The 288,358-nt window shown below is 39.7% G+C and overlaps 1 protein-coding gene across 7 annotated transcripts; it reads left to right on the top strand.

The window, feature by feature from the left end:
• Positions 1-54,925: 54,925 nt before the first annotated feature.
• QKI (QKI, KH domain containing RNA binding) lies at positions 54,926-233,814 on the top strand. Of its 7 annotated transcripts, none has more exons than XM_068413769.1 (9): positions 54,926-55,256; positions 96,434-96,576; positions 122,673-122,789; positions 150,991-151,041; positions 174,097-174,240; positions 217,249-217,336; positions 219,637-219,933; positions 222,640-222,714; positions 227,327-233,814. In XM_068413769.1, exons 1-9 carry the CDS (start codon positions 55,115-55,117, stop codon positions 227,341-227,343), a joined length of 1,074 nt encoding a protein of 357 aa, XP_068269870.1. In that variant the 5' UTR covers positions 54,926-55,114; the 3' UTR covers positions 227,344-233,814. The 7 variants fall into 7 exon arrangements, with proteins under 7 accessions (XP_068269870.1, XP_068269878.1, XP_068269888.1 ...); XM_068413741.1 differs by having other exon boundaries at positions 55,032-55,256; positions 219,661-219,933; XM_068413777.1 differs by lacking the exon at positions 150,991-151,041.
• Positions 233,815-288,358: the final 54,544 nt, after the last annotated feature.

Here is a 288,358-nt window from a genome sequence, read left to right as displayed (position 1 = left end):
CTTGCCTGTGTGAGAGAGACAGCCTCCACACTGCCCTGCTCTCTTGGGTGCGTACTGGAAGTGTGGGGAGCACCTTCCCACCTGCTGAAACTTTGAGCTCGTTCTGTCATTAGACTGACATTAGACTTGCCTTTTTTGTTCTGTGGGATCTTCAGCCTGGGGATTTTTTTTCTTTTACTTTCTTCTCTTTCCTGTAATTGAAAAAAAAGTTAAGAGGAAGATTTTTATTCTTCCTGCCTCTTTGAGGAACTGCAGCATCAAGTGATGCCACCAGCCACGAGCGCTCACCAGTCCCCAGTTTAGGCATGGCTGCTGCAGGTGTGCCTTTTTCCCAGGCTCTGGAGACCTTTCTTTTCTATCTGTTTTTTGGTTCTTTCTGAGTTTTCTTTTACACATTGCCAGGGCTTCCCTCAAGTCCCTAGAGTTTAGGCAATGTCTATCCTGTGACTAACACACACCTGTGATGGGTGAGCACATCCAATACGCTGCCTCACGTCTAGGGTATCACCTCCCAGGCAGAGAGGAAGGCGAAGCCTGGCTGTAGGCCTATGTCTTGGGAAACTCAAGAGCTTCGTCTTCAAACCTTGCAGCACTGAGTCTAGAAGGATACTGCAGGGAGACTAAGACCACATCTTCTCTTCCACAAATGCCTTTCTACATAGCCACCCTGGCACTATCAGCACAGCCTTCATTTATAGTTTCTCCCTCTGTTTCCCCTCAGCAGACCCCTGTCCCGCATTGTCCCTGGCACCAATGAGCCATACTTTTTCATTTGCTGGCACCTATGGGTTTGGTTATTGTGGCATTGCAGGTTTCCTGTGAGTACAAATTGTGCCAGAGGACTGCTGCTGGGAGGGAGCTGAGTTATTCAGCTTGGGAACAAATCAGGCCCTTCATAAAAGGAAAAATCCCAGGCCACCTTTCACTCCTTAGCTATTCGTATTCTGTCCTTAAGAGAAAGCCCAGTACCGCTCTTTGCCTGAGATCAAAAAAACCTCCTCAATAGCTAGCTTCAGTTCCCCCACCGTCGGGATCCAGCCACAGAGCTGGAGGGACAGTGCGGGAAAGGGCTCTTGTCCCTGGGATTTGCCCATCCCATCACCCCTCTGCACCCTTGCAGCACTGGTGAAGATGAAATGAAGTTGCAGGCTCCTCACCAGCTTTGTAACTCTATTCCCTGACTCAGTCTTTTTGCATCCCCTCCCCTTTAGCTCAACTAAGACAAGACTACCAACTGCCAAAGAGACACCATGGAAAATGGGTACTTCGTGCAGCTGCAGACTTGCCCAGACCTGATCCCCTCAGCCCTGTGCTCTTTCTTGAAGATTTCTTTCACAAGATGTTGCTTCAACAAGGGGTGACCTTATTGCAGACCATAAGGGCAGCAGAGGTCATGCTCATTCACATCAGGAAAAATAGATTTTACAGCAAAGTGCTTCTACTTGCGTGTTCACGATGGGAACATTAGCCTCTATCATACTATTTCTATGACTGGGCGATTGCTTTAAAAGTGAACATTCTTCCATAACCTTATTAATTGTAGGAGCTGGACTGGTAAAAAGCAGCATGATAAAAACCACAGGTTGTTAATTTAGGAACACTGAGAAGAAAACTATTTTAAGATGTCATTTTCCTAAGTCGAACTGTAGGCCTGCCAACCTTGACAGTGTCCCTTTAAGCATGATCAGCAGCACATTTATAGTCAATTACAGCACAGCTCAGAGCACTTTAGAAAGCACAAGATCAAGGACCCAGGTGCTTAAGCATATGAGTAATACTATGTCATTCAATACACTGCTTAGCTATTTTACTATGCTCAAAAAAATGGAATTGTGGTTAAAAAATAGTAACTGCCTCTCTTTTCACCAGTTCATATAATTGCGGTCACTGACACTAGGGGCAAGCCAATCAACAGTTTCTAATTGTAATCAATTAAAAGGCACTCTGGGCCAGGTGTATCAAGGGGTATAAATTAAGCATAACACCATTGAAGGTAAGTTGGCCCTACAGAATTGATGTGGTTTGTGCCTTGCTCTGAGGGCTGCTACTGATTTTTAGCTGTCCAGCCATTGTGAGGTAAGTAGCATATGTAAAGGATCCTGTGGATAGTTAAATAAGTCATAAGTATTGGTTTTTCTGAGACTATATGTTGGAGATGTTTCCAGTTTATCTTGATAAACATGTTAGATAGGGTGGTTGTTTAGCTTAAAGAATAAAAAGCATATGCTAATGTTAGGAAAAAAAAAAAATCTATCTCTGGCCTTCTTTGTCTTGCATAATCATCAAAACAGGAATAAAATGACATCTTTTTAATGATTCCTCCCCAAAGCTGTGTAAGGGGACTCTGTAACAGGTGTCATAGTTTTGGGAACTCTAGCACTTTGTGAATGCTGGTGGGTGCTATAAAGCAGCTGCTGTGCAAGCCGTTAAGCCACGGAAGGGTACAACTTGTCTGTGTGAAGCTGAGTAGGGGCAGAGGAGGCTGCGGCTCCTGCCCAGCTCTGGCTGGGGCTGCCTGTGGGCTCCTGCGGAGGGGCAGAGCCTGGCAGAGGACTGGGCAAGCTGCTGCCAGTACTGGTGGTGGGGAGCTGGAGCCAGGCTTCTTGCTGGTAGCTTTCCAGTGTTTCAAAGAGATGGAGCTGACAAAAGGAGTTTGAAAAAGGCCTCCCAGGAGTCAAATACAAAAGGGCTATGGGAAGCTGCAAGTGTGAGAGAAGGTATGGGACCCTGGCTGTGGGGGTGTTTGTGTGTGGGGTGCAGGGAGATGTAGCTGCAGCCAAGCAGGGCAAAAACAAAAAGCTAAAGCAGACACTATGTCCTTTCCTAATCCTGTCTGGAGACCCTCTGACTTCCAGAAAAGCATTCTCCAGTCTGAGGGGCTCTGCAGGCAGTGGGGCAGTTCACATTTTTCCACTCATCTGTAACATCCTGTGTTTTCTGCTTTAAATAAAAGCAGCGATGTTTGCAGGAACTCTGTACAAAGCCTGTCTGCTTGCAACTGCTTGGAGCTGCTTTGTGCCTCCTGGAGACCGGGAGAGGAAGGTTCATGCCCTGGCAGGACAAGAAGTTCCTTGCACCGGCCCCATAATCCTTCCGGCGTGTGAGGGGAGGGAAGGGGAGCGTGTGTGGTGGGGCGTATCTTAGCTGTGCTTGTCCTTGCCTACCGAAGACAGCCTGGGTATGTCTGTGGGGATCCTCGCTGAGAGCTCTTCCCTCCTTTGGACAGTGTGTCCAGAGGGAGGAGTGGGTGTCCCAGCACCTCTGGAGTGGTGGGTGCCCTCCGGCATGGCTTCTGGTGAGGTGGGTGGGAGCCTGCCTGGGCTGAGGGGGAAAACCTGCAGCCTTGGGGAGGAATGTGTGTGTTTCCTGCAAAGCTGAGAGTCAGCTGTGGGCTGTCTCTTTTGTGATGCCAGTTCGGGTGTTTATCCCACAAATCAACAAATACTTATTTTTTTTTACTATCACTCAGGAGTGAGTTGGACAGCTAATGAACTGCACAGCTCTTGCAAACTGATGGTTCGTAAACCCCCACGCTCTCTGTATGCTGGGAGCCGTGTGTGCAGCAGGACTGTGCAGTGTCACTTGAGGTCAGGGCACCCAGCGCAGGAGATGGTGATTCTCCCCTCTCTGCACTTACCCATTAGCAGCAGAAGCGCCTGTTCTCAGCCGCCCTGCTGGGGTACTTGCTGGCTGGGTGTGTGCCCTGGGTCCCCTTCTTCCAGCAGAAAGGGAGGGCTCCGCAGACTTTTGCCAACAGACTCCCTCATACAGAGCAAAAGCCTCAAGCTACAGAAGAATGGGTACCTTCATGAGGGAGGATGTGCAGGGCACAGCTGTGTTGGTGTGGCCAGGGGCATTTTTGGGACTGTACCCTCTCTGCTGCCGCTGGCCCTGTGGGTGCCCATGTGTGCAGGAGCCCTCTGCAACCCTGCATCTGCTGTGGACTACTGACCCTGGCTGCTGAGGGCGTGGGGGGAGAGGGGATAAAACAGGAACTAATCCTGGTGCTTTACAAATGCTGAAAGAGAAGTTAAATCCCAGCTGCATTACTCTGCCTTGGTGGGGGTGGGTTAAAGGTGTAGAGGTAACGGGAAGAAAGGGGACATCTAAACAGGGTATTGTAGCATTGTACGCCTGTCTCAAGGCATGAGTAATATGAGCCCTTAGTTGATTAAATGGTCTCGGCAATCCAAACTTCCTGTGTTCATCTGCATAATGTTTTTAAAAATAAAAATTGGAGGTTGAGGCTGTTGGAGGGCAGAAGGGGAGCAGCTGCACAAGAACCTGCTGCTGTTGCCTGCTTCACTCTGGTACAGTGGGAACATGCTGGTCTTGGATCTCATCTCTGCACATCTTCCATCTCTGTGGCCGTATGTTACACAACTTGGAAGAGGTGAATTGACACCACCATAATTAATGTCATTGCAGAAAAATGCATGGGTGCTTTTGGTGGCATACAGCATACTCATGTGCAGGTGTAAGTGTTGCAGCTACTGGCTTTGTAACAGCAGTAGCCCTGCGCCTTCCATGGAGTCATGCTGACTTTGCATGAAATCACATTGCTCTCTGATATGGGTAAAGTGAACAAAGAGAACATAAGGACAAACTCCTCGAAAAACATCAGGAAGCTCGAGGAGGTCTCCACATCATAAGCACATACTGTCTGCCATGTGTACAGCAGCATTGGGTGCTGAGGCCCACTGGGTACAGGCCAGACAAAATTCATGTCTGACATAAAGCAGCTACATCATCTTGCATGCTATTGCATTCATCAGGAGCAGCCTGGCTTTAAATGTGTGGTCCATCCAACTCTGTATCAGATCTCAATTTCTGTTTTCTGGGTGTAATTCCTAAGCCCTTCCCTAAGGAGCAATTACTGAAAAGCAGCTTGGTTTACCTAACTCCAGCCCTAGCAGCAAGGAATGATATCCCTGCCTTTTGCTATCTCTATCTCGTGCATTAGTCCCATTACTTCATTTTCACATGCTCTTGCTTCCTGCTTCTCCTGGGTCCCTGCGGTCCTGTGCTGAGCTGGAAGAGATACTGAGAGAGCTGTGTGGGTAGAGGGGCAGCTGATTAGAAGAGACCAGGAAGGACCAGCTATTCCGGCAAAGGCTTTTCCTTTGCAGTTTATGTTTCGGAAAATGTGAGTTTTGGGGAACTTGCGTCTCTTTCACCCCAGAGCTGCTCCCTGGGCAGTAGCTGAGGCAAAACATTTCTGGAATAAGTCCTCCTCCCTTCTTCTCCTGCATAATGCTATGGTGTATTGGGAGAAAAATATCAAGTCTGCTCCAGGTGGAGGATGGAAGTGAAAGCAAATGGCAGGAAGCTCTTGGCTCAGGGGCTCTGAGAGGTTACATTTGTTGAGCTTTTTGGGCTCCTGCAGATGTGCATCCAAAAACCAGCCTCTCTGGGCCCCCAGTTGTCCCCCCAGCTACCACCTGGGCATTTTCTGTGGCTGGGAGTTTCCTAGGTTTTCTGTGGCAGAGCCTTTCTAGGCTCTGCTCATGTGAAGTGCTGGACAGATGTTCCAGCGCTGCAATATGGGGCAGTCTGGGACTTTCCCTGCTCACTTCCTAGGTGACTTTTGAGGTGTGGTTGGAGCTGCTGATGCTGCTGTTGTGGGGAGGGAGCGTGTCTTCTGCAGTCACCTTCTCCTTCAGGTGCTCCCATCTCTGCCCCAACCTGCCCACAGCAGCATCCCGTCTTGGAGGACAGGATGATGTGACTGTTGTAGCTAGGATATTGTGAAGTGTCACTGAGCTGAGCCTGGCTTCTCCTGGCCAGCAGCACAACCTGCCAAACCTCTTTCCTTTTTTCCCTGTGGGGGCTCATGCGGCCGCAGTTGGTGGTGTTGCCCCAGGGCTGGAGCAAGCCTGTTCCCGGGTGCGTGCAGGGCAAAAGACCCTGAGGCGGGTGGTCTGCAATACCCACCTCTTTGGAAAGCAACTGAATTCCTTCTCAGTGGGGAAAAAAAAAAAAAGAACAAAAAAACAAACCCATAAAACCAGCACCTAGCAGAAGTAGTGCTTTAAATCCACTACTGTTAAGTCCATGGATGAACCCCAGATCTCTTTCAAAACACTCTCAGTGTGGGGAGGGGGAATACTTGGAAGCCCTTGTTCAGGCACACATTTCACAGTGTGCATTTCATTCCTCAGCTATTCACTGAAAGAACTCTATGCCTGAAACTCTTATTAACACTGAATCATTTATGTCTGTTACAAAGGAAGAAATTGCAACTCCACTGCCTCAAGAATCAAAGTAAAGGGAACATCTGCTCTAAACTTCTTGAATCTGATTATTGCTTGCTACGGGTTATTACTTACCGGAGTAATGTGACTAAATTAAAGCTTTTTTTCTTGCGCCTGCTTTTATGCATTGCTTTGGTACAAAATGTGTGGCTTGCTTAAAATCAACCTACAGCTAAAACTATGTCCCCATACAGCTGAGCCCACGTGTACTTTGATGCAATTGAGGGCACAATTGGAGCATTCTGAAAGATTGCCTTTAAAAGGCCCTTTGTTCACTCCCCCATGGGGGCTGGGTGTACAGGCATGTAAAAATGCAACATTAAGGAAGAAAACCTCCACGAAGAATTCTGTAGATGCAGAGTGATGTTTTCTGCAGCTCAGCAGCTGTATGTATTCAAAAGCAGGGGAATGACTCGCGTTGTGAGGGTGATGATAGTTTTCATAGGAATCCCCCGCATCACAAGAATGTTTCTAACAAATGAAGAAAAACCCACCAGAAACATTCCAGGGCTGCAAATGCTGAAACCAGCATCTGAGCTGCTCTACAAAGAAAACAGCAGCAAATCTAGCTGCTTCTGCAGGAGGCAGAGAGAGTTAGCGGTTGTTTTTCTTTTCCTTCCCTTCTGAAGTGCATGCAGTCTTACCAACGAGCTAAACTGATTGCAAAAAAAAAAAAAAATCTGGAAAATAAAGCTCTTGAACTTGCATGCCTAGAAACCTACCAGCATCACATGCATAGCAAAGGCCACATATCTCACAAAATACCACAACATTTCACAAAGGAGGTTTAAGAGCTCCGATTGAATAAAGCTTTCTCTGTGAAATATCTTTATGGATCTACAAAGCAGTTAAACCCTTCTTGGGGAAAAAAATGTGTACATCTCTTACAGTGCAGCAGCAGTGTAACTACCGCTGAGGCCTCATTAATAAGGTTTCTCCCTTATCAGTAGAAAGAAAAAATAAATCCTCATCTCAGAGAAGAAATTTAAACTACTAAATTCTGACCATTTGCTTTTAAATCCTACGTATATTAAAAAAAACCCTTGTGTAACAGTGCTCTGGCCTTCTTTAAGGGATGGATCTTGTTACTTAAAGCCTGCAATGACAATACCAGGGCCTAAATAAATTTGATAAGACCCTTTTCTATCAATAATTTTGTTACTGACATAGTGCAGGATTGGTTTTTGTGGTCTGTGTTATAGCAGCTTTTAATTTTTAGACAATTTAGGTACCACATGCAGTAGAAAAATTGGGCAGTTGCAAACCCTGCAGTGTTCCTTCACATGTACTGTGATGGTTGTTTTTTTTTTCTCCTTAAAGAAAGAGAAATGGTATTCCTCTGTTTTCAGTAGATTTTCTTAAAGCTTTTATTCCTTGAGCATTTTTCAGCTCCCAAGAAGATGGCTGCATTGTCTTTGCTCAACAACTTCCCTTCATGCCCACAAATATTTCCAGATTTTTATTACTAGCGTGTAGTGTTGCACTGTCTTTTCATGTCTCCCATATTGTTATAATTATGTTTAGGGAAGGAAGATGGATGGTGTGTTGAGTGTGTGTTTGGTTTCCCCACAGGCCTCACTCATGGCTGTTTTCTATAATCTGATCAATAGAAGGCAGTTGTACAAACAGTTTTTAATTTCCAGTTTTTGGTTTCAAGTTTCTCATGAAAATTTAAATGTTTTTCTTAAATTATACAGCACAGTTTCATTTGCTTTGCCTGTGACATCTCATGACACTTGTCTCCTTCTTCCTATGAAACTGTGGGGCCAACACCGCCAGACTGCCTGGTCCTGCCATGTGGACACTTGCACCTGCCATCCCAAAGTGGGAAGTGACTGCTCCTTTGCAAACTTTCCCAAATAAACCTCCAACGGCAGATGTTGCTGCTGAGGTGCAGAAAGGTCTGGAAACCTGGCCGAGGGGTCAGGTGAAACAAGCTGTGCCCCGGCTGGGCTTGAGAACCAAGGGTGAGAAATGCCCTCAAAGCCATGGTCTCCAAGGAGGTCAGTGACAGGACCCTTTCCCAGCACCAACTGGGGTGCTCAGTGGCCACCTAACCCAGCTGCACATGGCCCTGGTGGTGGTCAGGCGCCCACTGAGCCCAGCTCTGCAGCACCCAACGACTGGCTCCTGGCAAAAGCAGACACTGGACATGCCCAGTGTGCACCGAGCTGTCAAAGTCTCTGTGCATCTGCTTCCTTCCTGCCACGACAGATGGTGGCTACAGCGGGAAATGCAGCTGTAATTGGCATCATCTGGGCTTGGTGGCTGGGAGGAGGAGGAGGCACCAGGGCCAGATTTGAATACGGTGATATTTTATCAAGGGAGATGCCTCTGCTGCTTCTCTCGACTAGGAACGACGTGTATATGCTGCAAATATAAAGGGACTGGGGAAGAGCTGTGACCTCTCACATCTAATGCTCGGCAAAAGCTCGCTTTCTCTTTCACTCCTTGGTGGATGTGGTGCAGCACTACAGCTGGCACGGTGGCCTGCCGCAGAGCCCTCTTCCCAGGGGTCAGCTGCTCCCCGGGGACAGCCAGCTGAAACCTGAAGTGCTGCCGCGTGGTTGGAAAGTGTTGCTATTTCTGCTTTTAGCTGAGCAAACTGAAGTCACACAGAAAACATGTTACAGTAGAGGATGAAACCCAGCCACTTGCCCTAACAACTGCTGATGCTGTTCTGGTGCCAGACCTCCTCCTTGCTTCTTGGTCTCAATGAGAGTGAAATGGGGAAGAGATGCCGTGTGACTGCTCTGGTTTCAGTTCAGCATGTACAGAACTGTCTGTAGCTGCACACAGAAGCCTTTGCAGCTAAATACTGCCTGTCTTGGCCTTCAGATGGGCCTTAATGGAGACAAAGGGACTACTCATATGGAAAAGGAGAGCAGGAACTGGCCCCTGACCTTACCTTAAACTTACATTGTTGCTGTGTAGTAGGTTGCATGGGTTTTTTCCTGGATAATTTTTCTTCTATCCCAAGCAGTGCTTTAGAAGGACCATATTTGTATTTAAACGTATCTTCATTTTACAGATTATCTCAGTTGGCTCCTCTGTGTTGCTTTGGTTTGTGCACTTTTAATCTGTTTTACTCATTAGCTCTTAACCTGCATTTTTATATCTAAATGACTCGCTACAGAAAATGTCAGAAGGCTGGAGAGCTCTGTCTCTTACGTCATGTTGTGATTTGAAACAGAAGTAGTATGCACCTTGCTTTAAAGACTGGCCGAGGTTAAAATCAGTGATATGATCTGTTTGTTTAGGAATTTATACAAAACCGCCACTATCAGACAATAATAAGAATCATGACATTTGCTGTGAAAAGATTTCTTTTTTTATGGTGAACTTTATACCTCTTCACTTATATCAGTAAATGCCTAATATAAGTGCAATAAATCCAATGCCATAAAAACACGTATAGAGGGTTTGGACTACAGCGTTTGCAGCTGCCTAATCTTCATGCCTCACATGGTACCCAGCCTTCCCATGGTGCCAAAGGCTGCCTTTTTGGACCTCCCCGCCACATGCCTGGAAAAACCCATCTCGCCTGCAGCACGTGATGCCCAAGCACACCCTGCCATGGGCTGCCCACCCCGATGACGTGCTGGAGGGAGGAAAATAACGTAACCACGAAAAACAGGGATGGCTGATGCCCAAAGGTGTCTGGGAAGGGAGTGGGAAGAGACTGCACCCCCTGGGGAGAGGAAGGGGGTGAGGGCTGTGCTGCCCTGGCCGCAGGGAAGGGCTGCAAGGAGGAGGGGTGGGCAGCACGCTGGGGTCAGCCCACTTCACATCACAGATAAACGTGGAATTTGTGAATGAAACTAAATTGGGGGGGAGGGGGGGGGTGCAGGGCAAGCTTTGTATTAGCAGCTGCTTGTACTGAAATAGGTAATAGCCTTTAAACCTGAATTTCATAGGGAAACATTAAGTTGTATGTTTATGCCTTACTCGTTTTCTCCTTTCAAGTAGCAGAAATGGGAAGAAAAAGCAGATAAATTAAGGCCGAGCTAAGCTGAAAATAACTGGCTGGTTAGATCGACTGTAACATTGCATCTGTGATACCAGGAACATTGCAGGACTCCTCAGGGGGGACGTGACTGTCCATGGACAGGCAGGGAGATGGTAGAGACCACCTCAGCAGCCCCCATTTCTTCTAGAACCACTTGACGTCTGGTCCTTCCTGACTGGTACAACTGCTTCTGGCAAAATTTCCCAGGAACAAAGACACAGTGTCCCCTCCAGCCCCAGCTGGAGGAGTAGTCTCCATTCAACAAGATTAATAGGTCATAGAATCACAGAATGGTTTGGGTTGGAAGGGACCTTAAAGATCATCTAGTTCCAACCCCCATGCCATGGGCAGGGACACCTTTCCACTAGACCAGGCTGCTCAAAGCCCCATCCAGCCTGGACTTAAACACTGCCAGGGAGGGGGCATCCAAAGCTTCTCTGGACAACCTGTTTCAGTGTCTCATCAGCCTCACAGTAAAGAATTTCTTCCTAATATCAAATCTAAATCTACCCTCTTTCAGTTTAAAACCATTCCCCCTTGTCCTGTCACTACATGCCCTTGTAAAAAGTCCCTCTCCCACTTTCCTGTAGGCCCCCTTCAGGTACTGGAAGGCTGCTATAAGGTCTCCCCAGAGCCTTCTCTTCTCCAGGCTGAACAGCCCCAACTCTCTCAGCCTGTCTTCATAGGAGAGGTGCTCCATCTCTCTAATTGTCTTTGTGGTCAAACCCCAAATCTTAGTTCTCATACAGGAATCCAAATGTGACTGATCGCAGGCTTTGCCTGCTGAGCTGAGAGCTAGCATGTTGTGCAGGGTGGGATGCTCTGGGCAGGTGTGCTGTATGGATGGGGACATCCTGCTGCACAGCAAATGAGAGTTCAGCCTATGGCACAAGCTCTGCCATAACATTCGCCCTTATGGCTAGAGGCTGGGTCCTGGGCTGCCTTCTCTGTTTCTTGTCCCTGGCTTCTCTTTCTCTTCCAGGACAAGGAAACCTACCCCTTGAGAGCAAAATGCAGAGCCCCCTACTCTTGCCCACACCAGGTTGTGGTCCTGTCTTGCTTTCTCCAGTGCCTCACTAACCCTGATGTGTACAGAAGAGCAGAACCAGCCTTCCTAGTTGGTCACAGTAATTTTCTAGCTCAGTCCTATGTTTATAGTATTTTTGACAGTTTGAGCTGAATGAAGATCTGGTGCTGCTGCCTGAGTCAACAGTGAAAGCAGCCTTTCGGACCAGACTAGAGAAACAGCAGTAAGCGCTGCTGAGGAGGCGGCTGGTACACGGATCCTGTACGTTAGGCTTTGTCTCCCTGTCTGATGTCCTGTTTGGGATCCAGGTGGAAACTCCTCCCATGGACAACTCCATAGTGCTGAAAGAGAAACACACAGTTGCTCTTTCAAGGGGATGGATCCAAGCTGACCTGCAGCTGGGCAAAATTGTCCTGGCAAATTATGTCTCAGTGAATGGTCTTCCTGCCAGGCCATGGAGAGGCAGCAGAAATAAATTGCTGTCCTGGCAAGTGCTGCTCAGATCTGGCAACCTGGTTCCAGCCTGTCTCTTCCTCTTCTCTCTCTGGTGTTTAGCTCAGCACACCAGCGTCTGCTCAGAAATGCCTCTGAGCATGGACAGAGCCTACTGCAAGTAGAAAAAATGGAGCTGAGCTCCCCTAAAATGAAGGTTTGCAGGGAAGAGCTGAAGAGGCAATGTAAGCATAGGAGGAGGCGCTCAGCATCAGAGGGCTGAAGGATTGGGAGGTTTTGCTCTGTTAAGAGGAAGGTGAGAAAAAGCTAATGAGAAAAGGGGCAAATGTTCTGGGAGGAGACCAGTAGTGTATGGGAGGAGAAAGGCAGCAGGGGGGAGAAGGTCAAGGCAAGGAAGACTGATGATGGGGAAGGAGGAAAATGCAAATTAAGTAAAGAGCAAAGAAAAATACATATCCCTGTGGTAGGTGGACACAGGTGACTGAGGAGGAGGCAAGACTCTGATTGCACTTTCTCTGCTCTAACAGGAGCAGGTGGCTGCTAGATCTCCATCTCAGACAATATCCTTGGAGCTGCCCACCCATTCCTCTAGGAGGTACCGATCCTGAGCTTGTACTGTGGGACACCATGGTGCTGAAAAGACATTAAGTGCATAAAATTGTGATACAAGAAAAATAGATACTTTTCCCTGTGTAGGAAAGAGAATACTGCTTAAATATTTAATCATGTTTTGGTTTACAATAGTTTAATGGTGTTAAAGCATCTAATATACGCTCACAAAAAAAATCAGCATTTTAAAGTTATAAATTATTCCGGTTGACTTTTTTTTCCACTCCCTCTAGCCAAAAGAAACTATTTGACAACAACCCTCACACAATTCAGCCTGTGATAGTCTCATTACAAGCTAACGTATTCTCTCACACGTCTGAACCAAGCTACTGAGAAAATAAGTGATCATTCATAGATGCAGACTGGTAGCTAATAGCATCCTCCCTTACCTTCTAAACACTGAGCACAGCTAAAATAAACTCATGTGGAAGACTTGATTGCAGTGGCATCGGAGACGAACCAAAAGTGGAAGCATTCAGAATTGCTAGCGTAAAAATCCAAATAATGACCTATAATAGATGTCAGCCTGAGAGGACAATACATCCCTTGTACTCATCTTAAAGGGACTTTGTCAATGTGTTCAGGGCCCATACCCCAGTAAATATGTGTAATTCTGTCCAAGTAGGTGTAGTGTACAACTGAGTGCTGAAGCTAGGCAGGAAAGCCTCTCCCAGAGAGGCTTGAGGAGCTGTGTGTTGTTTCCTTTCCTAAACACATCTGGGCTTTGGTCCCTGTTGTGTTACTGGAGAAATATGCCAATGCATCTACTGGATAGGGAGAGTATGGTAGAAAGCCAGATGAAGGTGGTTGTGCCACTCTGTGTTCCTCTACTGACGCTGTCAAGGCTTCCAGGGCCCATTTAAACAGGGAAATATTTTAGAGGTCCAGTTTTAAAAATTATTTTAAAAAATTATTTTAAAGAAACAAACAGGTGAAGAACGGCCTATTTACACCTTGAAGATTCCTTAGGCTGTGGTAAATGCTTCAAGTTGCTGGCATTTTGGAAACTAGCACTTCAAACTTGTCATGCTTGACCTGCGATGGCTTCTTTGCACGGGACAGCAGTGCGGACACGCTGCGCGTGCATTACGTGGGTACACCCCAGGTGGCCCGGCAAAATAAGAGAGCTGTCGCAAGTGCTGCAGTGCATGGAAATGGCGATTTTATGGATAATGCTATATGGTGATTTATTAAAAGCTGTGATCCTCCAGCAGCTTTTACTATATCATCATAAACCAACACTCCTGCATAGTACATTAACCTGGGTAATTCTGTTGGTTCTTCACAAGGGCTGGCAAAAGTATATTTAAGGCTGCTTCATGTCGGCTGGTGAGCTGAAAATGTCATTGCTCTAAACTGATGATCAAGAAGGGCGGAGAAAGCCACCTGGTCAGCACAGTGTGGACATTTTGCAGGGCAAGGGAACCTGGTACGGAAGGAAAAATCCAGCTGTCTGCTGCATCAGTCAGTGCTGGTGGTTTACACGCCTGGAGTGACGCTACTTTCAGCACCAGTGAAATTAATGGTAGAATCTGTCTTTCTGGGTTTAATGATTAGGACAGGTAATTAGAGCTCTTTGGTTCATTCCCCTGCTCTGCTATTGACTTGCTGTGGGACGTTTGGGTTGTAACTTGACCTCTTTATGCCCTAATTTTCCCTTCAATAGCATGGGAATACTAGCTGTTTTGTTGAGGTGTTGCGTTGCTCAGTTAATTGAGGGAACATGCCAAAGGCGTTAAACCCAGTGAAAACAGCATTCAGAGCGCAGCATTATTAGGATGTATACAAGTCTGCATTTGGGGAAACATTTAAATTCCACCTCTTAAATATTCTTTGCAAATGGAACTTGCAAAAAAGCAGGGCAAGCACTGCTAACACAGCTTTGCCACACACTGTCAAGTGCTTATATACTCTATTTATAGCTACAGTTAAAGATTCAGATATGCAAGTACTCCATTAAAAGACCACATTAATGAGCCCTTAGAGAAAATATCTCACAAAGCCTTCTGAGCTCGTAACTGCTCAGTTGTGCAGGGCTTCTTGCTTGTTAACATTCATAAAATATAAATGCTGTGTACTAAACACCAGCACTTTGTGGATTGCAATGAGTTATCTCGCCATCAGCAACGTAACTTGTGTGAGCGGGGAGGCAGCAGCAGCAGGAGCATCGGTGGGGTGGCAGAGCTCCGCTGCAGGCTGTCGGGCTGCATCCGTTGCTCGCACACCACCTTATCTGTGGGCCTTTCTTTCCAGTGCGAAGTCGAGTGTCAGATTGACTTGCAGGTCAGTATCTGTGAGTATAATTTCGGAGAGAACAATCAAATCTATTAGCTGAGAGTGGCAGAGCTGGGCCTTCTTGTGGCCGCAGCTCCAGAGCGTGGCAGGTATTCAGAGCAAAAGCTAATAGATAAAAGTCACAGGAGATTTTTTTTCCTTTGACATAAGCTAGCTGATGAGAAGTGTCATTTGAGAGAGAAAAAAGTTGCTATATTTGATTTGTCATTATTTCCCCGTTGTCCTTTCCTGTCTGAGATTATGCAGTTCCCATTTTCTTGGTCTCTAACAGAATTCCATATTTTAGGTTGTGATGGATGCTCTTGCTTAAACACTTTTTGATACACGTTTTATCTGCAATTGCTTTATTAAGTCTGCATTGTGTAAACAAACATCACTTAAGCCCCCTTGAGAATAATTCTCTGTAACCTTTAATAGTGCATTTCCATCCATCCATGCGTCACAAAGCGCTTGTGTGCTGGAGAAGACCATTTCTGGTTTTATATCTGGCTTTCTGCAAGCTGAAGAAACTGAGGTAGGGAAAGATGAAGTGACTTGTTGGACGCTATTTGCTGGCACGTGTTACCAACCAATCTATGCCCTTTTCTTTGTGCTTTGTGTCCTGTTGCCTTTCAAACAGAAGGTGCCCTCCTGGAAGGAACACTTCTGCTCCCGAAAGGAAAAATAAGGACAGCAGGCTTTAAAAAGCTTCAGGGCGGTTCTTACTGTTCAAATGTGTCATTGATTTCAATAGTGCATTAGCAGGCTTGTTAAGCGGGATCTAGAGTGCTTAGCTTTATTTTATGGTGGTGAGTACCTGATTGTTCAAAATATTAGCATCTTATTGTATCAGCAAACTGGCTGGTGCCATAAACTGCCCAGCACTGTGACTGCTTCGTGATTACCGAGTGCCTGACAAAACAGGGTCATTCGCAATCAATTGGTGATGTAGGTGAAGGCAGGGCTGTGGCCCCACAACCGACTGCCTTCCTGCTGCTCTCCCCATTAATTTCCCTTTATCTACCTTGGTTGGTCTGTCTGTCGGCAAAGCATTGCTGTCTGTCCCGTGTCCTGTGTGTGAGCTCCTGCTGAATCCCTCACCCTGAGCACTGACACATTTCTGTCCATCTGTAGGTGAGACTCGGATGTCACCTGTGCCAGTAACCTGGGAGACAGCAAGAAAAATTCCCCAGCCCGAGGGGTGGCTTGCTACACTGGGACACCTGGGTAGGCTTCCACTGAACCGGCTTGGGGAGCTGGCCCCGTGTGCAGCAAGCTGGTGGTCCTGGTCTCAAGGTTGGTCAATGAGGATGGAGTCAGTGCATCAGCCAGCCAGATGGATATCTCTTTATTAGGATGAGGTGAATCTCTCTTGACTCCACTAGCTGTGCAGACTGATCTCCACTAACTAAAAGGGGAGCATGATTCCTGGTTCCCAGGTTCCTGTTCAAATGTGTGACAAAATCTTATGGTGTGGAACAGCTTTAACAGCAAAGATCAAGAGAAATTCAGTCCAGAGTGCCTGTATCGCATGTTCCCCAATGTGTTGTCAGATAAACCTCTCACAGAATCGTCTTGGTTGGAAAGGACCTTTAAGATGATCAGGTCCAACCATTAACCTGACACTACCTAGTCAACCATTAAACAATATCCCTAAGCAGTACATCTACACATCTTTTAAATACCTCCAGGTATGGTGACTCCACCACTTCCCTGGGCAATCTGTTCCACTGCTTGATAACCCTCCTGTGAAGAAATTTTTCCTAATATCCAATCTAAACCTCCCCTGGTGCAACTTGAGGCCGTTTCCTCTTGTTCTATCGCTTGTTACCTGGGAGAAGAGACTAACACCCTCCTCGCTACAACCTCCTTTCAGGTACTTGTAGACAGCATTAAGGTCTCCCCTGAGCCTCCTTTTCTCCAGGCTAAACAACCCCAGTTCCCTCAGCTGCTCCTCATAAGACTTGTTCTCTAGACCTTTCACCAGCTTCGTTGCCCTTCTTTGGACTCTCTCCAGAACCTCAATGTCTTTCTTGTAGTGAGGTGCCCAAAGCTGAACACAGTATTCAAGGTGCAGCCTCACCAGTGCTGAGTACAGAGGGACAATCACTTCCTTTGTCCTGCTGGCCACACTATTTCTGATACAGCTCCTCATGGAGTTGTGGATGAGAAAGCTACCAGGAACAGGCTGTACCCTGACTTCGGGGTTTTGGTCAGCCACGGGTGGCCTGGCACCTTGAACCTGAGCACCCGCAGGCACGGCCGGGCTGGGCTTCCCCTTCGGGCTGTTTTGGCAGAGAGTGTGCATCCTCAGGGAGCGGGCAGGAGAGCAAAGGCTGGGGAAATGGTGGAGAGGTGATGGGGGGGACCTTGGTTTTGTAATCCACCGTCTCAGCGCCAGCATGGAGTTCGTGTCTGTCTGGGCAGAAATGGCTCAGTGGGGTTTCAGCAGGGCAAGTATTAGGGTCTGAAAGTCTTATGGTCTTCCAGGAGCAGCTGGCAAAGGAGCAGGGGGCTTGGGGGCTCACAACAGCAGCTGCCTCTTACATCTGCTGGGGACTGAGTGTCCAGGAGGTTCATCTCCTCATTTTTTGCATCTATATAGGAAGCAAATTCCCACCATTGAGGAATTAAATACTTTAAACCACTACAAAGCAAATGGATCATATCCATGTCCTCCATGCTTTAGGTGGTGTGGGAAAATGAAGGAAGCTGGAAAAAGCCCTGCTGTCAGAGTCCGGAGGCTGTCTTGCTGGAAGTGATGCCAGCTGCAGGCTGGCCCAGCCTTCAGCGGTGTTAATAAAGTACACATACATTAAGCTTTTGTGCAAGAGCAAAGGGGAAGAGGAAAGGGAATTATGTGGGCATGAGGAATGAATAAAATGGTGCTGGTGGAGGCAGGACTTGCATATGGGACAAGGGGGCTGGAATGTGTTAGAAACTGGGAAGCTGTCTCAGAGGACAGCAGCCAGGCTTCCAAAAAAAGGAGTAACTTAAAGAATCAGAAAACTGTTCTTATTTTCAGCTGAATCAGAGTTAGGTACTTAAGTGCGTTCACAAATGTGGATCTTAACTTCTGTACCTTGGCTTCCCACTCCATAAAATGTAAATAATAACACTTTCTTTACAAGCTCGTTCATATCTGGGAAGCACTTATATGCTATATGGGAGCTATAGGGAAGGCTATGAATATACAGTTAAAGCTGTGGGCTTGCATTGTGGCACTTGGCATCATGCAGAAGGGCTAACAAACAGAGGAGGATGTGAAAACACAGGCCAAATTTAATAAGTTCTGAAATCAGGAACATGTGACTCCCCAAAATTAGAAGTGCAAAAGCTTTGAACTCACAGAAACTCTGAGAGGGACATATGTATTCTTAAACAAACAGCAAAAGACAGTGAAGAAGTAGGATACAGTGGGGAAATACTCAAAGGTGTAGTCCATGGGGTTCAAGAAATCTGTATACCATTAAGAAATAAATCTACTTGGAGTAGAAATGACCACTGTGGATGACTGGGGAAACACAAAGAGCAATAAAGAGAGAAGAATATGAGACCTATAAATCAGCAGGGTCAGCACTGCAGGAACAGGTACAAGAGCCTATTGTGAAAGAAAAATGCTAGAAAATGATCCAAAAAGCTGAGACAGGAAAAGAAGATGGGAAAAGATGTGAACACAATAAAAGTTTTTATAAATTTTGTATATAGGAAGCCAAAGGTCATTTGGGGAGACAGCCATCACCTTCCTGAGCAACAGGGAGGCTACCTTGACAAAAAGGGGGATGTTGCCAGGAAAGTGAATTACTGCTTGTACTTCGGTATTCAGCAGGGAGAGGTGGAAAGTCTGTCACAGTTTCTATATATTTTCCAAGGACAGAAAATAAACAATCATTAACTGCAAAGGCTACCAGGGAATCAAGCAGTTGACTAAAACCACCAAAATAAAGAACTGTGAAAAAAGTGGGTTGTTTACACCCCCGATTTATTTTTAAAAAGAGATGCCAAAGGAATAAATTCATCCAGGAAACTTAAGCTGGCTATGGGAGAGGTACCTGGGAAATTAAGAGGAGGCATCGCTGCATCCCAGACTTTTAAAGGAGAATAATGGGGGAAGAAGTGTCTGTGAACTCCAGGGAGCACTTGAGACAGCTGATTATCATTACAAGAAAGGCGGATATAACTGGAAACTAATTCTTTTACTTTGTTAAATAAAAGAAGAAAAAAAGGTGTTAAGAGGAATAAAAAATTAATTTTAGCATCCTCAGACTTCAAGAGTATGGGGATTCAATGCTCCATGAGGCATCACTGTGTAAGATGGGAGGTATGGGACTGTGTCTCTAGATGCTGGGCTTGATTATGGAATCCAGGTGGTGATAAAAAAATATGTAGAGATTGTTTAGGGTAGAGGTGGATAATGGAGTGAGATGCTTACCTATTGAACTCTGTTAGCACTGTACAGCTGTCACTTAGAAGAGCGAGCACAAGGAAGCGAGGACATCAAAGAAAGAGGCATAACTGAAAGCAAAGAGGAGGAAGGCGTTTGGAAGCAGAGGATATTTGCACTGATATATGGAATTTAACCTGAAAGAATGTGAAGCTGAGAAAAAGAAAGTCAAGGTAAAGGTGCCTTAAGGAGATAGCTGGGGCAAGTCCACATAGGAAAAATATCTGAGGATGGCAGCCAAGTTTCTGTTTGCGTTCCTTTTTAAGGTTCAGGGAATGAAAGAACTAGGTGTGAACATTGCAACATCTAATTTTTATATGCTTTGATGGAGTTCATAACCTTAACCTGTGCATTTACATTGTGCAAGGAGACTTAGCTACCTAGCAATGAGACCCAAAGCTTGTTTCACACTAAGTGGGCAATTACCCTATAAGAAGTGCTGCAGATACCTAGTGACATAAGATGGCTCAGCACCTGTTTCCACAGGGTCTTTGCTGCTGTGGAACTGGAGCCCTGCTGAAGCTGGGTCGCAGGCGCTCCTTTCAGCTGACTTCTCACAACCTTACGTTATGACGGTAATCAGAGCATGCGGCTGGGATGTGAGGAAATGGAGTTCAAAAGCTCGCGCTCTCTTCCTAGAGGTGTTTCAACCCGTAGCTCTCCTGTGTAATGCCTTTTTGGGTTAGGTTTTTCGGATTCCTCCTGAGGAAAGCTATTCTAACTTTTATGTATTGCAAGTGGTCCACAGAGACAACAAGAGCCGAGGGAACCAACAGCCCAGCAAGACTGGCCCAGGTGCCCTCCTGCTGCTGTCATTATTTTAGCACGACATGAGACATGGAAAAGATTGAACATGTTAATATTGATGTTTTGAGTTCCAGCATTCATCTGCAGAAGGTGGGAGGCTGAAGGGAGATAAGTAAAGGAAAATGGGCAACCTTAACTGTATTTAGAGCTCTAGCATAATTTTTGAAAGGAAGAATATTCAGATACATGGAGGTAAAGAGAAATCGTAAGAAAATGCTACATTTGAGCTTACTGCAGTAGATTATGCCAGATTGACTGATATCATTCTTTGATTAAATTGAATTATGTCCCAGATAAAGGAAATACTTAGTTCTCCTGCTTAGAAAATGTAGATGATTGGTGGAGCTGGAGGACCTGAGGATTAAAAAGGGAACTGTGAGACAGAAAAAAATTGGCTAATGAGGAAATGACAGTGGGTAAGTTTAAGAAGGGGAGGTTATGGAGAGCACTTAACAGAGGAATTTCTCAAGAATCATCTTCAGGACCCCATGACCTTGGTACAAAAAAAGGAGGTAATGATGACATTTTCTGCAGCCACAGCATGAGTGGAGAGGGAAGGCTGATGTCCTGGGGCTCTGAGCTGATCGCTGAATTCTTTGGTGTCTATGGAAGCAGCCTGGTGATCCCAGTTAGGCACTGAACTTAGATGCTTACAGTGAGCTGCTGTGAATAGCTTGCTTTCCACTGGAAGAAAATCTTCCCTTAATGAATGCATTTTACTGTATCAATGTCCCTATGTATTTCAAATTGGTATTGTTAAGCTGTTACTGTAAATGACTTGTAGACCAAGGTGTAAGGGAAACCATGAGATGCCAGCTGCATCCTCATGCATGTTTTCATGAATCTAGCCCCAAAAAGATGGCAAAATCTTAATATTAAACTCCCAACTTTGACAAAGCCAGTAAGGGATCCTAACTTCTAACCTAACCGCTGTTGGCATTTACCTATTTTCAAAGCAATTATTTTGGCATTTTTGTGTGTAGATAGTGAGGAATGAAGGGATGCTAGAGCTGCATTGTTATGGCTGCAAAGCCTCCTTGAGTGTTGAACTCTTCCATGCAGTCTAGAGATTTACAGTCAAGACCTTATATTTCCAGCAGCAGATGTGGACTTCTCTTCTAGAAGACCTTTACACTTAGTGAACTCAGGCAGTAACATGTCAGGTGTAAACACAAGGCCTGTCCTACACTTAAATATTACCCAAACCTTGTTTTGAAATAGGGTTCAGTCTTGACGGACTTACATGGACAAAAAGAGTCTGCATTCCTCAGTACTGAGGCAATTTTTATCTCTGAGGGGCTGGGCTTTGCTAATATCGTCATGCGTCCTCAACTTATTGATCAAAATGCATTACAAAACACCACTCTCTACCATCTTCCTTTCCCCCCCCTTTTTCCTCTCTTCTCATTAATTTCAATCATGTAATAAGAAAAACCCAGTTATGTTAATTGGTATGACCCCCCCTCAAGGGCATTGTGAATCACGAAATAATTCCATTCATTACTGACTATGCAGGGACATGAGTTTTCCCTTGAGAATCTGTCTCGTCTTGTGATTTGGTGACCACACAGAATGGCGATAGGATTAGGGACATATTGTTTTAAAATTAACAGTTTGTGGGGGAGGGGCTGGAAGATGGCGGGGAAAGAGGAAGCTTAAAATTCCAGAGATTATGTTCAACTTTGAGACTCTTGGAGGCTGATCTAACCAGTATTTATCAGGCAAACCCTGCTTGCTGAGACATTGTTAGCCCCGGCTCCTATTTTCTTTTTAAAGGGCAGCTGAGCCGGTGTTTGAAACATGCCACGGACCAGCAGAAAACTAAATCGATGTAAAGCTGGTCAGATTCACTTCTCCTTTTTTTTATTTTTGGGAGTCAGAATTTCATTTCCCTAAAATGCAGTAAGTGTTCAGACATGAGCTCCCAGGCTGTCCTGAGCCACCACCACTGCCTTGCTGAGGTTTGTTCTCTGCTCTAACAGGTAGCCTGTAGTCTGCCAAGCAAACACCACAGTCCTAGCACACAAACGTAGGTGATTCTAGCTGAGGAGGGAGGAAAAAACAATCCTTTTTTCTTTTGCTGAGCTAGCAAAAAAGCATCTATTGCTACTTTTGCTGCATTTGCAACATTTTCATTAGCAAAGGGGTTTTTTTTGGAAACCAGGCTGCCTTTGTGCGGAGGAAGTGAACCTCCTGACGGCCATGTCATTTCCCTTGTTTCCAAACAGCTGCTTGTCTCAGCATACAACCTCCACTTGTCTCGCTTAACATCTGGCTATAAAAGAGCAGGGAAGTTTCTGCCAGCTGTTCCTCTGCTCTTTTGCTTGCTGTTCACAGATGATGTTACCAAATCTTTACCACAGCTTTAATTTGGTGGATTATCACGCATACTTTTGCATATTGTTCCTTCTGTACCCTGGATAGATTTACTGGTTTGATGACATCCTTCCTTACCACTGAAGAATAGGTCCAAGCCAGCAGTGACCCTTGTTGCATGGGTGTCTTCATTAGCTAAGTGCAAAATACTGAACAGTGTCAGACACGTAGATTGTTCCATCTCTTGAGCAGCCTCTGTGCTGAGGATTACTCATGAAAAGTAATCAGTAAAATACTTTGCAGAGGAAGGCTGTGACACCAGAGATAACCTTGCCATTAAAGGTCCTGTAATGCAAGCACATCTCCCTCACAGAAATGGAAATGAGGATAACGTCTTTTAACTGAATCGATAGAGATCAATGCAAAGACAATAACTCAAGAAATGGATGCATTAACCAGAGAGTAAAAACCAATACACTCCCAAGTTGAACCATGGCTCTGGAATTAGATGTACTGAGGGGATACAGACCATGTTACTAGAAGTGATTGAAATCATAAGCAAAATACTGAAACATAAAAATAATTACAGATTTTCATTTTAATCATGTCATATGGTAGAAACTGAGATTTGGAGGAGGGAGGTGCAGGAATAAATTAGCTTTATGATCAGGAGTGAAGGACTTATTTGCTCCTCAGGGTTATCTACAAGTCAGCCATCTGTAACAGAGGATGCGACTAACTGACTTGGTGGAAAAGGAGCAACATCAGCCAGGGACCACATAGTCACCTTCTCCAGGCTACCCTGTGTTGAAGAGAGAGCAAGTTTTCCTGTTGCATCTGAGTTAAAGGCTGGGAATACATATTTCATACTTCTACTCATGTGTTTTCAGGAAAAAAAAAAAAGATGACAAAAACCCACAACAGTTCTACATTTCACAAGCATTTTGGAAAGGTTGTGCAGTTGGAAGAATGACATCATACTAAGCTAAAATGCACGTGAGAGAGCCAAAATCCCCACTGGAAGAACTGTGGGGAAAAAAAAAAAAAGAGGGGCAGGAGAAATACACAGTAAATGTGGCATCTGACAAGTACAGCTGCTGCTACTGTAGGTATCCTGTGCATGACAGAACTGCTGAAAATAGTGTTTGATAGGAGTCAACCCCAGGACTTGGAGAGAGCTGCTGACCGTATGCAGTTTCCACAGTAATCTCTGGGAAATGTAACTGCTTAGTGTTGCTGGAAAAAAAAACAACAGCAGGCTATAGACTTGTGTCTAAGTATACTGGCTGCGTGATCTTTTCTGGGTCTTGCCTTGTCAAAGAATAGACTGAAATCCAAAGTTATCGGGAGTGTATGTTTGCATTCCTCAGCCCTGATATCACACCCACGACTGCTCTTTCAGCTTCAACGCCTTGCTCTTTGCATTGCCCTTTCCCATTGTTCCTGGAAAGCCGGTGGTGAATGAGCCAGCCATGCTGCTGCGTTGCCACCTTCCTGCCCTCCCTGCCACCCCAGCAGCCGAGAGCAGGAGGGCTGTTTCTCAGACGTGTCTGACCACGGACTGTGAGGTGCAGCGGGCTGGGAGGTTCCCAGACATTTACTTGACTTCGAAGTTGGCTCCTGCTGAGAGTGAAAGCAAAGGCTGCAAAGCGCAGTTGATCTGCTGGTCTTCTAGCAGTGATTGCTGTTTCTCAGGGGCTGACAGGGATCCCAGCTAGGCCCCTGATACAGATAATCCCTAAGGCAGTGCAACTACTTACAGGGATGGTTTCCAGCATATGGTCTTAGCAGCCCACTGTTGGGGTTACCTGCAAGCTTATGTTTGATCATTGGGAGACCCCACAAGAAAACAGAAGAGGTAAAAGCCAAAAAACAGACATAAGTTTCTGGAGATGCAACTACATCTTTGAAGTACTCGCTCTACTGCTGTACAGCAAGCAGGAAAATCTTAGTAAGAGCCACTTGAACCTTTTAAGCATCATCTCTTGGCAATAATGACCTCTCATGCATATTTATGCACAGCACTTATCTTTATAATGGTCCCTTGAAAGACATTTAATTCTTTTTTGCCTAGGAATGAAGCTACTTGGAGTGTGACAAAAACTGTTCCAAGGTCCAAATATTAAAATACAGAAATGGTCCTGGCATTTCCTGCATGCCAGCCAAAACTACCTCCTGGGAGTATACAGCTTAAGAATTCATGTACTTCTTGATTAAACAAATATGTGTTTGCAAGCACATCTACATACCCATAAGAGCTAGTAAAATCAGGTAGTTGCTACAGGGCTTCAATCAGGCTTTCCTGCAAGAATTTCAGCCAGGTCCTATGGCTTGGTTTGGTTTGTAAAACCTTTTTGTTGCATAGAATGTAGTGTTATTCATTATGCACTGAAAGCAAAATCATATGACTACCATTACCTAAGTAACTTAATTATCTTATTGATTCTTATGGGACAAAACACTACTTTTATTGTTAATTAATACTGCCAAATCTGGTTATGCAATTCTGGATATAGGAAGTTCAGTTTAATGTGTGTTTAGGGGGAAAAAGTCTAAAAATAAATGCCTTAAATAACTTTTTTTCTCTTTCAGAATGTGAGTATAGATATTCCTTTGTGTGATCCCTGCTCTTAACTGCTACAGGAAATACAACCTATTATCACTTTTCATTGGGGAGAGAGAAATATAGATAATCAAACATAAAAATGCCCTGTGAAAAACATATTTTAAAAAGCCTTAAGTAGCTGAACAGAAATGCAAAAGGCAAAGATACACAAACCTGCTGTTTTGGAACTGAAATAAGTTTATGGAAAATTAAAAGAATACTTGCAATAATTTCAAGGGCTTACACTTTCAATCTTATTTTAAGTGGAAATGTATCAGGAAATTCTTACGCAGAGGGCACATAAATAGTATCTTGTCTGTCCTACGGAAAAGACAATATGAAAGATTCATTAGACACTAGGACATATAATGACTTCTCCATTCTTTCAGTTCTTAGCCAGTGCGCTAATGAAATTCAAACCTGCTACATCTGCCATACTACACTGTTAATTAGTTTTCTATTTATTTAGCAGATCTAGAAGTGGAAAGCAATCTATTGCCAGTGAATTGTTTGACTTCTATGCTAAGTAGGCTGCATTCCAATCCTCTGATGTTGAAACTAGCATGAATCCAACTTTCATCTCATTGCCATGTCAAATTAGCACCCAGCAGATTCTAGATACAAAGACTGCCCCCATCCCCACCCTGGGCCCTTTGGTATATAAAAGACCAACAGTTCTTAGAAGTCAAGAAGCAGAAGCTAGGCAATTTTTCTGCAATATCTCTTCCTTCCCCCCGTTACTTGCTTCAATGGATTAAATATAGGAGGTATAGAGGCTGTGGGTTTGTTTATATTGAAGGAGGAACATGATTTTAAGCAGACCATGTTCATTATGTAAAACAAAAAATTTTGATGCGTATTCTGCAAGAGTTTGAATAAAATACTACTCAGCCTAAGAAAAACCCAGAATGCCTTGGCAAAGTTATGAGATGATTTTTGCACATACTTTGCCATTTTTTATTTCTGTCTGTATTCTGCAATATATTGCAGCATCTAAACGCGACATTCTGTGCGTGACTTACTCCTATCTTGCAGTGTCAACAGACACTGGATTGTGAAAGTATAAAACAAGGCCAGATGAAATTAGAAAAGAAACTGGCTAGGAACCAAGCCATTAATCCCAGCACACTGCACTGCAGGAGCCACAGTGTGTTAAAGGGGGTGTGAGAGTACAAACCTACACGCAGACTTTGGAGTTTGCCTTGAACTTTCGGGCTTTTCTAAAAATCTAGACACAAACTTTGAATGTGGTTTTTAGATCAGGCTCATCCTAAACAAGCCACTATTGTATAATGAGTAAGCAAAATGCTGTACATAACTTCAGCAAAGCAATGACAAAGCTGATCTCCTACAGTGCTGTTATTTGTAGAGCATCCTTGATAAAATTCTTATTATGGGCAAGGTGTTGGTTTTGAGTAATCTACGATGTAAGTCGGAGAACTACAATATACAGCACAGGACAGCAACACACACAAGCTGGGTCCAAGAGAACACTGGTGGCAGTGTTCACAAAAGAATAGCTCCTTTCAAGAGAGAGGAAATAAATCTCTTACGCTAGACCGAATGATATTTTTGGAAAAATGTATTTGGATTTCAGGTCTGAAAGAGAAATAGTGAACTTTGGGTTAAATACTGGTCAAAAACCAAGCTATGTGAGTTTACCTTCATTGTGTTAATTGATTAGATGGCTTGAGATTCATAGAAGAAAAGCTTTTTAAAAATAAATATGTGATACTTGGAAAGAATGTTCAAAGCCAGGACTAGACTCAGACAATGAGAGTAGAAAGGAGAAGAGATCTGAAGGAGGCAATGTGTGAGAGAAAGTGGAATAGGAAGGGAAAATGTGCCGAGTTTTGAACTGAAGGAACTCGATCTTAACTCAGGATAGAAAATCCAGGAAGAGTCAAGACAAGTATGGATGTGGGAACCCAGACAGAGCTCCCACGGAAGGAGGCGATGGTGCAGGTTGCAGGCTGCAGGGAATGCTACACCGTCTCTGTGGTGTCAGGGGGCTGTGTGCGCTGTGAGCAAGTAGATGATCTGCTCGGCCGAGCGGCACAGCTGCAAAGCCAGGTTGAAAGGCTTCAAGCCGAAGTAGAAAGGCTTAGGAGCATTCGGGAGGCTGAAATGGAGATAGACTGGTGGAGCCAGGCTCTGCCCTCCCTGCAACAAAAATGGGAGCACCTGCCGGCGAGCTCCCAGGATCGAGGGACCCCTGTACTCTTCCCCTCTCAGGTGGAAAACGATAACCTAGAGGAGAGGAGTGAGTGGAGGCAAGTCTATGGCCGTGGCAAAAGGCGAGTGCCCTCCTTGCCTACCTTGCCTCCACAGGTGCCTCTGAGCAATAGATATGAAGCCCTAATGGAATACAGCCAGTCCAATGGGGATGTGGTGGAGAGGCAACCTATATCAGAGGTCCCACCACAGTCAGAAAAACCTGACAGGCGTATAGCTACCTCCTCCACAAGGAAGAAGAGAAGAGTTTTAGTGGTTGGAGACTCCTTCCTAAAGGGAACTGAGGGCCCAATATGCAGAGCTGACCCCCATCACAGGGAGGTCTGCAGCCTGCCTGGAGCCCGAATCAGGGATATCACCAGGCAACTCCCCAACCTGGTGAAGGCCACAGACTACTACCCCCTGCTGATCTTCCAGACAGGTGGGGAAGAAGCTGCATCCCGTAGTCTGAGGGGGGATGAAGAAAGACTACAAGGCCCTAGGACGGTTGGTGAAAGAGTCTGGGGCACAAGTTGTTTTCTCCTCCCTCCTTCCATTTTCAGGTGATGACGTAGGATGGAATAGTAGGATTCTCTCTATTAACGCCTGGCTACGAGACTGGTGCTACAGGCAGGGCTTTGGGTTCTTTGATAATGGCTGGTTTTATAAGACAACAGGCGTGACAGTGATACATGGGAAAGGTTTATGTCGTAGGGGCAAAAGGGTTCTGGGACAGGAATTAGCAGGGCTCATTCGGAGAGCTTTAAACTAGATTCGAAGGGGGATGGGGTAGTAGCTGGGCTTGCACCACTGGGGCAACGCTCTAGTGTTGAGGTAGACCAGGAGGCCTCCCATCCCCCTGGGGTGAAATCGGTGTGCCCAGTTCGCTCCCTGAAATGCCTGTACACCAATGCACGCAGCATGGGGAATAAACAGGAGGAGTTAGAAATCCGTGTTTGGTCGGGGGGCTATGATCTAGTGGCAATTACAGAGACTTGGTGGGATGCCTCGCATGACTGGAATGTGGTCATGGATGGCTATGTCCTGTTCAGGAAAGACAGGCCGCTAAGGAGAGGTGGTGGAGTTGCTCTTTATGTGAGTGAGCAGCTAGAATGTATTGAGTTCTGTCCAGGGGCGGATCAGGAGCGAGTTGAGAGTTTGTGGGTGCGAATTAATGGGCAGGCTGGCAGGGGTGATACTGTTGTGGGTGTCTATTACAGGCCACCGGATCAGGATGAGGAGGGTGATGAGGCCTTCTACAGGCAGCTGAGAGCAGTCTCGCAATTACAGGGCCTGGTTGTCATGGGGGATTTCAACTACCCTGATATTTGCTGGGAGGCCTACTCAGCCAGCCATCCCCAGTCCAGGAGGTTCCTCCAGTGTGTTGATGATAACTTTCTGATGCAAATGGTGGATGAGCCAACTAGGAGAGGAGCGCTGCTGGATCTGATCCTCACTAACAAGGAGGGTCTGGTTGAAGAGGTGAAGGTTGAGGGCAGCCTTGGTTGTAGTGACCATGAGATGGTAGAGTTCAGGATCTCATGTGGCAGGAACAGAATAGATAGCAGAATCACAACCCTGGACTTCAGGAGGGCCAATTTTGGCCTTTTCAAGCAATTGCTAGAGGAAATCCCATGGGACAGGGTACTAGAAGGTAAGGGGGCCCAAGATAGTTGGTTAGCATTCAAGGACTGCTTCTTCCGAGCTCAAGATCAGAGCATCCCAACAGGTAGGAAGTCAAGGAAGGGTACCAGGAGACCTGCATGGTTGAACAGGGAACTGCTGGGCAAACTCAAGTGGAAGAAGAGGGTGTACAGATCGTGGAAGGAGGGGCTGGCCACTTGCGAGGAATATAAGTCTGTTGTCAGAGGATGTAGGGAGGCAACTAGGAAAGCTAAGGCCTCCTTGGAATTAAACCTTGCAAGAGAGGTCAAGGACAACAGAAAGGGCTTCTTCAAATACATTGCAGGTAAAGCCAACACTAGAGGCAATGTAGGCCCACTGATGAATGAGGTGGGGGTCCTGGAGACAGAGGATAAAAAGAAGGTGGAGTTACTGAATGCCTTCTTTGCCTCTGTCTATACTGTTGGAGGCTGTCCTGAGGAGCCCCGGACCCCTGAGGCCTCAGAAGAAGTCAGGATAGAGGAGGAATCTGTCTTGGTAGATGAGGGCTGGGTCAGGGACCAATTAAGCAATCTGGACGTCCATAAATCCATGGGCCCTGATGGGATGCACCCACGGGTGCTGAGGGAGCTGGCGGAAGTCATTGCTAGGCCACTCTCCATCATCTTTACTAAGTCGTGGGGAACGGGAGAGGTGCCTGAGGACTGGAGGAAAGCGAATGTCACTCCAGTCTTCAAAAAGGGCAAGAAGGAGGACCCGGGTAACTATAGACCGGTCAGCCTCACCTCCATCCCCGGAAAGGTGATGGAACAACTTGTCCTTGGTGCTGTCTCTAGGCACATCAAGGATAGGGGGATCATTAGGGGCACTCAGCATGGCTTCACCAACGGGAAGTCATGCTTAACCAACTTGATAGCCTTTATGAGGACGTAACCCGGTGGATAGATGATGGTAAAGCTGTGGATGTGGTCTATCTCGATTTCAGTAAAGCGTTTGACATGGTCTCCCACAGCATCCTCGCAGCTAAACTGAGGAAGTGTGGTCTGGATGATCGGGTAGTGAGGTGGATTGTGAACTGGCTGAAGGAAAGAAGCCAGAGAGTGGTGGTCAATGGGACTGAGTCCAGTTGGAGGTCTGTGTCTAGCGGAGTCCCGCAAGGGTCGGTTCTGGGACCAGTTCTATTCAATATATTCACTAATGACTTGGATGAGGGAATAGAGTGCACTGTCAGCAAGTTCGCTGATGACACAAAACTGGGAGGAGTGGCTGATGCGCCGGAAGGCTGCGCAGCCATTCAGAGGGACCTGGACAGGCTGGAGAGTTGGGCGGGGAGAAATTTAATGAAATATAACAAGGGCAAGTGTAGAGTCCTGCATCTGGGCAAGAACAACCCCATGTACCAGTACAAGTTGGGGGCAGAGCTGTTGGAGACCAGCGTAGGGGAAAGGGACCTGGGGGTCCTAGTGGACAGCAGGATGACCATGAGCCAGCAATGTGCCCTTGTGGCCAAGAAGGCCAATGGCATCCTGGGGTGTATTAGAAGGGGTGTGGTCAGCAGGTCAAGAGAGGTTCTCCTCCCACTCTACTCTGCCCTGGTGAGGCCGCATCTGGAGTATTGTGTCCAGTTCTGGGCCCCTCAGTTCAAGAAGGACAGGGAACTGCTAGAGAGAGTCCAGTGCAGAGCCACAAAGATGATTAAGGGAGTGGAACATCTCCCTTATGAGGAGAGGCTGAGGGAGCTGGGTCTCTTTAGCTTGGAGAAGAGGAGACTGAGGGGTGACCTCATTAATGTTTATAAATATGTAAAGGGCAAGTGTCAAGAGGATGGAGCCAGGCTCTTCTCAGTGACATCCCTTGACAGGACAAGGGGCAATGGGTGCAAGCTGGAACACAGGAGGTTCCACTTAAATTTGAGGAAAAACTTCTTTATGGTGAGGGTGACCGAACACTGGAACAGGCTGCCCAGAGAGGTTGTGGAGTCTCCTTCTCTCGAGACATTCAAAACCCGCCTGGACGCGTTCCTGTGTGACATGGTCTAGGCAATCCTGCCGCGGCAGGGGGATGATTGGACTAGATGATCTTTCAAGGTCCCTTCCAATCCCTAACATTCTGTGATTCTGTGATTCTGTGATTCTGTGAAGTAAGCCTAACTTCTTTTCTGATTTAAATTCATTGCTGTCTTTCTTTGCTGTTTGGCATTATGGGATTTTTTTTTTCTTTTTTTCAGTGATAGATATTTTCTTGACTTTGCTATTATTTCTTTAGTATGTTGCTCTCTTCCACCTCTAGGAAGAGCAAACTACCTAAAAACCTGGTTATTCTGAGTCTGGGAAAATAAAAAATAGCACAGCATAGTGACATGTTTAACAGAGTCAGCATTGACATGAATTCTCTAGTGCTCCCTGGAAGCCTTCATTCTCGCAGCTCAGTGTTTCATCATGGTGGAAAAAAGGAAACAAACTGAATGAGTCAAAGTAATTTTCCTGATTTTTTTTGTAAGTTGTTTTTGTGGGTTCCTGACATATTCAGAAGGCCTGAAGAGTGCTACTTAACAAAGCATGCCATTGAGTAAATGTTGCATTTATAATGGTTAGGTTTGAATTTTTGATAGTCAGGAACAGGAAAGAGTTATAAAAAAGGATTTATTAATCTTTTCCAGTCTTCTGGAATGGACTGAAACAAACAGCTGAGGTTGGAGGCAGAAATCTGAAGGCTAGAGTTCTGATAACGAATCTCTGCGATGTGTAAGTATGTCTTCTGATGATTAGGAATAAATCCTTGAGTTTCAGGAGCCTTAAATGTACCTGATCTGCACTTTTTCCAAATGGATAGATTATCCGCTTACACATATGAAACAGTTGCCAGAAAGACTCCTGCTTATTATGAACTGTTCATAATCTTCCTGTAAATTGCCAGAGCTGAATGTTGGCCACAGCTCCCCTTGTTTCTGCCCAGCTGGGAAAATTTGGCTTTATCACGTCTGTCCCTGAGCTCTCGGGGTGCACGGTATAGTACATCCTCTCTTACTGATTGCATCTGCCCCAGTTCAGAGGGGGCAGGGAGCTCATCCTGCAAACAGAGCTGCTGTGGTGCTCCTCTTTTTGAGCAAGTTATGCATTTGAGCCTTATTTTCTGCAGTAGCATAAAAAAAGGAGTTTGTCTAAACTCCCATATGCAAACAACAGATGCTTGTGACCATGGATGTTGCATAATCAATGAATGATAACTTATAAAATCTTTAAACCTGCAGAAAGAATTCAGAATTTCAGCAAATTTCTGTCTTGTTTGGCTGCTCATTTTGATTGGCTGTAGAAAAAAAGCCAGTTGTGCATAAACTCCACCTGTTCTTATGGAGTAACATATATGTGGTTGGGAGGAATATTCAAAGGGATATTTGAGCAGTGCTACTGGAAAAAGAGAGAAACTGAATATGAGATCAGGATTCCATTTGATGCACAGAGGAGGCTGCAATAATCAGGAATTTGACTTTTTGCAAAAATATTGGCAGAAATTGATCCTTTAAGTGTAATGTATGCCTTGAAAAAAATTTTAAGCTATTTAAATTATGCCTCCATTTTACAGTGCTATATAATCTGATTATACAAACTGCTCCTCTAATTCTTGCTTATGCAGATGTTGCACTGAAACATTTCTCTTAGTATTCAGTAGAGTAAGGTACAGACTTTACTGAAAAGTGGAATGAAAGGCAAAGAGTTAAGGTGCCATTTCATAATGTGACTGACACAACTCAGATTAATTGTTCTTCTGGTCTGTGATGCATAGACACAGTACTTCTGTAACAAGATTTATTTGAGAAACACCCAAACTATGAGTCAAGACAGTAAAGTGTGATTTTAATTGTAGGAAGGATAGAGGGTTTGTGGAAGAATAACACAAGACATATGTCTCTCTTAATTTGTACTCCTTACTTCCCCCTTACTTTAAGTCCTTTTTAGCAGAGGTAGCTGGAATGAGAAGTGAATTTAAATTCTTTGTGTGCTAGGACACAGCAGCCAGCAGGCTATATTATCATAACAGGCAGTAACAGTCACACCAGAAACCTCTACATTTCTTTGGGTCTGATGCAGTTTTACAGAACTGCAGAATGACTCTGGTGAAATCATATTTGCGCCATGAGATCCGAAGGGATCGAAGGAACAGCAAAGAGAAGACGAGGAGGAGAGGAAGCACTGAGCTCTGCTTTCCACAAAACGAGGCCTCTGGAAATAAGATGATGTCAAAATCTCTGCATTTGTTGCTATGTGCTTAAAAGGTCCTTTATAGTTCAGGCAAGAAAGATCCTTGCCCTGGCAAGCTTACACACTAATTGAAACCTTTGTGTGTCTGCACAACACAGCAAAATGGAGAGCTGTGGTGACAATGGAAATACAATGACATCGGTTGGGTCAAAATATACATTTCAAGAGTATCCACCACGAGAAAAGAGTGGATATTCCTGCAGGACGAGGGGACATGTGGAATAGGGAAAATGGCACAGCTCAGGGAGAGTGGCACCATGGGAGAAGCCTGGATAATCAGGCAGGAAAGAAATTATGCAGGAAGCTTGGAAAGTCAGGAGTTGTGAGATAAAAGAGGCATAGCAGAACAACAAACTGAGTAGATTTGATTGTTTGAATTATGTGTATGAAGTTGGAGTAGCAGGTGAAAGGAAGATGTAGCCATCTGAAAGGCTTTATAGGGATCATCTGGAGCCCAGAGGCAGAAAGAAGGTGAGAAGCTGAACTGTGAAGAAGTAAGATAAATTTAAGGAAAGCTAAGGATGAGGTACATCTGTTCTGGAGGTAAGCATGGCACTGAAAGATGGTGGGTGAGTGGAAGGTTAGGGTAAGGAGAAAAAAGGAACTTGAAGATGTGTGATGTGTATTGTGGGGACAGAAGCAGGAACAGAAGCATTAGAAAAGGGATGAATAATGTCTCTTGTAGGTGGGAGAGCAGGGAATAATAGATCTAGTAGATTATAATAAGCAAAGTAGTAGTAGCAGAGGATAGAGGGCTACCATTGCTTTTCATGATATATCCTCGTGTGCAATCTCGTAGAGTTTATTTACAGACTTGCTAGTAATGGAAGCACAGGTAAAAACATTTATCTGGAAAGGTATAGGCACTTTATACTCAGCACAACAGAGGCAAAGCAGGGAGAAAGTTTCAGTGGCGCATACCAGCGTGTGGTCCAACACGAAAAAAAGTAACTTTTTCTTTAAAAGTGTGTTAACTTTTCAGGGAGGAATGGTTCCTTGGCCCTCTGGACATGGTGAGCTTTGTGCTGTTTTCAGTGAATGAACACATTCTTAAAAGTCTGCCGTTACAAACTTTCTTGCCTGCAGCACATGCCGTCATGCCTCTGGCACTCTGCTTATGTGCGCTTACTGCGGCCGCTCTCTCCCATTCACGCTGAGTGTCCTTTGCCACAAGCCTCTGAATTCCTCTTGGGTTCGTTCTGTTACTTGCTCCAGTTCTTTATATTTCTCTACTTCTGTGCTATGTTTCTGCTGCTGCTGAGGCTGGGGTGCGCTTAAAGCTCTATGCTACATCCTTTCCTTCTCTCTGTAGCTCCTGAGCCTTGTACACACTGATGAACATTTGCCTCCTTGTTTCGGAGAACGCTTTCTTCTGCGGGTGATCTGGCACCCATGGTGTTAGTTTGCTGCTTGCTTTCTGCCTGCAATTCGCTCTCCTTTTCCTTAGATGCATCACAGCTGCTGATGAATAGCTGTGTTTTTCTGGCAGTAAGAAAAAAAGGCCTGCTTCCCATCTGCTGGGACTGAGGCTTTCTCTGAGGAGCGGTAAAGTCATCTCAGAGGTTTTTAAATTTTGGAAGACCTGACCAGGTCTGGGGTGGTTGCGATGGGGGAAGGAGAAGAAACCTCTCTGTGTTGTGATCCTGGGGAATGTCCTCTCTTCATGTTACTTTTTCATTTACCTTTGAGAAATCAAACTGTCAAGCCACAGCGCCTTTTTCCCCCCAATATTTTTGAAGGAGAGAGACCAGGAATGAGAAGCACCAAAGCTACAGCCCTTTTCTTCCCCCACCCCCCTGTATCAAAGGCCTTCTTTTAACCATTGGCCACTTCTGTGTTCTAGTGGATTGAAGGGAAATACACACATGGCCCAGCACCACATCCAAATTATTTAAAAGTTTGCCTAGTAGGACATCCTCTTCCACTGAGTGTACAGTGACAGCCTGGGCAGTTCCACTGATTTTAATGTAACAAAACCATTGCCAAAATGCATTTTTTTTCTTTAATGTGGTATAATCAGTAATATAGTGATACAAAAGAATTTCAATTAGCTTCTTTCATAATAATTTCGAGTGTCCTAGTTTGTATCTGGATGTATGTACACTTTTAAAAAGGTGGTTTGTGCTTCTGATTTTATATCTCTTTAAAAAGCTAGTTGTGTCATAAAGAAATACAAAATGCTGAGTTTGAGACTGAATTTATTTGCAATTAATGATATTGTGAAGTTTTCTGGTGTTTTAAGTTCTATGTTTTCTATGGCTGTTTGTTCTGGAGTCTTATTTGTTCTGGAGTCTTATTTCAGCATGTTTAAATATCTGATGTAACAGAAACAATAATACAGCTGAAATGTCTTATCATTTTTATTGTACAGGTCAGCTACCATTTATATGAGACAGTTTTAAAACCTTTCAAATATTACCTTTGGAATTAAAAGAATTTTCTTCTTTTTTTTAAGAAAAGCCCCTTCAGACATTGTAATTTTAATCATTGGTCTGGAAAACTACAGATGAAATCCTGACAACAGGGAATCAAAATATCCATTGATGTCAGGTGGGCTTGAATCTTCCTTCTAGTTTAAAAAACAGTGTTACCTGGTTTTATGAACTGACTGCAGTGTAAATCCACTATTGACTTTATGCTCAAATATTCTTACTTCTGAATTACTAGAACCTGAACAAAAGTAAATCATTTGCTTCATGTCCCATGACAGCAGAATAAAAGAGATCTCCTTGTTCTGCAGCCCTGGGCGTGCTCACAGAAACAGTTATGGCATGATGTGAGATTTAAGGATCAGGTCACTACTTTATTTCATACCCATTACTGGCTCCAGACACAAACCCTCCCCTCGACCCTCTCCTGTGCTTGGAGACACATTGGGTCTTCATTTCTTCTCGCAGGTCTTTCTTTGTGACAGTTTTTCCTTCTGTCATCATCTCTGAAATACAACTAGCAAGCCACTATTCAACACAAATCAAACACTGTGCCTGAATTACAACAGAAACCTTTGTGAGAAGAAATATTGGAGCTTCATTCCTGGCAGTTTTAAGCAAACTGCAAAAGATTTTCTATGTTGTAAATGGCCAAAAAGGGAGTGCAAGTACTTCTGTGAATGAACACAGAAGGCTTTGCTTGAAATTGCTAAGAGTGCATGCCATATATTGCTTGCTTCGAGGTACCGTAAGGTGATAACCCAGCTGAGAACTCGCACGGCTAAGCTGAACACTGTGCTGTTACCAGATAGCTGCACATCACAAGAGATCCCATTTCTGACCTCTCAATTTTTGCTTCATGCAAAGGCAGAATAAACAGACAAAAAACCTTCAGATGGGGAGGTCAGTCTTCAAATTTATTTTCTAATTCACTGCTAAGACAGACCTAAAGCATCCAACATATTTTGCTGCTTATGTAGCCTTCTGTGAACAAAGATACCAACGCCCAGAAGCTGTTCCTCAAGTTTCAAACCCAATTATTCTAAAAACAAAGCCTTTAGCATGTTTGGCTGAAGCTACAAAAACTTGAAATTCAGTCTTTTTTTTAAAGAATGGTCTTCTAATTGGTGTTGACTTTTAAATATTTGAGCTTGTTTATTTCTCCCACTTCCCTAAATGATGTTTCAGAAACATTCCCCTGTTATTACAGTCCATTAAATCAGACTTATAAAAAAGGAAACATTTATTGATATCTTGAGAGACATGTGTGTCTAATTAAGGTTGTGTTGCTGTTCATATTTTATATTAAAGTAAACGTTTCCTGCAATTTGACTTTAATCAGGTCTGAAGGGCCTTAATAAGTGTTTGGCTCTGTCATTTTTTCTTTTCCATGGACTAAGGGAGGATGTTCTGTATCAGTTTGCAAAGTCACATCGTTTACCATCATGTGAGGAAGTTCTGCCACACACTGTGGTATTTGTTCAATACATTTGTTCCTGGAAATGTTGGCAGCTGGTACTAAATGGACTCGCTAGATGGAGCTTCCAAGTGCTGGTAAACCCAGAGGAAGTCTGGAGTATTTGTAGATTGCAGTTTTGAAGTGTGATTAGACAGCTACTTTGCTTATTTCTTGGCTGTTTCACCCAATTTTACTTGGAACTATGATTACTAGAAGAAAAGAAAAAAGATTCATAGGTTTCTGAATTCCTAATTTAAAGTTACTAATTTGCCAGCTTGCTTTTTTGTTATTGTTATTATTATTGTTGTGCAAGGTCCCTCTTTGTGCTGTTACTGTTGTCCTTTACTGTTTTCTTTACTACTGTTCTCGTTTCATGTACAGCTATCACTGTTAGTAGGAAATTCAGTCTCAAGTATGCAGCCATTAAAACACCTGTCCTGTGCTTGGGTTTCAGTTTTCTTCTGCTGTCCCTCAGCTCAGTGATTAACTTCATTCTTCATAAATATTTTTTTCCGTGCTATAATTTAAATGATATTGTATGTAACCTGATCTTAAAAGATAATTGATTAACAGAAAGAGACTATCATCTACTACTATTTTCTCTGTGAAACAGTCAGTTTTGAGTGAAATGTCATATATGCCTATGTGGAAATGTGTCCAGGTTTTTAGAAGAGTCGTTCATGATACAAGAATAAGTTTATCTTATTGACTATAACATTTCTATCAAATAGCCGTGTAATAGATTGTTATTTTAATTCTGCTAGCAGAGGGTATAGTAATGCAGAACTCTTTTGCATGGTATGTTTAAATATATCTACACACACACTATTTACTATGTGCGTATATATATACACGTACTACTATAAATTACTATATTTACAAATTCATACTTACAGAAATATATATATATATATGTGTGTGTGTAGGGAGCCAAAGATTTCCTTTTCTTTTATCAGGCTTTTCTAAATTTTGGCAATCTTTTTGTTGCTACTCTAATTAGTATACTAAGTAATAATTTTAAATTAAAGCGATGATCTCACTGTAATAGATGGTTTACACATAATAGAAAGAGATGATTTTTACCAGTGATATCATAATCCAAATAGATGTAGCAGATAAGAAGAGGAAGAAAGGAAAAATAGTTATTCCCCACTGATGGGGCACTTAATGATAGAACAATCCCCTGCTCTGCTCTAACTCCCGTGGGGATTACATCTGCACTGAGAAACTAAGCAGTGCCAGGGAGTGCATCCCCCGTGTCGGTGCTGTTCAAGTGTCAGAAGAGCCCCGGGACAGTTTTCCCCCAAGGCCAACTAACACTTTTCCAAAGACTTCCTGGGCACCGTTCAACAGGTGACCATGCTGTGTTGGATGAAATCTTAACAGTATGAACACGGCCAGCCCAGGGTGCCTGGCCTTGACCAGTCACAGTTCGGTCCTGGTCCTGTTTAACTTTTTAGAAGAGATGCAGCCAGAAAATCTGTATCAAAAGTTGACATTAAATCTAGATTCCTTTTGTCTCATTACAGTGCCTTTCTAGATCATTACCATCATTTATACGACATTATTCTTAAAAATCACCCTGATAAAATGGCTAAGGCAGTGTTTAAAGAACAGAACAACCCCCTTCATTTTCCTCAGACAAACATCACAAAATGTTAATTGATCTGTTTCCAGCTTTGATGATTTTTTTCTTTTTGTGAAAACCAAGATAACAAATTAAAGAAAGCAAAAGATAACTGATTCAGAAATAAACTTTTAGAATGCTCCAAAATTAGATCATGTAATTAGTACTCAACTTATGAGCACTGACATTTGGTGGAATTACACTTGTGCGGATAAATTCAGTTCACGCAGTTTAGGAAGGAACGATGCTCAAGGTTTCTGTAAGGTTCCTTCATTGATTTAATTCCTGATATTCAACAGTTCTTAAAACAAAAATTTTCACACTTTGCTGAAGAAAATCCTTGACAAACAAATTAGCAGTGGTTATTGCTTAAAGAATGGCAGGAATGGAATGGTGCCAAATTATTATGTTCTGATATAGGGAAGATGTATTCATGAAATAACAGTACAGGCTCCATATTAGTTTATTTTGTATTCTTCTTCAAATAAGTCTGCAAGTTTTGCCTGTATCTTCTTTTGCCTTTCAAATAATCACTTTTTATTTATAAAGTGTGCAGAGTCTGCTGGTAAAAATAACAGGTAAGAAAACAGTTCACAGAATCACAGAATCACAGAACGTTAGGGATTGGAAGGGACCTCGAAAGGTCATCTAGTCCAATCCCCCTGCCAGAGCAGGATTACCTAGACCATATCACACAGGAACGCGTCCAGGCGGGTTTTGAATGTCTCCAGAGAAGGAGAATGTCTCCAAAGAAGGACAATGTCTCCAGTTATCAAACTCTTCTGCCCTTCCCCCTTTATGTGGAGAAATTCAAACAGGAGAGAGCAGAGTAAGAAAAGTACTGTGCTTAGAGATGAAAATTCTCCCAAACCCACTTTCCTTCTACTGAAGTTGACACTGTTGATACTGGAAGCTGCTTGCCTGGAAGAACAACTGCTTGATGATTTGTGAAGAAATCTGGAGTTGATTTGTGTCACAGAGAGGAATGATGTTCTGTTTTACTCCACCAGCATCTCGCAGCCCTGCTGTTACAACACTCAACCCTTAGAAGAGTTCTGTACCTAAGGTAATACATCTTTGTGTCTAGAGGTGGGCTCAGGTTCCTTCATCAATTAATTCATGAAGATTAAGTGTCTGAAAGATATGTCTGGAAAACAGATTTGCAGGGAGTCCTAATAGAACTATGCTTATGAATCTGAACTATGAATCTGAACATTGCTTACATATGAGAAGAAAAAAGCATGCATCACCCATAACAACTTGAGAAAATTTGTAGACCTTCTATGTCAACATTCTCAGAGATGATGAACTCACCCTTTTTTTTTTTTTTTAACATTAGGGAAGAATGTCTTTTGAGAAATTTGTCTTAGGATATCTTATGCTAGACCTCTAAGCACTTTGGTAATTGTGGCTTCAGCACTTCGTAGGTTTTCTGTCTGCTAGGAGCTCTAGGTCTACCTATCAGCAGAAATTGAGGCATCTGTGAGTACAGACGGAGACAGACAATTTTCATGTTGTACACCTAAACCAATTGTTTAGGTACCAAAGAGAAATACTGTAAGCGTGTACATCAAACTCACAAAAAAAAAAAATGAATTGCCTTTCAGGTTCCCTTTCAGTTCAGTGCCATTCATGAAGATACACCTTCCATCTGTGAGATGACTTACACTAGTATGGAAACAGCTAGACTTCTCATAGCTTAGGCAGAGTGGCAGATTCCCTTTCGAGTGCTGTGATTCAGCTGTAGGAAATTTCTTTTGGGAAGAAAAAAAAAAAGGTCAATTTATGCAGGAATCCATTTGGAAAAATCCCAGCCTAAAGATTAAGCAGACTCAAGACAGTACTTTCTTGAAAACACATGGCTGCACCCCTCTGCCTTCATATGACAATGCTTCAGAATCAGCCTTAGGAAAAAGAAAGATTCCTCATTTTTAGTGTTTTCCAGTGGTGTGTGGTTTTGGCTTTTTTTTTTTTTTTTTTTTTTTTTAAAATCCTTACATATCTTGTGACTTCTGAATTTGAGCAAAATTCTTCAGACAATGGAAAATAGTAACAAATGTGAGTTGACCTAGCAAACAACTGAAGGAGAGTTTCTACTGTTGTAAAGCTTAACCCATTTGGTAATCCTGACAGCACTGTGATTTGGGTCCTTAAAATCAGTACCATGACCTTTTTTTTCTTCCTGAATCCACTGTAGGACTCTGATTCAGGAGAGTGAAGAATGTGCTCATACCCGTCGTTATATTTGAAGCAAAACTTCACAAGGAAGAAGATCACTAGGTAGGTTTGTGGTCTTGCCTTTAAGAGTCCACTGAAAGCATTATTGTTTTATTTGTGCAATTGCATTTGTGTATTTTTGTCTTCTGGAAGCAGAGTTTATTCTAATGGGTTAGAAATCTGTGGATGCAAATGGGTTTCAGAGGAAGAAAGTAAGTGCTCAGCTTGGGTAACTAGTTTATGTCCCATATTCTATTTAAAGAATATGAGCTAGCTAATGCACAGGTCAGACGTCCCGTTGGTCTAGACAGGACCTCCTGGCTTCTCACATGGGTCCCTAGTTTCTAGATAAACTTCCGAGACTGGAGAAGGAGGCTTGTCCTTAGTGTCGGTGTGCTGGACTGAGATGGAGCTGATGAGTGCATGTGTATGATGTCTAGCTCGGGCTTGTTATCTTTGTAAATTCTTGTATTTTCCTGTGCCATTTTCTTTTGGGCAAAGTACAGGTAATTGCTTTCCTCATCATTAATATGGCACTCCTGTGGGCTGCAACTTCTTTAGCTTTTGGGTTGTTTTTTTGGGGGGGGTACTTTTCTGGTGTTAGAAATTAAGGCTTTTTTCAGGACTCTGATATATCTGCTCCCTGTCTTAGGCCTATAGTTCACTCACATTCTTACCCCAAAAATCTACTTTCAATGACCTTGGCTTGTGTGCCACTTTTTTCCTTCTCTCTTTGAGAGTGTTAATAGCTTAAAGGGAGAAAAAAAAAAAAAAGCCCCTGCTAAAGCCACGGACTCTCTCAACTTTGGTTTTTCTTTACTGTTCTCCATGTAAAAGCTTTCCGCTATGTCTGCCTCTGCCACCGCATCACTCTTCAGTGTTTTTCCCCAGGTTTTCTGTCCCTTGCTTCCTATTCTTCCTTCTTCAAAGCTTATTCAAGTATCTCATCTCCCTGCTGGTCATTTCTTCCAACATTTACCAGCTTGATGCATTTTCCTCATTACACAATTTTAGGTATTGTTGCTGTGGTCACAACTGGCAATGTAGATTTATAGGAAAAAAAAAAAAGCAGCAAGGGGGAGAAGATGCAGGTTAAAGGATGAAAGACTAAACAGAAGTGATACGATTTCAGTTGTCAAATACTAATTTTTTATTAGGTTGTATATAACTTCTTGGGATCTGCTAAGCAAAATTTGTTTCATTTAACCCTTGGGTATCACAGGCAAAGTCACTGAAAACAGCAAAGTCAATATTTGAAGATCATAAACAATAACTTTAGAATAAAAGAAATGTAGACGGCTTTATTGGATTTAATTACATATGCAATTGAATACCTTGAAAACAAAGTACAATAAAAACAGGAACATATTTATTAGGCCAATGTTTTATGAAATTCAGATAGGCATATTATAAATATGAAAACCAGAGCCTAGACAGTGAAATACTATTGCACTTGAAGAGCTAAGAGTTAACATTCTGCAACTGCTTCAGTAAGTTTTTAAACCATAGCACAAAAGCACATTTTAAGATCTCATGTTCTCAGATGAATGTGAAAGAATTTACTGTCCCACTTGCAGGAGTTAGGGCCCTCTCTGCCACAGCTATGTGTGCATCAGAGAATAAAAAGGGGTAGAAGGAAGGTAGAGATGATTAAAGGTTGAAGAGATGACTCTTCTTGACAATGTAGTATTAAAATAATTAATATATTCATATCTCAGTTCTAGTATTATAATGCAATAGTCTTCCATCTACAAAAAGCATGTTCCTTAAGTTACAGTTTTGAACTACCCATACTGAAAATAAATTCATATTCTAGTATAGCTAGCTATAATCTCAGTATATTCTATGTATTGTAGAAAAATGTCTGTTTAGTTTCCAGAAAACCCATCAGTCTCACAAAATCTAACCCTCCTAAATAAATGTACTGAAGTTAGCAAAATCATAGCAAAAAGTTTCATTTAATTATTTGACTTGTAACTCAAATTAAATGATACTTAGCTGCACCTTGTATCATACAAAAAAATACGTATCATGTTTATTAGTAATGATGTTAAAGCAAACTTGTAGAGGACTGAAGCTTTGCCTTTTCTCAATTCCTGAAAAAAAAATCCAGTTAAGACTTTTTAGACAAGCTTTCATTTTTCAATTAACATGTTTTATTTCAAATTTATTCAGAGCTGAAACAAGAGTTACACTTGAAGCTGAGGAAAGCAAAGATGAAACTTTGTTCTTTCTTTTGTGTCCAGCCATACAATTTATTTTTCTCCTGGCAACAGATTTTAAATCTCTTTGCCTGTTTTTTTTTTTTTGTTTTTTTTTTTTTTATGGGAACCGTTTAGTAAGTGCCGACATTAGAGCTGACAACGCTTTGTGTGGTTTTTTTCCTTTTGCCTGGTTTCTGTGTCTGTGTGTGCAGGCATGCATTCATTAACGTAATTCCCCAACATTCAACAAGAGTGCATCATAAACCAGAGGAAAAAAGCCTCATAAATATTTAGATCCTCCGTCTACCTTCCAAAACCAAACTGAAAAAGAGTATTTAGTGAGGACTTGGTTTGAGTTAATCTGCATATGAACTGAAAGGGGCTACAAAAGGATGAAAAGGTGGTGGAAGCGACCATACAAACCCCATAGTCTCCAGGGGGCCATTCATCTTGTTCTTGTCAATACAGTTTCAGTCTCACTGCTTGGCTGTTTTCTGCGCATGACCCAACAGACAGAACTTTGCAAAGACAATGTTGCAAAGGACGTGTGTGCTTTCTTCCTAGTTTTGTTCTATCGTGTAATTTTTCGAGAGGAGAAGCAAAGTACTTCATGTTTCGGAAGCTGGAGAAATTTTTCTAAATGCTTCTCTACTTGTTTGCGGTCCACACACTGACATACACTGACATACAAACTTAAAACATTTACATAAATGGACAAGTAGGTTACATGAAAAGCAATTTTAGGTAATTTGACAATTAATGAGAGGTAATAAGATCACAATGTAGCTTAACGCGTATTATTATCTGCTGTACAGCTAGAAAACCACACAATTTGGACCTAGTGCTGTATATATTTATATATAAAACTTCACTATTTCTAACAGACAACACTGTCAAAAAGTCCAAAATTGCACATACAAAAAAAGAGAACACCAATAAAATTTAGTATTTAATGTATTTTTCATAATTGAACAGAGTCACAGAATCATTTCGGTTGGAAGGGACCTTTTGAGATCATCTAGTCCAACCCCACACAGGGAATTCTGTAAACTTTTTTGTATTTTTATTTTTAAAAATGATGGAATATGTAATACATTCAATAATTATTTAATTTTTATTTCATGATCTGAGATCAAATTAATTTTGAAGGATTACTTCACACTCCTTAACATACAATGACTTGTGATCTCTGACTGCTGTGCTTGGATATCCTTTTCAGCCAAAAGGGCACAAAGGCCACTAAACGGGCATGCAACAGAATTCATGATCATAAGCAGCCAAAAGACAGCAGTTTTTTTTCTTGTTTTGAGGATGAAGTTAGAATGAAATAATGTACCTCACTCAATTCATCAAGCTCCACATCAATCATAAGAAGATACAACAGAATTACATCAATACTATCTGAAAAATGGTCATTTTAGTCACATAATGTATTTGTAATATTCACTTATCTTACCACACTGCTAATCTACTATTTTGTACTTGTGATGACAGAAAACTCCAAGTATATTTTTTTGAATTATCTTATTCCAGTCTCCTCCTTAAATGAACTCAGATGGGTTTTTTTTGTTTGGTTGTTTTTTGTTCTTTTTTACCAGACCTCCCCAAAACCCTACTACTGGAGCTAAATAGTGAACAGATCAAGGTAACATATTGGGTACAAGGCTGAGCCTGCAAGCTGTGCTTATACTGCTATGACTCCCCCGCTCATCACCTGTTGTCAATCTACCACAAAGGACTCTACCTACTCTGACAAACTTCTAATGAAGTACCAAGATGTATTTGGAACCAGAGGGATAATTGATTTCACCAGTACCTGTAAGACAGAGGCATAAAAGCTTCAAAATGGGACAAAAGATCAATTATGCCTCTAGTAATGAAAATCAGATGGATAGCTATAAATAGACTACCTGGAAGGAAAACCAAGGTAGGGATGTATACTTTAATTGACTTGCTAAGGGGAAGACCTTCTTCTGGCATGAAAATTGGCCATCTGATGATTGGCTATGTCATGACTTTTAAAAACAAGTAGAAAAATTCTAGAGATGGGGAAATGCTTTAAGTCCAGAAGTGCCTCCTCTCCACCTCTAACAGGGAAGTGGTTTGGCAGCTTCCCAAATAACAGGGACTTTCCAGACCTTTCTAGGGTGGGAAGAAGGAAGGCTGCCTAATTTGGATTACTTAATACCTATTTTCATGCTGACCGTCTTTAATCAAAGCAGAATTACAAAAATTCAGGATAACTTTTTTCATGCCTTGCTTCAAGTAGTGTTTTCTTTAAAGTTCCTGCCACAACCTGTTGTTTTTTGAGCATATTGTCAGACCAGACTATTCATTTGTTAATACATAACAAAACAGTATTGTTATGCAAACTGGGTAGCGGACTATACTCTCTGGGAAAATTATTTTTGCATTTCTCTGCTCCTTAAGCTGATAGTTCTTCAGTCCTATCAGGATTTGGGGTCTGTGTAGAAGGGTGGTGTGTGTGCTAAAACCAGCGACAACTGTCTCACCTGTTCTGTATTACAAAAAACTGTAATCAACATCAGTGTTATAACCTTTCTTAGTTTGACAAGTTATGTAAACACCTGAAAGGTGAAGAAAACTGCCCATGAAACTTTCAAATATATATTTTTAAACAAATACAATACCATAATAGATGTTAACTTTTCAGTGATCATCTTTATTTATGAATGATACAATAAGTTCCATCATATAAAGCCGCCTATTATAGAAGTTTTTAAGGCCACTTTCTCTAAGTTATAAGAAAAGTTGTAACATGTACATGGAAACTTCTCATGTTCTAAATGAACAGGAATATCTAGATTCATGTGAACCGGATCTGTACAAAAGTCATTTGAATATGCAAGAAATGTGTTTTTTCCCTTCCGTATATTTCAGTCACAATCAGAGACCAAACATAAAACATTCCAAACTAAGAAGAATAATAAAAATTTAAGAGAATTTGAGATACGGCCAATGGGGTAGAGTGTATTCTAGACAGTTCAAATTTAGCTGCAGTGATTTTTTTTATCAGACCACTATATCTAAATCTGGGTGATCACTCCATTTTGCATAATTTTGACCTCTACACCATAGTGAACTTTTCAGCCTACTCCCTTGCCCCTCTACTCTGTGGTCTATCCAACACAATGACTTTGTGAATGTAAAATACTAACTAAGTTCTGAAAGCCAAAGCTAGGGAATGACTGCATTACCTTCAACAGAGTCATTTAGTTGTTGTCAAAATCCTGAACCCAAGCTGTTGTTCAGCCTATCTGGAGAGCAAAAGTGGTTAACAAGAAAAATGTTTCTGCATGCTTACAGTGAGATTCAGCTGACCGTTCAACAGCTCGCAGCGGCCATTCCACATGTCCAAAAGGTGTAAGAGACATCTGCACAGAGCTGGCAGATGAGATACAGGAACTATGAGAGAAAAGTGACCTTCTGGAGATTCAAGTGGAATACCATAAGGCAAGTGAATCCCACCCTTTATTATGCTTATAAACTTGTAAAAATAAATTACTGTAATCAAGCAATGAACTAATTTCAAATAATAATCAGATACAGTATTAGCTAAGTAAGATCATATGATCTTGTATGAAGTAACTGTACTCAAAATGAGTCAGATCTCCTAGATTAGCTAACAGCCCAGAAACATTCACCTTTTGGCTTTAAGCCCAAGAGACGTGTTTTACTGATTGTTATGACTTGTACTTTGAGCTCCAGTGACAGTCAAATAGGGAATTATGATGCACCAGCCTATAAATACCAGCCAAGAGGGCATGAGATTTGGGATGCTTCCTGTTTCTATGAGGAAATCCTGAATCTATCCAAGTGCTTAAGCAATAATTCTCTGTACTTTTATAATGGCTTTCATCCAAACAACTTGAAGTACTTTACTACAAAGTGTTTCATAGCTTCTGAAGAGTAGAAAACTGTGAAATGGCCTCTGGGGCATATCATAACTACAATGTCTATGGCTACTATATTCCAGGAAAGACCTCCTACACTCAACAGAGAAAGACTGTGGGTAAGAGGAACAAATGGGAGACAGCAAGTCATCCACAAACAAAACAAACTTTAGGCTTCCTAAAACAAAAAGGCACCATAAAAATATTAAGAGATTGAACACTGCTGTTTTGTTTTAGATAAAAGGCACAAATACCTATGAACAGATAAAGCAGAGAGCAAGTTTTTGAGCGTACTATAGGACAGATGCACAATGGTGTTTGTGTGGCAAATTAACAAAAACTGTAGCACTGCGCTCTGTCCTTTACTTTGGATATGTACACTGTTGAGCAATTCTGTCTCACCTCCAGAAGCTTTTAAGATTCATACTGCTTGGTCCCTTTCTTTCCTCACAGCTTTGTAACTCCAGAGACTTGTCTTCACCATTAAACAAATAAAAAATGATTTGTATTCAATAAAGACTCGGAATATACACAGTATTCTGAGTGGGCAAAAAGAGTTCTGGTTAAAAATAAGATTCTGTATTTTTCAGACTGATCAATTACATTTTATTAGAAAGCCCAGCCAATACAAAAGTTTCTTTCTCATTACCAGAAGGTTTTAAAAAATGCAAAGTTTTCTTATAATTCGTTTAGATGTTTTCTGTCCAGTTCAATATAAGGTCCTTGTGTAAGAACTGCTGCTCTTTGTGTACTGAACATTAAGAAGCACAAGCAACACACCACTAGCAGTTCCTCAGTATAAGTCAATATACGTATACATTCCTATTTCAGATGTTAAAAGTTAAATTAACGCATCAATTACATTTTAAGCTCTACTTGGTTTTAGTAGTAACTGAGAAGAATGGTTAATTTAAATCGATTTACAAAGTTAAGGCTGAAAGCATTTCATTTATATTCAACAGTAACCAATATACTATGGTATTTTACCAAAAGATGGTGTACCTGAAAAATAGAACTTCTGTTTCTTTAGCTGTCAGCTCTTTGCCAATGTAGTTGTCAATATAAGCCTGCAAATTTCCCTGACATGAACTTTGTCTTCTCTTTTTTTTTTTCCCCAAAAAAAATCCTATAGTGAAGGTGAAAACACTTCTCACTATGGTGAAAAGTAAAAATACTTTTGATTATGTATCTTTACCCAGAAATATGCCTTTCAACATTGTATTTCTAGTTACATGTAGCAAATAAAAAAAGCTGCTGAGGGCACTACTGTAATTGAGATGACTGCATCAATTAAAATGCAGAATGTTATCCTGGATAGTTTTAAGGTTAGATATCTATTGCAAGTTGGATAGAAGGTGAAAAACAAAACAGCTATGCCTGAAATAATGGCTAAGATCTCTCAATATTCTTAATTTCCAAATATCCTAATATTGTAGTCTTTTAAACTAGAATGTGTGTTAGCTGGACTGCAATGACAGATATATTTAGCAATGGTCAATTCAGTGCCTCCACAGTTAGGCAGCACTTAGCAGTAACACACACTCACTGCTACTCCCAGTTCTGTAACACATGGCACGGGCTGGCTCACACAGCATTTCCGTACCTGAGTTCTCCACAAGGGACAGGCCAGAAGCCATTTGAAATTCTGCTCGATGGAAGCCCGGAGCTGTATAGGTAAGGTAGTAATTTTGTGACTGTACAGATGGGAAGTGTAGTTAGCACACTAACTGAAGCTATAGGACTGTGCATGGGATTAGAAACACTGGAAACGTGCATTGTGTATTTCAAGAGATTACTTGGCTTCTTTTAGTGAGCTAGGAAGAATATCGATGATCCAACAGCAAAATGCACAAAAACAATGCAAGTGTTTATAAATTACAAGATGTAGGGAAGTTTATGAGCTTAGAGGTAAAACATACCTTCAAAATGCACAATTCAAATAAGTTCTGTGAATAATTAGCTTCCCCCCTGCCCAGCTTTTAAATTTAAGTGCTGTTATGAATGAGATAATAAAGTAGGTAAATTTTATGTTTACAATGTAGTACCTTGATTTAGTTTTCTCTCCTTAATTGCTGGTAATTTTTTTTCTCTCCTACACTTTCTCAGACTGCTTTTCTTTCTCCTCCTCACAGTTTTCTGCCTTTCTCAGCAACATTATAATAAAACTGGCATACAAGAGATTCATTTTGATCTCCTACTGAAGTGTGTGAAATGAAACCAATCTAAACTTTGTTTTTAATGAACAGAGATTTCTCAGGAGCCTAGCAGAACTACCACCCTCTCTAGACAGACACATGTTTTCTCATTGCTAGAATGCTATCTTTTCTGGAGAAAAAAGTCTACATAGTAGTACATAAAGAAACAGTATGTACATTCCATACTCATGGAAATTATCTACTTGAAGAAAAATACAATCTAATAGGTGATTAATCTATGGCAATCTTGAACATTGATGTAATACATTCTACTATACGTTGATTTACATCTTTTCCATGCATAACCATGGCTATTTGGTACTTAGATAAGGTGATGCCCAACACAGACACCCATGCCTTCACTAACATGGGGGTGGTGAAATACTGGAGCAGGTTGCCCAGAGTAGTTGTCAATGCCCCATCACTGGAAGTGTTCAAGAGTAGGTTGGATGGGGCTCTGACCAACCTGATCTAGTTGAAGATGTCCCTGCTCACTGCAGGGGAGGTTGGACTAGATGACCTTTAAAGGTCCCTTCCAACCCAAACTATTCTATGATTCTAACTACTGAGAGTTAAACTAAGTGCTTAATATATTATGAAGCAGAATTTAGGCCCCTCCATCCTATCTGTGTAACAGTATCCTATCACAGTAACTTAAGGTATATGGAATATGTACCTTACCAAGAAAACTGCCAGGTACAAGATTTAGAGCAAAGGTAGAAAATAATACTTAATGACTACATAACTAATATACGACGACAGGAACAGTGAGAATGCAGCTCTTCCTACTCTTGCATAAGTGGATGAATCACAAAGATCCCTCTTCTTCTGTCTCCTTTATTCCAACCTGAGGAAAGGCCAGTTCTAACAGGAGTGACACTGTGGGTTACTACATCCTTCTTTACAGTTGTTGTAAGCTTGAAGTACCTTAAGTATAGAAGATACACATCTGAATCCTTACAGACTAAGGAGTGCTTAAAACCTGTATCTTCCACTTTTTCAGCAATCACTTAGCATCAGTAGTGGACAAATTTAGGCATTATCTCTTCCAAGATGACACACAGCACTCAGAAATGTGTTACGATCTATATGTGTTATTATCTGTATTTTATGGATGAAGCCCATCCTGGGATTTAAACAGAAGTCAAGACGTTTTCAACTCTCTGCTGTGTCAGGAAAACATTCAAGCTGGAATAAAGCATCCAATTCTACAGATAGGTTAAACCTGGCATACAGAATGGGCAGGTAAGCGTTACCATAAATAGTCAAAGAACCTGAGGTGGTCATTGGAACATGGGCTTTCGCTCTTTTTTTCTAAAACTCTTCCTTTTTTTGTCTATGAACACTATGCCTGCTGTTTATTACTTTGAATGATGCACTGCTATGGCTTCTGTTTGAAAAGTTACCTGTCAGTTTGGCTTAACATCAAAGTAAATATGTTTTTGTCAGACACATCACAGAATTTCAATTTAATTGGTTCTTGAGGTTTTTAGTCTGGCTCTAGACCTTATTCTGTTCATGTGTTAATCACCAGCCAGAGAATTTCAGATGTCCATCTGGTAGTGGCCACACCTGACTGCTGCATTACAGTTACAGCAGTTACAATCTTGTACACCTTGAACGATTCAATACTGAATCACAAACATAGTACTTTTTTCTCGAGTGACTGTAATGCGTAAGTGAAGAATTGCTTCTTCCCCTAAAGAAGAGTAGTGTAGCACATTGGTACCTTCCTGTTATAGACAGCGTTGCAGAAGGCTGATGATGTCAAACTGTATGTGCCCATGATTCAGTCAACAGAGACGCTGGAAGTAACGGGCAACACTTCAACTAAAAGAGTATGTTTTTCCAGCAGTCGTCAGCCTTCAGCTCTGCTATTTCCCAAGGTGCTATCAGCTATGAACATTATAGCAGTAATTGAATTTGCTTTTTATGATCATTGCAGGCCTTTACTGTAATACATAGCGGCTGCTGCTGGCATTATCATAATTTTTCTTACCTCAAGATTAGATTAACGCAATAAAACTTCACCGTAAAAGAGAAGCTGTTGGGAGAACATTGCAGGTTACATGATACAAGAAGGGCTACCTACATGAAAACACAAGAGTTAAAGATACTTGTGTCCAGACAGAAGTAAAGGCATTGGGTAGCTACCTGAAGAACCTTACATGACCACAGGACCTGGTTACCTTGCAACACACCAACCAAAACAACACCCATCACCCCCTGACATCAATACCACACCTCTCCCCCTTACCTGCAGGACCTGTTTACTCAACCCTGTGCCCTGCTCCCCCCTCCCCCCTTATTTCTTCCCCCATGGGAAAGCTGCGAAGTTCAATACAGTGCAAGAGTATTTCTAGTGCCTCTGTAGATCAGGCTGTAGGCACGCCAGTCTTGATGGGAGCTATACCTTCTCACAGCTCTTTAACAAGAACAAACTCAACGTTCATCTTCCAGGCACTCTGAAAACATCCTTTCCTGGGACGTGGAAGTGTAGGAAGGTAAAGCCAGAGAGAGGAACATAAGGTATGCCAAGAGGGGCTTTTAGGTAGCTTTTTTTGGTTTTACTGTATACTTGATGAAGAAAGATATCATGCTGATTTGCTTATTTAAAACTGGTGGTGAGTTATCCACATTTCGTTAAAGCATTCGGCTTTTCCGAGGGCGTTTTTCCAATGATTTGAATTCAGAGTCTTGAAGTATTTATGGAAAAAATCAAGGATGAGAATTTTTCTTAAGTTGTTTATGCCTAATTACATGGGCATCTTCAGCACACAATTTTGCCTCAATTTCTGTACTGTTCAGACAGAGAAAATAATTCAGATTAACACAGCAAACTAGAGCTTGAATTTTGCATTGCACCACGAGTGATTCCTCAGTAACCGCTAGTGTACACCATCTTATTCTCCAGCCACTGAGTGCAAATAGCTTAGGATAAGCTATATTTTTCCTATTAGTAGGGAAGATAACTGATAGTTACTGCACAACATCTTATCCTGGTATTTCTTACCTTACATTGTGTGCTTGTTTTGTCTGCTCATATTCAAGCACTGGAAGCACTTTATGTGCAGGAAGCAATAATGAAGTGGTATGGGAACAGCTGCACCAAATCTGCTGAAAAAGTCTCCATATGCTATTTTTACTGTGAGAATCAGCAGTCCAGAACAATTATTCTAACATTATCGAAGTTCATCTAATTTTAAGATGAAAGCCTACTGTCTGACAGATGCCCTTAATCAAATTGAAGGATTAGATACCAAGTTTTCTCAAGGTTAAAAAGAGCCTTCACTCACTGGCTAAAAATTAGCAAATAAAGGGCTACAAAAATGCATCATCTTTCAGACTGATCTATGATAAATAAAAGGATAGCAATTTTGTTAGGCATATAAGGTTGAGTTTTAGCTCATCACAATTTTAAAACAAGGCCGAAAAAGAGCAATCGTGGATGATTGTTCCTTCATCCATAGCCATACTGCAGTGTGCTTTGGGCATGCTATTGACAGATTAAGAATCTATATTAAAAAAAAATGATTTGTAACATTGCTACTCTTTCTTTGATAATAAAGATAATATTTTTGCTGAACATGCATTTTTTAAATGATGCAAGCAATAAATCTGACATCTTACATAAGCCATTAATTTTTACTTAAAACCCTGAAATGAGTGAAAATACTCATGTCCAAATGAGTACTACATGCTTAAAGGGGAAAAATACAATAAACACTAGAAGGAATGCAATAATCCAAGGCGTTTTTACTACTATGAAAACTATGCTTTCTCTACATTTTTGTCAGTGCACATCTTTCAGGAAAAATAGAATAACGCGGCTTGACAATACCCAATAAAATCGTACACCTGCCAAGACAACAACGCGTCTGTGCTTCTTTTTAGTTTTTAGTTCATTGCGATTAGCCTATTATTTACAGTTTCTTTAAACACTGAGCAGTATGTATGAAAATACACTTGAATTTTTCCAGAATTTTAAGCGATACCTAGACTTTATTCCTACTCCTATTAAAAATGACTGTTTTCAGCGAACTAAAAGAAGCATGAAGCGATTTTTATTGAGCTTTATAACATGAGCTCTACCAACCTACCGAAAATCGCATCAAAGCTTTCCGACGACCTCCTAAATAATACAAACCAAACCACAACACCAAGTAGCTGCGTGGGGAAGACACCGACCAGGAGGAATACGTACACGCAACCGCGTCGCACTGCTTTGCCTCTGCGGCTGCAGTGGATGGAGCACGTTAATTTTAGTTCTGGCTGCCGGATACTGCTGCTCCCATCACGTCTCCCATCCAAACCCGTCAAACAAGCCACGGCTGATGCCACAACACAGCGCTGCCCTGTAAGCAAAAAAAAAAAGGGCGTCTGCCTGCCTGCCGCCGAGGCTCGGGCAGGGAGGCAGCGCCGCGACCCGCAGGACGGCCGGGGCTGCGCAGGGGCGCCGAGGCGGGCGGCAGGGCACGCCTGGCGAGGCGAGGGCACGGCGCTGCGCAGCGCCAGCCGCAGGCGTGGGCCTCCGTCGTTGCTCCGGGGCCGGGCGTGCAGGGGAAGGGGCGTACATAAGGCTAGGCCGCCACCTCCCGCGTTTCTCCTCCGGCAGCGAGCCCCCGGCCGAATGCGGCCGTTAAGCCGCTCCCGCGGGCTCGCGCCGCCTGGCCGACAGACGGAGGAGAGAGCAGCTCCCACCACCCCGGTTCTCCTCGCCCCCCAGCGGGGCCGGTCCCGGCTGCCTGCCGGGGCTCTCCCCCGGCCCCGGTACCTCGGCCGCGCGCTCCTCCTGCCGCCGCTTCACCGATTAGAAATTGCTCCTCGCGCCGCTCCGCCGCCCGCACCGCCCACCGCCCGCGGGCGCATGCGCAGCGCAACTAACAGCCACCGCCCCTCTCCCCCCCCCCAATCTCCCCTCTTCTGCCGCGCGGGACCATGCCCGCGTGAAGCGGCCTTGTGAACGGCGGGCGGGCGGGCGGGCGGGCTCACGCGCGCCTCGGTGGGGCTCTCCCCGCCCCCGAAGGCGCCCGCGACCCGGCCCCGCCCCCCCCCACCCCGCCCGACATAGGTGAAGTAACACGACTTTGTTTAGAAGAGTTCTGTGCGCGCCCGTGTTTCCGCGGGGCGGGAGGGGGGACGCGCGCGGCAGCCGCAGACGACGCTCCGCGTCCGCGCGCCTGCGCCGCCTGTCCACGCGCACACGCTCGGAGGGGGCGTGGTCAGGGGGAGAAAACCCTCTGCGGCCCGGCGGAGCCCCTCCGCCGCTCCCCCCCGCCCCCGCGGCGCCGCTGCCGCCCCGGGCCCCCGGAGCGGAAAGGGAGCGACAGCTGGCTCCGGCAAGTGGCGCTGCCGCCGCCGCCGAGTAACGGCCGCCCCGCCCCCGGGCCCGCCCCGCTATGTCCCCACCCCCGCGGGCCCCGCCCCCGCCCCTCCTCCTGCCGCCGCTGCTGCCGCTGCTGCTGCCAGCGCAGCCTGAACTGAAGCGAACTCCGGAGCGCGCTGAGGAGAAGTGAGGAGGCGGCGGCGCAGCTGAGACTCACCAGCCACAGGCAGCGGCGGCGGGAGGGCCGGCCGGCGGGCGGGCGGGAGGGAGGCGGAGAGGAGGACGCGCCAGGCGCAGCGCGGCGGCAACAACAGCGGCGGCGGCGGCAACAGCGGAGGGACACCGGCGGCGGCTCCTCGGAAGCGGCAGCCGCGCCAGCACCGCCCGCCCGCCCTGCTCGTCCCCTCCCTCCCCCGCCGCGGAGACAGGGGGCAGCGCCGAGAGAAGAAGCCGGGGCTCGGCGTGTGTGTGCGCGGGCGGAGGCGGAGGAGGGGGGACACACCGAGGACTGCGCCGGCCGAGGGCGCACGGAGCAGGGAAGCGGCGGCGGCACCGAGAGGCGGCGGCGGGTCCTTGTGCCCGGGGAGGAGGGCGCAGCCCGCGCAGGGGTTTCTACCGAGTTTCCTCTTTTTTTTTTTCGGTCCCTGAGAGTCGGCGGCGGGTCTGCGTTTGTCTCCGGATTTGAATCCTCCTCCTTCTCCTCCTTCCTCGGGGAAGCTCCCCTCCCCGCCCCCTCCCCTCCCCCACCGCCTCCCTGCCCGCCCGGAGCCAGCCGGGCGCCCCGTGCCGTGGTCGCGTTGCTCGGCGGAGCTGCTGCGGGCGCTCGCCGTCTCTGCGCGGGCTTGGAATATGGTTGGGGAAATGGAAACCAAGGAGAAGCCGAAGCCGAGCCCCGATTACCTGATGCAGCTGATGAACGACAAGAAGCTGATGAGCAGCCTCCCCAACTTCTGCGGGATCTTCAACCACCTCGAGAGGCTGCTGGACGAAGGTAAAAGCGCTCGCCCGGCCGCCCCTTTCCCCGCTCCGCCGCCCTGCCCTGCCCCCCCCGCCCCTTACCCGGGCCTCCGCGCCGCTCCCGGGATCCCGCCCGGCCACCCGCCCCAGCCCCGGCCGGGCGGCGGGGGGAGCCTGGGGCCTGTTTCGCTCTCCCCGCTGTTCTCCGCACGCTCTCGGCCCCCGGCTGGAGAGCCGAAAACAAAGGGGAAGTGAGGGCTCTCCCCGCCCTGGCTGCTGCCGTGTGGTGCCGGGGGACTGGGTGAGCGAGTGGGAGGGGAAGAGGCAGCCCTGGCCGCACGGGTCCCCGCTCTACCCCGGGGCTTTTCCCCCCCTTATTTTTTCTTTTTCCCTTCCCCGCACCGTCTCCGAAAACCGGGGGAAGGGGAACCACGGCACGGAGGGGGGGGGGAGCGAGGAGGGGAGCTCAGGAATGTGCTCTGGGGAAAGGCAGGGAGGAGGGGAACGGCAGGCGGGCGGGCGGCGCTCCCCTCCCCTCCCGCGGCGGCGGGGAGCGGGGTCCTGCGCGGCACCCGTCGGGGAGCGCTCTTCGGCCCGGCCGGAGGGCCCCGAGCCGGGGGGGGGCAGGGTTGGGAGGGTGTTTGGTTTCGAGATTTGGCTGTTCTGGAAGCTGCTTGAACTTGAATGACTAAGACGGAGCGGGCTGAGCTTTCTTCGGCTCCAGCTCTACCCCACCCCAAACTGGCCACAAACTAATTATAATTTTCGTATATTGCAAGGGAAGCGAACAAATTCTTCTTTCAGCTATCCTTACCTTTATCCTTACCTTTTAAAGAAACTAACTTGAACGACTTCTACGTGTGACTTTAGTGAAGAGAAAAAAAAAAATAGAAATTACGAAATTGCCTCCTCTACCCCAGCCCCGCACCCCGCTCCTGCCTCGGAGGGCCGAGGGGCCGCTCCTGTGTGTTGACCCCGCCCCCAAAGTAGCTCCCTTTAAGGTTGTGTTTTTACAAATAAATAATCGCATTTTGGAAAGAGAAAAGTATACGCTGGGAACTTCACGCGTCCCATACGTCTTCTCTCTACGGTGGCAGACCCACTGTGTTAAAAATAAGGCGATACACTTGTTCTCGGTATTTTAGATTCGCTTTATATTTGGGTTCACAGGTTCGCTTTTCTCGTTAAAAGCATTTCCTATCTTATCACTTTAAACTTAGGTTTTCTGGAGAGTTAGGGAGACCTGCTTGTTTAATCGTATTTGGTAGCTTTGTAAAATATGATAAAACCACAAATTATTTATACAGTTTCAACTTGTTTGGATTCTTAGCATGAAATACTGAATTTCGAGATTTCGAGTTAGGATTCCTGTTTGTGGACATATTCCTCCTCGCTAAAAGAAGTTCGGGAAGTTGTTGACCTCGGAAGATGAAAGAGCTGGTTATATTTGGGAGAACAACTCCCCGCCCTCTCCCAAGACTGTAAAAATGAGATAGTGACTGTAGTACAACAACAAAAAATAGCATATCGAGTAAATGCTACCTTCTGAAATAAATGATAGAGGAGTAAAAAAAAAAAAAACAACCCAATGAAGAATACTGAAAGATGGACTGTGGGAAGTGATATGATGGGAGATTCTATTTTTATTTTCGAGACTCTCTGTGAAGTTTGAATTAATGTTGGGGCAAATATGGATGTGAAAAGTAAAACTATTTAAAACTTAAGTTCGTGGTCACCACAGCAAAGAAACCTCTTCAGAATAGTTAGATTTACAATAAACATCAAGAAACGTGACTGAGAAGACTTTTTTAGCACAAATGAGCCTTACAGAGGTGTGATGTGGGATTTTTAAATTCCTGAATCTCTTCAACTTAATGTATTTGGCCAGAGGAGGCCTGAAAGATTTTTTTTTTTTTTTTTTTTTGGTCGGAGAACAAAAGAAAGGAAAATATTTCCCCATACAAAAAGGACACTTGAAAAAGGAGTGTCTGAAATCCTTACTATTTTGATATATTTTTAAATATTGAAAGCTCTGGAAATCTGGTTTGTGAAGTATTGGAGTTCCAATATGGGAGCTGTGGAGACTCTTGCTGAAAAAGTTTAAGGATTGTTTTGGAGCTATTCTTCACACCTTTTTTTAAAAAACAAAATATAAAAAATACAATCTGTGTTTCTAAATAGTCTCAGGAAGCAGCCTGCTGTCCCTTTAAGCTTTTCTCCTTTTCCTGTTTATGTTCGCAATTGGGTGGAAGTGTTGTGGAGGCAGAAAACTTTTTGGAATGTTGAAAAAAATGTTTCATGCAAATCTAGTAAATTGCTTCAAGCCTTCAAAATCTGAACACTAAGGGGCGCCAGTTATTTTTTTTTGTGAGGCGTGAGCCTGGCGTCTGAACACCATTTCTGACTTGGGCAGTGAAATTAACAAATCCATTAGAAGATATCAAAGAATGACAAAATACTTGTGGATTTGTGCAGGTATCTGTATTTGCATGGACTTACACATACTGTATGCTTACATGCAGTATTGCATAGGTGGAATAGTCAATAGCTGTGAACAGTTGAGAAGTTGAAACAACTGTTCTGTAAAACGCCTGTGCTGGTTACCAAAGGGGCACTGTGTTAAGTATCTTGAACTATATGCTACACTGACATTCTCCAGCAGGGTTCTATAGCTTGCTAGAAAGGTCTGCAAGATTTAGAACGCTTTATTTAAAGTATAATATTTAATAGTTTCATCAGTTGTTTCACAGCACCTTTGAGAATACCAAATATTAGGGGCAGGTGTGTGTATGTATAGATTAATATATATATATATATCTAAAAATAAAGTTATAGTGTTCATGTTCCATCTTTGTCCTCTCCCCCCCTGCGGTTTGGTTTGCTGCTTCTAGTTTATTGTTTTGTGCTTTAGGTAGGTGTTTTTCTTTTTTTTAAGCTACTGTACAACTATTTTTCCGAAGTTTTTGTTTATGCTTGAGAAGAATAATATTACAGTCAGCCTTTGTCTTTTATGGAGCATAAGCCAAATGGGAGAAATAAAGTAACAGCCCTAAGAATTCAAACAAATAAAACATGGGATTGCTTTCTGTCCTGGAATGTTAGTTTTTTTTTTTTTATTTATTTGTTGTTACATGCCAGTATTTAAAAACAAAACAATGTTGTGATTACTTCTTGTAGTTGTGTGCATCAAGAGATAGAAATGGACCTATCTGTTTAGATAAAGAACAGTACATCTAATCTGGTTAGGTTTCAGAATGTACATGTACTTTTTTGGCCTGTTTCTGTGTTGTGTGTGTTATCCAAAACACATTTTCCTTTCTGAACTCTGTGCTAGTGTTTGATCTTTGAAAATTGTAGTGCTTAACTTACTGGATGGTCTGTGCCATACGGCACTTGGTTTTGAAGATCAGCTTAGATGTGAGAGGTATATGGAGGAAACTTTTTTCCCCTAAAAGAACTACTTTATAATAAAATATGAAAGTCACAGTTTTGTTTAGGTTACAGATATTTTTGCATATGTGTGCTTTCAACTTCTTATGTGTAAATAAGGCTTTTGTGGATTAACAAGGATGTTTAGAGTGCACATCATAATAACTAGGAAGCTGGATTGTTTTTATCAGCCTAGTGCAAACCTGTGGGAAGAGAGGGCTCTTCCTGAATGTGGAATAGGCTGTATTTCCTGTCATTGTTTGCACCATCAAATGTGACCTGATTTTTTTTTTGCTTCAGCTTCTCAGATACTAACTTTTATCATTCTAACCTAGATCGTTTTTTTCTGACAACTTCTGTATTTTAATGGTCCCCTTTGTGGAAAATGAAGAAAGTTGTACCTTTTTTTCTTACACTTTTTTTTTAATATAAATCAGACATTTCAAACTCTGCAATTGCACCCTGACCTATTGACATTAATGAGATACTTTGGTTTTATTTTTCCAACAGATTGTGAACAAGTATGCCTAAACTATTAACTGAGATCTGAGTAGTGTAATTTTTATATTTGTGTTTCGTTTTCTTGAATCTGTAAGTGGTCAGAGTGTTGTACTTGATTGGCATGTACACAGATCAGACCTGTGGTCTGAACGTCTTTTAAAAAGGTATTGATGCAGACTTTATCGGGAATTCATTTTTCCTCTGTAAACTATACCTCAGAAACTTCTGCCTTCCTATCAAACTTGTGTTGAAGGCAACTTAAAAGTGTGTCTACCTTTAAATGTAAATTAAGCCATTGGAGATAAGTGTAATTTCATCTTAAATAGGCTGCATGTTTCTGACTAGCAATTATAACAAAGGTAACTGTAAAAACATCAAGGTAGAGATTAAGGAGCATACTTTTTTTTGGATGTTGCTCTCTGTTTACTGTGCTTGCTCAGAAAAGAGCATGTGAACTTGCAGAGCCAGTGCCCAAAACTGCAGTTTTTGTGTCAGTCCGGTTGTCTTAACCAAAATGTCTGTGTGAGTTAGCACTGAAGAACTCTGTTCTGGTGTTGTAAATAAGTTCTGCCTGAGAAGTTATCTGGTTACTTTGGTACATGACCTTATTGTTTGTGATTATGTAAATGTAGCCTGTGCTTAGCTAGGGTTTTGCTGACTTGTCAGATTTGATGAAGGGGCATTGGTCACATTACCATGTCTGTTTTTCAGCTGTATTAGGTTTTGCAATAAAACCCCATTATTTAGTTAACAAAGCATGCCTCTTAATGCAATGTTAAGAGAAGAATGTTCTTTAGGATAAAGGCCTAGTCTCAGACTAGTTTTTAGACTTTGAGTTTTAACATTAAAATTGTACAAAACAGCATGGGACGAGAGCCTTAAGTATTGTTTGTCTGCTGTTTATCAATAGTGCTCTTTTGAGTCTGGTTCTTTGATCATCTGTAAATCTGAAAATAATGGTCTGAGGCAGTTTTCTGATTGTCTCGTAATAATGAGGTTGTAAAGCTTCTAAAACTTGTGTGTTCAAAAACTTCATAAGAGGTGTTCTGAGGTGTGGGGTTTTTTTTTTTGTTGTAATTCCTTGGCAGCCTCTTACAACATCAAAAGAAATGCTCTATTGCACTTAGGAAAAAGTATATTTTTTTTTTTTAGCTTGGGGAAAAATATTCAAAACTTTTTTCCCCTGTCCCTGCAACAGTTCAATTCTTTTTAAAATAAGTTATTTTGGGAGCTGTATCTGCAACATTTATAGGATTGCAGTCACCTGGCATTTAACTTAAAAATATGGGTGTTGTTTTGACTGATAAAAGTTTTAAGTTAGTAAAGCAGTTAATTTAAGCTCATGTTTTGAAAGCAGCTTGTTCAGTGTTACTTACCAATAATTGATCATTAAAATGTCTGTCATCAGAGGGTTTTTTAAGTAAGAGTACCCATAGTAGACTTAGTTCTGTACGAGAGCTGCTGACTCATTTTTTTTAAATTGGGAGAGACCTGTTTGATTTATCATTTTTGTTCAGTGTTACTTGTTCCTTAAGGTTGGAATTGAGGTGCATTTCCCTTGTGTGAAATTGTACGCAATAGTTTCCAAAGTAACTAGTGTCATGTGAAGATTTGCTATAGTTAGAAACAACTGACCAAGTTCCGATTAGATGACGGAGTGGTACACGATGTTTTCACAGCACACAAAGGAAAAACTGAAGGTGTGTTGGTTAATATTAAAGTGGGGAAAAAGCCCAAAACCAACCACCAACAACTGAGAAACACTTAATAGATTTTAAGAGAGCACTTAGAATGTCTTAATTATGAAGATGAAGTTTACATACATCAAAAGAGAAAAGGTCAAGTCAAAAAAGTTGCTGGTGTTCAGTGAGTACTGTGCGTGTGAAGAGAAGGCTGGATGTGAAATGAGTGGTTCTTTTTGTAGTTCAGTAACTTTATTGACCAGGTTATCTGTTTCAGTCCTCACAGCTTTGTTCCGCTGAGTATGCTAAACAATGCCAAATCAGGAATTACTTAAAATAATTTGGATTGTGTAGACTTTGGTAGAAAAGCAAGTACATTTGAATTGTCTTTAATTAGTGTCTGTAACCTTAAAATGCTCTCCTTTCTGGAGAATGCATACTGATGGAGATACCTTAGTAATTAAATGTATTGGTAGATGCTGATCTGGTATGTATTCCGTGGCTGACGGGGATAGACCTGTGTTAACGTTAATTACCAGACCATACTGACAGCTCAGGCTGATTGAAGTACAGCAGGAGTCTGCCATGGAGACCGATTATATTCGACTGCTTATATGGAATGTTGGGGGGTGGCAGAGGGGGGAAATGGGGAAATGCCTTGCCAGGAAAGCTGTGAGGTAATGAAATGCCCTCACTCACTGACCCTTGTCTTTATTGAAACATAACTCACAACTCTCATTTGGGCTGCGTGAGTTTTTCTGTATTTATTTTAATCAAAATGCATATTACGAAAATCTTTTGTTGATTTTGACATTTTGTTGAAGTTTAATAACCCAGTGCTAAGAAACTAATAGGAACAGTAAAACTACCAGTGTATTTTATCTCACTATGCTTAATGCAATTGGTTAGATCAGTAGAAGCACAGTGTAAGATACGTCTGCAGCTTTGTAGCAGGAGGATCTCGGTCTGTGAAGCACATTGGAGCAGTTCTTTGAATCCTGAAACAGACGATAGGTGTAATGTTTGTAATCAGAATTAGATCCCTTTACTCTGATGAGACAGAGAGTTGTGTTGCTGAAAGTTCAGCGCTATTACATTCTACTTTTGACATGAGAAAATATCCCGTGTTACCTTGTTACTCACTTTAACTCCAGTTAAAGTGAGTTCTGGATTTGGGTTTCTTTTGGTTGTTTTTATTGGAAACACTTAATAGAAGTGGAGCTAGCTTTTTAATAGCAGAGCGTAGGTTTTTGAGACACTTTATGCTTGATTGAGCAAAGTAACCATGACAGCTTTAAAGAGAAATAATATCCAGCTTTGGGGCGGAGCTGCCACTCCATGGTGTTACTCTTGTTTCCATTAGAAACGTGTCTGTTGCAGGCTGGTAGGGTGTCTGAGAACTGCAACAACAAGATGGTGCAAGTTAAAGTGCTGCAGTTCAGGCAGTTGTGTTACTGGGTTGGTCAGTCATCTGGGTCTGGTACTAGAAGTTGTAGCTTTTTTGATACTCAGCAGTTATTTTACTGGGTGTTAGTGCTCGGGAAGACTGTAGTAACACTAACAGGTTTTTTACTTTATTCTCATGGTTTAAAGTACTGAGTAAAAATTGAAAAATGTTTTCAATTACTTTTCATTTGAAAATTGATTTTTTTATACTTGATGTCAAAATAGTAAATTTTGCTTTCCCGTTCATTGCAAAAAATCATTCTCTTGGAGGGAAATGGCAATAGGTAGCTATTAATGTGTTTTCTTTTAGTGTTTTTGGTGATGTATAGTTCATTGAATGGCATGCTGGAAGTCAATTTTTTTAATCAGTTTTTAAAATATTTTTGACTGCTTTGCAGCTGCACCTGAATAGTTGTACTTTACTCCATACTGTAGTGGGTTACAGAAGCTTTTCTGTTTTTCCAGTACAGGGTGTACCAAAGCACTGTTTCGATATTCTGTAACTTCAGTGCAGTGCTCCAGGAAGGGCACGGGCGGGAAGGTCCTCAGGAGACCCCTTCCTAAAGGAGATAAACCATGAAGTGGTTTGTGTGGTAACTGACTGGCATCTGGGCATATTAATAGTGGGGCAGTTAACACTGTTAATGGTATATAACCTTATAAATGTTTATGCTTCTTTGAGCCTTGATTTGAAAAGGAAAAAAAAATCCCAACATGATAAACAAAATCTTGTTACTTTGCTGGGAAGTTACGTGGACGTAGTTCTGAAGGGTAATGCATCAGAATGGCTGCTGATGTCAGAGCAGAGACAGGGGAAGATAATACAGTGTTTCATACCCTTATCTGGTGGATCACTTTCTGGCTTAAAAGGTCAGCTGATATTCTGGACTGGTCAGGGTTTTTTTGAGTTTGTTTTTGTGTGGTGCTGGCTTTTCAGACAGATGAAAGCTGTGATCAAACTCGCCATACACGATCTTAGAGTAGTTGTGTTGGCACAGTGGCTGAGGTGGCTCAATACTGATAATACAGAGCAGAGCCTTGGGGAGAGGAGGACATTTGCTTTACGTCTGAAACTCCTAATTGATGTCAACATATTGTGCATCTGGTCCATTCAAAATTTTAAGGACATGACTATTTTCAGATTAGCTGACACTAGTTGGAAGCCAGACTTCGCTGAATTCTTTAAATCCTTCAGCTGTTGAAATAATGAACCTTATTGTTTTGTCTAATTCAGATTAAAGAACTGTTTTAGAAGTCTCTGTAACCATTACTTGGTTGAAATATCCAATCCTAACTGCAGTATATTTTCTTCATTAGTGTCTAGGAGATGGAATACTCCTGAAATCTTCAAAAGTAAGCAACAGATCCATCTAGCACAAGTATTAATAAAAACTTAATGTTCTGGTTCATATATTTAAATGGCAACTCAACTAAAACATTCAGCTGATGTTGCATAATGCTTCAGTTTATTTATCAGACTTCGAAGCAGTAGCAAATTGGTTAATATTCTTCTTAACACTGCTTAATTTAATAACCTGCAAATAATTATATCAAAAGTTAATGTATAATTTTCAATTTTTAGATGCAGAGCGATCCAAAATCCACTTCTGTTTGCTGTGGAATATCTTTGGTTTCTTTGCGGGAACGGGGAGGAGAACACAAGGAGAAATTCTCTGACCTTGTGCTGTTTGCTTTTGAGCAGTGTTGCTCATCTGTGCGTACTGCTTTTAGTTAGTTTCAGTTTGTCTCATTTTGAAGGAGCACGAGCTGAACTCCTACATCAGAAATTAACAGATGTATTTTCAAAAAGTTGTCAAAATGTTGTCATCTCCCCCCCCCCCCGCTCCAGACTAACTTTGCCTAAATACTACACTTGTAATCTATTGACAAGCGTGTTCTCTAACGGTTTGTGTGTTAAAGTTGAAGGTTAAAATGCTGTAATAGGCTCAGCTGTCCTGTTTAAAGTACGATGTGTTTGCTGTGAAGATTGTCTGTGCAGTGAGAAAATGGTGCGTGTTAGATGGTGGTAGAGACAAGTTGTTGGTAGTTCTTTAATTGCTTAAGTATCGTATAATCTATAAAGATAAGTATAATCAGAGAGGCTGATACGCAGTCAGTTTACGAGGGAATTGCTACTACTTTAAATCACTCTGGGCTTTTATGGAAATCTGATAGTGCCTCTGAATCAAGCTGAAGCAAGGCTCCCTGTACGGATTCTTTTGTTCCCGCCTTTCACGTAGTTCTGTCAACTTTGTGCTCAACTTGAACAAAATCTGGGCACAAATGGTATAGTAGGGATCAGAAATGAATTCTAACCAACATTCTATCAGGAAGACTGATTATGTATTAAAACATCTTGAGAGGAAGAATGATACTTTAGTATCTCTCAGGTATGAAATTAGTGACTGCAGTTGCTTTTAGAAGGGAAGTGTATTTAGCTGTTGTAATAACATGTTTACAGAGATTTGAGTTCCATATTTTGAATTTTTTTGCAGTGTTTTTCTGTTTGTTCTCTGGATAAAATTTCTTTTTTTGTGACAAGACTAACATAATCCTTTGGGAAAAAAATCTGGAGCAAACATTATCTAAAGATCAAACCCGCCTCGGAAGAAACTGAAGAAAAAGTACAACTGGCTTTCTTGAGAAAAGCTTACGGACTTCAAAGAGCTTCTTTGAGACCTATGGCATATTTTGAGGAGCAGAAGGGGAAAAACTTCCTTCTATCAACTTAATATAGGGTTAATTGAGGTTAAATTCTATGTAGGTAAAAGTATTTCCATTTTCTAATAATTCATGTGTAGCTTCCAGAGAAGCAAGGAATTGTGTGGAAGCTCTGTCTATAGATAATGGGGTACATAAACCTAGTGTCTGTTTGTTTAGTAACTGTATTTTCTTCATAACTATTCATGAGGAAGCTTGGTTTCAAATGGGAGGTTTAATGCACACTGAGGGCGCTTGGTAGTGCAGAGTTTTAATACTGTTAAGTGTCTTCAGAAAGGTATTCTTGCGTTAGCCTCAGATTAACATAGGATGAATAACAGAGCAGTTCATCAACTAGGCAGCTCTGAAGAGTGTCAGCAAGAAAGCTGACGATGATGAATTGGAGAGAAATGGATGCTGTGGTAGATAGCCACTACAGCTAACGCTGGTGTGAAGGGATGGCAGTTGGTATTTAGGTGTATGCTGCGTAATTAAGTGAGGAGGGACTGCACTCCTTTGCTTGGCTGAGTCAAAAAGAAACGTCCCTTCTACAATTCAAGAAGGTTACTAAATTCAACAGCTTAAAATGACAGATGGACAACTGGCTTGTATTTTATTGAAAAAGATTTGCATTAATCTGTAGGACTGATAAATGTGAGTTATGTTTTGAAGACAGACTGACGAACTTCCCTTGATGTTTGCAATCACAGCAACCGTCTTTGGCAATAAAAGTCTGGATAAATTAACTTTGAGGCAGATCTAATTTACTCTGAATTTAGTTTTAGTTCAAGTTTTGCGCTAACCTTTCTTCGATCTCACAGCTTTCAGTTACTTCCAGTTACTTCGGTTACTGGTTACTTTCAGTTTAAAATTTCTTTTTTCTCCTCCCCCCCCCCCCCCCCCTCCCCCCAGGATAAAGAAAATAGTAGTGAATTTGAGAGGGTTAAACCAGAAATAAAATTGCCTTTGTTTTTTTGCTTCTATCAATGTAATAGCATAACTAAGTGTTTTTTGTCATGTGCACAGCTCTTTCTAATCCCATTTAATACAGTTTGTGCTAGAATTGGTTTTGACCACTTGTTATATCAAATTGGTGAACAGTTGATACATGGAGAACAGTTTAAAGTAATAACGTTCAAGTTCTTTACTTTGTGGGGACTGTTTGTGTGGATTTTTTCTGACTGTTTAGTTACCTACCGTAACTAAACGTGCAGGATAGAGTATATGTGCGGGCTTTCTCAGCCCTGAGCAGAATTCAATACTGAAGTCAGTATTGAAGACAAGCATTTCAGTATGTCATATAGTAATCATAACTAGTCTAGTGTAGGGGTGTGTTATAGTATAAATTGCTACACAGATCAAACTACATTTTTAGCACATTTTTCTCTTCTGGATTAAGCAACTTGGCTGCTGAAAGTCTTAAGCGTTTGTTATTAACTAAAATGTGTTCCTGAATAATCAGAAGGATATTGTGTTGTCTCTTTCTTCAAACTTTTATTGTGTGTTCTTAGAGTTAAATTTCAGCTACAAAGGCAAGATACTAATAAAGCGGTAACATTTAAGGAGCTTTTTTCCTAGTCTAGTTATGGATTAGTAGTTTCTTGTAGTATGTAATATATATAGTTGAAACACAGCTTATGCTACTATAAGTGTTTTTTTATTTCTTTTTTTTTTTTGCTCGGAAGGTGAAGGAATTAATATTAATAGTAATGAAACCTGGGTGATTTCCAGGCTGTTAAGGTAATTAATCACAGAATCACAGAATGTTAGGGATTGGAAGGGACCTCGAAAGATGATCTAGTCCAATCCCCCTGCCGGAGCAGGAAACTTGATGCCACAAATACGGATGCAAATACTATGTACCTAATCAATATTAGTATCATGAAAAAATTAGCACAAAGGATATAGTATGTTTTAAGAACACGTTACTGTATAAGTAATTACAAAAATTGTATTATATGTTGATCTTGAAACTGTTAATCAAGTCATTATATGAAAGGAGCAGAAAACTCAGAATACATTTTCTTGAAGTCCTTGTACTTTGAACTGAAATGTCTTTCTGCTCAGAAAATATTTCCAATTTACAAAATTAATATAACAATTTAAGTTAGCCTTCAAACATTATGAGATTATACACTACATTTGATTTAAGAAAGGAGAATAACACCGAGATATAAATGTGTCAGTAACTGTCGTAGTGTGAGGTCCGAAGTAGCTTGTCATCTGGTTTGGATCATCTATTTGGCAGAACATTTTCTTAGGATAAGAGAGATGGAGATACTCCATTGGATACATTCCACCTTAATCTATGTTATTTTTCCTCATGCTTGTCACACTGAGCTACTCTAGCCACTCCTTGTCCTAACCTTTTCTGACATAGCAAAGAATTACAAAGCAGGCATATTTCATTTTGCAGCACTATCAGTGAAACCGTGCAGTCACTTGCAGGAAAAGTAACATCAGAGAGTTTTCTTTCCTACTCCTAACTCTTAAAGGTTTATATTTTGCTATTGTGTGAAAACAAAATAGTGTTTGATATGAGACCTCTGAGGCCACGTTCCCTCTGAAGTAGACAGCATCTTTTTTTTGTTTACAGAGTTAATGGAGCTAAGTGAAAAGCAATATGAGTTACTGGAATGGTGTTTTTCAATCTATGATTTGCAGACCTGCTGCATATGAAGAGTTGCTGAAGGTAACAAAGAAAAAGGAAGTCTGTTGTTGGGAGATCTAAATAGGCTACACTGAGCCTTCACCTCTTTTGGGGAACTTTTTGTTAGTCTGTAAGTAGAAATGGTTGAAGACCACTGATTTAAAGACTTTTCATTATAGCAATTGTCCTTGCCCATCGACCAAAGTAAAATTTTGAAACAAGAAACCTCAAGGAGATCAAGAAAACAAATTGCATTCACCATTTCGTAAATTGAAACTTGTTTCACCTATCTGCATTTATTCTTTTCTTAGGACTTCCTGCTATTACATATTTACTGAACTAATGAGTGTGATGATGTTTTCCCCAGATGAGATGTAGAGAATCTAATAATATTTATCAATAGAGCTTAGTTTGCAGCACTGGAACTCCAAAATATTAATATATTAATTGCCAAGAGCAGGTGTAAGAGATGTAACCTACTAAATTCTGTTTGGTATGCTATTATTACAGAATAATTTCGGTAGTAAACTGTCTTTAAAGGCATCTGTAGCTTTCAATTTTAATTTCATTAAAATAGTCACACTATTGTCATTCATGAACAAGGATATTAAAGCAAATGCCAGACGCTCAAGTACCTTTAGCTGTAAATATTTCAGGAAATTTTTTTTTTTTTCCAAACTTTTTCCCCTCCCGATGGACATCTCTGTGAGCTGACAGGACCTGTTGTTTGGTATTAGTGTTAAATGAACTTGAAAAAAAAAAAATGTAACTTATAACATTGTTTAACACATATTAGTCCAGGTTCAGATCCTGCCTATGTAGTAAATCCATTCTTTAAATCATTCCTGAATATGAAGTCTTAATTTATAAGGTTCTTTCTGGTGGTTTTAACAGATAGATGGAACTAGTGTAATTCAAATCTATACTGCATTAGAAACTTATAAAATTGGGTTAAAAAAATTACATGTGATTTATACATAGCATTCAGTTTAAATATTGAATGTTTATTTTGTGTGGTGGGTTGCACTTTTTTGGCTTTTTAGTTTGTTCGTAAAAGAGGCTGTTGTTAAACTCAGTGGAATTTGTCAGCTAAAGAGAAAATTGATGATTCCGTAGCTATGCTGAAAAAACTTATATTGTCTTCAACATTTTAATTCTGTAGGTGGCAGAGATCTTGACTAACAGGCTGGTAAAATAAATATTAGTTTTGTTTTAATATTCTCTGTCTGTTCCTACCATGCGTGTATATAGACACGGATGCCCTCTTTCTCCCCCCTCCTTGTAGTAGTGTACTAGTTAATACCTCTCTCTTATAGTAGTAGGAAGAGGTTACCTGGTTACGAATGTTTTCTCTACGGACAAGATTTAATATGGTTAAAATAATGTTTTTTTCTGATGTAATTACGAGTTATACATAAGATTGCTATAGTTGTAAAGCCAGAGGGGAGGGGGTGAGAGATTACTGGTTTAGACTTCATGTATCTGACAGCTTTTAATGTACTTTGATTAACTGAAATGTTCTCTTAATGAATGAAGAATGTTTTAATGTAACTTAGAAACATCAGAATTATACATTTTTACTTTTAAGTATTTTCGTTAAAAATAAAACTTCCTGGTTTTAATAATAAACGTAATGTAAATATATTTTCAATTTTGACAGCACAAATTAAATTCATATTTTATTTTAAAACTTTTATTATTAAAATACAATATTGACGTTTACTTATGTAACATGGTGGTTATCATCATGCAAACTCGCACACGATATTTTTTTTGTGCTGATTGTTGCCTGTCTTCTGTTATCTATTGGTGTCGTGCAGAGCGCTTTCCTTTATAAGAAACCACAATTTGGTTAATTCTACAGATTTTGACAAAACAGTAATCCTTCTCTCATCGTGGTTTCAGTTAGAAAGGCTCCGATCTCAGCTTTTGCTGCAATGGCAAAAGGTAAACACTGATGCTGCATTATCTTATCTAGTTGATAATTTCATCTAGTAGTCCCGGAACTTGATGTGCCAACTGTTAAATGCACTGGCCTGTGAAATAATCGGAACTGCAGCTTGCAAATACCAAGCCATTGTTTTCAATAAAGTTGAGTTGAAATCAGCTTTCTATGCTGCATTGCGGTGGAAACCAATTAATTACAGTGTGACAAGATGCTATTTTTTTATTGCCAAAAAGAAAGTTCCTAGTATTATTCTGCAATATGAACAAATGTTTGGCAGTTTGGGTTGAAATTTAAGTTAATTTTATAGACAAATAGGCTAAAGAGCTTTTGGTTGTTTTACTTGAATTTTTAGAGTTCATGTTTATGAAATGACTTCTCAGATGATTTCTCTAATTTACACTGCTGCTGATGCCATGCATCATGTCCATTTTATTAGCCATTGAAGTCTAGATGGCACTTCAGTTTTATTTCATGTGACCCATCTGATATGGTACAAAACATGTCAGTCATGCAAGATTTAATAATTTCTGATATGTGCCCATGATATACTTAATTTTTTAACATCTGCCAGTTAAATATCAGAGATTTATGGTTTAACACGTTTTTCTTATGTTTTAAAAAGGCATGTAAGAATTGACCAGAACAACATTACTACTGTTTCCAGTGTTGTTATCTTCACTTAACATGGCCACATAAAGTGAAATGAGTTCAGAAGATACCATGTGATAGTTTCATTGTTGAGGTACATCAGCTTTGTATGAGATACTGTTTGCTTGTCTGATAACAAAGTGTTTTTGAAAACTGGTGCGAGAGAAACGCATCTTTGGAAATGCAGCATTAGTTAATACAACTGAGTAATACCTAAATAAGCTAACGTATGAAATTAAGTCATACTTTGCGTATAGATTGGTTACCTCTAGTACAATTTGATTACCTTTCACTGTGACTAATACTGCTATTTCATGTGCTAAAATGACGTTCTTGTGCTTTTTTACTAGAATACTAAGGGCTTAATATTTTTAATTGCTGATTGCATATTATCTTTTGTTGTTTTACTGTAATTTGAAGTCTTTCATTCAATGAAGCACAAACCAATATGAATTTAACTCCCATGCTTCATAAAGATTTGGCATGTAGCTTTTAGTTAGCTCTTAGTCCTGTTGGTAGCTATCACTTTGCTGCTCTGTGTTTCCAGTAGTATATTTTTGTTTTTAAGTACAAATCTTATATTACAACCTACTTAGCTCAGGTAGCATTTATAAAAAGAAGCAAAATTAAGATAGGGCATTTCCTGTGACCATTAGCGGAGGAGGACATTAAAACATGTAGCATAGTTTGATTGAATTCTGTTCGCTCCTATGACTTCCATATCAAGAGACAGTGAATATTTGGTATTTTTTTTCTGAGTACTTTTCAGGCTTGCCCAAAAACTTTTAAGGAAAAGTACATCATGTTGAGGTGGGAAAAATCAGTGGAATCTTGAAAACAAAGTTTGTGGGAAAGAAAGGGACACTTAACACAAAGAAAATGTATGTAAAAAAATTCCTGTAGACTGCTTACTGAAAAATACAAACGTGTCAAGACAATTTCATATGTTCTAGCAGAGAGTGCAAGGTGTACATGAAGGTGTAGTCAATATGGGGACTAATCTTATTCTCGGAAGTGTTTTGGTTAATGCAAGTAAACAAGTCTAATGTCAATGTATTTGTTTTTAAACCGCTGAGTTCTAGAAGTGTGTAATATAGGAGGTAATGGTGGCTTTTACTGAAAAAGTTGAAGTAAAGGTACCACCTGTGAAGAACTTCCTTTGAGGTGTACCTGCTGTTAGGGCTTTTTCATGTGAGTGATAGGTCCTTGCATTACATTGGAGACACTAATGTCTGAACGGATGTGATGGCTGCCTCGGAATGATGCTGCTGTTAGCAGTGAAAAATGTCTTCCTTATGATTCTTGTGCAGCAGGCCGTGGAGTGCAGCACATTTTTATAATAAAGGTGATGAATTTAATCGCAAACTGGCAGCCAAATGGAAATTGCAGACCTTGATACTGGGAGAAAATTGCCTATAAAGCAACTCCTGAGAGAGCAGGCTTTAAATTTATCCACCCATTTCGACATTGAGGAGAACATAGGAATTGCAGGGTATTTTGCCTGGACTGTTTAGTTCAGATGGATGACACTTCAGCCTTATTTAAGAACTAGATACAGTTTTGCGTGCTTTTGGTGTGGTGTTTTTGTTTTTGTTTTTTTTTTTTTAAATTGACCTTGCTGCTTAAACTTTACATGGTTAGGCTTTTGGAAAAATCTATTCCTTTATTAGCTTGAAATTTGCTCCTGTTATAAAGTAGGACCTAATATGCATAATTAAGTTAAACTTATCAGCTGCTTCACAGATTTCGCCTTATGTCAGATTTAACCTGAATGTGCTTTGAGATTTAAAAAAAAACATATCCATGTATTGGAAGGCTGTTTGCAGCATTATACTGATGTGAGAAGCTGTTCCATAAATGATTTAGCAGGTCTTGAAGTCCCACTGGAAGTAGGATACTTTCCCTAATGTTATGTAACATAATTTCTGATAAAGGCACAGCATTTTTCAAAGTTGTTGGTACTGAGACATTTCAGCAAATCATCCTCTTAATCTCTTATTTTTAGTAGTACCAAATGCTGGTGTTCTTACTATATGATAACTAGGAACTGAATTTACAAGTATGATTCCCATATATGGTAAACACTATATTAAAAAAAGAAGACAAAACATTCTTTAGGGAGCTTACTAAAAGATGATATGCTTATCATCTGTTCATAGAAATAATTGCAAATAAATTCATTTAGAAATACATACTTTTATTGGACACTTAACTGAATGTCCTCACTGCAGCACTTTTGGACTGCTTTTGGATGCTTTGAGAGGTGATCATCATTCAGGCAGAATGAAGAATGAATAGCATTGGATTTTGTCACTGTCTTTAAGGTGAAGAGAATAGGGACACTTAATGGCAAAACATTAAGTGTGGTGTTTGGAACAATCTGGTAAGGATATTCTTTCAAATATTTCACTGGTCCAGGTTTCTTCTCTTAAATGAACTCAGAAATACAGTCTGTACTAGAATGATTCTCTTAGTTATATGATTCCTAAGGTAAAATTCCCAAAGGTAAAATATGGCCTGATTTCTGGGCTGTCAAGAAGAATCTTTTTAGCAAGTATATGAAATGGGAGCTGCTCATTTCTTGCTCTTGATTTAACTTTGTTCTGCCCTTTGGAAAATCGAACCTGTTACCAATCCTGATAGATATTTTTTTTTTTTTTTTAAATTTTTGTTCATTTATTTTTAATTTTAGTTAAGTAAAGCTTCCTAAGAGGTAGTACGCCAGAAGACATAAGGTTTATTAAGTAGGTGTGTGGTGAAAACAGTTGAGCCTCATTCTGGGAGTCGTTGGAAGTCGACCACGCACTATGACTCCAGTTAATGAGTGGCTCATCCATATTCCTTTGCTTTACATATAGATTTGTAGCAAAATAAAATGAATAGTTGACAAGTTCTTGAATGTGTTTCACTATTTTGGATTATTTCTATTTTTCTATAGAAAATATAGAATAGAATTTCTATAGAACATATTTTCTATGTAAATTTCTGTTATTTTCTGGTTACAGGGAAACCATGGCCTAACTTGCTTGAGAAATGTGCAATAGCATTTATAATCTTGTTTTACGTTATGTTAATTTTCTGAGTCTGCAGAAGATTCAAATGAACACACTAACTGGACTTCCATGCTTTGTTGTAGGAGGGTCCAACTTTTCTTTACAATTCTTATTTTACTGCAAGTAGACAAGTTTGGATGTATAAAGACATCCAGACTTAGCTAGTATAACTTTCAGTCCTGTTCCTATGCTTTGTATTGCCTTCTGACTGTAAGCATTCAGAGACGAGTGTTCAATTAGGAAAGACCAAGTACAGGTCTTGGGTAGAGTTGAAACTGTACTGTGTATGCTGAGATAACAGAAGAAGAGATGATGTCCAACCTGTTTACTGCAAAATAACTGTAGGACCTGTTTTTGGTTGGTTGTGTTTTTTTTTGGTGGTTTTTTTTTTTTTTTAAATACTGGAAAACCTTGGAAATAAGTTATGGAAGATGGTTTTGAACTAATTTAGTAGCTTGATGATGCAAAAAGGAGATTCTTGTTTGGGAAGGTGTCCCTGTAACTTCCTTTCTGCTAATTCTAGCATTCAGTGGATTCTTCAGTGGTCTGTTTCAGCTCAGTAACCTGGAAGAAAGCGAATCAAGCAAAAAAGAAAAAATGTATGAATAATCTTTTGCTTGATTAGTGAGTTGAAGTGGCTTACTAAGGCAGAGCTGGTGTGAGAGATGTTAAGGAACTATGCAGCTGGGAGTGAGAAGACAGACAATGATGCCTTCATTTGTCAGCAGCAGTGTGCTGTTAAGATTAATAACTCTTCTTACCCTTCAAAAGAAGTGGTACAGCAATCCTGACTTTTTGGAGTAATGCTCTTCTGATGGTCCAGATTTCTGATTTCTTCTGGACCTTTGTCTGTAATTTGGGATATGTGGTCTCCTTCCTTTAGATTAGTGAACTTTCTTGTAGTGTCATAATTTTTTCTCTATTTTTTACAGCTTTCTCAAGATCTGTATTTTTTTCTGGGGTGAGTGGTGTGCTGCCTTATTAACTATGCTATTTTTTGCTTCTGTAAAGAAGAGCAGAAATAATTTCATACGGCTCACTGTGATAGTTCTTTGGATCTTCCATTTGGTTAGGATTAGCCTTATTTTCACTGTTATTTCTTCCTGTTGATTAAATGTCTGTGTGGACTTAAGCTTCTGTGTTGCCATTCATCTTTCCTAAATTTCAGATTAAAACCAAACAAACATAAAACCTGAAAAGCAAAAGAATGTTATAACCTCTTAAAAATGAGTTGCAACTCATGTTACAACTAGTGGTAAGATGTAACAAAACTGCCGGTAGTAACTTTTTACTCTCAGTATGATTAGTGCTCTGTTTTCTTCGAATGCTCTGGTGTAGATCGATTTTCAAGTTAATTTTTTCCTACTGGCTTTTGTTTGTATTGCATATATCAACACAGAGCAAATGCCCATCAAGGAAAGAGGGGAGGCTATTTTAACTTCTTGTCACTATTTCAGTGTGGGTGCACTTATGAGCTTGTATGGTCTGTTTCTAATGGCAGTGATTACACTGGTGTTTATCCCCTGTAGTTGCATAAAGTCATGTTTGCAGTTTGGCAGTATTGTCTGTATTATATCAAAATGGGTTTCCATTTGCTGCCTTTGTTTCATCCATTGTGGTCTCCACCTTGCATTTTGACATGGGAAATCGGCTTAGTTTACTTTCTTTATGCCATTCATCCTGTCTCATCTTTATCTTTTGTCTAAACTGTTTTTTCTTTTGCGTCTTTCCTTGTAACCAGATACATTCTACTTCTCCATACTGATACCTACATTTTAAGCTTTCAGAAAGAGCTTTTGCTTGAGATAAAGCGAGAGATACTCTGCTAAAAGTACCAAAAGTCTTGATGCTGTTATAAGCTACAATGAAGACACTCTGTGTCTTTTGAATTTCTTATTTATTTAAACTTTGTGTGTTATGTGCTGCTTGCTTAGTCTGTAATGGTAGCCATTGTTTTATTTTCAGCATGCTTTCTTTGTTATTTTCCATTATGTTTCTTTAGGGATCCTAAAATTCATTATTTTTTAGATGTCTTTGTTATACTACTCAGAGTGGTATGGACTTTTTTCTGAATTTTTACTGTTGAACCTTAGTATTATGTATAAGAGAGCACATTATTTTCATGCAATTTACTTTTCATGTAGCATTGGATTTAATCTGCTACATTTTATATTCCAGTCCTCCTGAAGAGTCTCAATCTATTCTAACATTTCATAGCTTTCACAAGTATTGTTTACTGCAGCCTTAGCATTCAAAGTTTACCTTCTGTTTTGCTTTGTTGACTGAATTTGTAAAGCTCTGTTTCAGTTTGTCTCTAGTAAATACATATCTTGGCATTTATCATTAAGGAAGACTTTTAAATAGAGCATCTAGTCATTCCCAAGTTTAGGAATTGCATCTGATTGTAGGCCAAAATCTGTTAAATTGAGAATTAATGTCTTTTGAGAAATCTTCATGAAAAACTTGGAAGTCCAATTCTTTTTTGTTCTTAGTATTTCATTGAGATGTTTTTAAAAACTAAAACACCTCCCCCCCCCCAACTTTTTGTCTTTCCTGTTCTTAACCAGATGTAAAAGTTGTGAGATTATTTGGGAAAGAGGAGATGGTTTATTTAGTACTGTTTTCTTAAGTATGGGAAAGAACTAGAACATTGAGGTGGAGGTGTGAATCTGTAAAATTAGACTTGCCTTTTGGTTAGTTTTCTTGCAAGAATGGAAAATGAAGGGAAGGAGATAGGAAACTGAGTTACTTCCCCGTTTTACTGATTGCTGCTACTTCTCTAAGTGGGCAAAACTCAGTTTACTGAAATCCGTAAACAAAGTAAATTTTAATGTTTCTGCAGTGCAAGCTATGTGATTCACAATCTTGAAATAATTTGGTAAAGTGTTAGTAATTATGAGAAGTACGTTGCTTAAATACACTGATCTCTTAATCTCACTACAGAATGTGCTTCTATATTGATACCAACTGAAAACTTTAATTTAGGATCGCCTTCCAGTATTGGAAGTTCTGAAGAGGTGTCCAGATATCTAAGTAATTTGCTTTTCCTCCTTCATCATGCAGTCAACAGTATCTACGTGCTTCATTTTAATTTCATTACTGCTCTAAAGGGGAAATGTTGCATGTGACAGATTATTCCCCAAAATACTACTTTTTTTTTTTTAATTTGCTCTATAAGGAGTTGGGAGATCATGGCAGGCACTTATCTAAATGGAGTGCAGAGCCCCCAATATTTATGTCCCCACTTGAAGTGCACAGCTACAATTTGCAGTTCACTGTTATTTATTTTTTTTTTTTTATTTTGAGAGGAGGCATGATAGTTTATACCAGTAATGCTGCTGCATTTCAAAGCTGAAAAAATATACCAACCAAGATCTTTTCATTCAATACTCATCACATTAATGAGGAAAACTAATAGAATTTACTATTCACGTAAGCTTTTCCTGGCAAGCTGAAATGTATTCAGCATGCATCCAGGCTGTTTTGAATAGTAATTCTAACTGGTGTTACTGGTACCTAGAGTGCTTGTTTGTACTTTCAAGACCGCTTTATGGTGTGATAGTTTAGTTCTATTTTCTCTAAGAAAATAATGTTGAAATGAGTTTTTAAAGTGTCAATGATGGATGGAGGACCCAAAAAAGCACTTCTGCACTCTTCTGTTCTGTGGAGTTTTTCTGTTTGTTTGGTGATTATTTGTTTTTTTTTTTCCACAGCACAATGTAATTGAAAGCAGTCAAGCTTTTATCAGATGTTCCGCAGGTCTAGTGGCAGTAGGGGATTGACTATTTGCCTATGCTTTTTTCTTTGTCCTTCAAAGATGATTTCAAAAGAGAATTGTTTCCCCCTGCAGCCAGTATGTGGGAATAGGTGGGTGAAAGAGAAGAGTTAGCAGGAAAGAGACAGACTAGCAGAAAATACAAACATGAAAGGCTATTTCAGGTTTTGCCTGCTTTTGTACTCAAAGCTTATAAAAGCAAGCCTTGAATGTTAAATGGAGGAACAAAATGAAACTTTCCTAGTCCCATTCGACATAGTAGGTGTTAAAATTTTATTTCTCTCTGGCAATGTAGCCACAGCTATATGCCATTGGTAGTTGTGCATGGCTGTGATTTAATGAGCAATGGTTCGTTTGCTCAGGCAGAATATAGTTCTGGGCAATTAATGTTGAAGCAGTGTAGTGTAAGCTGGTGTGTAGTTGAGGCCTCATCTTGGTTCCATTTCGGTACCCTGTATTTGAAGTTGAAGTACATCTTGGCATGGGGAGGAGTGTGTTGGTTTTTTTGGGGGAGGGTGGGGAGGGTTGTTTGTGTGTGGTGTGTGTGGGGTTTTTTGTTTTTCTTTTGTTTTTGAGGGGGGGTTGTTTGTTTTATTTTTGCAGGAGGATGTCTCCTTAGGATGCATAAGTTAAACCATGAAACAAAATTCAGATAGTGACTTTATGGGCAAGCTAGCAAATGTGATGTTATCTTTCACTGTAGCATCTGGTACCTAACACTATCACAATGAAAAGAAATACACTGTTAATTGATACCAGTAATCCTAGTATTTTTAGTGCATAAATTGAAATTCTGTTTCAGTCATCCAGAACCATGGGTGTGATTCTGAAGAAGTATATGAGTTATGTAACGTAAAGCTGCAGATGTGACCTGTGGAATGTGCTGCGCTGTCATATGTCTTTTTAAGTAGCTCTGATAGAATTTATGATTAAGGTTGCATTATATATTCCACTAAATGACCTCTTGTGTTGTATGTAACTTTGCAGAATTACCTAAACCTTCTCATGCCAAGTATGTGGTTTAGGCCGAACTATACTGAAAGCTTTGATTAAGACAGTGGAAAAGTTTTCAAGAGTGAACATAGAGGGGGAAAGTCTTAGTATTTTAAAACAAAAAATGCGCTTCTTAAAAAAACTTTCTCTGAGAGGTTGCTAAAGTGAGTGCTTTTATCATTTTGTCTGGCAGTCTGCCTAGATTCAAATGAGAAAGATTGCCTGTATACATTTGAGCACTTAAATGTCCAAAAAGACTATCCTGCTGAGTATGTGCTGCACCTCCATCTGGTTTCTTACTGAGCTATCTTATCGTGGATAGGCATGCTTTACTCCAGCCTGAGAAGGCCATGTAATTGCCGCTGTCAGTTTCTGTGGATATGGGGAATGGACTTCAGAGAATGGACTCACTTTCCCATGTTGTGAGCAATTGCTTTTTTTCCTCTGAAATTTTGGCTTTTAAGAAGGAAAATTTTTGGATTTTTAAAAACAGTCAGGAAGATGCTGTGTTTGGACAAAAAAAGTCTGGTGATGTAGCCATCCTTCGTGGTTTGCGGCTTGTTTGGAGCTATTAGGGAATGTTGTGTGGGAACTAGAACTAACTGAAGGAATGAAGAATCATGTTTTCCATAGGTAAAAAATGGGACTTGAGTACAGGGAAAAGACAGTATGGGAGTAGGAGAAGGTTTGGGATGAGGAAAATGGGCAAAAGCGCATATGTCTGCTAGAGGAAACTGCTTTCCAGAGCCTGGAGTAAACCCGAGGTTTTGGGGTCTTGCCATGTCTTTGCTGTCAGGAAATATCTGTGAAACCCAGAGGCAAATTGTCTCATTCCTCCTCTGCTGCTGGACAGTATCTTCTTCTGCTGTCAGTTAATACCTTATTTCATGTGGCAGAGGTCTTTGAATGTAAAAATGCCAGCTTAGCTGACTGGTTGAATTCAACAGGTTGCCAGATATGAGTACAATTGTTTTGTGGCGGTAAAACTGATCTGTAAGATGCACACAGATGAGGGCTTTCAGGCACGATTTTTTTCTCACAGGAAGAGTGATGTTTCTGATACTGGGGGATCTCAGGCAGCAGTTCTCAGAACTACTTTTTTGGGTGGGTTTTTTTTTTTGGGCAAAGGAGTAAGGACCAGACCTGTCTCTGCGAAGGGTGCAGTATCCTACCATCTTGCTACTGGATCTGAGTGACTGTCACAGGTGTCTTGTAGAATAATGATGAGCTTATTAAGGAAACAAGGGATAATTAAGGAAGAAGAAAAAATGATCATACTTTTGCTTCATGAATAATAGTTACAATTACCTGAAAACTTGTCAATTATCTTATTAACGCATCTGTGGTTTTGTTATGCTGTGTATGCATATTGTGCTGAATTTTGCTGTCTCAAAGTAAACTTCTTGTAAAAACAAAGAAAAATCCACCAAACCAAAAAAAAAATCATTTTAAATAGAGAAGATTTATTTCATAAAGGGTCTGAATGCTTATTAAACTGACTCTTGTGCCCTCAAGTGCGTCATAAAGTCGTGTTTCCTTTTTTGGTAAAGTACACCAAAGCATGCTAGAAGTATATTCTGTTTTCAACTTCGAAGTTAAACATATGCACTGAGTGTTTTAACAAATACTCAAACTTGGCATGTGGATTCTAGAATCAATTGTCTCGAGTATCCTAGGGAAAAAAAAATTACATTTGCAAGCATTGTGTTTGATTTCTTTATGGTGTTCCATGAGATTGTTCATAAAGGTCTAGTTCCCAGAAAAGTGCAATTCCTTCAGATATTTAGAAAATAACTCTTGCTGTTAAACAAGAGAATATTAACTTAAAGACATAATAAGGTATAGACCAAGGCAGTGTATATTTATTTACATGGGAAGAAACATTGTGCTTATTCTTGAAGGTGATATCTTATTGATGCGTTGTCTCAACGCAGGGCCTAAATATTTGGTAATAGTAATAATTACTGTTACTGATTAGTAATAATAATTGTGGGCTAGAAATCTGAAGAATTATTTCAATTAATAATGACATTTTTGCTATGTATTTTGGAATCAAGGGTAGATGAGAATATTGTCATAGTTCCCAGGATAGTTACATTGTGCAACTCTAGAAAAGTTAGTAGTAATTTATCAAGAAATACTAACCTCTTCATGTTCCTGAAGAGAGTGCAATTGATATCTTTTGTGGAAAGGCTGTGGTTTTATTAGGTTTTAGTTGATTGCTGTTGTGACAGCATTACATAACCACGCCACTTGGAATCTCATGGCAAAGTGCATAAGTTACCTTTTGATGTACCTGTAAGGTGATGTACCTTTATGAAGATATCTTCGAGGTAGTTTTGACTTGTTCTGACCAAAATACTGTGAGGGCAGTTTTGACTATGGCCACCTCACCTGTCAAGGCAGATCTGCCTAATGAGAGGCCTGATATTACATGGAGATCAAGTCTTGTGTGTGAAACTGATCGGAAGGCCCAGCCTAGTCTATTTTATTGTGATTGTTTAGAGAAGTAAGAGTGGTGTTGCTAACCAAGTATTTACTCCTGTTTACAGAGTAAGCAGGCTATCTACAGTCTCATTATTCTTAGTGAGAGCTGTGTTATGGTTGAAGGGAGCGAGCATGGTTCTGTGTTTATTGAAACAAGAACCCACCTAATAGAGCAGATAACACTGTACTTTTTGGGAAGTGAGTATCTGTTCATCATGTAAAGGAGCAAAAAGATTGTGAATCTACCTATACCTTTGATAGTCAATGGGATTTTGTCATAGTATAAAAATACTCCTAATGGAGGTTTTTTGTAGCTGAAGAGCTTTACTTTTTCTTGAAGGAAATGAAACTTTGAAAGATGGGCTAAGTATGTTTTAACATATCCAACTGCAAGTTAGATTGAACATTCTCTTCACTACGTGGAATAACAATAAATAAAACAGGGCAAATAGCAGCCAGTACCTTTCGTTGCCATAAAAGAAACCGAAGTAGCAATGTTCTCGTTTCTCACTTTATCAGAGGTTGGTGCTTTTAGTGGTAGTTGATTCTCTTCATTAAAGTTTTGCTGGCTGTGCATGTTTAGAAAAAGTTAGTTGCCTTGCTGATTTCCTGCCTGCTGGTAATGTGTTGAGTCAGATGACTGAACTAATGCGTGGTACAAAAGGATGGATGACAGTAAGATTAGTATACTAATAGGTCTCTTCAGTTTAACTTATGTTCAAGTCTGGAAAAATAGTCTGGTTTAGTAAAAATGACAATTACAGACAGCCTATTTTTTTAACTTTGAAGTTAGGTCTTAGTTGTGTGTGATTTACTTTGATTGTCAGGTTTCAGTTCCCTGGAGAACCATGTTTACATAGTAGAAGATTATTCAGGTGTATGTATTTGCAGTGAATTCAAACACACTTTTTTTTCTTCTAGGTTAATGAAAAACGAGCAGCTTTTCAAAGGTGACTGGTTGTCTTAATCACTTCAATGTGGAATTTAAGTTGTTTAACAGCTGTAATAGAGGAACTAGTAGCAGGTTTTAAGTAGTGCTATTTTCTGTATGTACTGCTTAGCATAAATAGAAGCATTTTTTTTATCCTTTCAGCACCATGATTAAAGTATTTAATGATGTTATTAAAATTTTTTATTTGTTATATTTCTCATATATAAATTTCTGTCACTGATTGTGCTTGTATAATAAATTACAATTTGCAGTAAGGTAAATGTGTACTTATTAGTATATGTAGTGTTCTTAATGGATTCTTTGACCGGTGCTTGAAATAAAAAACTTAATATTACTGTACATATGATAAGCATGGGTCATACAGCAGTTTGATTAAACCATCTGCATACAGAATTATTTTCTTCTTGGAGTGTGACCTGTCTAATTTGTTGTAATTTGAAGACTGTCTTGGTAAGGAATTCCTGTCCCAAGCTATGTATTGTGTATGTTATCTGAAATATGATCATGTTTTGATTTAACAAATTTTTTCCCCACAAAAATCATAATTCGCTGTGGTGGGTTCACAGAATCACAGAATCAACCAGGTTGGAAGAGACCTCAGGGATCATCGAGTCCAACCGTTGCCCCGACACCACCCTGTCAACTAGATCATGGCACTAAGTGCCATGTCCAGTCTTTTCTTAAACACACCCAGAGATGGTGACTCCACCACCTCCCTGGGCAGCCCATTCCAATGTCTAATAACCCTTTCTGAAAAGAAATTCTTCCTAATGTCCAACCTGAATCTCCTCTGGTGAAGCTTGAGGCTGTGTCCTCTTGTCCTATCGCTAGTTGCCCAGGAGAAGAGGCCAACTCCCACTTCACTACAACCTCCCTTCAGGTAGTTGTAGACTGCACTGGTTCTTCTAAAATCATGTGTCTCAAATTCAGGATTTTTTTTAACTGTTACACTTACTCGTGGCCAGTTAAAGTCTGTTTAATTTTACAGCACGTGTTGCCCTTCTAGCTCTTATTCTGGAGGTAGCTGTCAGTGTATTGATAATAAGCAAACCTTTTTTTTTTTTTTTTTTTAGCCAACCTTTATTGTTCTTTCCTGTGAGTGGCTGTCCATTTTTTACATGATCCAAATATCCTTTCATATCTTCGGTATTTTTTCTGAATGAGGATGACCAAAATTGTATACAGCATTTTAACAGAGCTGTTCATGGAATTCTTCCATTCTTTATAGAAAATACCATACAGAGCGACATCTATTGAGATACTTGCTCTTCTACTGCTGTCACTGCCTGGTCCCTTCTGATCAGTGTGTGATCAGTTTTGCATCCTGTCAGTGTCAAACAGAACATTCTTCATTGGCGGGGGAGACACAGCTCCTAGTTTTGCCGCATTAACAATTCAGAGTGAGATTCAGCTTTCACTATTTTGTTTTTAGAGATTATTCAGTTCACCCTTTATGAGGTTTTCAATCACCTTTGTTCAACCTCCTTTTAACTAGTTCTACTTTTAGCACAGCTATTGTCGCTTTGTTTTAGCTTTATAACTTGGAGAGCTTTTCTAGGAATCGCCATGTTGTAAGTTAAATTTCATGCAGCGTGTTGCATGGGAAACTCAACTTAGCACTGCTGTTTTCTTAAGCATTTATTTACATTAAGTTATTGTGTAAGCTTGTTCTAATGCTGAGACTTAACAGAGAGATTAATATTCTAGATTCATTTTCCTGGTTTTTAATGTTGACTTTTAAAACACAATTTTCCTTGACTCTTAAAACTTTAGTTTAGTTGCACTGTTTTCTTTCTATTGGCTGATTACTTCAAGAAGCTTTCAGTTTTACAAAGATACGCATTTGGATGTGGATGGATAGTGTGTGTCAGTTGCTAGATGAACTCAACTTAGCACTGCTGTTTTCTTAAGCACTCTCATAGCTTAGCACAGTCTAACTTTGGTTAACTCGTAGTATGCTTTACAGACTTTCACTCTGGTAGTTTAAGTTCTTCAACATTTCTGAAATTTGGCATAGTAATAGAAATGGACTAATGTGTCTGGCTGGAATATTATTCTTGAACTAAATTTTAGAGCCTTTTCCTGCATGAGTATGTTTGGCTATTGTATTTCCAACTCAGACTTTCCAGGCTTTCTCTTTGCAACATTCACCTTTGACCTCTTCGGTTCAGATGAATTTCCTAAAAAGTTCCATTACTTCATTGAAGTCACCTGTTTTGAAATCTAAGCTTAAATAAAATTTCTTGTTCTTCTATGTGTTCAAGGTTTATAACTTGATTTGATGGTCTTTGATGTCTTCTCTGCTTACTACAGCCAAATCTAACACAACTTTGTATGTTGGTTCATCAACAACATACTGGATAAATCTAGCAGTTTATCACATGCAGCAATATTTGACTACTGTTATATTAAGAATTGATGTCTGTGCTAATTAAACTTTAAAAAATACAAGCTAAACGATATGTTAGCCATGTATAATCTTTTAACACGGATGGGTAATACTTAATTTAGGGCTGTAGTTTGGTCAGCTGTGTTATCAAATTCTTAAGCTACAGTGTTGCTTATGTATTTGGTTAAGTAGAGATAGTGATTAAGTAGATATTTTGTTTAGGTACTGCCTAACTCTGGGAAGTCTTCCAGTACTTAAAAGTTAGTTTGAAGTTGCGTAGTGCATCTTGATAATGTATTTCATGTCAGAGCAGTGCAATAGCTAATGTATTTACTGTCTGGTAAATGACTAACTTGTCGATGTCAGTGTTGGTACTTGTCAACCAAAAATTGTTACTTAGTCTTGTGAGTAAAATGCTGGCAAAGGCAGGGTAGGGCAGTGTATAAAACAATGCTGTGTGATAGGGAGCAGTGGGTTTAAAAGTGGGATGATCATGTTGTACATGATCAGTTAAAAAAGAGTAAATTGGGAATGAGAGGAACTAGTCAGTCATATTCAAATGGATTAGATTCCAGTTGAAGTGATGAAAGCCATAAGGTCAGCCTCTTATGAAATAGTATATTACTTTTACAAATACTGGAATAGCTTTGTTTTGATATGCTAGCAGGTTAGAATTAGAGATGTTCACTTTATAACTAAGTCATTTACTTATGATTAGGTATGTTTGCTTTCTCAGTTTTTGGTGTTTCATATCTTGCAGTATTAGGTAAATTCTTCGATTGATAACCAATGATCACAGTTTTTTAGATGTCACATCTACAAAAACTTAGTGCCAAAATGCAGGTTTTGCTGTTGAAGACACTTTCACCATAATCTCAATAACAGTATAGTACATTTTTTTAATAAAGAATGCTTAATGTTAATTCTTCATGACTAACCAGCTAATGCTGACTAATTTTTTTCTTTGTCTTTTAATTCACTAAGTATGTGTGTACGGTCCAGATATCTAGCTTTTTTTAATGTGTCAGAGAATCACTGTGTGCATATACGGTAGAAGATTCAGTTTTATGGCAAGGAAAAGACTGATACAAACCTATGTGAAAAATTGCCAGAGGATGTAGGATATGCATCTTCAGTTTCCAACAATTCCTGAAATACTTTACATTAGCTACGAAGTTTTGTGTTCCTTCAGATTACCTTTCTATATGGAAGATGTGGGAAATTTACTTTGGCCTTAAAATGCTTAGTAAAATAGGGAGGAGACTCCCATTACGTTACTCTGTTAGTGAATAGTAAATTATTTTTTGGTGATCAGGGAAGTAAAAAAAAAAATGCCCTCACTCCTTTCATACAAAAGCAAAGAGTACATTAACTAATTCAATGTTTTCTTGTAATTGCGAACTCTGTGGAGGGTGGTTGTGGCTGGTTTCCAAAAGATTGAGAAAATAACTTGCATGTGCTTTACTTTATTCTTTTGTAAATGGTGAGTGTTAAGATGCACCCTTGGAAAGCGGGAAAGAATCTAATGATGTTGCTGTTTAGTTCTTTCAGGTATGTTTTTTTTTTAGTAGTTTTCACTATTTGATTTCCTCTCAGTTCCAAGAATAAACAAAACTGAAATTTAGGTAACTCCATCAGAATTTTAATTCTCTGCTAAACTTAAAACTGGTTATTTTAGAGGGTCTCCACCAGGAATTCATTTAAATTAGTTTGTTTAGTTTTGAAGGTTGTAAAATAGCATCTTGCCTTTTACTTTTAGGCACTCCTTGCACATCCTGGTGGGATGGATGCCCGGGGCTTGGATGGGTGGACTCTTAAATGGGTTAAAAACTGGCTGGATGGCCGAGCCCAGAGACTGGTGGTGAATGGGGCAAAGTCCAACTGGTGGCCGGTTACTAGCGGTGTTCCCCAGGGCTCAGTTCTGGGGCCGGTGCTGTTCAATATCTTTATAGATGATCTAGACGTAGGGATTGAGTGCACCCTCAGCAAATTTGCAGATGACACCAAGCTGGGTGGGAGTGCCGATCTGCTGGAGGGTAGGAAGGTCCTACAGAGGGATTTGGACAGGTTAGATAGATGGGTCGAGACCAACGGCATGAGGTTCAACAAGAACAAGTGCCGGGTCTTACACTTTGGCCACAACAACCCCATGCAGCTCTACAGGCTGGGGGAAGAGTGGTTAGAAAGCGGCCCGGTGGAAAGAGACCTGGGGGTGCTGATCGACAGCCAGCTAAACATGAGCCAGCAGTGTGCCCAGGTGGCCAAGAAGGCCAATGGCATCCTGGCCTCTATTAGGAATAGTGTAGCCAGCCGGTCTAGGGAAGTGATCGTCCCTCTGTACTCGGCACTGGTGAGGCCGCACCTTGAATACTGTGTCCAGTTCTGGGCCCCGCACTTCAAGAAAGATGTTGAGGTGTTGGAGCGAGTCCAGAGGAGGGCGACCAAGCTGGTGAAGGGTCTGGAGGGTCTGACCTACGAGGAACGGCTGAGGGAGTTGGGGTTGTTTAGCCTGGAGAAGAGGAGGCTCCGAGGTGACCTTATTGCAGTCTACAACTACCTGAAGGGAGGTTGTAGTGAAGTGGGAGTTGGCCTCTTCTCCCAGGCAACTAGTGATAGGACAAGAGGACACAGCCTCACGCTTCACCAGAGGAGGTTCAGGTTGGACATTAGGAAGAATTTCTTTTCAGAAGGGGTTATTAGACATTGGAATGGGCTGCCCAGGGAGGTGGTGGAGTCACCATCTCTGGATGTGTTTGAGAAAAGACTGGACATGGCACTTAGTGCCATGATCTAGTTGACAGGGTGGTGTCAGGGCAACGGTTGGACTCGATGATCCCTGAGGTCTCTTCCAACCTGGTTGATTCTGTGTGATTGTGTGATAGCATAGGGCGTGGGATTTCTTTGCTGATACCAAGGGGATTCTGATGTGAATTAGGTTATTGTTTTCTGAAGTGCTCAGTGTACTTTTTGAGATAATGTCCTTCTGGCTTGAACTGGAGAGCTTCCAGTTACATGTCTTCATAGTTGTTCAACATCAATGCAATCTATTTCATATGCTGAAGGTACCTGTAGAAACTGGATGGCAATTGACTGCTGTGAATGGATGGATTTCGATGTAGGGAGCATGGAATTGTGCCTGGTTAGAGAGAAGGTCCATTGCAGACCAGTCAGTCTGCGTTGTTCACAGAGAGCAGTTTCAAAAACAGACAGTAAACTGAGGTAAAAGATGTTAAAAAAAAAAATACACACCTGAGGAACTAAAACCATGGAAATTCTGTCTGTTTGAGCTCATACTGTTAAGGTGATGTTTTTAAAAAGCAACAAGTAATGTTGTTGTTTAAATCTCACAGAATGGATGGCTTCTTTCTTTCCTCTTTCTGATCATGATTAGAATTGCATTACTGCTGCTTCTCCTGCATCAAAGGTATCCAAGTTGTTTACTGTTATGGTTAGCTGCCAAGTATTTGATTCACACTACCAGGTATGGAAAAAACAAACAAAAACCTCTGATAGATTTAGCAGCTTCATGTATGCGGAGTTGTGCTAGTTGTAACTATTCAGGGACAACTTGTTGCTAAAGGGAGCTAGAGTAAGACATTTGAAAGTATAATAATGTGAGCCCTGGACTTTGCTAGTGGAAAATGTTTTGAAGAGTTTGACACTGTTAATCTAACCCACATTGTAAGGAAATTTTGTAACAAGCAGAACTGTGTATTTTCATTTACATTAAGTTATTGTGTAAGCTTGTTCTAATGCTGAGACTTAACAGAGAGATTAATATTCTAGATTCATTTTCCTGGTTTTTAATGTTGACTTTTAAAACACAATTTTCCTTGACTCTTAAAACTTTAGTTTAGTTGCACTGTTTTCTTTCTATTGGCTGATTACTTCAAGAAGCTTTCAGTTTTACAAAGATACGCATTTGGATGTGGATGGATAGTGTGTGTCAGTTGCTAGATGATGTCAGTTGAAGATACCAAGTAGACTGCTGAAAGGTTCGTTTAACTATCCTCTTAGCAACTTCTAAACTGATTTTTATGCTGAAGATTTTTAGGTTTTTTGGACCGTAGTACTGGGATATGAGGAGACACAGGACTTCGTCTCAAATGTACAGCTTTTTGAGTTTACCAAGAAAACGAGGAGACTGTATTTAATATTCTTTATATTATTTTCTTGAGTGAATGCAGATTGCCACTGTCAGGTGTAATGCAGGGTTGATGGATTTATGATCAGACCTGTTCTGACATACCATTGTATTAAATAATGTAAATGAAAGTTTCAGTAAGTGGAAACAAATGTGTGATTGTTTTAAATTTGCCAGTTAATTGTGTCAGAGTTCAACATCATGCTCTAAACCAAAACTGCTGATCTACAAAAATTTGTCAGGAGTGGACTGTCTGTTTTTGATGCTTGATCATGTTTGTCTGAATTTTTATTTTTTTTACTTTTTATAAGGAAAGATGATAGGAATCTTGTTTGCCTGATGCTCAGGCGTTTCACTGATTAATAGCAGGGGGTGGGTAGAGTAAGTGCTTGCCAACATTTTAGTCTGTGCACTGGTGATGCATGCAGGGTACAGGTCCATGTGGCACAATTTTAAAAATGACTTAGTATTTTGCTAGCGTTGCTATTTCTGCTGCATCAGCAATAGTAGCAAACAGCACTGGTGTTAACAGTGAAGACTGTTAAAATTGTGATGAATAAAACCAACTATTTCTTTGCCAAGTAAGCATACTAAAGCTGCTAGATTAGAAAACACATGAGTTGCAATGTTCCACCAATAATAAAGCACTTAAAAGCTTTCTGTTGACATTTATACAAAGAGAACAGATGAGTGTGCTCTATTTGATTTTGAAGTCAGTTTGATGCAAACCTTACAACTGCCCACAACAGAAGGAGTTTTACAGGTGCTTCTTGAAAAAACAAATGACTGACTTTTGATACCGAGAGTGCTGACAAATTGCTGAAAGTGCTGCCCACTTATCATTGGACTGACAGTTTAATCATCGAAAGTGTACTGCTAGATTGGGCTCAGAGGAACAAAGCAGAAGAAACTAGAGTATTTCGAAGGCATTAGAAGATGAATTGAAATTTGAAATGCAAACACTTTTTTTTTTTTTTGGGTGACACTGCTGCATGACTTGTATGGCCATATTCTCAGTGGTAATGTGCAGAACTTACAGATTCTTTTTAATTTCTTCTGAGAGAAAGTGCTGATCGATTTAGTACATAAATGGGGCGATGTCACATTGTTTTGGTTCTTGTTTTAATTTTTTATAATAAATGTTGTATTTAAATTTGGTACGTGCTGTGTTAGCAAGGTTCTTTTGGGGCAGGGTGTGAACATGAGCACATTGCACATCTTGTAGTTTGAGCACATGCTCTGTATTAGCCTTTGGAATGCTTTCAAGAGAGGTTATAATCCACCCGTCTTTAGAGATTTTTCAATAAGAACAGAATATAATAGTTATATACTTTTTCTGCTTTTTTCTCTCCATTCTTAGTTATGTTTTTCAGGTGCTTTGTTTACAATATTATTGGATGCTGTTTGAAGAAAACACTGTGTATTATATAAAACTAACAAGTATCTAGTTGCAGTTGTCTAGTTGATGGGTAATGCTTTAATGCAACATGGAATGAATTGTCTGTCTGGATAAACCCTGGATCCATATTCAGTGGATTTGAATACTCCAGAGTGGTAATTGTATGTCTGTATGTTAGAATGTTTGTAACCTTCGTTTACTAGTTTGGGGACCATCTGATTGCAAAAGAATTGGAAAAAAGGTATTTTGTTGATTAAAAATACCTCTTAAATTCCTAAATTGATGATTCAGCAGCAGTTGTGTGCAGTAAAAATATTTTATAAAAATATTATCTTTTTGCACACATTTTGTTGCATTTCACATTAAAAAAAAAACCAAAACATTAAACTTCTTAGTTTGTTTCTTCTGATTCTCTTGAATCAGTTGTTTTCCCCACCTACCCTCTCAGCTCAATGCATGCCAATGTCATGAATTTGAGTGGACTTAGTTGCTTCTGATAGATAGCTATCAGACTTTTTCACTTTTCACAAAAGATTATTGTGGAAATATTGAAGGCATTATTTACGCTTGGTTTTAGTGCCATAGTCTGTAAGAAACAAATTTATTGTAAGAATTAACTTTTCCTGTCAAAATACATAGAATTATGCTGTATGAAAAAAAATTTGGTGTCATTGGTATTTTGGGCATAACTTGATTTCTGTGAGAATGTAGAAAACTGAAACAATGTTCTGTGCATCACTGAGATCCAAGTACCATGAAGATTTTTAGCTATATTAACATAACTGTTTTTCTCACCGTACCTCTTAATTTTTTAACTTTAAAAAATTTGCTCATAACTTTAATTTTTTTTCATATGGAAACTAGCTTGTGATTGAGAATCTTTAAGAGCGTGGTGCTTTCCTTCCTTAAGGAAGCATGCTGACTAGTGTTATAAGATGGTTAATGTTTTGATTCATTCTGAATCTCTTGCTGATTGTGGCTATTGGTTTGTTCCACCTCCATTTGCTGTGTATTGTAAAAATCAAGAATCATAGATAAGTGGCTCTTCTGTGACAGATAAACACTTCTTATTTTATCCAGTTTAAAGAATTAAATTCTGTGTGCATTTATGGCTTAACATTGTGTTAGGCTTAGGAAAGGAACATAGATGGAGAGTGGCATCAGTTTAGCTCTGTTTAAATGTCCGTAGCTAAATTGGAGCAAATTGTTCGTGTCAGAAGATCTGTTTCAGTTCTTCAAATTCATCGTTCTAGTTTAAACTGTAATGAGGAATGCATTGGTTTAGAAACAGTGTCCAAATCTGCTCTTTTTTCAAAAGATAAAGCTTTATAATTTAGAAGAAGCCTTCGTGATGAGAAATTCTAAAACTGTGGACCCTGGGTGGTTTGCAACTCTGAAAGTGATGGGAGAGGAAGAGTTTGAACCTTTTCAGTGATTTCCTACTTTGGATATGCTTGCTGAGTAGTTTATGTAAATGATTTTACATTGCAATCCAACAGTCTTAACATGTGCAGAGTCTTACTTCCTCAAGGGAATGATAATTGACAGCTGAAAAGCAATAACTTCTTGGTGGTTTTTAAGAATACTTTATTGTTAAGTGTCATAAAGAAATAAAAAAAGTGCATCTGTAGGCAAATGTAGTCAGTATAAACAGCGTGGCCTGCTTCAGATCATGTCTTAGAAAGGTGTCAGAGAGATTGAAAAATACTATATGTGGATGAAGGAAACAAATGATCACATTACTTGGGTAGTTTTCAGGGACAGAGGAAGAAAAATGTTCTCCTGGACCAGAATGCATGTCATTGCCACCATAAGTGATTATGTCATGCCATGTTAAGGTGGAACAAGATAATTGTATTGAAGCCAGTTTGTCTTTGAGTCTGTTCCTCCACTGCCCTGCTGTGAGCAAGACAAATTTGTCATTTACTGCTGAACTTACTACTTACAGCATACAGACCAGAGTATTGTTAAAGGTGAATAATGTGGCTTTTGAAATTCTTCATATGAGTTTCTGCTTCTGCCTACAGTAGAAATAGGTATTTAGATCTTCTCAAAGGGAGGCCTGTTACTGCATTTGCAGAGCTCACAAGTTTTAGAGGTACAGTAAAGCTAGTGTATGTTTTTTTTTACCACTGTGCTTTTTTTAGCCGTGTCTACTATTACAATTAAGTATCTCTCCTTACTAACTTTCTTCTAAATGCCTGAGTGTTGTACAACATAATTACCACTGTGGTGTTAAGACAGAGGTAAAGTAGTTAGAACTCCCACTCTGCTCTTGTGAGACCCCACCTGGAGTACTGCGTCTGGCTCTGGAGCCCCCAACAGAAGAAGGACATGGACCTGTTGGAGTGAATCCAGAGGAGGGCCACGAAGTTGATCAGAGGGCTGGAGCACCTCTCCTATGGAGAGAGGCTGAGAGAGTTGGGCTTGTTCAGCCTGGAGAAGAGAAGGCTCTGGGGAAGACCTTCTAGCAGGCTCCCAGTACCTGAAGGGGGCCTACAGGAAAGCTGGAGAGGGACTTTTTACAAGGGCATGTAGTGATAGGACAAGGGATGATGGTGTTAAACTGAAAGAAGGTAGATTTAGATTAGATCTTAGGAGGAAATTCTTGACTGTGAGGGTGGTGAGACTCTGGAACAGGTTGTCCAGAGAAGCTGTGGATGCCCCCTCCCTTGCTGGTAGTGTTCACAGCCAGGTTGGATGGGGCTTCGAGCAACCTCATCTATTGAAAGGGTCTCCCTTCCCATGGCATGGGGGTTGGAACTAGATGATCTTTAAGGTCCCTTCCAACCCAAACCATTCTATGAACTGTACTTGGGTGTTGCTTTAGAAGTAAAGCTTTCCTTATCTTGAAATGAGTTGGCTTCCTGTGAGATGTCATGATGGAAGAATTTGTAAAGAATTGTAAATGTGGAGGAGCTAAAGCCTTGCAAATGAACTTGGGAAGTGTGATTTCATGAGACATGCCAAAGAAGCTTTTAGAAAGGGAAGATGAGACATCTTCTTGGTAGTGTGTAAGAAATATGTGAAATAAATCTAAAGAAAAGTCTGTTTAGTTGAGTTCCTCTTATTTTTAATGATAATGTGGATTCAATGGTAAAAAATAAAAAGGCGTGCTTTGAGGATGTGACCTTCCTGCTTTTGTACTACTCCTGTCTTCAGATTTTTAAGTATTTTTAAGTATTTCAGAGCAGAATAAAATAGATGCTTGCTAGAGGTGAAAGGAAGTAGAGCTTTTAGCTTTTCTAACATGCTGCTGGTGAGGCTTTCTGGAATCTTACTGCACTTCTGATAAACTCTTGAGGGAGGTGCTGGAAATACAGTAGTAGATAGTTCTATAGATATGCGTAACTGCTTCAAGGGAGTGGCAAAGTTGCAAGATACTCAAGAGACTAGAATCACAGAATCACAGAATGTTAGGGATTGGAAGGGACCTCGAAAGATCATCTAGTCCAATCCCCCTGCTGGAGCAGGATTACCTAGATCATATCACACAGGAACGCGTCCAGGTGGGTTTTGAATGTCTCCAGAGAAGGAGACTCCACAACCTCTCTGGGCAGCCTGTTCCAGTGTTCAGTTACCCTCACCATAAAGAAGTTTTTCCTCATATTTATGTGGAACCTCCTGTGTTCCAACTTGCACCCATTGCCCCTTGTCCTGTCAAGGGATGTCACTGAGAAGAGCCTGGCTCCATCCTCATGACACTTGCCCTTTCCATATTTATAAACATTAATGAGGTCCCCCCTCAGTCTCCTCTTCTCCAAGCTAAAGAGACCCAGCTCCCTCAGCCTCTCCTCATAAGGGAGATGTTCCACCCCCTTAATCATCTTTGTGGCTCTGCGCTGGACTCTCTCTAGCAGTTCCCTGTCCTTCTTGAACTGAGGGGCCCAGAACTGGACACAATATTCCAGATGCGGCCTCACCAGGGCAGAGTAGAGGGGGAGGAGAACCTCTCTCGACCTACTAACCACACCCCTTCTAATACAGCCCAGGATGCCATTGGCCTTCTTGGCCACAAGGGCACATTGCTGCTTGTGGAGCAATGCTTGTGAAGCTTCCATTTGATTTAATGGAGAAGGTAAAAGGAAAGATTATGTGACCAAAATTCAATACTTTTGTATGGACTCTTGTTGAGACACAAGAGGTGTGATTAAACAAGAGGTAGGTATCTGAGAAAACTGCTGTTAGGCATAAAAGAAACTGCTGTTAGGCATAAAAGAAAAAAAAAACTTGAAGATGTGTAAAAAGATGCAGCAGAATCTGGGAAAACCCAGGATGCATATTGAGTAGATAAATAACTTCCAAGAGTTGTGTCTTTGGGAGAATGCTTGTGGTCAGCCAGGCTAACAAGTTGGGAGGGAAATGAGGTTGTGTTCTATCCATAGTTAGAAGTCAGGGAGAATGGGCGAACTGGAGATTTGATATAATTATGAAATAATTTAAGCAGTAGACCTTCAGTTCTGCCAAATACAAGATAAATGAAAAGAGGCTCCTAAACAGTGTACTATAGAGAAAGGGAGTTTGGAGACCTGATAAGCAGTTAAAGAAAAACTGGGAATACATGCTTGTGATTTCACCTGTCGCTTCTGAATGTTTCTTCTGAGGTCTTAGGGAAAGTATCTAAGGCAAAAGAGAGAAGATAAAATGCCAAGAAGCAGAAGGAACAGTAGCACTTGAGAAGCTGATGATAATGCTGAGCTGATGTAGCTGACTATCCCTTTCCTTATGTTTGTCAGTGTTACCAATGGCTGGAATGTAGAGAGAGAAGCTAAAAACCTACGTATGCAAAGGAAACTAAATTTCAGGTTTCTGGTCCTGTAGTGGAGTAGAAGATCCTGAGTTGGTAGGTGTCTTCATTCTATAGAACATTTGAAGCGTGGTAGATGGCTTAGATTTCACACACCTAGAATTCAGTGGTAGTCCTCGAGTCAGCTTAGCATCCTGTCTGTGCATGTTCTGAATGTTTGGCTCTACAGTGTCATGAATGTGATGTACGAATAGCTGCAAGGGAAAGATTAAAATAAGTGTTCTTTCTCTCCTGTGAAAACTAGGATATCTAATGTTAGTGATTATATTCTACATGAAAGATATAATTTAAAATGAAATTTTCAGTGCAACTACTCTGTAGCTGCCAAGTATAAATAAAAATGACCGTGTTGCTGCTTACGCTTCAGTACTTCAGCAGACTGCCTAGCTTGTTTCAGTGTAGTGTAAGTTAATGGAAAATCTGAAGAGAATGAACAGGAAACAAAGTCTGCCAAAAGATAATAATATTTGTTCAAAGATATGTGCTAAAGAATTTCTTTATATACTGAAGCCAGTATAAATACTGCTTGTAGTTCTGAGGATTTTGTGCCTGTTGCCAAAATTGTCGGTGTAGAAGCGGCTGTGGATGTTTTCCTTGAGCTATGATTATATGATGATGAAATTTGTGTTCTCCATTCTAAACAGGTGTTAACCACCAAATCATTATGTAGTATACATGATTGAGTATGTCAGTTTCCAGTGGAGAAACAACTTGTTCTTGAATATGCAGAGGAAGTTTGTTAGAATTAATTCAGACTAGGTTGAAAATTAGGTCTGCTGCGTTTCAGAGATTTGTCATTTCTGATGCTCTCCCTCTCCCCACCCCTAGCTTTTCAAGTGGTGAAATCTCAGCTATAAATCATTTGCCAGAGAAGAAATTGATTATGAAACAGGGGTTATATTCATCTCGTCTGCTGCTAGAGTTTCAAGTGACTTCTTGTTTATGTGGCTTCCTGTGGTCAGATGAAAACATAAAATTTCTGGTTTGAGTTTCATTTTAATTCTGAAGATTTTGAAAGTAGTTGTAACAATTCTAAGTAAAAGACTGGAATTATTGATATCTGTTTTTTCTTTACAGTGCACACTGTCATAAGTCTTAATGCTTTGGGAACAATACTTGTTTAAATGTTAGTTTTCAGTTTGGAACTTGGTTAATACATTCGTTTTAAGTAATTCTTTAGTGATATTGGAATAAACTCATTGAGAAAATTTTATAGTAGTTGGGATTCGGTAAGTTAAGAAATGTGGGGGTTTTATTCTTATAGCAGCAATTTAAATACCAGTTTAACAGTTCTAGAAATGAAATATAAGGTCTTGTTAAATATGTTTTTTGGTTAAACAAGAGGAAGCTTTGTGTCCGTTCTCAGATTGTTTCAGTTTAGTGAAACTAATCTGGATTTGAATCAAATTATCCATTTTTTAGCTACCTTGTTTATAACTACTCAACTACATCTTGCAAGTACATACACCAAGGTGTGAGTAATACAGGTGTAATTGGTAGAAGCAGTACTTATAAGTCCACTTGTGACATTCCCCGGTGCTGTTAAGGAGTTTTTCGTTACTTTGCAGTGAAGTAGTAGGACTTTTGGGTGTATATAGGGGTTGCCCAGGTCTCCGATACCATACTTGTCTTCATTTTTGCACTATCTTACTGGGGGTAGTCTGTAGAACAATATTTACTAGTTTGTTGTCACACCGTGTGCTCAGTAACTGCACCCTTGAGTTGTCAGATTTCTCATTGCTGAAAGATGCACCATTTAATTTCCAAATGCTATAGTTTATCTCATAACTGGGAAATAGTACTGTGTAGATGTATTTTTTGTAGGTACAGATTTCTAATTTATTTGCTTTCTAGATGCTTTATTATAAAAAATATGTAAAAGAACTGTTTTTTACACCTTTTAAATGATGTGAACAATCTTGTAAGTGTTCTAAGGAGCTGCACATGATTTTTTCTTCAATAGCTGAATTCCATAAACAGGAGGAGTAGGCAGCAAATGTAGACACGAAGAAAACATTTGACTGCTGCAATTTAAAAAAACCCACAAAAATCTAAACAAAACAAAACCAGATTTTTCGTTCATGATGCTCTTGAAGAGACGAAGAAAATGGCATTAAGATTTGTGAAAGATTAGAAAGACAAGACTGTCATGCTAGATTATAATCTGTTCCTGTATTTAATACCTAATATACGTTTTTCCCCCCACAGAAATTAGCAGAGTACGGAAAGACATGTATAACGACACATTAAATGGTAGTACGGAGAAGAGAAGTGCAGAATTACCAGATGCTGTGGGACCTATTGTACAGTTACAAGAGAAACTATATGTGCCTGTAAAAGAATATCCAGATGTAAGTATATCTTTTTAGTCCCTAAATTATTTTTTGATCCTTGTGGTCGTCTTTAAATGTAAATTTCATGTGATGCTACCCTTGGATCACCCTGAATTACTTTTGACAAGATACTTCTTTGGGAAGCAATGTGTGTTCTGCTTGGTGGCTTGATTTGTAGCGAGTGTGAGTGGAAGAAGATTGTGTTAAATACCAAACTAGTATGGATTGTAAGGCCATAGATTTAAGATCTGAATTAACTTGTTCATTCAGTACTGTCAGTCCTGAGACGCTGTATAGTGAGTTTTATGATGGAAGTAGTTCTTGGGACAGTGTTTTTTTCCTCTTAGTATGTCTCTAAAAGTCAGTTGGAGAATCCTTAGAGACTCTTTAGAGACTGTACTTAATCGCAATTACTGTTTGTCCCATACCTGTGTAACCAGTTCTGTTTCATATATAAGTGTCTTTATCTTGAGGTTGGTCGTTTGTTCCCATCTCCCCTTAAGCAAAGCTCCTTGCTTGTATGCCAATGTTATGTTCTCCATTGGGTGTTCTGTTCTGTTGTACACCTACCTTTTTTAGGGAGAATGGTTTCATTTAACTAGAAGAACTATTTAGAACTCTTGTGGTCTGAATGGTTTCTTAAAACAACTCTGGAGAAATAGTCCTGTCAAAATCTACCCCAACCATTTTCATTGATCACTGACAAAATAAGAAATTATTTTATTCCTCCCTAATAGAATTTGTAGGTCCTGTTGCAGTGGAGGAATGCAGGGTCCAAGTGAGGCGTTTGCAGCTTGAAGTAGTATAAAGTGGAAGAAAGTACAGAACAGCAAATAATGGAAGTGACACTTGTGTATTTCTGTGGCTTTTCTTTGTATCATTAATTAGATTAAGCTCTCCAAATTGAGCTTTATGATTTTAATGCTGCTTAGAACATACGGGCCTCTAAATAAAACCTCATTGTGCCATACTCCATTAAGAAAATTAAGTGCAAGTCATTGTTCAGAACAGAATATTTAGACAAATGTTTCTTCTCTCTTTTCAGTTTCACAAAGTTGTTTTGTTGCTTTTAGATTAAAATACCTGTACTGGGAAAAGTGTTCAAAGAATTTGCTTTGGCAGTAAGGACATCTCTCTCCCCTTCCCTTCCGTTTTTCTTCCAAATTAAATATATACGTATGTGTATCTATATACATACCTGTACATGTATGTACATACATACATATCCCCACACAGAAAACAGTGATTCTGTTGAAACTCCTTGGAATTACAGATTTTTGAGAGGAACTATGCGATGCGGCTGTTCTGTAAAGCGATGTAAGTAGCTCTGTACTTAGATATCTGTATGTCTTAGAGTTACATTGCTTATTGGCTTTTTAAAACATAGCTTAGTTGTTGAATTCTTGACTTTTATAACTCAGCAATGCATCCTTTTCAAGGAGTTGCCTTAGTTACTGGTTGTAGTTTTTACAGAACTTGATGCTTGCTGTGCCAGGAGCATGAGATAGGAGGAAGAAAAAAGGATTAGATTTCCTATAATTATTATTAATCTTTTCTTCTAGAAATCCAAGAACGTAGTAGCTTAGCTCTTTACTGCCAGTTAATTATCAAATATAGTGTAAATAAGCAGGAAAGAGTCTCTAGTTACTGTCAAAGCACTTGCGTAACTTCAGGAGTACAATTTCTCTAGCTACTGCTAGCTCTTTGTGTGCCTTCAGAAGAACGCCCTTGAAGTGGTTACTAATTTATTGTAATAAACTCTTACAAATTCAGAAGTTGGAGAGACTTGTGGTTTGTATACATGTGACCTGGGATAAAAAGGTAGCTGGCTCTTGTGAGATGATGTGAAACGTTTGCTAGAAAATGTACAGCTTCTACCACTATGGTGGTACTTGGTAGTTCAAGCTTCATTGGGGAGCCAAGCCCAGCATTCTCTGTGCTGCTGCCTGTCTACGTATTTTTGTGTTTGTTCCTACATACTCAGAATAGGATTTCCACAGCCTCAATAATTGATTAAGCAACTAGAGTATACCACTACCTACAAAAAAAAGCTGTGGTTTTGTATGTAGGCCCTTTCTAAGATCTTTCTGCAAGTTAGAAATGAAATAACCTGCTTTGCATTCAGGCTAGTACAGCATTCAGAAGGTGTGGAGTACAGTGATTTCAACTTGTCATAAAAAAACCCTGTAAAATCCACTTGTAAAGATTAATTTCAGCTGTAAAGATAATTTCATTGTAATCACATGGTGTTACTTGAAACTTCTTACTTATATCTAGCAGTTGATTTAATTGTTATCAAATACAGGGAAGACATGCTGTGCAGACTAGGAGAGCGAGTTTGTCAGATAAATGCAGTTAATCCTTTCTATTGCCATCATTCTCTTCCAAATGACAATCTTGTATACCTTACAAGGACATAAAGATGCATAAACTTAAAGATTATTCTGACAAGAGTGACCAGAAACTGTTTTCTGATGTCGATTTAGTAATATTTTTGATAACAGAAAAAAAAAAAATCAACAAACTTTTATGATGTTCTAATAAACTTATTCTGGTACATATTTTTGACTTAGAATTTTAAGCATATAGTTAGTTGACTGTAGTGAATACTGAATAGTACTATAGTGCCATTTTGTGCACAGCATCCTAAATTAATTGTGAGGCATAAAAATAATGGTCTATCATAAGTTTAAACAAACTTATGTTTTATATAGGTATATATAAACATACATATAGGTATAAAAGCAGTGAATTTTCATAGCCTATGTCACTTTGATATTACTGTTTGACTGTCCTTTGAGTACCTATACAGAGCAAAGAATATATAAAATTGAATTACAAAGCTTAAAATAAATACATAAAATCCCCTATAGTCTCTTAATAATTTAGTTTTTTATATGAGTGCATATTGAATATTTTTATTCTAAGACCATAGTTCACCTTTCAAAAAAAAATAGATTATCTGAAACGGCCTGTATTTTTTTAAATGCCAGCTGTGTAGAGTCTTCACTTCTACTTCTGTACTAGTAAGTGGAAGACATGCAAAAATCTAGCTGAAGAATAACTAATTTTCTTTTGTATGTTGTATTAATAAGGAGCATTTTTTTGTGATGTAATCACAATCTGATAAATGGCGTAACTGTTGGGGTGGTCTGCTTTCTGGCTCGTTGTTTTTCTGTTGCAAGCTACAGTAATGCAATTGTGTATATTTGTATATATTTTTTTTTTTTTCCTAGCACTCTTGGAATGTGTTAGATCTTTATAGAAATTTTAGTCTTAAAACTGAGATTTGAGCTAGTTAGCTTTTCTGGCCCATGGATGTACTCCTGAAACTTGAGAGAGAAATTGTGCAGAAGGCACACAAAAGATTAAATTCCATTAGTTGTCCATAATTTGCCCTTCAGTTAAAAATGTGTTTTCTTTACACTTAAATCTTTGTACACTCACTTAAGTCTTTGGTGTTACAGTTTGAAGGCATTTCCAATTCATGGAGAAATATCTTCCATTAGAGTTTTAAAAAGTAAGAAGAAAAGATGTCAGGAAAATTATTGAGCTCTTAGGAAGCAGAAGAATGGAGGATATACTATTGTTTGTGGGTGAATAGTTAATAGTCTTTAGCATTTCTTGTACTTCAGAGAAATGATTAATTTTCTTGAATTTCCCTAAAGAGCTGAGACTAAACTTTCTGTCTGATATCAATTTAAACGGTTTTTGGAATTAGTACCTACAAATGTTGGGCTGAATAAATGGTTTTTTTTTTATTATAATCATGGCTTTATTATTAATAAGTACCCTGTTAGCTCTGATTAATGTGAAATTCTCTGTTGGAACTCTTCTGTGCCTCTTCAGTAAAAATGCAAGAACTTAGTAATTATCGCATCTTAAGTAGCATGTCCTTTGAGCATACTGAAGCTCAAAGGCCAGCAGTGATAAACAGCATGTGCGTACTTTCTGACCATTTTAGTTAAAACTGTTTAATTAGTACAACAGAATGATGAACACAGGGATTCATTTTACTATGGGGAACTTACTGACAAAATGTTTAAATCCTTCTTCGTTTTGGTAATACCAGAGTTTAATAGCATCCCTAATATGGATTAGGAAAATGATAACATTCTCTTTATTTATTGTTCTAAGTCTTTTACTTAAGCTCTTCATTCCCTAGTGGTAAACAGGGGGAAGGAGGCTAAAAGAGCTAGCCTTGTTTACCCTTGCAATAGGAAGGAAAGAGAAAATATAACTGGTCGCTAAATAAACTTGGGCTACAGAGTACCAGCAGGGCTGAAGGAAGATTTGGCAAAAGGTCAACTACTGATGCAAGTATAAATGTATATGAAAGAACTAAAATAGTTTGATAACTAATTTCCAGTCTGAATGAGATATTTGGAAAAACATTCTAGTAGAAGTAGTAGGAGAAAAAAAGTTAATTTTGAGTTTGAACTTTATATATTTATGAGGGGCTTTATGCACTCTGGTTGAAAGTGGTAAGGGAATGGCTTCATTGAGACAGGTCCCCTTTGTTTAGATGCTAATAAAATGGAGACATCTCTTAATATTAGTATGAAGCTTTTTTACCCTTTCTGTCTAATGTTTTGTTGGCTATCCTTCCATTACTGACCATCTGATTCACCTTTTGAAACATAAGTTTCTTTTGAGCTCTGGTTCACACTCATTAGCTTACTTTTTGGTAGCACCTTGCTGAAAGATGACATACACTGTCATGTTTTTGTTCAGAAATAAACCTGTCAAATCTCCAGAGCACGTTTGTCCTCGGAGGCAAAAGGATGGAAGACAGTCTAGAATACATTGAAGATAAAACCCCTGTCCTTTAGTCTCTGATGGTAATCTTGCAGGCTCAGCATCAGTTCAGCAGTACCAATGAACTTGGGCAATATCTCATCCTTGTGAGAGAGAGTTATTTCTTCCCCATTTAACTCGTCAAGCATTGAGTGCAATTAAGTTAGACAGGTGATGACCTACTCATTTGCCTGTTAATATTCCTATTCCCGTTTCATTCTTACTTTGAAAGTTTGTTCTTTAACTATTCGTAGATATTCTGTTTTGTGTGTGTGTAAATAAAAAAAGAAAAGGAAGGCAGTGTGGAGGTTAGTCAAGTAAAGACTAAGTAAATAGCACTTGCTTTGGCTAGGGACAATGTTTCCCTTAATATTTTTCAAAGTAAATTCTGAAAATGGAGAGAAATTACTTGCATCTGGTACTGATACACAAGTTGAATGTATTTGTTAGAATACCAGTTTGTTATGGTGATGCTTGTATTAGTAACTTCTTAAAATTAACATCATAGGATTAAACTTCTAGCAATGTACAGCACGTATATGACACTTCTGCTAGAAAACAGTGAATTATTTTTCTTGTTTAGTCACTATACAGGTCCAGCTCATAAGGGTAGGAGTCTTCTAATCTGACATAAACAGTTAGTGCTAGACATTCAGGTACCTTCTGTACACCGTGGGTGAAGAGGAGTGTGTGTGTGGGGAAGCCAAGTGCTGAAGGAGAATGATAGGCTAGAAAATTAATCTAAACAGTTTGTAGATGCCTGTTGTTTTTCTGTGAATGAAATACGTAAAATTTTGGAACAAATTGATCTTACTAAAAAAGGTTAACTTTAGGAATTACAAAATTTGAAGTTGCAAGGGTTGTGTCCAATTAAACTTTTTGAAGAGCAAGTTAAGACCTAGTAGTCAACACCTATCACACTTGATTTTGCTCTCAATGGTGCCTTTCATTATGGCTTGTCTCTCAATTGTAATTGTCTCTGCAGAGTTAGGCTTCCAATGGGCAATCTATTTGATCAGAGCTGTTGTCTTAATACTATTGTTTTAAATTCTGCACTTCGTGTGCATAAATTTCTTTAGTTCATGGACTACAAAAATATTTGGGTGCATGGTTTCAGTTGGTTATGTACTACAAGTCTGTTGTGTCGATTCGTCTATGCTTCTTTTTGCTGAACTGTTTTCCCTCAGAACTTCTACTTTTGTGTAGTAGCTCTTGCAAGACTCAGTAGCTGAGTTGTGTGCAAATACAAATAATGAAAGGTCAGTTGTGGGGCAGAGAGATTTGTGGAGTACTGATTTTGTTCTTCATTGTTTTTTTTTGTTCAGTCTGTTCTTTCAAATGTTTATCGTAGTAAAGAAGGGTTTTATCCAGAGAGGAGGAAGTGCTTCTGCATGACACTTTTGCTTGCTGTTATGAATAGGTTGGGTGCACTTGGGTACACCTGCTGAACTTGTTGATAGGTTTTTTGTGAATTAGCATCCTGTGTACTTTAACTAGGATAGGGAACTGCAGTAGACATGGAAATACATCAGTAAGGGCTGAAACCGTACTTAATAGAGCAAGGTATAGCTGTGTTTAAAATACATATTTGGATTTACAAATTACTGTTTAGGCATCAGAATCCCTAGTAGATGTCCTCAGTTTCTCAAAGTCAAGAACAGATCTTCCGTTTTCTTCAGAGAGCTGAAGTTGACTCCTGAAGGATGGGGTTTATAGTTGAGAAGTACAGTGTTTTAAGGAGGTAGGAAATACAGAGAGAAAACCCCTTTCTTAAGAATGCAGAGGTTTTTCAACTTTTCTTCCTCTGGTTAGTTGACAAAGGAGACCTACAACACTGAGCTGCTGTACTTTCCCCAGAAACTTAACCTATGCTATCTTCCTTTACTTCACCCCCCTAACCCCCCTTTTTTGTCCCCTCTGTATCTGGTGGTCAGTAAGCTTTTGACAGGCATATTAGGTATTTGTTCCTTTTTAGTAGCTCTGTCATTTAGGTACTGCTGTTTGTAGGCTCAGATGTTTATGGAGTTGCCCTTGCAGAAGTAATTCAATACTTTCTTGTCAGAGGACAGCATGAGTTCTGTAACTTCATATAGGTAGATCAATGAAATGCAAGTCTTCACTAATTACACTTGCTCCGTGTTTTGCTGGGGTAAGGAGGCACCGAGCCCCATCCTGTATTGCTATTAAAAGTAGTTTTGAGTACCAGTCAAAATGTCAGCCTGACTTTTTCCTTGTGTACGTCCTAAAACATACACTCGGGTAAAAATCAGCTTACATGTCCTCACTACTAAAAGGTCTGTTGTTTATTACTAGAATAAGTCTGCCCATAAGCCTTGGGAGTGCATATTAATAAAAAAAAAAGTTACCTTTTAAGCAAGAATGTGGACTAGCTTTTTAAAGAGGTGTGCTGTTTTTAGGTTCTGCTGTTTCTGAAGTTCTTAACTCATTGATACATTTTTAAGTGTGTATCACTTGTCAAGGAAAAGTCTTGAGTGTAATGTTGCATTTATAGCATTCATTTCTGATTCGAATTTGATCCATAATTCAAAAGAAGAGGATTGTTGTTCTCTGCGTTTGCATCTCATTGATGTTAGTCACTTGGTCTTCTTCCGTTCTTGTTGAGAGGAAGATTATACAGAAATACCAGCTTGTGGAGTAAACTTCCTGTTTAGATCTTTCCTCTTCTGTGTTTGGTTTCATAGCTTAGGAGCTTTTGTTTACCTGCCTTAGTTTTGTACATTGGATTTAGAATAAAACACAAATGCTGCCTCAATAGATACCTCTGTGGAGGAGATTCGGAGACTCTGTAGCTAATAGGTATTCATCCACTGTATGGATCTACTCAATTTATTCGATTAGTCTCTGCTATTTTTTAAAGCCGGTAAGAAAAGTAGTTGGACACAGTTGTTTCAGTTACTTTGGCATAATATTAATTCACAATTCTAAGCTTTTGTGTGTTTCTTTTCTATTTCTTCTTAAAAGCAGTGCAAAACAGTTGAATTCTATGAAGGGACTGATTCCTTTTGAAACTTCCTACACTTTGAAACTGTATGCATTGTTTTTCTTTCATACACACTCAGTATTTTAAGAAAAATAATGCTGATTTGATGAACAGCCAGTTCCTTTTTACAGGACTTTGCACTCATTTTAGTTGTCTCTTATTATATAGCATAGTACCCCCTGTCTTCTGGGAAGGCTCACGCACCTCTCCCAATAACCCCCATTCATCCACCCAAAGCTTAATTTTAAGTTGCTTAGGTTGATTAATGCTTTTCCAGAAGCTTCTGTTAGAGTACTGACATAAACTTGTTCCATACCATTCAGCTATGTGATTTCTAAAAACTCAAATTAATTCTAGTTACAAACATTGTGATCCATAGTGTTAAAGGACACTGAGGGCTTTGCCCTGTTGTCAGTGATACAGGGACTGCTTGCTCTGGGAAGATTGTCAAGTGAATTATGATCTAAAGTTGTCTTAAATATGCAGCAGTTTCTCAGATTATTTTTTTCCCACCAAGTACAGGTGGCCTAAAAATGTGAATGCTGCATGAAATAGATATCTATATTGGTGTTCCAAATTTATTAGTGTGATTAGTGGAAATGACCAATTGTTATCCTATTGATGTATCTTAAGTACTGATGATAATATATTATTTAAATTAACATATTAAACTTCTAGGTCATACTGTTTAGCCTAATTGTTTGAATTTTATAGTTTGAACTCATTTGACTGTATTTTATTACTATTGTTTTTAAAGTGAATGTCACTTGTATTAAAAGTAAACCAAAGTTGCTTGATCTCTTTAGATTTTTTTCAAGTTAAACTGGCCAAAATGACATTTTTGATTTTTTTTTTTTTTCTTTTTTTTCTTCCACAAGTGCAAATGTTGTCCTTGAGACCTGGAAAGTTGTAAATGAGGGCTTATGAGTCTTTCTGAAGGTTTTAAGTTTCTTCAGGGAGTCAGTGGATGGGCAAGCTGAATGATTGACAGACCTGGAACTCTGGCTTTGTAGCATAAATAGGGCTGGAAGATAACTTAGGGTATAGAGAGATATGTTACTACAAACAGGTAGATTGACATGTGAACCTCAAGTGCATCTCAAAGATAACTTTCTTACGCCGTTTTTCCTGTGGTAAATAGGAGGTAGTTCCTCTTCTGTTGCATTGACTGTGGTGGTAGTGGTGATTACAGAACTGTTGAATGTGGTTCTGTCTGTCTCCTTACTTTAAAAGCTGCTGGGTAAAACGCAAAAAGCTAGTTAGAAATGAAGCCTGAATGTAGTAGTTGTTGATATGCTGCTATTTTAGTAGTGTTGTAATTGTAAGTGTTTAGGATAATAGATTTGGTATGATTTGATATGTGAAGGTGCTGTTATTACTCTAATACTAGACTGTAATACTGCTGCTCTGTACTGCTTGGTGCTGGCTGAAGCACCGAACTCTATAGTGCATATGTCACGAGACTTGTACCCGTAAATGCTCCTGACCAGTTGGGCTTTTTAAGGTCTTTCAGGCGCTTTTCAGTTTTGCCTTATTTGTCTTTTTGCATATTACCTTCTTACAGGCAGAGCAGAGAGTTAAGGTTTGGTAATAGAACAGCTTTTAGCAGAAGTCATTTAAAGCAAAGTGGATTAGACCTTGAAACGCTAACGGAAATATCTCAAATTATAGCCCTCTGAATATTTTCTGCATTTCTGACCTGTTCTCCTGCAGTTCTAGGCTTGAATTTTGCGAACTTAGTGATTCTGGCAGCTGTACATATGTATATCGAACTTCTTTGTAACAGATTTTTCAGAAGGTGAACAGAATTGTTCAATTTTTCACTTTAAATATGGTCAACATTGAAAAACCTATTTGTATTTTTTTTTTAAGAAGAAATAATTGGATATCAGCAAGTAGACATTGAAAGCTACTAGTGTTTTTTCTTTTACACTTGGTTGAAGCATGTCCTTTGAAGTCTGCAGTAGAATGACAAACACTACCAATTATATAACCCTACTGTTCTTTCTTCTAAACTTTTGGCAGGGGGGATTGCTTTTGTTTTGATGTCACAGAAAGTAATTTTAAATTGTTTCGTGTTTCAATATTTTCATGGCATGAAATTCTAGACCTAGTTTGGTAAATCAACTCCTAATGAATCTAACGCAATGCAAACTATGTACATGGAAATTGATTGCGATGTACAAAGCTCCTATGGCTAAGCATTATCATTCTATCTTTAAATCATGAGTTTTTGTAGTTCTGATTGTTGAAGTACTTGGAGCCTTTTCAATATATCTAAAGGTATAAACAGGTATTTCAGAAGTTGATTTGTCTCAAACTAGGTAAGAATTCTGATTCCCCCCCCGCCCCTCCCCGGCTCCATGAATTCATATGATCAGAGTTTGTTTCTGCTATAGAGCTTTAATTCTATGAATCAGATTGCAGTTGTTACCAATACTCAAATGTGTGTAAAAGTAAAGGAGCAAAGCAAAAATTACCTTATATTGGTTGTGATTATAAATTATAATTTAGTCAGCTAAATTAGCTAATTAAAATCAGTCACATGAATGGAAAGCATGTTTATGTTTAGGAAGGTTGTATACCTTAATTTGTCACTCACTTCAGAAATTTTATAAAATGCATTTTTTTTCCACAAATATCTTGGTTGAATATGGAAACTTCCATCACAGCTGTCATTGGTAATGCCTACCTTTATCCACAAAACAATACTATGCATCTTTATCATGGATTTAGTTGCTCTGTTGCTTGATGTGGTGCTTTACCTCCTTTTATTTTTTTTTTTAACTTTGCTTGTCAAAGAGAGTGCTATTGTAGAAGAAAAAATAGTAATTACTATTTATATAATACAGCTTTAAGATCATCTGATGTGAGAATGTGCGATTTCTGTGTTTCCTCCCACCTTTCAAGGAGACTAATGACTAATAAATTTATTTTTGGAACTTAGAATTATAAAATACTGAATAATTCAGCATACAATCTATTGCCTGAAAGGGATGCAGAACTTTAGAGAAAGTTCCAGTAACTGATAAGATGAAATGGAGTGGTTACTGGGCACCTCTTCTTTGCATAAATTTAACTATAACCTCAAAGCCTGTTTCTGCTTGGTCAGCTCTTCCTTTTTGGGGGAGGAAAATTTCTCTGATAATTTTTAGAAAGGGAATGGTGTCCCGTAACTATTAGGAATTTCCATTTCTGCAAAATATTTGTAACAATAGTATCACCATCTGCAATGGTGCTCCAATTTAAATGTATCTTTCTCACTGCTAATTACTGAGAATTGGAAGTAGTCTACAGCAAAATTGCTGACTTTAAGTGCCTTGGGTAATGTCACATGTAGCCACATCTAATTAAAAGGTATTATTATGGAAATTAGTTGTTGGACTGTATATCCTGAGGATCCTTTGTTATTGGAATATGAGTTTAATGATGTAAACTGTGAGACTTAGAGGGCACTGCTGGAACCTACAATTAGGTTTTGGAGACCGATTTACACACAGCACAACTTGTTAATTCTCTAGATAAATGTGTCGCGATTCCCAAGTTGAGCATGGAATTGAACAATTTTTACTCATCTCCTGGTGTTATTGAAACTGATGTCTTGTCACTGTTCTGAAAACGTCATCTTAGTGAGTAGGATGAAACAGATTATTCGCTATCTCACTTAAGCATGCCTACTATTAGATTGTTCACGGGATCTGATCTCCTGAAAGAGTTTCTGTTAACAATCTTTCAATTACTGTGTAAAGGTTTTTATGACCACTTAAAGGAGGGAACTACCAAACTGTACTGTGGGCTTTTAAATCATTGCAAATGGGCCTCTAATGATAACAGAGATTCCTATTTTAAAACCATGAAATTGTTAATTTGTCTATCTTTACAGCTTTCTCACTTACGTTGGTAATTTTAAGCAATTTAAAATCCAATTATTTCCAAAATATGACCGTAATTAGATTAGTGTTTTTACATGAACAGAACATGTAGCATAAAATTCATTTCAAGGGATATTATTTTATAGTTACTTGAAATGGAATTGAAACAACCCTGTTAAGATTTTCTTTAAACTTGTGACATGAGGAAAAGGGTTAATGTTTAAAACAATCTTAAATGGAAAGCAAATGTGACTCTAATGCACAGTTTATATTAGTATGTGTGAAAAGCATTGAGAAAGGAGAAGTGAAGCAAATAGTGCAAATTAATGTAGTACAAACGGGAGGATTTCTGTCCTGTTAGGTGAAGATAGAATAATGCTAATTAAACATGCTATAAAGAAGAAATTGCTGTTTCACTAAAGGTCTAAAGTTAGTATTTTTATAAAAAACTTACAGAATTTATAAACAGTGAAAATGAGGTCAGAAATTAGAGGGGGGAAAGAAAAAAAAACAAAACCCAAAATGTTTTTCACCTTGAGTATGTTTGACAAGGCATGGCTTTTGTCTCTGATAACTGATAAGGTCTCTGCTTTGTTGTTGTGTGTTCTTGTGGCTCCTGGCTAGTAATCCAGCCCGCAGTGTTGTCAGCTCAGTGAGGAATGTCAGTAGACTGGAGCAAAAGGGGCGTTAAATGGTTGACACTGAGGGATGGCAATAAATGAGATGGGAGCTAAATATATAGGTTTGTGACATTCTAGCAGCTGGCTTAAGTCCTGCTGTTTGTTGCTTGGGTAATACTAGCCTTAAAAAGGAAAAGAATGCATTGTATCACGAGGAAGAAAAAAACAGCTGGTGGCTTATCAGTCAGCCCTAATGACAGGTTAAGCAGTTTGGAAGGACAAACTTTGAAAGAGTGCTTTTATTAGTAACATAGAATTCTTAATTTTATATAAATAGTTTTTTAAAACTAATCTAAAACTTTGCAGTTTTCCATGGCTCATTCAGTGAAAAAAGCAATGAATACTTCATTTGCTGCCCAAAGAAAATGATTTTAAAAATTAACTTACTATTGATTTGAGCAGTTAGGTGATTTTGCAGTAATGTTCTTTTGATGTTTTCTCGCTCCTTAATGGGACTCTTTGGAAACATTTTGATGCTTGATTAAGTATCTTGTAGTTTAATACTTAATTTAGAAAAATGTTTATTTTTGTAATAGATGAAAGCATGAATGCTTTTGAATGGTATAAACTTTATATATCTTAGTCCCCTCCTTTATTAGAGGTGTAGAAAAGTATCATGTGATTTGAATGTGATTTTATATTTGATGCATTTTCAAAATGAAAGTTAATGTTTGGAAAAATCAGTGTTTAATTGCTTAAAAGCCTCATATTTGATATGTAACTTATAACTACATCTAGTTGTTCTACATGCAGTAAAGGCGTTAGAATGTCAGCTTGAAATGAGTCCAGCACTGTAGTTGGAAGATTAATCCTGCTTTATATTGTTCTGCTTCTTGTTGATTGAGGTTTCTGCTGTTTCTTCTCAAGAACTTGTTTAGTTCTTGAACCCAAACTTGATTGTTTCTCCTGGCTTACAGCTGTCAGTTGACCCAAAGAGAAGAGCAAAACCTCATTTATGTCTCCTCAACAGGTAAACCTTTAATGAACAAGCCTTTCTGTCCTCTCTTTCCTAAGTGTCTCTGTTGGTGGGGCACCGTAGAGGAGTCCTCAACAGGTGAGAAGGGGTGGACCCATCCTTTCCCTGAAAGAAGCTGTTGGCTAAAGAGAGTGAAACTGTACTCCAGCCTTAAAGCCTTTAGTGGAGAGGACTTCACCATTTTTTTTTTGTTTTTAAATGTGGGCAGCCTTCTTGTGCAGCAGCATACTCTGACACGGTGGGAAGAGATCAGGAAGTTCCAGATCTCCTTTTCTTAGGAGAAGCTTGTATGTCCCCCTCTGTGAAGTTTGTTGGAGTGTCTGTAGAAGGGAGGTGTAGCCGAGGAGCTTAGTGGCAGCTTTTAGAAGACTGCCACAATGATAGATGAGTCTCATTTGTCTTAATGATAAGAGCTGTTTTTTTCCCATGATAGGAGCAGCTTCTCCTTGTTACAGTAGTACTATCAGACTGGTGTGCTATCATTTTGAGATGGTCTTGCATTCATTTACTGTTTATCTTTTCTAGGGGGAGTACTAAAATAGGTATGCGAAAGTTCAGGTGGGCTGTACGTGGCATGATGATGCACTAGATACGGTTTTCAGGCCTTATCTTAGTAAAAGAGATTAGAGACATTTGAGCTGCTTTGCTCAGGGAATTTGATGTATTGTGTTTAGTCAGATTTACTTTTTTAATATATCTCTGTATAGAGAGATTTATGACTGGAGCTATATAGTCATTTGAAAATCTCTTGCATTTAGTACATGATACCATTTATGAAGTGCTGGTTACTTTTTAAATTAGCACAGCAGCCCTTTGTGGATCTCCATTTTGAATTCTGTAAGGTTTTTTAGGTCAATGAAAGTATTAGTTATATGATACGTTATACAACAGTATTAGAATAAATATCAGCAAAATTGTAGCTAATTTAATAAACTTGCCTTTATTCTACCTAATGAATGTGCTGATTGTTTATAATATTAGCTTTTTTCCAAGTTATTTAATTCTGTACAGTAAAAAACAGAAGCACATAGCTTTTACACTTTTATGTTAGAGGTCAGTAACTTAAGAGTTATTCTTAAATTAATTCTCTCGAACTTTGTACTCCATTTCTCTGACTTCTGCTGCTTCTGTTTAAAGTAACTTGAGCAGTGCAGCTTGTGCAGTGTTTTGAAGTTTCTCGACTCTTTGGCAATATAATATAAAGTCTTTATAGCGGCAGTATATCATTCATTTGATTTGTTTGGATTGCTTTCTGGATTCCATCTGGAGGTTGTATTATCTAATGCCAAAGTTATATAATGGAGGTATAATTTTGCTACAGAAAAATGAAAAAGAAAAAAAAATTCTTACACAGTCCCAGGACAGTAAAACTCCTTGGTAATCACTTAATTTTAAACTAAATGGCAAATATCTTGGCATAAATGTTTATGTCTTGGGTTAATTTTAGAAAAAATGAATATTGATTAGATGTGGTAATTTTTTCAAATGTAGTAGGTGGGGATATTTAATTTTTTGGTATGCTGATAGATAGAATGACCTTCAAATTAGCCAAAGAATTTGTGAACAAATTATATTGGCTCTTTAGCAGCCAATCTGGCAAAACAGTGCCCTTGAGATTAAAGATACTATCCTTGTGTTAACATGTAACAAAATTCTCCACCTTTCATAATACATGTACACATCGTGTTTAAAAAAATCAGGTGGAATCTTTTGCCCAGAAGAGCTGAAAATAGATTTTCTGGGAAGACTGTGTTATATTTTGTGGTTGAATGTGTGGATGAAAATTATGTTGGTACACTACATAACAAGAGAAATATATTTTGAAGATTTTGATTTTTGGATGTACAGGAATTACTGCATCCTGAATTCTTATGGCTGCATTTTGATAAGGAGTTCCAACAGATACCTAGTTCAAACAGATAACAAAGGAAACTGTACGTTGTCTTCTGACTAGTTGTAATGCATTCAGTTAACTATGTTTAGTTACTGCTGAGGTTCTTCTGTCACGTGCATTAGAATTGTTGTGCTAAAAATTAAGTGTTATTTGGTTAAATTTCTAGCTATCATGATAACATTTTATTAAAAAAATTGAACATCTGAATGAAACACCAAGTATTTAATGTGAACGCTTGATAATTTACTCAGGTTCTCTTATAAAATGTAAGTTAATGATTTGGAGAAAAAAGTTGTGTACTTAAGTGTGTTACTTTTTTTTTTTTTAATAAATCTGTGCTCTGGGATTTCTTTTTCTTTAATAAAGCAAGCTCTATTACCATTGTTAAAATGACCTGGAAAGCTAGCCTGATTTTTTTTTTTTTTTTCCCCTTCCTTTTTTATAGATCTGATCCATTGTATTTACATGAGGTTTGTAAAGCTGTTTGTCAGTTAAACAAGCTCTCAAAGCCTTTAGCAGAGAGGTTATTAGAGGTGAATAATGTGGATTTAAAGGATTTAGTAATTCATTCTAAATCCCAGCTATACTTTTAAATGCCTTTTTTTTTTTTTAAAAGAGCATTTTAAGTATTATTATGCAGTCTGCTCAGTAAAAACTATATGTTGTTGACATCACATGGATAATCTGGTTTGTCTAGTTTACAGCTGCAGTGATCAGAAAAAGATTCTGAGCTTTTTCAATGATCATCAGTAGCTGATATTCTGCTCAGTCAGAAATGAATGTAAATAATCTGGTAATTGGCAAGTCAGCTCTAGCAATAAAATGTCAGAATTGTGACATCTTTAAATAGAATAAGTTGATATTTTTATTTTAAGATGGTCATGTTCTTTAAAGTTGCTGTGCTGTCTTGGGGCTTTAACTGTACAGTACTGCTTCATAAAAACAATTTAGTTTTTATTGTAGCAAGAAGTATATTTATTAAAATTTATCACCCAATTAAAACAACCTCAGTTTTTGATCTGAAATTACATGATGTGCCATTTATTTTGACATATTCCAGAAGACAATTTGAAGCAGTTTTTAATTTGTTAAATAATGTTACGTTGCTGGAATATAGATGCTAGTGAAGAGAACTTTATAGTTGAATAGGGCTCAGGGTTACCCTTTGGAAAATGTAATACTTGTGATCCTTGTAGCTAATAGAATTACTTTTTTAAAGTGAAAAAGAAAAATCTAAATTTAAAAAAAAATCCTGATTTTTAGTATTAAAAATTCCTAAAAGTTCTTATTTATTGTACAGCCTGTTTTAATGTTACTCAGAGAACTTCACTAGTAAGAAACAGTAGTAAAAGAGCAGTTCTAAGGTAGACCAAACTGTTTATTCTGGTAATCCATCCTTGAAATCATGAAAGCATGTATTGTTGATGTCCAAGAGGGAAGGCTGCAATTCTTCATCTCGCAGGGAGAACGAGGTTCATCACAGATTCCTTACTGTCTTATTAAAGCTTTACTGGAAAACACTGATAAATCTGTATCAACATTTCTTATTAAAAGACTGTGTGCAGTCCCTGTATAGACAAGGTCTGTTTACTAACAAATGCTAAATATTGTGCTCAGTTTTGGTCAGCCAGCTGAGAGACTTCAATTCTGAACATAATGTTAACTCTTTGGTGTCTGAATTGTACTGATGGCATCTTACTAGCTTTCTAGATGAGGTGAGTTAGAGGTTAAACAGCATGGAGGAGGACTGACTCATGCATGCCATGCAACATAAATACCCCAGTACTTAGAACTGAGATTTAAGATGTTCTCCTCTGCCCCAAACAGTGCTGCTCACTAGTGAGCTTGAAAAACTTGCTGGAGATCTTTCTCCTTTCTGGAGATCCCATGAAATCTATATACTGTTGCAATTGACTTAAAAAGTTGTGCTTAAAAAAAAAAAAAAAAAAAATCGAATTTACCAACTCTTAAAATGTTATGAAAATTACTGCTACGATAACTGCATTACATAATACCTAGGTTAAATGTAGATCTGGGAAAGAGTAATAGATGTAGATATCCGTATGGAGAGAACTCATTTACTGTTTGTCACTGCCAGAGTTTTTCATTGTGACCTCGGAGACGTGTAATACGCAAACCTCTGCACTAAACTGTTATTTTCATATTCCTCTGGATGGTGATATTTTTATATAATGTATCACAGACTTCAAACCACTGAACGGTAACTTTGTTCTCCTGCTGCAAAAATACTGTATGTTTTAGTAATTTATTACAATTGTGTTCATATCCTTTATTTTTGCATTAATAAATATTTTACTTAGAGAAGTTTTTGAACTAGACTAAGCTTGTCTTTCTCCAACAACAGTTATTAGTTCTTGCTTGTAACAAGATGAGTTACTCTCTGGCTTTGATGTTGAAAAGCGATTATGGTAACTGAATTAGGAACAAAAAAAAAACCAACCCATAATCTGTGTTAAAAAAGTATGCAATGAACTAAATAAAGATGGAGCCAGTCTTAGTGAATTACATATGCACTGAAAATGATGCTTGGCCATTTACTAAACTAAGAAAAAGAAAAAAAAATTTCATTGTCTCCTTTTTTCACCAGTGATAAAGATTTTGCTGTGACAACTCAAATTTTAGAGAACTTGAACTACTTTAAATATTCTTAGCTGTAATGACCCTTCTAATAAATGTCAGGGATTAAATTTCTCACACTTGGGGTAATCTCAAAGGTATTTCAAATGGTGTGCTAGAGGTTTTGGTTTTGTTTATCCAGCACAAAAGTACCTAATCGCAAATATGACAGATCCTAACTTTCTGAGGGTTGATATTCTGTATTTTGTTCTCCAGTACCTTAATGGTTTATTTTTGTGTTTAAGTGATGAAGAGATTATTTCATGATAACTTGTATGTGTAAGTTTCTTACAACACAGCATTTCTAATTTACTACTTCACTTCATCGCTTAAATGCTTCAATAGTTCTTATTTAGCTTTGATTGTAGTATTAGAGTGGCGTATGTCAGATACACCCAGCAAATATAAGTGGATATATTTGACATAAGCAGATTATACGTGTCATGCTGATATTCACTACATATGTACTTTGGCATTTGCTTGGTTATTTCGCCTAGAAAACATGCTCTATTAAGGGATGGAGGGAATTTTTTTTCAGGCATTGTTGTCTGCAGCCTCTCTTTTATTACCAGTAGGTGTTTTATGAAAGAGACTTGAGGAAGCAACTTCAGTGTTGTCACTAGCAGTCTTAACAATTACCTAAAGTTAGTTTGTATGTAAAAATCAACTTCTATATGTGGTTACTATTGTCTTTGTTTGTTGTATTGACAATGATAATACCATCTGCTTTGTGAGCCTCCTCTCCCTGTAAAATCTCATCATATAATCTGTTTTTCTTACTATGCAAAACACTTGTCAGATTCCACTGGAACATATTTAATTCTCACAATACATGCTAATGCAGTTAATGAAAGATTTTGTAATTTCAAAATTATTTTATTCCTGAAACATACTTTTCCCATTTGATTTCTTAAATACGTACAAGTGGCTGTATGTGTAAACTTTTAATTCTTTGTTTTCAGTTAATCTATAGTGCAGTCACTGAGTAAGCTGTATATATGATGCACTTGTTTTTATTTGGTAGTAGTTCTTATTACTGCTTTTCTTCAATAAAAGCTGTGTAGCTATTTTCTGTTGTGATGACTGTTGAATCACTGGAAATACTTAATAAGGCATGAAATACATAGAGGTTTTCTATTAATGGAAAAAGAGACTTTATATTTCCTTGATCACCACTGATCAAAAATCTAGTGGTATCATCTTCTGTACTGGATGAGATAGTGGCAATAGTTTGAAGTATTTCAAGAAAATATTTTGACTGAAAAACAGGAGGGAGCTGTAAATGTGAACTGAAATGCCATGTCTTAAATAAATTTCTGCTGTTATCTTACTGTAGGTGGCAAATTTATTCATGGTCATTTTGAATAAAGAAAAAAATAGATGTACATTCCAGTTCTCTTAAACTATGTCTTTGTGTTTGTAAATTATGTATATTTATATACATATATAACAGCTGCTCTTGTAAGAAAAAAACAAAGCCAACTTTGTGACAGTTGTCGTTGTAGAAACATGTATGTGGTCATGATACATTAATTGAATAAATCTTGGAAAATGTTACTGCTATAAAGCATATTCAGTGTAAGGTAGAGTAAATTGCCCAATTATTTCCGTTCTCCTACAAAACGTTTCAGATTAAGTTTCTGATAAAGTAATCTCAGTGCTACCTATCTATAATGTTATACTACGAGTTTTGTTTTCTTTATTAATACTAAACTACCCAGCTGTAAGTATATTATCTTACCTTCTTGAGGTTTAATATGCTATATTTTGTTTTCCAGTACCTCAGGTGATTTTATTTTTGTTTCAAGTTACAGACTTTCAAAAAATCTAATTGGCCGTGTATCTGATGTTTTTTATGATTATCTAAAACTCTGCTTAAAGCAATTTGAGCTATTTCTAATAAATGCAGAAATATTTTATGAAAAAATAACTGTATTAGCGGTATCATAAAATAATGTTTCTTTAAAAAGAAAACAATTTTAAAAACCAACCCAAAATTTGCTAATTGTGGTGGGTCAGTGAAGGCTTTTGTTGGGTTCAGAGCCTTGTCTTCTGAGTATTTATAACACGTTGTCAGCATAGTGCTATTTTCTTATCTGCTACAGTAGTATTTCCAATTTAAGTTTGCATATAAATGTTTCAATTAAATGCATTTAACTGCTTTTCTTCATCAAAACCGTGCATGAAAATAAGTACTCAAATTTAATTGTAACTAAGAAATTTATTAATACTTAGGAGTAATGTTAACCTTGCTCACAAAGAGTACTCATGTTTAACAAACAACATTGTGTCATACACGTTCATTACGCTTTTGTTTGAATGACTTTCTCTTCTTGCTGCAGTTTCTTCATTACTTCATTTCTACAGTTAGCACTTTAGACTGTAACTCTTGTCAGGTTAAGTTACCTCCCAAATGGTCCTGGAATAGGACTATTACGATCTGAAGACATAGAAGGTTCCCTCCAAAATGGATGGCTAAACTGACTGACTGTCAGCATTGCTGCTTAAGATAAAATTACCAGATGTTCTCCATTGTGACATCTAGTTTTCAGTTGCTTCTTAACCTTGACATATTTTAACCACTGAACCATGCAGTCTTGGTCTTCAGCTGCTTTTTATTTGGTGGGGAAAAGCATATGAGAATGAAGTAAGCAGGGAAATGCTGCTCTCCATTTGTCTTTAAAAAGCAAACTAAACCACCAAGACATTTTGAACCACATTTTTGGGATGCTTTAGTTTGTTTAATGTATTAGTATATAATCTGAAGGCTGATTTGGGTATGGGAAGGGTCAATATAAGGTACAGTTTTCTGTCTTCATGAAAATCCACTTATTGCTGGCAGAGTTATGTCTAAAGCTTAACTGAGTTGTAAAATAAAATACTGTAATTGGAAAAAACTATGAATAAGAATGCAGCTAAGTTGTTTCTAACTGATGTAGAAGTTGTCTGAAGTTTTTGTGTCCTGTTATGGTTAAAAAAAAAAAAAAGGAATTGATGTGTAAAGGTAGTTTCAAAATGGAGAACATGTTTTCATGTATGGCATAACTATACTGAAGCTGATTTCTACAGGCAGTTAAGAATTAAATAGCGTCATGAAGACTGGATGTTTATGGTTACAAGTACTCCGTTGTTTTTTTTTTTTAAGGAATTCACGGGATTTATGTGATTTTTCTAAGATAGAGATCAGAAGGTGAGACCAAATGCCAGATTACTGGAAATACAAATGTATTGCAATTTGTTGTGGATCGTTGGTAAAGAGAGGGCTCTTTTTTGTGTGTTTAGAATTTTTGCTGAATTTAAGTGTTCATTATTGTATCTTAAAGTATTCTTAGTTACAGTCAACATGAAGCATAGAGCATGTTTTGGTATAATGAGGAACTACCGAGGTTTTCCTGAGATTTTCCTTAAAATAATGTTCAGGCTGTGTATAAAATACTTGTACTCAAATATGCATTGTATCTGAGGAACATACAAGCTTTCTGAGACTTTTCTTGATTTCCTTAAGTTGAAACAGCCTTCAAGAATAGCTTGTTTTGTTTTTTTTCCAGTGATATTGAACCAGCTCTGCAAATTCAATGTATAGTAAATCACTGGAACATTTGCTAATAAGATGTTAGAATAAATTAGTTTTTAATTGAGCAAAATATTTGTTTAACCAAATGCATGTGCTTATGTTATTTCTTGCTAGATTTGGGTGTTTTAATCAAATCAGTTTTTTTCAAATTCTTCTACAGTAATGAAGGAAAGAAGTGTTTTTCATCAGATAAATTGAATGTTGCTATATCTTACTTTCAGATTTCAAAGGAAAACACAAAATACAAAAGGCACAGTAACAGTATGAAATTTAGTACTACTGGGCTCCCTCAAGTTCCTCAGATTTTAACTTGCATGGAAAGTTTCTTAAACGCTGCATTTCCCATACACTGTAAAAATCAGATACACTTCTTTGCAATCTCTTATTAATCAGCAGCTTTGAGTCTTTAGCATAGTTCGTTTTTATTTTCCTTTACTACTTTTGTTCTGATGTGGGGGCTGGTGAGGCATAGAAGGACAGTAAAAGCACCTGGTCTGCTTGGGAAATAGTTGTTCTATGCATAAGGAATACAAGCTGTCTTTATCGGGGAGTTTCTGATGCAGTGGAATTGTTAGATAGGACACCAGATAGAAATTTTATCAGCTCTTGAGAGCATCAGTTGCTGCAGAGTAATCATTAATATCCCAGACTAGGTGCAAACGTTAGGATTGAGAGCAAATTTTTTCCTAATACATTTTGTTTCTGCTTAAACACCTTCGATAGCAAAGATCCTCATGTACAGAGTCTCCCAACATATGCTGTCTGTCTCTTTTCTTAAGAGACAGACATTTCTTTTTTCTGCATTGTTCCTAAAATGCAAAGGATTCTAGTGGTGTATGGGATGCCTTTTGTGTTTATGCATGTGACAAACACGTTCTCCTGGAGGTTGTTTCTCGAGTTCTGATTTTGAGTTTGTATAGGAAGATTTGAGAACAGAAAAGTAATACTTAGTTCAGCTTTTCTAAAAAAAAACCCCAGGAAAATAATTGTGAAATGCCACAAGGAAAATGTTAGACATATAAAAATAGGTTGAGTATGAATACACATTAATTGTTGGGGAAGGAGAGACTAACTTGATGAAGGAAAATAAAGTATTTAATTACTTCTTCTGTATTGTTGATATAGAAGCAGCTACTCTTAGCATGGGTCACTTCTGCCTAATTTTTAACATATTCTCTAATTCCAGCACCTGTGAGGTTGTATACATTCAAAGTAGCGCAGTCTTAAATTGGTCACACTGATACGTGAACCACTGCTGTTTATTTTCTAGCAATTCACTGGGGGTAAGGTGAATCCTAGAGGATTAGACAAGTGCAGAGTGAGAAAAGCTGTAAGAAATCATAGGGAAATATTTCTAGCTTTGGCTCTGTACAAATGTTAAAACAAGCAGTGTTCCTGAACACAGGTGGGTTATTTGTAGGGAAACACAAGGCAGTGAAGAGTAGTGTGATTGGGTGAGAGTATGGGACAAAGAGCATAAGAAATCTTGGGTTAAATGTGGTAAAAATAGTCTTTTGAGTTTGTCAGATGTATCTGGTTCCGATAATTCTGTTTGACAATCTAGCTGACCTGGCAGGTAAGAGAAGCAGTAGCTGCTGATACAACTAGATTCTGATAAAACTTTTGAGCGTGTCCAACTAGAAGGCTTAGTTCCTTAGTTCCTGCACTGTGTTCCTGAGTTGTAGTCTGCTGATCACTACTTTCTCTACATAGTCCCTTCACAAGAGAGTCAGAATTGTTTTTTCCTGTTCAGCTCTCAGCTAGGACTTTATGAGGGCAGTCTGAGGGACTGAATACTGGGGAATCATTTGTTAAAGCACTAATTGGCTTAAACTGTGATAATTGATTACTGCTGGCTCAGTTAAGACTGCACCTCAGGTAGGGTCAGGCAGAGTTCTCCTTCAGCTTGGATTTCTAACACATTCAAGGATAACTTGGTTGGTGGGATAGAAAGTATGCTTAAAAAATAATTAAGTCATACAAATGCTTTTAAAGATGGAACTAAAATTAAAAACTGTCTTGAAATTTGTGTGCAAGAAGTCAACAATGGGGACTTCATTATACAAATGTAGAGCAATATGTTGTAGGGGGGGGGCATAAAAGTTGCATATGAATGCAAAACTGGGGAAAACTGGCAAGGCAGAGGTAATGGAGAAGAGTATGTTGGGTCAACAAATGTTGAACCAAACCTAAGAACTGAATTTTTTGGGGAGAGAAAGAAAAAGCTGGGATGTGTTAATAGGAATGCAGTTTGTAAGATATAATTGTTCTGAGTAACTTAACCTTATTGAGGTCTCAGTTGAAGTCCTGTCCAGGCATCCTGCTTTAAGAAATGAACAAATTGGAGGGTGTAGGAGAGGCAAAAGAATGGTCAGAGTTTTAGAAAGAATACCTATCAAAAAAGGTTCAAGGTGCTAATGCATACAGTTTGGAAAGAAAAAACAGGGGATTGAGCCTACCTTGGAACAATTTATGAAGGCTCTTTATAAGGAGAATATTCTGGGAGCAGCTGGAAAAGAAACTGGCTTAACATTTAACAGAATGTGTTGCAGTTTAAGTCAGCAACTAGAAGCCACAATTGTATAGAGTGTTCAGACAACGTGGATAAAGTTGCAAGCTTGAGAGTAATAGAAATTACTGCTTTTTTCCTTCGTATCATAAATTATTTATTTTTTTAATCCAAATTATCTTATCTTAGAATTTGATTATTCTTTTAATCATGATCCAAGTGAATAAAATATTAGAGGCTGCTCTTTTTCTTGGGAGATAGAGAATGTAATGATAGTCATTTTGTGTTTTGGTTAGAAAAGTGGTTTAAAGTCAGGTTTGCAATATTATTTTACCTTTACCAGTGGAATGGGATAGATATCTAAAGACTTATCATGAGGGAAGTGTGGTTGTGGAGAAAGGCAAGTAAAATGCTGTTTATGTAAGACAGTGGTGTGATTTTGGTGTTAAGCATGAAATGTGTAAAAAAAAAAAAAAAAAAAATGCAGGATTTTGATAATATTTCAAGGCTGAACTTCACTTGTAGCTGGTTCATTGCTTTATCCAGTCTTAGTGAATCTTCCTTAATTTCATATGATTCACAGTTTGTGTATGCGTTCACAAGTGCATTTAGTCTTTATTTTTTTCCCTGACAGTTGATTCAGACTTCATAATATGTCTTTGTTTTTTGAGCTTGGAATACTAAATAATTTTAGGAGTGTATCTTCCCAATGAACAGTTTAGCCTTTGTGAAACACGATTATTTTTGTTGAAGAACTTTAATTTGCTTGTGTTCATAATTTCTACTCACTCCTAAATAACTTCTGGTCTTTGCAGTTTTAGAAGGATTTCAAATATGTTGAGTTGTACTCAAAACCAATTTTAATTAGCTGAGGAAATGAAAGCCAACAACTTCTTCATAATTCCATTGAATAGCTTTGTTTATCAGGATCTAAAATATCCAGACTTCTTTCCTTACTGCAGAGTTTCTGTTCTCTTAATATCTTCTTTGAAATTTATCTTCAGTCTGAATTTTCTAGGTTTATGTATCCTTTGAGCCTGGTGCTTCATCTTTGCACTGCAATTGTCACGGTGTACTGCTGTATGTTCTTAATGCTACCTTCGCTTAGTGCTTTTTTCATTTATGTCATAATTTCCAGAATGTGTGATTGAAAATAATGAATGGGAAAAACCCCTGGAAAATAACTAGGAAATAATGTTATGTATGGCTAAATGGCAGTATTACTGTGTTAAGTATAGGCAGGGGGTTGTCTGCTAATATTGAAGGTAGCCAACTAAATATTAAATACTTGCTCTATTTGTATGCACAACTGAGTAAAGGATACAACTTACAAAAAACGACATGAGCTTTTGTTGTGTGTCTGTATATACACATATGTACATATATATACACACACACACACATATATATATATATGGTAAATACAATGTTTTCCAGAAATGTTGCCCATGAAACCTAAAGTGAATATGTAACAAGCCTCAGATTTTTTTCTGAAGGAAATGCTATGGCATGGGTAGATAAGGAAGGGTTTCTGTAGATGTGGGTGGCCAGCCAGCAGTGTGCTGTCCCAATTGAGTCCACCTGAGCAGTGTGGAAGGGTGAAAAAGAATGTTTTCTGCATGCTCCTTAGCTGTAGGCAGGGAGCAAGTGAGTAGTGGGCCGATGGGCCTTTCCTTAAGGCCCTGTGCCATTATGGGACTGGACCTACGCCTGGCACCCTATCAGTCCCACCATGTGGAAGTTGTGTGCATATCTGGTCATGGAACCAGAACCTGTGTGTTTCTGTGATGTGATGCACATTGTCGGCCTGCTAATGAGCATATATGGTTATGTTAGTGGTGAGGGAAGGTGGTTTGTAGTTTCTGTAAGAGCTCATATGACTTAATAAGGAGGAAATTGGGACTACCACTGCCCTAGACTACTGGATGTTAACCTTAAAAACCTATTTTCACCTGAAACCTGTACCCCTCAAAGTAGGGATCACATAGGTATCTAATGTATGAAAATAGTACATGCCTCGTTCTTTAACCTCAGGTATTTAGTGTTCTAGTGTTCTAAACCGATGAACACTTGATGATATTTTAGAGACAGAAGTACAACTTATTATATTTTAAATTAATTTTGTTTACTTGCTTTTATAGAAATAATCTTTTTTTTTTTCCCCCCCCCCTCAGTTTAACTTTGTTGGAAGAATCCTTGGGCCCAGAGGACTAACAGCTAAACAGCTTGAGGCAGAAACAGGATGCAAGATAATGGTCCGAGGGAAGGGCTCAATGAGGGACAAAAAGAAGGTAAGCTCTTGAAAGGTAGTGTAGCTTCAGATGCATAGTTTTATTTCCTAACAGAGGGTAAGCTCATGTCTCTTATTCTTATTTATTGTGTTCTTACTGTATGCTTTTTCGTTATCTAGTGTTTTTTTACAGCCTTAGTAAATAACACAACCTACCCTAAGGAAATTAAATGTGCGTGCTCCATAACAGTGCAGTTGGGAGTCTAACTAGCAATTATAAACTATTCTTCAGTAATAGCTAACTTCTGTTTGTATCATGTTTCACAAGGTAAAGGTAAAAATTGAAGTTAAATGCATTTTTCTGAGAAAGAGCTGTTAACCTTAAAGGTGTTATTAATAACTTTCTTGAACTGATATACCAAAGTAGTGATTTGTGCAAGTAGTGTGGATTGGAAAAAGCATTTAATGTATTTCTGGCAGTGACTTCTGTCCAAGTGAACCAAGAAGCATTGTGTTTCTGGATTTCTTTTGTGTTCAGGTAGAGTTGCAATGCAGTTAGGGCTGTTACTTGCCCTGTCCTGTAATGTACACGCTCTGCCCGTACAAATAGGGAAACTACACTTTTCAGGATAGAGCCATCGTGAATGTCAAGTTGCTCTGGTGGTAACTCCTGGAAGTAATTTATTTTTGCAGGTTTATTTTCTAGCTATTTCCTTCCACCTCTGGTTGTTACTGCTGAAGTTGCACCAGCATCTCCACTGCAGTTCTAAAATGTGCACTTAACAATACTCTTTTCCTCTTTGTTTTCATAAGTATTATTTCTTTTGGTTCTTTCTTTAGAGAACTCCCTCTTTTCCGTAACTGATTAGCCACATAATACATTCTATTGATACATGTGTAGCACATAACAATTAAAATAGAAAGCTAATGTCTACCCAGTTAAAAATATCAGACTTCCCAGAGCTTATGACTCTGTCGCTTTCAAACTTCATTTGATGCCTCTTTTTTCATAATCTGCTGTAATAATGTCACTACCCTTTCTCTTATTCTGCCTATAGCTATTTCGAATCTTTAGATTGCCAGCTTTTGACCAAAGATCTTCTCTAACCTAGAGAGTTTTTGGCTGTCTAGGCTCTGTAGAAGTAAGAGGTTGATACTATCTTAAATGCTTGATTTATGAAGGTTTCTTTTTTAAAAACATTATGTCCTGAATTCCTTCTACCTCTTGGCTGGGGGAATGTTTAATGTATAAATGAGTCCTACTGTTATGGAGTTTTAAACTGTAAATGGGTAAACAGAACTTGCAGAGTTGATATTTTTGTACAGGATTTTGAAGTACAGATTTCCTATAACTGAAAGGTGGTAGAGACATGAAAATTTCAGAGTATTAAATTTTAAGCATGTTTCACCCAACATACCAAATTGTGTGGGTGTAGATGCTATATTTTGAAGCAAAGTGTATGGTTGCCAATATGCAAACAATCTTAATTACATAGCTTTGTGAATATTAATAGTAGTCAAATATCTACATATTCTATTGTATTGCTTAAAAAAAAAGGTATCCTGGGGCAGGAGATTTAGTGAAAATATTGCCTCCCTTTACATCTAGTTTTTATGAGAGAAGAGTATTCGATCTACTCTTGAAAGCTGCCACTTTTTGACTGGTAGATTAATTAGACGTTAAGACTTCTGATTACATGTGTAGCAAAGTGAATATTCACTATGTGGAATATATTAAAATTTAGTTTGCAATGAATGAATTCTCAAACTGTCAATTCTGAGGAGAAGTACTGATACCTTAGAAAAAGTGAGTACTTAAAAGTTCATTCAGCTTTTTTCCTATTTAAACATAGTGTTTAAAAGACATTGTCTTTTTATGAATAACACAATTCTTGTCTTCATTTACGGGCAGAATTTAAGTTTATTGCTGCTCCCTCTTTGATTTAGGAGTGGTAATTCTAGGGCAGGGTAGTTTATCAGGAGTTAGGTTATGTAACTTTTTCTGAATAAAAATATGATTTCTGGTTCATTTATGTTCATAGATAAAATAAGCTAAAACCTTTAGGCATCTATTCTTCAGAAAGCTTGTAAGTATGGATTGAGGTCCAGAAATAACATCTCACTGTTAGTAGTGAATATATGTGTATTTAAGATCGTCATTAACAGTGATGCTCTGATACATCCTTAAAAGTTTTGCAGATTGGCTTTGCTGTGTGGAAGAGTATGCTTAGTTGTGTCAGCAATAGTTATACTTGCAAACAGATACAGTAGTGTAAAAAGAAAGAAAAAACCCTGCATCTGAGGCCTCAGTTTTTCTTCTGAAGAGACCCATTCCCCTGTACATGTTTCATTTGCAGACCCTTACATAGAAAACACTTAGAGTAAAGATTACTTCAGATTTCTGGGAATTGCTGAGTGTTGCTTGGCCCACATGTCATAATGCCCGTGACTCCATATCTTCCCTGTCCTTCTTGTTCACACTAGCCTGAACAGAAACCAAAGTGGCCCAATGAATTCCACATCAGGTATGGTACCCATTTTTCAGGGTGTGACTAAGATTGTATTTTCGTTAGAGCTGTACAGCCTTCATTCTTTGAATGCTTTTTATATGAGGTCTCACTGAAGTTACATCCAGCTACCAAAGACATTCTGTTTCTATGGTATATGCAGGGCAGTCACGCACCCACCACCAGCCACTGTTGTACATGTGCATGCACCACATCCTTCGTTGCTCTCAGCTGCCAGCTAGGATAAGCACATTCTCTGCAGTGTTATTGGTCACCACCACGTGTTCTGACTTATCCATGCAACATTCACATAGGTCTTGAGTTTGTGAAATGTCTGTTACAGAATCACAGAATGGTGGAATTTGGAAGAGACCTCTGGAGGTTCTCTTGTCTAACACCCCTCCTCAAGCAGGGTCACCTAGAACAGATTGCCTAGGACCATGTCCAGACAGCTGTTATGTTTAGTACCTACAACCTCCCACCACTGCTTCAGAACCTGTCCTCTGCTGTGGAGAGTCATATCTTGGCCAGGTGGCCAAGAAGGCCAATGGCATCCTGGCCTCTATTAGGAATAGTGTAGCCAGCCGGTCTAGGGAAGTGATCGTCCCTCTGTACTCGGCACTGGTGAGGCCGCATCTTGAGTACTGTGTTCAGTTCTGGGCCCTGCACTTCAAGAAAGATGTTGAGGTGTTGGAGCGAGTCCAGAGGAGGGCGACCAAGCTGGTGAAGGGTCTGGAGGGTCTGACCTATGAGGAACGGCTGAGGGAGCTGGGGTTGTTTAGCCTGGAGAAGAGGAGGCTCCGAGGTGACCTTATTGCAGTCTACAACTACCTGAAGGGAGGTTATAGTGAAGTGGGAGTTGGCCTCTTCTCCCGGGCAACTAGCGATAGGACAAGAAGACAGAGCCTCAAGCTTCGCCAGGGGAGGTTCAGGTTGGACATTAGGAAGAATTTCTTTTCAGAAGGGGTTATTAGACCTTGGAATGGGCTGCCCAGGGAGGTGGTGGAGTCACCATCTCTGGATGTGTTTAAGAAAAGACTGGACATGGCACTTAGTGCCATGGTCTAGTTGACAGGGTGGTGTCAGGGCAACGGTTGGACTCGATGATCCCTGAGGTCTCTTCCAACCTGGTTGATTCTGTGATTCTGTGGTCTCTAGAGAGCTTGGGCAGGTTTCCTGTCTGGGGAAGTAATATTTTTGGACTGATTTGCTCCACTCCCCATTTTTTTTTTTTTTTTTTTTTTTTTTGGTAGCTGTTGAAAGGAGAAAAGGCAGTGTGAGTTACTGGAGTTTTGTCTGTGAGAAAAACCTTAGAGGAGCTGAGACCACCTGAGTATGAGTCACCTGTTTTTTTGAAGTTTAGGAAGAAAAGGAAAGCTGTCTTCAACAAGGACAAGTTCTGTATGGCAGAACTTCGTACACATTAAAAGCCACAAATTGATCCAGTCAGTGCTTTAATGCCCATTACCTCTTCTAAGTTGTCTGTTGTCTGATACTTTTGGTGCACAGACTACTTGACCATTGATGATTTTCTGAGATAATACTGTAGTTAGTGTTGAATTTTAAATAGTTTAATATATTTGAATGATACAATAAATAGTATAATGTATTCAAATACCAAGTAGTATAATATTGGTTGTAAACCAGTGTTGAGTACCAAATAATTTTCTTGATAAAACCTATTTTCATGCCATCCATTCATAATCTTTTTATAGCTCTTTTGTTCTCCCGAGGTGACTGGTATTAGTCAGTAGTTTATCTCTTTCAGACGGGATTTTTTGTTCCTATTTTGAGTTGGAAATCCGTGTTCGGTCGGGGGGCTATGATTTAGTGGCAATCACAGAGACTTGGTGGGACGCCTCGCATGACTGGAATGTGGTCATGGATGGCTATGTCCTGTTCAGGAAAGACAGGCGACTAAGGAGAGGTGGTGGAGTTGCTCTTTATGTGAGTGAGCAGCTAGAATGTATTGAGTTCTGTCCAGGGGTGGATCAGGAGCGAGTTGAGAGTTTGTGGGTGCGAATTAATGGGCAGGCTGGCAGGGGTGATACTGTTGTGGGTGTCTATTACAGGCCACCGGATCAGGATGAGGAGGGTGATGAGGCCTTCTACAGGCAGCTGAGAGCAGTCTCGCAATTACAGGGTCTGGTTGTCATGGGGGATTTCAACTACCCTGATATTTGCTGGGAGGCCTGCTCAGCCAGCCATCCTCAGTCCAGGAGGTTCCTCCAGTGCATTGATGATAACTTTCTGATGCAAATGGTGGATGAGCCAACTAGGAGAGGAGCGTTGCTGGATCTTATCCTCACTAACAAGGAGGGTCTGGTTGAAGAGGTGAAGGTTGAGGGTAGCCTTGGTTGTAGCGACCATGAGATGGTAGAGTTCAGGATCTCATGTGGCAGGAACAGAATAGCTAGCAGAATCACAACCCTGGACTTCAGGAGGGCCAACTTTGGCCTTTTCAAGCAATTGCTAGGGGAAATCCCATGGGACAGGGTACTAGAAGGTAAGGGGGCCCAAGATAGTTGGTTAGCATTCAAGGACTGCTTCTTCCGAGCTCAAGATCGGAGCATCCCAGCAGGTAGGAAGTCAAGGAAGGGTACCAGGAGACCTGCATGGTTAAACAGGGAACTGCTGGGCAAACTCAAGTGGAAGAGGGTGTACAGATCATGGAAGGAGGGGCTGGCCACTTGGGAGGAATATAAGTCTGTTGTCAGAGGATGTAGGGAGGCAACTAGGAAAGCTAAGGCCTCCTTGGAATTAAACCTTGCAAGAGAGGTCAAGGACAACAGAAAGGTCTTCTTCAAATACATTGCAGGTAAAGCCAACACTAGAGGCAATGTAGGCCCACTGATGAATGAGGTGGGGGTCCTGGAGACAGAGGATAAAAAGAAGGCGGAGTTACTGAATGCCTTCTTTGCCTCTGTCTATACTGTTGGAGGCTGTCCTGAGGAGCCCCGGACCCCTGAGGCCTCAGAAGAAGTCAGGATAGAGGAGGAATCTGTCTTGGTTGATGAGGGCTGGGTCAGGGACCAATTAAGCAACCTGGATGTCCATAAATCCATGGGCCCTGATGGGATGCACCCGCGGGTGCTGAGGGAGCTGGCGGAAGTCATTGCTAGGCCACTCTCCATCATCTTTACTAAGTCGTGGGGAACGGGAGAGGTGCCTGAGGACTGGAGGAAAGCGAATGTCACTCCAGTCTTCAAAAAGGGCAAGAAGGAGGACCCGGGTAACTATAGACCGGTCAGCCTCACCTCCATCCCCGGAAAGGTGATGGAGCAACTTGTTCTTGGTGCTGTCTCTAGGCACATCAAGGATAGGGGGATCATTAGGGGCACTCAGCATGGCTTCACCAACGGGAAGTCATGCTTAACCAACTTGATAGCCTTTTATGAGGACGTAACCCGGCGGATAGATGATGGTAAAGCTGTGGATGTGGTCTATCTCGATTTCAGTAAAGCGTTTGACACGGTCTCCCACAGCATCCTCGCAGCTAAACTGAGGAAGTGTGGTCTGGATGATCGGGTAGTGAGGTGGATTGTGAACTGGCTGAAGGAAAGAAGCCAGAGAGTGGTGGTCAATGGGACAGAGTCCAGTTGGAGGTCTTTGTCTAGCAGAGTCCCTCAAGGGTCGGTACTGGGACCAGTACTATTCAATATATTCATTAATGATTTGGATGAGGGAATAGAGTGCACTGTCAGCAAGTTCGCTGATGAGACCAAACTGGGAGGAGTGGCTGACACACCGGAAGGCTGCGCAGCCATTCAGAGAGCGCTGGAGAGGCTGGAGAGTTGGGCGGGGAGAAATTTAATGAAATATAACAAGGGCAAGTGTAGAGTCCTGCATCTGGGCAAGAACAACCCCATGTACCAGTACAAGTTGGGGGCAGAGCTGTTGGAGAGCAGCGTAGGGGAAAGGGACCTGGGGGTCCTAGTGGACAACAGGATGACCATGAGCCAGCAGTGTGCCCTTGTGGCCAAGAAGGCCAATGGCATCCTGGGGTGTATTAGAAGGGGTGTGGTTAGCAGGTCGAGAGAGGTTCTCCTCCCCCTCTACTCTGCCCTGGTGAGGCCGCATCTGGAATATTGTGTCCAGTTCTGGGCCCCTCAGTTCAAGAAGGACAGGGAACTGCTAGAGAGAGTCCAGCGCAGAGCCACAAAGATGATTAAGGGGGTGGAACATCTCCCTTATGAGGAGAGGCTGAGGGAGCTGGGTCTCTTTAGCTTGGAGAAGAGGAGACTGAGGGGTGACCTCATTAATGTTTATAAATATGTAAAGGGCAAGTGTCATGAGGATGGAGCCAGGCTCTTCTCAGTGACATCCCTTGACAGGACAAGGGGCAATGGGTGCAAGCTGGAACACAGGAGGTTCCTTATAAATATGAGGAAAATCTTCTTTACGGTGAGGGTGACCGAACACTGGAACAGGCTGCCCAGAGAGGTTGTGGAGTCTCCTTCTCTGGAGACATTCAAAACCCGCCTGGATGCGTTCCTGTGTGATATGGTCTAGGCAATCCTGCTCCGGCAGGGGGATTGGACTAGATGATCTTTCGAAGTCCCTTCCAATCCCTAACATTCTGTGATTCTGTGCTATATGTCATTTTTGCTGCAGTAGGAAGAATTTCATAATCATTGATGATGATGCATTTGTGATGCATCCAGATAAGATCTTTCTCCTAAAAATAAAGATTTGGAGCTGTATTCAAGACACAATGATGACAAACAGACTGAAGTAAGTATGAGTGACATTTATCAGTTTGGGGAGTAAGTGCAGTTCTTGCTAATGACTCTTATCTCTTTTCCTGATGAATTATACTTACAGATGAACTCCTTAGTCTTGCAGTGCAAGATGACCGACTTCCTTGGCAGTCAGTGCCTTTTAATGATAACCACCTTTTCTTTTACTTTGCAGGTTCAACTTCAAAACATTAATGCACTTCAAAGTGTAAAATACAGAAGTCATAGTATTCTCTCATGGAAGGTTAGGTTATGCTAATTGTTTTTTAAAACCCTTTCCTTTCATGTAGGGTCAATGTTATTTTAAAAAGTGAGTATTAAAGATTTTTCCAGTTTTTAACTGAATTGGCTTTGACATTTGGAGGAGATGAGAAATGCGGGTTTATTTGTATGTATATTTCATAAGTATATTTTGTATCTGCAAACCTGATTGCCCAGTGCTAGTTACAAAAGAAACCTTATTGGAAGTGGGAAGGAATTAATTACTAAAAAAGTTTCAGTCTGTAATGTGACAGCTACATGGTACTAAATACCATGTCCTAGAGTAAACTATCCCTGTACTTTTGACTTCCTACCTTGCTAGTGGTTGCAGAATCCAAGAGAAAATACAAAGCCTGACATGCTGCAAAGTAAACCATCTGGATTTGCTCTGTAGAAAATTTTACTCTCCTGTGTGAGCCTATGAACAGAAGTAATGAATTAGAAATCTTTGTCACATGGCCAAAGCACTTGAACTAGCATCAAATCTTGAAACTTGCTGACAGATTTCCCCCAGAACGCAAGGGAAATCCTCAAATCATTTGTATTTGAGGCTCAGCTGGTAATCAGAACATCTCTCTAGGCAGCTGTAGACAAATTTAAAATCAAAACCTTAATTACTGAGAATATTGTGATTAGAGCCTGGAGGTATTTGAAGGAGATTACTGAGGAGGGGAGAGCGGTGGCAGGCATTCATCAAAAGCTAATGAATGTGTAACTTTATTAAGACCAGGGCATTTCGTCCTTAGTCTGAATGCACTTCTCATTAGGTAGTGAGGAAAACTAGCAGTTCTCACACCAATCAAAGAATACTGCTTAATAAAAGGGAAGACTGTCCAATGATGGATAAGCAAAACATTGTCTTTTGTTGTCTCCCTTGTCTTACATGTATTCCATAAAACAGACATTGTCACACCCATAGGGAGTGAGCTCTGGGCTCTTGAGCACATTGACTACCATTATCTCACTTAGAGCAGTATGCAGCCTCATGGCATCAGGCTTCTGACTTGTGGCAGTCTTGGTCAACTACGTTGTTTTTCTCCCATTTCTTCCTACTTTTAGTCAAGAGTTTCCTCTAGAACAGTGTGTGAGGAAAGGGCATCATTCGTTTTTACTTCATGAGGGAGTATCTCATTATGATACACAGAATTTTTTTCTTACAGTTGGTTATTTCAAAGAAAAAGGCAGGCAGCTATGCAATTCTGGATTTGAAGAACTGAATACCTTCATCCATGGCAACAGCTTCAAATCTGTTGCACTTTTCTCTTTATTAGATTGTTTGAACTGAGTTGTGGTTCCTGACCTACAGCTTACTTGTTCCTACATCGCTGTTCACCTTGCAAGCAGAAATTACGTAAGGTTTCACAAAAGACGAGCTCTCCGTTAGTACCAATCTTGACCGTTGGCTGGTGCAGAGTTGTCACAGTAAATAGGTAATTCCATTTCTTTGGACTTTCCAGTTTTGTCTTTTTAATAGTAAGGCTAAAAAGAAATTTAAAAATTCATCTTTGGTCCCTACGCAAAGCTTGAGGAAAAGATTAGAGTGGAAAAATTGAACTGTCTTGTGATCAGGATATTTTATTACATTTACATGCTGTATAGAATTGAAGTATTATATATTTGTAATATTTTGATACCTTTTAGTCTCTGAAATATCATCAGATAAACTTTGATTTCCATTGGAAAGTCTTAGAAACATTCAGTTTAGCTTATAAAACGAAGTTACTGGCATTAAATAATACGTACTTTGTAGTGCATCTTGTTAAACAAGCGCTGTTATTGCCACCCTTATAGGCTGCTCAACATTTACATTCTGTGAAAAGTACTATGTGTGAACAAATAATAAAGCTATGGTGCTGACACATATGTTGAAGTGGAATATATTTAGCATGTGATAGCAAATGGTAAAGTTGTTCTATGTTTCAGAATGAAAGGTTGACCAGCCATCATTATTCTTGTCTTCTGGAAAAAAAATTGCATGGCTCAGGCCTGTTGCCTCAAAAATCTGCCTCTACACACAAACATGCTGCTGCTGTTTGACAACTTCATCTATCTGTGTTGAGAAATCATGGCCACAGTTTGGAATGGCAATTTAAAAAAATTCTTTAATTAGTTGCAAAAGTGGGTTTTTGAATAATTGTCAGTACAGTTAGGAATAACAGAAAAAAATTAATTCTTTAAGTGATTGGGGACTTTGGCATGTGAAAGTGAAAAGTAAGTCTGTATACATAATATGTGACTAGAATTACTGTCCTTTATTAAAAAAAAAAAAATCCCTTTCTGACAATGCCAGTGGAGTTTCTGGAGGCGAGGTGCTTCCTTTTACATTTAGAGCTACAGCTATCAGAATCCCTTGTCAATATCGATCATTAAGGCTACTAGTTGTTAAAATTAATTTACTTCTGCTTACCACAAACTCGCTGGCAGAGGCAGTGTGGAGTGGCAATTCAGCACGTTGGATATCACGGAGGGTGCTTTGTTAACTTTTGCTGCACTTGAAAGCTGCAACTTGTCTATATAAGAGACTGCCAAACTGATGATTACCTTCACTTGTAATAGCCATCAACTTCTGTGACTATACATTAAAAGTCATTGTATGCGCAGGCTGCTCAGCTAAGATTGAGATATTACTTATACAGCATGTTCCTGAATCTCCTGCATTGAGGTTATAAACTTTTAACAGAAAATTACTTAAGGCATTCAGAATACAGTATTTAAGATATTACCCCAGGAACAGTTAACTTGTGTCTAGCATCTTCTACAGTGACATTTCCTCTAAACACACTTTCCCATAAGTACTCATGTCTGCGTTAAGTTTCATTTCTCAAACTGATTCATCAGACTTGGGAGGCTTTCTTCATGCTTAATTTTTGACCACTGTAGTAATTGTCCTTTTATTCTTAAACTTGCTTTAAACGAAAAAAGTCATATTCATGTAAAGGTACTACTGAACTTACATATTCAATGTATCACAACTGCCATTTTAACACACAGTGAAGAATGTACCATATTAAGCTGTATGAGAATTTGTATGTAGCTGTGTGGTGAAGAAGAATCCTCTAGCTTAGAATCCAAGCCTGTTTAAGAATATACTTGGTGATCGCTACCACTTTGCCTTCCTAGGGGTTCATTGTAAAACATAAGATGTAATGAAAATAAATTTTGTTGCTTGCAAGCTAGTATTTTTTTTTCAGTTGTGAGTACTTCAGAAAATAAGCTTTTCTATTCCAATTTTAAAACCTTTATTGCATTTGTAACCACTTACTTTGAATGCAGGATGAGTTGTAAAGCTGGATTTTATTATTATTATTTTTTATTAAGGAATTGCTGAAGCATTTTTTCCCTTTTCACCCACAAAACAGAAGCCTCTTGAGTTATATCCCTGGTAGTCTGGGAGTGGTGACCCTCTGAAGAGATAAGAGTTTACGCTATTAGCTAATAGTATAAAAAAGAAAAAAAGTCATAAAAGAAAAAAAAAATCCTGATTTTAATTACATAATTAAATGCTAAAGGCTGACTAGTAGAAACTATATTTCAGGAAATGCAAAAGGCAGCAACGTTGAAGGTAACAGACGTTATTTCTTGAATTACCCGTGACTGAAGGCTGACTCCTTTTAAGCCTGTTTATAGGCGTTTTGTAGTTCAGAGTCTCTACAGTATCATCTTCAAAATCTTACCTGCATACATTTTTTAAGTAAAAAATGTTCAGTTCACATTGACAGTAGTGAAGAATACAGCATGGGCACAGTTAGCTTAGTTATGTATGGGAATGTGAATTTTACAAGAAGAGAATGTTTTCCTTAAGTTTTATATAAGATTTGACAAAACACTTCTTATTTGGAGTAATTTATTGCAAAATTCTTTTCATCTAACAGTCTGAGGAATGCTCTTTCAAGAGCAGAATGATTTTATTTTGAAGGACAGAAAAATTTAGGTGCCTGAGGGCCTTAAGAATTATTGCTAAGCAATATTATTCTTTCAGAAAATATTACTGATATGTATCTGATGCAGTGCATCTTTTAGGTTTATTTCATACATACCTTTGCTTTTTATTGGCTACATACTCAATATATACAGTATATATTGGATGTATTTCTGCACGTGCTGAATACGCAGTTGCAGCTTTGAGTGGATTTTAACGCTATTAAGGCACATTTTCCTATGTAATGTGAAAAGTAGCTAAAGCCTTTGACAGTGATTAACTTTGATATCAAAACTTGATTATATGTTACTTTGTTCTGAGAACAGTTAAATTGGTAAATAGTTAACTGGTTATTGGATATGGGAGTAACTGACTTAATGGCATTAAAGTAGTATTTTATTAAAGAGACTGGAAGCTGTAGACTGGAGGAGTGTAATCAAAGCCACGCTATCAGAAACCAACTTGTATTATACTTACCTTTTATTTGGTTTTCTGTCAATTCCCTGTGAGCAAAAAAACTTATGGTCAAGAGGCAAGAGAATCTAGATTATCTTGAAATGGGAGAAAAGCAGCACCAAGTGTAGTGGAAAATCTTGCATCTTGCATCATTGCCTGAACATCTGTGTATAAACAACTCTATTTTAAAATTCTATGTCGACTGAATGGTAAGTGACTCATCTTAATCTGTACTATGGTAGAAACTTTCTTCAAAATTACTTCTAAGCTTTTGTTAGGTGGGAAGCTCAGAGTGTGTTAATTGTGTTATAAAAAGTCAACTAGGCTACAGCTCACAGCTGTTTGTATCTGGCATTTGACTAGAAGTTTTGAAAGGCTTGGGGGGCAATTTATGTAGTTTGGAGCTATTGACAAAATTGTCTGGAAGCATCTACCTACATTTTACTTTGTCTAGCAAAGTAGTGAAAGAAGTGAATGGTTTAAATAATGAAAATATACTGTAACCTGAAAGTTTTTGCACACTTACTCAGCAGAAAAAAAGATGAGACACAGGTTACTGAACTAAGTGAGACTTTGTTTTAGCAGAGTATGGGTGTTCTTATGTACAGTCATATAATTTCTTAAAACTTTAACCTTCTCTTGCTGGGGTAATGGTATTGAGTGTTACCTAATAATACTAAAATGAGGGAGTTGATTCTTGTGAGATTCCGCAAATTATAGATTCGGTGATATTTCCCTATCTTCATGATGCGCTGTGAAGGGCAACTACTAGTGGTTTTGCAGACTTTACCACCGTTCCCATTCATCATCACAGCTAAACTCTTTCTGGATTCTAGATTTTTCTAGGCTATAACCTTAACCTGTTGGGCTGCCCTTCAGTGCATGATTTTGTGTTTTTTTAAATGGCTGGCTTTTTTTGAACTTTCTTAAGAATTAATGTTGTGATATTATAAGCTTGCTTACCAGAAATAATTTGTGTTCAGGGTTGTGTTTTGAGTGTGTTTCCTGAGTATCGTGAAACTGTGCTTGGATTTCTGTGTGGGAAAGACCGTACTTAGTTTGAGGCTCACTGGAATTTCCCTGTCCTGCATGAAGATTGAGTCTACTTAAACGCGGGAATGGAAGCAGAACCTGTTGATTCAGGGAGGAAAGCAGCTTGCCTGTGTGTTTCCTGAGTAGGTAACGGTTCTTGGCAGCTCTTGATTCTCTGTAGTTTTTGAGGGGCTGCCAGCAGGCACCATCCTGGGTATGGCTCCTTAGGGTCAGATTTAGCAATTTTATTGAGACTGATAGGAAGCACAAAATAAGTTACCACTGTTGCTGAAACTAAATAATTAAATTTCTAGTTGAACATTTAGAAGATAAGAGATTTGACTTTCTGCTACTCTGTTGTTTTCCAGATAGAGACAACTAATCCGTAGTGTTTCATTGCAGCAAGATACTAGATTCCTTTTCAGCTTGGAAAAGTCAACTGTATGATAACAATCACAAATTGTAATTCCTAAAATGTCTGAGTGGTTTGCCATTTAAACTTGGTTTTAGATGATGACAGTTTTCCACTTTTCGCAGATCTGCTAGCTCTGTGTTAGCCTTTGTCTTGTGTAGACTTGGATTAAAACAGATGTTGATAATCACAGGTTACTCTTTTGCTAGGTATGGCCTACAGTACAGTATATTAAGCATATGAATGAAATTCAAGTAGCTGTGGAGATGTTAATGGGAATGCAGTGGGATAGTATCCTTACTTTACAGTTTATCCAACTGTAGTTGCAGGATTTTATTGTTGTTTCTTACACTTTTCAGATATAGAGAGGGATTTATTGACAGGCAGTTACATATTTTTATTAGTCCTTTCTGAGAATAATTAGCAGCTTCTGCCTGCTAATTATTCACGTTTTTCACATCTTTTTGAGCAGCAAATGGAGAATGTTTTGATGAATGTACACCTTGCTGAAGTGCATGCACACAGTGAATATATCTTAAAAAAAAAAGTGTGTTTAAAACTCATAACAACTTAGTTTAAATTGTGTGTTGAATACCTGCATGAAAGGATGAAAATTTATTCAAATGTTTGCTAAGACCAGGTACACAAATCTGTTTTTCTGTTAAAGAAAATTTGTTACTCTTACAGTACTAGAACACTTAACTTAGCAATGGCCAGTACTGAACTTGCTTGGGGACTGTTTAACTTAATAGAATCTGACATTCTGCATAAATGATCTAATTTGATTGTTAAGTGCCACAAACTTACTATGGAACACACACAACACACAGTATTCATGCTTGTTTGACAAATTTGTTTATGTGACTAATTCTTGAATGTAATTTGGATCATAAATCAATTCAGTACTGTGTTCCTACAAGACAACCAAAATCTTGTCCTCTAACCTTAGTAGCCTGAAATGAAGAAAACATTATGCTGGTTTTGGGTGTTGAAAGTAAAATCTGCAAAACTGTGACTTCATTCAGGCAATAGCTCGCATGTGCCTGACAGAATGGAATAACTGGTAGCTGAAGTAACAGGAAGACTCTGGCTGTAAGAAATCAATGGTAATATCAAATTCTTGGTTGGTTTCATTAGAAGATGTTCTAGAATTATGTAGAAAACTTGATGAGAATGGGTGGAATCAGTACAGGGAGGAGGTGTCTAGTTCATACAAAAATGACATGGATTTGCCACAGAGTTGCTGGGAGGCACCAGGATGTTTTCATGTGTGAAGAACCAAAAAGATTTTCAAAGAGTCAGGATGATCGGTGAATTTGGACTATTTACTTGCCTCAAAGTTACTGGAACATGAACTCTGAATGTGGTAGCTTTTGAAGAGATGTGGAGAGTGTGAAGAGGTGTGGAGAGTTGCCCTCAGACTTGGCTAGAGGTTTCTGTAGGTAATTTGTAGATGTGACATGAGAAATGAGTAAAAATTAAAGGTTAAGATTAATTGGTATCTCAACTAGAATTCTTGAAATCCCTTTTGATTCCTGACAGAAGTAAAATAGGCAATGTAATTATGAAACAAACTGTCCAGGTTTTTAGGCATCGTTTTGCAAGTATACTACTGGTGTTTTTCCATGCACAAATGGAAGGAATTTTTATTCAAAAGCAAAGAACAGCCTGTTAATTGAATGCCTTAGTCTGGCACATGGATATAACCTATATGTGCACATAACCTAAATGTTTGGATATAATCCTTATTACATAAATTATGATAATTTTTCTGTGGTTAGTAAGTCTGGTGCAGGTGTTACTTTTTTCCCAGTCTTTCCCCCTACTATTCTGGCTGTGTGTCGTGGCACAAGATTGGTGTGACTTGTTTCCAGTGAGGATAACCTTTCATGGAGGCAAAAAGGAACTGGATGTTCTGGTGTGGGGTTATTTAATTATTTGGAGGTTTTTTTGAAATTACTTTCTTTGAGTGTTAGTATTGTGGTGGTTTTCTTTGTTTGATTTTTTTTTTAACACTGTTGATAGCAATTTATCTTAAGAAAACTTCTTCCAACCCGATAGCCAGCAAAATCAGACCCCAGTGTTATGAATGAAAAGCTGAAAACCAGTCTTTCTGTTCTCCTGTCCTCTCTTGATATAGTCTTGAGTGTTGCACATGTGTCATCTCTGCAGTCTGGAGCTCTGGGAACGTTCCCAAAATCCTGTCCAAAGCATGGCCATGGTCTCCTGGTTCTCAGTATTTTTTCTCTTCCGGCTCCCATGTTTCTCCATGTCAAAATGCTGGTTCCTTTTCTATCCATGGGATCTTAAAACTCTGGAGCATAGATCCTGACATTTGGGCCTAGATAAACTTTGTTTTTTTCTTTTCTTTGTAAGTGTGATCATGTGCCTTAATTTATTGGCTCTTAGAGTTTCTGCTGTGGTCATACTTGAAAGTGTAAGGAAAGAGGTGCTGACAGCACGCAGTCCGTTCTGTGGGAAAGCTGCTGTTCAATTTAGCAATTGCATGTTTGTCTTGAATAAGGAAGAAGCATTTTTTTGAAAGATGGGACCCCTAGCACGTTAATACCAACTCTGTCACTGCTTGTGTACAGTTTGGAGTATTTTTATAAATAGTTGTCTGGAATGTTTAGTCCTGCAGCTGTACAGAAACGATTAATGCCTCCCTGGCAATCAGATGTATCTAAAGGTTTGGAATGCCAAACTACATTTAGCCGACTCTTCTGAATCCACCTGAAGTACCTGACTGATTTAACTGATCCACTTGACAGAATTATTTGGGAGCCACTTAAGATGCAGTACTATTGATTTCAAATGCCCCACATATTTACAACCATTTACAAATTCAAGGGAGTTTGATTTTTAGGTTGCAGGGGACCTTGGGGGGTATTTTGTTTTAACTAGCTTGCTGAACTGACAAACCATACTGTAATATAGAATTTGAAGAACTAAAAGATAGTAGTTGACAAAGAAATTTAAGATTTAGAATTAATTTTTATAGAGAAAAGTCTAAGTTGTTTTGTGTTGATAATATATGTTGTATTCATTCTTCATCTAGTGAGTGAGTAAGTGAGCTTCAAATGACCAAGGAGTCTTTTGAGGTGGCTTTGAAACAATCCTTTATGTCTCAAGTTGACAACACTGGAATTGAATGTTCACATAAATTTTGACTGACAAAAAGACCTAGAATTTAAATGTGTTAACTCACAGTGACTCATAACAGCATTAATCAGAAAAGGTCTTAAGATAAGCTGTGTTACAAGCCAAAATAAGTGATGAATTTTATAGTTATTAATGTGGTTTGAAATAATATAATCTGGAAATTAGTCAATATGGTGTGAGGAGACAAGGGTATTGCAAATGCCAAAATTGTTTTTTGCAGCCTGACTAGTGGAATTTTTCAGTATCCAGCCTTTTAAGTGATAAGGTGAATTTAGCCTGAAATGCACCTTTTTGGAATAGTTAATTTGGCAGTAAAATTAACCTTCCCTTAAAAAAAACTCACTTCTCCATTTTTACGAAAAATCAGATACTTTGAATTTGTCATGCCTTCTATATACACCTGAAGAAACAAATATTTTGAAGAGAAAAACATTTCCTGTTGATCATGTGTTTCACTTCTCTTAAGGAAGTCTGATTTTATGTGGTTACTGCAGGCTTCAGACCTATTATTTGTAGTCTAAATGAATATGTTTCATGACTTATAGTAGAAGAATCTACCAGGTAGAATAAAGTGTAACGGTTTGAAATTAATCATATTTGGACTGTTACTTGTGTTCCTATTAAACCCACTTTCAGTTGTCTCTTTTTGCAAGTTGGAGTATTAAATACAGTAAATTTGACTAGATAGTGCTGTACCACCAACCTTGCCAGATACAGAAACTGGCAAGAATCTGGCATTTTGAGTATGCTTTTGGGATCCTGGCCTTTCACAGTAGTAGATACAGGATTTTTCCAGTGTCTTCCTTGAAGAACCACATAATAGATGGGGGAGTGTTTGCAGGGGCACCACTGGGAGGGAATATTCGGGTTCCCTTGTCAGCAATATCATTCTTTACGTCAGGCTATAGTGGGTAGGAGTTTAAATACGCAGGTTATGTTTGCTGCTCAAACAGTTGTTTATAGTGATCCTTGGGGAAGGAGCAACAGAAGGCTTGTAAACGTTGCACGGGCAACAACACCAAGCTGACAGGCAATGAGTTTTCCCTTTACTGGCTGGTTAAATAAGGCTCCTTTATTGCAAGAGAAGGGAAAGATATAAAATCACGTTGAACATTTAAAGGAAGAAAAATGAAGCAAATTGGAAGACCCTCAAAATGTCAAATAATTTGTCACACATATTCATCTGTTAGCTCATAAATGTCAGTTCTTGTAAAAAGCCTTTCCAGCTTTTCCTTGGATCTGCATGTCCAGAACATTTCAGGGCCTAGAGCTGGGTTTCAGAGTTAAACTGATTTTTTTCAGGTTTTTAAGCAGACCTCTGAATCAGGCATCTCTTGTAATTTTTGCTGCTTTCTTGACCTTGAAAAAGGGTTTGTGCTCCTACAAGAGACATCTTGAAGGGTGGCTGGCAATAATGGAATCAACGAGGAAGGCATTTTGTTTACTTCAGTTACCTGGCTTGAAAGCTAAGCCTAAGAACTGTTTCAGCTTGCTTTGTTAGTTTCCTCACAGCTGAGTCAGTGAAAACACAGGCTTGCTTTTAGGGATCTTTTTTCCCCTCCTGTTAGCTTGGAGGTGATTTGGTGATCATTTAGAGAAACAACTGACCAACCCCTGCCCCCATCCCATTTTGTTCTTGCTTCTGTAGGGTTTTATGTAGAGCAAGCTTTCAAATTGTCAATGGCAGACCATAGTTGTGGGTAACAATATTTTATAGACTAGTCCATCTAATATTGCAGTAGTTCTGCTTTTCTGGACTCTTCAGAGCTGCTGTCAGACATCATTTCCCACCATTTTAACCCGTGATCAGTGGATCTCTGAAACTGTGGGCTGCTTCTAGAGGCCCCATGAAATGTGTCACAAAGAACCAAGCCCATATATGTGATCTAGGTGCATGAAATTGTAAGTCTGCACTTTCAATAGAACATATCTGTGGGTCCTCAAAAAAAGGGGGGAGGGGGGTCAAAATGGCTATTCTTGCAAAAATTATACTAACCATGTGGTTTCATAGTGACTTTCTTCATATTAATGTATTTTGAATATACAATGAAAAAATTATTGCTATTCAATAATTCTGCATTTTTATCTGTGAAATTTATTACCAATGCAGTATCATTAAATATGCGAAGTAACTAGTTTTTCTTAATTTTAAGATGCAGTGAGCTTAGGTATTGATAATAACAGTAGTGAGAAAAGTGCCCAAAGGATATTGTATTTAGTTCCAACCTAGTTAACCACTGTCATGTATATATTAAATTAATTGTAAGATCGTTTTCATTTCCTGATGAGCTGTGTTCTGGGTAATGTGCACTCCCATCTTTGCTTCTAAAACCCTGATAAATGCAATCTGTTGGAATGTTTTTAAGACAATACCTATTTAATGAATAGCTTGTGTGTACAGGAGAAAAGAATAAGCTTGATTGCTTACAATCTGACATTTGAAAAGCGTTTTTTTTTACATCTCTTGTATTTGCATATCTAATTGCTATGTAATCAAAACTAAGTGAACTGTAGCTACTTGAAACCAAAAAATGAAAGGCAATCATCTTTACAGGGGGAAATATCCCACTCATATGCAAGGCTGTCTGAATATTAGAATTATATTCTTCTTGTGTTTAATTATAGGTGTCTGACTGAGCAGTAAATTTATGCCTGTGTATTAAAGAAGTGAATGTGACCCTGAAACATCAGCTTTCCTTTGTTGAAGCAAAGCATTGGCATTGAGAGAACTTAACAGTGTTGTGTATTTTGGTGATAAGGGATTGTGCCAGAATAGCTGTTAATTACCTGCTTTGTTTGATATGGAAAGTAGTGGTTCCGCACTTTTCCTCCCACCAGTGACAGTACTCAATTAAAACTTGTATTAAACAGTGATAATGCCCTTGTTTATCTGGTGGGGAAGATGTGAGGTGAAGAAAATTAACAGGATTTTTTCAGCTGTTTGGAGGAGGCTTTGGTTATTTTTCATGAACCTAGTGACAGTAAAGAAGAACGAGTTTTGTCTTTTTGGTGTGGTGGTGTGTGGTGGATTTTGGTGTTTTGTGATTCTTTGACTCTTAAATCTTTCACTTTGCTAATAGTGGCTATGGTAGAAGTTAAAAAAATTCCTCAACCATAATGTGGAAGTTATAAATCTGGAAGACGCTTGCCTTATCCTGTTCCATGTCATTCGTCTGTGTGAATCTTCTGTTGCCATGGGTCCTTATTTCAGTGTTATTTTTAAAATTTTATTGCATTTCTTAGATGTCAGAAAAAGAGAGTTTTTAAAAATTAAATTTTTTGCTTGAGCTTTTCTATTCCAAGTATTTGAAGCATGTTTTCTAATGTAGTTATTTTTCTCAGCTCCTGTTAATATTTTTTAGAAAGAAATGTCCTCAGATCTGATTTTGCAAGATTTTGTAATCAGCTTACTATTTTCATCTTAGATTTCTTAAGTATGTGACAAAACTAAATGCAGTATTTTGGGTGGGAACCCTTCAGTCTGAGATAGGATTACCTAAGTAGCAGCTATTTTTTGCATCTCTGTACAGAAATAATAAGGAGGAATAAGGCAAGCAAGTTAACATAGAAGAAAGACTTAATAATATGTGTGGATCTTTGTTTCCTTCAGGTAGCAATGCTGGAGAATATTCTAAAATTGAAAATGTACAATATAAATCATTAGACAATAAGAAAGAGTATAGAATTGTTACAGTAACACTTAAATACTTTTTGTTTCATTCATCCAAAGAAATTAAGGAATGGCTTGGTTGCTTTACTTAGGAAATTCGGAAGGTCTGTGTTCAAGCTTGAAGAGCTTTATTCTGGAGTGAAAGCTGGATGTTTGATGCTAGACTAATTTGGCCAAAAATGCAAAACACTAAGTGAAAAGGACTAATTACTGTAACAGCTTTAAAGCCTGTACATGAAATTCTTTTGAAGATCTCAGTGGATACGGCAATGCATAGTCATTCAGCTGTAACTTCAGAGCTTCAACTGTTAGGTGAATAGAGTTCACATGCAAGAAAGTAAGATTGGTTCCCTCAATAATTATCCACAATTAATAAAGTTTGTTCAGAAGGCATATTGCACATACTGAATGATTAGCAGTAATGACTAGTCTGAGATATAACCTTAGAATTAAACAAAAAAAAATCGTCGCAGATAAAACAATACCTTAAAAGGCTTTGTAAGGTGTGGAAAACTTGAAAGATTTTGTTTTGTCAAAAACCTAAACAGAGTGTCATTGTTAAAGAGCAGAAAGCTAGCTTTTATTTCGTAGTGGAACTTTGGAATCTCACAGGACGCAAGCAAACTCTAGTGAAAAGTCAGGTTTAAAAATAAGTTTTGTGTGAATATATCATGGTTTACAGAAAGAAAACTAGAAAGCCTTGTTTGGATGAGTTCTCATAAATGTCATGTTTTTGAAGTAGTCTGCTTTTATTTCGAAGTAAATGTTTTTCTGGGCATATTAAGTGATAAATTCCATGAAATTATTTAATTGCATATAATTAGCAATAAATTTTCACATGACTGATTACATTTTCTTTAGATAATTCATAAAGTCAATAAATGTAAACTTGTTCCTACTCGCCACAGAATTTCCCTTTCATACAAAGTAAACAGTGATAAGCATTAAATAAGAATTTGATAAGGTGTTTTATGATCTGGCATTTTGAAGTGGGAATGATATCTGTCCATTTTTTAACTCTTATTTCCAATTTTCTTCTGCACTGTAAAAAAAAGAAGTGGAATGTGAATTCAAGATGCATTTAGATTAGTAGAATTATTTCATGGCATAGCAGTGATGCAATACAGTATTAGTATAACTGTGTTAGCTCATCCATATAGGATTAGGTTCTGCAGTGATTAGATAGCTTCCTATGATCAGACATGCTCATTGAATAGTCATTTCACTTTAAAGGTGAATGTTGCAACTGATACTGTCCAGTCACAGATAGATTTTTCTAATATCAAAGCTAGTTTGTTGATGCTTCCTTAAACTTTCATGTATTTAGTATAAAATCCCAATTTCAGATAAAGCTGAGGACTATGTTCTTCCAGAACGAATAGTCTTAAATGGACATATTGTACTTTTTGTTCTTTGTAAAGCAAAGATAATTAGCCTATCACATTTTTCTGTTTAAATTAAATTGTTCTGATAACATTTCATTGACTTTGGTCACTTGAAATTATTTTACTAACCTTTTTTTGAGCATTTTCTTTATTCTGCATGTCAGATATTTTGCTGAACTATTTCATGTGTTTTCTTTTACAGAAATTTCATATTTCCATATAACAAGTTTTAAAACAATGTTGTGATATTCAGTTTTGAATAGGTATTAATCTGCTGTATTGTCAAATAATCTGTACGTGCAGATCTTTTTGCAGAGAGGAAAATTTCTGTGTTGAAGTTATTTTCAGTGTTAAACTGGAACTGTAAAGGAACTAAGGAACTTTTTCTTCTTTAGTAATTGCCTTTCCTAGACCCTTTTAGCATGAGCAGACTTTCCCTTTATGTTCTTTACTATTCTTTTAGGAGTTGCAGTCACTTTTGAGGGGCAATTTCAGTATATCTGATTATGCCCCAGAGTGAGGTTCCTAAGTCTAAGACTGAATGGAGATCCTGTTTTCCAGTCTAACTTTTTTTTCCCATTTGAAAAATGCCAGCTGGAATGAATGAATTTTCTGCTCTCACCCTATCAAAAAATTTTCCTGAATTTAATTTTTAAGTTGGAGAAAAATGTTGTGTGAAGTCACACACTTATTCAAATAGCAAAATCTCACTATCCTGGTAACCTTTGAAAAAAAAAAAAAACCCCTCAAATTTCTTCCACCAAGAAACTTTAGGATGTGAAAAATCTAGAAACCTAGATTTGACTTTCAGCTCTCCAAATAGTCCTTCAGAAGAATACTGTTTATTAAGCATCGTGGTGACAGAGTTTACATACCATGTGAAGAAAATTCAGACCCCCATAATCTGAGTTTAGGTACTTGTCATTTGAAATATATATACACCTGCTAAACATGCTTTTTTCTCTCTGATGAAAAACAGTACTGCTGAAAGCTTGTCATAAAACTTGTTTTTATTGTAGATTTACACAATGAATCATAATTTCCAGCAGGCTCAGATCCTGCCTATGTAGGATCAGCAACTAAAACACTGAAAATGTGAACAACCTTTTATTTATGGTTGGAACCTATAGAGCATGTCTCACATTTGTACTTTACCATTTAGCTGTATAACAATGTACTTGCATGCATCTGGTATTTGAAGTGTTCTCCCTACTGAGGTCATTCTGAGCACAACTACATAAGATTTTAAAGTAGATAGTGGTGATATTGATGGTTTTTATCCCCCCTCTCCCTTTTCTTAGCCATTTGGATAGTTGAGAAGAGAATGTGATTCTCTAAGGGGTAAAAATTTAAAATTTACTGTGGAAGAAAGTAAGGAGAATTTACCATTTAGCCCTTGGAATGTCTGTGCCTCAAAGCTTAAAATTTTTTTAAATCAGATTTTGAGTGATTCAGAATTCTCTTCAAGAAAATACGAAGAATCCATCTAGAAACAAACTTTAATTCCATGTATTAGCAGAGTCAAGTTATGGTGACCTTGGATACGCTCTAAACCAATTTGTAATGATTACTGTCAGAGCAGTTCCTTTTCTGTTGAAAAGTAATGGCCTATGATCTATTGGGAGGCCAGATTAGATCACCCTGATGATTCTTTCTGGTCAAAGTCTCTGAAGTTGGAAAAAAAAGACTTGTAGTTAAACTTAGGTATAAAAAGAGGGATAACAGTAAGATGTACTGAATAAAATTTCAATATAGTATAATGGAACATTTAATTTATCAAAGTTTTTTATAAATCACAAAAACTTTAATTCTCTCTATATATTTGTTGTGTGTGTATACTAATTAAGTATGTAACAATTCTACAGTCAGGTTGAACCTAAGGGTTTTTTTTCCCCATATCTGGCTTTGTGCATCATGGACTTCATACATATGTTCCTATATGCTAAAATGAAAATAGTTTATTGATGAGGATCAAGCTAAAATTTTGGGGCTCTTGTATGGTTTGGCTACATGTAATCTCAGAGAACTCAAGTTTTAATTGGGTAGATTTTTCTTGTATGTTAAGTTCTATTGCTTTGGTCATACTGTGAATAGGACACTTCTATAGTAGCCAATGCCTCATTAATCCTGAATTCAAGAAGAGTTTTCAGCAACAGGTTTTAATGATTAGAGTACTGGGCTTTTGTTCTGTCTCCTTACTGGCTTTAGCCTAGAAAAACTTCTTAGTTTAAACACCCTTAGCAGGGTTTTTGGAGATTTTTTTTCTTTGCTTTAAGAAAAGAAGTGGTGTTCACTTGTGTGACGATTTGAGACTGTCTTCAAGGATTTTTAAAGACAAAAAAGGAAGTGAGACATGATCACACTAATAGGCAACAGAAAGTGAAATTCTGCAGCAAGTTTGATGAGATGAACAAGATCAGGCCTGAGAGATCAGGAGGAAACGGAGAACAAGGTGTTACATCTCCACAAAACAGTGACAACAGTAGCAGAAGGCATTGTTTTTTCCTAACGTTTTCATAAAGGCTGATTTATCTGTGGTCTTTACAAATACGTTTTCTATGATGACAGTTTCTTGATTTCTGCGAATGAGCAGAGTAATTTTCATATGTATCAAACTAGATATTTTACCACTTCTTTGAATTCCAGTCTGTTCACTCTGTCTTCATACCAGCAGTTATAGCAGTTATAGTGTTAAGAAGTATGTAATTACCTAGAGGTGGGAGTGAATATTAGGACATACAGAACTTGCAGAATGCATGGATTTCAATATCCTGGGATGACCTGGCTAACAGGACTGTGTATGGTTGTCTATATACCACAAAATAACGCTTATCCCCTTACAGAAGGGAAACATTTGAAATGTACGAATGAAAAGCTCAGTATGGAGCTGTGTGCTAGTCATTTCCGTGCCTGGAGTTTCAGGTGTTATGTGCTTGCTCAGAGTTAATTCAGCTGCTTTTTGGACTCTTGGTCAACATATACAGTGCAAACTTTATTTCTTAGTTTAATTCTTTCTTTTCTTAGTGCCTGTACTTACGTATGTATATTGGGAAAAACTATTTGTGTGCCAGTGTTTTTGAATCTGTGTGGCATTTTTATGTCCTATCTGATGACCAGTTTTAAGAGTTTATTCATTGGCATCTACATAGTAAAGAATTGGAGTAACACTTCCTGCCTAAGATGGGGCAGTGTTTTAAAACTCTAATAGGTAAGTTACCCTGCATGTTGTATTATGTTAGAGAAAGCTGTTAAAACAGTTTCTTTGGGCACTTAAATATATATAAAAACATTTCACATCTCGCTTCGAGACACCTCATGTCTCAAAAATGAGAGCTTTTTTTTATGTGCTTTGTTCATCCGTTGATTTGTCTGTGTATTTCATCCTGTGATCTGTTTTAACTTTCTCATAGAAGACGGGCTATGCCTCCTTTTTATTTTGCGTACACTGCAACTGCAACGTATCCCTTTCTTGCCTTATGGAGCTTGAATGCTGGTGTGTTAAATAGTTGTATATTGTTTAGTAAGTCAGTTTAGTCACTAAAATTTTATTGCAGTTGGTTTCAGACTTTCTTATCCCCATTAGCAGAATGTGACGTTCTACTTACAAAAGTGGAATACATCTTATTAACCCTGCCTGTAGGATAAGGGTTGGGGGTGGAACAGGGAGGATGTGGAGGTTATACTGTGTATGCTTGGCTGAGCATGACTTGCACTGAAAACTGTTTTTACTGTTGAGTACTGCTGTAGTTTGTTAAATAGTTAAAACATGCTTTACTAACAGAGGAAAAAAAAACCTATCAGCAACTTTTTCTGATATTTTTTTCTGAGCACTTTTTAGCGAAGATGCCTTTTCCTGTGCGACCATATGGTTTTGCAGCAAGAACTTATAGTCTAGGCGTTGTTTGTAAATTACAGCAGAAGATAAATTTCTGTCAGATTACTGTGTGTTGCTGTGAAGAATAGCATTGAAACAGGTATTTGGGTTACTTCAATTTAATTCTCAGTTCTTCTAAAAAGTCTTTTAGTCACTACTTCTGTTTCATAACATTTAAATGGGATTTAATGCTTTATATGAAATAGTTGCATAGGTAAGAGGGGAGTATCAAGATAAATAGTTGCATGGGTACGTATGTTACATAGTAAAAAGGGTATTAAAACATTAGTAAAAAAAAAGTAAGGTATTTTTGTGTCACTGGTATGTTTGGTAATCTTAAAGTGGGTTTGACACAATATAAATACACTTTTCTTTAAGTGGGTGGTATAATGGGTATTAAAATAACCACAGATATCCTTAAATCAGAATTTAATTCAAAGGATCTTTACTTACGTTTTTGTGAAATTATGCAGGATTGAAGAGGCTCACACGCTCTTAAGCAGAGTAATGCCTGAGCTCTGTAAGTTAATCATATTAGTAGTCCTCAAAGGACAAAATCTTCTTGCTGTCAAATTATTGAAGGTTTTCTGTGAGTGGTATGGCACTGTTTGGATTGATCTAATGGTCAGTTCCCGTGAAAAGCCTCAGGACATCTGTTCCCACTGTTTCATGTGCATCCTCAGGAGTCAGTTGAGTTTGTGAGTTTCTTAAATTGTCCCCTGCACAATTGTCTAAGCAGCAGGGGTAGCTCAGGGGAAGTAGCAGAGTGAGGACCACTGTTTTCAGTGATAGCTGGTTTTTAAATAAAATTAACTTGCAGAGTTAAACTTCACCTATACATTCCATGACTCATGAGTGTCTGCGTTAAAATGTTTTTACTTTAACTCCTAGTTTGCTATTTTGCCATTAATTTCACCCAGTAAAGAAAGTTTTTGATGAAAAGGATTCTTGTTCAACAGAAAGGAGAAAGTATAATTCTATGAATTTTTTCTTCATAGCGTTGAAACAAGAATCTTGTGTATGATCCTGGAATCTTATGCTTTGTAGACCTCTAAGTTACTCTTCTGAACTAAACTTGATTTTCTTAATTTTTGACTTACTTTCTAATACTTTATTTTCAATATTTTAAAGAAAGATGAAAATTTTCCTTTTTTTTAAATTCCATTCTCTGCTTGTAGTTCATCTGTGGAAGGAAAAAAAAAAACACATTAAACATCCCCGCCCCCCCAAAAAAAAACCAACACACACCGCCCCCAACCCAAAACTACAAAAACCAAAACAACCCACCTTCGAATTATACCACTGGAGCATTTAATTCAGTGCCAGTACTGTTTGAATCAGTGCCTGCTGCTTGTTGCAACTGGAGAAGTAACATTATAATTGTTGGTAATGCACAGAGAGCTCAGCTGAGGAATAGACCTAGGGTAAAGATGCCCAGGTCTTTGGTCTTCTCTTCTGCAGAATTCACATTATCTGAGTAAGTTGCTTAAGCCAGTGCTATCCCTGAACGAAATACTTATTAAACTGTACCTTGTGTCACCAGGTGATCCTATCTGAGTACATAAAATACTCTTGTCAGAGAAAGGTGTTGAGGCTGTCTAATGCTGATTTAGCATTTTGGCAAGATACCGTTCCATGCGTGTAATGATGAGGAACTTCAGCCAGTTCACTGATTTGACTGACTTAAAACGTTGACTACAACCCTGTACTGGTTGAGCGTTGTTTATCTGTGATATATAATTTAAAGACAACGTAACTTCTCATAATAGTGTTTAAGTATGTACTTTAATGTACTGTGGTTATTTTTCTTATTTTTAGGAATCCTACTTTTGTTTTTCTTTATGATGGCATGTTTTTCATAAGCAACATTTTTAACTTCCCTATTTACCAAAACAATTGGACTTTCCTCTTTCATAGATAGTAATTACATAGTCGAAGTGTGGGTGGAAGGAATAGAGAAGGGGCTTTAAACTATTTTTTGAATGGTTTGCATAGGACCATCCTATCTCCCTTAAAATTAATGAGCTGTTATGGTTGCCAGCAGTAATGGGTATTAGTTAAAATAAACTATCCTCTTTGCTCATTTGCATCTGGTATGAATTTGACTTTTTAATTTTATTATTTTTAAAATTAGCTTCATGCTGTCAGATGAAATGCACTATTTTTTAGAAAAAACATTGCTGCAGCATCTTTTATGCTCTGATAACTGCATCACTATAGCATACATACAAACTGTATGGAAGAGAAAGTCATGTTTGTCTCTCTTTTATAACTAGCCAGCTCATGTTTTTTTCACTTTCTCATTTGCAAAGAACTTCTAAAAATTGTTTTTCTAGTTATTTTGATATTTCAAAATGTAAAAAGGCCCTGAAAAGGACTTGAGCTTTTTTTTCCCCAATTACTTTTTATATTAAAATTTTAAAATACAACCTCAATCAAATTTCTAACTGTGGGGTTTTTTTGGCATGTATAATGTTAATTCATAAAACTATGTGCAAATCACCAGTAGTGATAGTGCAGGAATACTTAACTCTGGAAAGGGATTTTGTGTTATTCGTCACTCAAATGAAGGAGAACTTGAAGGAGGTGGGGGTGAGGGGAAGAAAACTGAGGTTTGTTCTTTCTCCTGTGATTTACCTTCTGTTGATTCTTGCATTGTTTTCACTTAACTAAGTTGTCTTACATTATTGCTTCTTGGTATTTCAATCTCAAGTGTAAACAAGAAGGAATAAATTGTGTCCATCAAAGGATAAAATAAAAACCCTAATTCCAAGTCTTCACACCTCTCTTAAACATCTTAAAGAAGCAAAATAGGGCACAAGCCCAATATTTTTTTCCTTTTCAGGTCTCCTTTAAGAGCAGAGACAGCCATGATCCAGCAGTTTTGGAGGTAGAGGCAAGTAAATGTTTTACTTCTTGTAAACATTCCAGTAAGTTTTTGCAAATCACCTATAATTTGAGGAGACTCTAGTTGAAAAAGAATCTCACCCCCCCTTCCCTAAATGGTGAATTTGCTTTGTGTGCTTGATGTGAGGAAAAATATATTTAAGCTTTTACTGATTATTGACAGGCTTCACATCAGTTACACGCAGTTGCAATATGTAATTGGTGTAAAAATATACAAGTTTAATATTAGTGAGATTTTTGTGATAGTAGTTTTTGAAGTTTTTTCTTTCGAACCTGTCTTCAAAATGTAAATTGTGTTGGGTGGTTCATCGTAGTGATTTTCTTTTCTTAAAAAAAAGTGGCTAATATTTGCTACCTCCAACTGCTGGTGTTCAAATCAACTCTTCAGCATTCTCACTAAGGGCAATTCAACGACCTCTTATGTACTGGGTCTAAACCTGTAATTATTTCTATGCTGGGGGCATTTCTGAGAGCTCATGTTGAGTTTTTCCTGAAGGTATCACTTGTGTTCTTAAGTTAGTCTTTTTACTCTTTTCTGAAGGCTGTATTGAAGGTACAGGAAGGAGCTGTATTGCATCTGTATTGTTGAAGTTTTAAAAATCAGTCAGCCTCTGAGTGCTACTGCTCATCAGGAAATTTGACTCCTTCAGGTATCTCAGGCTGTGGTCCAGAGCTGCTTTTAAATTGTCCTATGTCAACACTTGTTGTTCAGTACGACTCACACAGCCCTGGTTAGGCATACTCTCTCCCTTCCTTGTGGCAGTTACTAGTGATTTAAATGACTATGATGACCTGCTTCAGTGCTAAGCCAGCTGAAAACTAAAGCTGGAAGCTTTCTGTTGCTTTTGAGCACTGTGAACTGGATTGCAAGTACTTTAGCATGTCAGGGTGGGACTAGCAGCGCTGATTTAGAATAACTTAAACTGTTGTGGGACTACAGGCTTTAGTCAAAGTGCAGTAATTTTCTTGAATTCGTTGAGCTGGGTGACTGTGGCTTCTCGGTATGCTGTGGAGATGATGCTTTTTACATCTTCAGATAATAAATGCAGGGTCCCCAGCTTGTTTTTTAGAGACAAAATATGGAACATACAGGCTTGAAATACCTGTTCTCTCCACCACTAATGAAATTTTGCCGTGTTTAATTTTCTTATTTAAAGACGCAGACATTTGAAACGGACCAGAATTTTCTGACTGTGAATGATACTAGATCACACAGAATCACAGAATGGTTAGCACAGATGGGTGCTAACTGAGAACTGTGAAGCAAACTTGTGAAACTGTGCACTTGGGTTTTATTTTTTTTAAATATGAGCTGGTTTTGGGGAAGGGCTGGAATTTTTCAGTGGTTTTGGCATCTTTTTCCTGTTTGAAAGTAGTGAAGTTCGTTTGTGGCACATCTAGATGAATTCTTAAGTCATAATACAGTGCAAAGATTAAAAATGTAGTAGTGAATACTTAGAGATGTTTTAAGTTTGTTGGCAGCCTACAATTGTAACATGGAGAACCTTAATGACAAGTAGAGTGCTGATGCTGTTAATTCTAACCACGTTTTTTCGGTTGTTTTGTAAAGAATGTTCTTCAAACCTATTCAGTTAGGAAACTGGTTATTTTTTTTGGACCTTCCTCTTCCTTTTCATCAGTAAAAAGAGACAATTTGCATCGTTTCATAACAATTCAGGATTATATGTAGTTGAGACAGTTTTGCTGAACTTCTCTTTTGGGAGGTGGGGGGAAATGCGCTACTCCATGTTAGAGGGTTACAATGGGGACAGGAAAGAAGCTGGGTTTTGGTCAGCTAATGTGAGAGTACAGTTCAGTGGGATAAAAAATTCTGCTAGTGTGTAAGCTGTATTGACCCAAATTAATACCTGTGCCAGTTTGAGAAGGGAGAAGAGAGGAAAAAGAAAGTGGCCAAGTCAGGAAGTGGAAGGCCAGCACCTGTCGACTGGCAGTAAATCTTTGTCGTCTGTTGGAAATGCATTTTGAACAAAGGCATTATGCTTGTGCTTTCCTGAAGTGTAGGAAACATTTAGAATGAAGGAAGCTACCTTTCCCCTAGCGCTCTCTCTCTAGGATGTGAGCAGAGCGTTTAATTATTTTTGTCCTCAATTCATGCACAATGCTGCCTTATTTTCTAAGATGGATGAAACCATTGGGGAACGTGAGAAAGGCATGCACATAATGACCTTTCCTCCCCAGCCTTACCGTCTTACTTCCACTTCTGTTATTCAGAAGTATATTAATTTAAACTCGAAAACTTTGGTTTCATTTTTGTGTGGGCAGGTAAGCATGCAGTCTAAAACAGTATATGATGGACACTTTAACAGAACAAGTTTGGAACTTGTCTTATGAAGAGTAGAAGCAGTTAATTTTTTTAATAACTTTTTGCAAGTTTCTGATAATGTACTGGAATCTATTAAAAATTACTCACTTTGAATGTCTCCAGACTTGGTTAACCCATCAAGGATTTACTTTGCTTCTGTGGCTTCATGCTGTAATGACATTCTCTTTGGTTCTTTTAATCTGTCCAGTATTTATACATGATATTTCTCTCTTCATTAATATATTTGGTTAGCCGAGGGAAATGGCTAGATCTACCCGTCCTTCTCTTTGAGCACTGTGTTGAAAAAGCAGAACTTGAAACTTTGAATAATTAAATAACTCTTAATTTTTCACATTACAGTGACTTGCAGTGGAGCTGTGATAATTTGGTTAATTGTAGTTTTTCTTCAGTTTGCAAATCTTGCAAATGAAAATGTCAGCAGATTGACTATTTAATGAGATTTTTAAAAAATTACATTCCTTTGAATGTTTTTGTACACTTTACCAAAATTTGTGGGATTCAAAAAGTTCATGTGAAACTGGGTGTCTTTTTGGAAGGATGATGCTGTCTTCTAAACAGCAGTTGTAGGACTGCTAATTGAATGTGATCCTGAAGGATGCATTTCTAGACATTCTCTCCTAAGACCAGTATACATGTATGCAATGTAAACATTGTGATATTTGACTTTTAATTAAAATTATGAATAGCTTTCACTTTTTCTTTTGTTTATGTAATGAAAAAGGGTTTTATTACACTTTATTTTCAAGTTTAAAAAGTGGTCAGAAATATTTTTCATAATTACTCCTTTACAGAAATGTTATTTCAATACTTGAACTTAAAATTACTTTTTCCTATTAAATATTTTCACAAGTTTTTTATTTTAAATGTGTTGCACATACTATATAAAGAACTGATGGTAGTGTATAGTATTTTAAATGAACTGAAAAGTTGTGGTTTTCAGCTCATTAAGTGTAGAAAGCAAATAAAGAATTCCGAACCTTCACCTTAAGGACAGATTCAGTGAAGGACCAGAGACCTCTCTGTGAAAGCCACCAGAGTACTGATGGGTTGCAATGTTCTAATTCCTATGAATCATTAAAGTAGTACTGCTGAAGAGAACTACCCACTGGCTTACTGGTTTTTTTCTTTTTTTTGTTAATCACAGGATTGATGTCACCTGAGGGGGTAAAGGGGGATACTGATCCTGAATATCCATCATCTCTGTACTGTAGGAAAGGCTTCCCTAATATATTATCAGTGGTGTTCTTAAGAGCGATGTCAGTGCGAAGCTGGCATTTATCTGTACAGTCTTTAACTGTCATGACTATTACTACATTTTAATCTAGCCTTGAGAACACATGCCACATGCTGGATACCTCTCATTCTGCAGTTGTTATAATCAATAGAGTTGTGTGAAATTGATCCTAAAGAAGGTTGGAACAGTGGTCACACTTTGAATTATCTAGGTGGTAACTTGGGTGTGTCAAATACAATATAATTGTAGCAAGGATTTGAGGGAACTGCTGCAATAAACCAATATAATTACAGACTGTGTGCAAGGTTTCAGTCATAAATAATGCAAAGTTTGTGTCCTGAGATCATTTGATGCAGTAGTTCTGAATTCTTCCAGGGACTAAACTTCAGTTCATTAGCTAATATTTATTGTCAATTCTATACTCAGTGACAAATTTGGGGAGTTTTCTGTATTCTCTGTAACAAAATTTTCTTTTGTTTTTAAAGTAGAAGTTAATTTTATTTAATTTGCATTAGTGTCTTGCCTGTTACTTTCCGTTTGTCTTGAACTGTTGTCTGGGTTATTTGTTTACAAATAAATTTGTGTTGTAATTGTTGCAACTGAGTATATGCGGAAAGAACAGAACTATTTCAGGAGGAGGGAGTAAAATGATTAAAAATCAAAGTTATATAAATATATGCTTGTGTAATTGCCATAAGATTACATTATTATAGTTTTAGAATAAACTTGCTGATTTAATAGCTTAGCAAAAAAGTAAGAGAAAGGAGATAAAATATAAGTCTAGACCGCTGTTATCAAATGCATTAAAATCTAAGAGTCTTAGCAGTAATGCTGTATAAAATGCTATTGAAATGCTATATTCTTTGTTTCACTCGGTACTGTACTACTGATTGTAGGTCACTGTTGAGGAAACAGTTGAATAAATCATGGATAACAACATGCTACACTATATTTATGCACTGCTTAGAAACGTTGCCATAGTATGAATCCAAAGCAGACAGCACAAAGCTCACATAGCCCATTTTTCAAAACAAACAAAAAATAAAGAAGCAAAAACCAGAAAACAAAACCTCAGAAAAACTGTGTGAATGGGGGCTCAACCTGAATAAAAACCTTGCAATTAACTGGTGAATCTTTCTAGCTATGGAGCAAATCAGTTAGTATATGGATTAGAGTGACCCTGAAATTTAGCTTTTCAGTTGTTTCCAACTGGTAAAGAATCTCTTATCCTGTCTGGACAACACAATATATTTACCTGTAGCATAATGTGTCTTTAACAACAGTATTCTGTGGAAAATGAGTTTGCTACATTAGTCAATGAATATGACTGTTTATCTTCTCCAAAAAACCCACAGACAGTAGAGGGGGCTGCTATTTAGAGCAGAGCAAGCCACCATCTAAGCAGTGGGGTAAGAACCGTGGGCAGTCATCTGCTTAACAGTACCTGGTCACTAAGATAAAGCCCTTCTGTCATAGTTTCTTGAGGCCTGCTGCTGGCTGCAGAATTAACTTTGAGCATCATTTCTGGTCTCACTAATCTCTAATCCAAAATGCAAGTCATCCTTCTAATGGTTCTGTAAATCTGACAATTGCCGAACTTAGTACTGTGGGAGAAATCACTGTGTAAAGAAATGAGAGAGAGCACATAACCAAGTGACATATTAATTATATAATTCGTTAGTGGAAAGCACTCCTAAGCAATTACAAATGGTTTGGTTTTGTTTTTGGTTTTTTTTTTTAAAGCCTTATGTAATAGGGCAGTATTAGTGCTGCTGTATGATGAGCAGGGAAACAGGGCAACTGAAACCCAGTTGATGTCTCCTGTGACATTACACATTTTTAAGAAGAGTGTTAAGATTGCAAATTCAAATTAGAAGATGCTAGAATTAAGGTTGCTAGTTATGACCTTTTTGTATAAATGAACTTTTCCTTGGAGTTAATCGCTATGGTGTAAGTGACTAGGTTTTTTTCTTTACCACACCCTTATTTAAATAAATGGGACATAGTATGTTCATTTCTCGGGTAAGCAACTGAGATGTAACATTTGAAGTGGAAAATGTTGATTGCTTTGCACACCTAACTTGAGGTGAGTGGAAACTGAGTTTTCAGCATAGTTAACTTTTAAATACCAATTTATGTATTATAGTAAAATTACAATTGACATAAGTGGCACTTATAAGTGCCCAATGTGTCCACAGAGTTGCAAGTCAGAGCATGGTGCTCCCTGATCCTCACCCCCTGTCGTGAGTGGTTTGGTGCGTCAGGGGTGCAGCCTGCTGAAGGTGTGACTGACAGTTGGCAGCTTCCTACAGAGGGAGATGCCTGCGCCCTCCTTTATGCTCACTCTGCTACTTGTGGCATGTGTCACTGGGCCAGTTCAGCTTGCTAAACAGGCAAAACCTAATCTGACAGCAGTAGTTTGCTGCCCTGTTAAACTGCTCTAGAAGGGCCCAGTGAGAGCTGTTGCTAGTGCAAAGAAGAGGGAAGGACTCTACAGGCAGAGAGGAAGGAGAAAGGAATGGAGCTGCTTGTTTCGGTGGGAGTGAGCAGCTACCATTTCACCTCTGTTGAACTGAAGTCTACAGAAGAAACCCTTCTATAGAAGAAAACTCAGAGTAGTTCTGACTTGTGATTTGGGAGAGTTTCTTTCTCTGAGGTGATTATGTAAGATCAGTGTTCTAATTATAAGCACAGATATTGTGTCTAAAGCTGGCAATAATCATTTAAGCAACCACTTATGAAAAAGTTTGGTTTCTGTTTAGCACATGTTTTCTTGTTGGCTTAAGAGGTGATTTGAATCTAATTATTCAGGATAGCATTTAGCTGCCTAGGCACTTGAATCTTCTTGCTGTCCCTGCAGACCTACAGGAAGCAGGAGTCATTCAGACACCTGCTCTTCATTATGCATCTTTGAGGAAATCTTCAAGGCAGTTCATCCCAAGGATTGACATAAGAAAGGGGAAATAAGAAAAACATTAGGTGTAACTGTATCAGTGCTGATACCCTATTTTTCATTAAGGTCAGGACCCCACAAAGCACTTCAGCTTATGCATGAGATCTGTTGTAACATCGGTTACTCCCTTCTCACCTCTGTTTTTTGCAGTCTGACTGAGCATGTTCTTGTCAAAACTCACAGTTATAGTTAACTTACACATTTATCTAGAACAGAAAGGGCCATTCCCAAGCAGTGTAAGATACAGGTTTTGAGCTAAAACTCTGGCATTGCAACAGTGTCAGCCTGGCCCTGGCACTAAAACCAGCTTTGCTTTTCTGTGCACAGCCTCTTCCCTGCACTTTGCTGCATTTTTGTAGCCCAGCAGTAAAGTACTGTTGGCAGTGTGTCACTGGTTAAAGTATTAAAGTTTAAAGTTACCCCCCTTTCTCTATCCTTTCCCCTCCCCAACCTGCCCCTCAACCAATCTAATAAAAGGACAGAGGTGATGAATGTTTGTTTTCTCTCTTTTAATTTTTTGAAACTTCACTGGGCAAGAACAGTTTCTTTATGGCTTGGGAGGTTATTAGAAGCTTAACTACTATCTAGGTATGTTTGGTTTGAGTTATGAGTCTCTTATTTTTGTTGCTTTGACAAATAGTAAAAACATAAAGATCACAATGTCCTGAAATAAAGCTAACAATGTATTACTATAAAAATAATTTTATTTTACATTATAAGTCATCTGATTTTAAAGAAACAGTGGTAACTGTTCATATTCTTGAGCAGAGGTCACTTAACTTTTTTGTGCATACAAAGAATAAAAGCTATAAACTTGTTCTCTTTTACTTCAGTTGTTTTTTGGCAGGGAGAAATAGGGAACAGTTTTCCTTTTGATTTTCTTAAATTTTGCTGGCAGTTCTGTGCGGAGTTTTATAACTGTATCTGAAACTTGTCTATTACATTGCAGGTTAAGAGGTGGTACTTTTCAATTTTCTTGGTACATGGAGGTTATGTTAACATGTTCAATCTGAGTTTCTGTTAAAAATGTTCTATAGTGACACCTTCGTATACTTTTGTGCAAAGATTTGGAGCGAGTAAAATTTTACTTTTCTTACTAAGTGTTAAGCAGTTTCTGAAAAGATGTTAAGGAGGTTAGTAATAATGTATTAATGTAAATGTTAACAGCGTGAGAAAATGGGGAGGAGTAGTTCTCTCTTTTAAAAGCTTACAATTATTTTGTAACTAAAAAAAGTGAAGGGTTGGTGTGACTATATTGTCATTTTACAAAGTTGTCTTGACCATATGCTCCCTTAAGACCTTCACCGAGATTTGTGCAGAGAAATCTCTATCGATACATCTTGTATTTTTCATATATATGTATGAGGCATATATGGGCCTCATCCTTGAGGAAACACTAAAAGCAAAATGGTTGGATTTTCAAGCAGAGGCTGAGTCACTGGACTCTGGAAGTGATAGGCAAATTGAGATTAGGAAAGTGGAAGTGTGGATATGTTGGCATTAAAATGCAGGGTGTAAGCAGCTCTATTCTGATAGCTCCAAAAGGTCACTTAGCTATTACATTTTTTCTCTTTGTCTTTCTTTTTCCTCCTTTTCTTTAACAGTACTGTAAATTCAGTCTGAAATTAAAAAAAAAAATTAAAAAATAATTGATCATTTTTCTTAATGATAAAAAACGGAATTTAACAAATTATGTATGAGTTAATGTAGCCTTGTCTGTTTCTTAGATTTTTAATATAAATGAGTGAAAACTGCTGAAATTCATGATTATATTAAGCAGGAATAAAACCTGAAGAAAAGTGTGGTTTTATTTTGTTATTTCTTGATGCTTATGGTTTGTTCAACATTGCGTATACGTGGAGCTGTCATAGAAGAGCTGGAGCACAGGTGTTTGAGGACGAGCTTAACTGAGAAATGGATCAATTTAACACTGAGCTCAAATTATTGAGGGGAGTGTTCATGCGTTGACCAGGTTTGCTGTGCAAAGCAGCAATCAAATCTAAGCAAGGCAGAGAGGAAATAAAACATGGATTAGAGAAATAAAAATGGTTGAAATTCAGTAAAGACAGATGCCACAATTATCTGTGGCAGTTACTGTTGATGAAAGGTACATGATAGTACTTCAAAAGAGGAAAGAAAGTGTTTCAAAAAGCGTAAAATTATACTACCAGCCTAAGAGCTGATCATGTTCTCCATTGAATATAAAAATATCATTTGTTTTATGTTTTCTACTTTTACAGGTGCTAGTGACTAATACAACATTGATTGCAATGTTCAAAATTCAGTACGCTGTAAATGGTGGTCCAAATTGCAGTTGAGAACAGTGTTTTGGGGTTGTTTTTTTCCTGTTTGTTTTTTTTTCTTTCCCTTAAACTATTAAAAAAAAAATCTCGAAAGAAATACTGTGGATTACTATACTGTATAGACAAGAAGTTTGAGAAACCAATGAACGGACATGTTTTTCCCTTAAATACAGCTGAGGAGTAGTGGTAGCACTTTTCTTTGAACAATAGAGTAAGTATTCAGAAATGTGAAACCGCAGCTCAGGTATTTCCCTTAAGTTCCCAATTGATTAAACCGTAGGCTCTGATGATGCTTTCCATCTTTTTTGTTCATTGGACAGATGAAAGTAAAAGTTCCATATGAATGGAAAAAGGAAAAACTAAGGGGCTCACCTTGAAATTGGAAGTAGAGGTTCTCAAAGTGCTGTTTATACATTTTACCCAGTCACTCACAACTGTAAAAAAGCCTCTAGTCCTAAGTAAAAGAACAGGATCCCATCTCCTGGTGATGTCCTTTATCATTGGGCTAGAGATGCCTCCAGCACTTTTTGCATATTTTTTTTTCCTCCCCTCCTGAGCAGTGATCTGATCTTCCTAAAGGGTGAAGTGGGAAGTGCCTTGTTCTGCCTTGTTCTGCCCTTCTTTGGCCTGATGGTAGGGCACTCCTGTAATATCAGCGTGGTGATACTGATGCGTTTTTGGCTAAGGTGGTACTAGGATCTTGATTGTCATTTCCTGGACCAATGTAGCAACCGCTGGACTGTTACATTGCATTTTCTTGGACTTGCAACTTCTTTCTTAAAGCAACTTTCTTGAAGTTGCCATGCCTTGAGTTAGTTTTGGAAAGTATATTATATTGGGTCCTTTTGGATGTCAACACTTTCAGCTCTCTTAGTTTGAGAATCCCAGATGAAAAACAGGCACCAGACTTTCAGTTTTATTAAGATTATTTTGCCTTTCAGCATGTTTTCCAGTGGAATAGAGAAGCGTGTGTTAGCAAGGCTAGTAACCTTGGTGTACTAGTCTTCCTCTTGAGGAGAAATATAATAGTAAATTAAAACATAATACAACTAGAATACTGCTTTGATAAAAACTGAGATATACAGAAGAATCTTTATGTACTTAAAAGAGTAAATTTAATAGTATTATATAGTAAAATATGATGTTACTGACATGTTGATCCTACTTTAAGAAATACCTTTTTAGGTCATGGAGGGGAATAACTCGTTCATAAACCCTGATCTATTCTGGATATATGTTATGTTTTGGTTTTAACATCTTGTTAATGATCAGTACAATAAAACTTCAAAGTATGTTAAGACTCTGTAAACTGAGTAATTTAATACCTGTGTGTATAAAAGTGCATGGTATATAGGTGCTGCTTGATACTAAGGTAGATGAAAGAATACTTATTTTTGTCAGCCTTTATCTGAAGCTGAATAGTAGAATCAGCTTTGTACTGATTAATAATGCTCATAGACTTTGATAGGTTTATGCAGAAGTGATGTTAGAACAATTGCACATTATTTTGAAGCTAATTTCATTAGTGACTGCTAATGAGTGGACTTGAGTCATGAGTTGAAATACACTTACTGTCTGTATTTCCTGGGTAGAGAATGCTCTGAGGAATGTGTCTGTTGTCACAGATCAGGTTTTGTTGATCTGAGCCTTCATTTAAAAATGTCTTTTGTACCTTGAGATTCAGAATATGGAGGTACTTCCCTTCAAAAAGCCATCTCAAGATAACCCTGAATCAAGGAGACTATTGCATTCATGTTTTATGGGTATTTCATTTTCTTTCGAGGGAATTTGATATTTGTTTACAGATATTATTGCATTAACAGTGGTCAGTGTGGGAAAATAATCATAGTATTGTGAAATGCCTTTTACCACTTATTCCCTTTTCTGTAGGGGAATAAACTTAGACTTGGATATCAGTGTAACTCTGTCTCCATATGAAGTTTACTACTTCAGGAATACTGGTAAAGTTAAAATGTTAAAACTCTTACCTGTAGTCTAAAGTCAGAGAAATGAACATCATTGTTCCTCTGACTAGGTAAAGTTCGACAATTCGTGGTAACTTTACGTATGAGTATTAATAATTGCATTAATCTCTAACAAATATATCCAGGTATTGTGTTTATGCTATGCATTTCACGTGCTGAATTCTCAGTTATTCCCTGATGATACAGATGTATACAAAACTTGTACTTTCATCCCTGAACAGTGAAATACTCGGTCTCAACAGGCTCCTGGGTTTTGAGAGCACACGACAATACAGCTTGTTCTGCAAATCATTGCACTTACTTTTCACACTGGCACAACTTGAGACAAATACGCAAGAAGAAAATCCTGGAGAGGTGCAATGCTGTAGCCTGTTGCACAGAGCCTTACCCTTTGCGATGGAGAGTTCCTGCTGGCCCTGCTCTCGGGAGCAGTTTACCATCCAGCTTTGGTGGTGCAGAGCAGGGGGTGTGTGAGTGCCCTGGTTTGGGCGGTGACAAGGACTTCCTCTTTTGTCAGCAGACCCTGAGTATTGGATCAGCTCAGTTGTACTGTGGAGCCACAGCTTTAGAAGAAGTCACAGCTTTAGAAAGATCCACTGTGGTGTTTCGTGCATGTGGGAACCATTTTGACTGCAGGGCAGGTCAAACCAAGCACCGCCCAAGTTCCGAAGTTCGCTGAGCACAAAGTCTGTGTTAAGGCTCTGAGACAGAGAACTGAATCCTCTTCAGTGCATTTAAACATTTAGGTTGTTTCATGCCATCGGATTTTTTCAGACTAGTTCTTAAAAGATTTTTTAGATAATGTCCTTTGACAATGTTTGACAGCTACCAGCTAGTTAGTGTGAGCTGGAAGACACCCACTTCTTAATCCAGAATTGTCTTGAAGGGGGCTTATACAACAGTAATGGATCATTAAAGGCACACTAAATAATACTAACTTGTTCGGCATCCCAAACAGTAAGTACGTGACTATTAATTTAAGCAATTGATCTGTTGCTTGTATAGGAGAAAAGTTCGATCAAAAATTCTAAATGTGAAGTAAGCTACAGTGTTCTCCCTGACCAGGTGCTACACCTTCAGCATTTCTTTTGTTACATTATTTTTCATCAGCTTTCTTATTGTGAACAGCTACCATTAGAAGCTCAGTAGGAGCAAAACCAGCCTATGTTAATTTGCCTGACTGTAACTGCACAATTAAAGCAGTTTATCAGCAGGGGTTAGGACAATCAGTGTGTTCTGATGCTTCATGTTATAAAATTACTTCTGTTGTTCAAACAGATACTGTAATTAGTGCATCATTTTTATCTTGTTTTCTGCAGGGCTGGCTTGGAGTTTCATCTGATAAAAACCTCTATTTTTGCTACTTACCTAAGCACTTACTTGTTTGCAGGCCTCTTCTAAAGTAACAACTTCTATTGAAATATTAATGTCATGAGTATATAATGTGAATACACTTGTGAATATAGGTTATGGGGTGGTGGGTTATTTTTCAGGGATTTATTTTTGTTTGTTTTTCACCGGTCAGCCCTGTCAAGACTTAGATTCATTGGCAAAAATGGAAGGAGAAAACTCCATGTTTGTATTTGCAATTATTTCTACATACTAGCATTTAATATCTAGATGAACCCTAGATGAACAAGTTGCTTCATGTCAGATAATAAAGATAACTGTGTTCTGTCCCTGGCACATGCATAATTAGATTTCACTGAGGATAGTTTCATGAGATATGGTGAGCCAGTCTTTAAATGGCAGTTCTGTGTTAAAATATGGTTCCTCATGTTCTCCCTTTCCCAATTATAGCACTGGCCTTGTGTTGGCACTCAGTAGTCCCGTGTGGTCTTATTCAATTCACTTGTCCACCAGAAAATCGTGGGGGGGAAGAGGGGGTGTGGTTTTGCTGCATTGGCACATTGGCCTGGTGTGGTGCTGGGACCAGTCCCTGTGGAGGAATAAGGACTGCCTGGTAAGGGGGGAGTGAACTTTTTGAAATAGATTGGTCACAAAAAGGATACAATAAGACAACAGTAAGAGACAATTCAAGTGACTTGTTTCATGAGGGCTAGAGCTCTCATAAATATGTGTCAGCTGATGTGGAGTTATTTGTATATCCGAGACTTCTAAGGGGTTTATTCCTTGCACCATAGGTTACAGACATCCTCTGTCTTCCAGATGTTTGTTCTCAACTTTCTCTGCAGCAGAAATGCCAAAAACTTAGAAATACTAAAATTCTGTACCTCAGGTTGGCAGAAAGAACAGTTATGAGAACAAAGGTTACATTGGACAACTCTTGTGGCCCATGAAAGGTTGGGAGTAATGACTTAGTTTAGGGAAAAGAGCATTCTTAGATTCTTCTGACTTGGTTTTACCAGTTCAACTGTGTTGATAAAAGGTTGTTAAGTAAAGTGTAATCTGTATTGAATGGTTGAGTAATGTTTCTCTTGGACTCATTAATTGAGACCTGACATTGTTGCATGGCTACAATACATATCAACTCTTATTTAAAAATACTAAAACTAGAGCAGGACTAGAATTTCCTTACAGTGACCTTTGATTTATCACTTTTTAAATATAACTTTTGTTTCAAAATTGCTTTAAATCAACATGTTAACTTTTTTAAAATTCACATAGCTTTTTTTAAACTGCTCTTCCAATTATCTTTAAAACTTTGATATATATGTGTGAATGTTTTCAATATGGAAAAGAAACATTCACTTAGAACTACTGTCAATTGTAATGTACCTGTAGCACAGTTTATTAGACAAAATATATTGTGGTAATTTTACTAAATAACTGAATTTCTTCTGTCCACATCTTACCTCCTCCATTTGGCTGTGAGATGTAGCTATGAGTGATAATACTGTTTCTTATATCTTAGGATAATTTTAATTAAAGTTCTTAGAGTGTACTCAAATTAAACCTTTGTACAGTTTAAAGGACTAAAGCTATTCTGATAACTTTTAATTTTAGCATTCAGTTTGACATTATATGAAAACATTCTTCTTTTTACTCTAGCTTTTCTGTGTTTTTTGTCATTCAGTAGGGAGGGCAGCTTGTTGTAATAGGTTGGTGAAAACAGAATTTAATAATCTATCACTTAAAGAGGAGTTAGGATTCTAAGGTTCGTTCTCAGCATTTCCTTGAGCCAGTGCCTTTATTTCTTTAAAAGGCCCCTATTGTTGGTGTTGAGCTGTGTTTGTATTTTGTAGTGACCAACATTACTGGAAATGGTATGAGTTAGAGTGGAAGAAGTGCGTAGAATGGGAGTTGCACTTTTTTAATACTACAGGCCATAGCTTTCTGAAAAAAAATGCCATGTGGAAAACTTCCTTCCACTCTTACCACATTGCATTCATTCATGCTTTATTGTCTAACTAATATATCCCAGCCTGCATGTAAACAGGTACTAGGTGAGTATTTCTTTTCAGTGTTTATTTCCTTTTCCTTTGATGGCATTCTGACAGCTGGAAATGACTGGATTCTACTTCACCGGGTTTTAATTCGTCAGCTTATTTTTAGTCAGGTGGCCATACTGTGAAGGTCTTTAGGCCTTTGTGGTGAGAAATAAAGTTTGAGGTTTTTAAACAAGTTCTTGATAAAATATTTCATGATGGCTACCTTTCTGAAAATATTTTCCCCTTTCATCATTTGAATCTTTTGAACAATTTCAGTCAAGCTTGACAAGCACTTCTTTCGGTTTGAAGTTTTTTGAAAATTACTGGCTAGATAGGGGGGAGGCCTAACTTAATACCTCTCAGCGAGGGAAGGGATGTACTGAGTTTTCAGTCATCTGCTTTGCATAGCTTAGAGAAAGCTAGTAAGCTGCTGTCTCTTTCTTGTTAAATCAGTAGCCAAGGTATTAAGAAGGAAGCTTTGGGATAGCATATGAACATATAAATAGAAATGGCCTTAAAGGACTGGTCTGCAGGAGATATGAGAGCTTGACTTGGAATTACTGTGGTTGGGTGAGGTGTATGGAAAACACAGGACACAAATCAACAGGGAGTTGGACTTAAGTATTTCTCCTCATGGGACAACTTTTCTAATATTAAAGCTTGGCTGCATAGATGCAAGTCAGTTGCATCCTCTGCCTGCTTCTTGGCTCCCTCCTAAATCCCTCCCCAAGAAAATAAAAAATAATTAGGGGGAAAAAAAAAAATCAAAAAAAATCTGTAATTATGTTACTTTTTCTGTTATTTTTGAGCAACTAGATATCAAGGAGCTGTAGCAAGATTTTTTTTTTCCGTTGACCTTAATAGCCAGATAAATATTGAGCAGTTTCTTCAAGTTCGTTATTGTGTATAGGTACCCTGAGGATAATGAATCTATACGCACAGGCAACAGAAAAGAAACTGTTAACCCACTAAGAAAGCAACCTCGTGGGACAGAATGGAAGCAGTGGAGGAATTCAAAGCCCCAGTGCGTTGAGGTAGAACAGAAGAAATTGGAAATTGGACAGGCCACTAAGGAGAGGTGGTGGAGTTGCTCTTTATGTGAGTGAGCAGCTAGAATGTATTGAGTTCTGTCCAGGGGCGGATCAGGAGCGAGTTGAGAGTTTGTGGGTGCGAATTAATGGGCAGGCTGGCAGGAGTGATACTGTTGTGGGTGTCTATTACAGGCCACTGGATCAGGATGAGGAGGGTGATGAGGCCTTCTACAGGCAGCTGAGAGCAGTCTCTCAATTACAGGGCCTGGTTGTCATGGGGGATTTCAACTACCCTGATATTTTCTGGGAGGCCTGCTCAGCCAGCCATCCTCAGTCCAGGAGGTTCCTCCAGTGCGTTGATGATAACTTTCTGATGCAAATGGTGGATGAGCCAACTAGGAGAGGAGCGCTGCTGGATCTTATCCTCACTAACAAGGAGGTTCTGGTTGAAGCGGTGAAGGTTGAGGGTAGCCTTGGTTGTAGTGACCATGAGATGGTAGAGTTCAGGATCTCATGTGGCAGGAACAGAATAGCTAGCAGAATCACAACCCTGGACTTCAGGAGGGCCAACTTTGGCCTTTTCAAGCAATTGCTAGGGGAAATCCCATGGGACAGGGTACTAGAAGGTAAGGGGGCCCAAGATAGTTGGTTAGCATTCAAGGACTGCTTCTTCCGAGCTCAAGGTCAGAGCATCCCAACAGGTAGGAAGTCAAGGAAGGGTACCAGGAGACCTGCATGGTTAAACAGGGAACTGCTGGGCAAACTCAAGTGGAAGAAGAGGGTGTACAGATCATGGAAGGAGGGGCTGGCCACTTGGGAGGAATATAAGTCTGTTGTCAGAGGATGTAGGGAGGCAACTAGGAAAGCTAAGGCCTCCTTGGAATTAAACCTTGCAAGAGAGGTGAAGGACAACAGAAAGGGCTTCTTCAAATACATTGCAGGTAAAGCCAACACTAGAGGCAATGTAGGCCCACTGATGAATGAGGTGGGGGCCCTGGAGACAGAGGATACAAAGAAGGCGGAGTTACTGAATGCCTTCTTTGCCTCTGTCTATACTGCTGGAGGCTGTCCTGAGGAGCCCCGGACCCCTGAGGCCCCAGAAGAAGTCAGGATAGAGGAGGAATCTGTCTTGGTAGATGAGGGCTGGGTCAGGGACCAATTAAGCAATCTGGACGTCCATAAATCCATGGGCCCTGATGGGATGCACCCGCGGGTGCTGAGGGAGCTGGCGGAAGTCATTGCTAGGCCACTCTCCATCATCTTTGCTAAGTCGTGGGCAACGGGAGAGGTGCCTGAGGACTGGAGGAAAGCGAATGTCACTCCAGTCTTCAAAAAGGGCAAGAAGGAGGACCCGGGTAACTATAGACCGGTCAGCCTCACCTCCATCCCCGGAAAGGTGATGGAGCAACTTGTTCTTGGTGCTGTCTCTAGGCACATCAAGGATAGGGGGATCATTAGGGGCACTCAGCATGGCTTCACCAACGGGAAGTCATGCTTAACCAACTTGATAGCCTTTTATGAGGACGTAACCCGGTGGATAGATGATGGTAAAGCTGTGGATGTGGTCTATCTCGATTTCAGTAAAGCGTTTGACACGGTCTCCCACAGCATCCTCGCAGCTAAACTGAGGAAGTGTGGTCTGGATGATCGGGTAGTGAGGTGGATTGTTAACTGGCTGAAGGAAAGAAGCCAGAGAGTGGTGGTCAATGGGACTGAGTCCAGTTGGAGGTCTGTGTCTAGCGGAGTCCCTCAAGGGTCGGTACTGGGACCAGTACTATTCAATATATTCATTAATGACTTGAATGAGGGAATAGAGTGCACTGTCAGCAAGTTCGCTGATGAGACCAAACTGGGAGGAGTGGCTGACACAGCGGAAGGCTGCGCAGCCATTCAGAGAGCGCTGGAGAGGCTGGAGAGTTGGGCGGGGAGAAATTTAATGAAATATAACAAGGGCAAGTGTAGAGTCCTGCATCTGGGCAAGAACAACCCCATGTACCAGTACAAATTGGGGGCAGAGCTGTTGGAGAGCAGCGTAGGGGAAAGGGACCTGGGGGTCCTAGTGGACAGCAGGATGACCATGAGCCAGCAATGTGCCCTTGTGGCCAAGAAGGCCAATGGCATCCTGGGGTGTATTAGAAGGGGTGTGGTTAGCAGGTCAAGAGAGGTTCTCCTCCCCCTCTACTCTGCCCTGGTGAGGCCGCATCTGGAATATTGTGTCCAGTTCTGGGCCCCTCAGTTCAAGAAGGACAGGGAACTGCTAGAGAGAGTCCAGCACAGAGCCACGAAGATGATTAGGGGAGTGGAACATCTCCCTTATGAGGAGAGGCTGAGGGAGCTGGGTCTCTTTAGCTTAGAGAAGAGGAGACTGAGGGGTGACCTCATTAATGTTTATAAATATGTAAAGGGCAAGTGCCATGAGGATGGAGCCAGGCTCTTCTCAGTGACATCCCTTGACAGGACAAGGGGCAACGGGTGCAAGCTGGAACACAGGAGGTTCCACATAAATATGAGGAAAAACTTCTTTATGGTGAGGGTGACCGAACACTGGAACAGGCTGCCCAGAGAGCTTGTGGAGTCTCCTTCTCTGGAGACATTCAAAACCCGCCTGGACGCATTCCTGTGTGACATGGTCTAGGCAATCCTGCTCTGGCAGGGGGATTGGACTAGATGATCTTTCGAGGTCCCTTCCAATCCCTAACATTCTGTGATTCTGTGGAAGTCCTGTCCAAACTCTATTCTCTTATTTTTTTTACTAATTGTTTTTTCAAAACATATTGTGTGGACTTTTGTTCTTCTTAACCTTTCTTTCAGTCTTGCCGTTTGACTTAAGAAATAGTACTCTCAATAACAACAGGACTTCTATTAACATACCATAGAAGAGCATATGTAGAACTAGTCATATACTAGTTCAGTTATCTTGCCAATAAGCATTTGTATGATTGATTGTGCTCTGAGGTCTGACATTGATAATACGTGTGATTATTGACCTCACACACATTGTGTTCCACCTAAAAGTAAATTAAGGGGTGTGGAAAAAAAATCTACAGTATCATCTGTGTATTCTCCTATGTGCAGCTCTTTTTTTAAAAAAAAAAAATCCTCATGCTGCAACAGAATAATTTGAAGTACAGCACCAATAGTTGAGATTACGTTAATCTGAAATATTTAAATACCGAATAACAGAGAGGCATACTACTTTGTTTTATATCACAAAGTATTTTTCTGTATTCTAAAAGTTACAAATCAGGCATACATCCACTATAACAATGTACATTTTATTTTTCGTTGCTGACAGGTGGTAACTCCTTCAAATCTTCCAAGTTTTTGAGACTTCATACCATATTATTTTCATTATTAAAGAAATCAATGCAGTACAGTACGGCCTATATGTTTGCCCACACCTTTCCTTGTCGTTTGTCCCTTCCCCGCCCCCCCCCCCCCGTGCTACTATAGTCCTGCAGTTTATCATGCATCTCGTGGTAGTAGCCAGTACCTTTCCCATTCCAGCATTGTCAGCTCACCACCAGTCAGTGCAAGAAGAGGTAGCTGCACGTTTCTTGCTCTGCCCTCTGCTGGTTTAGGAATCTTCTCTCATTCATCATACCTGTAACGTAATACTTTGTACTACCTCATATTAATATAACCTGTCACCATCTTAAAAGGTAACAACTCCTGCGTTGGATTAAAAAAGAAAAAAAAAACAATTAATTGAATTGTTAAAATAGAAATAGGGGAGTTTTGATCATGATTGAGTGAAATGAGCTGCAAATACCTTGTGGTAGATAGTTCTTTCAAAGATTAAATTACAGCAGTGAGCATGTTGTAACTGCTGCATTTTTGCGTCAGGTTCTGTTTTATAAATGAGGGTTATTTTTCTCTTTCTTTTTTCAGCTTCTGAAGTTCACAGATATATTCACAACCAGCATGGTTGTCACGGTTTTAAAGCTGGGCCAGCTATTAAACCTGTGGCAGATGCCCTCTGTTATTCCCCCCGCCTCCCCCCAAAGGGAAAGGGAAAGGGAAAAGGGAGAGAGACTTCCGGGTTGGAAAGTTAAAACAGTTTTAATAAACTATAATAATGAAAAAGAGTATAATAATAGAAATAATCAAATATATACAAATATATATATACAAAACCAAGATTGAGCTCCCCTGAAGTCAGCCACGTCACCACCGGCACTGCAGGGCAGGCTCCGGGAAGGCCCAGGCTGGGCCTAGCGACGGTCGAGAGCTGGATTCAGGGATGCACGGATCGGGATCGGGGGCAGCAGGAAAACAGACGGAGTCCTCCTTGGACACCGGCCATAGCAGAAAGAGAGCGAGACCCTCGTGATCCCCCCCCTTTATACCGAGAATGACGTGTGTGGGATGGAATACCCTCGTTGGTCAATTTTGGGTCACCTGCCCTGTCTGCTCCCCGCTGCAGCTGCGACCCCCCTTCAGCTCTTCACTTGTAAGCAGTGAGGAATTCAGCAGTGACCTTGGTTTCTCTAAGAATAAGTACAGCAAGAGTCTTACTGCACAACATCCCTACCGGTACCTCAGCGATAACTACAAACTTCGAGCGTTATCAGTCCTGGAAGCAGACACTGTCTGCAAACATGCAGTTAGTTTCAGAAAGTGCAGTTACTTAGAGGAGACTTAGCTGAAAGTAAAAATCACTGAAAGGAAAATCGGCCTGGTTTAGGCCAAACCAGGACAATTGTTTAGAAAGTTGGCTAAGATAACTTTTAAAAAAAATCACTATAGCTGACAGTATGGAGTAGTGCGTATGTGCACGTTACATGAAGAATAGTGAAAAGAAATTTCCTTCAAAGTACTGATTCTTCTACATAAATTTTCCATTCATCTCTCATGATTCCGGTTTTTTAACTCATTTTTTATCCCTGTCTATCCCACAAAACATTTCAGACCTAAAGCTGCTTATTTAAAGATAGACCATTCTAAGGAACAGTGTTCCCTCTGGTAAATATGAATATAAAGTACTGCAAGTTTTTGTTGGTGTTAAATCTTCAAACATTTTCTCTGCATGTCTGATTTCCTGGAAGAATTCTAAGGAAATCTGGGGGAAAAGACACATTTGCAATTAACTTGGCTTGCTTTAATTGTTTTAAAATGTGAATTGTGCTTGGGCCACAAATGTTTGTCTTTATTATGTCCAGGGTTTTAAATAACTGTTTTTTGTTTATGTGGGCCTTTATTTAGATTCAAAATTCATGCCAGTTGGACACCAACAAGGCTATGGGCCTGGATGAGATTCACCCCAGAGAAATGAAGGAACTGGCAAATGAACTTGCCAAACCACTCTCTATTATCTACTGGCAGTCCTGGTTAACTGGAGAAGTTCCAGCTGATGGGAAATTAGCAAATGTAACGCCCATCTATAAGAAGGGCCAGAAGGATGATCCACGGAACTATAGGCCTGTCAGCCTGACCTCGGTGCCAGGCAAGGTGATGGAACAGATCATCCTGAGTGCCATTACACGGCACATGCAGGACAATCGGGGCCAGCCAACATGGATTCATGAAAGGCAGGTCCTGCTCGACCAACCTGATCTCCTTCTATGACCAAGTGACCCGCTTAGTAGATGAGGGCAGGGCTGTGGATGTAGTCTATCTAGACTTCAGTAAGGCATTCAACACTGTCTCCCACAGCATCCTCCTAGACAAACTGGCTGCCCAGGGCTTGGATGGGTGGACTCTTCAATGGGTTAAAAACTGGCAGGATGGCCGAGCCCAGAGAGTGGTGGTGAACGGGGCAAAGTCCAACTGGTGGCTGGTCACTAGCGGTGTTCCCCAGGGCTCAGTTCTGGGGCCAGTGCTGTTCAATATCTTTATAGATGGTCTAGACATAGGGATTGAGTGCACCCTCAGCAAATTTGCAGATGACACCAAGCTGGGTGGCAGTGTTGATCTGCTGGAGGGTAGGAAGGCCCTACAGAGGGATCTGGACAGGTTAGATAGATGGGCCGAGACCAACCGCATGAGGTTCAACAAGAACAAGTGCCGGGTCTTACACTTTGGCCACAACAACCCCATGCAGGGGGAAGAGTGGTTAGAAAGCGGCCCGGTGGAAAGAGACCTGGGGGTGCTGATCGACAGCCGGCTAAACATGAGGCAGTAGTGTGCCCAGGTGGCCAAGAAGGCCAATGGCATCCTGGCCTCTATTAGGAATAGTGTAGCCAGCCGGTCTAGGGAAATGATCGTCCCTCTGTACTCGGCACTGGTGAGGCCGCACCCTGAATGCTGTGTCCAGTTCTGGGCCCCGCACTTCAAGAAAGATGTTGAGGTGTTGGAGCGAGTCCAGAGGAGGGCGACCAAGCTGGTGAAGGGTCTGGAGGGTCTGACCTATGAGGAACGGCTGAGGGAGCTGGGGTTGTTTAGCCTGGAGAAGAGGAGGCTCCGAGGTGACCTTATTGCTGTCTACAACTACCTGAAGGGAGGTTGTAGTGAAGTGGGAGTCGGCCTCTTCTCCCAGGCAACTAGCGATAGGACAAGAGGACAGAGCCTCAAGCTTCACCAGGGGAGGTTCAGGTTGGACATTAGGAAGAATTTCTTTTCAGAAAGGGTTATTAGACATTGGAATGGGCTGCCCAGGGAGGTGGTGGAGTCACCATCTCTGGATGTGTTTAAGAAAAGACTGGACATGGCACTTAGTGCCATGGTCTAGTTGACAGGGTGGTGTCAGGGCAACGGTTGGACTCGATGATCCCTGATGTCTCTTCCAACCTGGTTGATTCTGTGATTCTGTGAAAAGTTATAATAAAGCTTTCTCACTTACCAAAGTTTTGACACACACACCCACCCCCTTTACTCTTTTTATTACATTTTGAATATTGTCAATTTTAAATTATGTTTCTGGGAAATTTAGCTACCTTTATTCACTGTTTATTAAAAATGGAGTGGAAAGTCTCTTCTATGTTGTGTTCATTATCTTATCATAGAATCATTTGGTTGGAAAGCACTGTTAAGATCATCAAGTCAATTTTTTGAAAGACTGGATACTTGAATGTGTTATTTAAATTTACTGGTATCTGTTGTTTAAAAATGTTTACATTTAAATGTTTTGATTAGTATGCCGTTCCTTTCTGAAAACATAACTAAGATTTATCTTTGGGATTATTAATGCCATCGATGTAACAGAGTACCTGTATAATGGTGACCATCTTGTTACATGCTCTTCTGTGACCTCAGTATTAAAGCCTTGTCATCTCCTCCTCTCTGCCCTTCATCCAGTGCATGTAGCTCTGCCTTGAAAACTACAATTTCTCTATTCCTTTTGTAATGTTTGATTCTTGAACCCTTTCTTCATGACTATTTAAAAGCAATTTTTAACACTGAAGAATCACTCTCTTGTCCTTGCAGTGATTCAGATGGAGTTTCTGTGTATGGTATCTTTTTCACTTTTCTTGAAAATATTAGGTTGCTTAACCGCTGGTATGTTTTATCTGTTTAATGCGTGAAAGGCTCCAAAGAATATTGAAAGCGATACTGTATTTGTAGTACTTCTTGTTCCTTTGTTCGGTTGGGAAAGGTACTCTAAGAAATCGCATCTGTTTCAGAGTCTAAAAAACCAAAGATGTATGAGGTTCCAAAACACAAACAAAATACCCGAAAAGGTACATTGAAGCCTAAGTTCTTGTTAAGAAACCATGCAAAACAAAACAGTCTCCACAGTATGAAGAAGTCTTTTCCCATCTTGCTGAAAATAGTTTGTACTATTCACAGAATTGAGTGTTTATGTGATTGTTTTATACAGAATGTAACAGTGCTTCATAGCTTCCATGTTTTAATGTTTTTAGGAAGAACAGAACCGAGGCAAGCCCAACTGGGAACACCTGAATGAAGATTTACATGTACTTATCACTGTGGAGGATGCTCAGAACAGAGCAGAAATAAAACTGAAGAGGGCTGTTGAAGAAGTAAAAAAGTTACTGATACCTGCAGTAAGTATTTGTATGCAAGTCTTTTGATTTCCATTTCCAGAAGTTACTTCTGAAATACAATTAATTCTGCAGCAGTAAGAGTAAGCCTGCAGAGCGGTGTCTTAAAATGAAGTTTAGATATTATTTTGTAATACTCTAGTGATGTTTAAAACATCTCATCCTGGATCGAATTATTCCTCAGAACAGAATAACATTTTTAAGAGACTTTTTTTTTGCCTGTTTTAGATATAGATGCAGGAAATTCATATCAGCATTAGAAGGCAATGCTGAACTGTTACAAACACTAACTTTCTCACCTTCTTTCAGTAGAAGGATGGTTCACTTTAAGGCTGGGGAAATATGACATGCTTTTATGTTTCGCTTTGAGGTGATTCTGATACTTTAAGAAAAGGAGACATGTTTTTTTAGATCATCACATTAAACACCTTCCAAAAAGAACAAAACCCTTCAGGAACACAGTATCAAAAAACTTTGCTGTCAATATACTGGGGAAAAATAAACATAATGGAACTGGAAAATGGGTTATCTTTCTCATTTCCTGATAATATAAACTGCCTTCTGCCCAGCCAGATGACTTAAGGGCTTTTGCAGGGACCAGAATTTACCCTGTAAGAGCCCTTCTCTTAGATCTGCTCTGTATTCTTACTCAAAGCAAGGTGACTCAGTGTGGCTGTGTAGTGCATCCCATGCCATTAACTTGCATCTTCTGCTGATTTTTACCACCACTTTTGTGCCATTGTAAAATGATAAAAATAAATTATATCTTTTTTCAGTGCAGGAAAAATTTTCCATATTACGAGGAAAAATTGAGATTATCTTGTGAAAGAAAGTAGTAGGTGGTATTAAAATGACCTAGTGATTTTGGGTGCTTAGTGAATGGTAATAGATGCTGCCTGTGGGGAAACTTGTGGTGACACATGCTGTATAAGCACATTTATTCAGAACATGTTTTTAAAAGTTACCAAAGATCAGGGGAGAGACTTAATTTTTGAATTAAGAAGATATGGTAGAATATTAAGTGGGAGATATGGAAAAAATGTAATTTAGACCTCTTCACATTGCACATTGTCGATCTCTGAAAGCAGAAGACAACTAGAGAAAGTAGGTCTTCAGAATGTATTCATTTACTAAAGAGATCTTGAGCACATTAGGATTGAGTCAGGATTAGAAACGGTAAAAAGACTTTTTAATATGGGGAAGCTTGGAACTCATTTTTCATTCTCTATCTACTATGCAACAAATAGTTTAAAAAACACACAACCCAAACTTCGTGTGATACAGAATTAATTTTGTCAATCATCTGTTAATTCTTTTGCCTCTCTCTTATTGCTGAATAATATGACTGAAGGGTCATGTTCAAGATGACCTGATAGGTCACAAAACCCCAGTATGTCTGAAGTACTAATGTGTATACTCTGTGTATGTTTGTGTTATACTTGGTTTCTGGAGCTCGCAGATGAGTGTTTTGAGCCTCCAAAAAATGAATACATTAGTAGTTTTTCATTGTGATAGTGTCAGCCAGCTCTTTGTCTTGAAAATATTCTGCCTCATTTAGTAACTCAGACAGTTGGGGGAGCTCTATAATTCTAGTTACAGAATTTTTTTTTTCCCTTTAGAAAAAAACAACAACACAGGGCTAACTATAGTCCAAGTATAGCATCAGTTGAAAAACATTTTGTCAGTTCATTTCGTTAAGATCTTTATATATTATGCGTAAGCATAAAAGATCTGGGCGGTGCTCATTACATGCACAAGAGTTAAAGGTCTGTTGGCTGTAATTTCTGAAAATTATGCCTCGTTGAAATGGGCATGTGTAGTACATACTAACGAATAGTATGTAGATGAACTTTTTTTTTGCACTATTTATTGCATCTGTTCAATTAGTATCAAAAATGGCTGCTTAATCAAATTCTGGTTTCAGGCAATTTGAGAGTTGAAAAATTCTGTTTTAGGATTAAAAGATATGAACTGAAAACTTCTATGATGGAAACCATAAACCTTTAAATAGTTAGGGTAAGCATGAGGAAAAAAGAAATCATAGCTAATTATAATAAGATGAGGGAAATTGTGGATATTGGAAGATTCCAAAGATGTTCTAAAATGTATGAATGGAAAATTGGAGATTCCCTTTCAAGTGGTAGAATACCTGCAATTATTTCTGCTTTCCAAATAAGTGTCAGAGGATTAAAATTGACAAAAAATATATTAATGTATTTCTGTTTTATCCATCCAACTTGAATAAAATTTGAGATTATGTAGGAGAGAAGATTCAGTCTCATTTTTGCCGTATAGTGGCAATGCTTTGGTTTTCTGAGATACATTTCAGAAAAGCAAGCTAGTATTAGAGATGGGAATGAGTTACTAATTTCTTGGAATAATCAGTTATTTTTATACTCAAGATATTAAAAAGCCTAATTACATTTTATAGCAACAGTGCACAAATAGGCACATTTCCAGGGTACTTGGGTGAACAGAGACTATTTCAGTAGTAAAGTGTGTTTCTTCTCATCTTTATGAATCTAGATCACTAGTGATTTTTTTTCCTTGTGGATATGACTTATTAACTTCTCTTTCCAGTTGCTCTTGGATTTTTACCAAGATGGTGGTATAGTCGAACAGTTTATCTTTAGAAATAAAAAGGACAACTTGAGGCAGACTGGCTGAACAAGCCATTTTTTTATCCCTAAGGAGAAAGGCCAAAGCATTTTTTTTTTTTTTTTTAAATTATTATTAATTTGCATTTAATTTACATTTCTTTGGTATGAAACTTTTTTTTTATTTTGGCTGTAATTCATGTTCTATAGGACTAATTCTTTTCCTCTTCCTATAGTTCAGTCAGATACCGGTCATTATCTGGACCTGCAGGTTCATATGGTACTGCTTCTTTCATGTTTTTCTTCGAAGAAAAACAGGAAGAATAAAGCAGTCTGCAGGCTTTCGGGATCACATTGAGCTGTACCATCCTTATGCCTCTTTCTAAAGAGAATCCCACAGGTTATTGATCCCTCTTCATTGTGAGAGCTTTGAGAGTTTATTTGTTACTCAGAAGAGTTCAGTAAGGGTGGACGGTTCTCTTGCAAAGGAAAGACAATAGGTGCTCTCGATTGTGCACTGCAGAATCTTAAGAAAAAAATGCAGAGCCTGTGTAAGGAGATGTACATAATTAAGTATAGCATACTGAGTTACGGTGTCATTAAGGGTTTGGAATTATTTTTTGAGGTCCTGGGCAGTAGGGCTGAATTCCTCTGCTAGAAATATGTAATGCTTCTACATGTTCTAAGAAGTGTTGAATAAACTCTTCTAGCTGAATGTGTTTTCTATTCCTTTCATTATATAAATGTCCAGGTCTCTTTAATTACTAATTCACCTTTATACTAACTGTCTTTATATAGGATAAGGCACATACAACAGAATTCAAATTTCAGGCATATACTTTTTACCCCTTTTTCCTTGGACTCCACATTCTTCCTTTCTGAGGAAAAGATCGTATTTCTGGCTTCTGCTTAACTATTCTAGTTTGATCTCTATTCAGTGTTTTTCAAATTCTTTCTATTGCTCTTCCCGCATTAGGGCAGCTGTAGTTTTACTTGGTTGATGCCTACATCTTGGCTGAAGACAATTGCAACATAGTATTAGTCGGTGATTCTCCCTGTCAAGCTGTGTATATCATTGCCACTACGATAATGGAATTTTAAGATTGTGATGGGTAGGAAATAATGTGTTAGTAGAAGATTGTTTAATTTTGTTAGTACATTTGGTTCTTGCCTGTAATAGTGATTTTAGATTTTTCAGTCTTGAATATCTTTAAGATTAGCTGTATGGTATGGGGGAAAGTATCATTATCTAAACAAAAAAATCATTGAGCTTAAATAAATACTGTAGCAATATTGATTTCATAATGTCAAAATCCTTAGAGTAGATGAATGTCAATGGCAATGATTTTTTTTAAGGTAATTCAAACACAAGTAAAACCATGCTATATAAGAGATAAGATAATTATTTCTTAATATGGAATAACATTAATTATGACAAAGTAGATGGGAGTCAACAACCAGCCAATTTTATAATGGTCATTTTTGTGTATTTTGTAGCAGCTTTATGCATTGGACAATTACCATCAGTCTTCAATAGTGTTCCCAAGCATTTCATCCGGTTTAGTAATACATGTTTCAGTTTTGTAGTTGAGGAATTTAAAAATGGAGTAAGGAAAGGATGCAAAATAAAGATGTTACTAGAACACGGTCCACACCAAGATGATCTATAACATAAATTCCTAGAGAGTCTAAATTACCAAAACCTAATAAGCCATTTAATAATAGAGGAATGTTTGGGTAATTCTTGCTGAACGGAGGAGCTGAAGTTGGAAATTAATTTTGCCGGTCTTCAGGTTAAATTAAAAAAAAAAAAAAAAAAAAGAAAACAAAACAAAACCAAGTTTGTAGAGCTACAGAGCCTCAAAAGTTAAAGCAAAAATTCCAAACTGGCCTGAAGAGTGCTGGATTAACTGATGTTACTGTCCTTTAACTATATCATAGTTGCTGCTGTGACTGTAGTCTGTTTCCAGCAAGCTGTTCAGTAGGCTGAATAAGTCTGAATTAGTGAAATTGTGTAATAAAGGAAGTAAAGCATAGCTCTCGCCTCTAAACATTTTCAGAAACAACAGAGAGAAAATAGCTATGCTTAACAAATAATAGAGTAGCAAAAATCAGAATGAGAACTGTGGAAATACCTGAAAATTGCCAAAAGGCTGAAGCCGTTGCTGAAAGTGACTGAATTTTCTTGGTGATTTTACTATTGTGTGGATTTACTTTGGCCTGAGGGGCTGGTAAGGTTAAGTGCAAGGCACTACTAGAAAAGTAAAAGTAGGAGCAGCAAACAGAATGCTTAGAAGATGTGTTAACCAGGTCAGTATGATAAGAAATACTGGCTGTTTTCAGACGAAAATAAGCAACTTAACACTGTAAGATCTTGTATTTCTGCTTTACTTGTAGTGCAGTAAGAACAGCCTCACCAAGTTGCAACTGCATTCTAGATCGTGGAGAAAATGGGGAAGACGTGCTGATGATGGGTGCCTTCAGTATCAGCTGTGACAAAAGATGGGTCTGGGAAAGACCTTAAGAATAGTTTTTTTTATGTCAAAAGATTACAATAGATAACATTATTTATAAAACAAAGGATTATTATATTCTGTATAGTAGAAGGCAGAGGAATTAAGAATAAAGTAAATAGTGGAAAGAAATCCAGGGAAGTAGGATTTGATTTTCACCTTGAAGGTAATGTTAGCTATCTTTTTGCTATGAAGAAAAAAGTGATTGAATAAAAGAATCAAATAACAAACTGTTCACTGTAAGTGTCTTTATATTCAGTGTCTTGAAACATCGTATGCAAACAAAAATATCAGTAAAGCTTTGTATGAAGATGTAAAGCAGACAGCTGCAACAAATGAATGTGACCCGATGGTTAAACAAAAATATCTGTGTTAAATGGGATACAATCTCTTCCTTCGGTATCTGTTGGCTTAAATTGTGAAGAGATGTTAGAAAAACACAGTACAAGCATTTTGTGGTTACACTGAATGGACTGCTTTGCTAAAGAAGTGAGTCTTTCCATGGTAGTCCAGCTAACATGCAAGGATTTTACTCAGACTTTCTTCTTCCAAATGCTTGCTGTACTCCTTATCAAAACAGCAGCGCAGAAAATGACATTCTAGTGTTTCATCCGGTTTAATGTGCTGTATACTGCACAATTTTTACAAATTGGAAGGTTCTCTGTAGTGATACTTGGTGTGTAAGTACTCACTAACTGTCCTCCTGTTTACTCCTTGTTACTAGAGAGGTTATTTTGATGGTGTTTCTATTATTAATCACTCCTGTATACAACACGTTTTCTTTATGTAGTAGCAGGGAATATAATGAAGGGGTAATAGTATTGGTAGAATGTTTTATTTTCCAGTTAGGTAAGTTTTAAAAGCATTTCTTTCCCAAAGATTGCCTTCAGCAAGTGTGATGAGATGGGGCTTCTTTATTAATTAAAGTGAATTTCTAATACCTTCCTTGTAAGTGTAGTTGTAAATTTCCATTGTGGTTTATTTTCAACTTTTTATACTAAACTGAAGGATGCCTTAATTTTTACCCTGAGAACTTTGTGTGCTGTGAATTCCATGGCAAAAACCTGATACAGTAGAAAGAATTCTAGTTTAAGAATTTTTAATTGTGCTTTAGCTTTAGTAAAAAAAAAAAAGTGGATATTGTAGTAACGCTGTACATAATTTGTTGCCCTGTAGCTAAGACTAGCAAAAGCTTGAAATTTGAAAGATATTAGAAGATTTCATTTGTTTTAGCCATCTAAAAAGCCACAATAGATTCTGCATGCAAGTTTGACTTCCCTGAATAGCTCTTTCTAATTCATTCTTGCATGGTGTGCTGGTTTTACATTTTTGCTTTCACAAGTGAGAATATAGTGCTGCCTTCTATAGTCTCCCTGTTGAAATGTTGGTTATGCTGTGCAATCGCTTGTTTGCTGCTTGTTCAATTAAAGTTATGAAATGAAAGTGATACAGTAGCAGAAAAAGGATGCTGCTGTCCTTAAAAGCTTTTTAGGAAATTCCTGCATTACATCTGTTTTGTTAGTTCAGATGCAAGTATGTCACAGTGCACATCATAAATTATCAAAAGGGAAACTCTGTAGGTAGGGTAATGAAGCAGCCAAACTTCTTGGGGGTGATGGCTAGATTACACATGGTAAACTTTTTGATATGGAGGAGAGGTGATAGTGTGTTATTTTTAGTAGTGTGAAGCAGACTTAAATGTTTCCATGACAGTATGAACCAAGGGCTGCTACAGTCCTGCCATTCCTTCATGATTTGCTGTTCTGCTTCCTGTGTTGCATCAGAAAGTACTGGCCTTCATCTGACTGTGTAGCGAGTCCGTTTGGTGGAGAGCTTAACCCTGGATTAGCTGACTTGCTACGGAGTCAGTTTTGTTTTAGCACTGACAGAAGCGACGGAATGAGAACGCACAGCCAGGGAAAAATGGGATTGCAGCAGTCCACCTTAAATATACTTAAACTTCTGTAGAACTGCAAATGAGTGTTCACCTTCAGGTAGGATGAGAACACAATAATTAGAAACTCAGTGTAGCAGAATATGACAGTGGAAAAGAGGAAAGCCTACCAGGATCTAGGTTTTCCTCTTCTATTTTCCACTGTCCAGTATGTCTAGTACTGGTAATTTCAGTAGCTTATTCACAAGTTGAATGAAGAATTAAGTTATGTTGAGCAGTCCTTAAGCAAATTCTGGTATGCATTTTAACAATTTTATTCTGCTGAAAGTTTTTACTGTAATGCAAGTCTGCATTTTAAAAATGACAAGAATCTCTTACACCAGTTCACATAGGAAGCGTTTGCATGTTGTACTTGATATGTTACTGCAGTGTTAAAGTTTTGAGCTTACACTAGTATTGGCTATTAACAAAATTAATTCAGACCATCTGAAAGTGTGAAACAGCTCTCTCCGTCATTGTGTACTGTGGTGGAAACTCTGTAGACCAGTGGTTCATTACCACCAAAATAATGTCTGTTGATGGAAATGATTTTTTGAGACCGTATTTACTACAAGATACCTAGGTGATTTGCAACTTAATTGAATTAAAACTTGTTTAAACTCTTTTCCTCAACTCTCCTGAAATGATCTTCATAGTACTAAGGAGAAATATTATTCATCATAATATTGTTCATGAGAATAATTTTGAAAGGGGATATAAAATGTGCTCCTTTATATAATGATTATAAATCTGTTTTCAACTTCCCGTTTTCAAAAAGCTGGGAAATAATTAAAGGGTAAACACAAATTTATGATGATCTGTGCCCTCACATATTTCAGTTGATTGTTTTACAAATTTGGACATGTAGTCATAATCAGATATAATTATGTAAGTATGTCTAATTTTATTAGCTTATAACTTAGGTAGCAGTTCATACTGATTCTTGTTTTCCCTGGGCTTTCCTTATCGTAATGGGAGAAAGAAGCTCCTCCAACAGTTATTTCTAAGCAGCTTAATCCAGCTGTTACTCTGAATCTTCTTCTGGACGTCTTTGATGGCTTTTAGAACCCAAGGAAATCAGTTAATTGTGCCTACATACTGTTGAATACCCTATCTCTTTTCCCCTTTTCCTTCTTCTTCAGAATATGTATTGGAGATGTATACCACCCTCTGCTGTATTCATTTATTTAAGGTGTTACAGATGTATAACTTGAGAAATGGTAGATTGTAATTTCTGAAAAAAGAGCTTGGGAAGCTTACAAAATAGTCTCTTCTCAAAGAGAAACAAAGAAGCTCTGTTGCCTGAAACTCAGTAGGCACATGCCCTTCCAAAGCAGGATTATGCATTGATTTAGGAGCTCTAATTAGGTTCTGCTTGGGTTTTGTCTGTCTTCCAGAAATGCGCTTAATCTATTTGGGTTTTGGTAGACGTAGTTGTGGAAGGAAAAACTGACATTGACCTATTCTGGTAAATCATTTTGTGGTATCTGTACCTTTTTTTTCATTATTCATCCCATTTTTTTAAACTTGCTTCTTCTGTTCTTGGCTATTTTTCCAGTACTTCCCATAGTCTTTTTTTTTTTTCTTCCGTATCTTTGTTCTTTTTCTATTGATGGCCCTGTAGCAGAACACGTAACCTGGCATCTTTATATAAAATCTTGTTCAAGTATTTTTTCCCTTATGCAAGAAGTAGATGATAAAGCTATGATTCTCCTTGTCTGTCCATCTTGATAAAGATGAGAAAACTGCAACAAATTACCCATGCATTATTTTCCTTATCCTTCATTTCTAGTTACAGTTGGCTTTTGGTTGGTTGCTTTTCTTTTTAGAAATCACAGCCTTATAGCTAAGTGGAAGAAATGCGAATTGTAGCATTGTGATTCCTGGGGAGACATAGTATAAAGAGTAGAAATTTCTTGTCCTGCATTTTTAACATATTTTTATACTGAATATTAACCAGACTATATTAAGGAGGTCAGGTCACTTTATGTACGAGTCGTCTTGGCGGTGGTTTCTGGAGAGATCTTAGTGATTGCAAAGATTTTTGTGTGAAATCATAGTAAAGTAACCAGTAAACATTTCCCTTTTCCAGCTATTTAAAGCATTCTTTATTGTCAGTTTTGAAACCTAGATTTCTAATTATACAAAAGTAAAGCTTGTCATACAAACATCTGTGGTTTAGTGCTGACTGATGATTTATAGTCATCAAGTTGCTCTGCATTATGCTATTTTGACATCAGAACACAGAAAATTCTAACCTTTGGAAAAGTGCCAAGGGTTTTTCATCTACTATTCAATAGAAAACTTAAGTGTTTCTTTTCTAAAACAGTATGGAAATGCTTGAGCTTCCAGTGGAGGACTAATAAGATTTCTCTTTTCTTTCATAAGTTGTTTATAGGCTAAGGCTTTAATATGGGAATGTTCTGGACCCTGTTACCAGGAGAAACATAGGTGAGCATGATATAAGAGATTGGAGCTAACTTTTTTAAAATAGCTTACATCATTTTGTACTAGGCCATTTGTAACATACTTTAAATTAAACTGGAGACTGGTAAACTGTCCTGGAAAGTGAAAGATTAGATGAGATGTTACTGGAAAGTTGCATTGCTTGGAACACAGTTATTAATGAGAAGCATTTAAGACTCCAAGTTGTACATTTTTTTTTGTGTTGTTGGAAAGGGTATGTTGTTTTATATTTTTTCTTATATCTTATGTACTTTAATAACTATTTTAAAAGCTCTACCTTATTTTCAAACATACTTTATTAATAGGGATAACTTAATGAAAACAGAACTACCTTCTACATCTTCAGTATTACCATTATTAGCTAATTTTTAGTATTTTCACAACATCTGTGTACATAGCAAGTTATGTTCATCAAATTCAACTTGTGTTGGAAAGTGGAGTGTGTTTTAAATTCCAAATCACTTGGAATTACTGAATAGAAGGAAATCTGACCACCAGCAAATCTTAGGAAAAAGTCAGGGGTCTCTAACACTATATCCAGTCCTCTGATATCGCAGCCTCTTATAAATGGATTGCAAGATGTGAAGTTTTCTTTTTGACCAAACAGTTGTAGATACTAAGAATTTCAGTTGATTTGTTAGGTACTTTTCTAGTGTCTTCAAAATTGTACATTACAAATCCTTTTTCGTGAGACTGAAAAAAAACAAACCCCTAAAACCACCATTTGGAGTTCGCTATCTTAAGATCTTTTGTAGTAATTCTGATGAAAACTAATTTTCAGTCATGTAATTGCATGTGTCACTATGTTCTCATCTTAGAAGTAGCTGCTTCAATATTTCTTCGCTCTCTAGCTTATGTGTCCTAGTTTGAAAACAAAATTTAAACTTTGACTACCCTGGCTTTCTTGGGAACTGTAGTAACTGTACTGAAATAGTTGTACTAATGCAAGCAAATGATAAGTCTGGAAAGGTGAAATGAGACTGAAAGAAGGAGTAGAGATTTGTGGTATGTACTCACAGGCGCTTGAATGCTGTAGTGATGGAAGTTATGCAAGTAGGTAATTCTAGTTCTTTACTAAGACTTTTGGCCGTGTTAGGCAGCTAGCAGCCTTATTTTTCTGTTTCTGCTCATCTGAGCTTTTAGTTTTTAATGAGTAGACCTATAGCTGCTAGAGTCGTGAAGAAAAGTTTCAGAGTTTTAAAATGAGAGCTTGCTTGCTTAGTTTGTTAGAATTTATAATCAAAATCAGTTCAGTCAACAGAGATGTGTTGAATAATAAAATCTTCATGTCATTGTGCAGGAAAGCTGTTTGAGAGAGTATAACCACTTGTTTTTTCTTGGAAGCTAAATTATGAAAGACTAAAGGAGCTAAGAGGAATGGCTGAATTTCTCCCACCTTTTTAACCCACTGTAGTACGTATGGTAATAATGTGCTAACTTGATTTTTTCAGTTAATGGTATTTTTTGTCATTTGGAACAGATAGACTATTGCTGTAGTGTTGAGAAGGAATACTGTTTTTTCTTAAGGGTGCAAAAGCAAGGCCTGTATTCGCCTTTTAGTGGGCATTCTTGAAATTACTCATTGGTTTCCAAAGAAGGTGGTTGGGCTGCAGAGAGGGACTCCTTTAGTGTGATCCTTGCAGTATGAGCTCCTGTCTTAGTCGATGGTGTAGAACTCTGCAAAGAGATGCTTTATTACTCAGTAGTGAGAAAAGCTTCAGGGAAATCTCTTACTCTTGAAGATCCAAAAGTCAATCAGATTCAAGATACACATAAAAAAATCAGGCTTTTAAAATTCCTCTGGTCATAGAAACACTTGTTTTCCTCTATGCTAGCAAGGATACTCTTTAAATAAATGTTAACTTTCTCATCTGTAAAGTGTAGTGATAGCTCCTTACTAATTTGTAAAATAATCTGAGGGATAAATATTTACTTAAAAAATATATGAAAGGTCATTACTCGAACACTAATTCTTTTGTAACAATCTGTATTTTTGCAGATGGTCCTGAAAATAGAAGAATGAGCAAAGTTTGTTATCCTATAAGACTGGAGGTTGTGGGGGAGACTCGGAAGGGTTCTAGGTGTTCATACAGAAAGTTGTGCTCATAAGAAATAGTTTCCTTGATTTCAGCTTAGAATTAATTTAAAATTATCTTGGGAATTGTTTTATTGCATAAGCCTTCATGTAAGTTCTACGTATTACTGAAATATTTTTGTGGAGGAACTTTTAAAATTATAAATATCCAGCTATGTAGCATTTGTGCTTTAAGGTTTTTAGTAAATCAGATATTAAATGATATGTCTGGCCTTCCTTAGAAAGTAAATGGGAAGATTAGCAGTTTTGCAGAGTCACCTAGGAGTTGTGCTCAACTAGGCAACCTTGAAGGGACTCTAACAGTACCATTTGAGAAAATGTCATCTTTTGTTCCTGTGTAAATCATATTGCAGTGCTTGGAAAATAAAGTGAAGTTTGTAAGACACTAAAGCTGATAAATAGGGCAATTTATTCTTATTATGCCATGCTTTACATTCTATATATATTGCAGCTGTTAGAAGTAATCTGTTTGTAGCAGTCCCAACATAAATGTTAATCATCATTAAACAATATTTTCTTTTACTACTTACTGTAGCTGGGATTTTTTTAAAAGATTCTAAGTGAGTCCAGTAACTAGATCCCATTAAATTTAACAGTACTTTGTACATCTGAAGTATACAGACTCTTCTAAAAACCGTAGTCTAGGTTGCTTTTAGAAACTTGAAAGTAAGATGCACGATTGTGGGGATATGATAGTAATGACCAATGGTTTAGGTACGAAATCTAGGATATTGCTAAAACAACTTTTATGATGATGCAGTTGAGCCGTAATCCCAAACTGGTGCTGGTTTTATTTATTTTTTCTGCATTTTAATCTGTTTAATCAGCTTCCTTCAAATGTGAATCACACATACCCTTTCAGCCCAACTTTAAGGTTGAGGGGAACCAAGGAAAAGAGATATATTATTAAATGTCATTTAATGAAAAGCACCTGTGGTTTAAGGGCATGGCTTGTCTTACTAGGAAACTGATGAAGGTGGCTCTCATAGCTCATAGGGGGAAAAAAACCCACTTCTTTTGGTGTTCTGATGTCAGTTTTTTATAAGCTTTGCTTTTTACTGTAATAATTTCTTTCACAGAAGTATCAGAGTAGAATCCTGTTTAATTAAAAGTTTATTAGCAGGGAACCTTAACTGGCTGAAGAGCGGTAAATATCACTCCTTTGTGACTTCTCTAAACAGCTTGTATTTTAAGGGAAGCTTACATAAAAAGTAGAAGAATTAAGTTGTGTCTTTAAAGGTCTTTAGAACATCAGCCTGTTACTTATGTTAAAAAATCAGAAAAAATCTTAGTTTGAGAGGTGTAATTATAGAAATTAAACAGTAAACTTGTCTATATCCCTCTAGAGCATTAATATTATTAGCATGTATTATCAATCCAAACAAGTTAAATAATACACTTAAAAGCATAGAAATAATGGACTACTGTGGATTTTTGGAGAGGGGAATCTTTTTTTCAAATTAGCCTTTCAGTGCTCCTCTGTACATACCTTCACACTTTACTATCAGGGCATCCTTTAGATGTCTAACTAATTACACCAGTGCTTTTCCTGGCTTTGACCTCAGGCATATGGCTACACTTCCTTAACTTTGTCAGAAGCATTTTTGTGTTTCTGTTGCTTTTCCTCAAAAGAACATGAATGTGTTGCAGAGAACATCTGTCCTGTGTGGTACATAATCCACAGTTAAGAGGGACAAACAATGGCACTATCTAGAAAGCATGGTTGAACTTAAAGGGTTTTTCCATTGAGTTTCTTGGAAAAGAGAGATTGATACAGGTGACTATCCCTACACTCGTATCAGTGTTTGTTGATCCAGAAGAATAAAAAGATCGGATCGTTATTTAAGTCTCAGTTACCTTTCCTACGAGAAGTACTTGGTGTTATATTACAGGGCCCTCCTTTTTTCTCTTAATACCGAAGTGTGGCATCTTAGGGATGCTAACCAGAGCATGGCTTTCCTGTCCTTTTTTGTAGATTTTAGTTCTGCACAGTTGCATAAGGGAGGAGAAGAATGTCTTAAAACCAGAGTATTATCGTGCTTGGAGGGCGCTCATAATCCTGAAGGATCTGATGCGAACGGAATTGCCTCTCGTCTCAGTAAAGAGCACCTTCCTCAAGCACAGTTCTTTGATACATAAATCTATTCACACTTGCTTTTGGAAATAGTCTCCTAGGTCTTCTGTAGACTCTTCACTACCTTCCAGAATCTTTGCTATACATTGTTTTCTGCTGCTTCGTCTCAAATACGTTGCTTTCGGAAAACCATAGCAACTGGTATTTCTGAATCCTTGCTGAGTCCTGCAGCCTCCTCCAAAAGATGTTCTGGGAAAAGAATTCATAAAATGGTATATGAACCAGCCTGTCGCTTAGGCCTCTGTGTTTAACATCCAGACCTCGCACTCACAACTATGAGAAGATGTACAAAGAGTACCTTTGTTTGCTTCTGTACTCTATGTACACTCAACAGTTTTATGTACTGACTTGCACAAAAGCCTCTGCTATGTTATTTGCTGGTTATTTGTCTTCGTTCTTTGGGTACACCAGTTGGGTTTTCTTACTCTTGAGATACCCATTGCACTCCCTAGTAAGACAGACAGTCTCTTGTACCATTCTGCCACTTTCAAATGTAGAACAGATAAATCTTTGTTCTTGCTATGATTTCAGGACTAGTTCCTGGTTTCAAGAGTGTCTTTTGTTGGTGCTGGCAGCATCTCTGCTGATTCATGTGTGGGCACATAATGACAAATATATCTATGGATCTTGAAAAGACTGGCTGCTTTACCAACTACACTTTTCATCTGTGAAAGTATTCTTATCTGGACTCTAGCATCCATGGATCCATTGCTTTGGGAAGGAGTTAAGAACCATATTTAATTCAGATTTGGGATTTGGATATGTTTTCACTTCTTCCCAGTAGGCCAGAGACACTGTCAGTTTAGTGCAGACTTTTGTCTGTCCATATGTTCAAAAATCCTCAGAGAAGCACTGTCTCCAAACAAGGATAATGCATCACATTTTATGTGAATGATGAGCTTGTGGAAGATGACTCATAGATGACTCGTAGCTTTTTGTAAAGGACATGGTTGATCCTGCTTTAAGCGTTATATCTCCACTAAATTTCAGGATGAAATTTACAAAAATAACATCAGTTTCCTACTTACCATGCAGGATTCACAGAGCATTGTTGGACTTCTCAGAGGTTATGCCACTTCTTTCTCGGAGCAGATTTCATCCATTGAACATAAATGGAATCTTTCAGTAATACCAGCAGCTGTTTTGACTCTGAGACCCAGGTCTCTTTGCACCCCTGTGCTTAGATGACATCAGATGCCAGATTTTGAGTGATTTATGAAGGAACACTCAACCTTCCAAGTTTCAACATCTGTTGCAAATCCTGGACAGTATTTGCAAAGGGATGCTATTTTGTCTTTCCTCTTTGTGCAAAGGATAATTATTGCCTCTGATAGGTGAACCTCACTCAAGATCAAATGATACAGGTCTGTAGATTGCAAATTGGTACAGGCTGTGTATCCAGATCCTGGAATTGGGGACTGTCATGGAAGTCTTCCGTCTGCTTTTCATGGGCAATATATGCTGGCAGTAATGGAAAGTGCAGCAGTGATGGTTTCATGTCAGGAATAAACAGATAGTGGAAGATCCTTCAACATATGCAAATGATCAGTCAGCACCAGTTGTCCTGTCGTGTTAATTTCTCAACAGTCCTTTGGAAGCTGAAAAGAAAAGCCACTCAATGGCCACTCATACTCTTCTCCATCTCCACTAAGGTTCATGTCTGATTCAGTTTTTTAAATACTGAATCTCTTGCTGTCGAGAATGACTTGGGCATTTAAGTTAAAGATGTAATTTCTTGCTGCAGTGTAGCTCAGCTGATTTTGGTTTCTGAAGTGTCATACTAGTCACAGAACAGAGGTGACCTTTTTTGCAGAAAGAAAAGTGTACCATAATTGAAATATTTGCTACTCATGATTTATTATTTTGACTTTTTAATTCTAAAAGAATTACGTCATTGTAAGACTTGTGAAGATTTTGCTGTTTTAAAAAATAGAGATGTCTCTAAATGTGTTCCAGAGTTTGTAGTTCTCAAGACCATATGTCTCTTCTGCATCACACACTTAACAAAAAGTTACAAGAAAGTAGTGTTCTTTGGAGGAGATAATTCATTAGGAACATTAGTATTACTTCATCCTTACACTATTTCACTTTCATTTCTGGAGGTTGCATGAGAGTTTTCCTTTACAGATAATTTTCTAAAGACAGCTTCCTGGAGAAAGTTTTCTCTATTGCAAAATAGGATTTCCAAAATAGTTTACATTAATGTCAGTAGATTCAGATTTTTTAGCAAATATCTTTATCAAATGTTGTTTTTACTATGATGATTCCACAGAGAACTTTTCCCAGAAATGACTGCTTAACCATCACCTTACCATGAAATGTTTTGTATTCTGAGTCTTTAAACTGTGGAGGGGCTAGTTAATTTATCTTATAATATCAGTACTGCTAATTATATCTCCGTAACAAAACTGTGGATTAAAAATTGTTATTAATTATTGTTAATCTGTATTAATTTCTTTGTATAGCAAGAGCTTGAGATCAAATGTACTGCACTGTAAAACATACAAAAAGTAGTTTGTGGTAGGGAATAGAGTAAGTGGTGTTTCTCTGATTGCTGCCGTCAAATGGTATGGTACATGTTTGCACTTAATTTAATACGTATCTTGTAATGCAATGGAGATGTAGGCCAATTCATTCTCCTGTGAATCAGGAAATTGTTTCAAGGCTTTCTTTATAGCAGATGCTTCTACCCTCCAAAAATTAGTCTTCGTAAGTAGGTATCAGAAGAAAGAGCAAGAAATCTTCCAGGTATGCAAGTACAAATACGTTCAAAGTAAAAAGGGCAAAGAAAACTGTTGAATACTGCCTTTGAAGATATTTTTTATTTAGAATGCTTAATTCTATTTTTAGACACTGATTTCTTTTTGCAGTTACACTTTTCTGAAGGTTATCCATGTAAGCCTTGGACTGTTGAAATAAGAGCTTCCAGAAAGGTTAAAACTGGGGGCACAGATGATAATAAAGGTGACTTGAACCTTTTTCGTAAATGGATAATCTACTTTGATCATCAAAACTAAAGCAAAACCAGATTTTTTGTTGTTGTTTGGTGACTCATGGGGTAGCCAAAGAAAAAAGAACAAACTTACTGCAATACAAAATATGAAGCCATACAGTGATTTCGGACACTGTCCAGGTGGGCTGACTAACTATTTACAAATACTTAAAAATGATGAAGCAACATGAGGAAGTGTGGGTGGTAATCTGTGTTCTCACATCACAATAAGGCAAATGGAGCTTTCTGTTCATAAGCTGCCACGTATAAGCGTATAGTATAGTCTTCAACCTAGAAAATGATCAGAAACCCCAAAATTAAATTGAATTTGTGTCCTTATTAAAATATTAAGTAATAACAGCAGGCACTAATTCTTACCTGGTTTACATGAGGACAAACGATATTTCTATAGTTGAGGTTTGACGTCGAGCTGTTCTTAGGGAGGATGCAAGTGTCACTCATTCATCTGTAGAAGAATTTGTATGCAGTACTTGGGAACATATTACATTTAATATGCATAGTTGATGTCTTACATGCAATATGCTTGTAAACTTCAATTATCTGTCTAATGTGCTGAAGAGAAATTACATACAAAATACTTAACAGAGCTGCTTTCTTGTGTGGACTTCGGCACAGTTGCTCCTGTTTAGAGGAGTTGATCTTCTGTGCTGGTTGTAGTACTTACACTGTATGGAGAGGAATGTGCAGTGTTTGATGCTACAGTATAGGTATGCATTGAATGTTTTACAGGCATATGAAGATACGTAACAGACTTCCAGAACATCAACAGGCACTTAAGAAAAAAATGACTATAATTTGGGCAAGCGTAATTAATATATCAGTATGGTTTTATCTCACAGAATCACAGAATGTTAGGGATTGGAAGGGACCTCGAAAGATCATCTAGTCCAATCCCCCTGCCAGAGCAGGATTACCTAGATCATATCACACAGGAACGCGTCCAGGCAGGTTTTGAATGTCTCCAGAGAAGGAGACTCCACAACCTCTCTGGGCAGCCTGTTCCAGTGTTCAGTCACAGGTTGATTAAGCATGACTTCCCCTTGGTGAAGCCATGTTGACTGCCCCTAATGATCCCCCTATCCTTGATGTGTCTAGAGACAGCACCAAGGACAAGTTGTTCCATTACCTTTCCATGGGTGGAGGTGAGGCTGACCGGTCTATAGTTACCCGGGTCCTCCTTCTTGCCCTTTTTGAAGACTGGAGTGACATTCGCTTTCCTCCAGTCTTCAGGCACCTCTCCCGTTGCCCACGACTTAGCAAAGATGATGGAGAGTGGCCTAGCAATGACTTCCGCCAGCTCCCTCAGCACCCGCGGGTGCATCCCATCAGGGCCCATGGATTTATGGACGTCCAGATTGCTTAATTGGTCCCTGACCCAGCCCTCATCAACCAAGACAGATTCCTCCTCTATCCTGACTTCCTCTAGGCCCTCAGGGGTCCGGGGCTCCTCAGGACAGCCTCCAGCAGTATAGACAGAGGCAAAGAAGGCATTCAGTAACTCCGCCTTCTTTTTATCCTCTGTCTCCAGGACCCCCACCTTATTCATCAGTGGGCCTACATTGCCTCTAGTGCTCAAATGCTCCTTACATCTCAGATTAAAGTATGTTACTTTAGAGTGTTTGTACTGTTCTTTGGTACAAGTCCTGACTTTCACTATCATCTTATAAACCACTGAATGAATTGCATGTAGAGGTCAGATGGAGCAGTATATCAGAGTTACATCTTTTTGGGGGGTTTGTGGTTTGTTTTTTTCTTTTTTTTTTTTCCTTTCTTTTTTATTGATAGAAGTTGTAGGCTCTGCTTCACTAATTGGGCCAGATGGGTCTGACTGCTTTTTTAGATGAGTCAGCCTACACTTAAAAGATGTTTTTAACAATACGGCTGTATTTCATTAGAAATGTTTCATGATAAAATTGGTTTTAGGTTTCTTGTTTGCCATTACATATAGGATTTTAGAACTAAATCTGTTCTTAAAACAAAAATGCAGTGAGTTTAGAATATTTCAGTAATTTTTAAAATGAAAGTTACTGAAAGTTTAACTTTCTTAAATGTTATGAATTGAGCTAATACGGAATTTGAAATCATACTTTGAGAAAACAAATATGAAATGTTAGCTATTATGACAGATGAAAAGGGAAAGCAGACAATATGTTTTGAAATTAAATGCATCTCTTGATGTCTCTCTAACATTTTAAAAATTGGTTTTGCTTCCATTTTGTATAACTTTATAAGAATGTGTCTTATTTTTGCACATCTAGTTCTTTGCTAGTTCTGGTAAGTTTCCATTTGGAGAAAGGAAGAAAAGTTGTTGTGATGTTTACTATAGGTGTTCTTGCTCTAAAAGAAAGGCGATTTGACTTTTTCTACAAACTACTTAGTTTTGGTCATAAGTTCATCCTTGTTATTTCAGTTTTATGAGTAAAAGGATAGTTGTTCTTAGTCCTGTATTTTACATTAAAAGTCTGTCTTTTTCCAGCTACATTTCAGATTTTTCCCTTTCAAAACACTGTCTTCACCAATGGTCATAACTTTTCCTGCAACAGTTTATTGCGGTTTTCCTACAAGAGCTTATTGTATCAGCTGAAGTGTAATGCTCACACCTGTTGTTTCCTTTCTTGCTGTCATCTTGTCCTGGACGTGTATCTGAAACAGCTTTTAGGCTTGTGTTCTGTGTTTCCTGAAATGACTCAGAAAGCATAGAGTCTAATTGATTTAATCTCATCAGTGAAATATTTAGTGACGCTACACCATTCTTTTCAAATAGCTTTGATTTGGTTCTACATTTTCTTAAGCTTTTCAGAGACAAATTCCTGTTGTCTTGATTGCCATACAGCCCTGTATATGCTGGGCATATTACAGTTATCTTTCTTGTGATGAATACCTATTGAACTTACACATTTACAGCTAAAATGAGTATTTTTTCTATGACAGCTCAGCTCATTGTTCCAAAATTGCGATGCTTTTGTTTAAAAAAAGACAATCAATGTACGCGTGCATCCTGAGAATTTAAAAGCTAATACAGTAGTTGTAGTATGAAAATATTTAATTTCTCTGCAACAATGTTTTCTGATGTGAAAATGTCAAAACACTTTGAATTGTAAAAGTATGTTCTTTGCTTATGGCAGTAGATGGAGGCATCTGAGTGGAAGCTGGCAGCACATTTTTTTCAGTTGAAATGTCTGAATGAAATGTGATGATAAATACAAGAATAGCCAGCATTGTGTATACAAAGCGTAACTAGGGTAACAAGTCTGAAGCCCTATTTCTAATGAAGGGTGTTGCAAGAGACAAACTTCAGAGCAAATGCTGATAGCTTGTGTGACAGATTGACCATCTCAGTGAGAAGCCAGTGGCAGCCATATGAAGTTAAAATAGTACTTTAATTTTGACCATTTAAAATATTGTTCATGTAAACAGATTTTTTTTTTTTTTAATTATTTAAGTGTATTAACAATGACTAGAAACAAAAGCTATTCAGGTCGGGGTCAACGGTGGAAAACATAAACTGACCAAAGATGATATTCAACAGTTTGTTCTTTTTTCCTCACTGACTGACTTGCTTTTTAGAAATGTCAGTTAAACACTTAGCTTAATAAACATGTAAGTGAAGCAAATGAGAAAGACAAGTGTAAATGGGGAAAAAATGGCAAGAATACAGCATTGAAATAAATTACTTGAATCTAGTGGATCTTTAGCATTCAGGAAAAGGGATAAAAAAACTCCCGAGAGGTCACCTATCTGTGCTCCAGTTCGACTTCTGAATGGACCAACCAATGTAATATCCTGATAACAGATTGTGCTGGGCATGCTATATCATATGAAAAGCACAGCAGTATGCCTCATTATGAATATTTTTTCATAAGAGTTTTAAATAAAGCGATGGGGTGGTTTAGAGGCATCCTTGATATCTGTGGCATCCTTGTTTTGTTTCTCCAAGCTGATAAAGAGATGGAGTTTTAAAACAAAAACAACAGAGAAGAGACTTAATCTGTAGACATGAGCATTTCTGGATAATGTGGGAGGACAACAGTGGTATTCGTGCATCTCTGAACCTTGTAGAAAACTTTTAGCAATACATTTATGACAATAGCCTCAACCTTTTTTTGTAGAAGTGAAGGAAGTCCGTTTCATATGTGGGTTTACAAAGGTTTAACTAAGGCATATCAATAAACAGGTTTCTCCTGTGGGTTATAAACAAGAAAGGAAGTAGAATCTTTTCATAAACTTATAGAAATGGTACGATTTATCTAATCTCAAAGGTTATACAGGTGAAAAGAAGTGAAGAAAAGCCATTCAAGATAGGTAAGTTATTAAATCCAGTATTGAGGAAGACGCGGGTCAGGTTTGTATTCAAAGCATTCCCAGCTTTAGCAATTACTTGGAAGTAAGGACCTGTTGGAGCCAGCACTGTTAACATACAGTGTCCTTAACCTTATAATGTGTCTCAGCCTGATTCTTAGGCAAAAGGAGAGAAGCTTTCCTGAAAAAATGACTAAGTTGTTGGTTAGAGAAAACCTATTTTGAGGCTGATATTTACCTTCCTGAAAAAGATTATGAGATAATTTTGCAGCCATGGCCATACCTCTTATTTATGATGCTTTAAAATGCATGTTTGGGTAACCACACACCTGTGACATTTTTTCACTGACAAACAGCCTCGTGGAAACCAGCCACACACATTCTGAAGTGCAGCTCACTGGCATGGATGTTGTTCTCAAAGTTAAATGCTGTAGAAGTCCTCAGATTCAGTTCCAAAATGGCCTAGCAGTACTTAGACAAATATCTTTCCTTATACTGTCTGACTCTTTCACTGGATGGAGCTACAGTATTTAGTGGAACCTGAAATGCAGGCTTATAAAAACTAATCCAGATTCATTAATACAGTCCATCGGTAGCTAACTAGGATAGATTGTTAAAACAGGTTTTCAAGAGATAATCCCGTAACACTAAGGAGTTGTAGGTTATTTATGAAGGAACTATGGAAGATTTAAATAAAAGCATACAAACCTATTTTCATGTGCCCAGAACTCTTGGTAAAGAGGTCATTGCCTCCTGGAAAAAATACTTAAGGGTTTATAAGTTGGTAATCATGATCTAGTGTGTTTGCTCTCTCCTCCTAGCTTTCTTTTGGGTACCTCCTGTTTTTGGTGTCCATGCTAAACCATTGGGGCAGGGTAGTTAGTTATGCCACATTAAGGAGGGAAGAAGGTAGGACGTATGGGAGAGCATACTCAAATGTTACCTGAAGATTTAGTGCTTGTTTTTATGATCAATTGTAAAAGATGCTAATGTATTTTAAGATTTTTTCCAAGAGCATTTCTTGAAATGAGTTAGGAGTTGCTAGTCTAGGGAGGATGTTTAATTTATCTCAGGGAGGATTTTCTCATCTGATTTTCTAGCTGCTGTACACATTTGTTCTACACATGCCTTCCCTTTTGCCACTTTTTCAAAAACAAAAGTTATCTTCCACTTCTTCAGAGTACTACGAAAATAAATTTTATGGGAGGACAGGGAGACCACCATCTTCATTTTTTCTAGAGGACAAAATTAAGCCAAGGTTTAGGCTTTTCCAGTACAATAAATGTTGGTCCAGAGACAGCAAATGTTTATTCTGTTCAACGCTGAGCTGCTGTTTACATTTCAATGGAAGAGGGAACAGCTGGGGCAGAAGAGCAAGGGAACAGTCATTAGTTTCCTTCACATTTTCTTGATTAAAAATGACAAGGGAAAAAAGCATTGTCAACCCCCCACACACACCCTTCTGAAAATAAATAATGCTGTACAAGGACCTGGGTGGCTTTTTAAAAACTGAGACGTTCTGGTGACAGTGAGACAGTGGGTGCGTACGCATTCAGTCTAATGACACAACACACAATATTCAGTAGCATTTTGTGTAGTTCCTTGGCCTGTAGTTTAGACTATGAGATGAAGTATATAATAGCAGTAACAGAAGAGGAATTAATTTCATTTGAGAGGTGACTAATATCTTCAGTAGTCAAAATTGCCTAGGTTAGTGGTTCAGTTGTCTACTTAGCTGTCATGCCTCTTGGTTTTTTCCTTCCTTAATGTTTGTTCTGCACAACGTAGCCGATAGAAGATTCTTTGACTTTGCAGTCATGGAGCCTCTCTTGTAACAAGCTGTAATGTGAGAGTACATCCCTTCCTGTACACAAAGGTGTTGCTACTGTTCTCTGCCTTGCACAGCCATTTTAATCTGAATGGGAAATCTGTCTAGGGACCCGAGTACAGTAATTAGCAGTCTCTTCAGAGTGTCAGAGCAGAATTACCATTGTAATGGTTTAGCTGGAGGATAAAAGGATTGAATTTGGGTCTGCCTTCCTGCCAAACTAAATGAGTTGCCATGGGAATTTTCAAATGTAAGAGGCGTTTACTTAAAGCAATTTGGCGGGTTTGAATAAACTCATAAATTACGGGTTTTAGAGGAGAGATCCCTGCTTTCTCTGGCATAGGCTGAACAGCAAAGAAGGCTGTTAGAAAGCTGCTTACATTCTTAATGAGAATAAGTTGATCCGTGCTCCCGTGCAGACTATCAGCTTATTAAGGCTAAACTGTTTCTGCTAAATACAGTACAGTAAGCACATTTTGAGACACAGAGTTTGCAACAAATCCCTGGAGTAAAAAACAATCTGATTGCTCTAAACATAAATTGAATTTCCTTTGCTAGATTAGATCTATTTTCAAGTAATGCTATTAAAAATGGTTCTCTGTATTGTTTCAATAAACATTAACCTGCTATTGATTTCAACTCTGTGCATGTAATATTTATTACAACATTTGTCAAATCTGCTTCTGAAAGGAGAGGAGGGCATTGAAGGTTTCTTTCAAAAACAAATAAGGTTCTGTGGCCCTTCGAACTGTTTTCTTCGGGTCACAAGTAAATGTTTTCCCAGCTCAGGCCTGCCTTCTCTCCGAAGGGAGCTGGGCTTTGACCTGCTGACTCTTTTGTCAGCACCAGTGCTATTGAAATGTGAGAAGATGGACTTGGTGCTTTCACAAATGCTTCAAGTGATGAACATCACTTATGCTTGTTTAACCTTCAGTTGTGCTCAAGAAGTCAGTTGTAGTCAGAACTGATGACCAGTGTTTTGCACTGCTTGTTTGGAAGCATGTGTTAATGTTCTCCTAGCCACTTAGATTTGATAACTTACAGGAAGAAACAGAGAAGCTTATACATGCTTAAATACCTTGATACTAGTTGTAAGAACATATATTCAAGGACATGTCATGCTTGGAGTAGTATGCAATATTTTTCCCAAAAATAATTTATATTTGATATATACCTTAAGGCTTAAATGTTTCCTTGTGATCCTTTTTAGTATGTATCTCAAATCTTCACTCATCATAACTATTAAGATATGGTGGAGGAACTAATTAAAAAGAGAGCAGTACTGCCATAATGGTAGTAATTTAGACTTTTGTTTAAAGCAGTAAAAATATGCTTAGAACTCCTTGATATAATCTTATATCACATATCACTAGCAGGAATCCTGTAAATTAGCAAAGGAAAATAGTAAATTTGTGCTGGTGATTCAGTAGTTGAACAGCTGCTAAGTTCTAACAAATTCCTGAACTGTTACTAATGATGCAGCTGAAACTCTGGTAGCCTCAGGGTACTGTTTCTGTGATGCTTTAGAACTATCTCCAAAGAAATTAGATGAAGAGCAGCATTTACTATTACTAATACTCAGAATTTTAGCTGTTCATTTAAAGTTACTTTGAGAAGTATTGGTTACTCATATTAAATATTTGTGCTCCGGAGCGCGTGTGCGTAAAATTGCCAGCAAATTTATTTCATCAGACTTGATTTCCCCCACCCCTTATACTTAGATGAGTTAGTAGAAGGTGACAGCAAAATTTAAAGGTATTATCTAAGTGTTTGTGAAGTGCCTTTTGAAACTGAAACTATGAACACTTTTATACTCTATTATAAGAGGGATGATAAATGATTAGAGGTCATTAACAGCATGTGGAAAAAAAAGTATAGAAAAGGTAGTGCTACAGAAAACTGTTTGGGATACTGGCTTGAACTGAGTGCATCACTTAGATCCATAGTACCAATAGCTTACAGCAGTTCTGCAAATCGATGCTATTGACAGAAAGCAGTCAGTAAAAAAAAAAAATGAGCTTATTGGTATTACAGTTTTCATATTTCATACTCTGTTTTTTTTTCTGCATTTCAGAGTTTTGGTTCCATAGGTTGGGAGGCTTGATTGGGACCTATCTTAGTTCAAGTCTTGTGCTCTCTTCCTCTCCTCCCCTCTGCTTGGCTTGCACGGCTGAGGTGGAAATAAGTGACGGTGGGAGCACAGCTTAAACTGTTTTTTCTGCCAGGTTGGGTGTTGGGTGTTGGGATAAGGGTATTTGATAATTACTGGTAACTGAATCTGGGCTGAATAGTATGATCTTAGTTTTGCCATACCTGGGAGGAAAGTGGGGGGGGAAGTGGGATCGCTACCTAATATTTCACTTAGTTTTTTTATGAAGGTTTTTCATAACCTGAAAATTATTGATCAGTCACAGCAGAAACATCCTTTTCCAGAGTGAATGAAGACATGCATCAGACAGGTTACCCAATAGAAGATGGATATTTTCTTTGAAGGCTGTTCTGTCTTTTACCTCATGAAGAGTGCAGAGAGAAACCGTATGGTTTTCTCATCTAGAAGTAGTATGATATATAAAAAAATCTGAATAGGAGTTGTCTATTATATTGTCTTAGGTAAAACTGAGTTGGACCTGGTGAGATCTGAATCTGATTCTAGCTACGGTGTGTTTTCATGAGATGTGATGGGGTTGTTTAACAGTTAGAACCAAAAGTGCCCTTTCTGCTTCGCTGCTGAATCCGTCAGAACAGCACTTGTCAGGCCTTTCCATGAGCAGATTTTATTTACTAAATGGTAGAAAAGTAACCCACAAATTTTTCTGATGATTTTTGAGAGGTAAATCGCCTTGCTGAATGTCTCACAAGCACCAGAGCACACAGAGGAAGTGTCGGGGGCATGGACACAGAAAAGCTGGGAATACCATAGTGGGGAAGAAGAGGGAAGTGTGCAAAGTACTTTTTCTCTGTGTTTAATTTGTTATATTTCTAGGGTTCTTGGCTCCTGCTGGTTCAGGAATCCAGAGAATCAAAGAAATGCGTATTCTGCTAGACCAGTAGGGGTAGCGGCTGTTTCTTCTCAAGGCACTCCCCCTTTTCTAATAAATTCTCTTAAAGTATTTTTACCCATTCTTCATTTAATTTTGCTTCTGCTGGGGCACTGTTACATTTGCCTCTGATCTTTAGATTTGAACAGTTTGTTTCTTTCTGATATTCTTTTCACTTAGTCACTAACTTCTAAGCTTTTGGAAGCAGAAGCCATGCATGCGTATTGCTGGTATCTGAACTCCAGATCAGAATAGCGTTTATATACTGTTGTGCTAAAATTAATATTGCACGCAGAGACGTGAAAACAAAATGCATCGTCCTAAGTCATACAGTTCTTGGCTAAAGAAAATTAACAGTTCCCACTTGGAATTGTTCTATAGGAGAATAAAATACAGAAAAAGGAAAAAATATTAATAAAGGAATTGATTTTTGTAGCATCCTCACACTATCAAATCATGCATTATTTTCAGTTTGTTAACATGGAGCTTTGTAATTACTGGATATACTATTTAACTGGCATGGATTTAAAGTTGGTGGTCTAAGGTGTAAAAATTACCAGTTTAGGATTATGATGTTTGAGAAGAGATTTAAAATCAGGTTTTCTTCAGTGTTTTTAGAACACAGTGCAAATACCAAAGCAGCTCAAAGGTCTCTGCAAAACATGAATGCATATAGTTATTTATAGTAGTAAGTAAATGGTTGAGAATATAGCCTTTGCTTCTGATGAGCAAATCTACAAATGGAGAAAGCATGCTTCACATAGTTTAAGGTAACCACTAGAGGAGCATGATTAGTACAGTTGGTCAAGGAAGCTATAATGGTATTCCTCCACTGAAGGTCAGCAGCAAGAGAGAAGAAAATCAGAAAGAAGAATGATTGTGAGTAAGGCGAAATGGGCAGAAACTGAGTAAAATAAAGAATAATATTGTAGGAGAAAGAGGAAAAAGAAAAATTAAATTAAATATTTTAATATGAAAACAATTCAGTTGGGTGTCAGGTGGTGGATTCCAGTTAGAACAGAAAAATCCATGCTTCTATTTCGGAGATCAGACTGCTGGGCTTCAGAATTAGCAAGACTAAGACTCTAATTCTACATGCAGCTGAGTCAAATGACAGGTCTGCACAGGCTAGGTTTCAGCTCCCCTCAATCTCTCCTCCTTTATGCTGGCACGCATTTGAGCCTGCAGTGAGCTCTTTCAGTTTTGTAATCTGGCAGAAAACTATTCAGATAAAAAATAAAATTATTTTGCCAGTTTAGCAGGTAGACATGGCTCAATCATGGATACAGTGATGGATACAGGAAAGCGACAATGAGGAAAGAGTAGGATTGTGACCACCACTATTTAAATTGGTTTAAATTACCACAGGAGTGCCAGCTGAGAGGCTTTTTACATCTTCAAAAATAATTTTTGACTCCTTTGACAGCAGTGTAAAACCTTGGCCTAATCGTCCAGAACTAATTTGTAGCCTGGGAAGAAGTCTTAAGATAGCATTTTAATTTTTTATATTCTAGCATCAGCTGTGTATTTTCTAGGTAAACTTGTCTGAACGTATTTTCTCTGAAATTATGCTCCATAAGTTTTCCATCTGATTGATTCCCATTCCACTCCCATTTTTTAAGGTCTCAGCTTTCTGCACTCAGTCATGTGCAGATACACAGCAGCTTAGTTTTACATATTCTGGAAACAAAATACCATTCATTTTTCCATATATTTGAATTGCTTCAGTATTGCCGTAGCTTTTCAGGCCTTTTGGACCTCTGTTGTTTGTATTTCCCTTGACTTAAGCAAAAAGACTTCATTTGTCTCTTCCCATTGATGAGGAATAAATGAATATTCTTCAGTTACTCTCAGAGAGTGTCCAAAAATTTACATTAATTTTAGGTTTGCTTTCTTAATTTTTCAGCCATATCTTGTAACTGAAAGCTTTAATTGTACTTTTTCTGTGGGTTTTTTTATTGGTTTGTTTTGTTGTTGTTTTTTTTTTTCTATTTCTATGTATAATTTTTACACGCATTTTGCATTTTTAATGCAAAATACTATTTATAAGTATATAATCTATAAAGTTAGAGAATATGTGAATTGAGGTATTATTTTGAAATATTCATGAGATTCCACAGTTCAGGAGATTAAGAGGGACTAGGGTGATTTATCCTGTTGTAGAAAATGTATTTTAAGCTGCTTTTGCTTATGGGTGTGCACCTTGTCTGCTGGAATATGAAATTATAATTCTAGAGTCTGTGAAAGACAGTTTAATTGTACATATTTCAAATATCTAAATGGAAAGAGTTGGTTTCTCTTAATAATTGGATTGGAACAATAAGTGTTGAGGGAACCAGAGTGTTTGTAGAATATTTAAACAGATCTATACAGAAAGATGTGAGAAACAATCAAGGAAGTGGGCAAATGGGAGACTTTTACTTGTATGACAAGGACTCAAGGATCATTCTGAAAACAGGTGGAAATTGCATATCAGTATGCAGTTGACAGTACAATATGGAGTGAGAGTGATGGGCAAGGGACTGGTAGTGAATGTGTAGAAAGAAAGTAACGTAACACTTGGACAGTTTGGTGCTATTAGGATGGATTTCTTTTTTTAATACTAACGTTGCTTATTCTCTGCAAAGTTGATACAATATGCATTTGACATTTAAGGTTAGTTGGAAGGTCTACAAGGGAGATCCTACATACAAATATTGTAGGATTATCCTATCGAGAACAGTTTCCTAAGCATGACATGACAGCGTTGATCCAGGGTGTCTCAGTGACTGCGGTTTGTTTCAGCCACAGTTCAGGTACTCAGCTGCTTAGAAAATGAAAAAGGAAAACCATTAAATGAAGTTTTGGTGTAATATCTGATCCAGAGTCTGTAGCAAGCTGTTCAGATACAACACTATAAAATATACGAAGATCAGCAACAAATAAAATAGAAGCACAAAAGACTGGATTTGTGAAATTTGATGAAATTTATACTGTGAGTCCTGCTAAATGGTTACTTAAGTGTAGTGTCTGTGTTTCTGCTGAGGAAGCAGATTTTTAAATTAGTGTGTAGAGCAGCAGGGAAGGATGGTGAAATTAATTATTAAAGATAGGCCTGATACATACTTCTCTCATTGTAGGACAGAAAATTAGACTTAACTTAATTGTTTTATCATGTAGGTTCACTTAATTATTATATAGGAAACAAATGCTAATTAGTTTATTCTGGTAACGTAGTGTTTTAGGAAAGAAGAGGTGAAAAAATTCTGGTCAATATTTTCTTTGGGGACTTTGCAGTAGGTTAACCAGTCCTTTATTTTGGCGAGTCTCTCATTGATACTCAGACACCTCATGATCCCTGTCCCTTCTGAATAGAAGACTACATTGTATTTGTTGTACTAGTCTATTCTCTGTATGTGAACTATCGTTACCTGTAATTGCTTGTGGGAGATACAGTTCTGAAACACAGCCCACATTCAAAAGTGGTAGATTCTGTTATGTATGCAATACACCTGAATAGTCTTGGGTGGGAGAAAAAAATCAAAAATCACAGAATTACAGAATCAATCAGGTTGGAAGAGACTTCTGGGTTCACGGAGTCCAACTATTGCCCTGACACCACCATGTCAACTTAGACCATGGCACTAAGTGCATGTCCAGTCTTGTCTTAAACACATCCAGAGATGTGACTCCACCACCTCCCTGGGCAGCCCGTTACAATGTCTAATAACCATTTGAGAAGAAATGCTTCCTAATGTCCAACCTGAACCTCCCCCTGGCGAAGCTTGAGGCTGTGTCCTCTTGTCCTATTGCTAGTTGCCCAGAGAAGAGGCCAACTCCCACTCCACTACAGCCTCCCTTCAGGTAGCTGTAAGACTGCAATAAGGTCACCTCTGAGCCTCCTCTTCTCCAGGCTAAACAACCCCAGCTCCCTCAGCCGTTCCTCATAGGTCAGACTCTCCAGACCCTTCACCAGCTTGGTCGCCCTCCTCTGGACTCGCTCCAACACCTCAACATCTTTCTTGAAGTGCGGGGCCCAGAACTGAACACAGTACTCAAGATGCGGCCTCACCAGTGCCGAGTACAGAGGGACGATCACTTCCCTAGACCGGCTGGCTACACTATTCCTAATAGAGGCCAGGATGCCATTGGCCTTCTTGGCCACCTGGGCACACTGCTGGCTCATGTTTAGCCGGCTGTCGATCAAAAATGTGTAGGTTTACCCCAGACTCCAGAAAAACACTTTTTGTGAAAACTGTTGTTTTGTTATGGTGTTTTGTTTTTTGGGTTTTTTTTTTTTTGTTTGTTTGTTTTTAATTAAACAACAGTAGTTTTAGGAAACTTTCTCTAACTATGCTATATATATAAAGTGCTGAAATACATATTTCTTGCGCAAATTGGTAAATAATGGAAAGGCATTTTTACTGTAATTCAGTAACCTTTTTTCAGAATGTAAGGGGTGTTTTTAAAGTGCTAGTAATACTTTCAAAATTAAATCATTGTTACTGTTCATGTCTCCTACTTTTAATAATAAGGATTTGTAATCTGCCCTTAAAATATGCAGCAGAATAAGTTGTCTTTACAAAGTTGAATATCATAAGAAACGTCTTTTGTGTTAATACATTATGAAAAATAGATGGTTCTTATTTGTCAAAATTTGGATGTTAAATACTGACCTTTAAGTATCTGATAAATTCCCAAGCCAAAGAGGTGAATATCTTGAAACAAGAAGCTGGTTTAATTTTCTTTAACACAACCAATTGGTCTTACTCCAGCTTCAAGTTCCATTTTTTTTTCCCAAGAACTATAATGAATAATTAAAATAAGACTTGCTTATTTTTGAATTAATCTGGATGATTACACCGGAAATTATGTGACTGCATTAAAAAAAGTCAAATTATTATTTCTTCTGCTATTCTGGAGTAGTTACAAGAAACTGAAGTGTGTTGCGTGATTTTTTACTGATTTACTAAGAATCCACTAATCTTTTGTAACTAAAGTTGCTAAGATTAAAGGAATTGATGACAAAATAAAAATCTGTTGCATGTATATTTTTCTGTAATACTTACAAATGTCAGAAGTCTTTTGGCTAAATGTATGACACTTTGCCTTAGAAGGCTTTAAAAATTATTTTTAATGCTAAATTTATGTTATGTAGAAATAAGATGATGATACAAACGGACAGAAGAAACTTCCATGCCTTCCCTTGGCTCCTGTGTGACAGGATGAATGTTGAGGGCTGGCTGGAGCCCCAGCCGCCTTTTGTCAGATCCTCATCAAACGAGTGCTTTAATGGCTGATGCTCTTACCTGGTAGGCAACTCCCATTACACACATACAGCTGCTCCTCAGCAGCACACGCACCTAATAGCAGCCTTCAACACCAAGAATCCCTCGCCTTCCATTCTTGGGGCAGGAGGGGTTACTGGCCCATGGGACAGTCACAGCTTACAGCTCTCTTTGTGAGTAAGGGATGTGGTTAGGTGGTCAGGCGGGCCCAGGTGCAGCTCCCTGGGGAAGAGGCACTCCTCAGAGGCCCTTTGTGCCAGCCTCTGCCAGGCCGTGCAGAGTTCTCACTCCTGTCTCTGGAAAATAAGCATTGGCTGGTCTCTAAAAGCTGAAAAGAAAGCTCAATAAAATAGCAAAGCAAGCGTTCTCCCTAGCAACACAGTGCCTTGAGCAGCTTGAGCCTTCAAATGGAAGGTCATATGATTGACATATTTGTCCCCTAAAGAGAGTGCACACAATTCATTTTTTCACTTCTCTGTATTTTTAAGCTGTGTGAAAGCGGGTTTTAGGCAGCCATACAAGAGAGGAGACCAGCCAGTTGGAATACTACCACCCCTTCCTTCTGGACTTCATCAGCTCTGAGAGCTCAAGAAGAGCAGGAGAGGCATCTGTGGTGTTTATGGAAGAGTTAACTTTTTTAAATGGTAACATTTTGTATTAGAGTACCAGTAAATGCACATAAGACATACATGTGATATATATTTCAACAGAGCTATGGGTTGCTGGTGTGCTTCTAAGCAGCTGGAAGTAATTGTGAGCTTTTAGTACTCATTCACTTTTAGCAGCTGTTGAGAATTACTCAAAGTGTGTATTGAGTGCATAGGTCCTTTTAAACTTTCAATGTTGTGTTTCCTCAGTTGGACTAGAAATTTAAAACCTAGGCCAATTGAATTTTTGAGCATCTTACATTAAAAAAAATTATTATTTCTCTAGATGGTAGCTTTATACAGAGTTCTATATTACAGTCTTTAGATGACTCCACCTTAGGGGTTGTGTGTGTGTAGAAAAAGACTGTCAACAAAACTGTGCTGTTGCACTTTCTGTTATTGTGAAAATGAAACAATTTATGCAGATGTTTTAGAAGAGGGAATGTAGGTGAAATGCAGAAACAATTCTTTTAATCACAATTAGCTGTCATGATTCTTGTTGAAAATGTGACTACAGCAGTAAGTGTGACAGTTTAAGAAGCTATTGGAAGACCCCTGCTCCCTGAATACTAGCATTTTGTAATTGGATAAGCCTAAACATACACGGTTTTACTTTGTATTGTAATACATCAATTTATTTTAATAGTCTGTATTACCTTTCAGGACATCTCAAGCTGAAGATAAAAATGTCTTAAAAGTTACTATGTAGCCTGAATTCCCATGTGGTAGTTTGCAGCCCTGAATCCTGTTTTTTAATGAAACACATAAGAGAACGTACACTTGAAAGATGTGTACTAATTCACAGCAACAGCCTTCCTACTCTTCATCACCAGCAGTTAGTTTTCCTTTGTTGCTCTGAAGAAGAGAGACTTCTCATGTTCTGTCTAGGTTCCTAAATTTGATATGAAATGTCTTTTTTTTTTTTACATTTTTTTTCCCTGGGTGAGAACAGAATTAAAAACATAATGGACGTGTTTTCCATATGAAAACATGGGGTCATTTCAGTACCATTTTGAGAATGAAAGGCTTTGTTTATGTATTAAAACATTAGCATAGCTGGAAACAAAAATAGCTAGCACTGGAGTCTCTGGAGTTTGCAACAAAATACTGTTTGTGAAACCTGTTAATGGGGTTCGTTCATCTGTCTGTCTCCCCCCCGCCCCCACCTGAGTTCAGTGTCTTTGCACTTAAGGGAAATTTACAGCCATTCAGAGTGGGCAAACTCGAACTTTGAATAGAAACCTCCTGGGACGACAGAGGAAAAACGTTAAGGGTCAGGCCAGACTTATCTACAAGTATGTTAATTAATCATTCCATTGTTACATTTGTAACAACTGCCTGTAATCTGTACGTATTAGAACAACTACCTTGATTGTAGGTAGCCGTGTAGCATAAGTTGATTAAATTATTTTTATAATTTAGTTAAAACTCAGAATGAGTTAAAGCGTTTGTCCTGCTATAAGTGGAATGTGTGAACACAGTCTCAAAAGTGTTTTGGCACCGTTCAGTCTGTTGGAAAGGCTACAGCTGGAATAAAGACCTGCATAATATAAGTCGTGTTTGATTTTTGCTCTATTCAGATGCCTAGGATGTTCGTGGTACTCAAGATGTTGCTGGTAGAGCCGTACGTGGGAAATTTGTACCAGAGGCTTGCCTGGTAGTATCTCATTCAGTGTGCTTATGGTTTAGTTCCTGCTTTCAGAATTAAACTAGCCAGTGAGGAATGTCTAGCATTCCAAAATTAGAAATACAAAAAAGAAAGTGTTTAGCTCTGGAAGTTTTTTAACTGGGCTTGCACATTGCTGAAAATAGATCTAATGCTTTAGATTGCATTATTAATAGCTATTTCATTTGAATATTAATACAAATGTTAGCAAATGTCTATACTAACAAATAAATCTTAATGTATTTTAGTATAATTCTGTCTTTTTGGAAACATTTTAGAAGGTACTGTATAAATGTGTTTTTCTTACAGGGTTTTTGGGGGTTCGGTGTATATATATGTCATGAAAGATGCATTCCTGTTCTGGAGCTTTATGAATTGCTGAAGCTGTTCTATGTGGTGTACAGAAATTCTTGTCATTGATTCTATTAACACCATTGAAAGGCTGAGGTGCAGGGGAAAGAGGAATGATAATTCAAAAAAAAAAGCTAAACAAAAAGCAAATTCTGGAATTAAGTGTTGTTGAATGACTAGTATAACTGACCCAAATGGACCTTATTTCCCTGAAAGCCCAAAACACTGTGATTTAAATAGGAGCCCATCACATCTGTCATAAAGAAATGTTGGGACAGACAGAAAAATCTGTTAGGGTCAAGCAGAATGCTGGCATGCTACTGGTGATACACCCCCACCCCCCACCCCCAATACATTAACAAGTAGTACCCAGAGGGTATATGGTGAAGCCAACCTGTAAGTTCCACTGATTCTGTATTTCAGTCTGGCTTACAAAATGCACTTCATGCTGATTTTCTGTACCTTATCTGTATTTTCTTCTTGTAGAAATGGGAAGTAGGGGAGGGAGGGCGTAAGGGCTCTTGAAAATATTACTGGTAAGCCAAGTATCATGATTAAACAGGGATATGTCAGATAAGGTGATGGGAAGTGTAAAAAGATATGCTGCCTTTTCCCCCTAGTGTATCTTTAACATTATGACCAATGAATTTGTCAAGTGAAACAGCACAGTCGTCTTTGCATGTCATTTGAACTGAGAGCTTGCTTTGAAGAAGATAAGCAGACTGTGTTGCCCAGAAGAAATAATGATGCTAATTTATCTTTGCCTGTCCTCATAGGCATAGCAGTGTGCATCAGTGTTGCAAAGGAAATAGAGAAATAACTGAGCTATAGCTTGCCACCTATTCAATGCCACAGTATTGTTGATGGCATACAGGGCTCTAAGAAACATGGCTGGTCTTAAATTAGTGATGTATTTAACTTTGTCTCAGAAGTATTTGGGAATGTTTCCTCTGATATAAGAATAGCTGCTGAATTATGCCAGAAAATACCTCTTTGGCAATTCTTCTCAGCACGAACAAAGCTATGTGTAGGCTTTCTGCTCCATCACCATCAGAAGCGTATAATCAAGGATGAGAAACTCTTAAGTAACATACGTTTACCAACAACTTCTAACTACCAATGTTTACATTATGGGCATGGGAAACTTAGAACTTTGTCAAATTTTTTGAGGGGAAGGGATGACAAGATTTTTTTCTTTTAACACTGAGTAACAGAGTAGCTTAGCAGAAGTAAAAGCCTTTACAAAAGTTAAATCTGATGTCTTGCAGTAGGTAATTGATTAATATTTTAGGTACTCACATTCAGATTCTTTTAAAAAGCTCTTTCCTTTGTGTTTTACATCTGGTTACCTGTCATCTTGCCTGCAATTTCATTGCCATAGGTACTTCAGGCTTTTAACAACTTAGATATTAAAAAAAGACCTTCCAAACATAGAATAGATTTTAAGCATGTGTACCTTATCTTCAAGAATTCCAGTGTGTTTTAGCGTATAATCTTTTATATTTTACAATATATTGATGTCTCCGATCTGGTTTTTTGGTTTAATACATGTATGTCTAGGAATTTGTAGTATATTGTTTGTGGATTATGAATGGCAGGTTTTTGTCCCTGAATGGAGACATTCATGTGTAAAGGCTGTTTGACTGGCGCATGGTATGTTAGGAATACTTACTGATCTACAAGTGAATTGCAGTGGAACATTTTTCTTTGTCAGGGAGATAAAAGCACTCTAGAGCCCAGCCAGTCCAGTCCAGAGAGTGGAGAGTGTCACAGCGCATGCCTCCAAGCTGCAGCTGTGTGGCCGTGTAGGAAGGCAGGGTGACAGACCCCTGAGGGGCGCAGCACCTCCTGGGTAAGAAGGATAAGATCAGGAACAGTAAAATATTTCAGTGGTGCTATTGTGTTTTACCAAAATTCGTATTAAATTAGTAAATTGCAGGTGGCTTATAGTGTAGAGATATGCAGTTTAATGAATAATGAAAGTCTTTGTATTTAATGTGTGTATTTCCAGAGAGACGGTGGAATAAAAGTTATGTTTCTTGTATGTGGCAATTGTAAATGACTTTTCTATTTGAGGAAGAGTTTTAAGTATCTCTTCTTGTTCATTAATACAGTGTTCTTCCACAACTGCCAAGTTCTCTGCCTTTCTGTTTGGAGTGTGTGTAAAATTATTTAATGCTTTACCTGTGTACTAAAAAATACAATGAGTTATTGGAAAAATTCTCTACATGCAGTAAATGTGGAGAAAAGCATATGGACTTGGACAAAATGTGGTAGCTAGAAGAGGTCTCTCCGAGGGTGGCAGGAAAGGTGCTGAGCTGCTGTTGAGTATTGCTGTTTAACCAGAGGTGGTGTAGGGCAGGCAGGAAGGTAGTCTGCGTGAGACATTGCTGAGGTGCTTGGAAGGTAACTGCTGCTCTTTGGTGCTCTTGCGTTGCTGAGGCTGCCTGGTCATTCTTTCCATGAGCCTGGTGGGACAGGCCTGCTGCAGTTGACTGGGGAAGATCAAGACTGATTTTTGGCCTCTGTATTCACAGTTGATTTTTCCATCATTTTGCTTCACCATCATTTCCTCTTCCCGCTTACTGTTGCTGCTCTGATCCTGAAAGGGTAGCCCTGAAACAGCTTATAAGGGACTGCTCCCTTAACCAAAGCCAGACTTCGCTGCATTTGGTGCAAGATAAAACTGTCTGTAGCCTTTCCTAGTGTTGGGCTCAGTTCAGTTCATGAGAATTGAGCTGATGTGCTGGGATGTGTGACAGGATTGCAAAAATGTCATCGAAAATCACTAACATCATCTAAATAAGTGTATCTATATTATGAATCACAGAAGCACAGAATGTTAGGGATTGGAAGGGACCTTGAAAGAGCATCTAATGTAGGAAAAAAGTACATTCGTTGTATTTTCCTTTAAAAGGAAAATGAGCATTATACAGGGAAAGTTTATATGTTTGTACAGAAATGCTGAAAGCCTTCCCTGCCAGCATTGGTAGTAATGAGAATCAGAGAACATTCTGAGACTTAGCTGGGTAAGACTGTGAGGCTCGAGGAGCTCTGTCAGGATAAGGTATCCCTGCTATCATATGAGTGAGTGGATTGTTTGGTTTGTGAATTAACTCAGCTGCAGTCACCTTCCTTGTGGGTCAGTTTGGGTCTGGCAGCAGCATGACAGGGCAGTATGGGCACTGACTGGCTGCTAGCTCTGTACTAAACATTGCTACTTGATCCTTCTTTTCTTTTAAGATCATATCTTTCCTTCTTTCTCTACTGTAATTTGTTACAGACTTCTCAGAGTTGACTGTACACAGAATCTAACAGTCTACCTGTCACCTCTGAAGACTCATGTCATCTTCTGAAGTCCTTCATTGACATAGCACAGCAAATGCACTTTTGTTTGGAGTCTGTATGCCTGTCTGTATGCCACCTTGATACCATATCTATCTAGTGCGTGTGTATCTTTTGTGTATAAATAAGAAGTTAAACTGTATGATACTCTTAAGGGTGCACTGTCTGCGTATGAGAATCTGAGGCATTTAAGTGCCTAATAATAGTTTCAGAAGCATTAGTTAAGCGAAAGTATTCTCTGAGGATCTCGGGGTATCTGAGGTTGAAGTATAGCTTGGGCATTGATAAGGAAAAGAAGTCATTAAAAAATTAAATGGAGTGCTTTATCTGAGCTTCCTATTTCATGAAACAAGCTCTTACTAACAGCAGTTTATTACATAACTGCATTCCTCGGGTTTTTTTGAGACAGAATTGTGGCTTTGACTGGGCATCAATATTGGCAGTGTTGTGTATTTCATTTGAAATTGTTTTATTTTGGAAAGAGACTTCATGTAGGTGGCACTTGTACTTGTTACTAGTGTTTTGAACCTTGTGACTATTAATCCTACTCTGACAAAGATTAGAAAACAAGTTACTTAAAATTATAGGGGTCAGTGGCATTTGGTCTCCTTCAGGTCTTTTTATTGCTAGCCCAAGTAAAGCTGAGCTACTGTGAAGAGCACTGGCCGAGTGCTCACAAACCTGTAACCGCTGTTTGTGCATAGTTAGCTTTGTTAGGATTTACTGCTTGCATCTCTTCAGTATTTGTATTCAGTGAGCAGTTACAAGTGCTTACATTTAAAGAATTATGTTTCAAGATACCATTTAAGGTCTGTTCTTAATCTGCATGTTATATTGTACATGAGAAATACAAGGAAAGCACTGGAGATTTAAGAGGATGAGAGGTTTGAGTCAAATCACTTGAGCTTCAACTTAGTAATGCAAGTCTGGCTTTAAGTGACCTTATTGATGTTTGCTCAAAGTAGCTTCCTTTTGGTACAAATGACTGAACTTTGTTGTAGCTATTGTACAGGTAATGTGCTGTCCCTTTAGAGATTGCCTTTGTATCCTTGATGCAACCTCTCTTTGCTTTAACAGAGAGTGCCTGCAGAAATGCCTGGAGCTAAGATAGATTGCATCGGTGGGCCTCATTTGATCATCTGTCAGCAACGGAGAGAGAGGATAGGGCAGGCAAACACATGTGCCCATTGCTCAATCCCAGCTCTTGGAAGTTTGAGGGTTTGGCTATTGGTGAATGATGTTCAAGCGGAAAGCTTGATACCAGAGAATGAAGGACATGACAGCATATCTGAAAGAGTCCTGACCGTTGTGACCACTTCTGTGACTTAGGCCTTGAAGAGAGGTGGCAAGTGACTGTTGCAAGTTTAGGGTGCGAGTGGGTAGCCGGATTTTGAGCAGTCCTACTAGGGTGGTGCAAATAGTGCTGAGTACCCATGTCTTGAGGAGATAGTATTGTGTAATAAACAGTGCCATCTTCTGGGAGGAGTTGGAATGATGCCCTTGTGATCAGTATTAAAGATGTTTATAAAGTGGGTGGTGTGGGGTTTTTTTTTGTTTGGGTTGGGTTTTTTCCTCTGTATCTAATAAATGCTTTGCAAAACAAAATACCAGAAGTTGAAAGACAGTGTTAATGTCTAGTAATGCAAGTCCGCATCTTACATCTGTGAATTATCACTGATACAGTCTTCAAGGAAGTTTTAAAATATGTTTTGGAGTCTGTTTAAAAGAACAAAAGTTGATCAACTGCTGAGAAGTACTCCAAAGAAGTAAATCTCAAAAATAAAAGTTAAGGACTTGGTCTGCTTTGTGTGCTGAAGTCCATTATTATTTTTGTAAACATACTTTGTAAAATCTAGATAATTACAACATCTTTTCTCATAGGAAGCATAGTGACTTATAGGAAAATGTTAAAGATCCAAAGTAAGAATGATTATTTTGTCTTTTATTGCTTTAAGTTGCTATAACTGCTTCTTTTGGGGATGTCAGAAGGGAAAAAATGTTTCCTGTCTTAAAATTATTATTCTATAAATAGTTACATTTGGGAAATATTCGCTGTGGTGCAAAATCTGGGATTGGAGTTACTAAAATTATCCCAGCAATTGGAATGTAAGATTCAGCATTTACTGAGACTCATTAATGGTGTCAGATCAATCACCTGAACTCTTATTTGGAGGAAGTGAGCAATTTTAGTAACATTAATGGAACTATATGGGAGATGCAGCTGACATTGTAAGGAGGTCTTTTTGTTACACACTTTCAATTAAATATTCATAAATAAATAAAGGAACCCAAGCAAAAAGCCAATAACAAAGTCTAACCATTATGGGGGTAGAAGAGAAGAGGAATCAATGTATTACAAATCTTTATTGCTAAAATAAATTAGATAAGGTATATCTAGAATGACAAGAATTCGTGAGCTCTGGATAGGCAGAGATTTAAAATTTTTTATTGCATCATGATTGCCTAGATAATTTACCAGCAAAGATGTAATGGAATAAAAGTTTCTTAAAAAAATTTTTTGCATGTAAATTACAAGTCTGTTCTGAGTCTGTCATATTGGAACAACTTGTCCTCGGTGCTGTCTCTAGGCACATCAAGGATAGGGGGATCATTAGGGGCAGTCAACATGGCTTCACCAAGGGGAAGTGAAGCTTAACCAACTTGATAGCCTTTTATGAGGACATAACCTGGTGGGTAGATGATGGTAAAGCTGTGGATGTGGTCTATCTCAATTTCAGTAAAGCGTTCGACACGGTCTCCCCCAGCATCCTCGCAGCTAAACTGAGGAAGTGTGGTCTGGATGATCGGGTAGTGAGGTGGATTGTGAACTGGCTGAAGGAAAGAAGCCAGAGAGTGGCGGTCAATGGGACAGAGTCCAGTTGGAGGCCTGTGTCTAGCGGAGTCCCTCAAGGGTCGGTACTGGGACCAGTACTATTCAATATATTCATTAATGACTTGGATGAGGGAATAGAGTGCACTGTCAGCAAGTTCGCTGATGAGACCAAACTGGGAGGAGTGGCTGACACAACGGAAGGCTGCGCAGCCATTCAGAGAGACCTGGACAGGCTGGAGAGTTGGGTGGGGAGAAATTTAATGAAATATAACAAGGGCAAGTGTAGAGTCCTGCATCTGGGCAAGAACAACCCCATGTATGAGTACAAGTTGGGGGCAGACCTGTTGGAGACCAGCGCAGGGGAAAGGGACCTGGGGGTCCTAGTGGACAACAGGATGACCATGAGCCAGCAGCGTGCCCTTGTGGCCAAGAAGGCCAATGGCATCCTGGGGTGTATATGAAGGGGTGTGGTCAGCAGGTCGAGAGAGGTTCTCCTCCCCCTCTACTCTGCCCTGGTGAGGCCGCATCTGGAATATTGTGTCCAGTTCTGGGCCCCTCAGTTCAAGAAGGACAGGGAACTGCTAGAGAGAGTCCAGCGCAGAGCCACGAAGATGATTAAGGGAGTGGAACATCTCCCTTATGAGGAGAGGCTGAGGGAGCTGGGTCTCTTTAGCTTAGAGAAGAGGAGACTGAGGGGTGACCTCATTAATGTTTATAAATATGTAAAGGGCAAGTGTCAAGAGGATGGAGCCAGGCTCTTCTCAGTGATATCCCTTGACAGGACAAGGGGCAACGGGTGCAAGCTGGAACACAGGAGGTTCCATGTAAATATGAGGAAAAACTTCTTTATGGTGAGGGTAACCGAACACTGGAACAGGCTGCCCAGGGAGGTTGTGGAGTCTCCTTCTCTGGAGACATTCAAAACCCGCCTGGACGCGTTCCTGTGTGATATGGTCTAGGTAATCCTGCTCCGGCAGGGGGATTGGACTGGATGATCTTTCGAGGTCCCTTCCAATCCCTAACATTCTGTGATTCTGTGATATTAAGCATGTTAGAATCAGTACATTTGGTGTTCCAGAGGGTCTCATTTTAATGACTGTGGAGTCTGAGGTTTCTGGGTAGTACAGTACTTAACTGTACAACTAATTTGTAGTTAAAATGGTAATTGAATGTGTATTTACTTTTTCAATACTAGTGTTAGCTTGGTCTGTCACACAGTATTTCATATATAAAGAAAATGTCTAACTTTCAGTATATTCTGAATGTTTAACAACAACATAAATTGTTACTGTGTGTAATCTTTGTGTTCATGCAGGCCCAGAGTATTACAGTTATGACTTTCATTTCTGACATCTGAAAGTAATTTAGTGTTGACCCGTCTTGCCATGTTGATTTTAAGTTGTTGATAAAAATCAGATGTTAAAGTTTCCATTACAAGGGGTGGTGGTCCTTGAGCATACCTCACACTAAATACTATATTTGCTTAGATACAATTTTAAAACTTTTTTTGTTTTGTAATTTAGTAAATTACTTCTTCATAGTTTACGAGTAAAGTATGTATAACAATATTTTGCTGCAAACTAGCCTGAAAAAATATTTTCCTATACATTTGGAATACCCCGTATAGATAATCCTATTAACTCTTCACTAGTTTGAGATGATGTTTCACCAATGCAGTGCTGTAATAGACACAAAGTTATTTAATAGATTTTTTTTTGGCTATTGATGGTGATTGTTATTTTTTGTGGCTTTTAATTCTGTTTTTTGTAATCACTCATGCTCTTGGAAGTCCTAGTTCAAACCATCTGTAAGAGTTGCAGTTTAAGACAGGTGAACGACTGTCTGAAATCAGACTTAAGGTTTTTAGAGTGGATGGCACACTGTGTTATTATCCAGGTTCCCATTAACTTGGAAAACGCTGTTCCAAATATGTGGAAAACATTGTGTGAATAGACAGGATAAGTAAAAATATAAGAAGTCCTGTTCAGCAAAGGAAGAATGCTATGCAGCTGATACTGAAACTGCCCTTTTTTCCATCTGACTGAGAATTTCAGCCAGTGGCACTCAATGCAAGAAGCAAGGTAGTAACATTAAAGTAGACACTGACCATCTGTCTTGGGTTTCCTATATCATAATCTTGTTTTCAGGTTGGTAGGATGTAGACGAAACAAGTGGTAGTATTTCTGGAAAGACAGATCAGAAAATGTCTGGTCTTAAAACTAAAATGGTACTAATTAGAAATATTTCTGTTAACAACTGAAAAAGTGAGCTTTTTTACTGAATACTGCGTAATATTTATGCAAGCTGCAAGAGAGCAATGGAGTCGATATTTGGGGAAGTGATTTATATATTGAAGCAAAAATATATATATATAGAAGCAAAACCAAGAATAATGTATACTGTGTAAATACAAGTTATATCCTAATCGGAATACACCTACACATACCAGAATTATGAATTCTGCCTTATAGCAGTTGTTGATGTACTGTTTGGAAAGCTACTCAAAGTTTGTTGTTTATTTTTTGTTTGCCTCTTCCCCCTCCCAAAGTAGTCCGTATCAGCTACAGTGGAGCAAGTTATAGTAAATTGAAGTTGCTTAAAATTTATGGTGTCTATTCTTCCTCTAGCCCAATAATAAATTTTTTTAAAAGATCCCTTTAGGACTACATGAAAACTTTTACTAAAACTTGAGAAAAAAAAAATCCTTAAACAATTTCTATCAAACACAACTTACAATTAACCCTATTTTTATAATTTATGGTATGAGCCTTTTCCAAAACTCTGAAGATATTTATCTTAATGATAGACAATAGGCAGCTTGCACTTAATTTTAAGGAAAAGTTGACAAAGCTTACTGGTTTTGTGACTAATGGTAAGCACGTATTTTGCTTGGTTAAAACTTGAAGGCATTTTATTCGTGTTCCTTTAGATCTTGTGCACTGGTGAATTAATAAGCCTGACTTTCTTCCCATCTTTTCACACACAGGCAGAAGGAGAAGACAGCCTTAAAAAGATGCAGCTGATGGAGCTTGCAATTCTGAATGGCACCTACAGAGATGCCAACATCAAATCACGTAAGCTTGTCATAAGCTCGAGAGTCAATGCCATAGTAATGTTTGCAGGTTTTGATTCCTAAAGCTACTTTTTGGCAAATGTACAGTAGTAACTGTGTTGGAGAATGGAAGGCAGTAAAAAAAAAACAAACAAACAAACAAAAAAAAACACAAAAAAACCCCCAGGTAGCTGTTGCAAAAGGTCTTCTGGAGATAAGTTATGTCGGTTTTGAGGTTTTTTTGTTTGGTGTCCCCCCCTTTTTACACAGTATGTCTGGGCTGAAATATTTACAAATACATAGTTTAAAAAATTTCAACCCTTAAGCCAGTTTTTTCTATTTTACAATAATTTTTTCCTTAACATATATAAAGGACAATAGACTCCTTTTCAATTTTATTTTGAGAGATTTAATTTGAAAATGTTACAGATATTCAGGATACTGTGAATACATTTTTCTGTATTATATTCCTTCCTTTCATCTTGCTTGCATGTGTCCCTCAATGTTACGTTTTTCCAACAATTCATCAACTGATTCACAGCTGAGTTCACAGGGATCAGTGATGTAATGAGCCATTTTTACAATTTCTTCCATTACATTTGTGTGAGAATGCTTTTGCAAACGCATGTATGCACAGGTTTACGCTTGAAAATTAATCACATACACTTACTAATTACAGCATATACCTATTATATGTGATACAAATTATTTTCTTTAGTTGAAAAACTAATTTATCCTCCTAAAAATGTAGTTGCTGATACTGTTCCAAAGTAAATTTTTGCTGTAGCTGTGATACAAATGTCAAATGTAAGCACAGTTAAATCAGTCTTTTCACTAAGGGCCTACTGATATTTGCAAATTTGTTTCTCCACGCAGTCACCATTTCAATGTTGAATATGTTTAAAGGTTGGAATGCAGTTAGGTCAATTTGAGAGTGCTTACACCAGTGTAATTATTCTGATTTGAAAAGAGACATAAGCAAGGGCTTTTACCACTACAATGGTAGTGGTAAATCTTTCAACCGTAATGAACACTGTAATATTTAAAGCTAGATCAGTTTTAAATATATTTTAGTCTTTAAATTATTGCAAATTCATGAGTAAAATAGTTTTCAGATTAAATTGATGCAAACTGTTGCATAGAAACCTTATATTAATTTGAGCAATTTCTTTGATCTATTCCCATTAGTCTATTGTATCTGTGTAAGTGGGAAGATGGATTTTTTTTTTTCATTTTTTGACTAGAGATTTCCACACTAATATTCACTTTTTGATAATAAGACAATTTCACTGTTTATGTTTTGATTTTACTGAAGAAGCCATACTGGTTTATTTCTGTTTAAGAAATAAAAATGTTTGAGGTTTTTTTTTTTTAATTATACATTCAATCTGAGCACTTTTGTTTGAAAAACAAAAATAATTTAAAAACCACAACAGTCTCAAATCTGAAAAACTTCTGCCACGTTTCTCTTTTCAGACCACCTGTAAGTTCATTAAATCAGTGTAGATCAACCGTAGTGCATAGAAATCTATAAATTACAACCCTTTAAGATTGACTGTTACCAGCTGATGTGTTAGTGTTCAAGAAGTTGTTCATCTTGTATGCTAACAGGCTTCAAGTAACACTTAATGAAATGTGCTAGCACCATTTTAAAAAAAAAACAAACCACACCTATTTTCTTTAACCTAAACAAGGCCATAGTGAACTTCTAATACAAAGAAAGTATTTTATTTGAGGGAATTTGATATGGAAATCACTTTTGAGTCTATTTGATTCATGCTAGAGTAGGAGAGGAGATGCACTGTGTTTCTAGGTCATCTTTAACTTCACTGATCCTGGAAATTGGAATTGTGTATATGTTTAAATATGATTTAAGACGTATAAAAACTGTGGACTCAGACGGCAGCTCTGCATAACTGAGTATCTGTGGACTCTATAGTTGCACTAAATTTTGTACTCTGTATTTGATTATGACAGTATTTTCCTTGTATCTCCTGCATGCATCTCAGTCTCATGCAGTCTTGGTAGCATAAATGAAGAAATGTGGTCTAAATGGAGCTTTTGTGCTGTGTAACCTGTTTGAGAAATCTACCTCACTGTTTTACAATGGCTTTTTTATTTTGCATGTTCATACTTAATCACACTGGAAAATGGAAAGCTGTTTGCATTTGAATGGTGTGCTTTGGCACTGTGTGATCAGCGCATGTACTAATGATTTCCTTTTATTTTTCTTCTTTCCTACTTTTCCCCCTTTTTCCCATTCTTTCCATGTTTTGTACTGCTATCTCCATACTTTCCTCTGAATTTCTTTGCTTACTGTAGCAGCCCTTGCCTTTTCTCTTGCAGCAACAGCCCAGGCTCCAAGGATTATTACTGGGCCTGCGCCTGTTCTCCCACCAGCTGCCCTGCGTACTCCTACGCCAGCTGGCCCTACCATAATGCCTTTGATCAGACAAATACAAACCGCTGTCATGCCAAACGGAACTCCTCATCCCACCGCTGCAATAGTTCCACCCGGACCCGAAGCTGGTTTAATTTACACACCATATGAATACCCCTACACGCTGGCACCAGCTACATCAATCCTTGAGTATCCTATTGAACCTAGTGGTGTATTAGGTAAGATCTTTGTACGCGGATGACTGGAGAATATATTGCTTATGCTTTTATGATACTTGCGAGGTAGAGGTCATGGGGCTCAAAGGAAAAAATTTGAAGCAGCAATCTTACCTCAGGTATATCAAAACTGCCTAGGAAAACTGCTCAAATGGTGTAACTCTTAAATATTTTATACATGGTTTGTGTTATTAAATGTGTGTGTTTAGTATATTAATAAGATTACTGAAAATAAAATCTTAATGTTTGTATGACACTAAATGGTGGATACATAGGCAAGAAAAAAAAAAACTAAATAGAAGTTGACATCCATTATGTGTCATTTGAGCTCCCATAAATACCAGATTTGTTTGAGCTCTCTTTAACATAAATTAATTTCCAGTAATCTTTGAAAGAGAGAACTTCCTTTTTTTTGAATATTTTGCTGTACCTTTTTAGTAGCAAAACTGGAGAGAATGTAAAGGTCTTTTTTCAGTTTGTTGGAGTTTTTGCTTCTTTGTTTAGTATCCAACTGATAAATCTCTCCTCAGTGTCAGAAGGCTGTAAATCATTTTGTGAGCAGAAAATAATTTCAGTGAATGAATATAAAGCAAACTAAGTTCTGACCGAAGGATGATACAATTAGCAACTTTACTGATGGCTTCTTTCATATACACTGGATTTAAATGTCCATCATTCCTAATATTTCATACCATTGACTTGCTGTGTGAAGGTGAGAATGATAAAGCAGCCGTGACAATTCAGTTAACTGGTCAATATGGAACAAGCAGTTCCAGTAGTTTCTTCCTTCCCTACCCTCTACAGAACCTAAATAATCTTTTCTCTTCAGTTTGTTCTGAATTGCATATGACCTTGGTGCTGCATAATGTTGATTTTATAGGACTTTGATCTTAGTTTGTTCCATGGCAGGTAATTGATTTACACAAATTCTAAGCATCTCTAATGAACACTGGACAATAAGGTTCAAAGTCAGTATTTGGTTGAAAGTATTGCAAAAAATCAGTGTTTCGCTTACGTGACAAATACTTTTATCTGTATGTGTGCATGTTCCCACATGATATTTTGTACAGTAAAAAAGAAAACGTGTTTCAGACTTCTGCCTTTCAGGATTAGTGAGTCAATAATAAAAATTTTAATAGGGCAAAAGTATGCAGTAGGTCTGTCTTTGAGCTGCTTATGGTTATTGTCTGTTACCCCATAGCCAAAATTGAGTGCGCATATGATAGTGTCATCATTTATTAATTTCCCACAAACATGTAAATATTCTCCCCAGCTCTTCCACCCCCAATCTGTGAGTCCACTTGCGATACATCCTGGGGTAAAGTCACAGTTACAGCCATAGTCACAGTAGCTATCAGTTGCTGGTTAGTGGAAAACCCCTCTCCTGCATTCAGTTAATAGCAGTTAAAGAAATACATCATTCCATAGTAGTAATTTAGTATGATGCAGGGAACTTTGATTTCTCGCAGAATTTTCTATAAAGAGAGAGGAGGGGAAAATTACTCCTAAAATGGCATCTGAAACCGTTGCATACTTTTGGGCTTAGCTGTGAGAGCACAGGTGCATTGCCCAAAACAGATCTCACCAAATAATCTTATTTAAAAAGGAAAATGGGGCAGGGGTTGGGGGGAAAGCCCACACTTCCACTTAGGTAGCAAAGAATCAATAACTCTTAATACATCTGCTCTATTATCTGAGTAATTGTATAGAGTTAATTGAATTAAATTTTTTTTTCCTGGAGTTTTTTCTTTGTAATACACTCGTTGTCATTAATATTATGCTATATTTTGTCCATTTTTGTGGTGGACCTTTAAGACGTCTTAAAATAATTCTGTTAAAAATGGCAGAGAAATTAATCCCTATTAGTATTTTTGGGGATATTGGTGTTGGGATCAAATTTTAGTTGGTGACTAACTTTTAATTCCCTTCCTTTTATCTTCAGGTATGGCTTTCCCAACGAAAGGCTAAGAATTCAAGAACGGTCTTAACTGATCCTTCATCAGATCTGAATTTTAACAAATGCTTAGTTTCAGCAGCCTTGAAAAAAGCTTGGCCTAGCAGTCAGTGACTTACTTGCACTTTTTTGCACATAGATTTAAAATAAAATAGTGCTATTAATTTGGATTAGCTCCTATTATTACAGAGTAGCTGTAATTATGAGTGTATAGTAGTATACTGACTGCTAAGTGTTCTATATAGTGTTTGCTTTACTAATCACCTAATTCATTGCAGTTCATACTTATTGACTTAAAGTTTAAAATCACAATCTGTAGGCTTGAAGAATTGCTTTAAAACTTTTTTTTGTGGTAGAACTGGAAGTGATCTTAAGGTTAGCAAATAATTGTCAGTATTAAAAGATGGCATTATTTAAAATAGTCCTGCTGCAAGAAAGGCACTTCAGTGAATATGTGACTAGTAAAGCTTAAATGTGCTTGGGTCTAATAGATTTCATGAAATACTGTAATTTTGGGATTGTAAATGAATGGATTAAACAGGTTAAGGCCAGGATGTTTAAAATAAATGCAATATTAATCTGCACAGATAAACTTCTTTTTAAGATTAAGGTTTGAAACTACTGTGCCTTAACTTGTTGATTTCTTAAAATGAACTTTTGTAGTTAATGATCATTTAAATCCATGTTGATAAACCTGCTGTTAATGTTTTCTTGAATGTTTTCTAACTTTGTCTTGGTAATTGCAATTTAACTAGGTGCGGTGGCTACTAAAGTTCGAAGGCACGATATGCGTGTCCATCCTTACCAAAGGATTGTGACCGCAGACCGAGGTTAGTTTAGTCCTGCAGTTCTTGTTTGTAAGAAGTGCTTTGAGTGTACATGAGATTTGCAACACCACAGCTGGTTAACCAAATACCCTATTTTGACCCATTCATTATTTTTCTCAAAAATCTGAATAGTTAATATTTTAAAGCTTTGGGAGCGCTTGCGGTTTTAAAAACGTTTTGTAAACTTGGCTTTCCCAGCTCAATTAAATATGTAAACTTTATGATATATTTAATATAAATGCTATAACTGATTCCCCTATTTAAAGATCAATCTGCATCAGGAAACACTATGAATTCAGTGCTACCATAATTAATTTGGTCATGTTCCCTCAGTCTCCCCCCAATTTGTTCTTTTAATTGGTGTGGAAATATCAGATTGGTGTTGCAAAATAAAATGAATGGATGGTTGCTTAATGAGAAAGAAGTAAAGGATTAAATGCCTCCTGTCTGTGTCTGGAGAAATCTGAAGATTTAGATTCCTTTTTTTCCAATAAACTTTTGAGCCACTGTACTGTATATTATGAGGAGGATGCATGTTCTCAGATACCTGACTGAATTCAGAAAGGTAAGGGCTGTGAAGATAATACTTCAAAAGTTGTTTGAGTTTGAATTACTAAGGGCGGGGGAAGGGAGGGTGTTTTGGGTTTTTTGACAAAATCTATTTCTTCGTATTTGCCTTTTGCTGCTAAAATGTGTAACCTGAAGGAGAAGCAACTTTTGAAGTTCTGTTGGTGAGATGACATCCAATATTTGGGCATCTCTCTTTAACCCTTGAATGGAAAGTAAATCTTCATTTTTCTCCTGTTCCTCGAGTGTAATGCCTTTGGACCCCTGAATGAAGTACTTAAGCTTATTGAGAAAAGTTGTATTTTCGGTTTATTGACATTGGCTAGGAAGCAGTGTGTGGGCCGAATTCTTATCCCATCCCTCCTGCTGAGTCACTTTGAGTTTCAGCAACTCATTTAATCTCTCTGTGTATGTTTTCCCATCTGTAAAATACGAATAATAATATTTCCCTACCTCACAGGGGTGTTGTGGGGGTTCTTGTTTTGTACAGGGCTTTGAGGATGCAAAGGATAATGTGCTGAGTATTATTATTCTGCTCTCAAAATCAGTGTTGTGCAGGCTTCCATGATATTGTAGTATTCAAAAGCCAAATTTGAGTGACAGATCTGACATCTCCTAACATTGACTACACTTTACTTCTCACAGCCTTCCATAAATTAACTACAAGAAACAATACAGATTTCAGTCAATACAGTAAAAAGGGCCCTTCTGGATATTTGCTATATTTATGTAACACTTTTATCTTTCATGTGATCTTGTGCTTTACAGAAAGTGTAAAGCTGATAAAAGACACTAAAGTTTCTAGAAGACTGCTGCTTTCTTTTATATCACTGCACACTATTTTAGAGCCCACTGGCTCATTCTCATTTCTTGAGAACTCTTAATGGGCAACAGGGTATACTCAGAATAAGGTCATAGCCCATGCTTACCGAAAAAAAAAAAAAAGAGGGGGATGGAAAAAGGAAATAGGAAAAAGATTAAAACCTATCTCTGTCAGAGTAATGAGTGGCAAGGATTTGGTTGTCTTTGAAAGTTTGACCTGATGTTGCAAAAATCAGGTTTTGCTAATGGTTTGTCATGATTTGCAATGGTAGTTTCAGGTGACAGGGGAGACTACCTTTTTGTTTAATTAGATATTTGCCTGAGACAACTAGTAAATATACTGATAAAGCATGGGGAGGGGGGTGTGGAAATAACACTTTGTAGTTTCAGTTCGTCATTGTAGTGTTCACTCAACATAGATTTTAAATATTTTACGAAGGGCCTAGCTGTTTCATCTGGGTCACTTATAAGTAATTGAAATTAATTATTGGTATCATTTCATCTTTTAAAATACAGCCATTTTCTGATAATACACTGTTGATCTCTAGCCCACTGATCTGAAAGCCCACTGTCTTAAGTAGATAAATAAATACACATGGCTTATCTTCTGTGGAATACATCACGCATACCTCTTTTAGCATGAAAACCATGCTGATATTTCAGGAGAACGTTATTTTAAAGTCTTACCTAAATAATCCCAGTGTGTATTAAGAAACTTACACAAAGTTAATTTTACAACTGTACTTCATTGTATTTTGAATTTGAAATCCTAGATTATCACTGCACAGATTTGAGTTTCACAAAAGGTTTTGAAGAGAACTTTGTTCAACAATAAAACAGTTTATTTTTATGTGCTAAAATTATGTTGTAGAACTAAAATACTATCAGTATTTACCATAGTCACCTATTTGGTTGTTCTGTCACCAATATACTTCTATAGCTATAGCCATGAAAAACAATGTCAGCAAACCGAAATACTTTTTTTTCAATGCAGAAACTTTTTTTATGTATAGTTAAATGTCACTAAACCAATATTTGCATTCACTGGGTCTAAAGTTTTTTTAAAATTCTAAATTGACTTTCATATGACTTTGTAGTACTACTGCATTCACTTTTTAAGTAGGTTTTTATTCTTTGCATAGTTTTTTTTTAGAGATAAGCACTGCATTTAAAGCAAGAATCCCCAAATGTGTAAATGTTTTACAACTAAGCTTTTAGAATTGGTGAAGGGTTGAAAAATATAGCTCATTTTAACTCAAAATGAAAACCCAGTTTATAAATAATACAAAATTTGAATCTGATGCATATAACAGAGAGACTGACTGATTTAATTGTAATAAACTGTAAATGGTGTTGCACAGTTGACAAACCTGTGTGTACTGTAGAAGGCCAGAGACTTGGCAGAGGATGTTTCACAGGTGTACTGGTATTTTTAAAAGGTAGCTTGCTTTGATTATAAACTCCACAAGAAATATTAATGCTGAGAATTTTCTTGAATGTTTTATCCAAACCAACTGTCACATAATTTATATATAAATTTTAATACCATTTAATCAAAATTGTAATCAGTATCAAAATGCTTTAAGAGTCTGTTTCTAGTATACCTGTAAAGTGGTGAGATTGTGCCACATAAAATATTTATTTTTATTTTTGCTTATTTTTGAAACAGCCGTTCTGATTTAAACAAATCCCACTTAGCATGATTCTGAAAAAATTCAGGGAGCATGTGGTCTCATTTATGTTACAGTGGTAATTTTTCATTGTGTTATAAACTATATCCTAAATGATAGGCCATTTTTTGTTATGTGAAAGTAAATCAGCCCACGAGAAAGATTGCGAAATTGATGCTATCTGTGAATATTACACCTACTGGACTTCATTTTATGTAATGGCACAAATCTGACTTTGCACTGAATACCTTTCTCACTTTCATCTCCTCTGCCTTAGTCAAAATGGCAACAGTACAAAAACTTTATCAACCTCAGAATTTATTAGCTATAATTAAGCTGTTGAATGAGTCTTAAAAAAATTAAAAAATCATACTACTGTTAAGTGGACCAAGTTTGGTGAAGGAGAATGTGAGAGAATGATTAAAGAAGGAACAGCTCAAGAACATTGGGAATGATAACTTTCCACTTGAGAACTTTTTTATGTTTTACTGTAATTTGTTTGTGTTTTGGGGTTTTATTTTCTGTTTTGTTTTTGTTTTTTTTGCAAAAGAAAATAGTATTTACAGGTGGCTTCTTTTAAAATATAAAAATATAAAGCAGGAATGTATATGAAATGTCAGATTTTATTGTATTTGCAGAGTATTAGCTTTGAAAATGAATAAAGAGAGCTGTTTGTAGTTTTAAAATGCCTTATTAGTATCAATTAGATATTTTCTCTATTTTTTGATGTACTTAGAGCTTTTTAAGTATAGACTTTAAAATGGCAGGACTTTTACAGTGTTTACATGCAAGTGCATTTTATAAGTGTCCTATATGTGTAAAATAGTATTTTGAATGGGAAAATGCTGGCTAAAGTAGCAGGCTGAGCGTTTTCCTGGTTCCCACGATGATGCCTACGTTCCTAGAATACAGTTTAGTATTGCTTTGTATCATGAGGCCAAGAAATTCCATGTTGTTTGTAAATAGAATAAATGAAAGGCAATAAAAAATTTATTGAACAAAAACCCTTTGTTTGGCCCATAGTTTGTTGAACCAAATTGTTTTTCCAAGTCCAGAATTCCTTAGATAACTCCATTCTTTTAACAACCAGTTATTAATAATCACATTCATCATTAATAGTTGCTTTAATGCTTGCACCTGGGGAGGTACTAATGCTTAATAGCAGTCAGATAGTGATGCTGTGCACTGACTGTTGTTCCAGAAATCTTCTACCCAGTTCCAAAACTGTTCATTGTTTTTTGTTTTCCAATTTCCTTCATCGACTGCTACTAACCATTAGTTGTTAGTCGTATTTTATCTCTATTTCTCCTGTTAACCGGTTTTGTGGGAGCGGGCTTCTCCTTCACGTGTCTAAATCATGATGGAGGGCTGTCATGATTTTATTGCATTCTGTAGATGGTGTCGATCAGTATGTCAGAATTAAACATGCTTGGTTTTTTATTAGTTGTGATTAGTTTTCATGTTGTCATTAAGCCGTCACTAGCTGGAACTAATCTCTTCTCTATCTTTTCTTTCTTTTTTTTTTTTTTTTTTTTTTTTTTTTTGTAACCACCCAGCCGCCACCGGCAACTAACCTATGACCTTCTGACCTCTGAACTCTTCACCCAATGATGACCTGACCATGCCTGCCTGCTGATCAGTTAACTGGTAAACGCCTTTGCTTGCCTGTCTTCAGTGCAGCGAGCTGGGGCACTTGTCCGTTCGTCTTACCATCTAACAAAACAGACAAAGAAATTGTTGTCCTCCAACTCCGCTTTTTGTTGTTCTCCTGTTTGGGTGAAAGTGGTTCTAGAACCTGCACTGAATAGTAGTAAAGCAATAAGGTCCAACTCATCCCTCCGCACTGATCATCCTCTAGTGTCCCGCCCCAAGCGAACGGTAAGGAGGCCTCGCACGAGATGGAGACAGATGTCCCTTAACTACCCGATGACAGAGGCAGTTACTGTGAGAGACTTCTAGGAATATTTTTCTTCTGAAAAAAAAAAAAAAATAGTAGTCAAAGCTCTCTCTGAATGTACTGTGTGATGATGCATCATGCATGAACCTTTGGTCAGGGATGTCATTGGGGAAGGGATTCCAAAAAGTATTCAAAATTTGATACGCTGTTTAGTCACTACCGGTGCCCTCAAAGGGCGGATGTTGCAGCCTTTTTTCTATTGCCTGCCAAATTTGACATTTTAAAGGAAAGTGTGCCATGAAATGCAGATCATGATGACTTTTCAGAACTACATTAATGCAGAGAACAAAACAGCAACACTATTAAAGCAAAATCTGAGTTTAAATTATTTTAACCATATTTTAATCTCCTTGGAAGATTACATGAGAACAAGGTACATGCATTATGTGTCACATTACTGGGCAAACTGTTCAAATATTTTTTTTAAACCTCCCTGTATAGAAAAAATTTCATTAAGGATGTAAAAGCCATGCTTGCCTATTTGCTGTATACATGTAATGAAATTGTAGATAAAGTGTAGTGCATTGAAACAAAATGAACAAAAAAGTAGATACTTTTACTATACAAGGGTGCTGGTGCAGAAAAAAATATATTTTTGGAAATGTAGCATTTTATACTTTCAAGTGTTATAAAAAAAGAAAAAAAGAACAAAGAAACCCTTTATTTCATTAAATGATTTTTTCTGGTGGTTGTCAAGAAACAAAAGACCAAAAGAGCCTTTTAGTCTTTCTTTTTTATTTTTTAAGTATTGGAATAAGTCTAAAGAAAAGGAAGTGCCTTATTTTCTTCATGGTCATTTAGTCAAATGTCTTGTATAATCAGCTTCTCCCTCAGACAAGTTACTGCATGCCACTCAGTCGCCCAGTATGTGAAAGAAGCTGTGAGGAAAGACAAATGATGAGTTGACCATATTAATTACCTGATTTTTGCCACACTAGTGTGATGTGAATTTGCCAAAATCCCATTACATAAAATATTTGCTAAGTTTTTGTCAAACCAGCCCATCGTTATTTCAACCACTCTACTTTCTAAATCATAGCAAATGCCGTACTTGTGCAATGTAAACCAAAGGGTTCTGTGATACAGTCTCATGCTAAATGAGACTGTTGCTGACAGATGTTTGTAGAGCTGGAAGTATGTCATTTTTGTACAGGGATGGAGAGAAGTTTTCTTGATTTTGGTTGGAATAAATATACATCAAATGTAGTAGGCTTTGGCGTCACCCAGAAAACTGATGTTCTGTGGATAATGAAATGAAAAGAGCTTGGCTAGTTTTCAGTTAGAGTCTGAGTGTGTCCCCTGTTTTTACCAGCAGCTCCTGCAGTGACAAATAGCACGCAAGTTATTTTTCAGCTCTTCTTTGACTATTGTTAGATCTGCCTGCTGGCTTTTCTTTGTAAGGTAGGCAGGAGAGGGACATCAGCTAGTTGTTTGAAGTCTAGCTATACTTTTTTTAACCTTTATTTCCACTAGATACATAGAGCTGGGCAATTGCAAGAGCTGAAGCAGTTGTACGCACAGTATTTAATTCTGAAAACATTAAGTATTACTTCATGTGGGGCTCAGTACTAAACTTGGCAAATATCAGGTGATAATTTTACTCCCCTCCTGTCAACTTACTCTCCTCCTGCAAATCTTCACAGCTTCCAAATGAAAGGTCAATAGTAAGCTAAGAGGGCTTACCTTTTTAAGCACCTGCATGGTGACCTCATCTAACAACTTGTCTCACCTGGAAGTAATTATCAGTTTATTTACTATGCAATAGACATTCATCCTTTTGTATTCAGCTCGCTTTTTGTTTATTGTGCCACCGGCTTTGTCTCCCTGTTACACATACAGTTGTGTTGATTTTACTTACAGTATATGCTGTGCCATTTTGATTTTATTTTGGTTGGTTGGTTGAATAAACTTGCGACACTCAAACATTTGAAAAGAGATTTGCTAAAACAATACCAGTATTTGATCCAGTTTCATCTCAACTATGATAAAACCTAGACATTTTAGATGTTTATCAAAGGTCTTTTACTGGGGGGTAGGGGAAGTGTATGAAATAGATGTGTGACATGTGAAAGTAATGTTTGCTCTGAACAAACTTCTGAAAAATTAGTTGACAAAATTTTGGATCAACTTAAAAAAAAGCATGACTTTTGAAATCTCTGAATGCCTTGGTTCTCAGTATTATCATTCTTTAATGACTTTTTCTTTATTAAAATAAGTAGTTTTAAGACTTCTTTCTGACAGTATTATGTAATTTTTTTAGAGTGGGTAGATGGGAGTGTCGCTTGTATGTAACCGTACAGATGACATGTATTTGTCTATTCTTTATTATCTTTGTAGTTTCATGCTGTGTATGTACCATAACCAACCTATTGCCTATGAGAAACATGTAAGATAATGTATTTACAGCCATTGTTACAAGTTTATAATGTATTTTTCTATCTTGTTTTATATGTATGTTATATAACATTCAAAAGAATTTTTTTCCTGATTGAGAAAAAAGGATACAAAATGCAAAACCCACAATTTTGATAACTGAAAAATTGCCAATTGTTTTGCAGTACTTTATTATATTGGGAGTGTTGTCTTTCTTGGGCTTTTAGTTAGCTACTGGATGAATACATTAGACATATTTGGGTTTTAGTTGGGTTTTTACATAGCTTGCATTTTAATTCTTTGGTTCTTTGCTGTTTCTATTAACCCATAGCATTATTTTAATAAATGTTATAATACCAACCTACTAACTCTGGACTATGTCTGTTTATTAACCATTACATGTTTAATTAAAATAAACAAATAAAGACGGAAGAATGTAAAGTCTTGAGTTACTGGACTAACCCTGAAGAACGTGACCACAGATAACACAACGTGATTTGTTTTTATGTTGTTTGTCAGCTGACATTCTGCACACTACTATTAAGTTGGCTTTGGTCATTCTGGCCTTTTACCTTGGGGAATAGGTGCCAGTAGAAATGGGAACAAAGTAGCATTTTTTGAGGCATTCTTCTTGTAGAGTCTCGCCACTTGCCTTTCAGCATCTGCATTACTAATTCCACACTTTCTTTTTCTTTCTCTAAAATAATTACTGTCAGCTCACAGCAAAAGAGCAAAGATGCCAGTGTATTGGTAAATCGTGATGGTGTACAGAAACCAGTTTGATTCTTTGTTGAACCATTCAGAGGTTGCAGTTAATCTCATAGGAATTTGTGATTTGTGAGTTTTGGCACCTGATTTACTGTTGCATCATGTGGCATTTCTAAGCACAAAATATTTCTAGATAGAATTACCGTACATCGAAATACAAAATCTGGGGGTTTTCCTTGCCGAAAGTGCCTCATTTTCTTCATGCCACACTATTCTTAAGTAACTTTTTTTTTGTGTGTGTTTCTGCTATAGTCTCTCAGTATTGCCTAGCTCAGGGGAGTACAATTTCTGTAAGCCAAAGGTCAAACTGGATCATTTCCTAGTGACTGCAGAAAGTACAAAAATACACCTTTCACTAAATTACCAAGCAGCAGCCATTTCAAATGCCAGGGCTGCCTTTGTGTGATCTTTATCCCTGTGGATGACTGTAGCAACATGAATGCAAGGAATTGAAATGGCGAAAATGCTGTTTTGAATGTACCTCTGTGCAAATATTTTTACAGAAACATTTCTCTTTCTTAAAGCTTCTGCTGTCTGAGGCTCCTTTACATATCCTGGGTTGTCCTCCTAGATTTGTAATCTTAAGTGGACAGTAATTACAGTAATGTTGAGGGAGATCCTCGATGTAGATCACTCTTCAGATATCAACAGTTTTTGTGAAAGCCCATTTTTTTTCCTGTAGATAGTAAAAATTCACATGCAGAGTCTTTGCATCTGTTCAAATGCCTTCTTTTAATTTATGATGTTTCAAACTACATATCTTGAAATATATACAATGTAAGACTTTAATTTTAAAAAGTTCTCACAGTATTGGTAGTAATTAAAATAGTATGCAGCTTTATTTTATAGAGGAAAAATAGTCTAGCTCTGATGAAGGTGTTTGTTTTTTTTAATGGCATGTAGCTCTTTGTTTTACAGAAATGCATAGGTACAGCTGGAATATCAATGCATTTTGAATACTTTCACTTGTACAGAATTCTTTTTAATTTAACAGATCATGAATACGTTACTATCCTAAAATTCAGCCACAGGCAGATGATAAAATAGACATTTACAAAAAAAATAGACATTTACAACTGAGAACATCAGGACCTTTTGATTAGATAATGGCACAAATGTCATTTCAGAACCAATAATTTATATTCCTAAAGAATTTTATCAGAGCCACACATTTAAGCTTGGTGAAGTACTCTCTCCAGTATAGGTGAAACTATTCAGATGGGACAAAATATTAGTATTTTATATTGAAGACTACTTCTATTCCCAAAACTACTGCATTCTGTAATATTTTTATTATTTTGTATTTTTTTTAGATATGAACTACTGTCATACTTTGTCCACAGTGCATTTTCATCTCATTCTTCATGTTATGCAGTAGTGAAAGTTGCTGTAAGTTTTGAAGTACTTTAAAGCTGAAGGACAGCAAAAAAAGGAAAACTCCAAAATGAATATTTGATACTAATTATTGCTGTCTACCAAATGCAATTCTCAGTTTACTTAAGTGCCTGTCTGAAAATGTAACTATTTTATACTTTGCCTGCTTATAGGAAAGAAATAAGCTCTTTTTAGAAATGGATTTGAGGATGGCTTCAATATTGCTACATCACTGAAGCTAGGTTGTTCTGTATTGTTATTATGGGGGGTTAAATTGTCCTAACATACGAAAGATCATACATTCAAGTCAATTAGAGAGTTGCTGTCCTATCCGATAAAGTGGGATTTACCTTAAGGTAAATCTATTTATTTTTTTTAGTAGGTCAGAATATAAACAACAACATCATAGAGCTTTTCAAAGTAAAATCTGAGCAATGCTATTCACTTCTTAAAAGTGAACTGTTGTACCAAGTACAACAAATTTGGTTTCTACGACAGTACTTTTGTATTACCAATCCAGAATATATTTCATAAAGACTCTTCAGGGACATCTTTCAGATGCTTTTAATGAACATATGTTCAGTGTATACTGGCAATATTGATATTTTATTTGAACATATCTTTAAAAATATGTCCAAAATCTGCATGTATCAAACGGTTTATTCCCAGATTGAACTCTTTGAGGGGGACCACTAAAAATTTTTCTGCTCTGAAAATGCAGGGAAACACTGAAGTGTATTGCCATCCATTACGAAATTACTTTAGCTTGGGGGCAACAGGAGTATACGAAACTTAATTCTTTGTGTCTGGCTAAAAATAGCAGTCATCATAAATAGCACATTGCACAGAATGGAGTCTGAGTAACACATTCCTAGGGTTGAAAGTACATGATTGTTATTGGAATTTCTATTTTGTTTTTAATATATTTGATATATTTTTCTAAAACTATTAATGGAATACTGTCCAAATAACACATGAACCATAATATTAACACATGGTAATCAATGTTGAATCAAACTGGTTAACGAAAGTACAGTGCTCTTCCTTCTATGTGCCTGCGCACTAATTGCAGGTGGTATGGTTCTGCGTAGGAGGTGGGTGTTAGGCACAGCAGGTTGCAGTGCTAATTTCTTGGTGCCAGCAGTTTGGATGTCCGTCTTTGACAACAGACTAAGTGGGAGGAATCTGATTCCCAAGGCAAAGATTAACTGAGATCTGAAACTCTTAAAAGAATTAATTGAAAAAACAGCAACAACAAAACAACATATATACATATATGCTTTGACTTGTATTATAGCATTTTGTGTGAATCATTTAAGGTTTTGTTTGTGCAAAATAATGTATTCTGAGGGGGAAAACAAACATGGACATTGCCAAAACACATGTAAATAAAACACCATTTATGACTGTACATTATGTGCAATAAAGTAACTGGAAAAAGTGCATGTACTTTATCCTCAAAAGCAAACTGACAGCTCTCAAAGCTGTAGCTATAGTTTTATTTTCTGAAAAGTTAAATTTTATTCTGTATCTAAACAGCAGAATAAAGAATGTACATTTTTCACACTTCAATTTTCATTAATGCTTGTAGCAGTGTTATGAAAGATGTTAATTGTTGAAGAGGCTTAAATTTTCATGGTCACCTGATTACCAGGGTATTTTTTGCTTAGCAGTTTCTTATTGCGTATGCTGTTGTTGGTGTCTATAACTGTAAATGAAGCAAGTATGCATTACATACCGTAAACATGCAATACACATTTTGAATATAGATTTGTGGATGCACCAATTCTATAAATTTCTTAAAGATGACCAAGTGCTTTTGATGTTACTGTACTTCTGTAAGCATCACTGTTACAATTGTTTAGAGCAAATAAGGAAGAGGAATACTACTCTGTAGTAATGCTAACATACTGGTTTGGGGAGGAGGTTCTGGTTACTACAGAAAATTAATATAATAAATCTGCCACCCTACCTAGTATGAATCTGGTGAGAAACATACTTTGGAGAAGAAATAGATTATGGTGTTTTAACATTTTCATTAATATTTGTGTGATGATACCTCGTTATAGTTGAAGACAATTTCTTTAGCAAGGTATTCTTTGCTAAAAGTCCTCCTAATTTATACTGCTTAAATAAAAATTGGTTTGCTTCAGAAGTAAGTGTACAATAGGTAAGGTTAAATGTGACATCTTTAGGAGTCTTAGAGTAGGGGAGAGGAGGCTAAATACCAACGTTTAGGTACACTTCCTCTCCTGCACTCATCCAGGCAGGAAGAAAAATATGGCACAATTAGCATTCAAAGATACCTTCCATGATGAGCGTCAACAGAGTGGTGGCATATAGTTATATCTGAGCTAGCTTTAATCTCGGTAGTTCATAGAATGTAGAAATGCTATTCGGCGTGTGCCACTCGAGGAGGTAAAGCAGCCCTTGGCATCTTTCCTGTAACTCTGGATGCAAACCCAAGCTCGCCTGTGCGCTGCAGTCCTGGCTTGGAGTGTGGGCACAGCCTCGCTTTCTGTGCTGTCTTTGGCTGCACTGTGCAAACCCCCTTCTTCATCCACCCTGACCCCTAGAAACCAGGATTGTGATGATCTTCCTTATCTCTTGCACTAACTCCGTAAAATCTATTTATGATCATGTTCAGGCTAGGAATTGCATGTATTGGTCTACAAATTAAAGTAAGATGTGGAATTTAATGACTGGAAAATTTCTATCAACAGACTTTACTACTTCTCTACCAACGCTTTCTGCGTAAGTGTTTTGGTGTGTTTATGGAGGATGGCCTAATGTTACTAGATGTCTCCTGAATGTTTTTACTACAGTTACTGTAGTTACTGTAGTTCCCTTGAGGAAATACAAACTTAAGCATTATCTGTGTCAAAATAATGAGAGGTGTTCACACCAAAGAGTGCAAAATGCAATGTCTGAAATGTCTCTTTCACTTTGACATTCAGGTCTACCAGCAAAAGTAGAAGAGAGATTATCCAATTGTTTTCTCAGTATCCATATCAAGTTCTTAAACAGTTAAAAATAGGCAACTGACAACCAGTTCCTGTAGAGTTGAACTCTTCTAAAAATTATCAACCACAAATAACCAGTAACTCCCCAAACTATACATTTTAAAGTTTTTGTTGCAAAATATCATAGCATATATTTGCCTTTTTAAATTTCTGTCACTGCATTTTCAAAGTGTTTTCAGCAACAAACAAGGTTGATTACTTGGAATAGCAAACGAGAGAAACTCAGAAGTGAGGTTCAAGGAAGAAACACCAAATAATGGCACTCCTCAATATTGCATCATTTCAGCAGCTCATCAGTAAATGAAAGTGCTTTCTCTAAATTTTATATATTTGTAAACCCCTTAGGCAGACAAGAGGCTAAGCAGAGAAATTACTTTTGTTAGTGAGACCTTTTCAGAATGAATTATGTTGATCTTCGGTTCACTGAGGGTGGCCTTTCTGAAACTAGTGGTACTTCCACTGCCTGAAGCTAGGAAGATCCCAGGTCCTCTTGCCATAGGTCAGTCATTCAGCAAGCAGTTTTCTCTGTGTTCCTTCTGGTTTGCTTTTGTAGTCTCTTACATTATGAAAATGAAACCCCATCTTTTGTATCCAGATCTTTTTATATCATTAAAGATGTATCAGTCTCTACCTTGTAGGGCAGTGTTTTAAAGGGATATTTTTTTAATTGCAGTTTTTACAGTAAAAAGGCGGGTTGCCGGAGGAAGAGTATTATGGGAAACATGTTACTATGCAATAAAGATAGTAGGATTGCTATTTTGGAGTCTGACTGTATTATGTACTTTAGAAATGCACAACGTAATAATAGTGCAGTATTTCCTTGTTAGTTGTGTACATGTTTCCAACTATGATTTCCAGATTCTGTTTGATAGTTTATAACAATGGGCAAGGCACTTTTCCTGGGACTAAGAATGTACCTTGTACAGTTCAGAGGTAGTGAAATGACAAGATATTGCAAACCATTCCTATGTATGTGCCTTTTCAGGGAGCACAGCCTTTTTCAAAGGAAGGTTTTAAGGTCCTCAGATGTTAGGTAATACGTGGTAAAACTGTGATGCAGGGAGCATAGTTTATTTGCTAGCCTACCTGCTAATCTCCAAAAATTTAAACATCTGCTACCAGTTCTGAGTTGCTACTGCATGTTAATTGCCATGGTAGAATCTATGTCGTGTTTTTAACATGGGTGCAATCTGGAGACCTTCACATGCGTACTACTCTAGTAAATCTCTGGATCGTTTCATAGAGAGTGGATCCAGTACTGCAGAGTGGGCCACAGGGCCATTACTTGCATGCTCTTGTGTGGCTTTTCCCATATAACCTTAGTGATGAGACAATTTTGATTCTTTCCCTGAAAGGCAACGAATGAAGCAGATCTTCAGCTTTGTTTCTGAGAGAAAATAGGAAATGTATACCTATCTGGACTGAAAGAAGATAAAGAATAACAATAATGTCAGAGCTTTGAATCCTGTCCCGAACAGATGAATAAAATTACTTTGGACTTTATATGAGCCAGGAGGAGGAGACAAACCAAAACAAGAGCAGCATTGTCAAGAAGCCCATGCTATGTTGACAAGAAGTTCATCAGAGTCTGTAGGCTGGAATATTAAGTGAAGAAAATTGAAATTATCTCAGTCCTTGAAGAGCTGGATTGCCATATCTCCCTGTTATCCTAAGCAAACTTGTTAATTTCTCTGTTGCAAATCTTGCCCTTCTTCAGCCTAATTTGAATTTCATGTTCTTTTCTTCTAAGGTTCTGCCCTGCTCCCTTCTGTGCTGTCTTATATTTCATAGACAAATTCTCCCTTCATTAGGATGGCCAAGTGGCACAGTTTGGTCTTGGTATAGAAAGGCAAGACTTCAGGTCTAAATCAGGATTTGCAAGTGTGACATTATTTAGCAAGCCTGTTTTAAATATATGTGACTCTGTCCAAGCGGCCGGAAGAGGAATGTCTTGATGCTGAGGGCACAAATCTAACACTTGGAACACCTGGCTTTGAAATGCTTCTTTCATTGCTGATGATTTCTGCAATTTTGAGCAAGAGCCTTGTAGCCAAATCCACAAAAAAAAACCAGAGTCACCTGTAGTGGGAATTAGGCCTTATTCAGGTGTCGAAATATGGAGTATGATTATCTAGGTTTTCAACAGAAAAGTCTCTTTATGTTATTGCATAAAAGAAAACACCATCACCTTATCTTCTTTTGTCTGTTTTTAGCAACAACATCAGCAAAAAAAGAAAACTCCTGGAACCCAGAGACAACATACCTGCTTGAGTGTAGAGGGAAAGTACTGGTCAATAAATCCGTCTTTCAACCACACCCATAGTAACTATCTTGGCAGCTCAGCTGCTTGGGTATCTCTCTCTCCCCTTTTCACGTGCAACAGCGTGTATGGTTCTAACTTAGCCTTTTGCTAACCCAGCTACCTATAAAGGAACTCAGGTACTGTTTCACTCAAGTACCTTTGTTGCTCTTGTTCTGAAGTCGATTGTACCTCAGTTCCCTGTTGGTGAAATGAGGTTAATAGGAGTACCCCAGCAGAGTGTCGGCTGTGGATGACTGCATTCAAAACTGTGGAGTGCTCAGATAGGACAATGCTGAGTGCTCTCTAGTGTCATCACAGTGTCCAAGTGTCTCATGATCTTGCACATGCTTAAAAATAAGGCACATAGCAAAACAACATACCTTTGACTTCTTAGTCAAGCCCACAGTATAAAAAGGTTGCACAATCTCCTAGGCCAGCTGAGTCTAGTCTCGACCAGATACCTCAGCGGATACCAGCAGTGCCAGAGGTGCTTGTCTTTTGCTTTGGCTTGATTTGTGTCCATAACTTTCTCCATCCTGCAGGCTCACTGTGGATGGACTGAGTTGCATTCCAGTTTTTCACACTCAGGAAGTCTGAGGAGAGGCGAAGGGACAGAGGTGCAGCTGCAGGGAAGAGCACTGTTTTGCCTCTTCACCGGCGGGAAGTAGAAGCAGGGAGTGCTGATTGCACTTGATACCCCGCAGGACAGGCAAGATGGGCTTGTATTGCAAACCTGCTTGGTGGAAGTCAGATTCCCAGTACAACACAGGAGACAGGCATGATGACAGCATGAGCATATCTAACCCACTACTTTTTACTTGTCGGATTGTTTGTATCATCAGACCGCAAAATACCAAGGTTGCTTAAATTTTCTGCTGCTTTTTGGGGAAATGTCTATCTGCTCCAAGAACCCTTTGGTGTTCACAGAGCCCACTGAAGAGTCCCACACACTGATAATCTCGCTGATCTTTGTATGCTGAGGTTGAACAGCTTTGAGCTTTTGACTGTAACAATCCTGATACCTTTACAATACAGTGATGGTTTAACACATGATGCCCTTTATAAATCTAGATCAATTATAATACACAGTAAATTCAAGGGGCTGGAAAAAGATGCAGTGAGGCATCATTCTGCATTAGTGTTAAACAAAGGTGCGTGAGTTAATGGATGTAGGAGAACATACTTGCAGCACACACCATCTCCATTTGAGAGTTGAACTTAAAAATTGGGTGGCTTTTTTAAAATCCACATCTGGGTGCTGGATGTTGCCTTTTGTTCTTCCTTGACCGTATTCAGGAACAAAAGTTAGCATAAAACCATCAGGTCTCCTCTCAATCATGTGAGGTTCTGATTGTTCAACTCTCAGGCTACCGTATGATTTTTGAAACTGAAATGCCTTAAAATAATTAACTTTGATGCAAGAACAACAATGTTTGCAGCCTCAGGCTTATAGCTGGGAATGGTTACATTTGGGATGCCAGTTTTGCTGTGAGCTTTCTACTTCTGAAGGAGAGAGATAAATGCTGTTTGTGAGAGACAGGGCTTTGGGTTTCTCAAGCAAGAGCCAGCTTGAGAGCAGGTAGGTATGAAACTAAATCACCTCATCAGCCATACTACTAGTCCCAGTAAAGCCCAATATTAGCTGATCTATCCTTGGTCACAGTCAACCACAAGTTGGCTGGCAACCAAACACTTTTGGCCAGCCCCAGCAAGTGGAAGGTGGAGAAGTGGGAATTTAGCTCCTCAGACAAGACTCTTCTAAGATCTTATCTTGGTGAAATAAGCAACTGTATTTTATTAGTTGTCATGTACGTTACAGTGATGATAATGACTTATATCAATGGAGTAGGACTTTCACCTGCTCTGGGTTTGCCTCATGACTTCCCTGTGTGAGGGAACCTTAAAATAAACAATTTCTGCTCTGGCAAGTGCTTAGTTTAAACCAAAAATAAAACCAATGACTGGAATAGTCAAACTTCTGACTCTTTTTAGGAGGGAGGAAAGTAGTAAATAATGTTGCCTTAGAGCAATTTCTCCCTTGTCATCCCTTTTCCCCTTGCAGTTTGCTGTCACTAGTCACTGTGAGCCAGACTCTGCACCTCGAAGAATCCTTCAGACTGAGTCAGTGGGGATGCTCATGTGAGTAATTTGCAATGCATGCAGACAGAGCCATCAGGCCCGTTAGACTGGTGCTGTTAGACTCATTTCAGCTATAAATTATCTGGGCAAGGACTTACATTTCTTGTCAGTAAAACACTGGGTGCAATGCTGGTGCTGTGCTGGTGGGTTTGGGGTTTTTTTTGGCCTTTCTACAACTTCTCATTTTCTCTCACTGTTTTCTTCACACCCACAGAGAGCACTACAAGAATGAGAGTAGCAGCAGCTCTGACAAGCAATGCTAACGTGCCTTGTTCCTATGACAGATTCCTTTGGACGATTTAGCAGTGCCACTCCGTCTCTAAAAGTTCCTTTTGAGCCGAGAGCCTCATCTCAGATAGCAGGTTGGGAAAGGGAGAACCCAGTTGCAAAGGCAGGAAAAAAAAGTTAACACCAGTGGCTGGCGGCAGCAGGAGAGTCTGGTTTTGCTGGTGAGTCAGCCGAACCACTTGCTCTGCTTGCTTATTCCAGCCACATACAGGCATGTGCAGGCAGGGAAAATTCCTAGCTTTGATTGCCTGTGAGGAAGGGACCTGCTTACGCTGCCACAGTAAACTCTTGTTCACTCAGAATAAAATCTCATGAAGCATAATTGCCAAAATCCTGGGGACAAAATACCTCTGCTTAATCCCTGACACGTCTTGCTCTTTTCACTGGGAGAAAAGTAGTCATTTATGTTGGGTTTTCTTTTTCGAAATGTAATTACCAGCTTTGATGCATCTGTAATGGGAAAAATGGCAGAGAATACAAGGTCTTCTGTCTGCACTGCTACCTATACACTTGCATATAAATAGAACTTTTGTTTCATGGGTTGGAATAATGGCTGAAGAGACGTACCAACAGTGCAGTAGCTCTTTTCCTTTGTACCGGATCTAATAGGGCTGCAGTAAGAAAAATACCACTTATGCTTTGCTTTTAGGCTGAGCCTCACCCAGTGCAGAGGTCTAGCCCAGGGCAGAGGCCCCACTTAAATCCTGCTAAGCTCTGAGACAGGCCTTCCAGGTTCCCCTCCGATGGGTACAGGGATCCAGAGGGTTTTACATTCTGTTCATGGGTAAAGGCAAGTAAGTAGTGCCTTTATGACTCAGGTTTGTCTTGAAATATGCAACCTGATGGCAGACAATTCTATTTTATTGTGCAGTTGCTTGTTCTGAACCACATGGGCTGGTAAGTCATGAAAATATTAATGGCCATGCAAATCTTCTTTTCTGTACCACAAGCTTTTCTGTGTTCCTGACCCCTGACTTCTTTAATCATCTCCTGGGTGTGTGGTCTGTTACTATTCTGAGATATCTTGTGAACAGGGGCAAAGTAATTACTTGATCCTTGCCTGCTGCAAGAATCTTTCTCAAAAGAAAATGGATAACTTGTGAGACTCTTCCTCCTTGCATTGAAATCAGCCCCACCTGCTTGCTTCACAAAATTTCTCATTTGGTGGCCTGAATGCGGAACTACAATGTTTGGTGTTATTTTCATGACTGTAAAAACAGGATTCTTGGATCTCTTAAGTCATCACCTGCTCCTCCATAGATTAAACACAATTTCTTGTCGGATGTTTTCTCCCCTCGTCTCCCTCTCCTACTGATTTTGCTTAAGGCATCCCTATAAATAAGCTACAATTCCAACCACCAGACGTTTTATTGTGATTTTTTACAGGAAGGCCCAAAGATCTCTCAACCAGTAGCTGTAGTGCTTGTTAGTTCCAGGGTTATCTCACCCCTCTCTCTAATAATTAGAAGCTGAATTAATGCCTGAAACATGAAGTTTTTTAAGAACCAGGGCATGCATTTTTGGCAGAAATCGCCTCTCCTTTCTCTACCTGTTCTCTAACATCCCAAATACTACTAATAATAATGTTACAATTGTGGGGAAATATTCAAATGCTTCCTAGCTCCATGCCAAACATAGGAGAGGTCAGTGGTTTGGTGCCATGCAGGTCTGACAACCAAAAGAAAAAAGCAGCTGTACAAGCAATACGGCTGGAGGGAGAAGTAATCATGGAAGAGCATTTGCCGTACGGGAGCTATTTTAGTAAGCCAGCATGATGGAAGTATAGACATGAGTAGGTATTTTTACAAGTGAGCTTGTAGTGACTGCCAAGAGCATAGTGTAACACCAGGACAATAATGACCACACAGTTTCATACAAGGTTATTAAATGTTGACCTACAAGTGGTTTCTGATTTCTGGAGCAATTTTGCCCAAGTGCAGGAGTCAGCAATGCAGCACCAAAACCAGTGCTTCTAAAACATCAGTTTCATGTAAATAAGGAGGTGAGGAGACTAGCTAAGGTCAAAACACTCATTACCAGAGCAGAGAAAAAGCAATTGGGATACCTCAGGCATTTGTAATATCCCACTTTGTAATATCTGGGATGAAACAGAAGAACCTTTCTGGGGCTCTGCTGTTCAGTCCTCAGTGAGTCTGTGCCATTTCTGAGGATCGGGTGTCAGCCTAGGAGGAATCCACACCCTGAATTTTAAAGGTACAAAGATATCTACCTCACCCTTGATTTCAGTGAGCAGTTAGGTGCCTACATGTCTTTAAAGGCATAGGTGTCTGCCAGCCACCACTTTCCAGACTTCTGGTGTCATTCATGTTTTTCCAGCCCTTTCCTCTTGCCTCTGTGTGCTTTCTAGCTACCCAAACTTGTTCTTCATAATTTTCATTTCTTTCCCACTTTTCTTGGAGTTTTTTTCTTCTGAAATGACCTCAGTGACTCCAGGGTCCTGTGAGAAAGGCAGACTCACAGCTTGGCTCACATAAATGACAGTCGTGAAGCAACGTTTTTTCAGCGGTTTAAACCTGGCAGCCTCTGACCTGGTGACCATCCATGACTTGACTGTGCCCTGTGCAGGAGGCAGGAGCCCCTTGCCCTGTGTGGGTGGAAAGCTGATGTGCCACCAGACGGTTGGTGCTGTGGGAGCCATAGAGAAAGCAGCCAGAGCAGAGAAGCCAGAGCATCCCTCCCAGCCCTTCTGCAGCACAGCATGACTTATACCTGTCTAAACAATGGTAATGAGTCCAGCTGCAGGTGCGGCCTCCCTTAGCTTGCAAAGGTGACAATTGCTAACTCTGGTTTTGGGAAAGAGATGATCTCTGATCAGTTGAAAGGAGCAGTGTGTAATCCTCATCTACGTGGCTTTGTAAACTAAGCTGTGAGTCACTCTGATGAGCAACGCCAAAAATGCTGACCTGCCCGTCTCATGCTGCTTCACTCGAGACTCCAAGTTAGCCTGCAGCCTTCATGTGCCTCAGGGCCACCTTTTGGCCAGAGGAGCCCCAGGGACAGTGGTTTTAATGCAAACCTTAGTAAAGGAAGAAATGCTTTTGTAGTATGTATGTCCAAACACTCAGTATAAGTAATTAGGAAGCTTTCCATGGTTTTTCTGTATTTGGCATTTCCCTCTAAAGCTGCAGAATTGGTTTTTATTTGAATAACCCTTTCTTACCCCCAACCATCAGGATTTCAGTTGTGGATAACTCTCTCTTGTCTTGCACACACAAACCTGTTTGGCTAGAGCTGGTTGAGCTGGTGTGCAGCAACCGAGCAGAGAGACCAGAGAAGTGCGTGGGATTGTCTCTGGGGAAGTCCGTGGCCCTGCGTTCCTGGGGACAGCACGATGTACGCCAGCCCCCTCTGTCCTCCCTGCTCTCCACCATGCCCGCACTGCAGTGCAGGACGCTGCCCATCCTACCACTTCAAAGGCCACTCTGCCACCTTCCACTCTCCCGAGCGCGATGTCCTTCATGTCCTCGCTTGGCTTTAAGCTCCACCTGTGGTACCGGCATGTCGGGGATTATGAAAGGTGTTTGCCTCTGGTTTGAATTCAAGGCATGGGCTGGCTTGGCTGCATGCAGAAAACTGCACCACTGGATGTTTTCAGCAGCTTCCCCTGCGTGCATGGTACTATTTAAAGTGAAAGCACTTTGATTTGGAAAAGGCGAGGATGAAGGTGAAGGCTAATAACGGAAGTTTATAAATGCAGCTGACATTATGGCACTCCATGTCTTTCATGCCATCCTTCATTTACTCTCCTGGCACTCTCACCTTCTCTTTTAATGCTCTGTTGTTTCCACCCCGCCATGAACATAGTGCTGCTGAGGGTAACTGAGGTAGCTGAGTTTGATCCATTTACATGCCTGTGGGTATAGTGTGGGCTGTTATTTTAACCCTGCAAGTGAAATGATCCATGAAACCTCCACAGTGAACTGTGCTAAGGGACAGACTTACATAATCTGTGGATTATACTGAAAAAAGTTTCAGGTATTAAGAACTTTGAGCCCTTATAGCTCATGGCTATTAAAAAAAACCCTCTTATATTTAAGAGCTTCTAAGAGAGACTCACCCACATAACACTCCTATGTGGGTGGGTGTTGTGGGCACCAGCAGTGGGATGCCTGACTCTAGTCCTGATCTGGGCTTCTCAGCTAGGCTTCCTCCCTCGTCAGCTGCAGGACAAGGGCAATTCATCCTAGATTAGGAGAAAAGTCTAATACAAACAGGGAGAATTGATCTCCTCCTCTGTTACCTGCCCAAGCTCCCCACGTAGTTGGCTTGACTGGACATGAGCCCTTCAGACAGCAAAACCTGTATGAGGTGAATGTGACTCACGCCGAGCCTCTCTCGAAGCCCATGGCAGGCAAGGTAGACAATGAGGTCCTAGTACTGTACCACAGCCATGAAGCAGGACTATCCCTCCTCTTCTGTCTCCAAAACTTCTCTGTCCCTCCTGCCTCTGCCTTGCAGACTGGAAGCCCATCAGGAAGGTATACAACGGTTTGCACACATAGCTAGCTGATTTCCGCTGAAGCCTCATGTATTTTTAAAGCTGACCTTCCCCGATGTGGCTCACTCATTGCCCTTCAGGTCCCTAAGGGTTTCCTATCTTGCAAGAACAGGGGGAACTCCTCTGCCCCAAAATCCTCATCAAAAAGCACTTGCTCAGAGGTAGCAGGAGGCAGAACAGTGCTAGTTCTGCAGCTGAACTCATATTAGAGGAATTATTTCAAGCAGTCTGTACATTTCTTCGACTTATAGTTTATTATTAACAGTCTGAGAGGGAGAAAAATAATTCATTAAACAATCAGCAAGGCATTCATAAGACATTATTGAGATCAAGTCTCAGGGAAACACATGAGGCTTCACAAATATATTAAGTTTTATCTACCCAGTTAAGTCATTTTACATAGGAAAGTGAAACTTAATCTAACGGCTCTGTCTCTGTAGCTGCTGCTCAAGGGGAAACGAATTCAGATCCACCATAATCTGAGTAATAGGTTCAACATCAGCTCCCTCTGAGAAAGGAGCAGTTTCAGCTCATAGTTTCTGCAGTCTGCCTCATGCTTATCTATTCCCTGGTGGCCAGATATCAGAGCAGACCAGTTAGAGGAGTCCTCTTCCAGGGCCTGGAAAGCAAAATGCCTCACCATGAGACCCCTCTCCCTTCCTCCTTGCTGCAGGCCGTTTGCAGGCACTTTCTTTCCCAGATGGGAGTTGCCCGTACTCAGACCTGAGAAAAAAGTTTGAAAAAGTGGAATTTCTCCCTTAGCCCAAATCTGTATTCTTGATCTAGTCAGCAATGAGGCAGTAAAGCACTGCTTGGTCAAACTCACCCCTTGGAAAGCCCCTGCTCTCTCTCCAATGTTGGACATCTGGTATACTTGCCTCCTAACCACACTACTTCATGGTGGGATGATTTGGTTTTGTTGAGAAGCTGAAGCTCACCAACAGCCTCACTTCTCATCCCCATGCTTTGCTTTCTGAACCTCTACCATTTGCTTGTGCTGTGCAGTGATGATCCTGTATGGGAAATGACTTAAAAAAACATCATAAAGACATTTCTGAGAGCAGTGGAGTCTTCAAAGGAAAATTCTTGGGAAGCTGGAAATATGGTGGGAGGGAAAATATAATCTTTCTCTCATTTTAGATGACCTTCTGCCTTCCTTGAAATTCCTGTGAATTTCAAAGCCTTTGACAGTCATGAAACATCAGAGGAGCCTTTATGCTAAGCAAAACTTGTGTGAAAGCAGCGCTGCTTCTGATCCCACCAGGAGCTGCTGCACACCCTGCTCCTCCTCCTTACGTTTGTGATCCCTTCAGCCAATGCAGTTGATCTGCATTTGTTTGGGTGGTCGTGGCTGTGCCCTTACTGTGCTGTGTAGAATGACACTGGAGCAAAACCCATTACAGGACCTGCCTGCGTGGCCAGTGGGCCACCCCAGCTGCTCTCCTGTGGGCCAGCCTTGTTGCTCCCCAGGGATGGCTGCGCTCTGTGCCCTGGGATGCCTTGCCAGCAGCAGAGTGCACGGCACAGCTTGCTTTCATTCCAGCCTCCCTTAAAAGTTCAACATCAGGCGGAGAGGCCATGGCAAGGGGTTTTCTTAGGAGAGCTCTGGTGCCACCAGGCACGGGTGGCAGATTTATAGCCAGCCACAAATGGCTGTGAATGCAGGTTACTGAAAAGTACAGCACGACCACCACAAGCTGGGGCAGCCACTCCTTGGGACAGGTACAGCCTGGGTTCAGTTAGTGTGATGGGGTGGGGAATGTCTTCCCTGTAGCAGAACCAGCAGCAGGATACTATGCAGGGGATGCCATAGAAATTGCAAGGGCTGCAAAGTTGGAAAACAATCCCCACAGGCCCCTCCTGAAGGGGAGCACTGATCTGTGTGAGAGCAGATACAGTCCTCCCATTTCTTGCTTCCCAGCCTCTTTCAGCAGCACTTGTGGGTGTCCTACCATAAACTCCTTCCAGAAATGTGGCAACAGAGAATAGCATCTGGCCGAGCAAAGAGGGAGAGAGAAGAACTGAGAGCAGAAGTCCCAAGGGGGGTGTTTTCCACCAAGGCAATAGTTACCCTGTGAAGACTGATGCATTCATGCCTTCATTCAATGGGAGGGAAGAGGCTGCCAGGGTGGCTGGGCAGTGGTGTGGCCAGGCTGGTCCCAAGCAGAGGGCAGCTCCAGCAGGCTCTGATGTGCCTCTGCCTCGCGCTTCCCTTCCCCAGGCGCCAGCCAAGTCGAGAAGCTGCAGCCTAATGGGGCAGAACCTGTTGTGGACACCCCTGGAGAAAAAGTCTATGAAAGCTGAGGAAACAGCACCGGGGCCCTTGCTGGGAGAAGGCAGTAAGCGCATTGGGGAGCCTCCCTGCCACCGCAAGCAGACTGCAGGTGAGCCACCATCTGCAGCATGGAGAGATACAGGTCTGGAATAGTCATCTAGTTGTTGTGGTGTCATTGCCAGTTTAGACTTACCTCATCTCTCACAAATGCAGGCTTATTTGTATTTGAGCCGCCCATCTAACTGATTCACAGCCAGACATGTCTGATCCATGGTTTTGAGAGCATACGCAAGGGCTGTCTACGCTTCTCTCTTGTCCTTCACTACGTCCATTTCCCTGCACTCCCCAGGCTTCCCATTCCAGTTTATTTCCCCTTCCCCCTCCTGCTGCTGCTTTGCACCGTGCTGCTTCTTAGGATTTAGTTTGTCTTCTGTCTTGCTCCGACATGCTCCTGCCTGTACCTATAGCTTTTCTCTCCAGCAGGTAGCTCAGTTGTTCTTAAACAAGCTGAAGAAGTATCAGACTCTTTTTGGAGCAACACAATGTGTTCCTCAGAAAGTGAAGCTTATGCTTTCTCCTGAAGCAGTGTTGAGAAGTAAATTCCTTTTGATGTGAACCAAATGTTGTTTTTGAACATGTGATTGGCACGAAGTGTACAGAACAGTGACTTTCTGCAAGGATAAGCTGAACTAAGGAGTGGGGCATGTTGAACCTTTTTATTTCTTTTTTTTTTCTTTTTTTTTCTTTTTTTTTTTAAGCTACCTTGTCTGAGTTGCTGCCTTTAAACAAGGACAGTGAGGTCCTGGGCAGGTGCAGTACAAAGCTATACAGCGATGGAGGCAGAGCTGTGAAGCGCATCAAGAGTGATCAAAGACCTTAATGACTTTTTGTTAGATATACTACAGAAGGAAAATGTTATGGCTGGAGTTATATGGACCAAGGTCAGGATATGAATTTATAACTGAGGCAGAAGGCTGTAAAATAAAGGAACAGCATTGTCCAGTTCTTCACCCAACTAATGAAGCATGACTCAGTAATGCTGATCATCACTGCCAAACACAAATTTAAGCACAGCTCCCGTTCCCACCCTGCAGTGTTTATCAAGCTGGTCCCCTCCAAAACGGATTCGCTTCTGCCGAGCCAGCTGACATGACTTAGCAATTAGCCAAAGGCCATGCAGAGGAGGAGAGAAGGGTATCATCAGCTCAAATTACTCCCCACCCGTTCTATGGGCAATATGCAAAGGTCTTTCACTGAACAGTGTTTGAAACGTGGTGCACTGGTCTCAGCTGAGGACAGAAACAGTACAGCTACCTAACATAGGTGCAGTTACAGCAGTAGAGCTACCTTCACATCATGCTACTTGTTACAGAAAGTTTTACTAAATAAGATTTTCTAAAGTGTATGATAAAAGCGTTCAGTATCTGAGGCAACTGTGGCAAGGGGAGAGGAAGGGAAATCATGCTGAAATCTGTCAGTATGACAGGGCAGTTTGGAAGACAAATCCTCTAGAAGAAAGAAAGTAATTCAGGAAAGCTTTATTGTAAGTGAAGAAATGAAGATCTGTGGGCTCACCAGAAAGGCTCCAAGTGATCTGATCTGAATGTAAGGCAGAGGAGGCTTTTGCAGCAATAAGCAGCAAGGCAAGGAGGAAAACCCAACATAATAAAGTGGCAAAGTCAAATACCTGATTTAACCCCATCTTCTGTCTTTTTCAGAAAAGAGAAATCCAATCTGAGCAAAGATAAGAGGAAGGAAAATTAGATATAGAAGGTTAAATGTTAGTTGCCTTCCCCCTTTGAATTTTACAAGAGCTAGCAGTTGAAGAAGTAAGAGTAGCTAACCAGAAAGTATGTATCAGAGAGGCTTTCCTGAGAACCGGTGGGTCCATTGAGTGGCCAGGGTAGAAAAGCAGAACCCTTCAAGGAAAGGTCTTCTAAAGAAGATGAACGATTTGGGGACATTGGTCTTCACTGCAGACAAAGACAGAGAGGGAGACATGCAACCCCAGCTACTATTCTTAAGCAGGAAAAATCAAGGAACTGTTGGCCTTGCGGTAACCAGACAACCCCGCACCATCTGACTGCCGTCAGCCTCCCTACAGAAAAGTTCACTGCCTTTTCACAAAAACCTCCTACGGGGCTTCTCATTTTTTCCTGAACCTCAAGCAAAAATCTCCCTTCCACCTCCCCAAACAAAATTTGATCAGAAATAATCTGGCTGATTTCTAGTGTGGCCAGAAAGTGGCAGATGAGGGAAAAGCCCTCCCTTCGCTGAAAACGTCAGTGACTTCACGTCAGCCAGTACAAACCTGATTCCAGCTCTAGACTTCAAGGCAGTGATCAAATCTGGTAGGTGGTACTTGGAGGAAATGTGAGGGAAGATAGGCTGGTTGGGTTTTGCCTGTTTTTAAAATCCCTCTGTAATATTCATCATGTACATGCTTCATAATCCAATAGTAAATAGCCATAATTTTCCCATTTCACAAAGTTAAATGCCCACATGCCCAGTTGCACACATAAAAAATTGATCCAGGTGCAGCCTGTGGAGTTTAGAAAGGTCATTTTCAAGACTGGGGAGAGATTGAGGGTGTTGCTGTTAATCGAAGAAGGGATGTTTAACATCTTTCTGACAATAAACAATGCAAATAACATTAGTTCCACTGCCATCCCTCTGGCCTAGAAGTGCTGTTAAGACAGTTCTTGTACTTAATATAAATATTAACCACTGCAGTGTCCTCTGTTGTCCTGGCTGGGTTGTGCAATGTTTAGGGGTGCAAAATTTCCACCAGTGCTAGGGGTCACACCACCGCTGCAAGTCTTGCCTTTTTTGCACTCACGCTTCTCGCCTCTGAAGCCAGCTGCAGTGACTGCAGGCAGTCAGTCCCACCTTCTCCTTCCCCCTCCCTGACTCTGCCTGTGTTTTTGAGCAAGCTCAGATTACCTGCAGTCTCCGGATGTATCTCCCTCCCCACTGTCCTGTAAAATCAACAAAGATCCCCACCTTCCCCATCCCCATTTCCCTTCTCTGAATGCTTAAAGACCTGGGAACTCAGCACTGCTGGTGGGATTTGAAAAGCCAGCCCAGGCTCAAGTGCCAGATTTGGGCTAAACAGCTGCTGTGTACTGTCAGATCTACACACTATAATGATTTGTACAGCCCATTGCTGAACCAGCTAGAGCCATTTGTTTAAAAAATAAAGAGACAGATAAATTCAACCCTTCTTCTTCTCCTAGCAAGCTGATATCATGTGCCTCTCTTAAAAATGGCTTGCTCCAGAATGCATTAGAGCTAAATTATCATTTATGTTTGTCACAGGGATTGCTAATGTGTAATGAGATTTTAGAGTTAATGTTTCGTACAAAGCACTTAGTGGAACTGGGATGAAATTGGTTCAGGATTCTGATGTGGTGTTTTAATTAAAGATATTTTCCAATCAGGGCCGAGCAAACAACTTGTCAGAAGATTTTCTACCCAGCAGCCAATATACCAATGCAATGCTGGTCTTGCTTTCTGCTTTTGGGTTTTCTTTACATAATTAGAGGAGAGAGCCTCTCCAAATCTCATGCAGAAGAGCCTTTCTTAGCTGCAACCCTTATAGGCGAAGAAACACATATTTGATGCTCTGAAACTTTCACCTGGATGTCGATGGTCTGGTTCAGTGCAGCGTGACGCTAGCCTTATGCTGCTTTGATTTTGTTGAACTTGCAACTGCAGATTGGTGCAATATGTGCAGACAGACTGAAAGCAACAGCAAGCCAGGTCTTGTGAGGCGAGTCCTGAGCTCTTGTCTGCCGTAGCAGGGTCCTGAGCTCTGACTGCCAGCTCCTCTCCCTCTCCTGCTCTGCTGTTGGGCAGAGGAGCCAGGGAGGAGGCAGGAAAATGGGTGATGTAGATCCAAAAAAGGGAGAGGAAGGATTTCCAAAAACTGTACCTGGTAAAACCAGCACAATGAAGACCAAGATATCTCCGGCTTAAACAAACAGGCTTCAGATGTACGATTCAATGCAAACAGCAAGTGCATTTTAATAGGCACAGCTTTTATTAATTGCTGGAAAATAAGGGTCATTATTACCAAACTAACACATTGTTTTCTTAGCTATCTTTGGTCTGTGCAGAGAACTTCCACCAACATCAGGTCTTAAGGTGGGTTATCTGCTTAAAACAAAATCACAAAGCCATAACTAAGCATGAAGTGCAGCACACGGGGCTGGTTTCAGGCACAGGCAACACAAGCCTCTGGCAGAAAAATGGCTGCTGTCCTCATCATTTGCTTTGTCCTTCCTACAGCGCTGGGAAGCTAAGCTGGGTAGAGCTGTCAAGGAGGGGCAGGGGGGATACAGGGAAGTGGCTTCTGCTGGGAAGGGACAAGAGGGAGGAGTTGCCCTTCCCAGTGCTCCTCACACTTAACCTTCTTCACCCTTTCCCTTCCACCTCTCCAGCCATCAGAGTTGTGACCCAGTCCCCTCTTTGTCCCCCACTCCCTGTTTTTTGCCCCCCTCCCATCTCCCCAGGCAAGGAAGGGCACTGGCCCTGCAGCCTCAGGCAGCCCCATTGGAGGCTGAGTCAGCTCCATGGATGCAAAACAGCACTGCTGGAGACCCACCGGGCATGGGTGTGCAGCTGTGACATGGCAGCATCATTGACTTGGATAATAAGACTGAGCCATAACAAACCACCCTGGGTTTGTATAGCTGCATGTTTGTTTTTGCAGTGTTTCTGACATAAACCTCTTTAGATCTGCATAGTTGTGAATATTTCAGTAGCATGTGTTGTATCCTGCTTACTACGATAATAGAAACAAATCCTTCTTTTTCGCTTATATTTTAAATACATTTGGTTAGCTGATTGGTTTGTTTTTCTAGACAATTTTGATGCTTTAATATATGTGTATGATTTTTTTCTTGTATTTTTCTTTTGCAGGTTTTCCCGTCTGCAGGTTCCATGACTGTTTGGAAACAGATGAGCAGTAAGTAGGGATTTTAATCCCAAAAGTAAATTGTAATATAATCTGTTCATTTGATGAACTCTCTAGCTCAGTATGGAAATTCACCTGAGCTGTGTAAAAGGATGCTACTGACTAGAATAGAGAGGTGAAGGTGAATTTTGCAGAAATAAATCTCACATTTACACCTCTACTGTGTGTTTGATACATGAATATGCTGGATATTGTAACATTTTCTTTACATAAACCTTGTCTGACATCACAGGATATCAGGAAATTGCAAAGACAGGAGGAGACCAATCTGCCTGTTCAGGTCAGCCCCTCAGTGAAATAGCTTCCTACTCCATAAAACATAATACACACCACAACTTCGTTGTACATTTCTTGTCTAGCTGTGTGGGTGCTTTACCCGCAAGAGCGTTGACACACCACTTAATGAGTGATGTTGACCTTTTCAGAGGCAGTGAGGTACAAACGTGCATGGGGCATCTTTTGCTGTCAACCCCAAACGTTCAAAATCATGAGTCAGATCTCCCCGATTCGTAAATTATAAGACTAGCTGAAAAAAGTGTTCACGAAAATGCCAAATAAATGTGTTGATGTTCTCTGCCATGCATTTTATTGAGTCTATGGTTTTGAGCCCTCAGAGGTCACTCAGGTTAAATTTTAAGTCTTTTGTTCTCTATAAGCGAAAGAAAATTCTGCTGACTTTCCCATCCGTTCAATTACAGGACTCAGTTACATAAACTGGGGAAGTACAGTGAAGTCTAAGAGAGGAACCTTCTTGGTGCTTCTGATACACATCTCTGCCAACATGTGCTGAACTGTATGAATTAAATTCTGCATGAGGGATTGCCAGGTAAAAAGCATTAGAAGATACAAGAGAGTTGGGTTTGTGTCCACAGGGGTGGTGCTAAAGCTCCTGTGTTTCCTGCTCACTGCTGCCAGGACACTGAACCAGTTGATAGGTTTAGGTCCCTGTGGCCGGAGATCCCCCATCCGTGCGGATTGTGGAGTTGAGAGGAAGAGGAAGTCTGGGTTGGTGGAGAGCCAGGATAGTGAGCCATGGAGGGACCCCCATCCTTGGTGTGATTAGCGCCTGTGAGGAAAGAGTATGCTCTGCAGGAACTGGACACGCCAATGGAGAGGCTGAGGGAGTATTTACAGGATCCTTTTGGTAATGCAGGTAATGCATGCCAAGCAGCCACACCTCTCCCACTCTGGAGGGTGAAAAGGCCAGATTTTAGCACGTGGCAGTGGCACCATCAGATATGCTGTGGTGCCGAGTGATGGAGCAGGGGCTTAGGCATGTCTCTCTGTGTCGCAAACACCACTTTCACCATGGCTTTAGGCACAAGCATTACCACAACAGATTAAAGTCTTCTGCAGTGTCCCAGCACTCGGGTGATCAGGTTTGGTGTTTGTAAGAGGAATGATTTCACGCCAACATGTTTTTTTTTTTTGTTTGTTTTTACACTCATACTTTCATCCAGCCTCTGTTACTGAAAGGTCAGTTCTCCTCCTCTTCTGCCATCTGCTCCTGAGATACCTGTCCCTGCCAACGTGCCCTTGACACCCCAGGTAACCCCAGTGGAAGTGAGGCAGCGGCAGTAGCAGGAAGGTGAGTTAAAGCAGCTGGTCCCAGTGGCCATACCCGTGCTCGGGAGCCAGGCTCTGAGCACGGCCCCCCACTGCCCGCAGCGGTGTCCCAGTGCTTCCTGCCGTGTTGGAGGAGGAAAGGTTGAGATGGATGTAACAGGGAGAGTTGTGTGCAAGGATCGTGCTTCCCCGGCATATTAGAGGCTGAAAATGAGGATGCACTCCAGACATGTACATGGACATTGAGCTGTGACTCCTGAGGAGGCGGTTTCAGAGAGCTGCTTAAGATGAAATTTTAGGCACTTATTAGGCCTGAAATATGGACTGAATTTTCAGTGGGAACCTGCTAGGTACTCAGAACTGCTTGAAATGAGGCTATTCCTTAATCTGTGGGGTAGACAGTACCATCCACGCTGCTGGGTTGTGGCTCTGCTGGACCCATTCAGGCAAGGAGGTTCAATCATGTGCCCTCTTCTGAGCTCCCATATCTCATGGCACCTCCGCTCCCAAGGGCTCATGTCTACGTTTTGACCTCTGCTTCAAAGTTTTCATTTGCTGCTTGCTCCCATAAGGTGATTATTTCCCTCCTCTGCACTGGCTCTTTTGTTCCAGAAAGCTTTGTTAGCTTTGGTTTGAGATGTGTCTCTTTCGGCCCCAGAGCCAGGGCTTTTGGACCCTCCAGGTGTCTGGCCTTGAATCTTGCCGTATGTTGGGGTGCCAGAGCTGTTCAGGAGGCTGCTGCCATCAACTCCTCTGTACCTCACTGCTTTAGCACATTTGTCTGTGCCCTTTGGAAGCTTTCACGTAGTGCCTTGACACCTGAGTTTTGATAATAAAAGTGTTGTTTCCTGGAAGCATCGCTTTGATTCTTCTCTCACTGGTTTAAAACTTCTTATTCTATGAAGTGGTGCATTTTCCAAGCCTCTGTAGCAGGAGTCATCTTGCTCCAGTTCACGGGCAGAAGATGCCAGTGGGATGCCCACTGGTTGCAGCAGCTGCTCATACCAGTGTGTCTGTTCAGCAAGTACAGATGGAAAATGCTGTTGTTTTCCCCTCATTGATCACTGTCCAAAGCATCTGAGGCTCCAACAGAAGAGCCAGAAGGGAGCAAAGTTGCTGTTCCCACAGCTCTGGTTCTTCCTATCACATCTCAATTTCTTTAGAAGTTACCACGCTGTACTTCAGGCTCGACGTTGTAGCTGTGTTGGCTCCTCATAACAAGCCTGTTCTGGCATGGGGACGGCTGCAGGGACCTGCAACAAGCAGTTCAGCTCAGGTGTGGGGACGTGCAGGTTTCTCCAAGCCTAGGGGCCCGTCCGTCCTTTAACTATGCTTTTTTTTCTTTTTTTCTCATTTCCCTGTTGCTGATGCAGGTGGCTGGAGTACTCCGTGCAGTTCTTCTGTTTCAGGCAGATAAAGACATCTGTAACTGTCAATATCTACCAGCCCTGTCCCTCTGCCATTTTTCTTTTGTTGGTTTACACAGACTTTTACAAGTGGCTCCCTCTCAAATTTCCAGTGAAATAAATGATGTCAGCTGAGCTTGTAAATCTGTTTCTCTCTGAAGGGGGAGGAAGACACCATAGGCACGGGAATGCTGCTGGAGAGGCTGAGGAGGACATGATCACAATTAGGCTGAACAATTACAGCAACTTCCCCGGATTCCTCTTCTCCTCTCCTCCCCTGGCAAGGCATTCCTCCGCTGCCTGCACAGCCTTCCCTGAGGAGGGTTTCCTTCAATCCTCCACTCTTTCCAAAAGCAGCAAGTCCATAATGGAGGGTGGCCCACAGCTTGAGGGGTCCCATCGATCCCCTGGCACTGCATCAGCTCAGGGTCTTGTTGCTTTATTTAGTCTTCTCCCCAGGTAAGGTTTCTTCCCCCTCTTTTCTGGTTTTGCCTGTGCCAAAGCATCATTGTTGGGAGAGGTGTCAAGATGCCACCTGCTCTGGCAGCAGCAGCAGCAGCTGCAATGGTTGAAGGGGACGTTGCCACCGGCCAGACCCCCTCGCCCCTCAGTCACAGCTCAGCACACTGGAGCAAGCTGCCACCCCCTCCAGGGACTCGGGTACGCTGGACCCTGACCCCGTGCCAGGAGCACCACCGTGTCTGCAGGGTGGCGGAGGCAGCCGGGCACAGGGTCTGGTCCACTGCTGCTGCCGCCAGCTTCTGTATAGGAGCTAACAACCTCTCATTTATGGTCACCTTCCCTTTTAAATTGCCCCCGAAACCAGGCCCGGTGTTGGCCACTGCCCTGACAGGTCGCCGTGATGAGAATGTCGCAGCTCTCTGCTTAAGCAGGCACCACGGCACGGCAGACGGGCTCTTCTTTCCAGGGCCCCCCGTTTGCACCTGTGCCCGTTTACATCTGCAGGCAGAAGTGCTGAACAGAAGCATGTGCCTGAACAGCTAGACCACACTCTTGGAAAGCTCCTTAAATTGCTATTTTGATCTCTATCACTCCTCAGAAACCTCTTTGTTTGAAGGCAGCTAAGCTTTTGCTGAGTAAATCTAGCAGGTGCCTTGCCATTCCTTGTTACCTGTTGGTAACTGACTTTCCTTATTCCCTGCCCACAATGGGCTCGCTGCTGAGAACTTAATGTGTTTGAGACGGCACAGAGGGCTGCACCAAAACCTCCTGGTCCCAGATCTCCTCCTCCTCCTGCCTGCTGTGCTTGCCCTAGCACAGGCTCTTGTTAGAGGAGATGTGTTTTTTTTTTCTTGTGCGCAAAGCTCCTTCTTTTCAAGACCCATAAACTCAGGACTGCTCACATGGTGGGGGCCAGCCCGGCTGTGCAGCCAGGAATGGTTTATTATGAGAAATGGTCTGTCAGCTGCTGCAGACTCACGGCAACATAAACATGTTGTCTGCAGAAACAACAGAGAAGCAAGGGGAGGCAGGGAGAGATTAGCTGTGAGTGGGAGGGTGAAGATATAGGGAGTGGAGGTCAGAGGAAGCGTGGGTTTGAAAACAAGACCAGAATGTAATCCCATTGCTCTGTGATTTTTTTTTTTTTAAGTAAAAAGGCAGATAAAACTGGCAGGTTTTAACATGGGCAAGTGTCCAGAAACTCCTTCCAGCGCTAGTAACTTATCTGTATCAGTTCTGCCACCCGCCTTCCATCACCACTGCTCGTCAGAGCATCAGGAGAGTGCCGTGGCAGCGTTGGGTCGCTTGTTTCTCAGCTGTCAGGTCACAAATAGAGGTTGCTATTTTTTGAGACTTGGAGTAAATTGGAGAAAAATCAGTGGGTCCTTGTCTGGCCACTGACCAAATCAAAGCCTCACTTCAGTGTGGGAAGCCTCAGAGAGGGTTTTAAGTACTGAATATTTGTCACTGACTTTGCAGGCTCCATTGCTCTTACCCCTAATCTTCCTCACTTGCTCATGCTGTGCATGCAGAGGCAGGGAGGGATGATAATGGACTTGCAGTTGTACTTGCTGTTCCCATAACAAACGGCAGGATCCTCACATAAATTGTTTTAACATGTAACCTGCTCTTATTTCTTAATGATAAGGGCTTAGTAGCTGCCCTTTTCCAGAATGAAAGAAATGAACCAAATGTTATCTCTGTGTTTTAAAAAAATGATCCCTGCATCTACAACAACAAAAAGCCATTACAACGATCCTTAAAGGACTTGCAAGCTTTTATGGGAGAGATTTTCCTCTCACCAAGTCTGGCATAGCTCCTGTTCCCTCTCCCTCTTCCCAGCCCGTGTGGCTCAAGCTTTCTAGGGCAGCTTGAGCTCCTGGATACAGCTGAGCTGAACAAGCTTGCCCTGGATGGTCAGACCTGGAGGGAGAAGTAACTCCTTTGGATACTGTGTCTACAGCCAAGTGCTCTAGATCTTGCTCGAGTCCCAAGTGCATCCATCATCAATTATATATCTATACTCAATGTTTACACAGGTTTCTTGTTTATCATGAAATATTTATTTCAAGGCTCTGCATCTGCTGTTAAGCCCAACAGTAGTATCTATTGCTTATGCTAAGGAAATAAAATTTCACCATAACCTTTTGGTGCTACGGCACAGATCTGTTAGGTGGCTGGTGCTGGGCTTGTGCCAAGCCACGGCAAGCAGCCTGCTGACTCTTGCAGTCAACACAGCAGGGGTACATTTAAACTTGAAAATTTCTGAGTCTAAAGAAACAAACCCCTCCTTTATCATGCGTTTAATAGATCTATGTTTCTGGAGATAGAAGGGAGAAATTTTAAAAAATCCATTTGAGCAGCATATGCAGACATATGCACATGCACACGCACATACAGGTTTGCACTGATGAGTCTGAGGTAAAAAACATGATGGTGTGAAGTTGCTTTACTGCCACCCCAAGACAGTGTTTGAGCCCTTGGAGCTGGTTTCATGATCTCTGGAACAGAAGGCCTGGAAACTTAACCCATTTGATTTCTGCATAGCCCTCCTAGCTTAAACGTGCTTATGTACGTTAATGTACGCACTCAATAACTTTCCCACTGTCAACTGCTGTTAGTGTATCTGCTTCACACCCTGCTGGGAGGGAGATGGATGGGCTCCTCCAGATGCCATCTTGATGTTGCTTTTTTTAGTTCAGCCCTGGGGGATGGCCCTCTCGGAGCTGTGTGTGGCCATGCAAAGCAGACCCATAGATACGCTCTCTCAGTTTAGATTTCCAATTTAATAACATCCCATGCTATTCTTAGGTATATTAAGTGGAAATAATGTCTTTCCCAAAGTAGATAAGCATAACTGCTTCCCAGGCAGGGAAAAAGAGCCACTGAGAGCATCAGTGATAAGGGCTGAGATGGCTGCAGAGGTGTGAATTGGCTCCCCAGTTATAAGAGCTGCCAATCAGTCAGCCCTGTGCCCAATTCACTAGACCATGGTTGAAAACTGGAGTGGGCATGGGAAAGTGCTAGTATTAGAGGGGGAAACAAGGGAAAAAGGAAGAGGGCGATGCATGAATGAGAAGAATGAGGCGTGTGTTGAGGGTTGGACTAGATGATCTCCAGAGGTCCCTTCCAACCCCAAACATTCTGTGATTCTGTGTGAGGGTAAAGTCCTCATCTGTCTCCAGAGGCCTTATGAACTAACAAATGGCTGCTAATAAGAGCAACTTCCTTCAATGCATTCTGTATCAGGTACCTGGCATGGCTGTGTCTCAGTGATGGGTCTCCCAGCACAAGACTGTAGGGAGATGGTCAGCATCAATATGCTGCACCTAGTAGAAAGCAGGTGGAGTTACTTAGCTCTATGGGTGGCAAAAAATGGAAGCATTTTATATGGTCCAGGCAGGAGTTAATATTAATGTATTATTCACTGTCTTCCTTCGGATGTATCACAAAATTGGTCTATGCAAGGAGGAGCAGGGGAAGGAGCAGGGAGAGAGAGGTCTAGAGCCAGTGCAGATGGGAGGCATGGCTGAGTGATGAAGAGTGAAAGATGCTGACCAGACTCAGGCCACACACAAAGGTCTGGCTGCCCTTCCTGACCCTTCCTAACCATGGAGAAAGACAGACCTTGACAGGGCTGCAGCTGAAAGTGAGCACACTCTTTTCTGCTCTCATCTGTGCGTGAGTACCATGAAACTGTGGGGTCGGTGCCATCTTCCAGAAGAAATCTATTGTTGGTGAGGAAGAGAAGTGGATTTTGTTTGGCCCCATACAGAGTTGCTGGGAGTGCTGTGTTCCCACCGCTGAGCCAGATAGTTGGGTGGAAAGTCTTCCAGCTGCTGGACACCTGCTGCTGGAGAAGCTCCACCTCCCCTGCTCAAGAAACCAGCCTGTCTTGGAGGTATAACCCATGGGTGGACACGAGCTCTTGTGGGCTGAAAGCACTTCCAAAACCTAAACAGCTTCTGCTGTGCTGAGATGTCGCTGCTTCGTATGATTAATTTCTGAGCTCTTATTGACAATTATCCTAAATTAAAATGAATAGGTCCCTGGCTGCAGCACAGGGTTGTTCGGTACAGCTAAGGGTGTTCTGGCAGTGGACAGGAGAGAGGAAGGGAGAGAGATGTTGTGTCCTGACCCAGACCTCACTCCTGCTGCTTAATCTAGATCTGTAGCAGGGAGAGAAGAGAGCAGCGCTGCCCACCAGTGCTGCTCTGGATGTCTTCAGGGTCTTATTGCAGCGCTGCCCTGTACCTAGCCCCTGGGCAGCCCAGGAGAGGACTTGCCGTAGCATAGGGACATCTACCCATGCTGGCCAGAGCAGACAAGGTGGCTTCTCAGTGTGCTCAGTTTGGATCTAAACTCTTCAAAGCAGCTGCAGCGGGGTGGAGGATCTGTCTATGCTGGCCTGGCCCTGGGGTGGTGCTGGATTGCGGTGCCTTATTTTCATGCACACACAGCCTCGGCTGTGCCTTGGGGCTGGCCAATTTTGGCAGGCGGGTGGCACGGGGAGGAGGGAAGCTCAGTGGGTCTGCCCGAGTGGGCTTCTCTCACCTGCACTGACTTACAGGGCTCCGCGCTGGACGTCTGGCGGGGAGCCCACCACCATTTAGGAGAGAGGCAGTCATCCTCACATGCCCGCACCCCCCCAGTGTTTGTACAACCACCTCAGCCCCAGGCTGGGGGAGGTGAAGGCTGGACAAATGGGCCTAGACAGAGCTGTGGCATCCCAAGCTTGGGGCTGTGCTCCCAGGGGAGCTGCTCCACGCTGTCCTATTTAGGCACTTTCCATTGCCTAATTGGAGTTGCCGGGAATTGCGTGTGTAGCCCAGCAGAGCATGAGGCAATGTGACGACAACCGTCACATGCGGCTGGTCTTCCCTCTTCTCCCTTAAAGGAGACATCTGGACAGAAGTACCTGGGTTTGTTGTCCCACAGAAAAGCACATGCAGATGTGTGTGAGTGTGCACACTTGATGGCACGTGCTTAGAGGAGGTAAAGTCAGAGCCATGCCCTTTGCGTGGAGCTGGAAGGGGCAAACCTGAAGCAGCCCCTCTCCGTGGGCTGAGCGTGAAGACACCCAGTGCGGGCCAGCGATTATTTGGTTTGCATGGTGGATTTTGCTGTTTTCTGAGAGCAGGAATGCCGCCTGCTTGTTCGCCTCTCCTAGTGCAGCTGCACCCCTCTGTCCCAGCCCCAGCTGTCACAGCTTAGCTTTGACTCAAAACACATTCTTGTGCTGGGTGCAGTGCCTCTGCGCTCTCAGACGGAGATTGGCTTTTAGTTGCCTCTGCCTGCATGGCATCTGCTTCCCTCTGCCTTTTTAATCTTCTGCATTTTCCATAACCTAAAATAAACCAGTAACAAATCTGGGATGCACTTCTCCCGCCAAGGGGACAGATCTGGGGCTGTGGCATTCTGTGCCTACTGTGATTTCTGCAGCATTTCTTTCTTTTTCTATTCTTTTTTTTTTTTTTTTTCCACAGAAGACTTGTGAGAAATGTATTCTTATGTCAGTAACATTCAAAGGCGAAAAAAAAAATCTGCCAGAAGAGAGCCTTAAAAGTCTGACATATTATCAGAGGAGAGTTTTCAGTAGAATTATGCTGGAATTTTTCCAATAAATAAATTCTACAGACTTTTAAGGGAGAGCTTTTAGATTAATGGAAATATTACTTAAATTAAAATTCATCCCATTAAGCCATCAATTCCATTGTCATTGCAACATCATGAGTTTAATGTTAATGGCAAGCACAAAATAAAAAGGAAGAAACCTATTTGTTTTATTGTGCCAAAAGCTGAGTATGGTCTGCTGTGGAAAGTTAAATACAAGCCAGAGTGGGCACAAGTCAGGATCAACAGAGACATGGTTAAAACGCACTTATGGAAGGTATATTGTGCAGTACTGTGTATGGAAATGCTAAGAAGCACATTTGGGCTTGTATTTTCAATGAACTGATTTTTTTTTTTCTTCTCTCAGTGACTTCAGGAGGAGGCCTTCTGCAGCTTACAGGCTCTGTCCCTTTGTTTTGGGAGCCTCACGTGGAGGAGAGTGCATCCCAGACCACAGCTGGGACACAGCTCACTGTTGCACCAAGGAAGCAGTGGGCAGCTTGGGTGGGAGCTGCCAAATTCAACCTGTCTTGAGCTCTTTTTGCGCTTCCAAGATAAGCTCTCGCAAGATTAGGTTTCATGCCACCTGTGTCAGGACCTCCTGCTTCCAACCAGGCTGGACCTGAGGGACAGCACTCTGGGCGTGTTGGAGCCCCCGCTTCCTATCCTGGGGGGAGACACGGTCGGAGGGACAGGTGAGTGAACGAAGGGGAAAAGCTAACTGTCTTCTACCTCTTCTGCCTTTAGGTATGATTCCTGCTGGACTGGGAGTGGGGAAGGCAGCAGAGAAGGTTTCTACATTTTCTGGTACGTCACTTGTCAGCAGGGCACCAGGCTCTTGCTTGGAATGGATGTGAGCTTGGCTGATCTCCCACTCTAAGGACTCTCCTCTTGAGCTGCCCACTGTGGCACAGATGTGTGTCCTCAGGGGTCATCCCAGGTATAGGGTCCACAGCTGGTGCCTTGGGAAAGCAGATGGCAGAAGCAGCCTGGGAAGGAGGTGGGTCTCCAGCAGACGGGAAAGATTCTGTCACTCTTGGACAGGGTGGCCCCTGGTATCAGGGCCGTGGGGAGCAAAGTTGGACTGGGCTAGCCCATATGGAACTGCCACACCACAGCCACTGGTGCTGCACTGCACACCTGCCCCTGAGAGTCTGCTTGGGCTTCCCATGGCAGCTGTTGTGTTGCACTACACTGGGGTGCCTCGTGGCTCTTCCCCATGTTGCTTTGGACATCCTGGCTGTCCTTCTGGCATCCAGGTGCAGACAGCACTGGGGATTTACCCTGAATCCTTGCTGGAAAGCAGGTGGACTGCCAACCCAGGGGACAGAGTCCAGCATTTAAAGCATCACTTATAAACAAAAACCCCACAAAGTTCAAGGGCTTTACATGGGTTTGAGAAGGATTACAAGACAGCATCTAAATGTGCCTAACTGCAGTGAAGCTACTTAGTGACTCAGTTCAGGCCCCAGTACATAAACTGAAGCATGTTATTCAACAGAATAAGCCAGCACAGAGACTGAAAGACAAGAGGGATCATTGCCCATTGGTATCTTCATACCCATGTCAACATCCAAGGTCAGGATAGCTCCAGAAACAGCTAACAGGTGATAGCTACCTCCCACCTTTCAGAAGACAAACCAGATGCTGTTACTGTGGACACAGGACCTGCGTCTCAGGAATCACAGAATCACAGAATCACAGAATGTTAGGGATTGGAAGGGACCTCGAAAGATCATCTAGTCCAATCCCCCTGCCGGAGCAGGATTGCCTAGACCATATCACACAGGAACGCGTCCAGGCGGGTTTTGAATGTCTCCAGAGAAGGAGACTCCACAACCTCTCTGGGCAGCCTGTTCCAGTGTTCAGTCACCCTCACCGTAAAGAAGTTTTTCCTCAAATTTAAGTGGAACCTCCTGTGTTCCAGCTTGCACCCATTGCCCCTTGTCCTGTCAAGGGATATCACTGAGAAGAGCCTGGCTCCATCCTCTTGACACTTGCCCTTTACATATTTATAAACATTAATGAGGTCACCCCTCAGTCTCCTCTTCTCCAAGCTAAAGAGACCCAGCTCCCTCAGCCTCTCCTCATAAGGGAGATGTTCCACTCCCTTAATCATCTTCGTGGCTCTGCGCTGGACTCTCTCTAGCAGTTCCCTGTCCTTCTTGAACGGAGGGGCCCAGAACTGGACACAATACTCCAGATGCGGCCTCACCAGGGCAGAGTAGAGTGGGAGGAGAACCTCTCTCGACCTGCTGACCACACCCCTTCTAATACACCCCAGGATGCCATTGGCCTTCTTGGCCACAAGGGCACACTGCTGGCTCATGGTCATCCTGTTGTCCACTAGGACCCCCAGGTCCCTTTCCCCTACGCTGGTCTCCAACAGCTCTGTCCCCAACTTGTACTGGTACATGGGGTTGTTCTTGCCCAGATGCAGGACTCTACACTTGCCCTTGTTATATTTCATTAAATTTCTCCCCGCCCAACTCTCCAGCCTGTCCAGGTCCCTCTGAATGGCTGCGCAGCCTTCCGGCGCATCAGCCACTCCTCCCAGTTTTGTGTCATCAGCGAACTTGCTGACAGCGCACTCTAATCCCTCATCCAAGTCATTAATGAATATATTGAATAGAACTGGCCCCAGAACCGACCCTTGCGGAACTCCGCTAGACACAGACCTCCAACTGGACTCTGTCCCATTGACCACTACTCTCTGGCTTCTTTCCTTCAGCCAGTTCACAATCCACCTCACTACCCGATCATCCAGACCACACTTCCCCAGTTTAGCTGCAAGGATGCTGTGGGAGACCGTGTCAAACGCTTTACTGAAATCGAGATAGACCACATCCACAGCTTTACCATCATCTATCCACCGGGTAACATCCTCATAAAAGGCTATCAAGTTGGTTGAGCAAGACTTCCCGTTGGTGAAGCCATGCTGAGTGCCCCTAATGATCCCCCTATCCTTGATGTGCCTAGAGACAGCACCAAGAACAAGTTGCTCCATCACCTTTCCGGGGATGGAGGTGAGGCTGACCGGTCTATAGTTACCCGGGTCCTCCTTCCTGCCCTTTTTGAAGACTGGAGTGACGTTCGCTTTCCTCCAGTCCTCAGGCACCTCTCCCGTTGCCCACGACTTTGCAAAGATGATGGAGAGTGGCCTAGCAATGACTTCCGCCAGCTCCCTCAGCACCCGCAGGTGCATCCCATCAGGGCCCATGGATTTATGGACGTCCAGATTGCTTAATTGGTCCCTGACCCAGCCCTCATCAACCAAGACAGATTCCTCCTCTATCCTGACTTCTTCTGAGGCCTCAGGGGTCCGGGGCTCCTCAGGACAGCCTCCAACAGTATAGACAGAGGCAAAGAAGGCATTCAGTAACTCCGCCTTCTTTTTATCCTCTGTCTCCAGGACCCCCACCTCATTCATCAGTGGGCCTACATTGCCTCTAGTGTTGGCTTTACCTGCAATGTATTTGAAGAAGCCCTTTCTGTTGTCCTTGACCTCTCTTGCAAGGTTTAATTCCAAGGAGGCCTTAGCTTTCCTAGTTGCCTCCCTACATCCTCTGACAACAGACTTATATTCCTCCCAAGTGGCCAGCCCCTCCTTCCACGATCTGTACACCTTCTTCTTCCACTTGAGTTTGCCCAGCAGTTCCCTGTTCAACCATGCAGGTCTCCTGGTACCCTTCCTTGACTTCCTACCTGCTGGGATGCTCTGATCTTGAGCTCGGAAGAAGCAGTCCTTGAATGCTAACCAACTATCTTGGGCCCCCTTACCTTCTAGTACCCTGTCCCATGGGATTTCCCCTAGCAATTGCTTGAAAAGGCCAAAGTTGGCCCTCCTGAAGTTCAGGGTTGTGATTCTGCTATCTATTCTGTTCCTGCCACATGAGATCCTGAACTCTACCATCTCATGGTCGCTACAACCAAGGCTGCCCTCAACCTTCACCTCTTCAACCAGACCCTCCTTGTTAGTGAGGATCAGATCCAGCAGCGCTCCTCTCCTAGTTGGCTCATCCACCATTTGGATGAAACATTCCATCCACCCTGTGGAAAGGAGTGAGCAGGTTTTTCTGGCTCTCAGGGTAGGTTCTCCTCACTGCATTTGTCCTTTACTGAAGGTGGAAGGGTCTTAGGGCAGGAGGGCCAGTTCCCAGTGGAAGGCTACATGCACTGCAAGGCCAGGCCTTAGCCTCCCCCAGGGAGGCTGCAAAATGAACAGCATTTTTCTTGCTGAGACTAAGAATACCGTCCAGGCCAAGTTCCAAGGTCAAGCCGTCCATTTGGCCTTCTCCATCTATACGAATTAACTGTCTTCAGCACAAAATTGAAGCAATGCAAACACATCATTGTTGGAGCATGTTTTGAGAACAGCTTCAGGAGCACCAAACATATTGTTACTTGTACAGAGGCAGGATTCCCAGACATTTCACTGCAATTGCTATTTAGGCTCAGTTACCACAGTGGCTTCTCAGTTCTTTTGTTTCCAGGTTACTTCTTTGCCATAGAACAAGTATTTATTTTTCACCAGTAGCACAAGATGGATTTTCCTTGGTTTCCCTTGAGTGTTCCTTGCTCGTTGTCAGTAAAAGAGAAGTTCACAGCGACTCTTATTGCTACATGTTGTCACGGCTACTATTCCATAGCTCAATGTCTTAGCCTCCTGAGGGAGGGGTGGGCTTTCACTCAGGGGCACTGGAGTTCATGTCCAGAGGGTTTTGTTCCTTTTTTTTGCCTTTAGCAAAAGGCTAAAGGCCCTTATCCACATGCTCATGAAATTGTTCTTGCTTTCATCTTTCCCTCCTGTCCCCTCGGGTCCTCGGTCTTGGTTCAAAGGGACCTTGCACCAGCAGACTTCACACATGATGCAACCGAGGGACAATTCACTCTCAGGGAAAGAATGGGCAGTTCGTACGTTCCCATCATCGCCAAGAGCTTCCTGCGATGGAAAATAGCTCAAGGTTTCCGAGGCTCCCTTCTCCCACATCAAAATTAGCCTCTGGGCAGATGTACAATCAGCACATCTCTATTTGTCTTGGCCATGAGCCCTGCACAGCCAGTATTGTCTTCTTTGGGAAACTAGTGAATTGCTTTGTATTACACTCCACTTCCCTGCACTTGAACTGTCTGCTTTGAAGGACTCTGTGTGCTTAGTGCAGTCCCAGAGTGAATGAAGTTCTTTCCCTTTTAGCACAGTCTTTTCTCCATACAGCCCCACTTTTTTGGCTGTGGTTGCCATTTGCCACACTCGTAGTGAAAGGCCTGCTTATAGGCCTGTATTGGTACATATGGAGTGTTTCTCGTCTGAGAAATGGGCATGGCAATTCTTCCATCTCTCCTAAGGGCATTCTGAAGAAAACATTTTAAATTATCCTGATCTCTGGTCTGTACGATTAGTGTATGTGATTACTGCATGTCAAACAGGTAGGCGTATGTAGCAAGGTAGTGTAGGCTGTTAAGATGGCCCTTCTAGCTATGGGACAACTCATCATCAACAAATGCTTGGTGGTCAGTTTGAGCTGAGAGCAGAGGCAGACCTCACACTTCCCTGATTCACCAGGAAAGCCTGTGTCACTTGAGGGCAGGAAAATATCTCCTGGGGGTCACGCAGCAGTGTGAGGCCGATGTCCCATGGGGGAAGAGTTCGGACTCCATCCAGTACAACTATGCAGCAGTCACTTGTAATCATTGCTAATCCAATGAGAGTAATAAGTAGGTATGGACTTCCGCATGGATTTATTGGTCTGAGGGGATACCACTGGCAGAGACAAAGCAAGGGACAATATTTACCAGAAATAAATGTTGACATTTATGGAAACCTAGAGTGTGTGTTCACATCTATTTTGAATGTTTTCATGAGAGCTACCTGGGAAGCCTCCATTATGGGTATATTTCCTAAAGGGTAATAAGTTTTTCTCTTAAGCTAATATTCTAAAGGGATAGATTAAATTAAAGTTTCATTTAAACACTATTTCTTTTCTCCTGGAAGGTGAATATTTTTCACTTACACTGCTGCAGTCCATCATAATGTGTTTATTTGCATGTGTAATTTGGTTTTCTGGCATTACTTCAAACTCAGTATTATTCATTTCTGATGAGTAAAGAACAATTTGGGCCCTGGTCCTTTAAATCAATCTCATAAATTAATCCCACTGGATAAAATCTTGCCCCCATTGATGTTGACAGCAAAACTGCCATAGACGTCATTGGAGCCAGGGTTTCACCTGCTACTTGTATGCTTAAACACACATCTAAGGGTTTGCAGAGTCCGTGTTTTACTGATCTGCTGCGTGCTGGGCGTTCTCCTCGTGTTCAGCTGGTGATTCCTGTCCTCCAATAGTCACGTGCAGACCTCAGGAGACGGAGTCTTTTGAAAAAATCAAAGTCCTGTTGCGAAAATACTGAGCTGCTTTTCATCTTCCAAGACTCGAACAGGTTAAAGGAGTGAAATCTAGGTTGTCCACACCTTTGCACATGGTGGTTACTCAGGGTCAGTGTTTCCCTGTGCACTCAGGCAAGGATTGATTTTTGTTTGTATAGGTCTATCAAGCAGCAACAGACATTATAAACATGGGAAAATCTGATATGGAAAAGCTGGCAAGGGAAACTTCAGTCTTTTAGGGCTAATATATATGCATGCATTTAATGAATGGTATATTGTATAGCCCAGAAAAAATATATTGAAACATATCAGAATTGTGAAGTGAAACATTGGGCTATGGATGGATGGTGTTTCCTGACTGAATAAATATTCTTTGTGGTTGGCTTGGGTTTATTTTATCTCTTTATTTGTCACTCTCACTATTCAGTAGGGGGAGTTTGGGTTTCCCAGACTCTGCAGAGGGGCAGTTGTTTTTTCCCTGTGGTATTCTCAGCAGAGCATCTTCATCCTGTGCATATTCACAGCTAACTGGGTGCACTGAAGTGATCTTATTCTTTTTGTTTCCTGAAAAACTTAGTAGTAGAGAGGAAAATTCCCTGTAGAGAACTCAAGGACCTTGCTTTTGTTGAAATTGCTTGGAGCTTCATGATGTTAATCTTTTCTACCTGATAAGTTAGCCAGATACACGAGGTCATGGTTACTTTTTACTGAAAGGAGAAAGTGCTTGTTTTGTTGTTGTTTTTGTTTTTTTTTTTAACACAGGATGGGCTTCTTGACAAAAACATGTCAAATCCTGACCACAGCCAGAACCAAAGAGCAAGTGACAGTGTCTTTGCACCCAGCTTTCTGCCAGCACTAAATGGCTTTTTTTTTTTTTTTTTCTGTCCTGGGCATAAATTCCCAGTTCTTATTTCCTTTTTTTATGTTCTCTGCTTCCCTGGACTATTGCCACTCTGCTGCATACACACAAAGCAATAACCAGATAAGCTCTCCCCTTTGCACCTGCATTTAGGATGGCGGTGGGGAAGAGCCCTTCGCAAGGGCTGTGTGTGAAGGACAGCAACTGCATCCAAACGGCAAGAGTCTCCACACAGCGATCCTCTTACCTTCATTTCCAATAGCACCTGGCTACGCTGCAAATTAATCTTCAGAAGCCTGAAGAGGGGCACCCAGAAAAGAGGTACAGACAGTGGCAGTGTGTGACAAATTTAGATTAGGAGCAATCTGTCAGAGCCAGGGATGGTATCCATTTCTGAACTCACGGGCAAGAAATACTCATTGACATCAGTGGGAGCACAATAGGGGCCCGGCTTGCCCACAGTTACTATATTAAATGACCTGTAACTCAAAAGGTCTTGGATGAAATTTATTATTCTGCACCCAGCACATCAGTTTACAGTGACATTTAGCTCAAGACAAACTCTGAAGAATTGATAAGGTAGTGGAAAGAACAGGAGGAAAAAAAAAGAATAAATTAAATCTAGGTAATCTCATTAATGATATTTTAGTTTAAATACCTGTTGTTCTGGTTCCACAGAAACAACCCCCTTTTGCAGAAGGAATTGCAGATCCCTCAAAGTTTCCAAAACAAACCAGGCGCTAGGAGGATTTTATAACAGAAACTGTTTTCATTGTTAAGTAAAGAAAAATTCCTTCTTATTTCTCATCATTGATATAGGTCCTTAGAAGACCTGTCAGAGTTTCCTAGTAGTCTGTTGATCTGCTGATGGTGCTAGTCAAGAATATTGCCCCCTCTGCTATCTCCAGGTATATATCTGTGTTGACATGTATGTGAAATGGCTTCTTCAAATGGTGTTCTATTGCTTTTTCAGTATGGGAATTAAAATGGAAAGCACATTCACTCCTTAATATAGAAAGAAAAATGGAAATGTTATTTTAAAATATTTAAAGTGGTTAAAATAGCCATCAGCATGGACTGAGTTTGGTCCATTTTTTAAAAGCAGCCCCCCAATGGCAGGTGAATTAATTATGGGCTGTTGTACTTGGAATCAGTCTCCCTTTGCATTTTGATGAGATTTTGTGGCTCTTTCATTCATCTATGGTAATGAATCAAATTATACTTTAAGAAAATTAGAAATGAAGACAAGAGATGCTGCTTATTTAAAAGTATTTTGCATAAATGTAGTGACTTTTAATTTTGGGTAATGCCGGAGATTGATAATGAAGTCTAGAAGCGAATAAAATGCTGGCATATCCTCTGCAAGCTTTTCTTCTGTTGATAAATATCCTTGCTGCCACAGATATGTGCATCTTTGTCCAGCTTTGTCCAGCTGTGTCCTGTAGTACAGAGCCATCATTTTATTCTTTGGGCAGATAAAAGTCCTGAATGTATAGGCCAGTAATTTGTTATACTTAGTGGCCTGATAGAGATTTTTGAATGTTACATGGACATATCAGGACAGAGCAAAGAGGTTTGGATAGTCTGATAATCAAAATCAACATGTACTGGAGAACTTATTCTGCAGCATTTTGGTGTTTTTTTTTTCTAGCCTGAATCTAGCTAACACTTCAGACGTGTATATAAGTAATAACTAAGATATGCCTTCTTAACTGCAAATGGCAACTCTGCAAGGATTGTACTGTACTTTTGGCAAATAATGTTTTCTCAAAAAAACAGTTGTTTAGAAAAATCATGAATTATTTAACTTGTGCTTCTACAAACAAAAGATGCTGAAATGATTATTTTCTCTTTTCTTTTTGGTGTTTTGTTTAGAAGCCTATTTTTTTGTGATATTCTTCCTTCTAACTCAGTTTGGTAAGTGTGTTACAATACCCTCCAGTTGACAAGTCTTCTACAATACCCTTCAGAGAAATGGTGGCTAAAATGAGTCTGGGAAAGTAATCAGGGCTGTGAGAGTGTTTTTCTTATTTGCTGGGTCTGCTTATCGTAAGGAGTCAGGGCAATAATAGAGATTTCACTTCCCCGGTCCCTGCTCTGCTCGCGGGTATTTTGAAAGTACGGGCAGAAATGCTGCTGAGCCAGTGCAAAAGCCCATTGCACAGGGGGGCACTAGGACTGCATCTGTCCATCCCCATGTGAAGACGTGGCCCCAAATGCCTTGGGTCAGCTTTTCGGCGGGGGGGTGGGCAGCAAGCTAACAGCTCAGCAGGAGCAGTGGCAATGCCCAGGTCCGTAGGGGTCTCACACTCTCCGGTGGTCTGAGAGGTGCACATGCCCTGGGCCCCCCCAAAACAATAGACCCAGCTGTTTGGGTTGGGAGGTTGGGTGATCAGTGTTCATGGAGGCTGGGTGATCAACATTCAAGTGCTGCTGGCAATGAAATGCTGCAGTATCTTGAGGTCAGACAGTGACCTATTAACCAAGAATAAGCTGAATGTCTTGATGTGCCATAGTAGGGGGCCAAAGTGCACGTCAGTGATTAAAAGCAAGTGTTGCTTGTGGTAGCTCATAAATATAACACTTCGCATCTTGCACCCTCCCAGCAGACCTAGATACTGGGCAGTTTTAACTCCGTTTTAATACTGCTTTATCTATGACTGAAATCACAATATTTATGCAAGGCAGTTTTTCAAGAAGCTTACTGGATGTGAAAACAAGTTCCTGGGTTTTCCCCTTTCATGGAGGCAAGCTGAAGGTCAGATTTACAACGTTTCAAGCTACATTCTGTGCTCATTTACACAGCTGTAATCTTGAGTTATGCCACCGAGGACAAGCAATTGCTCCAGACTTACAGAGATATAACTGACAGCAGAATTTAGCTCGGGGTTGCTAAAGCTCAACAGAAAAGGAGCTGTGAGGGTAGAATTTGGTGTTTATGAAGTAGCTTGTGTATATTCAAGGAATGCAAGAGCCCAAAGATTTATCAGTAGTGTTTCGGAGCATTATTGAAATTAGGCTTAATTATCTGTGTAATTTGCTGGAACCAGCATTTTAGCATTTTTGATCAAGTATATGCCATTAATGTTAAAAAGAGACGTACCACGCTGCTCTCAAAAAGTGAAATCAAAAGATTTAAAAAGAAAGCCCATAATTTCTAAACTGCATGTTTCACAAGCTTTGAGGGTTGTTGTTGGTTGAGTCCGTCTCCCTTCTTCACAAACAAACAGTCCATTCGCAGTTTATTCATATGGAAGAAAGTTCACATCACCCCAGAGGGATATTCCAGCAAGCAGGGAAAGGAAACGTCTCCTCGTTCCCAGGCTTGCCGAGCTCTGCCATCCCTCTCCCTCCTGTCCTTGCTTCAGCTCCACGAATACTGCCTGGAACTGGTGCTGGCCGTCCTTGGAGGAAGGAGGAGAAGAGGTGGAGCTGTGAGCAATAAGCCACTTCTTTGCAGCCATGAAAGTGCAAAGCTCCTGTTCAGATCTGTCCCCCGTCCTTTCCATTCAGACACGCTCCACGGGTACTGGTCGGTTCAGAGGTATCAGGTCCATGCCTAAACTGCTGTTTCTGCACTGTCTCCCTGCCAGTTCTCTGGTGAGGTATAGCCTGTGGTCGCCTGAGCTCCTGGCAAAGAGGGATGTTCTTATGCTGAGAACAGCAGCCACGCCAATGTGCAGTGGACCTTGATTTTCTGCTAGTTTCTGTGGAAACTTCGGAGAAGACCCTCAGTCACTCTTTCTGTCATGTATTAAATGGCAATAATGCTGCTTTCCTCTTTCCAAAAGAGTGCTTTGAGGATACAGTCATTAGTATGTATAGCTAGCTTGAAGCCTAGATGAACGCTGTAATGTTGAGGGCTAGAGGAATGCCAACACAGCCAGGTTATTAGCTGTCGTTTTGCCAAACCTCCGCCCGAGCAAGCCTTTGTTTTCGGGACAGCTGCAGAGTGGTGGTTTTCTGTGGTCAGCACTTCTCTAGTTCAGATTTTCACTTCCTTTTTCTTCTTTATACCTTCTCACCCCCTGCCTCTGTGTAGGTCTCCCACAGCCCTGAGGTGGTCAGCACATCATTTTGGGAGGCAAGCAGTAAATACGAAAGCGGGGTGGCATTATTAAAATGTTTTATGCAGTGGCTCGAATGGCAGAGAAGCATCAGCTCAGACTTTCCCAGTAAATGATTAACTTCTGTTTGCGCAGAGGACAGAGCCACGGTAAGAATGCAATTAATTACGCCGGCAGCCCAGCCAGGCCAGCAGTCAGAGGTGCTCTCACTTGCAGCTTCTGGCTCTGCAGGTCTGATTTGAGAGTAACTAATTAAACGCATGTGCAGGCTAGAAGACTTGTTGAATTAATGCACAGTGTTGTCTTTTCTGTGTTCCCAGGCATTTGTAGCTCACAAGAAATGAGCAGGCGCTTGATGCTACAAATAATAATAGAGTGCTGATGATGGAGGTAATTAATCCTTTATTATTCTGGTGTGATAGACTGCTGCTAGGGCTGCCATTCAAGTACTTCTCATGCAAAAACATGTCTCAAAGGTGAAAGAACGCAGAGTAGGTGAAAGACTCAATAGTGTTTTAATGGTGTTATGGGTACAGATACATCTTCAGGCTTTTGGCAAGATTAGCAAGACCTGGTAGTTAAAACTCAAGACTGGACATTCACTGTGCTATGTTCTGGGCTCTGTCTTTGACTTGCTAAGGCAATTTTAGCAGGCAGCAGCTTAAAATGAAAATTCAGTCTGGTTCAAATGACACACGGACATGGAAGAGAAATGCAAGGCCATAACAGTGGCTCACTGTGGGCTTTCCTTGCTCTTTTACTACTTCCTGGACATCCTCAGTCGGCCACTGCCAGTAACAGGCTACTGACTTCAGTGGACCTTAAGTTAATCCCAGTGCTGTTCCTCCAGGTGGTGCAGAAGGTGATGGTCTTGCCATAGGGGAGATTGGCTTCAAGTGGAGGTAACAGGGACATCTAAGGAGCAGCAAAAATAGCAAATAGTATTTTGGCTTATTTATTACCAATAACAAATGCTGCAAAATGGTGTTTGTTGCTGGTAACTTTCTGTAGCCCAAATAAGGACCCTTACCAGTTCAAATCAAACTCCAGGACTCAAATCCAGAGGGACCTTGACAGGTTTGAGAAGTGGGCCTGTGCGAACCACATGAAGTTCAACAAGACCAGGTGCAAGGTCCTGCACGTGGGTCGGGGCAATCCCAAGCACAAATACAGGCTGGGCAGAGAATGGACTGAGAGCAGCCCTGAGGAGAAGGACTAGGGGTTGATGGTTGATGAGAAGCTCAACATGAGCCGGCAGTGTGCGCTTGCAGCCCAGAAAGCCAACCGTACCCTGGGCTGCATCAAAAGCAGCGTGGCCAGCAGGTCAAGGGAGGTGATTCTGCCCCTCTACTCCCCTCTTGTGAGACCCCACCTGGAGTACTGCGTCCAGCTCTGGCTTCTCCAATGTAAGAAAGATGTGGAGCTGTTGGAGCAAGTCCAGAGAGCGGCCATGAAGGTCTGGAGGGCTGGAGCACTTCTATGAAGAGAGGCTGAGAGAGTTGGGGCTGTTCAACCTGGAGAAGAGAAGGCTCCGGGGAGACCTTCTAGCATCCCTCCAGTACCTGAAGGAGGCCTACAGGAAAGCGGGAGAGGGGCTTTTTACAAGGGCATGTAGTGACAGGACGAGGGGTAATGGTTTTAAACTGAAAGATGGTAGATTTAGATTAGATACTAGGAAGAAATTCTTGACTGTGAGGGTGGTGAGACACTGGAACATGTTGCCCAGAGAAGTTGTGTCTACCCCCTCCCTGGCAGTGTTTAAGGCCAGGTTGGATGGAACTTTGAGCAACCTGGTCTAGTGGAAGGTGTCCCTGCCTGTGGCAGGGGGGTTGGAACTAGATGATCTTTAAGGTCCCTTCCAACCAAAACCATTCTATGATTCTATGTTTCTATGAAATATCTTTTCCAGTTAAAATTAAGGGTAAGTTATGAAAACATTGGCCTTCTGCTCTCTCTGTTGTCATTTACTTGCTTGTAATACCCCTTCCTCCCAGACCCAGGAATTTTGTGATTTTATGAGAAGGCAAGGAGGATATAACCTTCTGCAATAGAAGCCCCATGGAGTGCCAGGCATTAGGAGACTTCAGCCTCAACACAGAAGGAAAAAACCCAAAACATAATGTATGTGTTTATTTTAAACACTGTAGTGATTTCGTGCTCTTCTTGTTACTTCATGACAAAAATGGTCCAAAGTTATTAGGACTGTTTATAGTGAGAAAATAATACCGAGTGTAATAAATGGATCGGATAGGACAGACCATGTTTTATTCAGTGTGGGAACTAAACACTGCCATATTGTACAGACTTGCTGGTCTGGAAGAATTGTACTTGCCTTACGGAATGCAGCTTGAAAGCTGAGCACACGAATATGACAGTTTTCTGTTTTTTAATGCAGAGAATTTTAAGACAGAAACATTGTTTGTAGAGTTTTCTAAGGGATTCTGATCAACTTATGTAAGTTCAGGAAATTGGCAATAATTTATTATCCTGCCATATTTTCCAGTGGCTTTTGTTTTCCTTGCATCACAATTCTTAACCCACTAGAGGCAAATTGTATTCCCGTATTTCAATGAGAGTGTACTCTGCTACAGATTCTAATGCTTACTCCATATTAGGGGAACAGCTGAGGGCAGTTCTTAGGGCAAGGGTGGTTTTTGATTCTTCTTTTCCTCTTTGCCGGTTACCTGCGGTCCTGTGGGAAATTTTACATGGTGGAGTGTTTGCCCTCACTGACGCATAAAAGGTTTGAAAAAATGCTATTTACCACTGTTCGTAATTTACAACAGCAAGAACCCTCGCTGACCCACTCCTGGCTGTGGGTCCTGATGGGGGAGAGCTTAGGAAGGGTGAAGCCCTAAATTACTGCTCAGCTCATAGGAAATTTAGTTTGTGTGTGTGTGTGTGTGTGCGCGCGCGCACGCACATGTAACCACGTGTTGTGCCAGTAACAAGTATGATTTTTGTTTTCTGAACGCTACGCCTCTGAAATTTCCAGGAAGCTGCTGACAGTTGCTACAGAGGCGATTGCAGCAGTGAGATATTTTTTGTTCACATCTTCTTGTCTTCATTAATTTCCAGTATATCTTTTCAGCTGAAAATATGCAGTTGCTGTTAATGTGTTCAAAAGCATGATGTTGGCTAGGCAGCTATTTATGTCACAGTAAATATTTGATGAGGACGTGTGTTATTTTTAGCCACAATCACAACATATTATTGGGATTTATAGGCCTGAAATATGTCATCTAAGACATGATCACTTGTTACCTTTACAGTTTCCTCAGGGTTTTTTCCATTTTCCTTTGCAATTTGAACCGGAGAGGACGTGATTCAGAGAGTGTTGGTACGAACTGCTGCACATAAGCTGCATAGTAGGGGGAAACATCAAGCCTCAAATCATGAGTCCTCTGCTGATGGGGGGTGCTGCAGCCACTGAAGCAATAAACCCAGAAAGGCTGTGCAAATATGTGAATGTACAAATGGATCTCAAAGCAGTGATTTTCATATTCCAGCAATCACTGCCGTAGGAATGCATGACTGACAGCACAAAGGACTTAGATTTACTGTAGAGAGATGTAAATTGATAAGCCAGTAGACAGCCATCATTCTTCCTTTATTCTCTCTGTATCCCATGTCTTTCTCTGCTGGCATAATGAAAGCTGACATAGTGCGTGCTATACCAAGTTATATTTTTTGTAATTATAAGACAGTACATGAGATTTGAGGGTGTTACTCAAGAAACAGCACAAAGCTCTCTGAAATACAGGTTTTCAGAGTGATCCTCTGATAATATTGTTTTTCACATAGATTCTTGATACTCAGACTCTATGTCTATGTCTTTAAGATGTCTGGGTGTTTTAAGAAGGGATAAGGACAGTGGAAAAAATGAGGGAGCTTTTCCTTTTATGCAGAAGAAAGTGTACAAAGGGTGAGATACCAGCTTTCTTCCCCCCACCCTCAGCTGAGTCTGAAGCATTTTGCTGTGCCATACGTGTTTCTAAAAAAGTGTGTGTGGAGGGGCTGACTTAGGGAGAAGAGGGAAAAGAAGTCAGGAAACCACACCAGAGATCATTTGGGAAGACCTAAAAGAGCAATCAGCCTCCCCCTTAGCACTGACTGGTGTGGCACACCTCTCGTGTCTTGAGGCTGAAGGGTCCTTTTCCAGTCATCCATCTCATTAGGCTCAGCTGCCTCTGACTTGAACTGCAACATTATTAGATCTAAAGAGAATGGACTATGAGATACAATAGAGTTGTTATGATGCAGATGTGCTTGGAAATCTCATTTTTCCTCAGGTCTGAAAAAGTATGGTAAAATCTGAATGCTAATATTGTAGCTCTTTGACCTCAAATATATAGACTGAAAATTCAGATCCCATCTGAATTCAGTGAATGTGAAACTTGGAAGAAGGCAAATGAATGAAGATTTCCTTGCTCTGGAGATCTAGCAGCGAGGTGCTGCAGACCTTCTGGACAAATCCCAGGCCCATGAGTAATTTTTCATATATCTTCACTTAAAAATTCTCTAGTATTTTTATTTAAATAATCACAAGAGCAAAGAGAAAGAAAAATGTCATTTGGATTTTTTACTTTAGTCATATTAGATTGAAAATAGTAGAGAAAATGGGATTATGTCACTTGATAAGGAAGAGATTATTACTTTCCATCCAAACACTGTTGTCTCTTTCCATGTCAACCTCCCTCAGACTTACTTGCATTTTCAGGAACAAAATGAGAAACCTATAGCTATGCTTCATGGATGCTTATGTGCAGGCCTTGTCTGCTCGCTGGTGCACGGGGTTCCCATGTGGGCAGGAAAGCACATTTCTGTACAGTACAGGTGCATAGGCTACAGGCCCATAAAGAGAGAATAAGTGGGATGAGCGGTATACTTGCACTTAAAATTTGATAGCATGGCCTTATATTTAGCCAGAATGCAGTTCAAGCTCTTCTTCCTGCCTTCGCTAAGCCTGGGCTGCCTTTCGTGCTTGTTTCAGTTCCCTCTACACAGATGGGCAAAACCTCCCTTTATGTCTGTGTGGGTTGATTTATTTCTTGCTGTGAAGGATGTCGTAGAGTCATTGGCAGATACCAAGCAGAACAAGTCCTTGTTATTCGCACAAAGACTGATATTTGCCTTGACCTACAGCCCCCTGCCCCTTTGCCTAAATGGATTCTCACAGACTACACCACTGGCTTTGTTCACTGGAGCCCAGACTCATGATATATCAAGTCTTGCTTACCACACCAACTTACATGCACAGTGACCATAAGGTAGAAAGCAAGGTATTTCTCTCCCTTTTGTCTGTAAAACAGGGAACTTTTTACATCCAGTAGCTCCTCTGTTTAAATATAGCTAACAGGTAGTTTCAAAGAGGTGGAATTGATCAATTTTCTATTTTTCTTTAAGCAATTAACTCAGGTGCCAGAATTAGGAGCCTGTTTGTGCTAAATTGCCTCTGTAGTTGATGGAGAAAGAGAAACGCTTTTGAAGGGAGATTTAGATCTTAGGTGCCCTTTGGAAGTGCCTGGTTCCTCATGCAGATAATACCTGATATCAGCATCTCAATTTTAAATGCTTCCAATTAAGCAGGATGAAACTAGTGCTCTTCACGGCATTGGGAGCTTGCTGAGAAGTTGTAAGGAAAGGCACTGTTTGTCATGCACTGCTGTCAAAAGGCAACTCCTTGTCTTACAGCAACTCCTCGAGTTACAAAAGAAGGGAAAGAGTCCAAATATTTTTGGCTAGAACTAGTGAATAAAGCAACATGTTGAACTACTAACAACTTAAGTGAGAGTGTTCGTCTGAAATATTCGTAGAGATCAACCCCAAGTGACTCCCATCAGTCCAAGTGCTGTTTAAATCTTTTGCCTATATACATTGATGCATTATTACTCCTGTCATTGTAGGACTTTTCACTGGAAACTGACTTTTGGGGGGATTATAGAGAGTACTTTGGAAAAGGACAGAAGTTTCTCTGTAATTTTTGCAGTGAACACATAGCTCCCAAAATGCTGCCCAAACAGACACTGACAAATGATTTTGCATAGGTCACTGAAAAACGCTTTGGAATAGCTACGCTGACTTGCTATGAGCACAGATTAGTTTCAAACGCAGGAAGAAAAGATGCAAAATCTTATTACCAATTTCCTAGGCCATCCAATTCACAGGACCCTCATGCCAAAAATGTGTTTACTAGACTATTTTCTTAATAGCATGATTATATTTCCTTCAAGTTAATTCTTAAAGAAAGGGTTTATTTCTTCTCACTTCTTGTCTGTTTCTCTGGCAGGAATAGGCCTTTGGGAGCTTCTTAGGAATGAAAGAGTAAGAAAGCCATCTTCTAGAATGTGTACTGCATATTTGTTGCTACGTATTCCTTCAGAATTTGCTTTTAAAATGCATATTGGTTACAAAATAAACCCAAATGAGCCATTATACTCTGGTGTGTAATTATGTATTTAGGACATATACTACACACAGCTTTAAAAGAAATCTGCATGGAATCAAACTGCATTACATTTGCAATAGCTGAAGGTAGTTGAACAGCAACACCTCAAGCCTTTCAAAATACTGAAGTAATTTACACCATTTTCTGAAGTCATTATCTCCTGAGGCTTGTCTCAGATTCCAGCGTAGGAGCTGCAGAGGTCTCAATATAGCATAAAGGACCCGGGCTCAGCTGTATCACAACCTTGAAGTAGATTTAGTGCTCCTGTGCGATGTACCAGCTCAGAGCAGGATTGCTGGCCTTTGGGAGGGAGCATTACATGGGTCTAATACATGGTATTGAGAGTGAAGACATGCTGAGGAGAGAGGCGACCCTAGGTGCAATGGTGAAACCCAACTTTCTGTTCTCAAAGATTCAGTGAGTATCAGGGATTTAAGTTCAGGACAAACAATTGTGGTATTTATCTGAAAGGGGGGTGCACTTATATGGCTGGCCAAGAAGATGGAAAGGTCTCTGGCTTCTTGTTTCAGGGCTTCGAACTGCCACTAGAGCAGTGCAGTTCATCTCCCCAGCTTTGACAGTGTTGGCCCACATATTCTTCCTCTTTAACGGGTACTTGGCAAAGTACCTGCCTCTTGCAGGGCTGACCCTTGGAAATAGCCATGTGTAACAGAAGTGACAGCAGGCACCCGGAAGGAAGCTGCGTGCCTGCCTGGGTTGATGGTATGGAGCAACATCAAGTGTGCTTTCCTGCCTTGAGACAGCAGTTCCCGCATTAAATCTACAAAATGCCTTTCTCTGCACAGGGCAGTTGGAAATGTTAAGAGTAACGCTTATGAGCACTGGCACATATAAAGCAGAGCTGCAGTAAACGAGTTAAGTGTCCTGAGGATTTGAGGGCTGGGGTGTTGTTTTTTCTTTTCTGGAGCTGAGCACTTGAGAGACTTGCGTTAAACCTGGGACTTTGCCGATCCTCATGCTGATTCTGCCACTTATTTATTGTTTGGCCTCAGGCTAGTCACTTAACCTCTTGCAGCCCTAATTTTCCCATCTGGAAAATTATATTTACTTGCTTCTCCTGAGGATTGTGCTGGGCTTAATGAATGCCTGTAAGGGATTTGGAAATCCTCAGATCTGAGATGATACTGGACTGCAAAAGATTCACCGCACATGCAAGGAGGAGGGAGCGGGTGCCCAGGTGGGAGAGCCTGCCTGCGTTGCTGGCCTGGAACGGACTCTGAAAGCATAATCAGCAGGGAAGGTTTGTACTGCCTGTTTTTAGATGAACTCCTCTTCCTTGTGGCCTTTTCAGATTTGCTGGAAGAAAAAGGAGGCAAGTGACTGAATGGAGAGAAGGGCGGCTGAGGTTAACTGCTTTCTCCTGTTGGTCCCCTGGATCTTCTTGTCAGTGCGATAACAGCTGGATCTCCCAGGAAGGTAATGATCTTCCCGGACACTCCATCTTCCTGCAGGCTATTAGCAAAGCCAGGCAGCCCCTTTGCTGCCCATTTCTTTAGCAGGGAAAAATGAATCTCTGACCAAAAAAAAAAAAGTTCCTCTGTATAATTAAGCAGCATTAGAATGAGGCCTGTGCCTTTGCTGATGAACTTCAGTGAAAGCAGATGGTCACAATGGTATTAAAAACTAAAGACTTCAGTCAAGCTTTTAATTGAAAACAATTGGACCCTGCTGGATGGTAATTACCTTGGCTGCTTGCAAATAATATCACAGCACTACTACCTATGAAGGAAGAGCGGCAACTGAGTTAATAAGAACTGCTTGATCTGCATATAATAAACCGGGAGCATCCAAAACTATTTTCTCTGGTAGCTTCTCCCCTGCAAGATGCTTTCAAGTGGTTAGCAGTGTGAAAAGGAACACAGAGTGGCAGAAATTGAAACATGTGGAATGTTAGCTGGGCTCAAAAAATAACTTGAAGAGCCTGTCTTCCCCTATCTCCCTCCTTTTTTTAACAGTTGAAATCCCAGAAAGGTCTGAGAAAAACAGCAAAGCAAAATAAAGTGGGAAAGCTCTAGAACTGTCTGGATGGTCGCACTCAAAGAGTTACGGTCAACGGCTCGATGTCCAAGTGAACACCAGTGATGAGTGACGTTCCTTGGGGGTCAGTATTGGGACCAGTCCTGTTTAACATCTTTGTTGGCGACACGGACAGTGGGATTGAGTGCGCCCTCGCAAGTTTGCCGACAACACCAAGCTGTGCGGTGTGGTCGACACGCTGGAGGGAAGGGATGCCATCCAGAGGGACCTTGACAGGCTTGAGAGCTGGGCCTGTGCAAACCACATGAAGTTCAACAAAGCCAAGTGCAAGGTCCTGCATGTGGGTCAGGGCAATTCCAAGCACAAATACAGGCTGGGCGGAGAATGGATTGAGAGCAGCCCTGAGGAGAAGGACTTGGGGGTGATGGTTGATGAGAAGCTCAACATGAGCCGGCAGTGTGCATTTGCAGCCCAGAAGGCCAATTGTATCCTGGGCTGCATCAAAAGCAGCATGGCCAGCAGGTCAGGGGAGGTGATTCTGCCCCTTCACTCAGCTCTCGTGAGACCCCACCTGGAGTACTGCGTCCAGCTCTGGGACCCTCAACATAAGAAGGACATGGAGCTGTTGGAACGAGTCCAGAGGAGGGCCATGAAGATGATCAGAGGGCTGGAGCACCTCTCCTATGAAGAGAGGCTGAGAGAGTTGGGGCTGTTCAGCCTGGAGAAGAGAAGGCTCCGGGGAGACCTTCTAGCATCCCTCCAGTACCTGAAGGAGGCCTACAGGAAAGCGGGAGAGGGGCTTTTTACAAGGGCATGTAGTGACAGGACGAGGGGTAATGGTTTTAAACTGAAAGATGGTAGATTTAGATTAGATACTAGGAAGAAATTCTTGACTGTGAGGGTGGTGAGACACTGGAACAGGTTGCCCAGAGAAGTTGTGTCTGCCCCCTCCCTGGCAGTGTTTAAGGCCAGGTTGGATGGAACTTTGAGCAACCTGGTCTAGTGGAAGGTGTCCCTGCCTGTGGCAGGGGGATTGGAACTAGATGATCTTTAAGGTCCCTTCCAACCCAAACCATTCTATGATTCTATGATTCTATGATTATCCAGCATTCCTCCTCTTTGGAATGGCAACAATAATGGCAGGCTGCCTTTATCTCGTTTTATCCGCTTTCTCCTTCCCTTGCCTGATTGACTGGAAAGCTGGGGACATCTAAGCACTTGGAGTGTTTTTTCCCCCATTCTTAATTGAATTTTAATGATCACTAACTTAATATGCCTCAATCTCTAACAAAGCAACTGTAATATATGTGGCATATTTTGCAGTGCTTCTAAAAGTGATCTGACAATTTTCTCACTCCTCTCCCTTTTCTGTGCTGGGATCAGGTGAGGTTTCGAAGTCTAGCGCATGTAAAGTGTTCCTAAATCCTGCTGTACTATGTATTTGTTGACACAACGTGACATTAATACCACTTTACAGTGTCTTTTCTGATGGTGAAAATGACCTGTGTTGCTGTGGATGTATGGGTGGAAAAAACAGTCCTAATGTCTCTTTCAAACACAGGTCCTGGATGTGTATAGAATGAACCAAATCCTGTCACATTCCAGGTAAACACTATTTTTCATGTGGCAGTACTCTTGGGCATCACTTTTTTGTCCCTTTACAAGCAGGCAAGACACTCTGCTGCCCCAGAAGAACTCAGAGAGTAGCAGCTGCTGCAATTTTGCAAAATTAATGAGTAGCTGTGAACTGCTAGTAAAAGTGATGCAATGATTTTCCATAACATATCATTTTAGAAGCAATGACTTTACCCACTCTTTCTTTTCCTATCCAAATATTTGTCTTTTCAAGGCACCAGCCAAGAGTTTGTCTTGTCTTGTCTGGCAGCATGATGAAATGGACTTTTCCAGTACGTTTCATCTGGATTTGATGATTTTATGCCTGGAGTTCAACCTTCATTCACTTAACTCACCATGATTAACACAAAGAGTGAGGTCCTAGATACATGAAAGTCAGCAGAAGTTTTCACGCTGTCTTTAGTAGGATTTTGCCTATTTTTACATAATCAAGATATACTTAAAGCTTTATTGATGTAATGCCTCTGAAACCACTGGCTGAATGCAGTCAGAAGACATAAATGTGTCTCATAGAATCATTCAAACTCACGTTTTTAGTTGTTGCACTACCATCTAAGTTGAGGTATTCAGTGGTTTCCAGTGACAGGACAAGGGGCAACAAGCACAAACTGAAACATGGGAAGTTCCATCTCAATATGAGGAAAAACTGCTTTGAGGGTGACAGAGCACAGTAACAGGCTGCGCAGGGAGGTTGTGGAGTCTCCTTCTCTGGAGATATTCAAAACCTGCCTGGACGTGACCCTGTGTAACCTGCTGTAGGTGAACCTGCTTTGGCAGGAGGTTGGACTAGATGATCTCCAGAGGTCCCTTCCAACCCCAACCATTCTGTGATTCTGTGATTCTGTGATTCTGTATTCTCACTTGTGCTTAGGATTTCCTGGCAACCTTACCCCTGGCTTTTCCTCTGCTGCTGGGCTCTTGGAGGACAGGTCTGCAGTTGACGGGGCTGGTGTCCTGCTCTGTCTCGTGGTTCTTATGTTCAAGTTGATGGTACAGTCTGAGCAGGATTTTGTTCACAGCCTTTTCATTCTTTCCTTTATCAAAGAACTTGGGACAAATTTGCAACTAGGAAAGGCTGCCTTTCAAAAGTGTCTTAGGCTAGTGGGTGTGGTGATTTTATCTATTTTTAACAGCTACTTACTTGTAACTCTACAGACTATGATCACTTATTGTAATTACTGCTTGCAGCTTCAAGGGAGCTGGTATAGAGCATACTATTTTAAAGGTATAAGTAAGGCGTAAGTTCTATTGATCTAAAGTATTGAGTGATAAACAGCTGCTGGGTTTGATTAAAGCTGAAGGGAAGCTGAAGCATTTAATCAATCTCCAAAGCTGCTCTGAGTATATTACAAAGCAATTGTGATTATTGCTATTGTATGACAAGCTATAGCATAATAAAGAAAGAGGGATCATTTTTCTTGGAAGCATTTAGGGGTGTTGTGGTGCTTCTTCTCAGACTGCCTGATGCTGTCACCTCTGAAGCTCAGCTAAGTGACAGAGCATATCAGCTCAAGAAGACTAATCCTGAAGGGAAAATGCAAGAGCAGGGCCTTTCAGCTCCCCAGAGTCTTCTGTTCCCTGTGCCTAACTGTGGCCGACAGCAAGCACTCAGGGGTGGAGTAGAAGAAACAGGGCAAGTGTACAATAACACTGGCTACATCATAACCCTCTCTGATCTTTGCATCCTACACAGCTGGAGATGTTCTGAGCCGTGGGATACATTTGTACCTGTCTAACAACCCTGAAGGGACCTTTCTTCCATTACTTTGTTTAATCACTTCTTGAACCTATAGACAGTCTTGGGCTTCACAACATCCTGTGGTGGTGTGTCACACAGTGCTGTCGTGTGGTTTTGTAAGATAGATAGTACTTTTTTGTTCTTGTTCTTCAACTTTCTGCCTGATGATTTCTTTTAGTACCTTCTTACTCTTGTGTTAAGAAAAGCAATGGATAATGGTTAGCTGTTCACCTTTTCTATTTCATAAACATGGAGATGTCTGCCTCATCTTGCTCTGTTGTCTTCCTCTTTTCCAAGGCTTATTTAGTCTCCCCTTTTCTGAAGTTAGCCCATTCCTCTGACCATCCTTGTCATCTCTGCATCTGTCCCCTTCCTCATTTTGCTGCATGCTTTTTGAAAGCGCGTAACCGGTATTTCGTATATTACTTTAAGACGTGAGCTTTTCTGAGTTTATTTCTTCCTTTTTCAGGCGTTCAATGATCTGTGATTATTACATAGCTTATAAGCAGCATGTGTCATGCAATTTCGAAGACATGGATATAAGAAGGATTTCTGAAAAATAAGGAGATGCATGAAATAATCTTGGGTTTAAAATTCACCTTACGTTTCATTTAAAATATAACAATAGAAAGTCTATTAACAGAGTAGGACTTTTCCCCCTAGAAAATGTAATATGAAAACAAATTAATAGCTAAGTTTATTAAACAAAGATTAATAAATTAATAGACAAATTAATAGATAAGTTTATTAAACCTTTTCCCTTGCTTATTTGCAACAAAGAAGCACTTTACACAACTACAGCACTTGAGCCTGGAGAGAACAGCATTTGCAAAGGCTAACTTTTGCTAAGGGTGTCTTGTGTCAGTCCTCTCAGTGCTTTCTTCAGTCTTTCTCCATTGAATACAGAGAAATATGAACTTCTGTGGGCCATAGTTGTATTGTCTCTCAAAATCAGAAAGTAAAAAATAAAATTCAAATGACTCATCTGATCTTTATTATTCACCTGGGGAGAAACACCAAAAGTAAATGGAGCTTACATAGTGATAAATTAGTTAAGGCATTAGGCATAGATAAAGGAGAATGGCATTAAGAAGCAGTAGGGTGTGCTTTTCTACTATATTAATTTAAAATTGACATTGCTCTTCTGTATTTTATTTCCTTTTGGGAGAAGGTGAATTGCACTGAATCCCTCTGGTCAACTGCGGTTTGCTAGTCAGTCCAAATTGCCAGCTGCTGGTGGAGATGAACTTCTTTGAGCTCTTTGAACTAACTTTGGAAAAGCAAAGGTGGAAGGGAGGCCTCCTGCCATCTTTTGTTTCTCTGTCTTACTTTCAATCCTGCCTTCAGCATGGTCCATGCTGTGTGGAGGGACCTCCAAAGATACGCCGTTGCAAGCTTTACTTTTGCTGAATGAATCCCATACATGCAAGTCAGATCCCTTTGGGTTAGCAGGCAAATGCAAGATGCCCCTGATTTTGTTTCTCTATTATGATTCCTCTTTTGAAACTTTAAAACATTTGAAGCTTCTCATGACCTTCACGTGAAACCCTATGCATGGCCCTGGCATGCTGGAGGCTGAGCCTGGTGCGGTTATCTTTGTTGCACAAGATTCCTATTGCAACAACAATTAAATCTTCTTTATAGTGGTTTCACATGAGAGTCACAAGTCTTCTGGGAAACTTATCTTGGGTTTTACTTTATAGTGGTATGAGAGTCTTGTGAGTCTTGTGAATGCAGGTTTTTAAGCGAGAATTTTTATGTAAATAAAATTTCAGTTGGGAAATCTTGAGGTCCTTCATGAATGGCCAGAGCTGGAGCACTTACTCTGTAGGGGGAGGCTGTGGGACCTGGGCTTGTTCAGCCTGGAGAAGAGATAGGTGCAGGGAAACCTAACAGCAGCCAGATGCTGACTTAGCTTGAATATCATTAGTTTCAGCGTGCTGAATGGGTTGGACAGTTGAAACTACATACCTAGCTGACAAGTGTTTCCCATTTGAAAGTGGACCATAGCAGTCTACTGATGGGGGAGCCTGGCTTTCCTTAGGATGTAATTTGAGGAGCATTTCCCTTGCAGCAGTGATAGCCTTGCATTCCTGCCCTGTTAATTCAGTGGTGCCAGCAAAGGTCTGGTACGGCTACATGGCAAATCATTGGGGGAATCAGTTCATGTTAAAAGTAATCCTTTGTTTGTTTGTTTGTTTTCAACCTGTTTTTAAGTTGATTCGTCCCATGGTTCCATGAAAATTCATCTTGGTGCAATTGAGGCATAGTGCAATAGAGGGAACAAACAGCATGGAGTGCTTCAGCTGGTGCTGGCTTTCAAAGAGGCACTTTTCAGGCTGTGTCTTTACAGTTAGTTTTTGAGAACCCCCAGAAATAGTTCCCAACTCCGAGGCTCCATGGATAGCCATTGAAGATAACCATTTGTGAAACCAGATTTCAAGCCATATTTGTGGCAAAAACAGACTGCAAGGAATAATGAAACCCGACTAAACACTGGTGCACAGTACTTCACTTCTGCTGTTTTGCCATTTTTTTGGTTGAAATCTAGCCATTTGTTAATTGGCCCCATCACGCATTCTGCTGGGCACTGAGATTCCTTGTAGGCCTGCAAGATGATCAGTGTCTCCTGAGCCATTCAGGATGGAACCTCGCAGCTTTTCACGTCCTGCTGCTTCTTTACATTGACTGCACTAAGACTGGCTAGCACGGTTGCCGTCCTCTATCTGATTGCTTCAACCTTGTTGCTATTTTATAACTAGAGATTGTGTCTGAGCAGAAGGATGTGAACGCATCATCAACCAGTTTCAAGAAAATCTGTTTGTGCCAAGGAGGACAGGATTTTGAGCTGTAACTGTCAGCTAACCTCACCTGGAAAGAAAGCTTGATGCCTTGCATGTTGCAGGGCCTGATCCTGCACCCTAGTGCACAACCTTGGCATTGCTTCTGCTGGGATCAGAGTGAATCCTGGCCAAACCGAGACCGGCTTCTGTTTATGTTCCTTTCTAAAACTAATCTCTCTTTTCTCCACTATGCATATTTCCACCTTTGTGCTAATGAAAGCACTGGATTGTTCCAGAGGATCGCATGGAAAATATCTGTGACCTTTGGCCATCTCTCTGAAATACTACAGTCAATTCGGTGTTTGCTTTGGCGTGTTGCTGTGAAAGATTGTAGAGTGCGTGTGTTTATGCGCGTACAGGGAGAGAGGGCTCCTGCTCTTTGTGCCTTTGTGAGGCTGCCAGACTGTCTGGCCCCGTCTATTCTACTGTAAGTGAAAAGGCCTTGCGAGCACTCGCTGCATGCTTGGACTGGGGCTCTGCTAGGCACTACACTTGGAAGCAGTTCTGTTAGCTTGAAAAATCATCTTTCTGCCCGAACATTGTTTACTCCCCATTGTTACAAGCAACATGTAAGATTACTTGTCAGTGGAGAAATTTTTCTGCCTTCCCTTTGTTTCCTCTGTGTACTGGGCAACTTTGCATACAGTGCATTTTGGTGGCAGGCCTGTACCAGGCAGCCAGTTCCCCTTTGGGAATGGAGAGAGGATCTTCCATACAGAAGAATGAGAAGTAACATGTGAAAATCAGTGGTAAGATGCAGCCCTGACTGAAAGACCTGGACGTTGCTCTTGACAAAGGACTTATTTTCCTCCTGTAGCCCATTGCCTTCTGAAGAAAGAGGAAACAGAGGTTTTTAGGTGGAAGGCATTTCTGTACAAACTAAGATTTCTCTGCTTTGTGTAGAGAGACGTTGTCCAGCTGAAAGCTCCCACAGCACCCTTTGAGAACACGAAGGATGAATCCAGCAGCCCACTGGTGAATTTTCATGCCTATGAGAAAGCTCATTCTAACATTTAATGATATCTGTAAGCTCCTGCTGAGAAGTCATGGGCCACAAGACCTGCACTTGACTAGTAATTATAAAGTACTTTGATATTGAACTTGGAGTCCGAACAGCAGTTTATAGAACTTAGATCTTTTCTCCTTCTAGTGGCAACAAGTGTTTATCTTAGATTCCCTCTTCTGGAAGGAATAGCTGGAAAACAAACGTGCATTGACGGGAATTGCCAAGTAACTGGAGCCAACCTATAGCCCATCTGGCCTTGAATCCTGTCTGTAGTGGCACTGAGTATTTGGAGGAAGATGCAAATATTGCTGGAACGGATGATTACAAACAACCTGCGAACAAACTTGTTCACTGCTTCCTTGAGAGATGTCTCAGCTTTTGTTTCAAGCGACGGCTCTATTAATTTCATCAGGGGAGGTACAGTAACTGATGCTTAACAATTAATTTTTTTTGTTTTATCTGTCAAGCTTTGCTGGCCAATTTTGCTTTACAAAATCTGTAAGTAGGGAACATTGGTGTTTTCTTTTGTACTGGAGACAGGAAGGAATTAAAGGATTCAAGGTTGT

This window comes from Nyctibius grandis, chromosome 1, assembly GCF_013368605.1.
Source record: "Nyctibius grandis isolate bNycGra1 chromosome 1, bNycGra1.pri, whole genome shotgun sequence".
NCBI classification, from domain to species: Eukaryota; Metazoa; Chordata; class Aves; order Nyctibiiformes; family Nyctibiidae; genus Nyctibius; species Nyctibius grandis.
This window is presented reverse-complemented; position numbering and strand designations above follow the sequence as displayed.

Excerpts from the sequence above, each read along its gene's own strand:
- QKI (XM_068413769.1), top strand. The coding sequence starts at position 55,115 with ATGGTTGGGGAAATGGAAACCAAGGAGAAGCCGAAGCCGAGCCCCGAT. Across the intron at positions 55,257-96,433 it reads CGAGAGGCTGCTGGACGAAG|AAATTAGCAGAGTACGGAAA; the intron begins GTAAAAGCGCTC and ends TTCCCCCCACAG. Across the intron at positions 217,337-219,636 it reads AGATGCCAACATCAAATCAC|CAGCCCTTGCCTTTTCTCTT; the intron begins GTAAGCTTGTCA and ends TGCTTACTGTAG.